The following is a 244,305-nucleotide window of genomic DNA, read 5'->3' on the forward strand; positions in this document are numbered from 1 at the left end:
CCGGTTCTAACTTGCTCGTTTTTGTTTCGAAGCAAACTTATCCACAAAAATCACGTGTCGCCCCGAATTTTCTCTTATTTCATCCTTTATCCACTAGATTACGAACACATCGTGATCTGAGTGTTCTTTAGCCGACTTCAAACATGCTCTGGGTGGGGTTACTTTAATAATCCTTGCCAATATATTAGAACCGAAGAATCCGAGGTCTTAAAGATTACTTTCCCTATTCCAATAGATATTCCAAAGGGTTCTATCATTAAACTACGTTATAAAGCGCTCGATGGGATGTAGCCACTGATCAGTTAATGATCAGCCTGGTCTGGTCAGGAAAAAACGTTCCTTTAACTAGCTATTTACAATCGAAAAGTGTGGGTGGAATTTGTTTTCAAGTAAGTAACAAAAATTGTAAAGAATTCAATTTCATCAAAGAACACGCGTCCGGATCGAATAGATTATATAGTCGACGGAATTGTTTGCAAAGAGCTTCAGAGGAATGAAGATACTTTTACACCACCAAACGATAAATAGGTACCAATTAAACCCACTCTGGAAGAGAAATTCTCTTATAGGGAACTGAATAACATAGATCACTTACATTCCTTCTGCATTTTACATCAGCATCGTAACCTACTGTTCTAACCTCAATAGGAACCTCGTAAAGCAATCTCGATAATTTTGTCCGAATCCTTACGCTAAAATGTGCGAATGCCTCAATTACTTAAACAATCAGTAGAGTTTTTCCGCATGAGAATTTGACATTCACATTACTTTAGGTCATAACTAACTGTTTGGATTTGATGTAACAATAGTTTCGTCTCTTTCCTATTATGAGTGAGAAGACTTTTAAATCAACAATAACTCATAGGAAAGATGTGACTCTTTTCAGATGATAAATTCAATTCAAACTCGTTCATTTAAAAAAATCGATCCATAATTTGAACTTCAATATTTTAACCAGTTTCCATTTTGCACTTTCAAATTCATGAGGATCAAATTATCATGCCATAGGTTGATAAAAAATAGGATCTTATTGTAAAAAAGTGTAAATATTAATAGGTCGGTCTGCTGCCAACCATCAGGAGATTTTTGCCCCAAGACCTGTTCAGCAGTCGTCAATTTTCACCGAGTTCTGTACGAATTTGGTGACAGATTAGGCTTTAAATATTTCTTTTAGAATATTTATAAAGAGTAAAAAACGTAGTTTGCGTTTTACGATAAGTAACATTGTCTTGCTAAGTTTGTAGACTAAGATACAACAAAAAATACCTTCGAGAGGGAATAAGTGCATTAAAGAAAGAAAAGTTAATGAAATTTTACCTTAAGAGTTACTACCTACCTCAATTTAAAATATTTCGGCCAAAGAGGAAAAATAATAACAATTATATGCTCATTTTTTCTTAGTGATTATCTATTAAGACAGATTACATCCGTTAAAAGTTACTGTTGCGGCATCTCCCGCAGTTTCTTTGGAATTTACATTTGTTGTCTCAATTTGAATGTTACATTTTATTTTTTGAGTTTTCGATTAGTAGTCAAAAGAATGATATCTAAATTATATAAATTCTGATTTAACTACATGTAACTTATTTTAAAAAAACAATTAATTGTTGATTCGCTTTGATTTAAATTAATTTTTTAATGTTTATTTTTTCAGGGCAGGTTATGACCTTCAAGATGAGTTAACCACAGAAGACTTAACAAAGTGACCTAGTAAATTTTCACCGGAAGCTAATATTTTCTTTATTATTTACTAAACATATTATTTTACTTCAATCCCGAACCACGCGAATGAAAAATAACCCTCGTGTTATGTGGGTTGCGACATGTTCAGGATATTCAACTTAAATTCTCTTTGCCCATTCCTTGATAGTCCCATAACAGAGAAATTTTGAACGGAATGGAACTAATGAGTTATCTACGGCTATAAAATATCAAAATTGAAGGGTCAATTCATTCTGAATAACCTTAGATAGCACTAAGTGAAACAAAGTGTCAAACAAGTTGCGGAAATAACTCGCATCTAGAAAATTAAATGCTATTTTATGTAAGTACTTACGTAAAAATGGCATCAACATAATTGTAGTCAAATGAATTTAATTGAAAGAATTCTCGAGGTTACATTCGTGGTGAGATTAATATTCTGCAGATTTTTTGTTTCCTAATGAAGAAAAGTTTTATCATCTAATGTAAAACACACTTAGTGTTGGAAAAAATTGTTTTTCAATATTCTCTCTACGTTTAAGGTGATACATTTTACTATTTTATTTCGAGCGCCGTAGGTTTTGTAAGTTGAAGTTGAAAGAAAAAAATGACCAACTATCAGCTTTCACTTCCGAAATTCACGCTACATGAACGTGCTCAATGTCAACCTGTCAGAGTATCTTCTTCCCAGCACTTTTCATCGGTCTCGTCAACTCACCCGTCACCACCGTTTATCCTTCGCCAACCCAGCTGCGCGTCCGCGATAATGGCTACCACCCTTTCGACTACTACTTCCTCCCTCGAAGACATATATTGGTTTCCTTTGGCTTCCTCTCGGCCTCACCCGTTCTTCATTTCCTTGCCCTAGCCCGTTGTGCCAATGCATTGTGAAAGATTTTTTGCGAAAAAAATGTAACACCGTATTTGCAATCGGGGGTACAGAGTTTACATAAACTAATCGATAACCATTCATCATTAACGATAATTCATTTTAGACCTGTCCTCGAGTAGAGTTATTTTAGAATTAGGCATAAAATATTTCAAATTATTTTATTTGATTTATGTTATCAGAAAAAGTACATCCGTAAATAATATAGCGAAAAGAGTGGGGAGAGAGTATTTACCAAGAAATCTAGAATTTTATAAAATGGCGAAAACTTAGCCATCAGTATTATACGCTTTTTAACCCATCAAAGAATAGGGAACCGCACATCTATCTTCAAGCTCAGTTAGGAGTTGAGAATCATGTATCCTTATCAATCAAAACCAACATTCAGATTTATTACTGTCAAGGTTATGCAGATGATCCGAAAAAACGTTTATTATCTCATACGATAATTGACGTGACGGTACTAATATTAAATGTGAGGGGTACCAATGCGGAATGCAATGAATATAAGGGACGAAATTTAAAATCTAATTTTAAACTTGAAAGGCGTTCAAGTGTTCGAAGAAGACTAATCCTATCCTTCATCCCCCTTAAATGTGGCGCGTTTAGTATAAGGGGTAAAGGAGACAGTGAGAAGAGGCCCACTCTAGCACGCAAGTGACCGAAATCGCGGTTTTATCCCTCAAAGTGTGGTGCTCTTTGTGTTTTCGTGGTCGGGTTTCCACCCTAACCGCGCGTCATCGAGGCTGTACTGAAGGCGGTGATGAGAGCCAGAAGAGGCAATAGGAACTCAAAGAAAAACGCTTAACCTCGTTTTCGACAGACTATCTACTCCCCCTTTGAAATGCTTCGTAAGCAACACGAAGGCGTGCAAGCGGAAGGAGTTTGAAATATGTCGTCAGCGCAAACAATTTCCGACAGGTTTAACGATGAGGTTTAACGATCGCTCAAAAATTCAATCTCCACGAAAGACCGATATCTACAAAAATAATTCTGACGAGTATTTCAGTAAAAAACCTACAAATTAGTAGAAAAATAAACACAAAAATACCATTCTCGGTTCGCGTTGAATGTCAAATTTCGTGCTTAAGTGGATTCATTATTTCACCTTAGCACGACTTTAAATTCAGTTTATATTCTCAGACTATTTTCATTACCATCCTGATCTATTTGCTCATACTTTATACGGTACTCTTTAAAAACTTACTGGTGCTCTTATTGAGTAACTTTCTTGAAATAAAATAACTAAAGTTGCTAATTATAAAAATGAATTTTGGTGATTTTTTCAAACCAAAGTAATTTGAGAGTAAAACAGTAAACATTTCCAAGCTCTCTAGGTTCTATCTCAAACAAATGGAGCCAATAAATGAATCCAAGAGTCCGTTTTTACACGTAATAACGCGTGATCAATGACGAATACCATCATCAGCTTTTCCTACTAGATACGTACTGCATCAATATGGTATCCGACTTTTCAATGGTATCGGGTTCAAACTTGCTAACATTAATTTGAAAGGAATAAGACAAACTTCCTCTCATTCCTTTCAAATGAAATGCGACGTTTAAGACATTTAATTAAACCAAGTACGGCTATGATTTCAAGACATTCACGTCGACTTCACGATGAAAATAGATATATTTACCAAAGGTACATCTCATATGCCTGCGATAGTGATGAGTCCCCATATTTTTCCTGCACATCCACGGAAAGAAAGTTTAAGATGAAAAACGATGCGGCTGACAACGCGACGAGTATTTAGCTTTTCAGTCTACGACCCTTATTGCTGCGACGGTTTCCAATAAAAAAAGCGTGCATCCATATGAAAATTTTATGCACGACTATAAAAAGCATGGCAAATCCATAAAATGTAAAATATGATCCGAATAAAGTCTGTAAAACCACATATTAATAATCGGACTCAGGGTAACTACACCACACCCCACCCTGACGACGACAGATTATAGGAAACGGAGTATTAACAATAGAAATGTTGCGTCCGACTTAATAACTTCACATACTTTTTCTTAGAAAAATTCTCGACTGTAACGATAACGATCCCTCTAGTGTATCACAACAGTTTCATATTTCCTTACATCTCGACCTGGTTTTCACCATTCTAATAATCCTATTTCTTTAATTTCGTCTTCTCTGATTTGACAAGAAGAAAAATATACTGAAAACTAATATAATCATTAATCGGGATTTACTGAATTAAGTCTATAACATAGGAACTGACCGAAAGGGTAGACAAATTTTCAAAGACCTCCTCTGCGCGCGTAAATCCGACTGCACAGTTAAAGGGAACATGATAATGAGGATGGCTAGTAATAGGCATGGGAAAAAGCCAGAATCTTCCATCCCAGTACACACTTTAAGAGCTTATTTTTTAATAGAAGAATGATATTAAGAGGTCATATGGCCTCTGGAATTTATAAAACAGGCAATGTGCTGATATTGAATTGGATTTTAGATGATAAAACGTAATCCAGCAAGTAAACGGAGAGCGATCAATTGCTGGTATAAGCATATGAGGATTAATACGAAAAATATAAACTAAAAATAAAAAATTAGAGAACGAAGGAATTAGATTCGCAAAAGTCAAAAGGCTAACTTAAGCGTTATATTATGGGTGAATTAAAGCGAGAGCATATGTTTCGCAGGTTTTTGCAAGTCAGCAAGAATACGGAAGTCCATTTAAGAAACAAGATGAACGCATTATTAAGATATACTATGGGCGTAAAGATTAATTGCTGAAAGATATGATATAAATTCACTATACCGAAAAGGGTACCTTTTTATCGTCAAATAAATTAGCGAAAATTGCAAACTTATTTCCTACATTTACCCTTAGAGGTGTTTGGCTACCTTCAGTGGCAAGTTTCGTAGGCAAAAACCAAAAACAATGTAATTGCGATAGCATTAGCCCCAGATTGAAAATTTGCCTTTTTTTGCTATACCTCAACTCGTCAATTAATTTACTACCTACGTAATTGCATAATGCTGTTTGTATTACCGCTTCACACCCACTTCTATTTTAATGTATATCAATGAAATTATAGTCAAAAAAACTCATTTGTCAAAAAAAGGGATACTAGTATTGTGGTTGTCTACAGAAATACAGTGATTCAAAAACGAACACTTCTATTACATATGATGGGAAATGAGTAACGCATTCATGGATTTCTTTAAATTTAAATGATAAATTTGCGAATGTAGCGAATAAAGAAACGGGAAAGATATGGAGTCCAACATATAAAAAAGCAATTTGACAGAAATAATTAAATAAACATTCAACAAATAAATTATTCATCAAATGGAATAATTAAAACGATTCTACATGAGCTGATAAAAATAAAGGCAAACCTAAAATTATAAAATACCGAAAAATATTTATGAGGTACTAAAGATTAAATAAACACTTATTTTTTGCTTCCCTCTAGCGCTTCTCACTCTAGCAAATGGAGATATGAAAAAGAAATTGAGTTAAATAAATAAACAAGCAATTTAACTTATTTATTTAACGACTTTTATTAAGGCGAGATTGACACTTAATAGTCCCTTCTTCCATCTAAACCCTATACGTACATATAGTCATGACAATTACAAAGACCCAAGTCCTAAGTGGAATAAAACCCATCTAGGCGGGCGGGAACCGAACCCGCGACCTCAGAGTTGGCAAGCGGGGTTTTACCACACCGCTACCGGGCCCGGCAGCAAGAATGAAATAAAAATTCAACAAATTAGTTATTCATCACATGAAAAAAATATAAAAAATTCTGCATGAACTGATAATTATTGAGGTTCTTTAAAATTAATAAATTATGAGCGAAATTCATCTCAACAATTAATTTGCGCCCGGCATAACCACGAAGTGTGACGTGGACGCTTTATCAAATAGCTCTCTATTATATGGCGCTTTTAAGTAAAACTCCAAGCTCCCTTAACTCCTGTCGCACCGAATAACACTTCACCATTTACGTATATAGGCGCAATATTCTTTACAACGTATTGCCGCACTACCTCCGATTGGGATTATATTTATGTTCACAGGCTACTAAAGGCAACTATCAAACATGTCGCAGTGAAATCTGCCGTCCATTTCCGTAGGATTTCCTAGATAAGATAAGGAATTTTTACTTTCTAGATGACAAAAAACTAGAATTCATAAATAAACAGGGTTTTTCTCAGCATCATAGTCGAGTTAGTTGGTTACGATTGTAATGATATGTTATTAGTTTTCAAAATGTCTGCACAATAATGGAAAAATCGTGGCCGCAGTAGAACAACAAATATTCGTTATCTATTAATTATGCGATCTTAGTAAATCCCAAGGCGTTATTTGGTGGATTCATTCAAGTTACTATGCTGTTGCGGATGTTTACTCAGTTTCTTGATATTTATCTAGGAGGTAATATATTTTGTAAGCGCGAAGATGAATTAAACAGTTCTAAAACCCAATCGAGATATTGTTTCTATCAAGCAAATCGTGCAATTAAAATAACCTCTCTTCATGAAAACACACACGCTAAATATCGTATCTCCAACTATTTGTTTCCCTAAATAGATGTCTCTTCGAGTACTCACCCCCGGAAATTGTGTTTCAAATCAAAAATTATACGCGGATGAATATCCAAATAATAGATAAATAGATTTCTTTTTGGGTATTCATCTACGTAAAATTTATTCAGTAAAAATATTTGTATGCGGATAAATAAATACCAAATAAGAAATCTATTAATCAAACTACGCCACGGAAACTCCTGAAAATTATTTGTTTTTATACTGCACTGTAGCTCCTCCTGAAGAGGCGCACAGCCTAAAACAGGGCTTCCTTGTTTGTTGTACACTGTTATTTATTGTTACCTGTTATCTGTTATATGATTGATTTATAAATGTTATGTACAACAACTTGGATAAATAAACAACTTTTGAACTTGAACCTCCTTCTAGTCCAAGTCTATATTTCTATGGATCTGCCTCTCTACGTATCACGTTCAAAATAAAGACAAGAGTCTGTTAGACTCCCGCTGAAATCCAGGTTAATGCCATAGATACAGCAATTAATATGGTCATATTATAATTGAATCCTTTTGGGCCCACCGGGTGATTGATTGCGAACGTAGATAATGGCAATTGCGTGCCTTAACGATGCAGATTGGATGGGATGAAATTGATATGAGTAGAGATCCGTTGTGGTGGATCGATTCGAATTGATTCAAGAATAGCTGATAATATTCGAGCTTCGAGAGAATAAAATCGGCGTCTCTAACGTAATGGACAATATATTGCCCAGTGTCAGTGCCGTTGCCAGGGATCCATTCCAAAAAAAAACTTATGTCTCTGCTGGTGAAAACAATTCAAATTTGCGTATACATAAAGCAATTCAAATATTAGTCTAACTTAATGCAGGAATGTTACTTTCGAAAACGTGTAAATTTCGTTTAAAAAACGCAGTTTGGTTTATTTAGTTCAGGATACCGTAATTTAAAAAATTCTAAATGGATGGTTTTCTCTTTCGTGCCTGAAAAAACTATTCATATCTTTTAAATGAAACTTAAAGCCATATTTATATTTCCGTTGAAACTTTTCCGGATAGAATAACTTTTTTGGACCTTGCCTACGTCGACATCATAGTGTGTGCACTGCGATATATGTCCCCCACAAGATTTCAGGTTGGCTAGAAAACAAAATTAAATATTCGTTTTGATATGCCTCATCATGGTGATACTCCAATGCTCTGCCAGAAAATCGAAAATGTTTTACCTTCAGCCATTTGATGATTAAACGTGGAATGGCCCGTGTTCAGATGGAAACATGGATGAGCTCGTCTGTTTTAGCCTTGTAAAAACTTCATACCAGTAAATCTTTTCCTTTCTTGCGCTGCTTGAAAAATTGATGGGGGTCATACGATACCCGAACCTAACTAGCTGGCGGAATGGGAGGGTAGTGTGCATGAAATACGCAACGCTCTTGTCCCACTCTGTGCATGTACACACACAAACTTTACCCGTGGTGGAAGTGTTATTATGCCCCACTAAATGAGACTAACTTGCATATATATATATATATATATATATATATATATATATATATATATATATCCAGAATTAATGAGTAACTCGCAATTAAAAAGTTGAAGGAGGTTGAATCATGATTTTATGAGTCAGTGTCCCCCCTTAGTTCATGTATAAGTCGCTGGTGATGTCAATCGATGTAACGCCCATTCATGTGTGTTTCGTAAACTGATAAATTTACACTTTATTTAAATATAAACTTTTTAAACACTTTGAGAGGTTCTTATAAAATTTTATACGTTGTCTAAAACGTGTTTTTGACTAGTTCTGAAGCGCAAAGTTTTGTAAATCTGCAATTTCCGTTGTTTTATTCCATAAATTGATTAATATTATTTTAAAAAAACTCAGGTACTATGTTAACACTGTTACAACTTGTGTATAACTTAGCACAGTACATGTATATCAGTTGTGTGTGAGAAGAGCATGAGTGTCAGCGTCATTAATGCATAAGTTTTCTGATGGCAGTCCTTTACACACCAGTTTAAGAGCGCGAATAAAGTCTTCGATTTCCTCTCTGTATTTCTGTGAAATCTGAAATGGAAAGACCATATGTTAATACTTTCATTTAATAGAGTACTCCAAGGTCTACAAATAAAGGCAATGTTATCCTGATGAAATATAGTTGACATCTCGATGCAACGTTCTTAAGTCTTTAGTCAGGATTTGCTCATACACTTTCCCCTGCAGTTATTCTGAAAATCCCTGCACCGTAGTCAGTTGAGTTGGGCATTAAGGCTAGAGAAATATATATGCTTATGAATGTACGTTCCAGCTACGTGCTCTTCATTCTGAAGGTGCTCCCTTAGAAGTGCCCCCAGCGACGGCACCCTCTCCTTAATTTCACAAAGCCTACCCGGCGAGGGGAACTCACTCTGAGAGTCGCTGGGCTCAGAGGCATGCGTGGAAGGCCACGTAAAAATGGTAGTGGGGGGAAGGAAAAGAAAGTTTCCATTAGTTCACTCTAGTTGAGAGATTCCTAAAAACTGGACGAATATGCTTGAGCGTTGATAGAAGCAAGAAAATGGACACAATTTATTTAAGTGGCCACCATTTCAGAATCATCTATTTCACTCTTCAATTCCTATTCCCTGGAGACATTTTTTTTCCTTCAAGGACATAAAATCGATAAACCCACTAAATTTTCAACGATCTGTACGAGCAAGGCATTTGACGATACGAGTCCCTTGACTGCTTTCACGTGACGGACAATCCACAGGCATGTTGAAAACTCATGCGGGTAGGATAGCCGGCGATTCCGCAAAGACCTTCCGTGAGATAGACCCCTTTACGGTGAGCAATTCTTGTGAAACCTTATCGAATGTCAGTGAAATCAGTGAACTAAAATAGAATATGCCTGGGGGATACTCATCATGCAAGCGCGCCTTAAGAGACCAAGTCCCCTCTTGTATTACAAACCGATTCTTGAACAGATTATCGCCTTCCGTCTCATTCATCCGTGAATGTGCCTCAAAGCCCAACGTTCAATCAGAAATGATTACCGCTCAAAATTAAAACTTAATGTTGCATTCATCAGTTTTGGAACCGTTTTCTCGTATTTTCGCCTACTCTAGAATTAAACCCTCATCAAGGAGATGTATAGGGGCTCTTATGATCTTTCACTCAAGTAATCAGTAGGTATAAAAAGCGCATTAGAAACAATGTGAGGACCGGAATATGCCACATGTTCTTCATTATAAATTAAGAAAATGGCTTGGAGGACGATTATTAAGAAATAGCGTGTGAGTGTTCTTTTTCTGTGTACTTTTATTGTTTGTTGCTGTCCAAGTTTTTTATTCCACCTTCCGTGTTACTTCAACGAAATCATCTATATATATATATATTACCCTGATGTGTGAATTATCACTCGCCGTATATATATATATATATATATATATATATATATATATATATATATATATATATATATACAGGAAGGATATATATATATATACTAGTATACACACATATATATATATACATATATATACATATATATATTATTGTCACAAAATTGTAATATTTTAGTAATGCATTCAAGATCGTGCTCGAAAACCCAGTCCCAAAATATTCCCTCAAAGAATTACATCTAAAAATGCAAGTCTCGTTAATGAGTGGAATGTTTGACAAGTCTCATTTTGCCTTATTTTTCGTAAGCTGCATTGTTTTCAAGCGTAACAATACCACTTATTTCCCATTTTTTGCTCCATAAGCTTCACCACAACTATTATAATGATTTGCCTTAAAAAGGAAGACGTTCAAAGCAGATCGATATCATATTTAGTCTAGATTTCCAGCTCATTTTATGGAAACATTTCGTCAAAAATATATATATTTCGATTCAAAAAAACACATACTGGAGTTGGGAAGAAATGAATTACTCAAAAGTGCACATCGGTGGTTATGTAATCAGAGGCTTAGAAGGCTTAGAGCATGTTTTTTCCTGTGGTTCCTCCAGGTCCAAAGAAGGTCACGATCACTATGTCACCGCTAAAATACTCAGTTATCATTAAATGGTCCCCAATTCATTTTAATCTGCCCACGGCGTGGAGTGGTTTGGGCGTGAAAACTTAGACCAGAAACCCTTTTCAACAGCGATGAAAGAACGAAACCAAATGTCGTTCCCAAGGCTTACCCTCGGAATGCTACCCGTTTGCGTTTGGAACCACCGCCTGGGATGCGGGAGCAATGGGGGAAAGCGTGAAACTTGCGACGTTTCATTCATTTCCGTAAGGGAAACCACCGCGATGAGGCGAACGCAGTCAGCCGGCCGTGGAAACCGAAATGTTGGCGGAAACAATGAAACAAACGTCATGAAAAAGCGCCGTCCCTGTTTTAAACACGCCTTGTATGCATTTACAAAAAAAAGAAAGACAAGGGCGGCGAAATTTTGATATTTTTTAGAGGGCAAACATTAGGAGGTAATGTGGACTAAAATATATTCCCTCCGCCTCGGAAGTATGAAAGGGACATTAAATTGTTATGCGCCACGGGCTGATGGCTGGCAGTGTTGACGCTACCGTGGCGGAAACTCGAAGAATACTCACGAAAAGCGGGGAACTCTTGGCGAATGCCTTCCTTTCCCTTTCCTTCACCCCGACACACGGAGGCGAAAAAAATACTCCTTTGAATTCGCCGTGACAAAGAAAGGAGGGTCGACGGCGTGAAGTGAAGCATCCGGCGAAGTTGGAGAAACCCTCTCCCCGGAGAAGAAAAATTCGAAATGACGAGTCACGAACACAGGTAAGAGTATTGGTGCCCGCCAAGGGGCATGACTCACATCCGGAAGCGGATTTGGCGGAGCAGACTTGTTGATCTCAGAACGGGTGAGAAGGGATAGAAAATAGTGAGAAATTGGACCCATCCAAATGACTTTTCATCCTTACCTTCAATTAAATAACGTTTGACGACTATTAATGCCATAGTCCCTCTAGTTGTGCCCATAATTCCCCTAGTTGTGCCCACAATTCCTCTAGTTGTGCCCACAATTCCTCTAGTTTTGCCCATAAATTCCTCTAGTTGTGCCCATAATTCCTCTATTTGTGCCCACAATTCCTCCAGTTGTGCCCATAAATTCCTCTAGTTGTGCCCATAATTCCTCTAGTTGTGCCCACAATGCCTCTATTTGTGCCCACAATTCCTCTAGTTGTGCCCATAATTCCTCTAGTTGTGCCCATAATTCCTCTAGTTGTGCCCATAATTCCTCTAGTTGTGCCCATAATTCCTCTAGTTGTGTCCATAATTCCTCTAGTTGTGCCTTTACACAAATTCCCTCACTGCGTTGGTATGTTATGTTATTTAATGAGCAAATGAAGTATCGGCAGCTGATTTCGACAGAATCAAAATGACCATCTATTGAAACTAACGGTTATTTTAAGTGTACGATTTCGAATTATTGTTTTTAAACAAAGTACTTCTTATCTGAAATTGGTTTCATTATTTTCCATTTTGATTAAGGACGTTGAATATAACTTAAAATTTTATTTCCGTTTTTATCATACTTGTATTCATTACATGTACGTCTGCATACTATTACAAAATAGACATATATTTTCATGTGATTGAGGAGTTCGAGTATTCACTTTACGTAATGGACAAATTGAACACGTCCCATGACAGGACGTCAGTATATTTGAATTTCATTCTCTTCCATTTTCATTAAAAACTCCTTGACTTTTTTTATGATAAGTAAATGAAAAGAGACGAAAATGAAATGCTACGTCATTTTTTTGTTTAGAGAAATTATTCTATATGTCTTCCCTTATTAATATCCCTGCCTACCCCGAAAAAAGAATGAAATTGTTAAAGTTCAAAGAGTCCACTAGAATTGCAAAAACACCCAAGACCATTTGCCCGATATCATTTGTAACAACTCCTGGAATTTGGCCACCTTGGCTTGACAAAGCTCCAGATTTAAGATAAAATACTAGTATGGTCTTTAAAATGATCTATAGAATATATGCCTCAAAATTGTCCCAATATAAGTGCTAGTTAATATTCTAGAATAGTAAAAGACATCCAGTAGACCTCAGGTTATGAATTAAACAAACAATAAGGCGTCAAGTGAGAAATGGAAGGTAAGAACTTTTTTGAGAATCAATGTTACAGTGGTCCTACTTAAGGAAGAAAGTAATTTTCGGCTTCGAAACTTTTTGAGGTTGTGAAAGGAATTTAAATACATGGACATTACTTTATACCTCTCCTGAATATTTGACAAGCCATACCCCTTATCCCAGCATTCCTTTCATACCCACCTCGATGCCCATTAGTTGAGAATTCATTCGAATGTAATTCGCGAAGAACGCGCCAAGTACATCCCCAAGTGTCCTAATTCCGTGCTTCATCTTAATTCCTAAAATATTCATAGCCGGTTTCTGCGCAAGGGGAAATTATCGTCCCCAGTTGGCTTAATCGAGATATTAAGGATTCTGAGGCGTTTTCAGCGGAATCTACTCCATATAGTAGAGGATGGACTCCCTTCCACAAGAAACGGGCAGGCACGTATGCATAAGGGAAACTTTTTTTCATGAGAGTCGACTTGCGTGGTGGCTGGCTAATTTACAGCAGACAACCCTTCCCCCTACTTGCAAAGCGCCCTCGGAAATATTCAGTGAAAAAGAAAAGACTGTAAAAAAGACACTTTATCGCCTCTAGGCAGAGCAAGGGAAAAGATGATCATTCAGTGAATGGGGCAACGGGTGATAGAAAAAAAACATTTTCAGTGGTTTGAAGCTCTTTAAGTAAAGCATAAGGATAAATGCATTAACTTATTAGTCATCCACATAATCGCACTTATTTCAAAACAAAAAATTATATGTTAGTAAAAAAAATCAAATTTAGATATTAAAAACTGGACAGCAAAACTCAGGAAAAGAAAATGTGATTAAAAGGCTACGATCGTATCGTAGGGCAGGATTTATGTTCATTAGGCACTAATGGACGTTTTGCTTGCTTTTAAAAGAGCTCACATTGGTGAATAAAAATGTTTTTACTGTCATTTTCAGTCATTTTTTCAGTGGTTTAAAAATTATACCACACTTATACTTTTTTCATGAACAGCTGAGAAATTCTACTATGTATAAAGTGTGTAATATCTATCCCAATTGCCTCTTCCGCCTTCATTTACCTTAGTGATTATTCTGTATTTAAATTATTTTATATTTTATTATTCTATATTATATTATTTTATATTATTATATAAATCTCGTTGCAATCAGGCAATTGTCCTGGCGGCAACGGTCAAATCTGGTCAACCTACCACTGACCTAACGAATTTATCGGTTATTTTTCTCTTACAATGCACATAATATCCCTGAATCAATATGGTTGTCTTCTAAGCAAATTCAAAACTTCTTTTTTCATTCTTGAAGAAATGAGGATGATGCTTATTAGAAAAGTACAATACCACAAAACTGGAGTAACAATGAAGCAAATGCCATAGTGTAAATGTGTTCCACTATGTTATCCATACATTTTTAAAATTAGGCGTTCAATTTAGGATTAATTAATCAATAGACTAAATCTTAACAAAAAGGCAAATACTCGTATTTCTGATAACACGGTGCAATTTTTCGTAGAAACTTGTTTAATAGACGAATGAATAATAATTGGAAACCTTCGTATTTTTCACTTAAAAGATTACTTTTTCGACAGACATTCCAGGGAAAAGGTCATTTTTCAAATTTACTTCCCGGGTATCCGTAGTAGGGTTACCCATGTCAGATAGGTCGAAGGGTATGAATCAGACGAAAGGTAGTCCACGTGTCGTCTGTTCCCCAGTGAGGCGTCTGCTAAATTCTCTGACCCGTGTGGGACAACCATTAAAATGATGTTGTCACGTTAAAAACACTATTGTGGAAGGCAACGAGAAACTATCTCAATTTTTGTTCCCAGTACGAAAACATAGGCTATGACAAAATAACACGGTATCACGGGAAATAAGAAAATATCGCTTCGTTGAAAAAAAGCATTTGTATTAAGAAGTGCAATGATAACACGCATGCTAATTGAAGATGTAAATAAGAGTTAACCAAGGACTGATATGGAATGCGGAGCTGAATGGATGCGAAACCTTGAGGCATCGTATATTGGTTTTTATGGGAGAGAATAATGGAAATTTTGAATTGTATAGAGATAAGGCAAGAGACGAATTTATGAAAATAATGGGAAAAGAGAGGAAGTTGTTCCATGAAAACAAAAGGATGTTAAAAATGGGCATGGAAAAGAAATTGAGAGTATTTGTGGGATGTAATGCGGCCGCGATAGAAGGGAGAGTGTTAGATTAGCTAAATCGAGGAAGGAAGCAAATGGGTTTGTAAGAACGCGTGAAAAGGAAGAAACATAATAGAAAGTCAACGCGAGAAGTAATACATTATGGCTTTTAAGTGACCGTCCAAAACTTACTTTTGATAGGTATATTACATATGATGACGATGAAGTGCTTTCATCAGAGAAGTGATAATTTGTCTTTTTTACAGTATAATTAAAGTATAAAGGTTAAAACTTGGTAGTTGTGATAAAAAAATTAATATTCTACGTTTATCTTCATACTTTGTAAGCAACAAAGTGGATGACCAAATGACATATGCGTGAGCAGTAATGGAAAATGAAGTAAAATGGGAAAATAATTTATAGATATGTTCATTTACATCTTACCCTACAACCCTCACTGAAGGCGTGTTGCGAGTGGGGGGGAGGGAAATGGAGGTAAGGTTAGCTGTGGATTAAGACGGAGGGACATTTTAATTGATTCTATGACGCACTGTTTGTTTGCAGATTCTCCTTTCCCCAATTTTTCAATGTGGTCGGATCGATAACTATAAGTTGAACTTCAAGGTTGAATTGATAGGAAATCAGGGATGAATCTGTCAAACCTAATTTTTTTGTATCTATCTAGCGTCAAATCTTGTATCCTCTCAAAATTTCCAGCCAAGCCTCCCTCAAATATTGCGATGAGACTCTTCACATCATCATGATTGCCAACGACATGGGTAGTCCATCTTACTTAAGGGAGGGTTTTTTTCAACTGAAATATATTTTTTAATATGCTTCGCATGGGCTTCCTTCTTCTTGTACACCCTACATCATTGTCTTCTCAGGTTCTTCATATTTTCTACCAGCCTTCATCTTGTCCAAAGGGTTTATTCTCCTCTTCCCTCTCCCCTGTTTGCCTAAAATTCTCCCTACCGGCCCTAGTGGTGGCGGGGTAATTCTTTCACCTGTCAATCGAAAGGCGCAGGTTCGAGTCCCGCCTGGATGGATTTTCCTCCACCTAGGGCATGGATATTTGTGATTGTCTTCATTGTAATATATAAGGATTTGGCGAAAGAAGAAACTATTAAGTCTAAATTTCGTCCCAATAAAGTCGTAAAAAAAATAAATTTTATCACACCCTTTGTTAATCCCATCCTCTCTCAGAATTTTCTCCAATCCTTTTTTCCATCATCTTCCAAATTCAATAAGCATTCATCCCTCTCCTTTTTCACCGCTAATAAAATTTGTTCGATAGAATTTATTGAGAACATCTTTAACGAATAGAAACTATAAGTTTTATTCTCAAGAATTTGAAATTTTTTTAGAGACTTAACTTTTACTTTTAGATTTTGAGAGACTTTGAGACTGCTATGCATGGTACATTTTCTCCTTGTCAAATCATTTTCGTCAATCGGAGCGTGACGCTCGGACGCTCACGGAAGCGTAATCACGGATCGCCAATGTTTTTCATTACGCCACTGAGATAGGGCATTAAGTGTTCCTCATTGCCATCCCATTTTAGGGTTTTCCATTCGCTTGTGATTATCTGGGGGATTTTGGTCGAGCTCGCCGCTTTGATGAGAATAACCAGAGCCCTGGGTCACTATTTAAGCTCGCGAAAAATGTCCTCAGAGCTCACGTGCCGGGAAATATGGCCAAAGGTTCATTACACACCTTTCGGTTTAGCTTCAAAATTTAAAAAACCGACAGATTACGCTCGTGTTCACGTGCAATGATCCTCATGAGTCTATATTGTACTTTAAATTATTGCGAGGAATATTTTAGAATATTAATCACCAGTAGAATGATATTAGTCTTTCAAATCATCCAATTTCATAAAAAATTCTTCAATTAGGTTTATTTTCATCTCAATACATTGAGCGCAATATTCAAACACACTACGAACAAATCTTTTGCACGTCTCAGCACACATTGCAAAGCCATTACCGAGTTAAAAAACAATCTATTATGTATAAGGAAATTATTTCTTTGAGATAATCGTTCCATATGTAATTAAAGTCATGTCATAACCCTTACAGGTACCACAGTATGACTGAAATGTAATGATTATCAATCAAAAATGACTAATTATGACTCCATTTAGCCATCATTTGCTTTTTAATGTTTTAAATTTTTAAATTTAAAATGTTTGCGTTAAGTATGATTAACATGCATGGAAAATCAAATTCATTCCATTGTTCAATTTTAAAGTATTATTGTCTTGATATTAAGATTTACAGGTACTAATTTGAGAGAGTCGATGATTGTGAATGCAGCCACCATGCATGTCTATTCCAAATGCTCCTGGAAACCATTTGCGCATATGAACAAATAAAAGTTGGTCAATTAGAAAGAAGGTTGAAACAGGTCGTTATTGATTGTTCTCCATGCTTCATTTTCTCTAATCCCTTTCCTTACCCTTTTGCTGCGTTCTCTTACGTAGTTTTTCCGTCCTTTTCACCAAATATGTACGAATACCACCCTATTTATGCCAGCTGTTCCTACCTATCAAGGTATAAATATGTACAATTATATATGACAAATGAATGCGAATAACAAATGCGCAACATCAGGAAATGGAAAGTGTAAAAAATAGAGGTCAGTGACATCAAAAAACTAAAAAGAAAAAATATTTCATGATTTCTGACCTTATCCATGGACATTTTTATACCTAGGAAGCCTGATTTGCAACAAAAGGTAAATGAAAATCGCGAAAAATTAATCGATAATATCAGTGATTTAGTGCCTAACAAAATATCATTTCCTAATTTCAAAAAATCTTATTTCTCACTTGCTTGCTTCAGTAAATTCTCTGTTTTAAGTCTGACAAGAACTTTCCCGTGATAGAATGTACAACATGCTGTGAAAATACCGAGTGTTAATAATGAATAGACTTGGTAATTAGACTTCTCATCTACAAAATGTCATGTTATTTTAATACAACTGCTGAAAGCAATTAATTAAATTGAATGGTCAAGGAGTGAAACGCTTTACTATTCTACGTAATATTGAATGCGTGATGTACATGTTGAAACCATTTAAATGAATGGAACTGTATAAAGTGTATCTAAAATATAATCTTCGAGAAAATAGTTAGAACATAAATCAATATTTCAAATTGATGCCCACTCCTTTTAAAAGAAAATGACAACTGCCTAAAGAGGTCGTTATTTTGAAGAACCAGATAGGGGTACAATTAAAAAACAAATCTTGTAATATAATTTTTAACCACCAATAGACTGCGTTATTAACAGGAGGGCAGAAATACGTGAAACACATCTTATTGTTAGCACTATAAATCATTGAGTCTATTTCACTCTTAAAGTCAGTCTTCATTTTTTATGGAAGATATTGGCACATAGCAACGGAACATGAAGAAGGTCAAATTTGCTGAAAGATTTCAACTCAACCCCAGCCCCACTAAACGAACCAGATCGATGATTTCATCACCGAATCAGACCATTCCATCTATGGAAAAGATTGTTTAAAAACTATTTCAAAAATGTCAATATTCTAACCCATCGAAGACTACATTTTTTTATCTCCACAAGCAAACTCATCACCATAGCAAATACATGGTTCACTCCAGCGGTAATGAAACGGACGCCATAATGAGGGTGTTGCAATCCGAGGCGAATAATCGGGTTAGCAAGAAGGTTGAGACTGCCTGTCGCACACGACCTTGATTCGTCCTTGTGGACCAACAGGGGTGAAAGAGGGGGAGGGGAGAGAGGCCGGTGTGGCTCCAATACAAAGCGGAGAGGCGAGGGCCGCGAGCCCTTCTCTTCTCGACGAGTGGCGGACGAGTAAGAGGGGTCGGAGAGAATGGCAAAAGACTTCAATCATGGAATTGAGGAATCCATCGCGCGCCGTCGTCGAAATGAGAAGGGAGAACGAGGGGAGGAGGAGGGGTCTGGGTGAGGACGGTAATGAGGACCGTCAACCCTCCTTCTTCCGGTACCGACCGCGGTTGATCTTATCCATTGATCAATAGCTGCCGAAGGCTGAGGCGAAGACTGAATTGCACCCGAACGGCCCCCATCACTGATAATTTTCTTCCGCGAGGAATGATACAGTGGGGGAAGGCGGAGAAGGCAATACGGATAGCGTCCAAAACGATGCCGACACCGTTAGGCCGCCATGAGGTGGCGTCCGTAATGGGAACGCGTCCCAACCCCCCGCATGAAAGTTTTCGCCCTCGGTGGAGACCGTCCGGTGGGATCCGCGCCCACGACCGAGTGTTTTGCGGGAGACTGGCGACGACATTTTAATTGAAAATTTTCACTGACGTCCCAGAAGTTACCCGTGATTCAACGGGCACGTTAATTGGCGGGTGCTTTATTTTTATTCGACTTTGCTACCGTGACAACCGCAATGGAACGGTACTTCCTCCGCTTTTTAACGCCATTCCATTTCTCCTTCCTCGTAAAAATATTCAACAAAGCTCTCGACTCATGATAAAAAGAAATTTCAATCCGCCGTAAAAATATATAAACATAAAATTGAGTTTTATTTATGATTTTTGAACAATTAATTTCCCTACACATTCGATCTTATAATTGCCTAGTTTCGTTACGCTACCCAAGAGAATTTCAAAACGCACGCATGTCTGGCAACATTCAAAATGTTGTGAATGATAACAGTTAATTTGCTTCGGGAAAATTATCGCTTTATAATAGGAATGATATTTCATTTAGACTTCAATGTTTCACTTCGAGAAGAAAATTCAAGGAACTTCGGGTATTGCCGCAACGGTTACTCACCGGAGTCGATCATCCGCCGAAACGATACCCTGGCAAATACCAGAACTTCAGCAGCGTGAAAAATCAATCGACTTGATCAGTATTCGAACCCGGATCACTCGATATACCGCCGAGTCCTTTAACCATTTAAGCTCTTAGATTTCTTGCAAAGTAATGCACTAGGTTGAATATCGACAGATCTTATTTCGAATCCCGGTCAAAGATAATGATTTTTACGCCTTGTAAATCTCTTGTTCTGAATGCACCGAGAAGCAAGAGGACATCAGAGGACCTGCGGGTTAAGGCCTGGCTTGTCGAGAGATGGGCGTGGGACGCGGTGTTCTGGACATCATCGACCAAAGGAGAGAGAGTTTACGTACGTGTGCACTAGTGATGTAAGTCCCTAAAGCCAAAATCTCAACGAGTTATCCGGAATGAGTTTCCAGACGAACAATTCCCCGAGGAAATTGTCATACACCGGAACGACGCACACCGAGCGATAAAAAAGGTGAGGACCCCCCCCCCCCCTTACTCCCTTCGTCGTGGGAAGGAACTAGATCCACGTTTCTACCTCACTCAGAGAAACTCGGTGGCCTAGTAGACTTGGACGGAAACAAATATGATGAGGGAGTCCTAAGAAGAAAGCCGAGAGAGGAGGGGGAGAAGTTAAGGAGGGTGGGAATCGAAGGTAGGAGAGGAGGAAGGAAGAGAGGCAGGAGGCCTTCCCTCTTAACCGAGAGCGAAGACGCCGAACCGTTCCGTCATGGAGGGGAGAGAAAAAAAAATCGATCGACTTCCGTTTGATTATCTCCAACGATTCTCCCTCACCCCACGGACAAGGAGGAGGAGACGGAAGAGAAAGAGAACTCCCACCTCGCCTCGCGTATCTTCGGAGGGAGAAAAAAATAGCAACGGCGTTAGGAGAGAAAAAAAGGAGTCTAAAACAAGAACGAGGAGACAAAGGGGGCGATAGGAAAAGATAGGGACGGGGGTTAGGAAGTGGGTAGATGGGTGGGGGAAGGAGGGGCCTGTTTCATCTCCCTCCACCGAGGGGGGAGGGAGACAGGGGAGTGGGTGAACTCGCACACACACACAACCCTCACGCGCGCGCGAGGAAGATTGGGATTTTGTATCAGAGGTCGATCGATGAAGAGGAGGCAGAAGAGGATGACGGACGGTGGTGCGGGCGCCTTCATTAGGCCTTCCTTCCCTCCTTCCGGCGACCAGATTGGAAGGATATTAAGCCACGTGCCTCCAATCGAGACACCGCAAAGCGGCGTATGCGGCCGAGGTTCACCCTTCCGCGTCTCCAGCTCCCGAGCAATGTCTTCCCGAAGGCAAATAATGACACTTGGCTGTTGTGAGTTCTCTGCTCCGCCGTAACACCGTGGGGCAAAAAGGAACTCAATCCTGGTAAGTAATTGAAGTAATACTTCCTGCATTTCCGCGAGGATACAAATTGACCCGACTGCAATTAGAACATTCCAGCGTCATTTTCGGGTCAACAAATGAAGTTTGAGTCACTGAAACGCTGCGGTCGACAGCAAAAATATTCTTAAACAACTTTGCCATGCAATGACTAAATTCACTGTACAGATTTTATGTTAAGGTTTACCTGAAATACCTTAAGGCCTCTATGAAATCCTTTATAACTTTTAATTGATTCCTTAATTAGATTTAGCTTCCATTCATTCGTTTAAAACTTCACCTCACAGGTATGTATAACATAATGTTTTGCCTGATGTAGCTGATCGCTATTGTAATCCTTTATAAAATGAATTATTTTATTAGGTAAACATGATTCCCATCATTTGACATTTATCCATCTAGCAATAGGTTTGTTTTCCACTTCCTTGAATACCTGCTTAATTTCGTTTCGCCCTCTTTCTCCAACGCTCAAGGAACTAACCCGTCTCACGAACCCCTAATGTGTATAAATGGGCGAATAGATTTTTTAAACCACCCAAAAGTAAGCTTTGCGAGAATTAATCAGTGGATATATGTCTTATTTCATATTAAGGATACATGTATTTATCTAAAATTAAAACGAAATAATCCTAAATTTTCAATAAAATTGCGTTTCTGAGTAAATAGAAGTGTGATCAATCTTCCTCTTTCTCATCACAATTTTTTCCCGTTTGACAAGGGGTCGCACTTTCCTAAAATGGTCACGGATCCTACAAACTTAGGAGAAATGGTTGACAATGATGATTTTAGAGAAATGTGCAGTCAATGTTATACCCGCAAGAAATGTATTATCCTCAAGCGAAAGGCAAACACGGCAAAAATTAAACTAAAGAGAGTATATAGGAAGTGGTTCTTTCGGGTTTTCTTCCGCGTGTATCCATTTTTCGGACGATATTTCGCCAACGTTCCAGTTGGCTTCCTCAGGTCCACTGAAGTGCCGATGCAGGTTTTGGTCCAATATATATACCCTCCGTTTGGCGCCTATTTTTAGGAGGTGTGCTCTGACTCGTAGATGGCCTTGAAAGACCTAGTGCCAATATCAAGGCGAGAGATGAGGAAAATAAGGATAAACTCCATAAAAATGCGCAATTTATCGGCCGCATGAATTCAAAAGGTCCTGTTTCCTTGCGTTGGTCGATTCCTATCATACTTTTTTTTACTTGAGCAAGGAGCCCTTTTAAAAATTGTACATGAGATCGCGGAATTCCAATATCATCACCATATTAAAATTGCCTCCCTGCCATATTTTCGCAAAACCCTGCGGTAACCGGGAAAAATTTATGTGGAGCTCCTTCGACTCCGCAGCGCCGAGACTCTAGAGAGTTCTTTTTTGCATAACGTTGACTCGTACCCCAGATCCTAGAAATCCTCAGGCAACCGAAATGAAGCGTGCAGGGTCTGCAGCAGAGGGCTCACTTGTCAGCAAACCCGGTGAACGGAAGTAATGAGCTTTCTACTCCATCTAAGTTTACTTACAACTACTGGCAAATCTACTGGCATGCTTCATTTCCTAAATTTACACCAGAATACGAAATACCGGAAGCAATGCAGCGTAGGAGTAGTTAGTTATACACACCATCTAAACTAACTCTTTACGTTGAAGTGGCTCATTTGCTTTACGCACCAAATCTTTAAATACGTTGTTTTCAGGATTTCTCGACGACAATTCACCTCCGCAGTAATAAATATGGCTAATAAAAACACTAAAAGGTACTATTTAGAATTCATATTGTGATGATACATCTATCGGAAAAGATTTTCTTTTATATTTTCTAGCTTAAGTTTCTTTTGAAAATATATTTCCAGGTAAAAAGAATCCTGAATATTTCTATGGAAACGTGTTTTCATACACACTGAACGACCTTCACCACTTTCTCTGAATCATCAACTATTTGAGTGCGAATGTTTCTTTGAAGAACTACCAACTTGAAAAAAATACTAGAAAGAATAGCAAGCATTGTTATTACCTTTTGTTTTTTTTATCTCCGGATATATTCAAATCTATTTCAATTCTCCGTTTCTTCACATCCGTTCCTTCCGCTCAATTTTACATTCCAATTATTACACAAATCACGGATCCGGGTCATGAGGAGTGGGGAGGGATTGTTGGGAGAGAGAAGAAAGTGGGTGGATTTTTGGGAAGGGAGTAGTAAGGGGACGTAAATAATTAAAGTATAGGCCCCCGGCGAAAGGAAATCCACGAGCCTAAAAAATGTCTCCCTCCAATTTTCCCTTCGCTCCCTATCTTCTCTTTCAACTTCGTCTCCCTTTCTCTCCAGTCTTCCTCTCTCTCTGTCTCCATCCGTCCTACGCTGAAAAATAAATATACAAATGCCCGCTTCGAGGGAAAACGGTGAAATTGGGTAGGGAGGGGAGTATTGAGAGGCGGTAAAGCGTAAAAACGTCCGCTCTCACTGCCTGGTCGCTCACGTATTCCAATCCTTCCATCCTCCCGCCCGCCCTAACTACCCCCCTCCCCCCACACCGTCCACTCCCCTACCCGTGTATCATAAAACTCCACCCCGTTTCGAACCCTCAATTCCCAGACAACAACTCGCCCCGCCGCGTTCGGCCCAACCGCCTCTTTGACGGAACGAAATAAAAGAAGTGGGTCCTACTCTTGTTTCCTTGTCGGCACTCGACTTTCGAGGTCATTCGCTCCCATTCAAATGGACGGATTGTTTTTTTTTTGAGGCGGAGGGAAACTGGAGAGGTGAAATAAAGGGCGGGAGAGAGCGAGAATACGGTGGGATTGGAGGGTGTGAGCCTATCGAGCTAGTTAATGGCGCCGAGGGTTCACAGGCCTGGACGTCCTATCGGAGTGGTGATTCACTGCTCACTGTGCGACCTTGTGTCGTCAATGCAGGCAAGCTATTTGCTCAATTCCCAGAGGAGAACTGTGGAATATCAAAGGTTCAACCCTTTTCTCACGAATAGTAACTCGTAAAATAGTCACACAGATCACAGCCGGTGCTAAAGCTGTATGACGGTTAAGACAGTACCATTTTATTCCTGCCTTAAAATGTTATTTCCTTCTTTTTCACTCCAAACCAGTTTTTCCTTCATGTTTCTACCAATTTTAATAAAATTAAATTCACCAAATACCGTGTATATATTTATGGAGTTTTTTAATTTAGTGTGCGCAATTGCAATCCATTTCATTGGTATCTCTCTGAATTTAAATATGTCATCATATTGGTTTCTAGCGTACAAGTATTATGAGGAAAAGGAATGTAGGCATGCAATAGTCATGTAAGAAAAACAAGTGGGGCATTTCTACTGAGTGCATTGGTAACATGAATAAATATTGAGAGAAGATTTTTTTATACAGCTTAACATTGCCTTTTTAGCAACTTGAGTTCCATGGAGGTATATTCCGAAACAGTTCAAATTGATAATAAAATTATTCTAGAAATAGGTAAAAACATTTTTGGTATTGCATTTACCTCGTATTGGTGAAATCACATAATTTAAGAGAATAATACCTTATCTGAACGTTCGAAGATATAAAAAGTTGTGATGCATGCATTACTGTGATTCCCGCAATCCATTTCTAAACCCATATTGGAGAAAACTGGTGAAACGCCTGAACTTTTATGTGGTTGTAAACAATAAATAAATAAGGTTGTACCTTCCCTGATTTTTCACAATGAAGACATTTCCTAGTAGTGTGATTATTTTAATTTTCACTAGTGCGAGAGTGTTTATTTCTCATCAACAGACGACGATGAATTACGGTGAAAAGACCTGGGGCACCAGCTTTGGGTCTTACACTAAAATCGTAACAAAATAAATATTGTTAGGATGCCGTTTTTCCAGTTGATTTACTCGTCACCTGAAAACTAAAATTCTTGAAAATATTTGTTGCTGAGGGCAAATGATCAATCAATATTTTTCTTCATCCACTTCCAAGAAAAAATGGGCTCCATTATTTCCATTTGGTTTGAATAGAGAAAGAAAATAATTCAGGAAATAGAGAAGAAACAGTTAGGGGGGCCGTTTTCCTTTGATAACGGAAATGGTTCCCTGAAGTAGTCTTTATTTTGTTAAGTTGTAGCAATGGAAGACATTTTTGAAAACTACGACAGCAAGATTGACCTTACCTTACCTAACCATCAAATTAATTAGCGGCAACACAGTTTTAAGCCTATCTTGAAATAAAAACCGCGGATGACACTTCGTTTGATCCTGTTGAAAATTGGATAAGTGAACCAGGTTTTCTATGCTAATGAATATGTCATTTGTTCCTTATGGAAAGATTGATTGAGTTCTAGGGCCCAGAGTATACCTAAATACGGAGAGGCTCTGAGAGGATGCAATAGTGAGTTAGTGAAATTTATTCCTTGAATCCCTTGCTGCGTGGATGAATTATTCATTAAATCCCAAAAACCACGCAAGAATTTAATCTCATCTTCATTTATAATATAAAATCGCTAAATAGTCTCAAAATTCCCATTAAACTGTGTGAGTTGGAGCTTCTTTAACATAGCCAATAACTGATAATTAAAATAAACCACGCGGTAATAATCGCTATAGTAAGTCTCCACATCTCGATGTATAGAAAGCAGAATTTTTTTTGAAAAATGATTAAAACGCTATTGTCCGTAACTTTTTTTCTCTATTCTCCAATGAAACCACAGGATTTGGTCAGTTATGGGAGTACGAGATGCCTTTATCCTCCCTTGCATGTAGGCAGCCTCCTCACATTTTCCCCACATCACCTGACTCTAGCCACGCCTCTGCTGTTTGCTTACCAGCAACCCATTTTAAAAGACGACCCCTCGGTCCCATAGATTTTATCAAAAGACTAAACTGGCCTCCCGTGTCAAAAGAGCTCGGCAGAATATCTGAATGGCTTCCCTACCAGCTTTATGTGGAGAGCATTCAGTGGGATATGCGCCTTCTCCAATGGTACCCTAAAACCTCGGGCGCCTTTGCTTACCCAACTGTCCTAAAAATGGAGTGAATGACCTCAATGCCCACTACGAAGCAGTGAGCATAAAGACTACCAATCTTCAAGATATTGGAATTAACTCTCAAAAAAAAAAGAAAACATTATACCCTAAAGGGCTTGTGAATTTTTTTTCGTGGCATTTGACCGTGGAGGGCATGAAATGCTTCATTACTGTATGAACATGATGATGGAGAGCCAGATGGAGAGAGAGAGAGAGAAAGGGGAAATGAGAGATAAGAGTCAGATAAAAACGGAACGCAATCCCTCGAGTACATGAAACGAGGGGGCTCTGCTGCATCCCTCCCACCCATTCACTATCTCTCTCTCTCTCGCTCCTTGCCGCTCTCGGCAGATGTAAGAGTCTTAGTTCCGTAGGGCGCTCGCACGCTAAACGGCTCACTCGCGGAGCTTGATTCAATTAGGACATATACCGGGAACTGGATGAGCGGATTAAAATGCATTAAAAGACCCCCGAGGGTGAGAAGGGAGTGTGGGAGAGATGGAGTGGGGAGAGGAAGGGTTCTCCCGTTTGACGAGCGCGCCGCCGCCGTCTAATTGAGACGCATACGCTCCTTCAGTTGACCCTTAGGGAGGGGGGGGGGCTGAAAAGGGGGACGGGGGGCACTTTAATACCCCCTCCTCAAACCCCCCGCGCCATCTCTCTCTCTCACCCACACACTCAATCCTCTCCTCTTTTCGGCCCTCCTCTGACCATCCACGTATCCCTCCCCCCGTCCCTGGACCCCCATTGACCCCGACCCCTCCCTCCCACCAATTCACGGCAAACGGGTGCGTAGGCGGGAATGTGAGAGAGGAGGGAGAGTAGGAAAGGGGGGGGAGGACTTGAGTATGGCTGGAGGGAAGGCCTGGGAAGTTTTTGAGATGTGGCGGCAGGAGGATGAGATGGAGGGTAGGACGACCAAGGAAGGTACGAAAACCCCGGGCGGTCGGATTTGCGAAAATTCGTTGCGAGATGGATTAGTGGGGGAACGAGGGGTCTCCTCTTCCCTCTCCCTTCCCCACGTCCTCGGCTGACTTGAGCGGGATTGAAAGCGCTTCATTTTCCCTTTCGCTCAGGCGAGCGCTTCGGCCGATAAAGGCGTGAACACTTCGGCGAAGCACTATTTTTAAACAGGAAAAGGCCAGAGAGAGTTAAAATTTCCCGAAAACAACGGGTAAACGAACTCTAGTTGGAGAAAGGGCAGTCGCTAAAAAGCACAACTCTGAACGTGTTCAATGCCCTGCAGGTACCAGTCCAATCCAAGTCTTGCACGTATTTATGAACTAATTTGTGCGGGATCTGGAGTAATTTGGGCGTTCATTAATTGCGATAACTGTAGTGATATCGCATCTGAAAGCCAATTTAGAGACAACTTCTTGCATAGCATTACAGCATGACACTACGTATCCTAATCCGCGACTTCCGCATTAGCTATCGGTATTATGCAATGAGCTCGCAGGATTAATTTTGAATTATATTTTTCATTAACAATATGGTCTTGACCCAAGAGAGCACATCACTCCTTGCAAGATCTAAGTAGGTTTATTATAAGGTTATTTTATCCCATTAAAAAGTTAAAACATTCCAAAGATTTTTAAAATTACACTTAAGAGGTAAATCAACATTCACAAAAAAACAATAATATAATTTCAAATAACAATATCAATAATTATGAGAAATATATTCACAATAGCATACTTCATTCATAATTAACGATAAACTACCGTGTTTTCACTTCAAACAGTCGTTTAGTGCGTAAAGAATTATTTTTACAGAATCTCTACCAATAATAGTGCACACTTAAGTTTCTCATGAATATGAAAGGCGAAGAAGAATCATTGTAGATTGACCCTAAGCACGAAAATCGTCAATTAAACTTGAAATTCATACACGTTAAGGCTACTTATTTTTCGTTGTAAAGAGATATTTTCTAAACCAGTTGGTGAGACGTGGACGGATACATCATTTAGCCAGCGAAATTGATTCATCATCCCGTTACGAAAGAGCGTGTTCGTTGATCAGGACAAAGCAAGCGAGGGTCCATCCCATCTGAATTCTTCATCCCATAATCCCCCCATTATTCACCCTAAGCTGTACCGGCACCTTCTGCCAGACTCTTGTTTGTTTCCGCCGCCGGTTTCCTCGGACTTCCGGAGGAAAACATATCAAGTGGAAGGCCGTCGCCGAGAGCGCGACTAAACAAACATGTCTCGTGGAGGTGACGGCGGGTGGACGGCAGAAGTTGCCGGTCGCCTCTTGTGGTTCGGGCTGGCGGACGACGGGGTTCTCGACACGCGGCATGCCCCGATGTGCGTCGTGATCACGCGACGTGCACTCGACGACGACGCAGGGGACACCAAAACACGTCGCACTCACCTCGTCAGGGCCGGCCGAGTCCTCGCCCTCCTCACCCTCCTGATCTTCCCCGCGAGGGCCCGCCATGGGGGTGGCCGCTGTCGGCAGGGGCGTGGCGCGGGCGTTAGAGGAAAGGTGTGTGTGAGTAAACTTAATTTCGCGGTTGGTACTTGGAAGACGTCCGCCGTCGGTGAAGGTTGGGAGGGCGGACCGCGGCGGGAGATAGAGAGGAGAGGTCCGGGGATGGTTTGCGGGCGCCCTCCGAGACGGACGCGCTCTTGGGGGATGCGGCCGACCGAACCCCGCGTCGTCGAACGGGGAGAGCGCGCTCCCTCTCTCACGACGGCGGACAGCCGGTGAGAGAAACGGAGTGGCCGAGGGAGAGTGGAAGCGGGAGTAGTTTATCGAGCGTCGGCGGAGGTCTGACTGACTCAACTGCCGCTAGGGGACGAGCGAGGGCGGCGAACGAGGGAGAGAGAGAGGCGCCTACCCTTTCACTCCTCCCTCCCTCTCTCGAGCAACCCCGCGGGGGACGGATGGGAGGGCGAGGGGGGGTTGGCTGCGGGGACACGCGCATGCGTGCCCCCGCAGCCAACCCCAAATCCTCTCGCGCCGAGGGTGTGCTGGAGACCCGCCCGAGGTGGGGTCGGTGGCGTGTGTGAGGGGATGGAAGCGGGTGGGACGTGCGGACGACGGGGAAGGGGTCAAAGGGGGGGAGGGGAAGGTATTTAAGGCGGGAGGGACGAAATCCTTTCCCTGGCGTTCGAAAAACGTTTTGATTATCGGGGAGGAGGGAAATAACTCCGCCCCGGTGGGAGAGTAAGGTTAGTTTTGGCGGTAAAAAGATCGCTTTTTGGTTCTTCCGGGACTCGAGCACGAAAAATGGCAAAACAGTGTATTCTAAAATGCAGAGTGCAATCGCAATCCGAAATTAATATGTTTCCTGTTTTACTTGAAGATTTATTCGCTATCGTGAGGAATAAATAATAAAAATTACTTTAATTCCACATTCAATATTTATTCCGCAAACGTGGATCTGTTGCAGTTATTTTTTGCCCACATGCCCCTCACGGTGGAAAAATAGTATTAGTTTTAGGTTAGGCAACCGACAGCTAAGTTCATTTAAGCTTTTAGGGATGGGTAGGGAAGGTTGAAGCGTGGAGAGAAACCCGGTGTCGTCATTAGCCTACTCTTAACGAAAGCATAATGTCCCATCCGACCAGGAAGGCGTGCTCACTCAACGGGATCTCCACAAAGAACCTCAAGTGGGGATCGGCATACCACTGAAAAATATTCTTCGCCTCCGTGGTTCAAACCCGGGCCCCCTGGGTCCAGCCATGCCAGTACGTTAGCAAATGCACCGTCCCGATTTTCTGCGAAGGAAAAATTCCACCATTCACTACTCACTCGGTAAATATGAAATCGAAGTTGCTAGCCTTCTATTCCTTACTCGGATTAAATCGGCCAAACTTGACGCTAACCTGACATGAAACGTAAACATTGATTTAAGTAGATTTTATTAATTAACCCTTCGGACAAATGGAAGGGTGGGTGTAAGGCGTATTGATAGTGTCCACTTCGCATTTGGTATAATGATATTTGCAGACTTTGAAAAGGAAAATAACAAGTTGCTGAAATGACTACCTATCGTAAATGACTTCAATTTGAAGATTAAGAGGAAAAAACGCAAAAACAATGGAGAAAATGTAAAAAATTATAATACAATTTCGGCAATATCATTTTAAATCAAAATGGAAATATTTACCGGAGCATCTTTAATTAGGAAAATAATATTAAGGCAGAGATAAAGAGAAGAATAGCCAAGTAAAGCAAGCATTCCAGAACAAATACCAGTTATTAATGAATAATCACATAAGCACCAAGGCCAGGAACGAGCGTTCACTGAACAGTTACTTGAAGTGCGTGAAAGTGCGGATAATATTCTTGATTCTTTGTTATAACTACGATTTAACTGGCAAAACTGACTAAATAAACGAAACAATTTGAAGTTAATGCGCATAATTTTATTTATTTCTCTGGGAAAATTAGATTTATCGATCGTATTTCTACAAATGCTATAAGTTCTTCAGAATACTCTCCCCCTGCATCAATACACTTGCGGAGACGTGTCTGCCACGCCTGGAAGGCACCCTGAAACTCCTCAACGGGAATGTCTCTCGGGAACGTTGTAACATGCTTTTGGATTCATGCATGACAACAAACCCTTAAACCACTCTTCTGGGCCCGCTACATTGATGAAATTTTTCTCCTGTGGTCTCACGGACGCGAAACTTTATCCTACTTCATTGCCTTTCATTTCCTCGAAATGTAAAACTTCGCGCACACAATTGGTGTTATCGTCGGTTGTGGCCGTTGTTGGGCATTCAGAACGGGGTTCGTCGGCGACCTCCTACCGTCCCTCCTTGAACTCCTTGTGCCGCCTCCCGGACTGTGGCCTTGAAATACAGTCGTCCTTGAAGGCCTCTAGAAGCATCTGGAATGTTTCGGATGCATTCTTTCCAAGCTGCACGCAAAACCTGATGGCGTATCGCTGTTCAAGTAAACGCTCCATCGCGCCGTGTTACAACGTCGAAAAACACTTCTCGCGCGGAGACACGTCTTTCAACTCAGACTGCTCGGAGCAAACTGGCGACTGGCTGCTATGGAAGAACAGACCCCAACCACATCTACCGACTGGTTTTACCGGGCTGCCATAGATATTTTCATCAAAATAAAATCACGCGCAATACTTTCATAATGGCCCATGTAAGTATTTTTACTGTTTCCGCTATCCCTTGATTCTTAATTCCCGCGGCCTCATTAGTAATGTTCACGATGACCATTCTTCATAGTTTTTATTGCATTCTTTTTAATGTTATCTGTGTTGGTGACAGGATACATATTTTTCGTAATTTTTTAAATTAAATTTTCTGCATTTTTGTCCCATTCATTCACCTTATGGTAATTTCTAAATGGAAAGAATTGTTTCACACAATCTTTATCTGACGGTCCCACGCAGGAATTGCTCCAAGCTTGAGAGTCGCAAGACGAATTCATGAGTGTTCTCCCCCACCGTCATACTTTGTCGGAATGTTTTCCTACATCACACAGATGAACTCATTATTTATTTCAGGAAATTTTTGTTTATATTTAACTGGGTATTTACGATTGGTAAAATTTTCCAACAATATGAAAGTCGATCGATGGCAGTCAGCCCTTTTGTTTGAAAAAAGGAGCCAACACACAGTTATTTTACAATAATCTTATATTCGGAAATAATCGCTCGGTAATGCCCAGAAACAGAATCAGTATCTACCTCTGAAAGGATGACCAGAATGGTAAGTTAGTGCAAAGAAATAAGAGCTTATTGTAACGCTAACCATACAAACGAATGAACACATTTTTTTAAATGTTGAAACCGACGATCTATTGAGCAATCTCGCAATATTAAGAAATTTTCCCCGATCATATTTCACCCATCAGTTTTGTCTAGTATATAATTGATAAAAGCAATGGATCGGAGCAGTAAATCCTGGAGGAAATTTTCTTGGCACTCCTTCATTTTTTTGGCACCTTCCTCTTGTTCTATGGAAACCTAAAGTAAATTTGAGGAAGCTAAGAACAATATTTTAATCCAAGGCTCTCGAAAGTGTCAATGAGAAAGGGACTCACTTTACTGCACATGAGAATGAATAGTGTTGGTGGAAATTTGGCAAATGATTGGCTTAACTAAGAATAACCCATATAATATACATTTTAAGAGGCAGAACCTCCTCCATCGTCGTTTCTCGCCCACCCATGCCCATTTTTCCAAGATCACGCACATTCAGTGTCTCATTCATTTCTTATTATCATCCTGGGACACCAATTCATGCAATCGTATAAAGCAGCTGACCACAGTATAAACCAACAGCAGTCGCAACGTTATTTTAAAATATTTTCATAATTATCTCACGCTCCTGACATATTGCACCCCCTGCTCCTTTTAATTCATTCTCAGCCATCTTCTGTGGCTTGTTTCCTCTAGATATCCTTCAATCACGGATTTCAGTAAAATATCATGCGTCGGAAAGTGTGCAATTAGTTTCATCATTATTCTTATAAGTTCTTTCCATAGACTTCAGTCCTCAACTAACTTTGTAGGCGCTCTTGTTACACAGAATATCCAATTATTTATTATTATTGTTCTTATTTGTCCGCGATTCTATTCATACCAATATCCAAATTTCAACTTTTTAGCCAGTATATATATATATATATATATATATATATATATATATATATATATATATATATATAAAACATGGACAGCAACAAACAACATAAGAACAATCACCCGTTATTTCTTAATAATTTCGACGGAATTATTAAGAAATAACGTGTGAGTGTTCTTTTTATGTGTTATATGTTTTTTATTCAACATATCCGTGTTACCTTGACGAAAAATTATATATATATATATATATATATATATATATATATATATATATATATATATATATATACTATATATACGTGGTCTGTGCAATAAATGAAGGTACTGGTGGAATATGGTGGACATGACGCGGGCTATAGCCCCGCCCGCTAAGGGTGCTAGTTGCCGGAGACCCAATTAGCCGTCTGTGCTTTGCGAATCGTCAAGCTGTGCGTATAGTGCCAGTTATGTTAGTTTCTGTTGTCCTTGTTTTTACTGTTTGTCGGAAATGGAAATTGACGAAATCATTAAGCAAGGAAGCATCACATCAGGCATAATTTCCAATGGTCTACGTACCAAAATCCCACTTTCAGGTTTACCTACCCAACTTCGTCCTTTCATGAATATACCAACATTCCAACTCTCATTTCACTACATACGAAATCAGTACTCTCATCTCATCGCCACATCTCCTACACAAAGTAGAAGAGACTCGTAAGGCAGAGACGTTGACAAGGGTATTAAGAAAAGACTCGTAAAAAATTTTATATGGAGCGTAGTTATGTGTGGCGCGGAAACGTGGTCACTAAAGTGGGAGAATAGAAGTATATTGGAGGATTTCGAAACGTGGGTGCGGAGAAGAATGGAGAATGTGAAATGGACCGAAAGGAAAAAAATGAAGTGTTTGGTAAGGTGGGCGAGGAGAGGGGTTTGTTGGTAGAAATCCTATGGATACAGGAAAAATGGAAGAAGGGCGTATTGATCGGCAGTGGGATGTTGAAGATTGTAATAGAGGCGAGAATGTTAGGAAAACGAGGAAAGAGCAGGAATGTAATAGGGATGTTGGATGAATAGGGATGAAGGGAGGCTGGAAGTACACAGAGATGAAGAGGGACTTTATGTAGAGTAGGTTGCTGGATTGTGTTTTGTTAGGAGTCACAAAATATTTATTTGGTAGTTGTGTTCATCCAAAACGTACTTTAATGGGTAGATTACTTAACAAATATTTATATATATACATATATAATATATATATATATATATATATATATATATATATATATGTATATGTATGTATGTGTGTGTATGTGTGTGTGTGTGTGTGTGTGTGTGTGTGTGTGTGTGTGTGTGTGCGCGCGCGCGCATGTGTGTGTAAATATATATATACTGGCACATCCGGGGTACTTCAGACGTACTTTTCCTTATCATCCGTCCGTATATTTAGTAACCGGTTTTTCTTTACCCTACACCATATATGTTTTTTAAATTGCCCAGTGCGTCTCTCTATGATTTTACTTGTGTGTTAGCGGAAATCAAGACATTTTCAGAAACATCGTGTCCCCCAAGCTAAAAATAATTACTGCCTAATACAAAGACACCTTTGATATTTTGGTCATCCGATTCTGAAATTACGCTGACCACAGTATTTATGCACAAATCAAAGGCACCTCTGAAAAATAATTTACGACGAAGTCACCTCTGTACGATATATTGTACGATAATATTATCATTAGAACTACTTAAAACATGCATAATGATACCCTGAATCGACGCCGTTTTTCTGTTTCGATACAACTCATAAATCACTGCATTGACCCCGGAAGCTCGTCTTAGTTTAGGAGGCACCGACACTTGGGAGTTCGGGCATGTTGGAGAGAGGACACCAAGCAATCGAAATAACTCGGTCATACTTTTCACCCCGGCCCGGAATAGGGCATGACACCGTAAACCCACACTGCCCGCGTAAAGTCCGGACACCTGTCAACCCTACTCAGGGGCGAGGAATGCCGCGCGGAACATGAATAAGAAACGAAGTCCCAAGGAGTGAGCCTTTCCTTCCCTCTCGATTAGTCATGACGCTCTGTCCTGTACCAAAATCCTCCGCTATCTCTGGGTCATAAATTACAACTCGTTTTGACGACCCGGGAAAATTTGCATGTAATCAAAACTCTTCTATTGAAAATGGCTGTCAAGTAAGGAACATATTTGTAATCATACGTCCTCTTTCCGAAGTCGGTTGAGTGGTAAGGGAAATATTTATCTATATTTCTTGCATAATTTCTTCAGAGATTACCTCCATCTTTTTGCGAATTTCTCATGCACGCCCCATGATTATGCTAGCGTTTTCTCTAGTTGATTCCATATCGTATTTGGAAAGTTTTCTGGCGAATACAATTTTTGACGATTATAATGTGCGTAAGATATTGATTTCACTGTAATTTTATTATTTGTCCTTTCTCCTTTCAAAATTCTTATTTGTTTGACTCAAATAGCGAATTTCATTACATAGAAAGTACACATTTTGGAGTCATTAAATTGTACATTACTGAGGATGGACTATTGGACGAATGAAAAAATGGGAGTTCATTTATGAATCTATAATTTTTTGTATTCTGATAACATTATATCTCTGTCTATTATTATATTCGATGAGATAAAAAGAGTCGTGAGTCAATTCCGTCGCATAATAAGATGTAAATAAGAATCTAGTTGTTTCAGTCATGGTAAGGCTGCAGGAAATGCAGCATGGCAAATAATCATCAGCGTTTTAATCCTAAAATAGAGCTATAACTGATACAAATTTTCCCTGCAAAGACAATACAATTTCAGTCAAAATTAAGAATCTTTTCAAGTCAACAAAGTTGTAGCGCTGACAGAATTTGTTAAATTGTACAAGAAAAAATTCACAACTGGTTTTATTTGAAATTTTTGAAGTGGCACTTACCTCAATAACCTTTTCAAGGAGTGTTTTTTATGTTGGATATTCAGTGTTGAATATGTTAGATTACTTGCTATTGTTTTTCTTAAAACGCATTTCCCATGCCTTATGGACTGATTAACGATACCAATCAAATGGAAAGACCGAATGGCTCTAAGAGTAATGCACAAAGAGTGAGGTTAAAAAGTAAGTCAATGAAAGACGCTGGTAAGAAAAACGGGGGAACTAATGTGACACATTCTGAGGAAACTTACTTAACTCTAAGCCTTAATGAACGATGGAAGGAAAGGAGTTCATATGAAGGCCTGCAATTGATTAAAAGAATAATCGAGGGCAAACGACAGAACAAAAAATTTTGAGGAAATGAAGAAGTTGGCAGGGTGTATCAAAGCGTGGAGAGTACATATATAGAAAACCAGTCCACTGATTGAAAGAGAGAAAAAAAATACGCCTGACATTCACAGCCCAACTTTTGACTCTTTCCTCATACGAAGAGTTGAAATAATTCCAGCATTTCCTTCGGTGAATATTTCTTCTTTCTTTCTCAACTTAATCTATAATGAGAAAAGAATGCATGCCCGTGCATAAGGAAGTAAACGTGAGTATGCAACCCTGCTGTGCACCTGTGAATGTGCAGGTGGCCTACATTTCACATCATATGCCATCAGAAAATAATCTAATGGCAATGGCCTGAGGCAGCCTGGCAGGTTCTTCCGTCCGGCAAGCAAAACACTGTGGGGAGAGACAAAAGGTGGAAAACATTTTAATCTCGCATTTTGAATCAAATAGACCAAGTACTGCACTGCCATAAAAAGTGAAGACAGGAAAATTAACTTAAATTAACAGCATTTTACTTTTGACATTGTCACAAACCCTAAAGATTTACTAGGTGAGGGATAATACGAGTACTTGTACCGCTGCACACACCGCTTCTGAGAGAATAGTGTGACTTAAATTATGTATTATTATGAATTATGTATTATAATTATTAGTCGATTATTATGTGTTCTGAGTTAACATATTAATCAAATTCTTTTCAATACATTATTAATGAAATCATGATTAATATTTTCATTTAGTTGGTGATTAAAAACACACAGGATGTTCGTTTACAGCACATTTTGGCTCCCCGAAGATAACAACACCGCAACATAACTCTTTTCCAGCCATCATGAAGAGCAAGCACCACAAAACGGTGTGGTTTTTCGAAGAACCCGAACTGGGGTGATCGTATGCGTTCTAATGAGTTCACTCTCATTCCTACAGAGAAAGATAAATTGTCAGGGACTTCAATAAGGTAGATTTAAGCGCTTGATAGCGGTAATATGCGTCAGTTATTCCCAGTTAGTAGTAAAACCAGCTTAAATCAGGCCAATTATTTGCAGCCAGCAGCGGATTTAAAGCCGGGTGGTACGAGTCTTCTCGGTGGGGGAACCTGGGTAGAGGCATCAAGAATTCCAACGATTTACAGCCACGTGCCTACCCTTCAAACCATCCCAAGATTTATAGCAAGGAGTAAAAGATACATAAAAAAATTTAAACATCGCATCTCAAAAGGGAACACTTAAGTTATAACATGTTAGATGCCATCTGCATAAAGAAAGGAATTCCTAAATTTACTGGTTCAAACCTCTACAATACGTGTTTAAATATAAATGTCTAAGCAGACTAAAAATAAATAATTTTACCTTAGATGTGAGCCTACATTCTCTAAATAGTCTCGATAAATATCAATCTAAAATAAATCTCCTATTCTCGAATAATAATCCAGGTTATGTAAAGCGTGGTGACAGACCAGATGTCGAAAATGTTACAAACGAATCGGAGTCCCGCACCCTGAATCTTCTGGCTGCTGCGAATGAAACTTTTCTTAATCGCTTACTTACTCCGCACAGGTCAAGTGGTCGAAGCGGAGTCTGATAAGAGCAGCGCAACGCCTAACAAAGATCTCTCCGCCAATGAAAAAGCTACACTTCTAACTTGTAACCTGGATAAATTGTTTTTTGAAATTTTTCCCATGAAGTCGCAGAAAGGAAGGCTGAAAAAGAGTTAACTTAGGGCACCGAGCCCAAATATTCCCAGTCAGATCTTGCCCTGCATTCACTGACTTTGCGCAAGCTACTGATTATGCATGCGAGGACAAATGCATTCGGATTCCATTTGTGAAACGGATGCTGCGATGGGGTACAAATTAGTTTATCATCAATAGTATTCAAATTGTAATTGTCATATTTATGTAAAAACAGAACAACGATTCGACTCCAACTCGAATTATAGAGAACACTTGCAAGAAATCGGCCGTAAAAACTAATCTCTATATCCTTCGAGAGCCCTTCGCAATAGTTTTGTGCTGAATTCTGGTGGACCGTAAAGACAACATGAAGGGTTATCGTTTCTCATAATATGAGAGATGTCTCCTCTCATAACCAACCTGAACACGTGCCTACTGCCGAAGTTTAAATGACTAACTCTGCCACCGTCCCCGTGCTATTGCGTTGGGAAGGCACTTCAGTGTAATTCAAAGTTTATTTTCCTCGAAGAAACATTAAGTCATTGGAAAACATTAAACTATACACTTGAAAGCCTCATTTCAAGTTAATTTCATTTTCGGGTCAGAGACTATATGTACATATGTTTAATTTTTACTTAAATCATAAATATTCTTTTCGAAAGGATCTTCATAGATCTTGAGTTTCTTCCGGTGAAATTAACATGCGTTCAACTTTTGTAGACCAACGGATTTGCGCGGTTATCATATTTGCATACAACATTGAAAACAATATTTTCGTTCGATTTACGACCCCTCAATTCAACGAACCTCCAGATTAGTCAAAGTTAAACCCTCCTGTTTTAAAGAACGTATTCACTCACATAGCACGTATTAAAAGGATTGGCTAAACTGATATTCGTGTTAAAATTTGCTCCCTCCATTTCATTTTGATGCCACCCTCCGTTAATTGGTCTCATTACCATTAGCTATTACAGCGGAAAAGTAACTTTAATTTGTCATAGGAAATTAAACGATCCATTTTGAGGCTCTATTGGGCGAATTTTGACCTTCTAGTTAGCCCAGCATCAAAAACCTCCTAAGCTCTTTTCTGATGCTCAACACTTCAACTCCCAAAAAGCTCTCCACATTCAAGTGAGATGCGATAAAACCTCGGAATGGGTTATGTAGCGAATTGCTTCAAGTAGCGTTCTACTGTATAATTTACGTACATGTACGTATTTTCTGTCGCAACTCGAGAGCTACAATTTTTCACAAAGTGGCATCTAGTGCGGCAACTTTAAAATATCCTAGATGCGGAATGTAAGCTAAATAATTTAATGAGAAAGCGACTTCAACTAATTTCCCGCTCGCGACTCACCTAACAGATTTCACTTGTACGAATCACTTGGCGAAAGAGTAAAATTACTCCACGACACAAGCTCTTCCATCAAGCCCTTGAATTAAAATCAATTTTTGTTAACCCCGTTTCCATGACTAATTCCATTGGAAGGTTTTTACATCCCTCTTGGAAACTTCCTGGGATTCCAATGCATAGATAACATCAAAGGTGAATGCATGCTTTTTGTAGTGTGAAGACAGCAGTCGGCTCTAATCCGCTTTCACTTTTCTCCCAGCCCTTTCTCACGCCTTTGAGTTAAGGCTGATCGCCAAGTAATTCTCGAGATCTCGATCCAATTAAGATAGCATTGAAGGCTTACGCTAAGTTTTTGTTCGTTTACGAACACAGTCTAGAGAGGGAAATACAGCAGTTGTCTCTCGAGAGGAAATTAGTCCGCTTTCGCATTCTCTTATGCTCTTAAAGGTAATAGTTGAGAGAGATTGACAATCTTCAATTTTAAGTTATAACGATTACTACAAAGATGGATATTGCATTAATTTTTTCACTCTCCATATTGCCATATATTTCAATTTTAATTGAATAAATTGCTGTTTTTGTATTTTACATGCATGAGCTGCATGTTACTCACGTAAATGGAAGTGTGATGTAGCAACGATAATCTTCGGCAAAAAAACCTCACCTCGTCTCAAATAACCCGGGGGTAATCAATACTCTCCACTGCAAAACACTTCACTGTCAGCCAATAATTAGAAGATTTTTTGGGGATAAAATGGTACTGGTGGCATCATAAGTAAGGTATCTGACGGCAGAGTCGTTTATCAAAAGAAACTATTAGATTTCAATCGATGACTTTGTAAATTATAAACCAAACCTATATTTAATGTGTTCATTCATTTACCAAGTAAGGAACAGAAAGGAAATATAAACAGGTCCTTTAAAAAGCTGTTTTCAGATCTTTGGCTAAGACGTCACAATGCAGGACCTTTTTCTTTAAATTTAGTAACTATTAAAAAATAATAGATTTATCTTTTGAGTATACTGCGCATTGCAACTATCCACGCTGGATTTTGTTTCTCAGAGCTTATCTGGAATGAAATTGCGTGCAATATTATATTTTGTGATTTCTAAGTCCATTTCATGTGATTTATAAAAAAGTCCTTGAATCCTTATCCTATTAAATAAATTGATCTGTAGAATTCGGAATAAACAGAAACATTTTAAATCATTAATAAAATATTGGCCTTAATTTTTCTTTCAGCTAATGCATGAAAGTTTTACAATTCTGAGAACTAAATATGTATAGCTAGAAAAAAGTATGTGACACCGCTTTTCAAAGCAGTGGTTTGATAATCATGTTATTTTTAATTCGCTGTTCAATTGAGTAGCTGCTACATATTTTAGACAATTAGTTGAAAAGTAGTCAAATTAAAAAGATAGAGAAAGTTTGAAAATTTTATGAGATTTCCTAACACTGATCACGGTTTCTCAAATTATGGGTTTTCTCCTTTGTTCACCAGATGATTTTCAGAACTGTTTCTTGAAACTTTTTAGGGTGTCTTATAAACATATAGGATAGGAAATTGAGACAAATTATGGAGCTGTTCTCTTGTTTCATTTTTTCCCCGACAGTACCCCCTGATTGAATATCTTATACCCACTAACAATCTGGACCGATAGGGTGGAGTCGATGTTACCGCCCTTCCTCATTAGAGACGTAGGCGACTCCGGAGATCAGCGTGATCCGACTTCTGGCGCACACCGTTCCCCCCAGGGACCCACTTCTCTGTCGGTCACAAAGTGGGGAAGGGTCGAAGGCCATTTTCCGGTTCTCAATCGGGAATTTTATGAGCGGTTGTGTGGCTTCTTCGAATGAGACCCAGAAAAAATGTAAACATTTCAGATTATATCCTTTGAGGATTCCGTGGGCAAAAATATTACCAACCGACGGCAGTAGCCATACGTTGACAGTACATTCAGTATAAAGTCTAAGACAATGTACAGTGTTGATACTATAATGCATTTTGCGGATTTGTAAAGTACGGACTGAGAATCATTACTTACAAAAACCAAGGTGACCTAATTTTTCCTCCGTGGGAGAATTCCTACGTCACGGGAACCTTAAAAACTAGGCTTTAAGGAGACCTCGCAAAGTAAAGCAAAATTCGGCCGAACAAAAGAAACCACGTAAAAAGATATAAAATACGGTAATAGAAGCATCAAGGACATATACACACACACGTACATTCTCTCTCCGAATCCCAATATTTCCACTGGCACAGTTATCTGGTTACTGGGACTTCGGATAAAGCACGCAGAGGGGGAAGAAAATATCAAAAGTGGATCAAATATCTCGTCCCTTATACCAAAAACCCCTTCCTCACCCTTCCACCTCTCGTCGTAACGAACTTGATACACCTTACAGGGTCTTGGCCGGGAATTTATTGCGGGAGGACTACAAAAGTATATTCTTCGATGAGGATAGAAAGGCGGGAGGAAAGGCCGAAAATCCTCTCATATCCGGTGACTTTCTCATCCCCCATAGGAATTCTCGCTGGATTAATGAATCCATTTGTCAGCATTCCAAACGCGACTCCCAAGCACTGGCCAATTTATTTCTCCTGCCTCTCGTTCCTCCCCTCGAAAGGAATCCATCGGTTGCCGATACTAGTTCTCTGAAGAACACTCGTTCCGCGCCCAATTATGAACCGCGCCCGCTCAATCACGTCTCGCATTCTCCCCTTCCGCATTACCCCCCACAATCCAACAGGAATCCTTTCACTTCGGCACTGAGTTTTTGGATGAGCGCTCTTTGCTCGTGGTATCTAAGAGCTCTGATAAGGTTACAGGTGAAGTGGCATGGGAGGGGAGGGGGGGTTTGACGAGTGCAGAGTTCATAGAAATGCAAGATTGCGGTGGTAATTAGCTGCCACAACCAAAATCCACGGCAAGATCCACTTCAACGGGTTAGCTTGATGGTTAAGGGAGGGGGTCACGTCCTGCTAACCCATATGGTGTGGCACCTTGTCGCGAGCTACAAGTCACCAAGTTAGTGTGTGCGTGACAGAGGTTGTTGAAACACCAGTCTCAAAGCTATGACTTAATTTTCAAACCGTAAAACTATTCGTTTACGGTCTCCTGAAAAAAATGTAAATACATCCCAGCACTCATCGCGTCTGTATTTCAGAGAGGGTGTGGTTAAGAATGTTTCACATTACATTTATAAATGATTTCAGACGAAATGTAAAGCGACGTTTACGAGGGTTAATTTTTTAAGTTAAATCCGTTTGGTCAATTAAAAAGATATATACTAGTTAAAAAATTTTTATTGCTGGTTTTAGTTTTCTGCACACTCGCTTCACTTTTCTGTATAATTCCCGTTCACTTCTAAGGACTTTCCGTAACGCTGCACCAGCTTCTTTAACACCTCAGTATACATGTAGACGTTCGACGCCTGGAAATGGAACCAATTGATAACGGTGGTTTTGAGTTTCCCTTCGTCTTTTAGCCATTGTCTACCAAGACACGGTTCCAAGTGCAGGAAAGGGTAATAGTCGCCAGGAGTAAGGTCAAGACCAGAGACATTCCAAAAATGCTCTACCATCCAACATTCTTTGCCCTTTGTGTTGATCATTAAGCATTTCTCGTTCCCACCCTGCACACAATTTTTGATATTCGAGCTTTTCCGTGACAGTGGTGTAAATACGAGGGTGGTCTGAAAAGTTTCCGAACTCCGAAAATTTCAGAAAAAATGTCTTGTATCCTTGTTAAGTTGGAGACATTTCAGACCACCCTCGTGCGAGTAGTAGTGCGTCCAACAAGAGGAAATTTATCAGCCAGAGCCTTAATTTTCAATCGTCGATGATAAGACTGCAGTTCTTGGTCAACGATATATATATATATGTCGATGATATAGAAACACTCACACGAGCAGTATAAATTTAGGACGGCACAATAGAACACAAATAAAATAGTAATACTTAAAGGACACTCACATTGTAGATTGTTTGAGCTTTCGGCCGTCTTCAAGTAAGACTCATTTGAAGAAGTCCTCTGAGAAGGCCGAAAGCTCAAACAATCTACAATGTGAGCGTCCTTTAAGCTGTTACTATTTTATTTGTGTTCTATTGTACCGTCCTAATATATATATATATATATATATATATATATATATATATATATATATATATATATATATATATATATATACACGAGGGTCATCCGGAAAGTAGTACCCGTTCGTGCCGCATGAAGTACTGACGACGCGAGTAGCCGCTGGACGAGGTCAGATAGCTTCAGTGGCTTGTCTGCCTTCTCTGAGCCAAGTTGCGTGACGCTAGCATTGCCTGTGTTGTTTCTGTGATTGTTTACAATGTTTAAAAAAATTGAGAACGCCGCCAGTTGTGAAGTGAGGGCAGTGATTAAATTCCTCAATGCAAGAAACGTTCGCCCATGTGATATTCATCGCCAATTAAAGGAGGTGTATGGAGACAATGTAATGGACGAGTCGTCTGTTCGGCGGTGGTGTCGCAACTTCAACATGGGGAGGGGGAACACACACGACGATGAGCGTTCGGAGAGACCGTCTGTCATTACAGACCAACTGGTGAGCTCAGTTGACGAATTCGTGAGGAACGATCGGCGCGTCACAATTGATGACATCTGTGAGCATTTTCCCAATGTTTCTCGAACAATTGTTCATGAAATTGTTAAACACCATCTGCATTATGCAAAAATTTGTGCAAGATGGGTCCCTCGCGTATCTCAATGAGCTGGCGGCGAAGGACTATGCAGCAGGAATACAGAAACTTGTCACACGTTATGACAAATGCCTTAATTTGCTTGGAGATTATGTTGAGAAGTAGTTTAAAGTATCCTCTTTCAAATAAAATTTTTTATGTTTGTTAATATTTACTTTTGTGTCTTTATTTCACGAACGGGTACTACTTTCCGGATGACCCTCGTATATATACACACATATATATTCCTTTACCTAAGCCCCATCCCAAAAATACATCACAAAAAAGCACACATTCCCCGCAGTTAATTGCCGCACTCTAACACCCTTGCTTCAAAAGGAACATAATTCCGGTGGAAGATAGATAGATAGGCTTACTAAAATTGACTCGTACTCGGACTTGTTGAACGACTTCTTCGGTCTGGATACTAGGCCGGCTACGACTTATGCCTCTTTATCACGCCCATTTGTGCGGCCATTTTTAAAGTCTTGACAGCATTGTCTAACCTCTCTTTCGCTCATTATTGGAGGTACATAAACTAGGCACAACTCTCGATGAATTTGGGTAGCTGATGATCCTTTTGTACACAAAAATCAAATAACAGTACATACTTTGAAAACTGGCGGGAGCAACGATGTACGCGGACATTGTTCTCTGCATTCACACACAAGCAAACGACTACTGAATCAAAACAATAACTTCAGTACCTTCATAAATATTCAATAGATAGCGCTGGATGCTTACTAAGTTGTCCTGCCCCGCCATTATTTAAAAATAAGAAAACGGCGCTTACTTTTCGAATATGCCTCACATCATTAAGAAATGAGTCCCAAATTTAGTATAGTTCCTGGGTGGAATAAACACTCGTTTGCTCAAGGAATTCTGAAGTACAATGCATTTCTATCAAATAACTTTTTTCTCCAACCTTTTCTCTCTTGTGATGGCTAATTGTGCGAGACAATAATCATCAAAATCCAGTACGGTGGAAATTTTTCATCAATTTATTAATGTGGCTTCTTGTTCTCACAAAATGTGAGACCTTAAAAATGTCCTCGTCAAAAATAACCTCAAGTTCCACAGACCAGTCAAAAAGCCTTGCGTTCTCTAATAGTTTATAGTAAAGACCCCATTCTGGTTTATAAAATCACCCTGTGAGATATATTTTGTTCTCAAAATGATTTTTCAGAAATCCTTAATATATGATTTTTAATACCTGCCGTGTTTTCCAAAAATCGTCCGAGTGAAACGAAATAACACTTATTTGCAGTACCCCTGCAAAAAGTAACAACGTTTCTAAGGGTGAAGCCGTATGCTCTTATTATATCCGCCAACTTTTGTGGGAGGTTCTTCCTAGTACTGGGCGCATTCCGAGTGGCATATCTCGATCACGTCTCTTATGTGATGTCATCTCTCCCATTTCGTTCAGTACCAAACATCGTGACTTCCCACATGTTCGCGGATGTCTAATGTCTTCGTAGCACATCGATAAGAACCTACATTCGATCTTTACTCTTTTAAGTGAGCATTTCCTTCAAAACGTAGACTAGTAAATAAAATCAATCCCCCTCAGCTCATTGAAAATTCTTCTCGATCGCTTGGGAAAACATTCACGGTCGTAAGTTATTCATGATTTCTCGTTAAGTCGTGAATGCCAGCAACCAATTCTGTTTTGCACTGCTTAGTGCACTTCTCATTTATTAAATAATATTCCCATTACTATAAAAATAACAACTTATCCTCTCGAGGTAGGTAATTTTCATTAGTCCATAGGCCTTTAATATAAAATCATAAACGATGCGCACAATTTCACCAATTGGAAATCTCGTACAAATCACACCTTGCACATCGTAAACCATGCACTTAGGCAATCCATAATGACATTTAACTGATTCTCCATAAAAGCAAAGGATCGGGATGGTGCGGTGGCTAACGTCCTGGCTTCTCTCCAATAGGGTCCGGATTCGAATCCCGGCAATGGCACATATTTTCCAGTGGTATCCCGATCCCTGCTTGAGGTTCTTTGTGGAGGGTACTTTGAGTGAGTACGTTCGTCGGATGGGACGTTAGCCTGCCGACCCCTTGGCGCCTTTCGTTAAGAGTAGACTATTGCCGTTTCTCTACACCCTTCATCCTTTACTGTCCATTCCTAATGGCGCAAACGACCTCAGCTGTCGGTCGCCTCCCCTAAATCTACTACTACTCCAGAAAAGCAAATGAAAACACCGCCAGAATGTCCCCAGTGTCCCCAGAGAAACCATCTGCCACCAGAATAACTTTATTTAGAAGTCTCAGAGAACTATAATAAGTTTCCAATATTTCCCGTTCAAAATTCGACTCAAAAGAAAAACACAGGGCAATATTAACTTTAATTTAACGGTAAAATGATTAACTTGGCAACTCTATTTCATTTATTTTACTTTCATTGTCGAATATATCGATAGGATGATCGGCGTCTGAGGTGAGGAATGCGATTTTCACACATTTAAGAGAATGTGTCCCGTTCCCTTATCACTGATGCCGGTTTACCCAGTAATTTCTGACACCGACAAACTCACACAACATAACTAAAGGGTTGACCAGGGACTTCGAGGACACGATTCAGATTTGAAATCGGTCAGAGATCAAGTAAAGACTGACTAGATTAGCATGTAGCCATTTTGACGGTATCAGCAGAATGATTCGCATTATTGATTCTCCGAATGAGAAGAGCAACCCATAGCGCGAACCTGTCGCAATTCGTGACTCAGAAAAGCCTCGAAGTCCAAGATCACAAATAAGAGCTGGTTAAAAGTTTTAATGGAATAATTTAGACCAGAATAGGCATATTACTACGGACGTTGGATAAAAAATTACAAATGAGGAAGAATGAATTATATATAAAAGCGTATTGATGACAAGGACTCATTAGTTCAATAGTTTCAGCCTCAACTTTGTGGAAGTTCATTTTAATAAATGAAAAAGAAACACTTTGTTTCAATCCACCACTTTATTACAGGTACGACTAGTTTCGACGCTACGGCGTCATCCTCAGGTACAAAGTTTAAAGTCACAATCATTGTATATATACCCTCTTCTGGAAAGGGTGGGGGAGTTGTGTGTCGCGTGATTATGGACGACGTGCGGTCATGGACGAAGCGTTGTAGGTATGGTGTGAACCTAGCCCTTGTGCGATGGTAAAGGTGCGGTTAGTAATCTTCAAGTGTCATTGTACATAAGAGTATTTTGTCTCATATCTGTTCGTCTTGTGTATGTACGAATGTGCGTATGTGCATTGTAAGAATGACCGTTGACCAGACTTAACCGTTGCCAACAGGACAATTGCCTAGTTGCGACGATATAAATTTTTTAACAAATCAAAAATTGCATTCTTAAATTAAAGTCTGAAATAATGAAGTCCCCAAAAAATATTTTTTTTATTTTATTTAAATAAAATAAATATTTTTTTCGGGACTGGGGATAGAAAGGAAGATGTGGTTGATCTTAAAATATACGCAAAGTAATAAATTACTCATTCGCAGGCCTGTACTTTTTCACTTTACTCATACTTTAGATTTTTACTTTTCCACTTAAAGTATAATGGAAAATTACAAAGAGAAGTCAATTATTTACCACCGATTTCTACAAATAAGAACCTGGCACCATAACTGAGGTTTAACCACGTGGGCACTCTACATAAATATAAGAATTTCATGGCTGCACCGAGAAGTATGCACACACGGTTAACATAGCTGCCGCTGGAGAGAAAAGCTTCCTCGATACTTTAAATTGCGTGGTTCGGTGCACAAAAATAGCGTGATCATCCATTTCCTCCTCTTGCGTGGTTTAATTCCCATCGAAAATCATCGACAATGGAGTAAGACACACTAAGATGATGTCATGGACGTGAAAAATGTATGGGTTCAACAGTTCAAAGAATGTTTCTGAAGAACGTCGCCTGAAAACGAACCCAAGAAGCCTTGGTCAAGAGCCATGAGTAATTATCCAGTGGGCAAAAGGGACTCCTCCAAAAGCGTCATGAAGTCATAGAGTTAACGATGTGCAAAATGACCATGTCGGCAGAAAGATTGTGTTCAGAAGTAAAAAAAGTTACCACTTTTCTGGTTCCATTTGTCTATAATTAAAAATTACATCTTAGAACTTAATCATACTTCGTATTAAACCCACCAGCAGTATCTCCACTTCAACAACTGCCACCATCTACACAATAAACCTCAAATTTTATTCTCGATCCGTGCCATTCAGAACGATCAATCACCACTCGATGTTCATCTTCTAAACCTCGAAGACTCCCTCCGGAAACGTGGCCTATTCACCCTTCCTTCCAACTGCTGAATCTTCATCTACATCTACTTAATACCCCGCAAGCCGCCGCAAGGGCGTGTGGCGGGGGGTATTAGGACACCACCCGTAATTTAGAAAAGAAAAAGAAAAAAAAACCGCATGCAATAACCACAAAATCATATATCCAAAAAAAAACATGGAATACATTCATGCATGAACACTTACACCCCACACACATGCAAACACTCCTTAACTACCAACTAACATACACATGAACCTGAAAGTATTCCTAACATCTCTACAGTGTTTAATTTTGCTCCAACTTGTAAATTCAACGTTTTCAATATTTCTAAAGTTACTTTGGTTTCTTACTATTATGATTTCTGATTGTTCGGGGAAAGAATGAGTATTTGTACCTATCTGTCCTGGAATCTATCTCCCTTATTTTATCTTTGTGGTCTGATCTACCTAAGTAGTGTGGGGCCATTATAATTCCTTCAGTGTCATAGTTAAACTCGTTTGTTCTGAACCTTTCTAGAAGTCTAAGCCTCGCTTGTTCTCTCCGCACCTCAAGTGGTTCCCAGCCTAATTCCCCTAAGAGACCTGTCACACTTGTGTTCTTATCATAACAATTTTTAACGAATCTAGCGGATTTTCTCTGGACTTTATCTAATTCCTTTGCCAAATTTTCTCCCACGGATCCCAAATACTTGCGGCATATTCCAAATGAGGTCTAACTAGAGCAAAATAACACCTGTAATGAAGCCAAGTTTCTTTAAAGCTGATCCGCATATTGTCCTGATATGTGCTCCCCATGAAAGGCGTGGTGTTAGAGCAACCCCCTAATATTTAACTTGATTTGCCGTAGTCAATACTGAACCCTCTATTTTGTAGTTTATATCCTGTTCCTCGCTTCCTTTATTCCAAAATTTCAAAACTGCGCATTCATCTATATTAAGTGTTAATCCCCATTTATTGCACCATTCCGAGATATTGTCTAAGTCTCTAGAGAGTAGCTCGCGATCTAGTTGGCTCCTTATTTCCCTGTATATCACCGTGTCGTCAGCAAATAACCTTAGATTGCTACTAACGTGTGTGCTTAAGTCATTTATGTATATTAAGAACAGAAGAGGCCCTATTACACTTCCCTGGGGGACGCCCGAAGTTACATCTCTCTCGGTTGAGCACAACCCATCTATGACTACTATTTGTTTGCGGTTTGACAAGAAGTCTCTAATCCAATTAATTATTTTCTCATTGATCCCATAGTATTTAAGTTTATGTAACAATTTATTGTGTGGGACTTTGTCGAAGGCTTTTTTGAAATCCAGGAATACTACATCGACTTGTGTGCTGTTTTCTCCCGATCTAAGTATATCGTGAATGAAGAGACCAAGTTGTGTTTCGCAAGATCTGCTTTTCCTAAATCCGTGCTGGTTGTGGATTAGTATTTTCCTACTATCAAGAAATCTCATAATGTTAGTGACAATAATGTGTTCCAATATTTTACAAGAGATCGATTCTCTTCCTCTTCTCTATTAATCCCAACCCCATCCCATATTGTCGTATCGTTGAGTCTTCGCACCACCCTCATGTTTGAAGTACATAAAAAACTCATTCGGAGACCCTTTCCATATCCTTGAAAAACCAGCCTCAATTCCTCCTCAAACCTTGTCCCACTAACTCCAGTGTCCCAACTAACTCCCAACTTTCTTTTGTCCTCCTATGAAATGACTATTGCGAATTAATGTTTCCGGGCATAATGAACACTGAATCCAAAAAAAATGTACCGGTGCACTTTAAAAGTTAACTCTTAAATAAATAATTAGAGATCATCGAATTAGATAAAACATTTTAGTCATAACTTTCTTGGAGGTCCATACTAAAAATACTTTGTACTTTTCCACAGATTTTTATTATAAGGTAAAACGAATTTCACCGACTTGCGGAATCATCAGATACTGATGTACCTTATAATGCCGCAAGCCGGTGAAACGCGTTGTACCTTATAATAAAAATCTGTGGAAAAGTACAAAGTCTTTTTAGTATAAATAATATATACTTCCACGAAGTGAAGCCTGAAACAGTAGAATATATTCTTGGAGGTCATTGATTTGCTGGTCAGCACACATTCGCACTCCTCAACGTGAGGGGAAACTATTGGTGATCAATCCTTAATCTGCATACCAGATGCCTTGGGCTTCGCTGCGTTGATTTAATGGCGAAGGTATTGTATTGACACCCTTTGCGGAGACATCAAGACCATCCGGCCTCTTTTCACCTGAAGCTGGCCTTCCGGTCTCTCGGCAGAAGCCCTCGGGTGGCAAAAGCAGTCTCATGAAAAAATGATGCAATCTTAAATTTGACTTTTAAAGAAATAATTCGAGACCATCGAATTTTGGGAGGAGTTGTTTACAGTGACCGAGGCGCCTTCCAAGTTATCGGTATAAATCATAATATACGTTTGTAAATTATATGATAACTAGAGAAAGAATAAGACAAGTAATTGTTCCTCCTCAATCAAGTAAATGGATTGAAATCTTTTCCAGGTGAAACATTCTGTAATTTGGGTGCGAAAAACATGTATCGCTTAAAAAAAACTATTTTTTCGATCTAATATATTTCCATAAAAATACCCACACACATATACTACCTTGATCAAAAATTTCCCGGAATTTATTCAGAAAATTAAAAATACAAGTTTATTCATCTAAATCTATATTGTCCCCTTCAAAGTAATCCCCATCGACTGCAACACACTTATGCCAGCGCTTGATCCAATCCTCGAAACATTTTTTATATTCGGTTTTCGGTATGTCCATCAGTGCTTCCTGCGATTTTTCCATTACTTCCTCTCGGCTGCTAAAACGCGTTCCCCGTAATGGTTTTTTAACTCGATTGAACAGAAAGAAGTCACAGGGAGCCAAATCAGGTGAATTCGGTGGCTGTTGGATGGTATTTGTTGCATTTTTCGTCAAAAAATTACGAATAATGATAGCACTGTGCGACGGTGCGTTATCATGGTGCAAAATCCACGAGTTTTCTGCCCACATTTCTGGTCTCTTTCGGCGAATTGCTTCACGCAAACGTCTCATAACGCCCAAATAATACTCTTTGTTTACTGTCTGGCCTTCTGGCAAAAATTCATGATGCACTACACCGTTGTAATGGTCTCTTTTTTGCATGAAATTGAGGTCTTTTGGAACCAACTTTGCTGCTACACGACGGAAACCCAAATCATTAACCACAATGTCTTGGGCGGATCCATAGGCAATGTTCAAGTCCTCCGCTATTTCTCTGATGGTTAATTTGCGGTTATTGACAACATTTCTTTTACTTTATCAATTTTTTCACCGACTTTCGATGTCGATGGTCTGCCACTGCGTTCATCATCTTCGATTGACTCACGACCACTTCTGAACCGCTCGTGCCACTGGTAAACGACCGTTTTTTTTAGAGAATCGTTGCCGAAACACTTTTCCAACATTTCCAACGTCCGTGCGCCACTAAATCCGTTTTTTACGCAAAATTTAATACAAGTTCGTTGCTGCAAATTTAAATCCATTTCCGCAATTGTAAAAAATCGCCAACACACACAGAGATAGATGTACTCTTGGCTACGTAACTTTTGCAAATGTCAAGTTATGACACTAAGATTTAAAGGGAATATCAACAACAGATGTACCAATTTAACAAAAAAAACAGAACTCAAATCGGAACGATGGGAGCGCCACACGGTGGTTATTCCGGGAAATTTTTGATCAAGGTAGTACATGCATATATTTTTACTTCCCGTGTGCAGTTATAATGAAAGTTTCTCAGAAAATAATGCGTTCTCCTCGAAAGAATACATGATTTTCTTCGAAACTTACATCCTAACCGCACACAGGGGAAGTAAAAACGTTTGAGTGGTCCCCGTGAGAATTTCGTAAATGCGACATCCTTTTCTCAAGGGAATGGGGATACAGGAACGAAAACACAAGGCCAGAGCAAGTATGAGAAAATAAAAGCGGAAAATGTGAAAAAATATGACCTTAGGTATTTGCTGTCCCCCATTCCTCGAGATAGAAAAAGAAAAAAAAGTCCCCCTCAGGTGCGTCGAGACAACAAAGGGCACGACGACACAGGCGTGCGTTAACGCCGGTGATGGGTCGAACTTTTTAAGTTCTTATCTGAGAAGCGATGAGCCCGTCGTCTTTTTTCTTGCGGTGAAGGTGATGAGGGAAGGTGGGCGAGGAACAAATATGGAAGGGCTGGAAATTAAGAAGGCGGAAGGGAGAGGGAGGGAGAAGGAGAATGGTGAGAGAAAGATATGAAATTGCCCTGGCCTCGAGTGGCTTGAAGGGAAAATATTAAAATTTTCAGATTTTCTCAGAAGAAAAATATCTTAAGTGTATTTAGAAAAGTTTACCTGACTTCCATTATGATTAAATGGGAAATCTTGCCTGTTAAGCATATCTTAGTGCAAATTTAAATTCGAAATGAATGGAACAAGAGAATTTTGAATAAATTTAATAGGGTTTACAGAAATACCAATAGACAAGTTTGTGTTTGTAAGTATATATTATTGATACACCTATCATATGTAAGCAGCTTATCGCCGCTCTTCATCGCTGTTTTTCTTCAAGTTATATATATATATATATATATATATATATATATATATACATGTCGCAGTAGTCCAGGGGGTAGAGCGTTGGACTACAGACCGAGGGGTCCCAGGTTCGAATCCCGGGAAAGTCTCTGGGCACCTGCAGCTACACCTAAGGTATGTGATTTTTCGGGTACCAGATCATCCTGGGAAACCATAACTGGCACATGGAAAGGAACTGGCCCCCTACCCTGATGTGTGAATATTCACACACCGTCGGGCTTAGTACTGGGTGAACTCTACCACTACTTACCAAACCGACCTTCGAGTTGATTACTGTGTTTATATATATATATATATATATATATATATATATATATATATATCGATTATACGGAAACACTCACACGAGCAGTATAATATTTGAACGGCACAATAGAACACAAATAAAATAGTAACATTTAAAATGACACTCACATGAAAAATTTTTAAACTTTCAGCGTTCTCCGAAGTAAGACTTACTTGAAGGAGGCCGAAAGCTTAAACAATTTACCATGTGAGTGTCCTTTTAACTGTTACTATTTAATTTGTGTTATATTGTGCCGTTCAAATATTATATGACATATATATATATATATATATATATATATATATATATATATATATATATATATATATATATATATACATATACATATACATATACATATATGTATGTGTATATATATGCATAATTATTATAAGGTAATCTATCGGTTACGGTAGGTTTTCGGATGGACACAACTACCAAATAAATATTTTGTGATTCCTAACAAAATATAAAATCCAGTATCCTACTCTACATCAGACCCCTCTTCATCTCTGAGTACTTTCTTCCTCCCTTCATCCCGCCCGACATCCCTATCCTGCTCCTTCCCTTTCCTCGTTTGCCTAACATTCTCCCCTCAATTACACTCTTCAACATCCCGCTGCCGGTCAATACCCCCTTCATCCACTTTTCCTGCCTCCATAGGATTTCTACCAACAAACCACTCTCTTCGCCCAACATACCAAGTACTTCTTCATTTGTTTTCCTTTCGGTCCATTTCATCCTTCATTCTTCTCCAAACCCAAATTTCAAAAGCGCATTTCTTCTCCTTCCGTCCCTACTACTTTGACCGTGTTGGTCCAAAACACTTCCGAGACACGTAAACTCTCTCGATTAGTGATCTCATTACTGCAATGGCATCACGCGTACCTCTCCCGTTCCTAAATCCAAACTGATCATCCCCTAAGTAATCATTTGCCCTACTCTCTATTCTTTTGTTGATGATTCTGAGAACAACTTTCTGCTGGGATGTCAAACTTATTGTCCCGTGGTCCTCACATGATGTAGCCTTTACCTTTTTCGGAATAGGAACTAACACTGATCTCAAAAGTCTTCCGGCCAGATTCCTTCCTCATAGGTACTACAAATCAGCCAATAAAAATTGAGTTACAGTCCGCATCCGCTCCCGGGAAGCTGTGCGAATTTATCACACCGTCTAAGCCTGTGCCTAACCAGAATATAATCTAACTGATACCTTTCTGAGTCACCTGGCACTTTTCATATATACCTGCGCCTTTTGAGGTGTCTAAACCAAGTGTTGGTGATGACTAACCCCAGTCTCCTGCAGAACTGAACTGCTCTCTCCCCGCGGTCATTCCTCGTGCCTAAACCGTAGTCCCCCACCTCATCACCATCTCTTCCTTCGCCTACCGTCGCATTTCATTCCCCCATCACCATCAAATGTTTCCCTGCAACAACACACGCGACTATGTCCTGATCGTATAACCTATAGAACTCTTCCTCCTTATCATTGCTTGGTGATTGGCATGTATACCTGAACAATGACCAAGTTTGTCGGTTCTGCTTTTATCTCTACTAGTAACATTCTATCCGTTGCCTGTTCTATGTTGACTACGCTTCTTCCTACCTCTTTATTTAATACTATGACAACCGCTCGTTGGCTCTCGTCCCCACCGCTGTATATTATTCTATAATTATCACTCCAGTAATCTCCGCTATCCTCCCATCTCACCTCGCATAGACTTAAAATATCTTTATTTCCCCTTTTCATCTCTCGCTTAATATTCTCTAATTTTCCTGTCCTCAACATTTCCCTAACATTCCACGTTCCTATTCTAACTACTTTGGTATTCTTCTCCTCCTGCTGGAAAACGAGAAAACGATGAAACTGGAAATAAATATCTATTGCCGGCGAAATAGAAACTAGCTAAAAGCTTGTGAATAGACGATAAAATAAGTAGGAATTCCTGAGTTAAGTAAATAAGGCATCCAGGATATTGGAATGCGCCAGCAGATCGATAGAGCACTTTAAGAGAAAAGCAGGAGAAGAATTAATTATACAGGTCACAAGGACAAAGATCTGCACCACAAGACAACCTCCGACGCAAGGAGGACATTTGGCATGCGAAAAATTTCATTAAAATTGGACTCGATGTTAACCATAAAACCATTAACCGGATTATTTTTAGACCATTTTCTCTTCTCGCCCTCCAAATCCGTGACAAATATTCAAGTAAAACAAGGATAACAATAGAAAAGGAGGCCAGAGATAAATGAGATTTTTTTAGCTTGGTGATGGGGGCTGAAGGAGTGTCAAGAAGAAATGAGAAGTGAGGAACTGCACACGAGACAAGAAAAGAAAATACCACGAGGAGCATTATGCGGGACAGCAGAACGAGACAGACGGGCTACATCAAAAGGCATAATGGATATGTTGGGAATGTAACACGAGGGAAAATGAAAGGGATTACCTCACGAGGCAGGGAAAGGAAAGACTTTGGCCGCATGAAGGAGTATTAGATAGACAAGAGTTAACAAGCAGTGAGAGAATTGCCCTGGTGAAGGGAATAATAGACGGTTGCAGTCAAATAATTCCGTTTGGAGCATAATGAATTATTATAAGTATTGTTTCTGCCGATCAGAAAATTGTCTTGGATGAACATACAAATAATATGGCAGTCTTCTAAACAATTCAGAATTCGCAAAGAAGGGCACAACAAAACACTTCAGGCGTAACGTTTCCTCAGCTCTATTTACTTTCCACATTTGCCGCATGAAAAACATATTGTTCCACTTCCTCTATGTCTTCGCTTCGCTACGATTCTAGTCATAGTAGTCTCTCTACAATCATTTTCAGCATGATATTACTTCTCAATATCTCTTCCATTCACTTTTCCAGCTTTTCCAAGAGAACTTGGATGGAAGGTATATTAAGGGTCGGAAGGGATAAAAGAATAAAACTTAATCCACAGCTCAAAATGGTAAGTAGGTAATTTTAACCTACAACAAAAACCTAAAACAAACCGTGGCTTGCTTAAGGGATTGTAGCAATATAATTCATACAGACAGTGAGGGTAAAGCTAACATACTAAATTCATTCTTCCAAAGCGTTTTCTCGAATGATGTTGCCACCGCATATCTCCAAGAAACAATACATACTCCACCCATGGAAAAAATAACAGTGGACCAACAAGGAATTCTAAAATTGCTTAACGAGATTAAACCCAACAAATCCCCGGGTCCCGAAAATATACCAGCTAGGGTGATAAAACATTTAGCTCCAAACATTGCCCCGTACCTTGAGTTTATATTTAAAAAATCCCTCACGAAGTGCAAAGTACCTAAGATTTGGAAAACCGCGCAAATAACGCCTATTTTTAAAGGTGGTGACAGGGAGGATCCCAGTAATTACAGACCTATATCTCTCACTTCTATCTGTTGCAAAATCTTAGAGCACATAATTGTCAGTTCAATAATGAGACACCTTGACAATATTAACTTTTTAAGTGACAATCAACACGGATTCAGGAAAACCCGCTCCTGCGAGACCCAATTAGGATTATTTACACATGATTTACTTTTATCGGGTGAGAGAGGTAGGCAAGTGGATGCCATCTTCTTAGATTTTCAAAAGGTATTTGATAAGGTCCCACATGGTAAACTCATTCATAAATTAAAGGTCGCGGGTATAAACAAGGGCGCCATAAGTTGGGTTAAAGATTTTCTTTCAGAGCGGGAACAGAGGGTAGTCCTTGATGGCGCTAGTTCCGGCAGCGTTCGAGTCACGCCGGGGGTACCTCAGGGAAGTGTGATCGGGCCGTTGCTTTTCTTGATTTTGTTAACGATTTGAACCGCGAAGTGAAAAGTAAAATTAGGATGTTCGCGGATGACACGGTGATCTATCGGGAGATATCTGGGGATGAGGATCGTTTTATTCTAGAGCAGGATTTAGATTGCATTACTAAATGGTGTTCTAACTGGGGATTGACTCTAAATTATAATAAATGTTCAGTGGTAAATTTCTTTAAAAGATCAACGGGATTTACTTACAAATTAGCTGGAGGTGACCTAGCAGTAGTTGATACGGTAAAATACCTAGGTGTCACATTCACAAAAGAATTAACTTGGGGGACTCACATACGTAAAGTCTGCGGTCAAGCATATAAAAAATTGGGATTCATTAGACGCATTGTCGGCAAAAGTGACTCGAAGGTCAAGGAACGTTGTTACCACGCTCTTGTAAGGCCTCATTTAGAATACACATGCAGCGTGTGGGATCCGAGTGAAAAAGGTCTCATTCGGGAAATTGAGAAGGTTCAACGCCGGGCAGCCCGTTTTGTAAAAAATTCCTACGATAAAACGCAAAGCGCCACCGAAATGCTCATGGATTTGGGGTGGGAATCATTAGAAGAGAGACGATTAAATACAAGACTGAAATTATTAAATAAATTTAGATCCGCATGTTTCAGCACCGAGGTCTCGCAAATTATTCGTACTCCTACATACATTGGTCGCTCGGATCAAGCATATAAAATTCGGGAAATAGATGCCAGAACTAGCCGACTCAAGGACTCCTTCCCACGGACAATACGGGATAGCGACTGCAGGGTTATAGATAGCAAAAATTCCACTTGCCACCCTCAGCGTCTAAAAAATAATTAGTTGTATTTAAATGCATACTCTTCCACTAACCTTATGTGTTTTGCTATAATAACCCATTCTTTCCGAATTACCTAATTAGTGCCCTGTTCATCTGTTTTTAAGTTTCCCTTTCAGTCCCTCGTCCCTCTCCGCGGGGGCAAATTCCTGCTACCTGCAACGTTGGGTCGCATTCCCTGCCTTTTACAGACTCTTTGGGGGTAGAGTGTTTCGTGGTGCATTTTCATGTGGTGTTTCAATTTCTTGCTTGTTGTGTCCTGGCTTCCGTGTTGTAGGATGGCTTTCGTGCTGCGTCATGGGGTGCAGTTTTTTAGTTGTTTTGCGGTATATGTGTTTGCATGAGTATTGGATGAAGGGAATTTTGCATGAGTGTGTGCGCTACTGTGGGTGTAATTTTCCGTGTTGTTTTTTTTGCATATGGTATTTTTCCTTTTTACGGTTGGTGACCTAACACCCCCCGCCACACGCCCTTGCGGCGGCTTGCGGGGTTTTATGTAGATGTAGATGTAACGGTTTTGAGATTAGTACCATGGGACTAAAGATGCCACATACACAAGGAAATAATATGCTATCACCCTGTGACGTGAAAAAACGTTGATGCAACTAAATTTTAGGGCGGAGAAACGTAAATTTATGTATTAATGTGTAAATTTAACTGTGAGAAAATACTACAGTCAGGAACTAATCAGCAAAGGATATTACGCCGCGATGATTGGTTTTGAGTTGCGAGGTAAATATGATATATGGCAATGCTCGAGTTCATTTCCCAGTCATTAAAAAGTAATATGCTCGTATTAACTTTTAAATTGATAATTATATCCTATGGATATGGACCCAGAAAGTAGTAAAGACAAAGAAATTAAATGGTAGAGGATGTAAATCTGATTTTGCAAACACATCTAAATAGTAGTAAACAGTTATTAGAAGGGGGTACCGCTGAGGTAATTTTCACCAGTATGAAGGAGTTTGGGAGAGAAATTTTTAACGGATTAAAGGAGGGATATGATGTAGACCTCGGATATAACACATTTTTATCCAAATGCAGATAGGGGTCACCCAGTTCAGCGCCCCATTCGACGGATTGGGTAATGCAGCTGAAATGCTCTCTACGCGATATCCATGTAAGCAACGGAAAATCACGGAATAATCCGTCTCTAGCGGGATCTGTACCCGAGTATTCCAAATCGGAAGCAGGTATATTAGCCGTTTGGCTTATCCGACCCCCCGAAAGTTGTAAGCAGAGAAATCGAATGAATAATAAAGAAGTAATTCTAAGATGGATCATAAATGAACTAACTGGCCATATCTCGAGTTATATACATTAAATTTAGCGATACACTTAATACCAAGGGTAGGCTACGAGGAAAGAGTTTTTTAAGAGATTTACTCGAAAAACTATGAAGAAATGAAGGAAACTGTGAGCAGAATGGAAATACCGGTGACTGATTACAAATGCTCACCTCAAGTTTGTTTTTCCATGGCGTTGATGAAGTTTTTCTTGAGCAAAATTCCGTTTTTACAAACGGAATTTTCCTCGAAAGCGGAATTCATTTAACACATACCATTCTGAATTATACGGATACTATTATCGTTCCAACTGTAAACCTTTCAACTGTGGCCTATTCCTTGAATTGAAAGACAGTGAAATGACCGAAGGGACTGTGCTGTAAAGTGATGAAAAGGAAAGTGACCCGATAGGCTGAGTCACTCCACTATGTAAATTACCAATCGAAGAAAGATAAAACATCCCAAACATAAACTATTTAGTCAGCGACAACGTAGAGTTTACTTGAGATCTGTGATCCGCGGTAAAAACACATGTCCCCCACTGTGCATAAGATAATCTATTACTCCGCTGTAATTTAAGATGCACCTCTTCCTATGCGAATGATTTCTCAGGAATCTAACTGTAAATACAAGAAGTACATAATGGTTTTCATCACTAGAAAAACTTCCAAAAGAGGCTGTATTGTAGACTTATTTCAAGTCTGCCTTGTATTTTCCATCCCTGTCATTACAACCTTACAAAATATGCCTAAGGACAATGATCACTACAAGTTCTCCACCTTCTTGAGGAGTCCAGCTTGTCATTATCTCTAATTGAAGAAAATGGCGTAGAAATCTACTTTCCAAGACGAATTAGAGCAAAAGTAATGCAACAGGTGTAATTCTTCAACTTTGATTATTTGCACGCTCTAAACGTCAAACAAGTAGGAATTTAAATTATAGTTTCTCTAGAAATCGTGTATTTTCTTCATTTTTTGCCAAATTTGAGAGGGACAAATTTAGATTTTGTTCGCTAGAACATAAATATACGGAATCAGGCGCAGGAACCGTCAAATGTGAACCCGCCGCGATTTAAAACCTCCAAGTATACTTACAATTATTGGCCCCATTCCGAGGGGGTATTGATTTTTTTTCCATCTCAACCGGTCTCCCAAACCCCTACGTTAAGGCCCCGCACATGAAAGAAAGCAACGATAATGGATGGAATAAACTTTAAACAACTTATAGGAAACTAACCTGAACTAAAATGGATGAATTGAGTGCGGAGAATCACGACAACTTATAAAATTTCGCAAAAATAAACGCCAAACCGATGAAATATTAACAGTCGAAGATATCGCGCGACACCAGTGGGCTAACTCCGACGAAAAGATGGACAGCATCTTTCGGTCGCCTGATTAGAAATATAAGACCGTGTAATCGCATATCTTCGATGCGTTACTTGGGAAAAAATGCGAATATCAAACACGCTGCGTTCGACGACTTTCCTCCGGGGAGCATACAGTTCTACTGGCAAGTAGTTCCTCGTAGCTGCGGGTCAAATGGAGTCAAGACGTCCTTTCACTAAACGTGCATTTGGCGTGAATTAGTAACTTTTTCTTACGATCATTAGCAAAAAGCGTTTTCCGCCCGTCATATGATGACGGGCGGAAAAGCGACAATTATTTCGCAATTAACTTTTATAACTTTACATAACATACCTAGTTTAATTATTCGCACCAATTTTTTACGCTATAACAACAACACGGGGGAGTTGAACAAACACCAGAACGCAACCCAACGTACAATATATCCCTTGTATATCGCCGAAAACCGATGACTATGGATATTGAATTATTACATAATGTTAACAATAATGTTAGGGGGTTGGATATATTGGCCTACCCAGAGTGTGGATAATGACTACAATGTATCTTTGACCCTGCCGTTTATACGCGGAATACAAAGGCTTCGGCTGAGCAAATTTGGGAATTGGAAACCCTTACAACGAAATATTCTTCCCAGCCCACAATGGCTCGCCTCCAGCCGTACACTCGACCTTCCTCTCTATTTCGCCCAAATAAAGACCACTATCTATCTATCTCTCCAAATTCCGTTCCAAAATCTCAACACCAGCTACATACTCCCCTATTCTCTTTTCCGTCTGACCCTCTCTCCGAGATAAGAGTGGATTTACTTCTTGATGTGAATTTCTTAGAGGATACAAGAGCTAGAGGATACAAAAACTACAACAAACACCAATTGAGTGTAAGTAGTTTGAAATTTCCTCGCGAGGCGTTAAGGAGGCCCACTTCGAGTTTGGGTCAGTTAAGAAAATGAAAAAATCATGTGCTCTGGAATAAGCAAATCAAAATTTCACTAACAGCAGCGGTTCCTGGGATGATCTCATCCATTCGCCGAAAAAATGGCCAAACTCCGTCCTTTCCACGACAAGACTTCTACATGCTGAACCTCGAAGTTCAAAACTCTGTCGCGAACTCGTGCTATTGCTCGGGCAATGAGTACTCACGAAAAAGTAAAGTTCGGTTCCCACATTTACAACTAGGATCATTTGCTAAGCAGTTCGCAAAGTTTTAACTCCCTTTAGCTTGCGTTCTTAATCCTATGCCACCCATGCATAATTCCCTATCTCAATTGGGCCTACTTTGCTTCCTCTCCAATCTCCGTGCCAGGGATTACCAACTTAGCGCTACAGTTTTGGATATCCCCATCAAACGGTGTGCACGAAGCACCACACTGACTATTGGTGATGACCGTGCCTTAAAAATTCAAAACAAATAATAAACATAGTAAAGAATATTTTTGTGCATCATTTAAATTTTTGTTTGCGTCAAATGTTTTGTTTTTTTTAATTCAAGTATTAAAAACCAAATTTTAGGGCACAACTTAGTTATAACTATTTACTTAAACTAAATAATGGACTTTTTCATTGAAAATAACGTAACAAATTCATTCGAAAATCAAATTAACAACAAAAAAAATTAATATTTTTTGAAAACTTAAATTTGAAGTTTTTCGTAAACGTTCTTTCTTTCTTTCTTGTGATGTGGCCATTACTCAGTCCTCTCAAGAGAATCTCAATCGAGTTTTACTTTCCATGGATATTATTCATTTTTATATTAACTCTATTTTAGGCAGTTTTGGTTATTACAGTGATATTTCAATAATAAATGACTTACAATGGCATTGAAAAGAAGCACCTTACGGTCTGATGAGTGTCACATTATAAACATTAATTTGGATTTTTTGCGAAAATAATTGAATGAAAATATGTTTATGTAGTAAACTGCGCTGGAGTTCAGAGATGATAAAAATAACATTTTTAATTCGTCCTAAAATGTACAAATTTAGGCTTAAAACAACAAAAATATGCTCAAATATGGGGATAATTTTGTCGTGACTCTCAGAAAAACAAAACAATTTTCAACTATCTCTTCTGTTTAATGAGTTAACATGAAATGAAACACACAAGCCTATCCATAGGGTTTTTCCGAACAAAATTCAGGAAATACACCAGTATTCTTCGGCTAGAAATATAACTCATCAAGCTCTTACATGCTAAATAACTTGTGATCACCTTTGACCACTTGAAAATATAGTTGGTTTAAATCGTACACTCCAAACAAGTGGAATTACACTCGGAATATGTGTTGGACGGAAAGACAAATGGTGAAGTTTTAACTATGGTGCGGGAAGAAAGAAAGTTGCGAGGTAAAATTCTAAGCGTAAGTGGGAGGAAAATAAAGTTAAATATCGAACAGGAAAAAATGAGGAATTTTAGGTAAGCAACCAAGACGAAGAAAGAGAAAAGACTTCTTATCGGCATGAAGGTTCGACGAACTGAAGATGGAAATAATGCAGAGCCAATAAAAGAAAGGCCACACGACAGAAAATACATAATACTTGTCAGGAACCGTCCAAAACCTACCTTACTTGGCAGATCACCTTTGAATCGAACTGAAACCTCTTCAAATATTATAATATCCTCTTTCCGAGATGTATTCTAAAATGAAAGAAATTACATTGGATTTCAAACACCAGCGATGACTATTACATTGCGAGTAAAACAGTAGGGATAGTAAAAACAGCATGAATAATACAAGTAGACACCTGAATCTCTGCTACTCCCAGTCTGACGGTAACCCATCAGTTACTAGGAGACCATTTCATAGGCACTTTTCTTCAGAGAGTAACAAGAAGGAAACTTTGTATTCTTCCGGCATTATCCCCATATCAAATTCCCCTCGCCTCCTCCAATTTGCCAACTTCACTTAAGAGAGATGCTAAAGGTTTCAAATTATGAGCACCTCTCATTAACCACTGACACCGGTCCTGACAAATTCCACACCACCCCAAACCCGCGGAAGTCGTTAACGGGGACGCCCGAGATTAGCTCCCTTCCATCAAAGCAGTTCGAGGAATACTTCATTCGCCGAGCGGTTACGGTTACCGACCACAAAATCTCCATTAATAATCTAGAACTTGTCAATTCACTTTCCAACCACCTGTTAGATCTCGAGGGAAAATGCTCCCTCGGGCCAAAAAATAAATCCCTCAGATGGATTTGGATAACCGCCCAATCCTTTCTCCACCTATGCGTGCCTATATTTCCAGTTCGCTGAGACTATTGAAAAGAAAAAAAAACGTTTTCCCACCATTCTTACCCTCGTCGATGCTCGATTTTTTTCTCAATCCAAATGTCGTTCGGGTAAAATATTTCGACGTAAATATTCGTTACTTCTCTGAAATTCTCTCGCAAACATTAGGCTGAAATTGCCGCCCCCAATAAGGGCACCATTTCCAGGTTCTGTACCCAGAATGTATTTTTTTTATTTGGCAATCGATTATTTAAGGTATTTTGTGGATGGATACAGACTGAACTTGGGATTATCAATTTAAGGATGGATAGGATAGCAAATGGTTACCTAGGGAATGAAAAGTTTGGGCTCCGGAAGGGGAGATATGCGATATAACATAACAGTATAACAGTAATGAGGTCAGTAATAGAGAGGAGCAGAGTAAAATCAGGTCGTGTTTGTTTATTTTGTATATTTCGAGAAGGCGTCCGACAGAGTAAATTGTGTAGAATTAATGAAGGTATTTGAGAAAACAGGTATAAATTTGATGAATACCTGTATATAACTTATTCACAGCCTAATCATGTCTAAGGTGCGTGTGACGCGTGGATATGGAATGGGCGGTGTTAGGAAGAAGGATAAGACAGGGGTGTCCATTAGCATTCATGCTTTTCCACTTATATGTTAAGGAAATAAGGGCAAAAGGGAGAAATGGAATCGGGAATTAAAGTCTGTGGGGAATTAATAAAATCAGTTAGGCTTGAGGAAGAACAAGCTTTCGTTAGTCAGTCAGCCATGGGGTTACAAGCTTTGCTGAGCGTGTTAGGAAATTAGTTTAATAGTTATGAATTGAGAATCAATTTTTAAAAAATAAAGGTTATGAAATGTTTGAGAAAGAACATGAAAAGGGGAGAGTACATTTCCTGGATATTTCCGCGGACAAACTCACTAATCCATACGATACGGTTTACTCGTGTGAATGGTTAAGGGAATTCGAATTATTAAGGGAGCCTTTCGGATTTCACTCATTAAATGTTGCCAGTATTGGTTTCACCTGGTCTCTCCTATGCCCAGCCAGAAGGAGCGTCAAGAGATAGATCGGTTTTTGAGAACCGACATTTCATGGGCGTCTTTCTTCAGAGAACAGTGACAAGGTAAACCTAGATTCCTACAGCCATTCATTAATTACTTAATTCACATTTACTGCATAAGAGTTATAAAAGCACTAATCCCCGCCCCACCCCATCCCAAACCAAAGCATAGCATACAAAACTAACAGTTGAACAACCGGGATTTACCCCGGCGGAAGGCGGACTTATCTTCCCCCTCCCCTCCCCCCCCCCCCACGGACAGACCCATCCTTGAGACCAGCCGTTTACCCAACGGCTTAGTCCCAACCCGACTCAGGAAGACACCGACCACCCACTAACTGCAACTGCGGCAGTGAATGGACTCTCGGCACCCTGATGATCCCCAACGAAAGAGACCGATCGGCCAACGGGCCCCACCCGACACCACAGGACACCGCCATCACTCCTTCCCCGCACACCGTGGGGAGACGGGACGATGGACGCCATAAGGAATGCAGATAAGAAGAAAAGACTATCTCATCGCAACCTATTACTAGTCTTCGTATGGTGAGGGTGAAAGAGGGAGAAAAAAACAACTTTGCACTCCCACACACTTTTAATACAACACGACCATGGTTTCGATGCTGCGCATCATCATCAGGTACAATACAACAAAATTTTTCAACTTATATAGCCAGGAGCCAGGAAGAGGAAGTTAGGGAGAGGGGTGGTACTGTAGCAATCATTGGTGGGTGAAGGGAAGGTGAGGGAGAACTATTGGATGCAGACGGTACAAAGGGGGGTGTTTGTTTGCAACTGTTGATCCTCATTAACGGAGGGTCGGTGATTAACTGCCTTGGTGGGGGAGGGGATGGTGTGGGAAGGTATTCAAGAATTTCAGGAGAGGGGAACGCGAGAGGTAAAGGATATCGTTGACCACCTCAAGATTACCGGACTGAAGGGATTCCCAAATTTCCAACTCCTGCAGAGCGTTCAGCCGGCGACCTTTCGTTTCTGTGTGTAAAATGTCTGCTGTGAAATTACTGGAATGATTGTAGTCTAAGAGGTGTTTAGTGAATCGTGATCTGTTGTCTTTCTTCCGGAAGCATGAACGGTGTTCCTTAATGCTAATATCGAAAGTCCTCCCAGTCTGTCCGATGTAGATGGCGTTGCAGTCTATACAATTGAGTTTATAAACTCCGCTTTGTTGCATAACGTCGATTTTGTCTTTAGTTGAACCTATTAAGTTTTTCAAAGTACGTGAATTGTAAAAAGCGGCTTTGATATTGTTTTTTAAGAGTATTTGTTGTGCTCTGAGTGAGACATGGCCAAGGAAAGGAATTCTTCGTCATTGGTGCTTGTCCGGTTTGGATGTGTGATATATGGAACGGGCGATGTGTGCTTGTTTTCTGCTGTAAATGTTGTCAATCAATGTTTCAGGGTAACCGTTGTTGACTGAAATCTGTTCTATAATGCGCAGTTCTCTGTGTTTGTTGTGAGTTGACATTGGGATATTGCATACTCTGTGTAACATGGAATGGAAGGCTGCATGTTTTTGTGAATGGTGATGCCTGGATGTGGAGTGGATAATTTGGTCGGAGTAGCATTTTTTCCGGTATATCAAGAGGTCGAATCTTTGGTTAACTATTTCCAACGTCAAATCAAGGAAATTTAGGGTACCGTCTGCTTCCAGCTCTCTCGTGAACTGTATGGATGAATCAAAAGCATTTAACAGGGTTAAAAAATTGTCTAATTGCCTAGGGGATCCCGTCCAGACACAAAAGATGTCGTCCACATAACGGAACCAGGAAAACACATTTTTTTGGAGGGGATGGTTTAAGGCAAAGAAATTCCTTTCCCAATTGTCCATATAAAGGTCCGCCAGGATAGGAGAGAGAGGAGAGCCCATGGCCAAGCCTTCCATTTGCTTATAATGTTCCCCGTTGAACAAAAAACTACTCTGATTTACGCACAGGGTTAACAATTCGCACAATTCACTGGTTACTGGATGTTGTGCTTTGACTTTAACGAGGGCTATCTCGGCAAGTTCATCGGTTTTCATTCTGGGGATGCTAGTGTACATATTGGAGACGTCGAAGGACACCATAATACACTTCGACGGTAAAACCATATTCGACAACCTACTCGCGAGCTCGTATGAGTTCTTAATCCCGTATTTTGGGGAAAAAAGAGTAAGTTGCCTGAGTAGGCTGTTTAACTTGTGGGCAAGAAGGTGGGCTGGCGCGGAGACACTGGACACCACAGGTCCGACCTGTGGACAAACTGACATAAAATGGGATTTGTTGGAAGAGAATTGGGGAAATGTGAATAAAAGCTTATTTATCAATGTTATCTTTCGATAGTAACCTCATTTAGAATATGCTGCCAATATAAAATATTGCGTCCAACGTAGAGGAGCAAGATTTGTAAAACGTTGTTATAACAAACTGAACGCATGTCAAAATTATTAGTGGATCTGGATTGGGAATCACGCACGGAACGCAAGTTACAATACAGATTAAATATCTTGCATAAATTGGGAGATGTCTCCTTACCGATGATTTTAAAGATGTATTATTAGCCCCTCCGTCATTCGAGATCATGTTAATATAATTAGGGAAATTAAGTGTAGGACAGGTACATTTAATATGTCATTTTATCCACGAAAGGATCAAAATAACGTCCTACCGCGCTAGGAGAGGAAGGTGTTTTGGGTCAAGGGTAGTCTGGCGTGTAATCACCTCCTGCCACACACCCTAGTGATGGATTACAGGGTACCATATATGTTCGCATGTATGAAAGTATCAATATACGATACTACGCGTGTTCATTGAGGTCATTAAGCGCGTACCCGCACCCCCAACACGAGGTATGTGGAGACCATCCTCTGGGAATTGGAGGTTACAAAGTGCATGAAGTGAAAGAAGTAGCTTAAATAAAAATAGCGCGCACCGGTGAAAAAATAATCAATCAAGCCCAACCTCTCCTTTCTCCTCAAAATGAGTCAAAATATGATATCATCGACTGGTACACTTTTCGTAGCGACATGTCGCTCGTTCCGAGCTATTGATTTGTGACATTCGTTTGCAATGATAACAATCTTGAATCCCTGTTTCCAAGCACTAACCTCCAAAACACGAAGACTGTAGTTTTTCCAGAAGAAAAATCCATTGTTTTCTCCTCCATTACACGATGCAGGGAAGTCGCAAGACTTAGTACGTAGCCCCATAAATTTTTAACTTACCGCCATTCGTACAACACCGCCATTGCCCCGAACTCGCTCTTCTAGCTGTTAATGCCATCTAGAGCCTGAACGCTTAACTATTTGTCCATTGCAAGAATCTCATTTGAATAGATTTAGCGCCTTGGTTTTTGTTAACGAAAACGATCAAATTCACGTCTGTACTAGTTTTAATCAGCAATTAGGGAATATAAAATAAACTTGGCAAAACATAAATGAACCTTTTTTCTATATAATAGTCGAAATATAGAAGAATTCAGCAGTTAATTATTCTTTCATGGCCGAATTCAGTCTCAAATACTTTAGGGTACTATCACGAAGTAAAGTGTGGAGTCACTCCGTCAGGCTGGGTTCACCGATGCCACACTTCGTAATTCCGCCTGCTGCAGACAAACATGTGTACGAGAACTTTTACAGACATAGGTATACGCATAATTAGTATTTGTTAAGTAAAAATGAACACGACACTTTGTAACAAATTAAAATCGTAAAATTGTTGATCAATGGACGAGGTGGAGAAGAGTTAAATGTGTTGACTTCTTATGCGAGAAAATATCGACTAACATTCATTTTAAACGAAATAACCGAGTAACGTGAAGTGAACTATGATCCTGCAACATCAATTGTCATTTATATGGTTCATAATATGAATTTTACAAAAACGAATTTCTCTGGAGAAAATAGGTCTGTTATTGAAGCTTCTCTGCTTACAGGGTTCACTGAGTTCCGTGAGTAAATGAAGAAAACAAAGCAAAGATGAAACATAAAGATTATTACACACGTTTTGTCTTTATGATTCCTGTATCCATCCATCACAAAACTTCGTGTCAATATGAGAGAACTACGGGAAAAATAACGTCAATTTTTCTTCAAGGAAAGCATATATCACGGATTTTATCTTAGTTCAGGTACAGGCAGGATTTTGAACACATCTTTTGATAGATATTAAATATAGTAAACAGGAGAGTCTAATGATTAAAGGACAAATGGACTCCCAAGGCAAAGGCTCTACTTAGCTGCCGGAAAACGTAATCATATATATTTATATATTTTATCTATATATATGTATGTTTGTGTGTGTTACCCTTGTTATAGTTGTTCATTTCACCAAACGTTTTAATTCCCTTCGATATTAATCAAATGGCAAAAATGAGAATTTTGATGAAATTTAGCTTCAAATGTGGATCACTTGTAAATAAGGTATTTTTTCACCCAAGGATCTGTGGAACCCTAAAAATTTCAGTCAGTCCACTACTTCAGCTTTGGCTTGAAATAGGTATCCTATTCATATCATCATCGTTTATCACAGTGAGTAGGTTCTAATATCATAATTAGAATGTTTGGCATTCGTAGTGCACAAATACTAAACATTATAATGAATGTTCATAAAATCAAATTCTGTTGACATCAATCATCAGCAATGACTTCATTCGTAGTCCATACTTTACACAATATAATTCTATTATAAGGTTATCTAGTTTAACTGGTAAATTAAGCCACAATTTTAGCATCATCAAACATTTACACGGTTTTCATTATAATAATCACAAGATATTGTTTCTAAATCAGCATATTCAGCTTGCCAATCCTAGAATGCATACTCTTCAAAACTCTATAGCCTCAGAGTGAGTTGGTAGTGCAATAAAATATGGAGTGCATTAGGGGAATATAAAACATTATTGAAATGCCACCCGGCTATAATTGGATAGTAATTTGGATAAATTAAAGGCTATTAAAGAAAAACGATTTAAGATTCAGTTAGTGCCAAAACACATACTTAATGGAATTTATACACTGCATTCTGAAGGTCTGCATTAAAATGTCATGTGGAGAATGATTCTGTCCCAGCCTCATCCATAAAAACCAGTCATAGACCTAAAGGTAAGTTTGATTGACTAGGGTAAAGCTAATCTATTGCCAAGCCCAATAATGTGAAATTCACCCATCAGGGAAGGAGGGATAGTCCTTTCCACAAGTCATTTTCAGTTTTGCCAAGGACTTGGAACCCAAAATAATCTCACCACTTGGAAGAAGCGGAGTAAGCTCCAAGGTATCACCCAGAATTCAATCTGGACTATCTTGTGGACCCACCACCTCCATCAACTAGCATAGAATTTGGTAGCCAACAACAAAAACTGAATTTCAAAAATGACCTCTTGAGTTGGGGTCAGAACTTGGCCTGTTGGAGGTCTTTACAAAATATTTTAAGGCTGCAATATTATTTAGTGGAATCAGATTTAACATTTTCTCTCTTTCAACCCTATCCACATAACATTTGCACTAACCTATTCAAAAGATACTAACACCCATATTTTAGAAGTGGCATGATAGCCTAGTTGAAGGAATACTCCATCTTAATACTGACCATCTTCATGCCTATGACATAACGTTGAACTTTCATGACTTCACCCAAGCTCTCTCATTATTCAATCACGGAGGACAAATATGGCACAACGTAAAGAACTGACTGCCTAATGCTCAATGCGTAGTTTGAAATACCTTATTAATGCTAAATATGGGTTGACCTCTACCCTCACCTTCTATAACCAACCCTCAATTGGTTACAGTGGTTGTAATATTGCATCATCCCAAACTTGAATAGTTTTTTTAAATTTGCATAAGATGCTCTGGTTCGAGAATCTGGTGAATGTTTTCACTGAGTAAGGTATGTCTTTAAAATGTTACATTCAACATGCAGCTATGAGTCCTCAACAACTCCTAACTCTGAAGCTAATGGGTCCAAGCCCTACCTGGGAACGCGTGTTGTAAAAACTTGGGTTATCTCCAAGTAAATTGATTGAAAAAAAGAGATTGAAAATAGATTATATTTTCATTGACAATATTCTTTCGGTGACATAATTGACTAGTTTGTAGAAGTTGAAAATCATGCACTACATTACAATGAGAACAATGATATGGTAGAACACATTTCTTTTCCTCTCCTGCAAAACAGCATCTGTCACTACAATAAACAAAACCTTCTTCGATTCCACATACTTCCTTCCTTCCTTCATTCCGTCCAATATGCATATCCTATTTCCAAACAAAGAGGTGGTATTTAAATTATGTTCGTATGCAGTGTTGCAAATTGTCCACTCCTTGCATTAAATACTTATTTCATCTCACCCCATTCATCAGTCCCTATAATTCAGCAATTGCCGAACTTAAATTAGATTTCACTATTCAATTGTTCCCGGCTCAACTTGGTGGAAATTCATGTTAATTAAATGAAGAATACAATGTATCTTTCCACTGTCCTTTATTCACGTACAACTAGTTTCAACATTCAAGCGTACCTGATGATGACGCTTGAGCGTTGAAACTAGTTGTACATGAATAAAGGACAGTGGAAAGATACATTGTATTCTTCATTTAATTAGATTTCACTATTTTAAATGCTCTCAAATATAAAAAGATTCAGGAAATCATAATTATAAACTTCAACAAGATACACAGGAGCCAGCATACACCCTGAGGATCTAATTACTTGAATATGGCAGAACTATTTTGGCATTTAAATACTTCATCAATTCCCACCAATGATTCCTAGAGATAAAGCATGAATTCTCTAGCAGTTAAAAACATTTAGGAAAGCTCATTCCCCACTAAGTCATTAGTTAGTTCTACACCTTATATTATACAAGTAAATGAAAAGTTAAGTCTTATACTGAATGTGAATACTTTACAGATTGGACCACCTAAGGGTTATTCAATAAAGACAAGGAAGGATTCCCACTCAAGGTATCTTACACAACTTGAAAAACCAAGGCCTCACCAAGCTAAATTAAAATAAAACTTTTCCTTTTAATTCCCAGATTCACCATTTTTTTAACTTGAATAATTTTCTGTGAAAGTTATGAATGAAGAAGAATTATTCTTTGTAGTGTGAGAGAAAAATACACATTAAAAACAAACACTACCTTTTCTTAAACAGCCAAGGTTAAACTGGTTCTAAAGATGCAATGTTCATTGACACTAAAACAATCATTGACCGATATTAATAAAAAATTCTAGCTTTTCACATTTTGCTTTCAATGAAGACAATTTACATGCTCTAGGCCCATATGGTTCAATATTAAAGCCATTATGATATAGTGTTTAAGGCCAGATGCACAAACACTACAATTGTTCATGATTCTACAAGCATAGGAAGGTTGCTGCGAAGGAAATATTGGATTTCAAACTTGAAACTAAATCTAAGTATATATCATCACTACCACAGAAAAAATACACCTGTCTTCTCATCATGGTGATAAAATGGTAACAACAACAGCGGTAAAATGGTAGCAATAACTGTAAAAAATTGATAACCAAAGAGACAAAATGGGAAAGGTTTTGATAGAAAAATAGGCATACACAAATTTCATAATAGGATGTACATCGATTATCGGAAAATTCATATTAATTTTAAATTATTATAATTTATTTTTACAGAATAAAATTTATAAAAATCAATTAAACATACATATTATAGGAACATTAGCTTGAGAAACCAAATAAACCCACCTAACTGCAACAACTCTGTACAGAGGGATCTAGACCAGATCTCTTGGTTATAAATATTCTAGTGTATTCTTCTGCTGAGGTTGGATGGATTCCTACAGTATCTTGCAGTTGTTCCATAGTGATACCCACCCTGTGAAAGATACATACCAAATGAAATCCAAAAATCATCAGCTTAATACTGGCATTCTTAAGCACTTCACACAACAGCAGACCACCCAAGTTTTAATCAAGTGAGACTGAATTTATTCTGGAGTCACCCATAATTTTTCTTTTATTGAAGAAAGTTTAGCTTTCACAAATGGAAATTCTAGCCTAGGTCGAGCTGATATCAGCCAATTATTAATCTAAAATAATCATAAAATGCTACCTGACTCGGTTGTTCTTTTGTTATTGTTACAGCAATAGTTACTCCCATATTACTGAAATGGAAACTTTTTATTGTAAACTTCAGTTCAGGGGAATTATTCACATTTCCCAAATTGCAAGAGTTTTGAAAAATTTCTTTTTTGGAAAGAGATATCCAAACTATATGCAGAGATATGAATTCCAGGGCAACAAAACATTTCAAATGTCATTTCACTTTCAACTAAGAAGTGAGGTCATGTACCCAAGAGTGAAAAATACTTCAAATCAATAGCTCTAGTGCAATTTAAAATATTTACTAAAATTTAACTTTTAAAAGACTAGTATTTTCACTATTTTACCACTCTAAATTTCTAAATACGAATCAAAAGGAAGGAAAATTTCAATTTTTCACAAGTCCAGGAAAGGAAAAAAAATATTGTTGGGCTCTTCATGATTTTAACATAAAACTACACCTTAGATTTGTAAGGCACACAAAACATTTCCTTCTCAATACTGCTACTTGAAGTAGTCTTGATATAGCAAATCTCTTGGAAATGGATATATGTGTACTATCTGAGCGCAAATGAAGGTTCCAATATCATCAAGTCAATCTTGACTTGTATAAAAAGATATTTTCACGGAGTGATCAAACCCACAACTATAAAATATTGGCAACAGTTTTCATCTTCTTTTAAAAATTCAAATCTATAGTCCAATTAAAATTTTATTATTATTGTTATGTATTTTCTAAGCTTAAATCTTTTGATAACCTAAAGGGCCCATTAAGCCTTGAGAATATAACGAGTATTCAATATCCTTACCCTTTACATTAAGTGCAATTTTCATAATACACAAACCATAATTTCATATTATGGTTTCTAAACGTTGAAATGTTACAGATCTCAGGGAATAAAACATAAATAAAATTTGCAGAGAAAATTTGAGAAAATCTCTCGGAAACAATACTCTTCTGAAGTGATTATAGAAATGAATTTTCCGGGAATTATCATTCTCAGAGAAAGTGTACAGCTAGCTGATTTGAAGCAAAAAAACATTAAATGGAAACTTTTTAAGGTAGGCCAATTTTTTTGCAGGCAGGACATCTTTGGCCGACTATAGACATTCTGAAACAATTCTGCTAATGCCATAAATAATTAAATTTACATGCAAACTTAAATTATTACAAACTTAAAATCGCCATTAAAATCCATGCCTGTGATTTTACATCATCCCAGTGCTCTCTTATTTTATGAAACCATTAAGGTATACCTAAATTGCTTTTTGAGGTATTATGGCATTTTGAAATTCCAATACTCCTAAAAATATCATCAGAATTTTTTAAAAAGCAGAATACCGAGTAGAGTAGAACATTGATGGGGAAGTTTTTCAAACTGAGAAATATAAAGTAAATGCTCAGAAGTTTCCCCACGTATAAAAATCAGAAATCCTCAATTTCCTTAAATGTAAAGCCTAGTAGGAAATCACTTCCATACTCACTTCATAGCAGCAGCAAATCCCTGTATGACTTCTCCAGCCTGAGGTCCAATGAAATGCATTCCAACTATTGTGTGAGGTTCCTTAAGTAAGCACACAACTTTAATGTAGCATGCAGAAGCATCCTTCTGCGGAATTGCAAATTCAGTTGGCTTATAAAATGCATGATACACCTATGAAAAAAAGAATGATAGCAATAATGAAAGTGCATTGCCATAGAAACATTAATTCACTAGCAACATCAGTAACATTTCAAACTTAACTCAGATAACAAATTGTTCAGCATTTATCAAGATGAAGTACAGGAAGACCTTATCTTTCCATGCCAACCCTTACAACTTCTTCCCTTTTTCATGATGCATGATTTGCAACTAGATTTTCTTTTTGTGAGTGCACATTACACTCTTTCATAATTTATATGTGATCATAGCCTATTTTAATTTGTCTTGTGACTTTGAAGAGTAAATCTATCATTTTTTGGGTTGATAACAAAGATTAAAATTTTTGTTTAATGTGAGAATACTAGGGTGGTCGCATAAGTACCCAGCCTGACCTAGAGATGGCGGTAGTTATTTGAAATACATCACTGTATTAGAAAGTATGCAATCTATACAACATATGTTTCAAGTTTGAAGATGACATGCTGTTTAGCATTTGTTTGGCAGCCATCAATGGTGAAAAATTTCAGTGAATTTGTGAAAATAGAGAAAATTGCTCATTTTTATGTGAAATAGTACTTTTATTTGAAAGGCCTCAGCCAAAACAATAAAAAAGCTGAACTGGATTCTACTCGGGGTGAATCTACTCCTCTGTTTAGAACAGTAAAACATTGACACCCGAGACTAAAAACAATCAAAACAATGGATTATTCAAATGGGAGAACCAGCTCCAAAGAAGCTGAAGACCATTTCATCTGCAGGCAAGGTCATGGCGTAGGTTTTTTGGGATATGCATGGGATAATTTTCATTGGCTATCTTGAAAAGGAAAAACTATCAATGGCGAGGATTATGTGAACTTATTGCAACGTTAGGAGAGAAGAAATCAAGCAAAAGTGGCTGCACTTGGCAAAGAAGAAAGTGTTGTTTCTTCAAGACAATGCACCAGCTCACAAATCCATTATTGCAATGGGCAAAATTCATGAATTTAAGTTTGAATTGCAACCTCATGCACCTTTTTTGCCAGATTTAGCCCCCTCAGATTATTTTCTGTTTGCAAACTTGAAAAAATGGCTTGGTGGTCAAAGATTTTCCAACCGTGAAGAAGTGATGTCTGCAGTTAATGGCTATTTTGAGGAGCAAGATAGTTATTATAAAAAGGGTATCGAACTTATTGAACATCGCTGGGAAAAGTGTATAGAGAAGAAAAGAGATAGTTGAAAAATAAATAAATTTTTTCCAAAAGTTTCGTGTTATCTTTGTTAGGTCAGGTACTTCTGGTACCACCCCCATACATGCCATAAGGTCTACCTACTTATGTATTCACCTTCCTTATGTCCATCATCAACATCTTTAGCATTATCATTAAAAGTGTATTTATGAGTTTAACAAAATTGATGCAACATAATTTTCTTTCTGTAATATCTTATTTTACTATTTACCTCCTAAAAACTGCGTGTTTTATGAGTCATCAAATAAGGTGCATATCAATAGAACACTCAATTCCAGAGAGAATTCATTAAATACAAAAAGTACCTCAATGTTATCTGGAAACTGCTTATTAGCCAACTCCTCACTTAAACCAACACAGCCATATTCCATAGGTGTAAATACTGTTGTAGCTACATTTACGTAGTCCATTCTTTTTGATGAGCCTGTAAATAGCCTTCTGGCCAATAACTTTCCAGCCTGAATGGCCACAGGAGTTAGTTCTGGCTGCCCCTATAATAAAGACAGAATTAAAATGTATCCTACATCACAAGTAACAACAAGTTGGTGACAACTCACAGGCTGACACACCATAAAGAAAATGTCTCCAGACAATGTGTCCCTTTAACTGTAATCTCAACTTGAATGGAGATAGCTTTTTAAAATTATTGTGATAATTGAAAACAATGAAAAAGCATGATCAAATTATACAAATGTCAAAATAATTTAGTTTTACATACAGGTCTTCCCCAGCCCATGAGTCAGTCATACCAAAATTTGGTGGAATCAAATTTGAATCTTGCACAATGAGAAAAATTACATCAAATAAAAACCTCTTGAATGATTACTGTGGCAGTGAATTCCAATTAGAACAATATGATATAAGACTTCATTGTAAACCCATACTTAATGATAGCACAACTGCCTCAACTATCCATAAACCACTGTTTAACAACTTTCTTTCAGATGATGACTGTCAACATTTCAGACAGATGTATCAGTTAGTTTCATTTTGATACTATCTGTAAGTTGGTAAGTTTGTTTGTTTACGATCAGAGAAAAGAGTGATATCAGTCGTTCATTCAATTCCTCTATTAGATGGGAAAACGTGATGAAATCAAAGAAACTGCATGCCGCTTATAACAACCACACACCTTCGATAACTACAATCAGATATTGGCTTAATGAATTCAAGCTCAGCCGATCATCCATTTTTAAGATACATATAGGCATTTGATTTTGACCATAATATTTCGCCAAATTAACATACCATTTTTAAAAGTTAATTAAGGTAGTCAATTCCTTGAAATAACTTCACATTAAGTTTTTCAGACATTAATTATCCCAAAAATGAAAGCAAGAAGGGCATGTAAATTTGACAATTCCATGCTTCCACAAACGCTTGAAAGAGAGAATGAGTTTATACTTAATCATCCATGAAATTTTATTTTTTTGGCAATAGGTGAGCTATTTTAACAAAGATTAATGTCACACATACCTCTAATACATCCCCAACAGCATATATGTTTTCAACATTGGTTTTCTCGTCACTAACTTTAATTTTTCCGGTTGTTGGATTGTACTCAACCCCTGCTTTTTCAAGTTGAAGTTTCTCGGTTGCTGGTTTGCGCCCCATTGCAAATAACACAGTTTTATAAACAGCCTTAGAACCATCCTTTCCCTTGCTGTTTGTAGATTTGAAGGCCACCTGATTTCCAGAGAAGATAGCTTTTCAATCCTTTGCAAGTTAAGTGATCTTCAAAATAAACCAAACAAAATTTAAAAGTGACCTTCCCTTCAACAGAAAAGTCAAAATTCAGAAAGTTGATCATGTAATATTATTATTAGCAGTAGCCTAATGGATTAGGATATGTTTCCAATGGTGATATTTTATGTGAATTTCAAACTTCCCAAAGAAATTGAAAATTTGGCTGCATTATTTTAAAGCCTTGTTTCTCACATTTTAGGTGATTTTAACCCCACTTAATTAGCAAATCAAGCTTGATTAAATAACAATTAACATGAAGAGAGAATTTGATGACAGGTTTTGCTTACTTCAAAGAATGAAACATATGTACACCTTAAAATGTTAGCAAAAAGTACACAAGTTCACCAAAATAAATAAGACTTTCACATGGTGTTTACATCATATGGTAAAAAAAAGCCAGTTATGAGTTTTGTTGCAACTTTAATCAAAGACACTAAACTCCCTAAAATTAAAAAGGGCAAAAAATTATTGACTGTTTTGATGATAAAAAATAATTAAAAGGTTTCAGGAGAGTTATTCAATTAATACTGGTGGTGACATCAACATCGTACGTTTCCCCAATGGCACCAGACATTGCCAGTTTAAAACCAAAGGTTTTATTAATTTCCCACTTCAACTGTCAATACTGGACAATGATGGCAGTATAATACAAATTTGTTATAAAATTTACTACATTATTGCCAAAAGCCATCAATATCAAAACTTATTACAGGCAACTTAGTGTAAATCCTCTGTAACAATGAAAAGGTTATTTTATTTGGCTAAGTGCTCCCTATCACATCAAAGCTCCCAGGATACTGTAAAACACTGAGACAGTTTGAACAATGAAACTGTAAAGAGCACCAGCATTTCATAAGTCTTATACAGCATCTCTCATTAATCAGCAGTAATGGAAGGACAATATATAAAACTCTCTTGCATAACAATTTTTCATCTACACATTCCAGATACTTGAAAAAGGATACATTTTTAAAAAGTTTAACTACTGACCCAATAGAGCATTCTAATTTTACCCCTTCCGTGAGAATCCACTATGGTGATTAAGTGCTCAATTCATTCATGGAACAAGGAGAAGGGAGGGGATGGAATGAGCAGGAGACAATGAAAAGGAGGAGGAGGAGGAGAGAGGAAGTGAAAGATGGGTGAACAGAGTACAACTGTGAACATTAGATGACAAATCTCTCGGTGATGGGGGTTTCAAATGACTACACCTTTAAATACCAAAAGCAAGTTATATGAGAGATGTCAATAAAAGGTGATCATTCAGTTTTATTCACACTATTTGTGGTGCAAAATTTTATTTTTACACCATAATTTTAGCTTAATGTGTAGTACACTTATTAAGCTAACACATGGCTATGGTATAAGTTTCATTGCCTTGGCTTGGGTGTCGTGCAACTGTGTTCAGTTCAATCTTGAGTTTGCATGGATGACAATGATGCATGAAAAATATGCTGTGATGAAAATTTTCTTTCACTTGAGCAAAATTTTAGTTGAAGGACTATGTAATACCATGGGAGGATAATGGAGAGTCTGTTATTTCCAATAGTAAATCTAGAAGAAGATTTGAAATGCTTAAAGAGGGGAGAGAATTCAATTTCAAAGAAGGGTTGACCTGGAGCTCCAGTCACTACTCTTACAATAGTAAACAGTAATACTACAGTGGCTACTGTGAGAGAGAAAATGGATGACTATCAGAAATATTGAAGGGCAACATGTTAGCAAGATAAAAAATTGCACATGAGACATGCCTGCATGCAGTCGGTTCCTTGACGACTCATATATGAACAGCAGTTCATTTGCATGCAGGTTTGTGGGCAGTTCAAGTTGCAAAAAGATAAGTTTCCTCTGAAGATTATCACAGCATATTAAACTTGGCTATATGATTTTGATCCTGAGAGTAAACAGTATTTCTACCTAGAAATCTCCACCATTACCAACACCAAAGAAAGCCACCATGAAATCCAAGGCTGGAGTTGAGAGGTTATGAGCATATAACTGTTTGATATTCAAGAATGTCATGTCAGTATGTACCAGCAGAACCAACTATTAATGGAGCATACTGCAGGGATGTAATGAAAAGTCTCCAAGGTCAGATCAATCCCAAAAGGCCACATTTCAAAGAAGCAGACTGTATGCTGCACCATGATAACACAAATTCCAAATGTTATTTCTGAATATCTTGCAAAATGTGATGGGTATCACTCATCCTTCCTACTGACCAAACATATCCCATATAACTTTTCCTGTTCCCCAATGTGAGTACACCTTCATGGAAAGTATCTTTTACCATCAAAAGCAGTGATGAAGGCTGCTCTGTTGATTTTGATAACCTATACACTTTCACCATGCCTTCAAACACTGAGTCAAAGGTGGGCCACATGTATCCAATAGGGACTATTTTCAGGAAGAAGTATTGTTATTTAGAGAATGAGTAAAGATACGTATGCTGTTGAAAAACGTATGATTACTTCGTTGAACAGCACTAGTACACTGCCCAACTAAATTGACTGCAACTGCTAACTGAACATGTTTCAACTTGCAATGGCAGTGGCTGACACAATATTGGAGTCAAATAAATGAAATTGTTCCTGCATATTATTTCCACATCAAGCTAATAATAAAACATCCAATTAAATACTTCACAGTAAATTATGCAAATCAAATTTTAATGCTCACTCATTGAAGTTGCATAGAAGTAACATATTGTTCATGAAGAAATAATACAGCTTTTAGGAGAAATGACACCATTCTCCACTGAAACTTTTGCAGACTAACGCAATGATACTGTGATAATTGTGGTTTTTTACATACCTCCAACTTTCCTTTTCCAATTCTCTGCACATTGGTGGGGATGCATTCATGAATAAATCGGACTCCTCTCTTCTCCATATCCTCCCTAACTAATGAAGCCATTTGTTGATCAAATCCTCGTAAAGCTACAGAGCGTAACATCACAGTGACATCAAAGCCCAAACCATTTAAAAACCCTGCACACTCTAACCCCACATCTACACATACGTCAAGGAAAAGAAGAACACATAATAAGAACACTAACGATCACCCTTGACTTATAAAAATAATTAAAAGAAACAAAGAATCAACTTACTTTTCTGTCTTATAATTTATAGTATAGAATATGTATAATAATAATATACTTTATTCATCTTATAATCATATTCACATATGGTAGATGTCGTCATTTAGGAACATACAGTTGTTCCTGGATAATATAGTATATAGCACAATATACAATCACATAAAATACTTATTTGAAAATATTTGAATACATACACTTAGTATTCTACTCACGCTAGACCTTATAATTTTAGGCTAGCAAAGTCGAGCTCATAATACTCCTCTATTGAGTATAAAGGATTGGAGGTAAGCCAATCACGCAGCACCCTGCGGAACACTACATTGCGGGCTGACTTTACAGATTTTGGTAGCATATTAAACAATTTGATAGGTAGACCTTCAACTTTGTAAGTCCTATCTAGCCTACAGTATGGAAAATCCATATTAGACTTTGCTCTGGTGTTATGGCTGTGAACGTCAGCCCTAGTGGAGTACATACTCGTATTTTCTTTTACATGAACTAATGAATAGAATATATATAAATTGTAGATAGTCATAATTTTTAAATTTAAAAAGAGAGGTCTACAGTGTTCAAGTGGACATGAATTAGATAAGGTACGGACTGCCTTTTTCTGCATCACAAAGATTAGCTTAATATCAGATGCATGCCCCCAAAGTCTAAGGCCATAAGTAATATTTGAGTGAAAGAATGCATAGTAGGCATTAATTAAGTAGTCCTTACTAACATATAATTTCAATTTCCTGAGCAGAAATAAGGCTCGGGCAAGTTTCTTCCTAATGTATAGAATATGAGTACTCCATGTTAACTTGGAGTCTATATAAAATCCCAGCAGTTTCACAGGGATAGTGTCTGGTGTAGCACATTTTAGAGTACATATAAGATGCTGAGTTTTATTGGGATTCATATGGAGATTGTTGGCAGCAAACCAGTCCACTGCCTTTTTAAGTATAGTAGGAACTCTATTCATCGCATCAGAATGATGGGGGGAACTATGTAGGAAAGTAGTATCATCCGCATAGAGGACACAGTCAGTAATCATATTGGGGCACAAGTCATTAATCATGACCAGAAATAAAAGAGGTCCAAGCACAGAGCCCTGAGGCACACCATATTTAATATTTAATGGTTTTGACTGTTTACCATTTACATAAACTGACTGCTTACGATCAGATAAGTAGGAAGAAATAAATTTTAGTTCAGTATCCTTAAAACCATAATATTTCAACTTATTTATGAGAATTGTGTGATTAACACAGTCAAAAGCCGAAGAGAGATCACATAATGAGAGAGCCAAACATTGATTACCTTCAAAAGCCTTAATGATTTGCTTTATAACATATTCAACAGCTTGGGTTGTACATTTGTTGGGTCTGAAACCAAACTGAGTCGGTGTAAATAGGTTTAAAGATTCAAAATAGTCCAGGATTTGGGTAAATACAACTGATTCAATGATTTTTGCAAGTGGAGAAATAATTGTAATAGGACGATAATTGTTTGGAGAACTGAAATCACCACGTTTGTGAATAGGAATGACCTTGGAAAACTTCAACTGATCAGGAAAATAACCAGACTGGAGACAAGAGTTAATGACAATAGCAAGAGGGTATGCTAACCAGTCAATTACAGATTTGATTGAATTATTTGAAAGCCCAAACATATCTTTACAATTAGAATTCTTGAACTTTTTCACTACTTTAATTATGTCTATCTGAGAAACTTCTTTCCATCTAAATATAGAATTGGTGGTGGGAGTATTGCATAATAGGTTATTAGCAGTGTCAGCTGAGGTTTGATTAATATTATTTATATCAGCTATAATATTGTCAACCGAACTAATAAAGTAGTTATTAAAAGATTCAGAGTCTATTGAAACATCATCAGAGTTTTTACTGAATCCTGTTTCTTTTTTAATGATAGTCCAGGCTGCTCTGCATTTGTTGGATATAAAACAACAGCCACTTGAATTCGCCATCATCCATAATTAAGTAAAAATATTACATGGAAGTCATCAAACTTCTCAGCAAAGTGATTGATTTTGCCAGGTATGATTTAAAATAAGATATATAAAACATTAACTTTCAAGGGAAAATAAGGAGACAAGCATGAGACTGTTTTGATATCAAACCAAGAGTAAGAATTTGCATTTGTTTAAGCAATGACCAGCTCAGCTACATTTTAAGGAAATAAACCCACAAAAAACAAAATTGTTATGATGGTCGGTGGACCATGCACAATCCATACTTCAGCTCGCCAGTTTAGTCTGGTAGATGGAAAAGTAGATGGGAAAAACTGAGACTCAAGCAGTGATTAAATACTTCGCAAAAAAAGGTAAGAAAGCAAAGGAAATGCATGCCAACTTTCAGAACAGACTGCTCCTTCATATTCAACTGTTGCTTAGTGGAAAAACAAGTTTCAGTTTGGTTGGGACAGATTAGATGATGACCCGTGTAATGGTCAGCCAAAAAGTGCCACTACCCCAGAAATCATAACATAAGTGCATAAAATGGTCATGGAGGATCACTGAATGTATGAGGACAGGGTACCATCAAATATGGTACCCTGTCCCCAATCTGGAAGCAGAAACCTCAAGCCCAGGGTTCAGCAATCCACTTATGAGCACTGTAAAAAAATCAGCAAAAACTTGTATGAAAAGCGACCCTATTTACATTCTTGACTTGCATGAATGAGAATATCTACAGGATACCTGTATAATACTAGAGTATGCATAAGGGAACAACCCGAAGTGTCAACAGGCAAACGTGAAGTCTCAAAACAGAAAAAGGATACAGCCTCCACCAACCACCAGAGTTTTCTCAGGTGGATACTTCAGACTAAAAATATCATCACTTGTGATTCCATATTCCATTGCACCTGGGATCTGTGGATAATTTGGCCTTCCCCCCACAGCAATAAGGACTTTCTCTGCTGTTATAGTCTTTTCTTTCCCATCTCTTGACATACAGCCTATTACATGAGGATCCTTGAAGTAGCCACGTGCATTCAGGTAAGTAATCTTCCTGTCCAAAAGGAAGTGAGAATTAAATTGAAGGAATACTTAAATGGTAGGAGCTTCATTTAGCAACAACCACAGATTATCTACACTCATGCCTAATGTGTATAAATTTAATGAAAATTAAAGTATTTTTAGAGCAATAAATCATGCAACATGTGTTTTCTTTATTAAATCAAGAAAACGTGATGAATTAAAAATCAAAATTGTACCCCTGAAAGAGACCACTGTATATTAATATGTTCACAGAACTAGAAAATTTAGAAATTTCAGCAACACGTTAATGAACTATGAGACTACCATCTTTTTTAGTATAACTGGAACTTTGATATGAATAATAGAAAATTTTTGAGGAAATAAAATCAACTATGTGCTATCAGTTATCGAGCTATCCAAATTTGTCAGTAAAATAGAATTTCTGCCATACTGTTATCCTGGAAAAAGGGAATTTTTTAGCAATTCTTCCACTAGATACAAAAACTTCAATTAAAGTTGATAGAACATTATGAAAGAAAAATAATACAAGAGGATACACATTTTTAAACTTGATTACGTTATGACTGAGTAAGTAATACAGTTAACATCACATTCTGTGACATAAGCTTCTACTTACAATCTATTCATAATTTAAATCATACTTGATTTTTTAATTATCTTAGGATACTGAAAAAAATTACTCAAAATCTTAGTGCACAAGGGCCATTCATCTTTCTAGCTCCTCAAAATATTTAAATCTTATGAAAATTAAAATTTTTCGTCGAATTAGCAGTAATTAGTGGAAAGACTCAGAACTTAAAGACTTTAGCAAGTCTTATAAAAAGGTAAGTCTAAAATAGGGAAACAACCAACAATTTTATTAACACATAACTTGTATCTACTTTGTGCAAGTGAAAACACTCCTACAGAATAGCATTTCTCATTAAAATTTCGAATCAAGTGGAATGCTTACACGGCACAGTGAACAATGTTCACATAAATGCATACAAATACATACAAAGAAATATAATGGGTTGTAACTACCTCTTGAATTAAATGAGACTTATCTCACCAACAGATAGCATGCTTGCATAAGAGATAACAATGACACGAGCTGATCCATGACTTGTGTATTTCATTGTTTCTGATTTACATCCCCTTTCCATTTTATAGTGGATAAATAGATTTCATATGGATTCTATTTTTCTTAAAACATATGCAACCAATTGCCACAGTTGAGAAATAATTAGAAATTTGCATCATAATAACCCCAAATGATGCTAAGTGGTAAACAAGTCATGACTATTTGATGGATAATTGCCTGATTTGGCTTCCTTTTGTTTTTATTTGTCAGTCAATTTAAGTCAGATGTTGTTATTGAGTAATATAAATTCCAAGAAAATACAGGAGATGCTGTGACAGTAACTTTTAACTGAGTCATCCGCTAAATGTGCATAACAATACAACAATGTCAAGGATGCCTCGGTAGTTTAACTAGCTAATGCACTCAGCCAGACATTGAAGGATCTAAGTTCATATCCCGATCAAGGCAAATGATTTTTACACTTTGAAATTGTTGCATTGTATTGTATTATACATGTATGTATTCAACTTAAAGAATCATCATTGCCTTGATAGATCCTAACCCTGCCACAATTCTCATTGCCCTGTCACTCCTGGCTTCATCCCTCATGGAGATCTAAAGGTATGATGTAGATATTTACTCAATAGTTTCAGCCCCAACTTTGTGGAAGTTCATTTTAATAAATGAAAAAGAAACACTTTGTTCCAATCCACCACTTTATTACAGGTACGACTAGTTTCGACGCTACGGCATCATACCTGTAATAAAGTGGTGGATTGGAACAAAGTGTTTCTTTTTCATTTATTAGATATTTACTTGTTCATAGCGACCTAGTCAGTTTCCTGAGGACAAAACATAGTTTCAATGCCATAGAATGAATTAGTAGTAAGTAGCACACACACAGATACAGAATGGGTGGTGCATCTTCTGGGAAATCATCCGTCCCTTTGAGTACATTTCTGTTTTCCCATCCAGCACAGAGAGCATTCAATCCACGATATACTCACTTCTCCCTCAACTGCACTCTGGTCACCCAATTAACTGACTTCACATGGTCTTGAACAGCTTCCCTGAGACTTGACCAGTCACATCTTACTTTTTCAGGTACTTGCCAGCCATATGATCTTGCTTCCTAAATCAAAAAAAAATTTTAATAATTTTTTTATTTTCAAATCAAAATAGTATTACATGCTCACCAATGTATTCTTTAAGCTGAAGTAACACCTGATTGGAATACTCAACACCCATGAGTGGCACTAAACATTTTATAGAAGCTTTTCACTTTTCCATCATCACAGTCATTAATAGCAATATAATGTGCTTATCAACATTGCAATGATGCTCCATATTATAAGTTCATTGATTAAAATATACTTCAGAATTAAAATTATATTAGGTTTGTGGACAACATCCAACAGTTGGCAGTGATGAAAATCACCCTGAAATAACTATGAACTGGCATCTATAGAGAAGCCGACATAGAATAAAACTAGTGGCTGATCCATAGATTCAGAGCGTTTGCGGTACAGCAAGGTTGCGGTACAGCAACAGCACTGGTATGGTTGATGCACTACTTCAATAAATATGAACTGATTACTATCAATTTTCATTCATTCACTGTTAAATTTGTTCACTTTAACTTTCATCTTCTCAATGAAGAAACTAAGTAAACTATTTCCAGGAAAACAGAAAAATTGAACTCTTACAAGGTTTTCTATGACTGAATTATCAGTGTATCTGGATTCACCCAACACTCATCTCTCTCGTTTGCCTAATTTCAGTAATCATGTATGTTATGCAAGAGTCCCTAATTGTATGTAGATAACTAAATAAAACGATCGTGATTCAGGGACATATGGCCTTAAATCTATTTTTCAAATAGAATATGTGAAAGACAGAATAAAGGAACTCACATACCAGAATTTCACTTGGCAACCCACAACATCATCACATGAAAAGATTTCGTTCGATCACATGGTGAATTTTTTAAATAAAGGCGATTATCATTACATTTGACAATACAATAGGAATGGCATCGAAACAAATATGAGAAATGTATATTCTTTACGTGTACAACTGGCATCATGTAATTACAAAGGCTGATTATTATAATTGGAATTTAGATACCATCTCCGCAGCACGAAAACACGGATATTTCACACAAGTTTGAAAAAGCTAGCTAAAGTGAAAACCAAAAAGATTGAATAGACGCGCATTCCAAGACATGGATGTCTTCATAGAAAATATGCATCAGGCAGCCACACTAAAATTCTTGGATGGTAACCTCAAAATAGCCTTAATACCTTAAATAGGGTCGCACATAAATAAAGAGCTCTACCAAACTCACTTTTACTGCTTCTCCTAGAAGTGAAGCTTGGTGCATCAACTTCTTGGGTATGCATCCCACATTCACACACGTTCCGCCGATACCCCAAACTGTTCCTATGGGCGTCGGAGAGACAAAATCCAAAACAGCAACTTTCGCTCCAAGTTGTGCAGATTCCTTCGCGCAGGCCAATCCACCAGACCCTCCACCAATAACCACCAGATCATATTCATACTGGCTGATTCCTGTCGAAGTAATAATATCCATAAAATTACTTCGGTTGACGACTTCCAGAAGCGCTATAATCATGCACCATTGACTGGGACAAGTTTTTGATCGAACAGAATTAAATTTTATGCATCGAATACTGTACCGCAATCTACCGTAAATCACACACAGTTGTTACAATGCAAAAAGAATGGACTTTCGCTAATAATTAAGGCTAATTGCATCATACACGGGTCAGCAACAGCACTCGGCTTATCTAACATGAACATCGCTAATGTTAACCAATGTTGCGTGTTAAAAAATGAAAGGTTTTGTCTGCAGTATCGTAGGTTTAATCACCTAATCCAGAATGCTTCGCACACACGAGATTCCAAGAAAGTCCAACTCTTGACAGTGATGAAGTCAAAATTTTGGGAAATAAACATACTGCACTTGCCCGAGTGCTAGATCTAATCACATTCATTCTTGACTGCAACTGACGATTAAACTACGTACCATATGGTACTACGTGCTTAAATAGGAAAGCAGTTTGGTAAAAGTGTTGTGTAATGGAGAAAGCTAATGCTCTATCTTTGATGTTTCATTTAAAAATGATGTCCCATTTTCTTTGCATTTCTGACAAAGAATTTGCAAAGCAAAATTCTCCTCATTCCAGCTGATCCCTTCAGCGCATGAATAATATAAAGCGATCCAGTCAAACGTTTTTCTTTTGCAATTCCGTACGGAACAGCAGCTCCTCTTCTGGTGAAACATATAAGCTTCAAGGTTCATCTAAGTCCAAAACATTCAAAACTTCAAAGTATGAAGTCGATCCTCGTAACCGGTTGCAACCGAGGAATTGGACTTGAATTTATTAGGCAATTAATCGCATTAAATAAGCCTCCTCAGCATGTGCTGGCCACTGTTCGTCAGCCCGAAAAAGCCAAGGTTTTTGCATCACACAGCTTACCTGAATCCATTTTCACTGCTTCCCGCAAGTCGTTCAATTGATACTGGCCTATAATATGCAAACAATGTACCTTTGTTTCCTCAGGATCTTCAGGAACTGGCTCGTAGTAACAAAAGTATTCGTATCCTAAAAATTGGTAAGTGAACTTATTTGAGTTCCTTGACGCCTTCATGAATAGATGTTTGTACCGTCTAAAATACGATTCCAGACTTGAAAGACCTGGAGAGCTACAAAGGATTTTCGAAGGAAGTAGAGGGTATTGTCGGAGAAGATGGCCTTAATGTTTTAGTGAATAATGCTGGGATATCGTCCAAATTTTCTAGGTTACAATATGTAAAGGCAGAACAACTTGAAGAGCATTTCCTGGTGAACACAATTGCACCTGCTATGTTGACAAAGGTCAGTGAAATTGGATACTTAATGCTAAACTGGTGAAACATAGGATGGCATTGTATGAAATTTTGCAGGCCCTGTTACCATTGATTAAGGCGGCTGCTACACGTAGCACCTCAACCCCTGGAGCATCTAAAGGAGTAGTTGTCAATATGAGTTCTATTTTGGGGTCTATCTCATCCAATACAACTGGAGGACTTTATCCATATCGAGCAAGCAAGGTAAACATTGCTTTTTGTTATTTTCATTGAATCATGCTTGAATATCTGTGATATTAAATGTTATTTCAATATTCTCTTTAAGTCTGCGCTGAATGCCTTTACTCGCTCACTTAGCTTGGAAGTGAAAGACGACGGAATCATCGCTCTCTCTCTGCATCCGGGATGGGTAAAAACAGACATGGGTGGTCCCAAGGCACCTCTTAGTGCTGAGGAAAGTGTTTCAAAAATACTGACAACTTTGGCTTCACTTGAAGAAAAGCACAATGGTCAATTTATTCAGTATGATGGGCAAGAGATACCTTGGTGACAAACTTCTAGACTGTTGATTAAGAAATTGGATTGTATATAATGACAAAAATACAAGTTTATGAATTTCGTTAGGCTAAGCTGTAAGGATATTGTTTACATCTTCCATACCAACTTTGATATTTACATGAGCAACAAGCATTTGTTTTACTGCACAAGATTGCTGATTGAAAGAAGTTTGGGGATGAGACATAGATTAATAAACTGTCATATTCCATTCTGTGGCATATATATATATGTATATATATATATATATATATATATATATATATATATATATATATATATATATATATATATATACCAAATAGCAAAGTTTTCATGGTGCTGTTCAGTAGAATGTTTGTGTTATTACTTCTTGGCATTGTCTTCATTTTCCAGGTGATTTCTATTTAATGGGAAATGGCTACTATGCATTCTCAATACACGGCCTGGGTGTTTTAATTTCTTCAACACTGGCTTCACTACAATGTACTAAATTGACTCTTCTTCCTGGTAAAATGTCTCCCAAATACAAAAAGGCCCAGTGGCCTGCACAACAAAAGGTTTTGTTTCAAATTAGATTGCAACGCTTCCCCTAGTTGGGCATTATGCACAGGAGTCATGCTTCACAAATGATATTTCTCTAAAACCTCAAATTCTTAATATAGGCTTGTGAATGATTCATGGCTCATAATGGTTTATATTCCCGTGTAACTATGCCTGTTGTATTTATTTTAGCCATGTTCTCTCCACCTTGTGCCTAGCATTTCGTTTATTACTTTAAGATTTATAATGTATATTTGAAATTGTGTTTCACGCTTCATCTCTTTCTTAACTCATCAGCCTCTAAAAATGAGTTGAAAGGGAGCATTTATTGCTTACAAATTTTTATTAATGATGACTGGTGTTGATGTCAAGGTATCATCTTCAGGTAAATACTTGTATAATGGTGATTCAGAAACCTGTCTTATTAATAATTTAAAAAATTTATTTTTTTTTAATGAAATCGGGATTTGAATTGTTGAGATGTTCCATATTATAGAAAAAAACACAAGATATTTTTCCACATTTTCTTTTCAGTACCAAACAGTTTTGACTGTTAATTGTAATAAAGGTGTTCAAATATTCAGATTAGGAATGACATACTTCTGAAATAAAGGGGAGAAGGTCATTCCTATTCCCTTACTTTCCTTCTCCTCTCCTACCAAGAGGTGATGCATGCATATATGAAAGCCTACGAATATTTTTGTATATATGTGACGACGGGCAATGGCTAAAACCTATTGGTGCTTTGATAAATTGTTTTATTGGTTTAAAAATGTGTACAATAGTGAATTGTTTTCTTTTGATTCATTGTGAATAAATTATTTTTACGTGAAATCAGAAATATTATTTCTTCATTAGGGCTTTCCATGTGGTGGTTTGAATCCTTCCATTGCATTTCTCACTCTGGGGAACTAACTATCACTGCAATGAGCCTTTTTAATTCTTCCCCACCTGGTCTTGATGAGATATCTTGCATAGGAATATATCCAATTAAGTTTCCTTATCCTCAATAAGCTTCTCCCAGCACCCTCTATTATAAATACTTCTCTTGTATTATTCTGGTCATCCATTTTATTTTCATCATGCATCAATTGCCTTTGACTTTTTTTTCTATGCTGCTATTCTTATTTATCACATCTGCAGAAAAATAGATAGTATAAATAAGTTTTAATGAATTACTTCCTTATGTCCATGTTAGTACAGTTTGCCATCAGTTTTTCCTTCGGAAAGGAAGCCTTGTTCATCATTCCCATTCTGCTTACTATATTACTTCTGCTAGTGGTCTTGCGTCCCAAATAATTGCTCCAGCGTATTTCTCCCCAAGACATTTATTTTGCATGACTATATTCAGTACTGAAGTATATATGTAGTAAACTCCTTACATACATGTAATAATAAATGCCAAAGCCACAAGATCAGCATGGTAAATATCACCTGGTGCTTAGAATAATGACAAAATATGCATGTAGTTACATGGTATCTAATTCTACCATTTCTGGATAAGAGTTTTCCATGGAAATATATACGTCAACTAATATTTTTCCCTGAAAAAAATTTTTGCTGCTGTCAGTTTCGCTTTGCAGGGCTTTCGTGAAATGTTAACCATGGAAGCCTTGCCTCTCCCTCTGCCGGGCATGACACACCACCAATTGGGCTGAGTTCCACAGTTGCCAGGATTCATTTTCTCTATTCCGTTGATCATATAAAACTTGGGAATAATAATCAAGGTGGTTTCCCATTGCCTTCTTCAATTGTGTTTTTATCGTGACACCATCACTCAATGACTGCCCCACTAGTGTCAGATGCCTTAGCAGCCGTCTCACTGAGAAATAGATGGTGACCTTACCTGGAGGAATTAACATTGCTCCCAAAAGCAAAGCTCTACGGGTCATCAGAACCCACAATCCTTTTTACCACGTCAAGGCTGTAGTCAATGGGAGGGCTTGGCATAAATATAGGAAAATTGATTATAAATTTATCTAATAAACTACAGCAAAATGATAGACTTTCAGAGTATTTCTCATAACACAAGGTATGAAGCACTTTGATGTAAGATATCATGCACCAAGTTTCACTCACCAGAAGTCAGATAATTTTGCATTAAGTCATTGCTGTGTGTATATCTGCATATGCCAGAAAGTTGTTCCTAATACCCTAAGGGTAAACTTTGTTTTCTGGTGTCGCAAGGCCAGTTAATTGTCACTAATATTTTGTTTCATCATCTACGGACATATGTTTTGTCTTTCTCTTTGTAAAAAGGATTATTACTGTCAATAATAACAAATAGATAAGCTGAAAATTCAAATTTCAGAGTTTTCTTCAAGATGTAGGGTATCTACATCAGAGAGATTCAGAGTCCCATTGTGATACACTTAAAACAATTCCAAGGGCTATTCGATAGGACCAAACAATGAAACCAGTACTGACAGATGATGTAGCTTCAAGAAAAATATGGATAATGAATAAAATAATCAAATTGAACCGGTTACATTCAAACATAAAAAAATTGGATAGTGGGTCGCGGTAATCCAGGGGGTAGTGTTGGACTACTGACCGGAGGGTCCTGGGTTCGATTCCCGGGCAAGTCTCCGAGCACCTTCAGGTTAATTACAGTGTTAAAGGTTTTTTTACATTCAAATAGGCTCGTTGGAGGCCATCAAAAGAGAAACATGCTCAATCAATAAAACTGCCCTCAAAAAGTGTACATAGAGAATTCCTCCTCTTACCTTGATAGTTACCTGCCTTATCACAGGCAGGTAATATCGAGATTACAATAGGTATGTATACATTTTGAAAGTGGCCAATATGAAATATCTTTTGTCTATCTTTTGCCTGTATTTCTCTAAGATGCAATGAAGGTAGTAACTTTGTAATTCAAAACACACTTTACTTGGAACACAACCTAGGTTTCGACGTTGGGAGAACATAGTTACTGCCTTCATTTCAATTTGTTTTGCAAATTCTAAAAAGTTATGCCCAAGACAAAATTCTAAGCTATAAGTCTGGAATTCACAGATATGGAGTCTACTATTGATATTAAATGGCACCGCAACTTTTACTTTGCCCACATTGCTTATGAAAATTTTAAAGTTATTGATTACAGTTGACTGTTTACAGGATACTTGTACTGAGGAACATGATACAACAACCCTGTGAAATAGCAAAACCACAGACTAGTTGTATAAATCATAGAAGACATTTTCAGAAGTTCATCAATTAATCGTGGGTCCCTGAAAGCTAATACTCTGTTTTGAACTTTGAAACCACTACTACTGTACACAAACACCTCTTACTTGCAGTTATTAAAAATTTTTATTGAAAAATTAAAACGAATACAAGATTTCATTCTTGCTTTCAATATTTGACTTTATTCCTTTATCTCCAAATTCTAAGCAATAAATGTACAAAATACTGTTGAGATATTTTCTTAAGCTCAACCATTACCCTTAATGAATGACACCAGTTTTCTAATCACTACACAATCCACAAAAACAAGTAGCAAATGTAGGTAACTTATGCAATATTGGGCTTGTATGTGCAGTATGCCATACAGGATTGGCATGGAAACTGTGGCTAATAGGTTACCACATACAAGTACATAGTTTTCCCCAGCCTCAACCTTTTCAAAGTGCCCATGTGAGATTTTGACGCTGTTCAAGCAATATAATACCTGTACACACAAGTAGATAAGGAGACACACACACAAATGTAAGCACCCGTACGAGTTTTCTCTTTTTTGCTTTGTTTTCCTTTCCCATCACCTCACTTTTACATTAACCTATAAAATATGGTAACTGTACTCGTACACCCATGTGTAATCAAATACCCTAACAAGTGAGTTTGGCATTATATGGGAATTCAAGGGTTGTGTTTGTCTATGTTACATTTTGCCCATTAATACGCTGCACTTGCTTCATGTTTAGAATTAGATCACTTCAATGCATGTTGCTACGGGCCTTGGAGGTAGCACAATTAGCAATACATTCCATTAAGACAGAAGTTGGTTTAGCTAATATGGTGACATCACTTGGTAGTATATTGTTCACCATGAAGGGTGACCACTCAATTCATGGATTCCCATTCACAGCATCTTTCTAACAAATAAGTTGCCCCTTATCCCCATTTGTTTCCTGAATGCATGGAATCCAATTAGGTGTTTTATTATGGATAATATCCCATTGCTTCATGTTTCACAGGTACAACTTAAGTCAGTTGGACCACAGCTTCAGTTTTTGCCTGGGTCTGTATATATAATGTCCTCTGTTCAACACAAACTGACCTCACAACTTAATGAAAATAATTCTCAAAATAAATTTTCATTCAATAGAATATTCCCAACATTTTTTTAATTAGGACCGGTTTGTCAATTAGTTGACTAATTGAATAATGCAAGACTTAGGGGCCACCCTGCAATAATAATAAAGGGAGCATCTTGAAATACTGTGTTGGTGGCACAATGAGGCATTCCTGAATTACAGCAATACTAGATAAGTCTTCAGAGGTGGTTGCTTCATTCACATTGTCAATATTTAAATGAATAGCACACAGATTCCCTTCAAATGATTTCTCTTTGGGGTAGGTAGTTCAAAAAAAAGCCTGAATTTACATTACGATGAAAGAGATATTTTCTAAAATTAATATTATATTCATTGCTTTGTTTGTGGTTATCAACAACACACTGATATCACTGCTCACATTTACCACCAGCATCAAACCCATTCTATTTCTTTAAGACCATCTTTAATGCATAATCACAAAACATTTGCCAGTAGTGCTGCTGCACATGAATGTGGTTAATAGGATAAATAAAATGCAGCTTTTAAAATTTTAGGATTCTATAGGTCACATTTTTTGGCACTTCTTCGGGGAGGAGCATATCTTTCCTTGGGATGTGTCCAGCCCATCAACTTTTGTTTTCCCACCTCTAATCCTAAGTGTAAAAGTAGGAAAAACTAAGAGCTAGGGTCATGTGAGCACTTAACATATTACAGAGGGGTAGAGTTTAACATAGCATGTAGGAAATTTGATGGCCACATAAATGTAATTCATTGGTTAGACCATTCCATGAAGATGCCATACGCTAGAGTCACGTTCTCGAGAACCCCAAAATTTTCCCAGTTTCACTTCAATGTACCCTTTTGATATGTTAAAAAGATTATTTTATGTACATGGATATAAAAAGCAAAGAATTTATTTTAAATCTCTTGTAGACCACGCATTCTACACACCACTATACAATTTACATCAAATATTAACTCAAAGATATTATCATCATTAAAAATTACAATAGTAAGAAAGGAATTTATAGACATATAAAATCCTTTCATTACAGAGATAAATTTTGTTTTAAAGTGAAAAACTATATTTCCACAATCATATAATTGTCAAATTTTTTTAAAATATTTAATTATGGTTTTTCTTTCAAATCAGTCCACAAACTGGGGAATTATGATCAAGTTCTCAATCCAACAAGCTATATTTCATTTTCAACTGTATTATTTATTGAACATCGAGTAACTCACCAAAGTGAACATTTCTTAAAATAAATACTACACAGTTAACCTTTACACATCTCACAAGTTGAAATTAATTTGTATCATAATTTCTTTGATGGTTGAAGGATTTACCCACCATTTATCAATTTAAAATCTTATACTGATTGTAATTCAATCACTTAATAGATCTCTGACAACACATTAAACACAAATGCTCAAAGGCTGAGCTAGTTATATGCAGAATTCAACTTCTGCATCACTTAAAAGATCAAGAACCACTTATAAAGTAGCACTCAGTCACAATGTGACTTAAATATTTCCCCCTGAGGGTTGTGCTTCAATTTTATTTACATTGATATCAAACAAAAGTGTGACATCAGTTTTCAGTCATTTGTTTTGAGACGTTTGGCAGCTGGCTCACTTCCTTGGGAATTAGAATCTTCAGAGAAGGCAAGCTGAGCTGAGAAATCAGTAGGTCCTTGAGAATCACTGACCATGGAGAAGCCTGGAAAAATTATGCAGTAATTCCAAAATTAATTAGGTACAACCCTGGTTACCTATCCTGAAAAATCCTTTAAGTCCAGTGAATTAATCTAAAAAGCTCATTATCAATTTAATACATATATGCAATAAAAGACCACTTTCGATTTACATCAAAATACATGTGCTTGAGGTAACAAATACTACACCATTAATATGATTTTCCAGGAAATATGTTATGTAAAAATACCCGTCCTAAATCAGTGTAATGCATTAATTTAAATGAAGATAACTAATTATTGTTATATTCCACATTAATATGCTATAAGTACTAACACACAACCCATTCACCACCAATACAAGTTTTTTTTGCCAACACAGTAAACCCTAATGCTAACTAATTGACAATATTGCAAAAAAATTGACAGAGACCAATATAAAAATTAACCCTCAAAACACTGAAAATTAATTGCTCATATTTTATTTTAACAGAGAGCAACACTTTTAGAAAAAGTATGAAAGACAATTGTAATAAATAAGAAATAATTAAAAACAACTGATTACACAGGATGTTCTTGAGTTTAATGGAACTCAATGAAGAGGGTGTAGAATTTGTTAAAAGAATTGCAAAATATTCTGCACACTGAAATAAAATTACAGCCGCCAGTTCAATCATGATGACTAAGAAATAAATTTGACCAGGTGGGCATTAAAGGTCTGCTCAGATCCCAAGAAAAACTTAAAATACATAACATTTTATGGATTTTGAAAATAAATAATACTCCAGGTTTCATGTCTATTAGTTAACAACTTAAGACTGAATTTATTATATAATGCCAGTTCCTGTCCCTGTACCATGTGTGGTTTCCTGGGAGAACTGGAGAATGTTATATAAGTCAGTGGTGAAGTCAAAAAATGTTACATTTGTGGATAATTAAGCTTAAGTTTAGCTTTACGTTAGTCATTCACCAAGGAGTTGAAATACAGTCACAGCAGAACAAATTATAAAATATGTGGTGGACATGAGATGAGAATCAATACATATAATACAAAGATTTTGCAGAGGTAGATGCAGAGCATTTAGTTTGGCAATGGAATGCAGAAGAATGTGATAGAGTCGAGGACATAAGGTAAGTGAGGTAGGGGGAGGAAAAGGAAGGTCATATTGGATGGAATTAAGGGAGCTAAAATGCATGTGGAATTGAAGAAGTGTATTGTGGTGTGGGATGTCAAGCACTGTATTGTTAGGTGAGGCTAAGAAATGTAGGAGTGTAGTCTGTGTCCATCCAAAACCTACCTTTAACAATACACTACCTAACACACATAATCGTACAAAACTTGCACAAATTGTATCATGAAACCATTGCTGAAATTACCATCCCACAGGGCACATATCTTTCTTGGCATCTTGACATACATGCTCTTGTACGTTTTTGTTTAGCCCCCACCCTTTGGCCTACTTGGCAGTTGAGACCTTATGAGGAATTACCACCTTCCACAACTTTAAGGAATTGGTGACATGGGAAGGAATAATAAGAACTGCGAAAAAGTCAGTATATATTACCACGATTCAACTTTATTTTACCTTTTTACATTCTTCCTACAAAATATTTATTTCCATTCCTCCATTATCTTCCATCTCCTCTACTTATTCACCTCTCTAACCTCTCTCATACCACCACGAAGTATGATTCAAATATGTCAACTCAGCAGAGGTGCAGTGTTCTTCAAGCCATGCGTAATCTTGCTGCTCTTTATTTCCATGTTCTTATTAGGTTAAATACCAGTTAAGGCAGTTTTTGGATGGTCACAACTACCAATTAAATATTTTGTTTCTACTAACAAAACCCAACCAAGTATTCTGCTCTATAACAGTCCCCTCTTCATCTCTGTATACTTCCTTCCACCCTTCATCCCATCCAACATCCCTATTCTATCCCTGCCCTTTCCTCACTTGCCTAATATTCCTCCTCCTCTCTTTTATAGTCTTCTATATTCCACTACCAATCAATATGCCCTACATCCATTTTTCCTATCCCCTCAAGATTTCTCCCAACAATCCTCTTCCCCCACTATACCAAGCACTTCCTCCATTGTTTTCCTTTCAGTCCAAATTCTCCATCCTTCCCCACATCCACATTTCAAATGCCTCTAATATATGCTTATCATCCTGCTTCAATTACCATGTTTCTGCACAATACATGACTTTGCTTCAAATCAAAGTTTTGACAAGCCTTTTCTTAACATCCCCACTCAATATACCTGTCACCAATTCATTTCCTCCACATATATTCCTGCCTTACTCCTCTCCCTAACACTACCCATCTGGACTCTCAGTCAAAAACTCACACCTGAGCAGTCTGAGACATGTACAGGTAGGGGATTAGTCTCATCCCTCCAATCTATTCCCATTTTCTGCAATATATTTACTAATTTTTCGAATTGAATCAATCAAATGCCTTTTTAAAATTACTAAATGGGCAAATACATTCTGAAATTGTTCGATGTTCCTCTAAAACCCAATTACTGCAATGGCATCACACATGCCTCTCCCCTTCCTAAACGCAAACTAATAATTTCCTAAGTAATCATTTGCCCTTTTCTTCATGCTTTTGTTGACGTTACCGAGCCCTCTTCCTCCCACATATTCCTAAACCTTTTAGTAGTTCCGCAGGAATGCTGTCTACCACCACAACCTTATATGATTTCATTTCTCTTCATCCCCTTTCTATCTCGATGTCAAATATGCCGGGACCATGGTTATCTTCCTCTACGTCATGTTCTCTTTCTATGTCTAACCTTGTGGGCCTAAGTTCTTGACCATATGTACAGTTCTTCTATATATTCCTTCCATCTCTCTTTGATCTTTTCTGGGTCAACTACGAGGGTCATCTGGAAAGTAGTACCCGTTCGTGCCGCATGAAGTGCTGACGACACGAGTAGCCGCTGGACGAGGTCAGATAGCTTCAGTGGCTTGTCTGCCTTCTCTGAGCCAAGTTGCGTGACGCTAGCATTGCCTGTGTTGTTTCTGTGATTGTTTACAATGTTTAAAAAAATTGAGAACGCCGCCAGTTGTGAAGTGAGGGCAGTGATTAAATTCCTCAATGCAAGAAACGTTCGCCCATGTGATATTCATCGCCAATTAAAGGAGGTGTATGGAGACAATGTAATGGACGAGTCGTCTGTTCGGCGGTGGTGTCGCAACTTCAACATGGGGAGGGGGAACACACACGACGATGAGCGTTCGGGGAGACCGTCTGTCATTACAGACCAACTGGTGAGCTCAGTTGACGAATTCGTGAGGAACGATCGGCGCGTCACAATTGATGACATCTGTGAGCATTTTCCCAATGTTTCTCGAACAATTGTTCATGAAATTGTTAAACACCATCTGCATTATGCAAAAATTTGTGCAAGATGGGTCCCTCGCGTATCTCAATGAGCTGGCGGCGAAGGACTATGCAGCAGGAATACAGAAACTTGTCACACGTTATGACAAATGCCTTAATTTGCTTGGAGATTATGTTGAGAAGTAGTTTAAAGTATCCTCTTTCAAATAAAATTTTTTATGTTTGTTAATATTTACTTTTGTCTTTTTATTTCCCGAACGGGTACTACTTTCCGGATGACCCTCGTATTATCTTACCCGACTTATCTCTTTCTGTTAACACAGATCTTCCCTTCTTACTTCCCTATAGTGATTTAACCAGGGTTGTATAGCACACAAATTTCACCCTTTCTCAGCAAAATTTCCACACCTCACACTGCATCTTCCACCAAGCTTCTTTTGCTTTATTTGTTGCCTGTATCAATTTATTATTTAACTCTTTGTACTTCCTTTTGCCTAACTCTGTGTTTACATTCTTCCATTTTCTTCTCTCAACTATCTTCCTACTAATTGCATCCATAGTTTCATTGTCTTTTTCTCATTAATGATTCCTATTAGTTCTTTTACTCCTTTCAATATCCCTTTCTTGATAGATTCCCAATGTTCTTCTATAGTACTTAGCTCTTTACCGTCATACATGATTTTCTATACAGCCTGCTGATAATCCTTCCTTGTCAATCCATTTCATGCTTCTACATTCCATTTCCGAACCGACCACCCATGCTTACCTTTTTAAATGGACACTACACTTCTACATGATCAATACTAAAATGCGATCATCGTTGGCACCCGATTCTAGGAAACTGTGCAAATTGGTCACGTTGTTCCTAAATCTGGGCCTAACCATAATATAATCTAACTGATACCTTTCTGAGTCACCCAGCATTTTCCATGTATACCTCCACCTTTTGTGGTATCTAAACCTACTGCTGGTGATGACTAACCCCTGTCTCCTGCAGAATTCAATTGCTTTCTTCCAGCGGCCATTCTTCATACCCAAACCTTAGTCCCCCACCTCATCATCATCTCTCCTTCGCCTATCATCACATTCCAATTTGCCATCCTTATCAAATGTTTCCCTGCAGAAACACATGCAATTATGTCCTCTAACTGATTGTATACACTATTAATTACTTCCTCCTCATCATTGCTTGGTGATTGGCATGAACATCTGAACAATGATCAAGTATGCTGGTATCCTTTCATCTCACCTAGCATAGACCAAAAATATCTATATTTCCTCTATCCATCTCTCTTGCTTTTTTTTCCTATTCTCAACACTGTCCTAACATGTTATTAACGAGACGCCATCATTCAATGGCTGCCCCACTGAGGTCAGATGCCTTTGCAGCCACCTCACTGAAGAACAGAGGCTGCGTGGACTACCTTTCACCTGGCTCCTAACCTAGCCAATATATCTGGCATGTGTGACCCAACCAGGAGCTACTATCATCGCCCCTGCTAGCTTTAGAGGTAATAGGGACGTTCAAGCCACCACCTCAAGGTTATAGTCCATGGGAGGAGATTTCCGTGTTTAACCAAACAATTATTTAAATGATCTCCTCCATCTCCCGACATTTTTATACATATCACAGGGCTATGCGTGAACCAGGTTTGAATTTTTAACCATCTCCTCCAGCATAACTCTTTAATTTTTTTTTAATCATGGCCATTCCTTATATTACATCACCCCAACTTCCTTTTTATCCTTAAACTTAAAACTCACCTCCTTCCCCAATTAATCTCATTACCCACTGTTAATATTCCATTTCTCAAGAACACAGTTATTTTGTAAGGCATATCATAAACATTATATACTCCTTTGATGCAACTACCCGCCAGAAGCTACATTATTTGGATGTGTTGTCCTTCTTAATTCTCTCTCATTGAACACAGTTATTTCGTAAGGCATATCATAAACACTATATACTCCTTTGATGCAACTACCCGCCAGAAGCTAAATTATTTGGATGTATTGTCTTTCTTAATTCTCTCTCATTATTTTCCCTCTAAGTTTGAAACCCCCCTCCCTAATTTTCTAATAGGTTGCCTTAGAAGGATTTAATTCTCTGGTGCACCTTGTCTCTTAAAACAGATGGGGACCAGGTACCTGGATCACATAAACTTCAGGTGAAAATGGGTTACAATGAGTTATACTAAGTTAGCCTGCTACCTTCGACGCTAATTTACACCTAAATGCACGTGAAATATGACATTAAATGAAATAATCGATACACAGCCAGCCTAATTAGACCGGGCATGAACGCTCAAAAATAATTTCGATGTATCGCCATGTATCCCGATATTTCCCTGATTCCTGAAGAAGCGAAGATTCATTGAGAAAATAGAGTATTGTACTTACAGGTGTTGGAATCTTCCGCTAGTCCAAAATTCGAATTTGAAGAATCCATTGTAGACTTCCTCGCAGGCGTGTTTTCCTTATTCGAAACATCTTTCCCCTTCTTCTTTTGCTCACTACTCGACACAGGGACCCATTTGTATATTTTCATGGTAGTTTCTCCGATGGTCACCCATTTTTTCTCCCTAAAATGAGTGCCAATTATCAGTTCCACTCAAAGAAATTACTCAAGTGTGGTTCGGACTAGATTGAATCGAACTGTATTTGACACGTATTTTTTTCAAACTTTGACAATAACCAAGATAAAAGAAATGACGTAGAGTGAAAATCATATATAAACATAAATCATTATGTTAGACTCGGGCTAAAAACCACATCCCTCCAACCTTTGCTTAACTGTTACAGAAAGGTTACAAAAGAGGGAAGAGGAGTCAAACTACATCAAAAACAGTATATATTCCACATAATTATACTGCAACTGAAAGTATTCGAAATCCGGAGCCCATATGGGCCATGACACCTAGGGCTAATAATGGCTACGATGAAGCTGAATCTTACCAGTGTCTCACTTTGTCAACCACCTGCATTACACGTTTAATGTCATCTTTGGCTCTACTCCTCGTTTCAGCACGAACTGATCTAGACATCATATCACTTAATTATAGGCACCACAGCTTCGAAAGCTGTGGTGCTCGATTCACGTATACAAAATGCCAAAACAACTATTGACGAAAGCGATGAATGGCGATGAAAGCATCCAGTTACTCTTTTCCTGTAGGTGGCGTGCTCTTACGATCTTTCTGTTAATCATGAACTCTAAGCGAAAAATTTGACTTGGGGCAGCTTGAGTGCGCTTATTAAAATAAAATTTGTTCGTACTGAAGAGATACATATGCATCAGATTGTGTAAAATATGTTAAGCTTTCTTTAAGGCTTTAACAGTGATTCACGTAGATGCTAAAAGTTTGTTGACAACATTTTTACTAAGCATTAATCATGACAGCGCATATGTTGTGTTCTAATTTCATCAAACTTTTTACGCTGAATATCCATAGATCCATTTCTGTCTAGCCTCTGTGTTGAGTTTATTTATTATAAGTTATCAAATATTATATTTCTTAATGCGTATTCATTAAAATAGGTGCACCAGTGTATTTAAATATAAACAATTCAATCGACTCAAACTGTTTATCTAACTTTGTAGTTTATCTTTCATACTTATCTACCTAAGTATAATATGCATTGTTGGCGGTACCTGAATAAATATGGTCACACTTAATGCGTTTTTTGTTTGAACCATTCACAATGAAAGTTAATGTAAGCAGCGTACCATAACAGGAATTGAACAAATTCGCTATCGATGATCTTCGCGTTAAAAGATTATTTTTTTAAGTAAACTATCCCTTTGTTTTAGATAGTTCATTAGTTTACCTTGAGCTTCAAATGCATCCATAGGTAAAGATAATTAAATATAATTTAAATAATGTGTAAGTCATTGCAGTGTGTGAAACTTGGATGAATTCGAAAATGTTGCATTTATTCCAATTTAACTACAACAAACTAAGGTTTTCGGCAACAAAAATATGTTCTTCGTTAACATGTTTAAAACGAAGTTATCATTTTCACACAAATTGAAAATAGATGAATATCAAAAACTTACAATATCTTTGCTTGTAACCAATACGCATGTGGTAGAAAACATTCTCCCGTAAATAACTCTGTATGCGGTGTATACCAAGGGAGAACAATGACCAGCGAGACTATAACAAAGACTGATTCTTCTGCTGAAGACTCCAGTGAAGAAATGTCATCTCTTATTGAAAATAATGTGACTTCTGCTTTGCCATTGGTAGGACTAATTATTTTCAGCTTAACACCTTCCAAGTCCTTAGACTTGTGAAACTTATGCTTTCTCATCATTACTACAGAGTGTGAACCGTGCGATTGGACGAAGTAATGAAACTCGAATAGTTAATCTCACAACAAACTTCAGGAAAGCAATTGCATATTCCTGCTCTCATTTAGTCGTAATCCTTTACTATGAAACTCAAGAGCATAAATTTTTGTATGGCCACGTAAGGATTGAAAATTACTTGTTGAGTTTGGTCTTTAGTTAATGTAGGATATAATTCTTTCTAAGAATTGTCAATCTTTCAGAAAAATTTGATTACTTCCTTATCATCAGATGGAAATGAAGACTTTTTAGTATCATCCGATACTGGTTGTGATAACTCAATAATTGTATGGAAAACAGAAAATTTGTAAGGGAGTAGATTCCTTCGTTTTCATTATAGATAACTATTGAATAATGTTTCGATAATCAGCTGTGTTTTTCAGATGCCCAGTTCACACAATTCAACCATCATCATGGACGTACTTAACAAAAATAAGCCCAAATGGAGAATATATTATTTCACTCTCAACTAGAGACAATTACACAGTTTGTTCTCTCTGGATTTTATCCAACGAAGGAAAAGATCCTGATGGCAAGTTAAAAAGAGCAATATGTATATTCTTCTTTAATACCCACTTACCCTTTACCACTAAAGGTGTCAATCTATAAATTTTATGTCACCACGCTCAATGTTCACTGGCTTAGTAGTTCCAATTTTTTATATTAATTCAAAAATGTTGGGCACTCCTGTGAATATATTTGGATCTTCCTATGACTAAAAATAGGTAACAACGTAAGCATTTTATGTTTAAGAAATCCAAGCTACCATTGCTAACCGTATTTCCTATGACAAAACTCAGAAATAAAAGAACTGTATTTGAGCAAATAATGCTTATTAGGGCTATTTCCCTTTTTTCCGGAATGAAAAATACAAAGTAATACATTGGTACTATACACATATGATATATCAGTATAAATTAGCTGTGGCTCATATCCCGTGTATATGGTATATATGTATTTATAACACGCATTCATGCAAAAGGACACATATAAATGATTGCCAGGTGTCAAATTAAATTTAAATGTTAACATGCTAACATTTTGTTCCCTTACAGTTTCAAACACCCTCTAATCCTCATATATTCTTACATATTGATATCTGAGTTCTTTTAAAGCTATAGATATATGAAGAGTGTGCAAATCTGTTCCTCTTTTTAATTCCTCCCAAAGCAATGAATCTTGTTTCTAAAAGGTTTTTCAAAACTGGCTTATTTATTTTCATATACCATACTTTTGATTTGATGGCAAATTGCTGAACAAGATTGTAGTAGATTATGACTAACCCCAAAAACTTTCATTCTTGAAGTTAAACACTCCGATTATTCCCATATTTTGAATAGATGATTTCCTAAGCTGGCACAGTATTTGTAAATATTCATTATCCTTCTCCTGCCAGCTTTCTTTAGGGTTTTCATTTCATGATATTTCATTACCAGAAAGCCAAACTTAGTCTGACGATGATAAGGTGTCATTTTTTGCTGATTATATACCAAAAGAATAGAGCATAGACTGAAGACTCCTCTGGAATGTCGGCGATGAAGAAGATATCTCAATTTTTCTTCCTTCTTGGTCCATCTGGAATAATGACATTTTCACAGTCATTCCAGCTTACTCCTTTAGGTCCAAAGTAGTTTCACTAATTGATTCATCTTCAAATGGGGCTTTTCTTCTACCCTGTTATTGTCTTTTGTATCTTGTATCTGTTTTATGTATACATATATATAGGGGGGTCACAGTAGTCCAGGGGTAGAGTGTTGGACTACTGACTGGAGGGCCCAGGTTTGATTCTCGGGCAAGTCTCTTAGGGCACCTGCCTCTTCATTTCTGAGTACTTTCTTCCTCCCTTCATCCCGTCCAACATCCCTATCCTGTTCCTTCCCTTTCCTCTTTTGCCCAACATTCTACCTTCTACAACATCCCCATTCCTACCCTTGTCTCGTTTACTTAACATTCTCTCTTCTATTACAGTCTTCAACATCCCACTGCCGATCGATACGACCTTCATCCACTTTTCCTGCCTCCATAGGATTTCTCCCAACAAACCCCTCTCTTTGCCCACCATACCAAATACTTCCTCATTTGTTTTCTTCTTGGTCCATTTCACCTTCTCCAATCTTCTCCACACCCACATTTCAAAAGCCTCCAATCTACCCCTATCCTCCTGCATCAGTGGCCATTTTTCTGCCCCGTTTATAACTACTCTCCATATCAAAGTTTTAATGAGTCCTTTCTTAATATCCTTACTCAACATTCCTGTCATCAACTCCATTCTCCTTGTGAAAGCCTCTTTGCCTAGTGCAATTCTTCTCCTTACGTCCTAACTACTTTGACCGTGTTGGTCCAAAACACTACCAAGATACGTTAACTGTTCTACCTGCTCTAGTTTTTGCCCTCCTATTTTAATGTTAAGCTTGGCCTTTTTCTTTCTAGAAAATCGCATAACCTTTGTTTTATTAATATTGATTCTCATCCCATACCTGTCGCACTGAATTTCCAATTCACTCAGCAATGCTTGCAGCCCCTTGGCTGACTGACAAACTAAAGCTTGGTCATCAGCGAACCTAACTGATTTTACGAATTCCCCGCCCACTTTCATTCCTACCTCGAGTTCTTCCCATGCCTCTTTAATCATTTCCTCTGCATACAGGTTGAACAGCAACGGTGATAATGGGCAACCCTGCCTTACACCTCTTCCTAACACTGCCCATCCTGACTCCCCGTTTCCCACCCACACCTGAGCAGTCTGAGACATGTACAGGTTGCGGATTAGCCTCCTTTCCCTCAAATCTATTCCTATTTTCTGCAATATACTCATTAGTTTTCCCCAATTTACTCTATCAAACACTTTTTCAAAATCTGCGAAACAAGCAAATAGGTCCTGGTTGTGTTCTATATTCCTCTCGATTAATAATCTCATTACTGCAATGGCATCACGCGTACCTCTCCCCTCCCTAAACCCAAACTGATCATCCCCTAAGTAATCATTTGCCCTACTCTCTATCCTTTTATTTATGATCCTGATAACAACTTTAGCTGCTTGGGATATCAAACTTATTGTCCTGTATTCCTCACATGATATTGCCTTTACCTTTTTCAGAATAGGAACTAAAACTGATCTCACAAAGTTCAGAATCAAGACCCTGCAAGTTTAAACACAGGCCACATACAACAAAATACATGTGGAAGAACAAAGTATTTTCCTTTCCGATATGAATCGCTTCCAGAAAGTGAAAATTCAGACCATTCTCATTAGTGAACGACATTGAGACCCAGATGTTGACAGACCATTCAAAGCCATATATATGCCATTCCTAGAGTTTTTAATTCTATAGGGTTGTCAGATGGCGGAATGGATGCTAGTACGCAAACATTGTAGCTCTGGTTGAAGGGCATATTATGATGGGAGGCATGTTTAGGTATGGGGAGACCCGCAGATGGGGAGGAGGGATTGCATAAGGCACGATGATTGTTTATCCTGAGGTTCAGGGGTGTGGTATAGGCTAGATTTTACTTCATCCCATTTCTTCTTGGAATGGCAGATCTTTCTTGTTGCTTGCTGAGCAACATGTTCCTTAATCACACATTGCCATAGTCCTAATAGTGGGGGCTCTGATGAGTCCACTTTCCTTCCCTTGTGAGCTCTGTTTCAGCATCCGTCTTATATTTATAAATTCTGTTTGGTTGACAACTCTTTTTGGATACTCATCTGGACCCCTCTAGGAAAATGAAGTGCAGCTCAAATTGTCTGGTCCTCTAATCCTTTGTTCAGGTTCTTGGCACTGTTGCTAATCATACCCCAAAAGGGGGCACATATATAAGGACAGGTCTTATGATTGCTGTGTGTATCCTGATTGCATATAGTTACACATTGAGTTCATTCCCCCATTATTATTCCAATAGGACCTGAGTGTTGCTTCTTATTCTATCAACCAAGTTCCTTCTCTGGGATCATTTTGAGCATTCCAAATCCCCTCCATTCGAGTGGTGATCATCCTGTAGATCTCTTTATATGACTTTAGACAGATCTCATGGTGTTATCAGTTGAGTTTTGGCAGCCTTAAATGTATGTGCTCCATCTCACATTAGTTGATTATTATATCACAAACCCATAGATGATCTAAAAGCTAAATGATAGAGATTTTGAATTGGAGATTCAGTTCAATTCAGAGCATCTTGATTAGTCCCATAGACCACAGACAAAGATATAGGGCAAGTCAAATAACTCATAATAAATCTTCAGTGACAAAAATAAAATAAAAGGCTTTAGACTTTAAAATGCCCGATCCCTTGGCAAGTCATTCTGAAGCCTGGGATATCCAGCACATTGTAAAGATTTTGACAACTGAGCCTAATGTCAGCGATCTTTATTAAATGAAATCCTAAAATCTGGGACAATCAACCACCAGGTATGCATCAATTATTAATGTAATTCTGCTACATTATATTTATAACTCACTGATTAACCTCTCCTTATAACAGGAACTTACCTGTTTGATGTGAGCCTCAGCACAGTAAATAATGTAGTTTTCAATGTGAATAATGCAAAGAACTTTATGCTGACCACTAGAAGAACAGTGCTGTTTTTTAAATGGGTAAGATTAATATTTGTGAGTGAAAGTACTTGGGATATGATAATTTCAAATACCATATATGATTAATAAGTAGTATTCATGTATGTACTATTAGGTAGTATTATGAATAGTGTAACAATTCATTCAGAGTATATCTTCAAGTTATGTTTTTGCCATGGAGTATAGGACTTAAAAAAATATGGACAAAGCCACTTTTATTTTTTGTAAAACACTTAACATAAAAAATTAGACTATTCACTTTTTTCTGATAACATATCTGCACCTCATTTGCATCAATATTAGCATGATTCTTTGTCTCCTATATTTATTGAAAATTGAATATTTGTTTATATATTTGCAAATAAAAAAGAGTACATTGTAATTTTTCTTAAATATTGAGGAATTATGAATGAAAGAAAATATGGTAATGTCTTGAGTATTTACGATTGCCTAGGTAGTTAATATTAACGAACATATGCTTTAGGGATTCTGTTGTTTTTAGGAGGAAAGAAATGTGACAAAGTTAGGGTTAGTCTAGTGTCCTTCACTCCTCAACCTTTTCCTTCCCTCCCCTGATCCAGCCTTTCTCCCACTTTTACCTCTCCCCCATTGTCCTTTGGTTTGCTCTCTCCCTCCCTCTTTCACAGTATTTGTACACATATGTGTGATCCAAAATTTCCAATTTACCTGAAGATGTTATGCTGTAACGAAACCTTAGTCATAATAAAAATACTCTATGTTGTAAAGCAAAGTGGCCTCTTTCATCATGAAGGATCTCCACCTTGTTACGCCTAAAACTGTGTTATTTATTAAACCCTTTAGTTTTTGGCTTGAGTAACTCAAAAATGCTTGTACATATTAGAAAGCTAGTAAGCACTACTTTAATGTGTTATCTATGCTTCTTATGGGAAACAGAGAAATTTCAAATTTTTGAAAGTTTTAATCTTTTTCCATTACTCTAAACAGAACTATGGTTCTTCAAATCCTGTTGATCCAGAAGTGAGCATTCCACCTCCACTTCCTGGAAGATATTGTGGTCATCTGAGTGAATCATTATACTTGAAAGGATATTCACAGAGCATAACAGCTACTACTGATGGTGAGCTTGGCTAAGTTGGAAACTGTAAAATGTGTTCTTGTTCTATAATAGCAATAATGATTGATTTCCATAGGTTATATTTTAGTCTGGAATGATAACACTACTGCATCATGGATTGGAGATCACTCAACATCAACCTGTAAAAAAATATTAGAGAAATGGCTCCTCTTACAGAAAGATGGAATAACCTGTTTAAATCAACTGGATAAGTGAGTAGCATTTTTGTGAGTTTCTTTTATCTCACTAATGAACTTAAATATCATATGGTATTACATCATCATACCTTCAGGTTATCAGATCCATGATTGGTTTGCAGCATTCATCTAAGCTATCCTTCGTTTTGCAAATCTTTATTTCTTAATTTTTCCTTGTGCTGACGACTTCCATTGCTTATACCTCTATAACTCATCCATGGGCTTCATTTGTGGTTCTCCGTATTCATTATGTTCTTCGGTAAAGTGCCATGTCTTGGGTCTTAAAAAACTTGTTTTCTTGTTCTTTGTTAGTGCCTTACATAGACTTCTCTTTCCACGACTCAGTTGATCACCCTCTTTGTTAATATGTATTCACCATTCTCCTGCAGTATCGCATTTCCATCACCTTTCCTCTTCTTTTCCGTGCAACAGCTATTGTCATATTTCATGTTTCAAAAAAGTAAAATAGTAAATAATAAAATCCAAAAGTGCCAATTTAAATGGAAACATAAATGACTAATGGAAGAACCAAAACTATTGGTTTATCCAAAATCTCAAATATAATGGACAAATAACCACTCCCATAATCACTATTATCTCAATTGTCATTCGAGAAGAAAGAGTTGTAAGGTGGTAGGATATTACATTTTTTTTGGCAAAGGAGGATTATTGCAGGATAGATGCAGAGTAAGGGTAAAATTTTCATAGATCTGAACAAGGGTTTGATGTATTCTATAATTGAAACTCCAGAAATAGCTTTCATAGCTGGTTTATGCAGAGAGAAAGCTTTCTTATATTGGGAACAGCAGCCCCAGATGTTAATGCCATATGTGAGAAAGGGATCAATGTTAGAAAAGTACAAAGACAAGGCATTCCAATGACATCGCAGAGGAGAGTCTTCTTATCATGAAAATACCAATTGTCACTTTATTAACATTACAGTATATATGTCTACTGAGGTCTGTTATAAATTAAATAATAACTTCTTTTGAAGATCAGGAGAGTGTTTATTGTACATGATGCAATGCTTATCAATAACATTTCACTTTATATCTAATGTAATATTATTTTTTTTATATGATGATATTTTGACAGGTTAAATTCTCAAAATGAACTGATAAAGTCTTATTTTTCAAATAGAAAGCAATTAGTTGTGTTTTGTGGTGCAGAATCAAAAACTTGTGATGTGCCAAACAGTGTTCCGGAATGTTCAGTCTTTGGGCCATTTCTTCTTATGGCCAGTGATCTGCCATGTAACATTCCCACTAAAAAAATCTTGTTTGATAATGAGACTCCTTTAATTCATAGGTGTAATGATACAAACTAGACTAAGTATTAATCCAACATTATTTTTGATCCATCCGACGAACAGTTCTCTACCAATTATTATCTTTTCTCAAACAAGGACAAAACCCAAAATACGTGGTCTCTCCAGAAAGTATCTAGCCATACAATATTTTGAGAAAAATAGCCTACTTAGAACAATGAGGCCATAGTCCCCTTCAAATTACTCCCCTTTTGACCTCAGACACTTATCCCAGCATCTCTTCCACTTTTCAAAACAATTGGCAAAGTCCTTCTTCAGAATGGTCATCAGCTGCTTCATAACATTTTCCTTTATCTCATCAACCAACTGTTGGGAACTCTGGGTTTTTGTTTCAGGGTCATAGCCTTAGACTCAGGACTCATCTCCAATTATGACCTTTTTTAGAAATCCTGGGTCATTATTTTCAGCTGGGAGCAAGTCCCCTGCCACTGCAGCACAAAATTCTTGAAATTGCTGAGATAAAAGAGAATGTGACATGGTAGCTAATTACTATTCCAAAAAAGGACTTAACAGATTGTTTTCAAAAGTGGAGGAGACACTGGGTTAAGTTTGTGAGATCCCAAGGGTAGTACTTCAATGGGGACAAAGACCTCATTATTCTAGGTAGGCTATTTTTCTTAAAATATTGAATGGCTAGATACTTTCTGGACAGACCTCATATATTTATAAATTAATCTAAAAAATATGCATACCCATCCTCTTTTCGGATTTAAATATTTTTGATGATGATATCTACTATGGTAAATAAAACAGTTTCTGGCGTCACTTGATGGAAAATCTTCATATTGAAATTGAAATTAAACCACTTGGCTTTTCCACGTAGAAAAATTTTTTATTTACTACCTAGGTTTTGTTATTGTATAACATGATCAGGTAAAAATACAGGTCAAACAAAGTATATATATCTCAGGATGAAGGGGAGGGAGGAAAGTAAGGATTGGTTGAGGTAGGAAGAGGGGGTGGAGGAGAAGGATTGGTAATATTCATAGTAGGCTGGAGGAGGGATTAATAAAATGTTGAAAAATTTTTGCTTGGCATTGGGTTAGTTGGCTGAAGAGTGGGGGAATGGGTAATGTGATCAGGCAGAACGGCACTGGGTAATTAGTCAGGTGATTAAGTAGCAGGCTGGGAGGGGTTACTACATTGTTGAAAAGATTTGCTTGGTGTCAGTTTAGTTGGCAGATGGGTGAGGAAAATACACTAATGGGGAATGTGAAGGGTAACGAAAATTGTTGATCAAAACATCTTCTCCGTAATCCATGTGCTGATGGATTTCTTATTGCTCCAGCGCATCAAGGCGGTGGCCTTTCTTCTCAATGTGCAGGATTTTGGGTATGAAATTGCTGCTGTGGCCACAATCTTTCAGATGTTTGGCAAAGAGTGATGCGAGATGTTTTTTCTAAAGTATGCTTGGTACTCCTTTACTCTCATCTCAAATCTCCTTCCCATCTGGCCTATGTATATCCGGTTGCAGTCTTTGGAGAGGAGTTTGTACACCCCACTTGTAGGGTCTTGTGTAGGGGTTTAACTTGGTCCTTCGTGAGACAACAGATTGCTTAATTTTGTTTTATTGTAGAAGGCCGGTCTCATAATTTATTTTGGGAGGATTCTTTGCACTTTTAATGAAAAAAGGCCAAAAAAAAGGAATCTCCACCACTGTAGCTGGTTTTCTGTAGATACGAGAGAACTCTCCAAGGCTAACTTGGCTAAACAAGATAGTTTCTTGTTGTAAAGTTTATCAATCAAAACTTCTCATATACATTGTTCACTGCAATCTGTTTTATGATGCTGAGTTCTTTAAGTGTTCTCTTTAGACATGGGGATAGAACATGCTCCGTGTAACATGGCATGGTAGGCTGATAATTTTTTAGAGAAGTAGTGCCTCAAATTATCATGAATGACTTGGTCTGTATAACACTGTTTCCTGAAAATGGAAAAATCAAACCTATTGTTTTTACTTGTAATAATTAAGTCTGGAAAGTTAAGGGATCCATCTGCTTCTAATTCCTTGGTAAATTTTTGATGTTTATCTCTGGAATTGAGGAAATTCATAAAATCGTCTCACTGTCTGTCAGAACCCGAACAGATGTAGAAAACATCATCTACATATCTATACCAGCAAATGATATTTTTTATGAGGGGATTCTCTGAGGTTAACATTATTTGCTCAAAATTGTCCGGGGAAATGTCTGCTAGTAGCAGGGAAAGTAGAGAGCCTATAGCCAACCCTTCTTGTTGTTGGTATATTTTGCTGTTAAACACAAAAATGTTTTGTTGGAACCGTTGTTAAAGCAAGGGTTCCAACCAAGGGTTCCAACCAAGGGTTGCGGTGGTTTAATTTCAATATATATTATGGTATTAACCATACAATGATAAATAAAGAATATAATTATGAGTATATTAAATCTTAATTGCGTCATCAGGTTTGTGGTTACTGGAGATTCTTCAGGCACAATTCGATTTTATGATCACATGTTACGCCTCATTCATTGGATACAGTATCCTGGGATGCCTAAAAATCTGAAGCAGATTGAATTTCACCTTCAGCTAATACCTCAAAACCAGATGGAAAAGAATAAAGCAAGTTTAAATGGTAATTAATGAATTTTCACTCTGAAAGAATAATGACCGATTTGGGTTTGTAGCATACAAAGCAGTCGCTATCCGCTATACTAATTACTGTGTTTACTTATATATAAACTGAACCTCTTTTAAACTGGATAAATAAACACTTGTTTTTGTACATTATAAAATGATAAGTTAAAAATAAGTTCTTTGCTAGTAAGTTCTGTTGCCATTTTCATACCATTCTGATGATGACTCTTTTGGTCATTTCTTATTTATGTCTTGTATGGAGGTATGGACCAACAGTAACTAACAGATGCAAATCTAAATAGCTGAATGTAGTTAAAAGAGATGTATCAAGGCAATGATATGGTGGGATACTTACATCCATGTTTAGCAATCAGTCCTTCCTTATGCATCCAAAATTTGAAATTAAATTTAACAAAATCTCTTCCACATCAATGTGTCATCCTTAGAATATATTGTTGAGAAACAGTTCAGTTTACTAGGATATTGCTCTTAAATGATTACTTCAAAAAATTCTTTTAATAATGCCATAAAATTATTAGTAGGGTAAATTAATTCCTCTCCAAATACCTACTATCATAGAAAGAAGACGGCAAACAACAGAGTTCGGGGAAACTGGAGATAAATATAGAAGAGTTCCTGTTCATTCATGGGCAAACTTTTATATTTCATTCAATGCAGAAAGTCATGAAATGATAGACTTTCTCCAGCTCAAAGATTTTATTGTGGGTAAGTGAGGCTTATTGTTACTGCAAGTAGTGCATGAAAAATCTGTGTATAACTGAGATTAAACCTGAGTGAAATACATTTTATCTTTGGGAGGATATGCTTAGCATAATGCTCACACTGAAGAATTATTGTCCCCACTCTCTCTGTCATTTCTAGAGAACATCATATTTAGGAATTTTTCTTTTGCTTGCATTGTCTTCCCGAAAACTCAATCTAATTTGATGATATCCTCCTCTCATTGATTGAGCCTTTTCCCTCATGCCTGCATAGTGCCCTAAATAGCATGCATAAACTATGTATGCAAGCTACATAGGGCATAAATGTGTTACATTCATATAAGACACAAGAAAGAACTTTTTATTTTACCCATTTTTTTATCACAAGCAGATATTGATAGTTGATGTCCCAAGTGTCACAAATTGGCCTGTATCAAAATTTATCTATTACTCTAAGCAAATGTGAATAAGGGAACATTTGGAGAAATGAGAAAGTATAGAGTAAAATGATATTCAACCTGGTGACGGCACATTTGCTATGTCACCAAAATCTTTCCGATTCACCTGTATCTTTGTTTTTACATTAAACAACTAATCTGGCCCCCATAGAACTGCTCTCCAAACCGAGAGATTGGAAATCATTTTGGCATTGGTCTGAATAAAGTCCCTCTCAAGATATAGCTTTTTACCCAGGGGCTATGTTTAGGTTGGGGCAAATAAAATGATGTTATGCAACCCATAGAATAAATGAACCTGTTAACAGAATTCTAGTACCATACCCTATTGAAAATATATTGCGACAACTAAGAGCCAATCATTAAACCAATGAATGTATAAAAATGTTTTTTTAAGAGGTGGATATTCCAAAAAATTGCAGCAGTTTTAAGAAAAAATTTAATTTAATAGAATCTCATTCTCTCACATTTCCCCATGAACTACGTCAAGATAAAAGAGTTTTTGCTTTAACAAAGCATGTATAGTAGTCCATTATATATTAGATTTCATTAAATATTTATTAAAGATCAATTTTGTCATGGTATTATGCTCATACCGCATTATATAAGATAGCAATTCATAGCATTTTTCTAAGTTGAAGATTTATGAGTGGCATGCAAATCTCCTAATGAAGTTACTATTTTGGCATGAAAGTTAAATTACCAGTTTGCATCACATTAATTATATATTAGTACTGGCAGTATACTAATGGAAGGGATGTAAAAGATGAAGGGAGGTAAGAGCTATGGAAGATGTACAAATTGTACGTGAAAGTAGGGTCTGATATGAGTTAGTTATTGATATTATGGAAAGAAATTTGGGAGGTGTTGATAGAATGAAAAACTAGAGATGAAAAGATTAGGCCTTGTGCATTGGGATGAAAATTTCATCTGGACGGTTTCTGCTTCCAAAATTGCCTCACCTTAAGCCATTTTATTCTGCATAAAATGACATCCTTCACGCACTGACTAGGCTCACACCCCCTAGGTCTCCCACAAAGTTGGTAAGTCTGGTAAAGTCAGTATATCTTGGGAATACATGTGGGTTTGCACTCAGGTTGGGGTTACAACTGACCCCCTTTGCCTATGTCACTGCTCCTGCCCCATTTATTGAAGACAATACATCACTCAGTATTTATGGCTTTAATTCTTTTATAATCAAATGAAAATCAGAATCTGAAAAACCAATTCACTAATGGAGTGAATCCTACTTTTGAAGTCAATTTCACCCTTTCTATACATGTCATTCACTTACTAAAATCACGATTTCACAGCAGTATGTAAGCAAGATTCCAAAATATCATGGGAATTTCGGGGTCAATGAGCATTTAATCAAGATATTCTACCTATTTTAAAGGGAGGTTTTGGGCAGTCCCTAATAACTATTTATTTCTAAATATCATGAGAACTTCTTATTCCTTGCTTCATAATTTCTGACTACCTTCATGCTGTCCAAAAAGTCCACTCTCTTCCTTCCTCTACCCAGCTTTCTCAATATTCTCTCTCCTATCATGACCTTCAATATACCACTACCTTTCAAATACATGAACTGCTCCAACTGTTTTCATTTATTCCCTCCTACTTACATGTTTAACTCAGTTTTCTTCCTTTGCAACAATCTCATTATTTGGTTTTTTTTTGGTTAACCCTCATCCCATTGCATTGTAATCCTCACATTACTCTTTTAAAGCACTCAGTGGTAGCTGCAATCCCTTGGCTGTCTGATTCTATTTCTTGATTATCTGCAAACCTAAATGACTTCATCATCTTGCTGCTCACTTTTTACCAGCTCCAGCCCTTCCTATTCTGCTGTTAAACTTTTCTCAGCATATTCAAGGTATGCCTGGAAGGTACCAAGGGCAACATACACAACAATTTATTTAAATAATTTAAAATGTTTATTTCAAGAGTTTCAACGGTACAAATAGAGTTGGCTGAGTATAGTTGGAGAAAAATCAGGGAACAGTGTCAGCTAATGTTTTTAATTCCCAGCGTTTATATATTTTTAGAATATGAAAGTGTAAGCAATTTTTTGAAGTAATTGGATTAATTTTTTTTTGATTCTTTTTAACTGAAACAGTAACAGATGCCATAATTTTTTTTAAAATCTCCAGTCCATATTAAATCCTCTCCAATTCAAATAACAGTTTTATATGTCAACAAATAGGAGACATTCTTTGGGAGGAAGTCTAAATTACAATACCCTGGTCCTTTATGATTATTCACAATGTCAATTTTCGGTGCAATTTTATTCTTGTCCTTCATATTTATTGAAATCTTGACTTTTTACTGCTGCATTAAAAAAAGAATATCTCATTTCATTTGTGAAAAGTTCTCTTACAGTTGATGGCCATGGGTGTGTATACCTCATTGACTGCAAGAGAAATAGACCATACATCCTTCTTGAATCTCAGTGTGACATAATTACTTCACTTGATGTTCACCCTGAAAGGTAATCATTTGTCTAATCAAAAGAAGTAGGAAACATAATTCTCATGATTTCACATGATTATAGATTGTTAATTAAGTATACCTCAGCTCAACTAAATCACATATCTGCCCCAATAAGGCATGATGTACCCATCTACTTGTATTTTTCTTGGATTGCATTGATCGTGTTGTCATTAATGATGTTGCTAATAGAAGAAGACATATTGACTTCTACCATGATATACTCTAAGAATAAGTTACAAAGTTATGAAATAAGTGGTCTCATAAAAGACTAATTAGTTTATCATTTCCTCCATTTCCAAATCACTGTCAATTCCTTTAACTGCCATTGCCAAGAAATGTTGGAAGTATCCAATTAGTCAAATTATATCAAGCTAGTTCTAATGTGAAAAATTTTAATTCATTTCATTGAACTATAATACTTTTCCACATTAGTGACATGATTTCATTAGGAAATGAGAAAGGGCAGCTCAGCATGGTAAATTACAGTAACTGTCAATTCACATACATAAAATCGGTATCTGATTTTGTGAAAACTGAGCAAAGAGTCATCACCTGCATCAAATACACAAGTATAGGTAAGTGTTATGGGCTTTCAAGAAGCATTAATGGTGCCTCATTCAACCCACCATGAAATCAATACATCTATGTATTTTACTTTTATTGAATTGTATTCAGTTCATTGTTAAAGATGATAAAATATATAATTTTCACAGGAAATCACCTAGCTGTCGGCATGAAATCTGGAGAGCTTTTTTTTGTCGACTCCTGTCTCTATTTGCCTAAACAAGAGAAACCTTTCAACTTCTCTTCAACTTCAATAACCAATATATGCTTTTCTCCAGATGATTCATTCATGGCTCATATTGTGAGTGAAAATTTTGTAATTTTTGTTCGAGTTTTAGGACATTATTTCATTCATTCCATGACAATGTAAATACACAGCATGAAATCCATTAGATAAAAATTTTTATACAAATCAAGGCAAATTTTTATGGTTTGATGACTATCTCTTTGAAAATTTTTATTTTTATTGCCATAAAAAGAAGTAGCATACGATAAGAGGTAGCATAACTAATACTGATAATCATTTTTGTTTTTCTAAGCATGTCTCCAATAATGAACATTATTTTATGAATACTTTATTATTTAAGATTTCATCCATATATTTCGCTGCTGACGCAATATTTTCCTTGGCATTCCTGTTAGCTTTTTCAGATTAACAGTAATTCATTCTATCATTTCAGCTTATATGGGGCCAGCTACAGCATGAAGTTATGGGTCATTTTGTATTATGACCTCCAATTACTGACCATTATTGATATTTTCATTTTGATGACTAGAGACATATTTCCAATTGTTTGACAATGTGTACTCATCTTCCCTGTTGAAATTACTGTTTTTTTACTGACATATAAGTGCTTGGCATTAAATAGGGCTTGGGTGTATGTCATTGTCAAATTGTTATATCAATGTTCAAAGTGCATGTAAAGGTCAAAGTGCTGTTTTTGGATTAATGTAAAATAAATAAATTGTAATCATGGACATGACAAATATGCAGAACCAACACAATGATATCATGTGGAGAATAAATATCCATGAATGCCATTGTTTTGGATAACTTCTTACTCTCATGACCCAGGTAACTGAGAACGCATTGCATAGGAGAGAATTACATGGTATTTCATAGCCAAATGTTACAGATACAACGAAAATTATTTCCAAACAGAAGAAAATGGTCACAGTTGATAACTTAAACTTCTCCCATTAAATTCATTACTCAAGAATGAAATCACCTAAAAATATTAAAACTTTGGATGAGCATATACTCTTAAACTGCAATAATTCTGATGGTGAAATTTTTCAGCTACTTAAGCTGACCTAAATTAAATCTGTTTCAAGTTGGCCCAAGCAACTGAAAAGATATTTTGAATTTAAAGAGCATACATTCACCAATCCACTTGTCTTTTTCATGTATTTCAGCATAAATGAGATGAAGAAGCTTATGATGGTAACCCATACTATTTTTTTTTAAATAGATCACAAATCAAGGCAAATTTTAAATAATTGATAAAGTGAAATTGCTCACAACGATAAAATGTTAAAAAACTGATAATTTATTTATTTCTATAAAAACCTCAGTAATCACAATTTCTGTCAAATATCCATTTGGATTACATCAGTGCATTATCTTCCTTTAAAAAAGTTAATAATTAACAGATAAAAATAAAACATTTAGAGGCACTGTCCATCCATATCTTGCACCTTTAATTATTTACACGCACCATTAACCATGCTTACCATTTAGGATGAAGTGAATACTGTTACACTGTACGGCTCCACAATGGATACCACCTCTGAGAATGCAGAACTAAAGTGGATTTTCTGTGGCCGTGTCTGCCCTCATTATGGGACAATAAACTGCTTAACATTTGATCCAAACCCTGAGGAAAGAAATAGGCTCCTGTCAGTTGGGAATGATTACTGTTTGGTAGAATATTCATTAGAGTTAAGGTAAGTGTTCAGAAATGGTGTTATGGAGTTAATAAAATACTTTTTCTGTTGGTTTTATATCAAGCATTGTTTTCTTTTCATCTTGGCTACTACACCTTTTTTTATACTGAGTGGCACAGGCAGGTGGATACCTAATACATTCAAATCATGTGGTAAATTTATTTAACTAGGGTTCAATTTTAGGCCAGCTATTAAATAAAATAAGCTTTAATAGTTAAGTAGGATGAAATTAAATTCAGCCAGGTGAATTTTAAAAAAAATTGGTGAAATCCATTTGTTATTCACCACATAATATAAATAGGCACACCTAGATCCAAAAGAGAACAAGGTTCTCTACAGCTTATTGAATACGATATTGTGTGAAAAGGGTTGTGAAAACTTTATTAAATCCAGTGATGAGTGGTAACAATTTTGAAATGCACAATTTATCTGAAAGTATTATATATTAGAAGTCATAGAGTCGCTACCATGATACAAATGTGTCTCAAATAGAAAAAAGGAAGGTCTTGGACTACTCACAAGAGATCGCATTGAACAGAGTGCATATCCTCTGCACATAAACTGGACAGTTAATTCTTTTGGCAAGAGGTGCTTAGTCATAACAAACTCAGAGGTATGAAAATGAGATAGCTGCCATTTCTTAATTAATTCAATATGAAATTAATTTCTTGATATTTTACATCAATTAAACTTTACTTTTCAGTTCAAATTTAAGCTATACACTCTGGAAACCAAAGAGTATTGTCGAATGTTTAGGGGTATTGCCTATGACAGCCCCATATCATTCTATCATGTAAGTACCCATGTAGGTCTTTGGTCATATGGTTGAGCAGTATAAAGAGCTTTACTGATTAAAAATAACGAAAGATTGGTCATCCTTAATACAGCTCTAGAGCATGTGAATGTGGGAATACTAGGGTCAAATAAATTGCATTATGCATTATTAATATCACGTGAAATAATAAATATACAGTTCAATTTTTCACTTCATAAAAGGAATTGGATTGTTCAAAGTTTCACATAAAATCATCCTCTTCAGCATATCCTATTTACTTTCTCACATCAGAAATTCTTATTAATGATTTCATAGCCACTGCAGCAACCAAGCGGAGAAGAAGTAATGTTCTTTGCAACAGCCACTCTGATTGGATTGCAGAAGATTCCCTTAGATGGGAACCCTTACAAAGCTATCGGGGTCATGGCTCACCCTGTAAAATTGGCTGCAGTTGTTGTTTCTAATGATCAAAAAACAGTATTTTCCCTGGGAAAAAATGAAACTTGTGTGATAAAATGGCTCACAAATATAAGGTAGGTATTCATTAACTCATTTCAATAATCTAATAAGGTGCTGTAACTCAGAGTGAAGCTCATTTTTTTATTACTTTCAGTTAAATTTTGGAGTAAAAATGTTTAATTTAGCTTCGATGGCAACTGTTAGCACCTTAGGTAAAAACATTGTAATAATTTGTACTCATCCATACCATCAGGATGGCATCAGAGGAGTACAATAATGTCATTAATTACGTAATAGGATGAGCATGTGAGCAAATGGCTAGAGTACATTTAAATTACAAGAGTCCCAATGTCTCGCTCAAAATATTTATTAATAGAATACAAAGGATTAGTGCCCAGCCTATTCTCACTTGCATCTTTAAATATGAAGTTTGTTACTTAGCATTCACTGCTTAGGGGATTATTGTTAGACTGATAGTAGGTCTTACAACCTTTTTCTGCAGTGTGAGTAATCAGACAGCTTCAAGAGCATAACCCTTAATTCTATTATCTGAAGTTAGAATGCTTTGAAGAAATGCTAAGGAGGCTACTCTCATGTAATCATCACTCACACTTGTTATAAGTTTCCTAAAGTGCATGAAAAATTCTTCCAGGAAAGTTTTATGCTAACATGGAATACATGCGAATACTATGTTAATTTCCCATTAACATTAAAATCTAATAGATGTACAAGGCTATTATTGTCATCAACGTGTTTAATAGGATATGGAAATACAACAGTAGCTCTATTATTAAGTATTGCTATTTCAAGTTCAAAAGTATAATTGCATTACATTAAATCAGGTTGAAAAGCAATGAATTATAGTTAATTATTGATGCATAAATTTTTGGAAGATATTTTCAAAGTTACTTTTTGGCGATTATTTTCTAGCTTATAGTAGGAAATAAAAGTTTTAATACAATTAATAGAAAAGGCTATTTACTTAATTTAATACTTATCTGCTCCAAGTATCATTAACTATAAAAATTCACCATAAAACATTTATGGGCATGTGAAATGGAGATTTCATGAAGGAGAATTGAATTCCAGTACACTTAATGGGGTTTCTAGTTCTTCATCAGCTAAGCCCAATCCCTAGTCAGAAGACTACCTATGGTATAGATGATATAATGTTAAGCATCCTCAATCATCTACTCCAGCAAAGGGCCTTCTTATGGTTGAATAACGATGACTTTGTAAACCTCATAGCAAGATGGAATGAATATTTATCAATAAAGTTGCCATGCTACTTAATTAATGGCAAATGCAGAAACTTCATACAAGTATTTAGTCTTTACTGATGAATTTAAATATTCTGTACCATTGTAATTGTTTTCAATTCTGAAAAATAAGTAAAACATATGCAACCATTTCAAATTAATTTTTTTTTGTTTCTTACATTCATCTTTTGGCATTGTCATTGGTAAAAGCGCACTGGAGACACTCTATAATGAAGGTGGATATGACTTGGACCCTTACTACTGTATGTTGGAAGGAGGGAGGAATGGTTGGCTCTTCCAGGAAGCTGTACAATATTTTTACCTGGCTCAATTACTCCACGAAGGCCAACTCTGTAGGAATGAACGTGTCATCACAGGTGTTATCAAAATATGTGAACTTCCTCACCTCATGCGAAGCCTAGGATATTTTGCAACAAATCATGAGGTCTGTCATCTTCCTTCTTTCATCAATTTAGCTAAAATATCCAAGGCCAATAATGACAGGGTGACCAGTAATCAAGATGCTTCTTGATTTTAGGTTTGCCAGGGAAAAATATTTTCATAGCATAGAACAGCATCCCTTCACTACTGTTATATTTGCAAATGTAATCCAGATCAAAAGCTACAATTTATAAAATATCTTGCATTATGTAATGTTGTTTTTCTGAATACAAATATTCAAGCTTCTTCAGGCATATGTTGAGGGTCTCAACCTGGTATCACTACTGCTCCTTATTTTCACTCATAATGTACTTTAAAAATGTAAATTTTTATTTTTTTGCAAAAGGCGTACAAATTCACTAGATTAGTTATAATCATAGTGACAGAGAATTCCTTCAGTCAATTGTTGACGACTTGTGCACATATTTATTTTCAAATGGCCTCCTTGTAACCATTAAGAATTATGCCTCTATTGCCTAATTCTAATTTTAGCAAGTTGCCTTTTGCTGCAACAAGCACAATTGACAGTGAAGTAGTGCCAATGACAAAAACTGCCCAAACTTTAGGTTCTGTTCACTGGTGGGGACTCATTTGGATTTTCCTTCAGTTATTTGCTCCCCTATCTAAAACACTCGTATATTGAAACCTATTTAGTCAGCAAAGCTTTGTGAAAATTTCAGCTCATAAATTAAATACCATTCCATGAAAATAGTTGTTTCAATACCCTTAATTTTTTGGGCATAACATCATTAGAACTACATTGTGATTATAATGAATTATTGTCCCCAAACAATTTTTTAAAATTACAGTATGTTTAAAATTCACTAAGCACATTTGATTTCTAACTTTCTCCATGACAAACAATTTATTATTTGTTAATCATTGCAAGAATAATTACTGATTCTACCTACCTTGGAATAGGTTAAAGAAATGTTATTGTTTGCAATATATCTAAGATAAAGCTGATGATTGCCAGCATCATCGCCTGAATTCTATACTTTTTTGACAAATACTTTATTTTCAAGAATTGTAGGCTTTTAAGTAAGGAATATATTAATTATTAATTTATCAATTAAAATTATACCATATTTTTTTCTAAATTGGATGTTTAACTACACATGCTGATTAGAAAAAATAAATTAGCCATTCTAATCTACAGTATTTTACTTATTACGTAGGTAATTAGTTTTAATCAAAAATTTTAATCTCAAGATATTCTTAAATATTTTTCCTTGGACAGTGTTGAATTTCTGAGAGATTTCAGGTTTTCCATATTCAAGTCCTGTAAATATAATCAAATTAGTGTTCATACTGATTACAGAAAAAACTGAAATGGTACATAAGAAATTCCAATCAATTCCAAAATCTGACACTATACCTATTCTTTGTGCAAATTTAGATCCAGTTAATGTTGGACGAAGTATTTCATGAAGTTTCTGTCTCATCAAAACGGGAAATGGATGAAATTGGATTTGAAGAGTTTATCCACTTATTTGTAAATCATAGACCAGCAAAGAGAATAACCTCTGAGGATTTTGCAACTCATTTTAGAGTTCTGAGTGAAAGAAAAAGCTCTATTCATAAAGAAAAACTGCTTTATGCACTCACGCATAATGGTGAGTAATCAATTAATTTGCTCAATTATAACTGCATTTACTGTATGATGTTAATGGAGGAGATAAGTGAGTAAATGTAATATTTGCCAATCAAAATCTTCATCGACCTGCACTACCTTATCATTGCCCAGAAATATTAAGAGCCATATCAATGTGCACATGCAGTATTATGGACATGCTACAAATAGGGGTTTAATTCAGTCTGGGTAACTTAAAACATTTCTTTCAAAATTTGCATAGGTCATATGCCAAGGAGCTACAGACTAGTAGTGATTAGTGGTCCTTATTGCAACATCAATATCCTTCTTTTTCATTCTCAGGAAATGTAATCACAACACCACATTAGTGCTTCTTTTAGTGTATATTAAAAATACAAAACAATTCAAAGGAAAGGCAAGGAGAGAGAAAAAAGGGAGATGAAATGCTATTTTGATGACAATGCCATCTTTCTATCTTTTGACTTAGCTGGAGGTTCTTTTAACTCAATATTTGCTTAGAAAGATGATTCTTCGGTAAGCATAACACACTACTATGAAACTACTCTTGCTGGTGATGGGGGGAAAATAAAGGTAACTGTAAACCTTCAACCATTAAAATTCTTTTAAGATTCAAGCTTCATTTTGGCTGAAGCTGCACTCAGAAACCTACATGCACACTTCAATCTCCTGCAATAATTAGTGGGATACATACTCGAAGATGTATACTATGAATTATTGCAGGAGATGGAAGTGAGCAGGTAATTTATGGGGTACACACTGGAAGACCCTCCCATGGACAATAAGCTTGATGTGGTGGAAGGGCTTGCGGTGATGGTGATGAGGTGGGGGACTACGGTTTAGGTACAAGGAATGACAGCAGGGAGAAAGCAATTGGGTTCTGTAGAAGACAGGGGTTAGTCATCACCAACACTTGGTTTAGACACCACACAAGGTGCAGGTATACATGGAAGACGCCAGGTGACTCAGAAAGGTATCAGTTAGATTATATTCTGGTTGGACACAAGTTTAGGAACAGTGTGATCAATGCACACAGCTTTCCGGGAATAGATGCAGACTCTAATCACAATTTAGTTCTTATGAACGGTAGTGTCCGTTTCAAAAAGATAAGGCAATGGCAGTGGGTTAGGAAATGGAATGTAGAAGCATTAAATGGATTCACAAGAAAGGAGTATCAGCAGGCTGTAGAGAAAATCATGGATGATGGTAAAGAGCAGAGTACTATCATTACATGAGGAACACAATGTATTTTTCCACTGTTCTTTATTTTCAAACTACCAGCTTCAATGCTAAGGCGTCATCATCAGGTACCTGATGATGACATCTAAGCATTGAAACTAGTAGTATGAAAATAAAGAATAATGGAAAAATACATTGTGTTCTTCATTTAATCAACATGAACTTTCACAAAGTTGAGCTTGAAACAATTGAAAGCTGAGTACCATCAAAGAAAAATAGGAATGTATCCAGAAAGGGTTATCGAAAGCCGCAAAAGAAACTATAGGAACTGTTGATAGGAAAAGGGCAAGGAAACCATGGATCATGGATGAGATTATTACAAAGATGGATGAGAGACGAAAATGGAAGAATGTAAACACAGAGTTAGGCAAAATAAAGTACAAAGAGTTAAATAATAAATTGAGAAGGGCAACAAATAAAGCAAAAGAAGCATTGTGGAAAATGCAGTGCGAGGATATGGAAAGTTTCAAGAGGAAGGGTGTAATTGGTGAGCAATGCAAGAAGGTTAAGACATTATCAGGAAGTAAAAAGGGTGGATCTGTGTTAACAGTAGGAGATAAGTCGGGTAAGATAATAGCTGACACAGAAAAGATCCAAGAGAGATGGAAGGAATATATAGTAGAACTGTATGGTAAAGAACTTTGGCGAACAAGGTTAGTCATAGAAAGAGAACATGACGCATAGGAAGATAGTTTAGGTCCAGGTATACTCAATGATGAGGTAGAGAGGGCATTAAGGGAGATGAAATCACATAATACCCTTGGGGTAGACAACATTCCTGAGAAACTACCAAAAGGTTGCGGAAAATGTGGGAATAAGAGTCTAAATGGACTGATTTGTAGTATCTATGAGGGCAAAATCTGGCCGGAAGACTTTGTGAGATCAGTGTTAATTCCTATTCCGAAAAAGGTAAATGCTACATCATGTGAGGACTACAGAACAATAAGTATGATTTCCCATGTAGCTGAAGTTCTCAGAATAATCAACAAAAGGATAGAGCAGGGCAAATGACTACTTAGGTGATGATCAGTTTGGGTTTAGGAAGGGGAGAGGCACGTGTAATGCCATTGCAGTAATGACATAACTAATCGAGAGGAATATAGGATACAATCAGGATGTATTTTCCTGTTTCCTATATTTTGAAAAGGCATTTGATAGAATGTATTGGGAGAAACAAATGAGTATATTGCCGAAAATAGGAATAGATTGGAGGGAAAGGAGGCCAATCCGCAACCTTTACATGTCTCAGACTGCTCAGGTGCGAGTAGGGAACAGAGTCCTGATTAGCAGTGTTCAGAAGAGGTGTAAGGCAGGGTTGTCCATTAACACCGGTGTTATTCAATGTATATGTGGAGGAAATGATCAAAGAGGCATGGGAAGAACTGGAGGTAGGAATGAAAGTGGGCGGGAATTCATAAAATCAGTTAGGTTTGCTGATGACCAAACATTAGTTTGTCAGTCAGCCAAGGCCTTGCAAGCATTGCTGAGTGAATGGAAATTCAATGCGATAGATATGGGATGAGAATCAATATTAATAAAATAAAGGTCATGCGCTTTTCCAGAAAGAAAACGGCTAAGCAAAGCATTAAAATAGGAGGGCAAAAACCAGAGCAGGTAGAACAGTTTACGTATCTCAGAAGTGTTTTGGACCAGCACGGTCAAAGTAGTAGGGGCATAAGGAGAAGAATTGCACTAGGCAAAGAGGCTTTTACAAGGAGAATGGAGTTGATGACAGGGACATTTAATTAAGGATGTTAAGAAAAGACTCATTAAAGCTTTGATATGGAGCGTAGTTATGTACGATGCTGGCCACTGGAGCAGGATGATAGAAGTAGATTGGAGGCTTTTGAAATGCGGGTGTGGACTAGAATGGAGAAGGTGAAATGGACCAAAAGGGACACAAATGAGGAAGTACTAGGTAGGTGGGCAAGGAGAGGTGTTTGTTGGGAGAAATCCTAAGGAGGCAGGAAAAATGGATGAAGGTCGTATTGATCGGCAGTGGGATGTTGAAGACTGTAATAGAAGAGAGAATGTTAAGTAAATGAGGCAAGGGTAGGAATGGGATAGGGATGTTGGACCAGATGAAGGAAGTATGCAGAGATGAAGAGGGACTTGATGTAGGGTAGGTTGCTGATTTGTTTTGTTAGGAGTTACCAAATATTTATTTGGTAGTTGTGTCCATCCAAAACCTACCTTAACCGGTAGATTACTTAACAATAATGATAAATAATACAGGCAGAATGATGCACTTGTGACGGCTACGTGAAATTCAGTTGGATGGGTAGCCAACATTTCCCCTCACTTTAATGCATAGTGACCTTCTCAACTTCTGTGCTGACAATGCAGTACTACGAGGGTCATCCGGAAAGTAGTACCCGTTCGTGAAATAAAGACACAAAAGTAAATATTAACAAACATAAAAAATTTTATTTGAAAGAGGATACTTTAAACTACTTCTCAACATAATCTCCAAGCAAATTAAGGCATTTGTCATAACGTGTGACAAGTTTCTGTATTCCTGCTGCATAGTCCTTCGCCGCCAGCTCATTGAGATACGCGAGGGACCCATCTTGCACACATTTTTGCATAATGCAGATGGTGTTTAACAATTTCATGAACAATTGTTCGAGAAACATTGGGAAAATGCTCACAGATGTCATCAATTGTGACGCGCCGATCGTTCCTCACGAATTCGTCAACTGAGCTCACCAGTTGGTCTGTAATGACAGACGGTCTCTCCGAACGCTCATTGTCGTGTGTGTTCCCCCTCCCCATGTTGAAGTTGCGACACCACCGCCGAACAGACGACTCGTCCATTACATTGTCTCCATACACCTCCTTTAATTGGCGATGAATATCACATGGGCGAACGTTTCTTGCATTGAGGAATTTAATCACTGCCCTCACTTCACAACTGGCGGCGTTCTCAATTTTTTTAAACATTGTAAACAATCACAGAAACAACACAGGCAATGCTAGCGTCACGCAACTTGGCTCAGAGAAGGCAGACAAGCCACTGAAGCTATCTGACCTCGTCCAGCGGCTACTCGCGTCGTCAGCACTTCATGCGGCACGAACGGGTACTACTTTCCGGATGACCCTCGTATATTTTTCCAATGCTACCAAACTATTACCTCGGCCATTATTATATTCTGTCAAAATTCAAGAATAGATTTCAAACATTTATGTATGCCAAATGACATAGGCTAGGATAGACATTTTGGATGGAATGAAGGGAGTAAGGAAGCAGGCAGAATTGAAGAGGGGCTTATTGCAGTTTTGGATGTTGGTTGTTTTGCTAGGAGGCAAGGAAATCATTGCTATACGATTTAGTAGGTTATGTCCATCCAAAACCTAATTTAACTGGTACATTACCATTAATAATAATTTGGAAAAAATATCAAGGCTCATGAAAATTTTAAGGCAATATATCAAAAGTCAAGATGCAGGATTGTCAGAATTGTGAGTTTTCCAGGTTTAATTGAAGAGCTGACTTCGTTTCTTCAAGGTCAGCAAAGCAACACACTTTTACAATATGGTGCCTGCTGTGTGATTCCCACTCAAAAGTGAAATAGAAAGGAAAATTGTCAAATGAAAAAATGACATATAGGATGGGAAATGTAGAAAACAAAATATAATTATGGATTCTCTATCTTCTCGATAAAAGCATTCGACTGAAATTATAATATCATGGTTCAGGTTTAATATCTGAGAGATGTGACACAATTGATTCTCCCTTCACTTACACGAAAATAAAAATTCAGTCTTTGATGAAAAGTATGCCAACTCCAAAGACCAGAGCAAATATTTCATAGTAAATGTAAACAATTGTTAGGGCTATACTAAATATTTCCCTTGAGACAGAATGTCACAGTTGCAAAGATTATCATCAAAGAAACAACTATAATAATACAGCTGGTACTTTTCAGATATGTTCATTAACCACCTGCTGAGCAGTTAACATTAAGGCTTGACCAAGGTTTACAAGAAGCTTCCACCTTCATTTCCCATATCCCAGAGCAAAAACTGGTTCACTCTAAGTAAATACACATGTCTGCATTAAAAATATTTTTCCCTGAGGTATCCTCTGTACCTGTACATGAAAGAAGAGCTCATGTGATTAAGGCAACATGATGTTTCAAACAATATATCATTGGGAACCTGCAATGCTTAAAGAAGATAACATTACTAACAAGGATGTAGAGCATGAAAATATTCTGTTCAACTAGGCAGTCAAACAGTAGGACACAAGATAAGTAAACAACACCTTTGAAGAATTTTTCTGGAGGCTTACGAAAAAAATTGACAGATAGTGCAAACTATAGAGCATACAAAAGAATAAAATATGGAAGACATTATGCAGAAACAAACAAATTGGATTAGGCAATCCCATATTTAAGTATACTGGATAAGTGAGGAACATAATAAAAAGAAAAGCAGAGTGAATGTTTCAATGAGCAAAAATATGTAGTCCATGGGAAAAGGAATGTGGAAAATAAATGTTATTAGCCCTTTTAAGTAAATGGCGTTGCCTGTGAATATGACCACAGGTGTACTGCCAAAGGTAATAAGATTAACAGCATGCCAGCAATGGTGAAACAGGGATAAGAGGAATGATACGAGGAAAAAAGTTGAGTTTCAAAAGGAATGGTAACTCATTGGGCATATCTGCTCATCTAGGAATCCATTGGGAATTAAAGAACTTCATTACTTAAAAAACATAACCTTTTCCCTAGATTACATGGATTCATTGAGTGGTAAACATTTAACTAATTGATTCCATTACCACCTGAGCGTGTCTAATACTTGTCAAAAAATTCCCTTAAATTTCCAGTATTTTCAGTTTTCCTAGACACTCTATATGCCAAACTAGAGTAATTTGTGAAAAATATTGGCCAATTGGTGGTGATAATTGACTGGAGATGTCAGTAATGACTGGGAGCTGTGGTTTCACCGTGATAAAGGGTATGTAACGCAACATCTTTCTGTGCATAGGAATTACGAGGGTCATCCGGAAAGTAGTACCCGTTCGTGCCGCATGAAGTGCTGACGACGCGAGTAGCCGCTGGACGAGGTCAGATAGCTTCAGTGGCTTGTCTGCCTTCTCTGAGCCAAGTTGCGTGACGCTAGCATTGCCTGTGTTGTTTCTGTGATTGTTTACAATGTTTAAAAAAATTGAGAACGCCGCCAGTTGTGAAGTGAGGGCAGTGATTAAATTCCTCAATGCAAGAAACGTTCGCCCATGTGATATTCATCGCCAATTAAAGGAGGTGTATGGAGACAATGTAATGGACGAGTCGTCTGTTCGGCGGTGGTGTCGCAACTTCAACATGGGGAGGGGGAACACACACGACGATGAGCGTTCGGGGAGACCGTCTGTCATTACAGACCAACTGGTGAGCTCAGTTGACGAATTCGTGAGGAACGATCGGCGCGTCACAATTGATGACATCTGTGAGCATTTTCCCAATGTTTCTCGAACAATTGTTCATGAAATTGTTAAACACCATCTGCATTATGCAAAAATGTGTGCAAGATGGGTCCCTCGCGTATCTCAATGAGCTGGCGGCGAAGGACTATGCAGCAGGAATACAGAAACTTGTCACACGTTATGACAAATGCCTTAATTTGCTTGGAGATTATGTTGAGAAGTAGTTTAAAGTATCCTCTTTCAAATAAAATTTTTTATGTTTGTTAATATTTACTTTTGTGTCTTTATTTCACGAACGGGTACTACTTTCCGGATGACCCTCGTACATACGCGTAAATCAATGAAACATATTGAGTAGGTATTGGCGTAGTTTGGAAAATCTGTGCTAAGTCATAGTGCTTGTACTAGTGGTGCCTATCAAAGCCATCTTCAACTAGTAGCATATCCTACAGGTACACCCAAGTTTTAGCCAGATTGGCTACTCTGTGCATTCATTTGATGATAGTGGAGTGATAACAAAAAAATGAATAAAAGAGACTTTTGTGTTCAAACATAATTTTATGAAAGGTGAATTGCCGCACGAGAAACTTGATAAAAATCATGGTGAAACTGCACCTTTCATCAGAATGGCTTATAAGTGATATAAAAATGTTGTGTGGCCACATGTACAAAAGTGACATTGCACATTCTGGATGTCATCTTGGGGTCACTACTTCAGAAATCACTGAAAAAAGTCTATGATAAAGTGATGGATGATAGAAGAGTGAATGTTCATGAGATTCCTGATGCTTTAGTCTCAAGTGAGTAGGTACATAATATTTGGCATCAACATTCGGACATGAGAAAGCTATCCACAAACTGAATCCATGATCGCTCACAGTTGACCAAAATCAAAATCATGTGGCATGATTCAAAGCCAGTTTGTAGCTGTTTCAGCAAAACTGCAAAACTTGCGCTATTTTTTCACTGTAGCTGAAACACAATTTCAGGACTAACTCCTGAAAAGTAGGAGCAGTCCAAGAAATAGGTTGCTGATGGGAACCCATTGCTTCTGCACCAAAGAAGACCTTAGACCTGAAGACTCCAGCTGAAATGATGGCAAAACTGCTGTCTTTCAAGCAATGAACATAGTGGAAACCCAAGAAAATGCAGAACTTATTAATATACACTTTCTAATCAAACATAGGTTCAGTAAAATATATAACTTGAAACTTCACAAATTAATAAGTTTTTAGATACAGAGCTACATTTACAAGAAAATACAATATACAAATAAAAAGGTTGCATTAAACAAAATCACGTCCATTTTTTACAGCAATGTTTTAAGGAATATTAAGGAAAATGTAGTGACAAACTCAAGGTGCACAACGATGACAGAGAATTGAAATTAAATCTTGATATACTCAGCTGTCCAAAAATTGCACCTCTCAAGTTTTTGCAGTTTGACATGGATATATCTTAGCAATTAACCCATCAAACCTTTCCTTCACCAAAGACCAGGGAAAAAATAGTGGGCACATCTTTCTGTTCCCTTTCTGCATTGTTCCATCTTCCCTTTAATTCCTGAAAACTACATCAGCACAATAAGCATGATTGTATTCATCTTTGCTCTGGAATAACTTACACAACTCTTTCACCACTGATAAATACTATATCACAGAGAAACTGGTTGATTGGATCATATAGTAGCCCTGAGCAGATGGATACATCCCTGGTAACTAGCCACCCTTAAGATTGAATTACTTAACTTCTGAGAAATCATTTCTATATTTGCAAAATCCCATAAGAGTTCGTTCATGGAGGGAGAAAAATGATAATTGATTATCCCACAGTATATTTTTTCCCTACCAAATAATCACCCAGCTCATAGTCTGAGCTTTTGAAATTTTGCATCATTTATGCAAATAATTTGTTTATTGGTCAATGAAATTCCACATCACAATTTGAAACCTTACATATACTATAGAGGGAGAGCTATTTCCCTCCTTTTTATCACATTTATTTTAATTTATCGGAGTTTTAACCATAGCAATGAAGGAAACGAGAGATGATTGGAAAAGACATGCACTCCAGTTCAACTTGAGGATTTTAGGTAAATGCTGGCTATTAAACTGAAGAAAATTACTTCATAAAAGTACTACAGCCCAATCCTGCAAACACAATTGTTCTAAGATCCCTCTCGGAATAAAATTGCTAATGTTTATGGTTTCCAAACCTATACATCCACCACCTAAGCCTATTTGTGAAGTCATATCAGGGATTCAAGAGGGGTTATGAGAATAATCTGACATAGTTAAGAATGCAGTGCCCTATGCTTCATTGGCTGGTTGATCAACCAACCTTACAACTTTTCAACATTCTGCTGCAGCTCAAGACTTACCATTCCAACTTAAACCGCCAAACTTTGCGTTTGGAAAACCTAACCCCATATGATAAACACTGCCACAAAGCAACTTAATTGTTTCATCTCATAATTTCATTTCTTACTATCATTTAAAGTAGGGAGTCTACCCTAACCATATTTTAACCTTGAGTTTCCACCCGAACACCATCAGTTAACACAACCAAGAGGGATTGAATAACAATGAGTGCCACAAAATCATGTCTCCAAAAACTTAAAACGTTCTTAAATATGGATGAAATACATTAAATACTACCTGTAGTTATAGATAAATTTTTCGGCTAAACAAAAAAAAACTTTAATGCTTACTACTAGGAAAAAAAGAAAACCACAAAAAAGAGACAATACTAACTTATAGAAAAAAGAAACTAAAAGTGAATGTGATTCGCTGATATGCTGACAAATTTTTGACTATTAATTTTGATTTAACACACTCATTTATAAACAAAATCACTGAAAAAGTATAAAAAGAAAGCTATTGACAGGATCTATTACATTTTTTAGCAATATGAATTAAGATAAAAACCTGCAACTTGCATTATTCTTATGATCTATGTGTTATTTACACCACTACTGCTAAGGAAAAGCTACTGTAAATATCATACATTTTTGATCTTTGAATTTTTAAGTTGCAATGACTTAAATGTTTGTCTTCTGCTCTTAACAAATGGTTGATGAAATAACACTACTGAAAAACAATGAGTAAACAAAATGCAGAGAGAAAGCTGATGATTTCAAATGACCTCAGTTTAAGGGCACATACACTAATATAAGACAATTATGAAAATTAGGGCAAAAGTCTTAAGAGGGAAGCCTAGAAGAAGAGATTGAATTAGAATACATTTTCTTCACTCTACATCTTACATCGGCAGTTCTATAAGTACAGAGATAAAAAATATTTTTACTCTTTAGCGCTCCACTTTGTATTTAAGTAAGAATTTTGAAATTAACTCACTTTAAAAAAGCCAATGCCCAAAAAAATTATGTAAGAACTATTGAGGCATTCCATGTCACTTCCTTGAACGATCGAGGGTGACCATGACCATATTCACTCTGATTGCCGACTTTCATGAACTACGTACTGAGACTCTATCACGGAAATTACCTAGTGACATACCTGTAGTTACCAGTCTCACTTGGCTGCCTGCTCGAAACCTTGCATGAGTCACCAAAACTGAGTCATTTAATTGGTAAAATACAGGATTTGCAGCTCATACAAAGGTCAACTTTTTCTTAAAATCAGGCACTTTTCATAAACTGAAAAGTCATACCAGAATACAGCTCATTTACCCACAGTACACCACGGAGAATTATATGACTTGAAAGCTCATGGAATCCTGGCATCACAAAAGCATTGGTGGAAAATCAGTGATACAGGAGGAAATTGGCATTCCCAGGATCTTCTCATGCTCCAGAAAGAGCAAAGCCATAAAAAATATTACATGAATTCAATAGTCCATGTTAGAAGAGGAGTTGGTCAATAAATACTTTAAAAAATTACAAACATATGTTGCAGCATTTCTAAAAAGGTATTTTCTATAGTATCTAAAGTGAAAGACGGTTGAACGGATACAGAACCCAAAAAGACTATCAACTGAGCTACAAATTCCACTGGTCAAAAATGGAAATATTTTACTCATAGCATGAGCAATGGAAACTAGAGCTATGGCAAGAGTGAAACATGAGGGCATAGGCCAAATAGGGCAAGGAGTAAATATGAAAACCTGTCACATCTGTCATAAGTTCCCTGTTTGCATTAGTAGTTAAAGCCAATCACTAAAGTAAATATGGTCAAACTCACCAAAGGTTATCAAAAATAGTTGCCTTTGTGTAATGGAACAGATATATATTTACATTCATAAATCCAAATTAGAAGTTTTACTGATCTTATCCAAATAAGCACTTGGTTCAGTCAAAAAAACCTTAATTAACAACATTATTTCTTCAATTTCAAATTATTCTATTCTAACAGGTGAAAAGATGTCAAATGATGACTTAACAATCTGTATCAACATCTTGCTTCAAGATATGGTATTGGATGAAAATAATTTACCAGAAGAGGGAAGTTTACAACTCCCGGAGGTTTGAACCTAGATCAAATGGCCTGACAAACCCAATAAACTCAGTTCAGCAATGGTCTTATAAGTGTTTTTATTTTACAGGAACTTACTCAAAATATTATTGAAGATGCTCTCTTAGGAATAAAGAACATTGAAAAGGAAGTTGAAAAATAACAATGCTGAAATGTATATTTACTGGCTGTACAGCTTTAAAATATGGTACATAAAACTTAAAATTACTTATATTCACCAGTAAGTCCTGAAGAGCCAACAATAACATTTATTCATTCTATAATGCTTCTCAGGTTTTATGGTCTCAAGGAGAAATAAAAAAATATTTAAGAATACAACTACTTTTAGTATCACATTATTTTTATATAAATCATTTCAGATCCTAATAACCAAATAATTACATTGTGTAAACCATTTGTGTTGGCCTGCCTTGACTATGCCAATTCGAAAACAAATCCAAAGAACAACACATCATTTACGAGAAATATCTGTCTACGAACGGCAAAATTTACAAAGACTCGGTGCACACTTGGCAAACATACTCAAAAATGAAGATGATGCTCATTCACACATTTTAAAACATTCATGCATCCAGTTCTAATCATCTGCCAACATTCATTTGCTCAATAGGGCTATTCTTAAATGATCATTAATTCTGTCATAGACAAGTTCATTGTATCTATACAGTATTTACATCACAGCATTCATTATAGCAAGAGGTATAAGGCTTCAGCAGGCTCAAAACAGTAAGGAGTCCTATAGATCTGTATGTATGAAAACGGACCCTGTCCACATGGTTCATTTCACCTCATGTCCCTGACAAATGATCAGTTGTTCTCCCAGAGCTACCACAACGTTTTCTGCAATCAGGGCAGTACCACTTCCCTTTGGGAGGCACCATAATTCCAACACACTCAAAGTGAAACCACTCTATGGCACATTTCTTGCCGTCACAGGCAATCATCTCGGACACCTCATCGTAGGGACACTGACAGTAGCAATACAGGCTGCCTGTATTTGCCCCGACACTCTCTCCTGGTATTTGTCCTGTAGTACGAAGGGAAGCTGCTGGCAATGGGCATGACGGTCCTTCACTCTGCTCCTCATCACCACTCCAGTCTTCTGAATCACCCTCACTCCTGCCATTCTGACTTTCATTTTCTTCTCGCTCACTGGATGTGTCTGCAATAATTACACATAAATTAGCACATGCATTTAGCTCATTTAAGCAGTAAAATATCACTACAGCCCTGTCAGTTTAACAATGCCTCAACCTGTAAAACACTTAGACAAACCTGGGTGTGTCTGAGGAAAAATAAATTGCATTTATATTAACTATAAATGAAAATTATATATATGAAGAAAAGCACTTGTTCAAATGTGTAAATAAGTACTCTTGATTTCACAGAGCAAGTAGCCCAATTGGTCAAGTTTGGTAATATACAAAATTGGTTTCACTTAAGCAAAGTATTTCTATTGGCATTATAACACTTCTTAGGTGATAATAGTTATAGCCCAATACTGTTAGATACAACTTGTATTTAATTTTAAATACTTGATAATTAACTAAAATGTACAAAACAATAGTAAAAAGATATACATGTCAGTGGTACTCGAAACTTATCGTAAGAGTGAATATGATATTTGAAATTTGTTGTCTCCGGTGTAACTTTATGGAATTTGCATTACATATTGAAATTAAATTAAATAATTAACTTGGCAATTCCACATGCTTATTTAAAAACACGACCCAGGTTTTGACTTTGAACCTGAATGATGTTCAAGTCCAAACCTGGGTCGTGTTTTTAAATAAAGTGTGTGGAATTACAAAGTCATTGATTTCATCTCATTTCAACTAATTTTTGAAGGTTGGGATGCATTGGTTAGATGGGGGATGGAGTAGAGACAGTCATAGATTTTGTAGAGGGTTCCAGAGGATGGGAGATGGTTGAGGACAGTGGGAAACATTCAATTAGGCAGTACATATTCAGATTTAGATGACATATTTATAAATACTAGAGGAGTTCCACCCTTGCCTATCAATTCAACCTTAGGGTTGTGGATAATTGGTTCATGTTATACATGTAAATGTTGACAATGGAACATTTCAACACACAAGATGCAAATCAGAGGCAGGAACTTCTTATTGCAATTTCATTTGTAAGAAAAGTAACTGTGCATTACCTTGTATCAAGCAAGCAAATAATGTATCTCAAGCTACCATAAATTAAGCATTTTAGGTAGTTCACTCGGCAGAACTCAGTAAAACCAACTCTATCAGATGCAGTATACTTTGTCGGTCTCTACCTGCCTATATTAATATTTAAATTCAGCTGTTAGAGACTTCATTTGGGATTCATACAAATATCATAATGCAAGCTTAATATGAATGGACCTACGGCCGTGAAGCAATGGAAAACGAAAAATCTGAGTCGGTTAAATTGATTGGCACCAGGTTTGTTTATTTCAACAAATCCAGTGCCAATCAAGTTCACGGTCTTGGCTTTTTCGTTTTCCAAATATCCTAATAGTGCTGGAACATATTTATTATGTCACTGTTAACTCTAAGCATTGTAAGTGGGGGGTTGAAAATGAAAATAAAAATTTAAGTGCAGAAATTTCATAGAGTAAAATCCATTCCCCTCTATTTCTAACTGAATGCATTAAACAAGCCAGCTACTGAAGGCATCCTCTTACAAATTGTATTTCTAGGGATTTTAACCAGCAACTAGGCAAATGATTTTTACACAGTGAAATTTCAGCATTTTAATGCTCATCTCCATTAAAGTAACTGTCATGGCATCTGCTGTATGCCTTTGAATATGCAAAATAAAATTTGTATGAGGGCATTAAAAACTCACCCTTTCCATTATGAGGGGTTTAATAAAGAAAAATATGCCAGTAGCAAAAACAATGCGTCCAAATTATCCCACACAAAAAGCCAATAAAAGAATAAAAGATATGCCTTTTGAAGATGCTCCTTTGTTTTTTTCTAAGTGGTATATGATAAACATGAACAATATATTTAATTTCTAAGTTTATTTGAGTTTAAATTACAAGATTGCAGCTCAATTATTTTATTATTTTGAAAAATGAAAGATATTATTTTCCAGTGAAAATTCTCCAACAATTTTTTGAGAAACTGAAACATGGTACAAGAAAATAAACATTTCCCTGACAGTGTGAATACATGCTTCTTAAGTGGTGTGTTAGCAGTTAGAAATTACTACTAATTCATGGCAAAAGTATACTGAAATGACCGTTATGAAAGAAAAATACCCACTAATCTTCCTTCATTCGATATGAATTTACACATCATCAAGCCTGATACCATTCAATGTACCTTTGCACAGTATGATCAGCCTTTGAGTTATTATGGTGATACCTTTTTCTTAAAATAATAGTAAAAATTTATGACTGTACATAAAGTAAACTTAGAATAATATAAATGTACAGCTCAAGTTTCCAGAATAATCAGCATTCATCATTCCAGCCCATACTTATTATAAAATGATCAAAATAACAAAATCATTGGTTCTAATTGAAATAATGTACCCAATTTCTCTTTCTTCTCGGTTATTACGCAGCAAAACGTTTCAATGACCTTATTTCACCAATACTTGGCTTGAAATGAGCTTTATCAGCTTGCCTTACTTCCTCTTTGCTTTCCATCCCACAGAACTCCCTCAAGCATATCACACAAGATAATTTACCAACTAAACTGCTAATTATGTCCCTCCAATGTTAGCCAATGCACCACACCACTAAACGTCTGCATCAACAATCACTGCGCTTCAGGCAAACCTTCTTTCATGTTAGCCTATCCACCAGTGCCTAAACATGCCTCCTTTCACAATGTTTCATCCAACAACTGTTTTTTAGTCAATTATTGCCTCCCTTCCACCTCCAGACAGACTGCTAAAACTCAAAACCCTCATGTTTGCCCAGACAGTGCCCACTAGGGATTAGACCCTTCTTCCCGATGACCCACTGAAACCTCTCTCTCCCCTTTATATATTTACACAATCTCTCATCCCAACACCACTCATTGATCAAGACTCCCTTCCTCACATTTAACCACTCCCGTGATTTCTTATTGCCTACAATCGCCCACACCTCCCTCAGAATTACTAAAATTTTACTTCCTATTGGTCACTGGTTCCCACGAAATAGCCAATTCCAATAGAGCTCCAATTTACTCTCAATAATCACATAAACTATACATACACCACATGTATCTCATTACAAATTTGTACCTGATGATGCAGTATCATGGTGAAATGAATTGTACCAAACCAAATAAATTCGGTGGTAAAGTACGTTCTCTCTTCATTTGATAGATATACACAACTTCGACTAAGTGAAGCCTGACCCAGCAAGGTATAAGCTTAACTAGCATTATGCTGCGAAGATTACTGATGATTATTCAGCAAAATTAATTCACAAATGTTATTTTTCCTCTATGTTTGACAAAGGCTTACAATGGCTTAAACAATTTGAGTCAATATTAAGGTGATAGGTTTGCAGGGCCTGGCATTAATCAGGACACTGATGTAAAAGGAAAAAGCATACAGAAGGGAGAAAAATTGAGGAAAGACAGAGTAAAAAGGAAAGAGGAAGCCTAACATATCATCTTGGTAATTGGAAAGTATTGAAGCCCAGGTGATTTATTCTCTAAACCATGATCTTCATAAAATCCAGCATGAGAATTAAAACTTGGTCATTGTTATGTGATACAATACTTTTATTTGCAAGGCCTCGGCCCAACCAATATAAAAGCTTAACTGGATTTTACTCTGGGTGAGTCTGCTCCTTTGTTTACAACAGCAAAATATTGGGTAGCAGAGTTTAAACAAGGCCATACGAGCTGTCAAGACCAGCATCGCATTGGTCGACCAAATCATATGACGACTCCAGGAAAGGTGAAGAAAATCCACCAAGTGATGCTGGATGATAGTCGACTGAAAGTGCATGAGCTAGCACACATAATAGACATTTCAAAAAGTGCGGTACATCGCATATTAACTGAAAATTTGGGCATGAGAAAGCTGTGTGCAAGATAGGTGCTGTGTTTGCTCATACACGAGCAAATCCAGTATTGTGAAGATGTTTCAATTAAGTGTTTGGCAAAGTTTCACAGCAACAAAGCAGAATTTTTGTGCTGTTTCATAACCATGGATGAAACATGGGTCCATTACCTCACACCAGGGGCAAAAGAATAATCAAAACCATGGATTCAAAAGGGAGAACCGGCTCCAAAAGACAGCGGAGACCATTTCATCTGCAGGCATGGTCATGGCATCGGTTCTTTGGGATGCGCTTGGGATAATTTTCATTGACTATCTTGAAAAAGAAAAAACTATCAACGGCGAGGATTATGCAAACTTATTGCAACGTTTGAGCGAAGAAATAAAGCAAAAGCGGCCACATTTGACTAAGAAGAAAGTGTTGCTTCATCAAGACAATGCACCAGCTCAAAAATCCACTATTGCAATGGCCAAAATTCATGAATATAAGTTTGAATTGCTACCTCATGCACTCTATTCCCCAGACTTAGCCACCTTGGATTATTTTCTGTTCACAAACTTGTAAAAATTGGCTCGGTGGTAAAAGATTTTCCAACCATAAAGAAGTGATGTCAGCAGTTAATGGCTATTTTGAGGAGCAAGTTCTTATTATAAACTTATTGAACATTTCTGGAAAGAGTGTACAGAGCTGGAAGGAGACGTTAAAAAGATTGAAGGAGATGTTAAAAAAATTTTTTTCCCAAAATATTTGTTTTTTCTTTGTTGGGTTGGGTACATCTGGGACCACCCTCGTACATTATACCATTATGAATTGTTTTGACTATTCATGAACAATTGCCACCCAGAACATTCAATCTGATCAGTGCACACAATTTCAAAGCATAGGAGCTACTAATAATAATTACCTAAATTATAGTAATTGTAGCATACCTCACTCAGTGGGGTCACTCATTTTCCAGATTACTTCAGGAGGGTTCCCTATTTGGGTTTCAGATTTTCACAATAAGCATGATATCAATTTTCCTGATTTTTTCTCAATTATTCGGAAATAGGGTCAGGTATTTTATGTGGATCATCACCGATCCCATTCCTGTGCCAATGAAGTTACGGATGTCAGTCAATCCATAGTTTCAGGTTATAACAGTTTCAGAATATACAATGACCCAAAGCTAAGATAAACTGATTTTGAAAATGTTAGGAACATCTTTCTCATTTGGAATTCTTGATTCACAACTTAAATTCCTGATTCTACAAATAATGATTCTTTGCCACCTTTTCACCTGAATTTAAGATATTAATTAATAATCGAGACTTCCAAACAGAGTGGCCAATTTTTCACTATAATGAGAGGTCTGATGCATTTTTCAAAAAACATTTTGGCTCCACCCAACAACCTATTACTGGCCCCATGCAGCAGAATTAAAAAATTCAAGGCTTCATGCATAAAACAAGATATTTCCCATTACCATCACTTGAAATTTAAATATTTTAAGAAGCAGATCAGTGGAAGGCTCTATGGCATTTCTCCCTAGTATTTTCCAGGCAATGTTATTTAGTTACCATTTGATTTCTTCAACACAGGGGACATAAGATCATGTTTTCTTTACGCAGTGTTGAGTTTGTGGTTTAGAGCCACCAGTATGTGAAATTTCTAATTTTCTGGGTCTTCTGCAAAGAGGCTAAACAGTTTTGTACACGCATGCGAACTATCACTTTTATTATTCTTACCGGTAATTTACTGTTTGACATTGGTTTAGGATGGACAAAAGCTACCAAGCTATCAAACAGGAAGAAATAGGTTGCGGAGTTTATCGGTGGCCATGAAAACCTCCAAGATATGTGCGAAGGACATCCTAAAAGGGCAACCACACCAGAAATCATCAAAACAGTGCACAATATGATTTTGGAAAATCAGCATATGAGGGTGCATGAAATTAGTAGTACTGTAGGGATATATAAAGAATGCATTAATTACATACTCCCTGCGGAACAAAAATGTATCCAGAACACAACTTGGTTCCTTTTAGTGAGTGATCTCCTACATTCACCTGTGATAACAGGTGAAACATGGATTCACCAATATACACCGGAATTGAAACAACAATACAGGCAGTGGATAGAGGCTGGTTTTTCAGCTCCAAAAAAGGTGAAAATGGTGCTATCAGCGGGAAAGCTCATGGCATCAATTTTTTTGGAATGCAAAAGGAAATCTGATGACCTACTATCATGAAAAAGGTAAAACAATAACTGGGATAGATAACTTTAACCTTCTAACAAAACTGGATGGAAAAATTTATGAAAGCAGACTCAGCTAGCAGAGGAAAAATGGTTTTCCATCACGAACAATTCACCTTCCCATAAAAGTGTCTTGGCAATGGGAAAATTGAGTGAATTGCACTGGAACAACCACCCAATTCTCTAATTCTATCGATTTGGTTCCCTCATACTTCTATCTCTTATGTTTCCTTACTGGTCACATCTTTCATCCAATCAAGAAGTGATTGTGGCTCAAGGTAAGTATTTTGCAGCACTTCTGACAGAACACTACAAAGACAGGATAACGAGATTGGAGCACCACTGGATGGTTTGAAATAATATTAAAGGCAAGTAGAAAAATACTGCGTTCTTTAAAAACAAAATGGTAATTTTCATCATCAGGCCGAGAACTTTTCAGATTACCCTTGTAATTGTGTAAATAAGCACTAGTACCACTCCTTCAAAATCACTTGAATATGGCCTTCCTCTATGTTGATCCTCACCCCCGATACATTTGGTGGAATTGTACCCTTTTTGTTTTTTTACTACTTTATCCCTGAGCTTGGGCAGGGGGTTCTGCATTGACAAAGTTACTAAGTTGGTAAACTTGTTACTAAGCGATGGATGCATTCCAGTTGTGCAGCGCAGCCCAGTGCACATTGTGATACTTCCACTTTTCATCAGTGGAAGTTAGAGTGCACAAAACACGAGTCAGGCATGTTTCATGTGAGCTTTATCATTGTTCGTACCATATGTGATCACTTCTGTGTTACATTAACACACCAACACAAGGTTGATAACATTCAGTTTCCTTAGTACTCTAGAAGTGGTTTGTTTGAAGTAAAGTAATGGGTCAAGAGATGATTGAATATCATTTAATAAATAAGATAAAGAGATTTCATTCTAGCAAAGGAATACATGTATAATTTGACAAAATAAGAATTTGTATAATTTAATCTTAATTATTGCATCAAGATGAAAACTCCTAAAGCACTCATTCATTACTAATATTTCAAACTCCTATAAAGCCCAAAATGAGAAGTTTATGACTTGTAAAACTATAATTATTAAAGATATACTGCATTTCAGAAGAATAGATTCATTAAGTTAATGATGAAAAGTTTAATAGGATGTAGGAAAAAGGAAAAGGTTTAGAGAGAATAAGTAGACAACGGCCAGATACTATAAACAATTAATTTACCATGTGAGAACAATGAATACAAGCTCTAAAATAGCTATGGCCTGGAAGAATCCCCATTTCAACTGGTCAGTTGTGTGTTGGACCGCAAGTTTCTAATGAATGTGCCAAACCAATAGATTTTTTTGTTTTTTTTTTACTGACACATAACAAACAACTAGTGAGACTAATGATTATACCAGGCATAAAATTACCCAGAAAGAACTATCCCAGGGATCCACTTGGGAATAATCAGAAAGAGGTGACAGGAGGGGAAAGGCTTTTCTGGGTGTAATGTTAAATATGGGTGCATTGAATCAATCAAACCAATGGATTTTCAGTCCCATGCACCAACTTTTTAAGCTGTGTTCAAAAGGTAGAGGTTCTTGCAACTATTTTGGATGTTGCACTTGAAACACGATCAAAAATCGAGTAAATATTATAGAACAAGAATCACGAAGGTTAAGTCCTTCTTGTCACATAGGGAAATGGAATTTAGAGGGATATTCTGTCCTTGAAGGGAAATATGTTGTTGGTTTCAGAGGAAAGATAGAATCCATTGCATATAATTCTATAGAGTCAACAAAATGGGGTATTCTTTTATATGCCCTCTCAAATTCCAATTGTGGTTATGTGTATATATTTGACACCATGGTGAGACCTTATCTCCCTTTCACTAGCAGAATAGTTTCAGAAGTTCAAGAGAAATCAAAGAACACAGGGCCTGATGCTCAAGACTATCATTTCATCAATGAAAAATGCTACACTAACATAACCCTTGCACAGAAATTGCTCCAGCAAAAAACAGACCTGACAGGAACAACAATGCCCAGTAGAAAAGACAATCCCACTATAATCAAACATCCCAATCTAAATAAAGGAAAGGTAGTTGCTTACAGGAATCCAAACGTAATTCCTCTTGCATAGACGGACAAGATGGTAGCCACATTGCTCAGTAGATGGGACGATTTACAGACATAGTCAGTGGAAAAGGGAGTGAATGGTGGTAGGAAAGAAATGATTTTCAAATCCAAGGTCGTGACTCACTACATAGAATTAATGGGGGGAGTTAATTAGGCAGACTACTCAGACACATACTGTTTTATGAGAAAGACTCTAAACAAGATGGCATAATTTGTTTTTCTGGGGACTTAGGTCAGTATTGTGAATTATTGCATGCTGCACAAACACACAAAAAAAGAAAGCCAATGCCACACATAAAATTAATTTGGAAACTTGTGCGTGATCGCATGGGGGAATTCAGAGGTAGAGCACAGACTCCTTAGGACAGATTATCATCCAAAAAGCCAGATCAGCGCTTAGATGGAAATTTCCATGTAATCATACTTCAGCCAAACAAAAACCATGAAGATTGTGTGGTTCGCTCAAATAGAAAAGTCTAAGGTGGAAGCAGATTGACAATTTATACATGTGAATGTAATCCAGGTCACCTGGATGAATGTTTCAGAAAATATCATACTATGAAAATTAATAAAAATTATAATTTGTAAGAATACAATAAACAATTTTCACTGTAAATCTCCAAATACCCAATTTTATGTGAAGAGGAATAAGGGTTTTCATTCTGGTGCCACTGTTAATGGAAATGGTGTATTTGAAAATTGAATGCTGAATGGACTACGAGAATTAACAGAATTACACCTGGGTGCAAATGGTTAACATCAAAAGCCTTAGTTTAGTTATTAGCTCAGTATTTACCCTATTGAAAAGGGGACTTCCAATTGAATGTGGAGTTGAGTAAGCATAAAAAACATAGTTGACCAAAATATAATAGCATAGTTTTCAAGTTTATTTAACTATTCAAATATACTATATAGTAAGACACATTGGGGGGTCACCTGTAGAGGGAATATTGAAAAATATACCACAGAATACAAAGCCACATATACGAGGTCTGTACAATAAATATGCGAACTGGTGCAATCTGACATCCATGACGCGGACTAGAGTCCCGCCCACTAGCAGCACTAGTTGCCTGAGACCCTTGAGCCATCTGTGCTTGGCTGATCGCTGAGTTGTGCGAATGGTGCCAGTTATATTAGTTTCTGTTGTGATTGCTTTTACTCTTGGTCAAAAAAATAAATTGACAAAATCACGGAGCAACAAATCAAAATCAAGTTTTGTGAAGAACTGCAGTAAAAGTAATCAAGAAATTACTGAAATGTTGACAGCTGTTTACAGTGATAATTTTCGGAAGAAAACATCCATTTTCAAGTCGATTAAATCAAACCAAAAAAAATCAAGAAAAAGTCAATAGAAACTCTGAGTAATGCTCCTGGTTTTCTTAGATTTCGAAGGTGTTGTTCATCATGAATTTCTTCCTGAAGGGCAAACAGTAAATGCTGAGTTCTACCTTACAGTTTTCAAGCATTTGAGAGATCGCGTGCGTCATGTGCGACCAAATTTGACTCAAGGCGCGATGGATGGATCCTTCACCATGGCAATGCACTGGCACTCATTCTCACTGGCTCACTCACCGGCATTCAGCATTGATTGCTCATCAGTTTCTGACCAAAAATTCAATCACCATCCTTGAGCATCCTCCTTATTTGCCAGATCTCACCCCCGTGACTTTTTCCTATTCCCAAAATGCAAAAATGTGATGACGGGACATCACTGGGAAGATGTGGACACGATAAAGCCAGAAACCACAAGAAAACTAAAAATCCTAACTGCGAAGGACTTTCGGGTGTTTTAAACAGTGGAAAAGAAGATGGAATAACTGCATAGCAACGAATAGAGAGTACTTTGAAGGGGACAAAATCTATGTAGACAAAAGTTTGCAAAATAAAGTTTTTATGGCCTCAATTCCTGTGCTCATTTTTGTTCATTGTTCAGGGATACATACATCTAGAAAACCAAGTTCAAATAGTAATCAACGCTTTATCCACTGAGAAATTTCTTACATTTGCAGGCACATCAGAAAAGGACTATGTTTAGGTAGTAGTCTCACATTTTCAGAAGCTTCTTAGAAAATAAGTTCATATGGTTAAAAATTATATCTTCTTTTCTGCTTTTTTCCTTAGGTTTGTAGAAAACTGCTGCCATTTTGTTCTTATATTCTAACATTTTGTTCTTAAATTCTAACAGACTGTTTCAAATTTCTTGTTCATAGACAGTAGGATTGAATGCATTAATCCCTTTTGATCCTCTATAGAGTGCCAAAGGTAATTTGTTTCTGTTACTCATTCGCATGAGGATCAACTATTGTGTGGATACATTTTAATTTTACTTACAGCGGAACAGAAAATTTAAAATTCCTTCTACAGAATGATATTTGTTTAGGTGAAAATGGCAGCATTCATAAGTAATTTAATACAGCACATGAAATTTTATAATTCCTACAGGGAAACTGTTAAGAATAGAATGTCATGAGAACCTCTGGTGTTATTAATCCAATGCAGAGCATTGCGCTCTCCACTTATTTTCTTTTCTTAGTATACAACTAAGGCAAGTCACAGTTTAAAGGTTGTCTATCTTTAACTGAAGCACCATATAACAGAAGACTGACAAATGATTCATTTTAATACAAGGGTCTATTTTTGGTAACTTTCCAATACACATTCTAAACCTTTGTCCAGGATCATTGACCTCTTTTGGATGCAATTTTAAAAATCAAAAACTTTCAACTAATCAAACCAATCAAACTACAGACATTAGATCTCAGATATTCTGCTACAAGAAGACATATGTAAATGTGCAAAAAAGGGTCACATGGTTTTCCATTACTTTTCATCCTCAGTATTGCTTTGTTTGCTTGATTATGATGATTATATTGGGCAATTGATTCATTGATCATATTATTAATTTTGTGATGCAATATACTGACAAATTAAAATGGAACCATGTTATTTTCACCGGACAGACTGTTAAAATTTACTCCTATCCCAGATTCCCTGTTAAATGCATCCTTATCAGCACCCAAAAATGAAATAAATAAACGAGTTTTAATAGATTGATCCTAATAAATATGAATTTTTAGTAAAACATTAACTTTCGATAACTAAGACAGCATATTTTTCTTCATTTTTAACAGAAAATCTACCACATGCTCTGTTAGTCCCTATTAATACTTATCAGCTAGAAACTCGTTAGCAAGAGTAACAAAATTTATTTAAACAGTACACAACCATGGCCTGATATTATTTTGAAATAGTTTCAAGCCTTAAACATATACTATGTAGAAACATGATATTACTCCTTAATTCTTTCTAATCTTTTTTCATGAATTATGAACTCTCAGTTTAGGGAAAGGTTATAAAACCTCTATAACACACAGAGGGATTAGAATTTTTTGCTTTATCCTATGAATACTTAGGAAAGTAATAAGCAAAATAAAACTCGAGAATCTTATAAATACACAATAATATTGTTGTTAAACTATTTTGGGAATGCAATACCTACCAAATAGAAACAACATAGTAAAAACAACAATAAAAGGTAACAAAAAAGTTACAAAATGACAGTTTTCATGTGTAAAGTAAGCCATTTCCTATGAATTATGAATGCCTTAATCCTTTGTGATGCATGGAACTTAGGCTTACCCATTCTGCTCGGTAGATTTGTTTACAAGCAAACACACACATGAAACACTTCTCTATAAAGCATGGCCTGTAATTAACTAAAATATTGGTCTGTAGATAAATTCAACTATTTAATAAAGTAAGGGAAACTGAAAAAAGGAGACAATAAAAGGCTAGTTAATAAAGAAGCATGATTACTTGATGAGAAGGCTTGTCAATACTAAATAATATGATATTATTCAACTTTGAGTAGTTCCTAGGTGTTAAGCAAGGATTTTTTTTTTAACCTAAGATATAAAGTTCACACTTGGCTAGACACTTTCAATTACATGGGAAGCAGCTGCTCTACATATCTTTAAAAAAAAAATAGCAGGTAAAAGTCATCTTACTTGAGTAAATAAATTAATGTAATTTTTTCAGCATTTGCCTACATACTGGTATAATGCAAAGAATATTTTAAATTTTTTAAATTGTGCTCATAAAAACATGTTTCATCCACTCTGGTGTACATTCATCAATTCCAATTCATATAATGAAAGACATTGAGAGCCTAAAAATAATATTTTACCAAGTAGTCATTCTTCTTGTTACATCTTGACCCATAAATACTTTGCCAAAAGGCTCCCAAACCATAGCTGGCTGGAAAATGTAATCATTCGCACACCCAATTATTAAAGAACCAAGAATCAACTTTCCTTGCTTAAATATAATTTCTTTACTTGAACACGATGTTCCCAACCTTTTCTCATTCATACCCAACATAAATATTCCAAAGATTTCCATGCTCCTGCAAGCATATTAGCAACAAAGTTCTGACAAAATTTGATTGAATTGGGAGCCTCCAACGAAAAAGAAACAAAAAAAATTGTTTTAAATTCAACTTTATGGAATGATTATAACTTTCATCATTGAAGATTATTTGTATGGTATATTGGTGATTAAGCGATGAAGGCAACAGCATTTTCCTGTTTCCTCACCATTGAGTAAGTGACAAATGTGGCAAAATAATGTGCGAAGCAAACCCTTATTAAAATGATTTGAAAGTTGCAATAAGTATGATAAATTTACTAATTGACAATGATGGCGATTTTATTTATTTCTTGAATAACGACCTAGCTTAAAATAATAGCACATTGAAAATTCTTCAATATTTACATTATGCTTCATTTACAGTAGAGCAAGAACAGTATAAGCAAGATTATATAAAGTTAAGGGCTATAATTTTATGTATGGTATGAATCCTATACTGGGCATCATGAAGATATAATCATAGACTAAAATCATTGCATCATATTGTTGTGAAATGGTGATTAGGGTTTAACAAGCATTTTCTAAATGTTGTTGAGTCATGAGGTTTTATAATTCCCACTCAAGTTTGAAAAAAAAGTGGAACAAGAACACAGAGTAGGGTAGACTAGCATTTTCTAATTATAAAAAACTAAAATTTTCAACTGTCAATGTAACGCATGCAAAATATTTGAAGGTGCCTTCATGTGCACCCTTCAGCAAATATTAGCATTTGGACAGAGGAGCTTATATTTAGAAATATCAAATACCCTATACTTTCTGTTCCCTTCTATTCTTAAAATGTCAGGCTTGCTTAACAAAAACATTTACTTAATTTTGCACAAAGAAGGGTCAAAGGATGGGGATTAGACTGAAAAAAATATTCAATGCAACCAATCTTTCATCCAAAATTCACTTTTGGCCAATCTAGACAATTTCGCTGTGGAATCCAATGAATCTTCAATTTTATCAATTAAAATTATTTCTTTCTAACCACTTTTGAAGAAAATTGGCCAAACTCTGAAAAGTGCACTAGATATGATTACTTGAAGCTCCCACATTTTGAAATTATCAAACACCCAAACTTATTGTGATGGTTGGTGAACTTCTATATATTTTTCTGTATGATTTTTCCTGTATATGAAGAACTATGTCCACAGTGAAAATGAAAAGAATTGATCAAACAAGCTGAAGCCAATGGAACAAAAGTTAATTGATACAATAACTTTATAGGACCAACTTAACTAAGGAAAATAACCAAAGATTACATACCAGCATCTTGATCTTCTACTTCAGCACGAGCCTGGTAAACGGGATGATGTAGGGATGACATGCCATCAATGCTGGCCCGACTAGCTGGCTCTGATGCATATGAAACTAAAATACCTTGGCCAATGCTGGACTTCTTTCTTTTGGGAAATTTTCCACTCTGGTTTAGCACAATAGTTAGTTTCCCACCGCCACTGCTAGCAGGGATGGATCCAGAAGCAGCAGGTCCACTACCATTTTCATTTTCTTCATCACTGGAATCACCATAAAACCTTTTTGGCACTCTCTTGCGCTTTGATAGTCTTAAACCATCATCACCTTCCATGACTGAGGTTGGGGTGGTGGGATCACTGGCGATATGGATTACAGATGAATTGAGCAATGCACCAGCAGAATTATGAATCGTATGAACTTGTACAGGTGGCGTTAGTTTGTAAGGCTGGTGGACTGATTCTACCCTTGGCCTCCTAACAGCTTTGCCCATCTTAGGAGTGGGAGTACGAACTTGATCAGACAAACACTTGTCATTATCAGTCTGCTTTCTGGTTAATTTTGATATTATGTGGGGCCGTTTTCTTTTGCGGCCTCTCTTTTTTGGTTGAATTAATGGCGTACATCCCTCTGAAATATTGTCTAATGGGTTCCTGACTTCAGGCTCTGGTGTGGGCATTGGCGGGGCAGGTGGTGGCACCACCACAGGAGGAGGGGGAGGAACTGGAGGTGGTAAAGGAGTAGAGGTGTGCTGCCATTGGCGGGATGTGGTCGGTGATGCAGGGTGGGAAGCTGGAGATTGTACTGACATAGCAGGGGAAGGTAATGAAACATCTTCAATGGTTGCGGTGGATGGGGAGTTGCCTGCTACTACCCTTGAGAAAGCCAAGGAAGCAACTGTATTATTGTGAAATTTGCGGGGCTGCTCATCATAAAAGTCTTCGTCTGTTTCAGATTCATCGGTCTCCAAATCTGACTCCCGAATCATTACTTCACGAAGGGGGGGAGTTTCTTCTTTAGCAATAATGGTGTCAACCCGAGTACCTCCATCCTGATTACTACCCGGTGAATGGATCCCACCATCACCTCCACTTGCAGGTTTGTCCTCCTGTCGGTTGTTATTCCCCATGTGTCGCCTCCGCTTTCCTTCTTTCCGCCTGTCCCTCCTAGATGCCTTGTTGGCTCCCCTCCCAGAAGTGACAGAGCTGTCAGAATCACTTCCACTGGAGGAGGAACCAGAGCTACTACTCGAACTGGAGCAGCTGCAATTGGTGCCACAGCTACAACTACTGCTGTCACTATCGCTCGAGTCACTTGCCTCAGAAGAAGAGCTGCCACTACCTGCCTTCTTCCTCTTCTTAGGACTCTTTGGCTGTTTCTTTGGAGATGCCTCTCGCATCTCTGTAGGATTCACATCAACCTCATCAGATTTCCGGCCCTCAGATGTGTTAGAGCAGTAATTGTGATCAAAGCCATCATCCTGCTCCTCGTTGTTCACCTCGTCAACACTATCTGTCACCTTCACCTCTTCCTGCTCCTCCACCTGCTCCTTTACCTCTTCGGCACTATCACGAGAGAAACAGTAATCATGCTCAGCTTTTATAATGCGAGCCATCAAACCTAAATCCTCTGATTTACAAGAGGCATTTGCTAAATTTGAAGATGTTTCCCCAAAATTAGTTTTAGGTTCCTCCAAAGTAGCTGTATAAGTTTTAAAATTATCCCATATGCCATCAACAAATTCAACTGGTTTGGCCTCTTCCTCAGGTACCGGGCTGTTATTGCCAGGATCCTGCTTATCACTATCATCACACATTTCACTAGCTGGTTCATTACTATTATCAGCATTCCGTGCTGTAGAGGAAACTTCATCATCTGAGTCATCACTTTCAGATGATAAATTCAGGGGAGGTAAATCCATTACATCCACCAACTTTTTAATGGTTTTTTGGTCTTTTTCCACATCAGCACAGTTAATTTTATTACAGTCATCAGACATGCTTTTTTCTTTACCCCCACACACAACATCTGAAATTTGATTGTAACGGGAAGATTTGTATTTTAATTTAAAGCCATCTCTGTTGTCCTCATCAACAGAAACATCTTCATCTACCTTATTTTCATTCAAATGTGGAGTAATTGATGTGTCTCTATTACTTTGATCGCTGCTATCATTGTGGCCACTTTGATACTCTTCTTTAGGTGATGCTTTTAAGTCAATGGCAACATTTTCAGTATCACTAAGATTATCTTCTGCAGCTTTGGAATTGGGATCTCCGTGCTTGAACTCCTGATGCCTTACCACAAGCCTTTTGGAAATGAAATGCTGGCCACACTCAGGGCAAGCATGAGGTGCTTCCCCAAGGTGAAGTCTACGATGCACCCTTAGAGCAACTGCACGACTGAATGTGGAACTACATTCTTCACAAGTGAAAATAGCAGGAGGAACACAAAAATGATACACATGCGGCCATTTCTTCTGCAAACATCTCTTGCAAAGAACACTCTCAGTGCCATGTTTCCAAAACAAATGTTTTGTGATATCTGGTTTGTTGCGATATGCTATGTCACACCTGTAACACAAGTGATTCAATTTGTGTTTCCAAACATGTCCAGATAGTCGCTGCTGATCTCCAGTAACCTCTAGACATACATCACAAGCATGATGTCTTTTCCGCAAATGAACCATGAAGCGAAATGCGGATGGTAAATTGTCTGCTGAGCAGAAACAGCACCTGAAATTTGGTCTTTCATTTGGAACATAAACCCCAGGGCAGAGATGGCATAAAAGCTCACTGTAGCTGTAAAAATTGCATTTGCACATAATGCAAAGTAAATTTGTCTTTTGATGCATTTTCCTATTGTGAACGTATAATTCTTTATGAAGTCCTGTGGCAAAGCGGCACTGAAAGCACTCATAAGTCTTTGAAAATACTTTCGAAGCTGAGGTATCTGTATTATCATATGAGTCGCAGTTAAAACAAGATTTTTCCAGAAGAGCCAATGAATTTTTAAGAATTTCCACAAACTTACTGACTGCTAGCCTATCAACTGGAGATTCTGAAACTACATCATTCTTTGTCAAGTTATTACCATCCGATATCTCCTGACTACTTGATAATCTGGCATCATTGCTGTGATCCACTGGGGATACACACAGTCTCTCATTTTCATATCCTTCCTTCTTTGTAATCACATCAGGTTGAAACCTATGTTCAGCTAGTAAGTGAAAAGCTAATTGCTTTCCATTAACAGCAATTTTTTTGGCATGAGTGCAGTAGACACATGAAAAACATGCAACTTTGACTGCTTCTTTAAGTAAATCCTGTATCCTATAACACTCAAAATTCTTTTCCAGAGGCAGTAGGGTAACTGAAACCTCTTCACCAGCTAACTGGATTCCTCCACCATCATCAGATGTATCATTTAACATTGCTGGTTCTTGGGCTACTTCTGGGCTCATTTCAATTCCATTTTGTTGAGTCACTTCAGGTTCATTTTCTTTCTCATCCACTTCTATAGGCCTATCAGTCTCTAAATCTTTGTCCTCGTCATCATCATCAGCCTGTGAATTTGTACCCTCACTCTTTTCCTCCTTTGTAACAGAACCTTCTTCATTGGACTCATTTGTCAAGGACTTCGGTGACTCAGAAGAGTAATCATTTCCATTAACATTACTATTGTCTAAAACAAACTGAAAATCATCAGTCAGCTTTTCCTCATCATCAGTTAACATAGCCTTCAAAGATTCTTTGAATGAATGTTGACTAACTTCCTGTTTTTCTTCACATTCTGCTGACAGTGGAGACCTTTCCTTCATTCCAATCTGGGAGTCCTCTGTTGCATCTGAAATTGAGTGATCCATGTTAATATCTCTCTCTTCCTCGTCACTTGGCATCGAAACATCCTCCACATGATCTGAAACATTTGAAGTTTCTTTGTCTACAATTTCTGAAGATATTATCTTATCTTCTAACTCAGTCTTATCTAATTCCCCGGCACTACTCATAGCCGACTCACTTTTTGGTTTGCTTTCATTACCAGGAGCCTGTATATTACTTTCCACAGTAGAGTCATCTAATTCATTCCTCTCCAAAACTGAAGGATTTTCAGTTAACTGTTCACCCCCATCCTTATCAACACAATCTAGCTCATCCAAATGGTTGTCCGAATTTAACTCTTGTGATACCAATTCCTCAGATGAATTATTTATTACAGGGGGTATCGCTTCATCCATATCCACTCCACTATCCTCGGGGGTAGTTTCCCATGAGTCTTTACTTTCGACTCGCATCGTTATCTGATCACTATTTGGATCACCTTTTTCAAAAATCACAACCAGCACATTGTCTTTTCGCTTGAGTGCTTTCTTTTCAGCTACTCGGATATGCAACTGGCACAGATTTGCTGCATTGTTGATAGTACAGTCGCCATCAACATCTGTTGCTCCCTGATTGGAACTTGAATTTCTTGAGCAGTCTAATGTTGATGTCCCTGATGAGCATTCATTGCTTTGAATTGAGTTATCACTACACTTCCCCCCTCCTGGGAAATCACTTTGTCCTTCACCGTTCCCTCCACCAGACATACTCCCATTACTCTCCCCTGTGGCTGCCGCAAAACCACCACTTCGACAGCTATGATCAAAGAACTCATCACCATCTGAGAATATTCGCTCGCAAGTACAGCATACAAGAAGACAGGGACTTTGCCGGGAGGAACGAAAAGCATCAGCAGATGGATGGGAAGCTTCGATAGCTCCATGAGATGATCCAAGGTGAAGAGCCAACCTTTCAGCACGAGAAAACATTGCTAAGCAAGAGAGACATATATGTCTACGATGAACAGACTGCATGTGCAAGAATAAATCCCAGCTTTCATAATATCTGTCACAGGCTGAGCATAAAATCAGCTTTTGAGTAATACGAAGGTTGGAACCAGATGCTGCCAATGTTGCACAGGCAGCTGCCTCTTCTGAAGTAACCCCACCAACCACACCAGGGCATGCCACCTGATGCTCCCTCAACATTCCAACTGACGCAAAATTTGTTTCACCACACTTATGACATTTAAACTTTACTGCGGGTTGAAGGCCTAAGCACTGTGCATATTCAGTGCAAGTAAGAGGAGCTGCAACGGCTAATGGTCGGGGCGCTGTCTCTCCACGGCTGCTCCCAACCATTCGTAGAGGGCAACCAGGCTTCCTATCCCTTTTCCTTTGTGCTTTTTTTCTAGGCTTCACTCCCGCAAAACCTGCCACTTTCGAACCTTCTACCTGGGCAGTCACTTTTTTACTAGGTTCATTGTTTGCATCAACAATAGGATGGGGCTTCTTTGCCTTTTTTGGAGCACTTTCCTTTAATTGTTTTGGTTGTTTAACAACAGCACTTATTTTATTATCTGTAGATCTGCGATTTCGAATACTTCTTCGGACAATATCACAGCCACTGTATTCCCCATCGTTGGTTCGAAGGGCGGACTGCAACTCACCTTCATTTTGCAATTCATCGCTTGTGGTATTCTCGGGCACTTCTAATTCACAGTTGAACTCTGATGGTTTCACAGACAAAGACCCACTATCTTCATTTCCCCCCCTTGTTTCATGACCTTCGGGCTTTTCGGAACAGATTTCATCTTTCACTGATACCTTTAATTGTTCCACGGATTCACTGCCCATCACATTCTCTGACCCGTCAGATTTCAGAACTTCGTCCTCATTATTGGAATTTGAATTCTGATCGCATGTGGGGCTATTAACGCTAGTATTTGACAACTCGGCAGATTCTCCTGGATCTCCATTGTTAGTGGCTATGGTCGAGCCAGCGGCATTACCATATTCCATTGCCAATATTTTACTGCCAAGTTAACACAAGGTTCACCTGCAACATGAAAAAATGCATTAACTTCACTCATTCTCCACATTTCTTAGTCAGACATAGCCACTTTTCGGGTAAAATTTGCTTCAATGGATTAATATACCAGCGCAACTGAAATCTTAGCACTACCCATTTGGTTGTCGTTGAACGGAAAATAAATAATTAAAATGTAAAGTGAAATTCATAACCTGTTTCTGAATGCCAGCATTTATAGGGGGAATTCGGCTTTTAAAGACTTAATAATGATGACAATACAATTATGAACCCAACAGCAGTTAATCAACATGGGACAACGATTAACAATTGACTTTCAGTTAAAACGTATAACAAAACAATTTAAATTATCTGAAGGTAAGCATTTTTTTATCTAGTAACAGATTGCATATGACAGCGGTGATGCAGGGAAAAATTGGATATCTTACAATGAATTAACGCTATTAAGAATTAATACAAACGATTCAGTGGTTACCGCAAACTCATTGGAATCTAACGAATGAGTAGTCATGCAATGGGGTTAATGCGTTTGTTAAGCATGAACACAGGCTTATTTGGCTGGGAAAGGTGAACAATAAAGAGTTTATACGCCTGTTGCGATGATTAAGGTTGATAAACATCTTCGTTGTCCCTTCACAATACACATTACACCATATCACTATTATATACTTCAAATATCGATACTACACTCCAAAACATGGATGTATCATGGCCGTATTGTTAAGGGTTTCATTAAAATTACTGAAATGAATGTTACATTTTCAATCAGACAGTGAAAAACCCTAATTAAAATCTACAATTATTTGCTTCCTCTGTGGCCAAAATGGTTTCTCAGAGAAAAGATGGAGGATGATATAAGAATAATAAACAGCTACTTACTTGAGAGTATAAAACACCAATACTGATTCGAACATTAGCGAATCACTCCAGAAATTAGACCCATTGATTGTTGACGAGCGTGAAAAACATTAATCGCTGACTTCCCCGCCTTTATATTTTGGAAAATGGCGTCACCGCTTCTGCAGCACTTCGTTGCAAATGTCTTACGATTGGTTGGAAGCCATTTTCGACTGTAGTGACACCTTGTTCATCGAAGAGGCAATTCCATCTTGAATTTTAAACATTAGAAAAGACATTTAGTTTTGTTTGTACTTTGTCTTTCGCCTGTGTACTATAGTGCATTTGATTCATAAGCTACGCTTATTTCTTAAATGGCCGATATATGTAAATTAACACAATTTATAATAAACGACTGTTCGGCAGTAGACATTGCGGCCCCATCATGCCCTTGGGCAGGAAAACAATTGCGATGTGACTGCCGCTTCACCGTTGCCATCTGAGAATATTTAATAAGGGCTAATAATGGCCGAGGAATGCAATGTGTAAACGTAGACGATTAGTTCCTTGACATTAGTATGTTCGTGTCGTACTCGTGTTGCAAGTTATTCCATTTGACATTTTACATTGCTGGGTAATGATGAGACTGCTAATGAAAATTAGTACATTTTGGGGTGAATGCTGCCTTAAATAGTCTTGATCAACATTTAACTTCTTTTTCTAAATAGTTTATAGGTATTGTTTCTGGAATGGCTGGAAGGAACAACTCGAATAGAAAACCCGGCAACAGCAGCGTCGAGGTAAATGATTGTTGGGATAAGTGGCAACTCGTAGGCATAATATTAAATAGTTTTGTATTCAGTTAAAGTCAGATGCATTGGTTTGTAATGATCATTTTTATGAGGGCGAATATACTCGTCTTGTATTTAACCTAAAATTAAGTAACTTCAGCATGGGTTAATTATGTAACGTATTTTGACGTTGATCCTCGATTCTACGAATCACTATTATACAGTTATTTCCTCCGCAAAATTAGTGACACTAGTGTTAAAAGTCATTACGTCTATTAAATTGGGTTTTATCGAACGAAAATTGTTTCTTTGTCAGAATATCCACAATATACACTTTGGCGGTGTTTCGACAGTCTTATTATTTAAGGTGTTGGATTGTTAGCGACATGTTTCACGCATGAATATTTTATCGAAATCCCTCAGCATATGTAGTGATGGCGATATATTTAATTTTATGCTGTATATAGCATACCTTAGTAATGGGAAAGATTTCATTTTCACGGAATCATTTTTTAATTATTTATTTTTCTGAAGTACGAATGCTGTCCACTTTCCTGCCTCTATTAATTCATTTCTTTCAGCTATAGTTTATCGACGTGTTCATAAAACCACTTGAATGTATTGTCAGTTACCGTTATAGTCATAATGATCGATTTTTTCGTAAATTATTGCATTATAATTTTGTCGTGAAGTATATTTACTTCCAAATATTATCAGTCATCTTCGACAGAACATAAAAGAATTTTTATTTTTTAGAATGAGTTATTTCATAATATACCCATGGTGGAAGTACGCCCAATTCATTCAAATTTTGCTTGTATTAGTGTATGATTTCATAGACACCCATTAATTTTGTCATTTTTAAATTTGGAATGTTCAATAGCATATTCATAAACTCACCTTGATGCATCTTATAGCTGTGAAATATTCCATAAATATCGTGGACTTGTCAGTTGTAATTGACATTTCATTGCATGAAATGCATAATATTATTCATAACATTTAGTAAAGTTGCTCTATAATTGCTCTCCCTTTAATTTTTCTATGAATTAAAAGCAACGTAGTGGAAACATTTTCATTTATTGATAAGAGATGGAAAATTACTATATGCCCTTGACTCCTTTCCCATTAGAATCGTCATCATAGGAAATGTGCCAATTATGTCTAGATTTTGGAGAGCCTCATCCATTTTGCTTTATCTTATTGCAATTTTGAGTGTTTTCTACCAGCCTCAACTATTCATTGTCTAATGTTATTTGACAATGTTATTTTTTCTGCTCCTTTCTAATATCCTACATTCCTCTCTTCATTTGACTGCAAATGATCCAATACACTTTACCTTCCCATTTACTGCCTTCTTAATGTTTTTCATTCTATATGTATGTAGATCTGTAATGCCTTTTTATTTTGTTAATGACACTTTGTTTACCTACCACCTCACCCTTGCCCGCCACTCCTCAGCCTAACTTTTCACTGATCCTTCAACAGTCACACCACCCAAACTGGGCAATGGATAAAGAGAGAGACTAGGTTCATGAGTTGTTCACTAAAATTATTCTCTTTTATGCAAGGCTACTCAATGTAGATCAACTTTATCACTCTCAGATAGGAGATCATACATATTCCTCAGACTACACAAGTTGTTATAAATCTTTTCCACATTTAAATATAGTTAAAGTTTTTTACATACTATATTTAGGTCTTTCCATCCATTTGGCTTTCTCAAAAAAAGAACACTCTTATTCTAATGACTTTTCTGCATCATACCATTTATCCAAATATAATGAACACGAGTTGAGAAAGTGGTCATCTGTACCCTTGATTGTGATCATGTTGCTTTTTTCAAACAGTTTCCTCCCCTTAAAAATTCTTTAGTGCTGTTCTGCATTTTGTTTCTCTAAGTTAGTCGCCATTTAATGAATCTCAATGATCAAAGATACTTGTTCCTTGTTCCATAAGTTCCTTGAAACTTTGGGACAAATCTCAAGATATGTCCCAAAGTTTCAGGGAACGGCAAAAATATTCATAACATTTTGCTAAAATAAACTTACGTAAAGGCAATGAATTACAATGTGCATGCTTAAAGGCTTCCCAAATAAATTTGTAACATTACATTCCTCCTTGTGAGAGAATATAAGATTTCAGGCCAGGCCATTGTATAGGTGTGTGCCAGGTGAAAACAGAACCCACTGTGTAGGCATGTGACTTAAAATTCCTTAATACTCCAGTTTGAGAAAATCTTAAAATGATTTGAACTCTGGTTTTTTAGTTTGACAAGAATTCAGAGGAAACTTCATATGATGCTAAATGATTAGGCTGCAAACTTAATCCAGTTGCGTAAATTTAACATTTGCTATTTGATTTCATGGAACCTGGTGCTAATTATTTTATGTTGTGGAAGATGTAAGTATCCTTTCTACAATTAACTGATACCCTGCCCAAAAGATATGCATATCTTGCAGACAATGCAATTATTTTGCAGATATATATCTCAACTAAAGTCCATTGCTGTTAATAATCAATTAATTTAATCGACATTGAATTACTTCAGCAGCTTTCAAATCTTCATGAATATCTGAGACCTTTTCATAGACCACTCTTTTTAGAAAAATATTGGCTTGTCACTGAAAACATTTTTCGAGTTGTTTATTGGGAGCATTAAATGCTATGATAAAATATTTAGCAATTGTTAAGATGGAAATAACAATATCATGGCCTACTAAGCTAATACATTTTCAACAACACAGCCTGATTTTGTTTTCAACAGGATTTTTTTGTGGTAAAGGAATCAGGGTAAATAATTTGTTACAATTTATATCCATAGTCCCTCCCTGTGGTCTATAACCTTGATTATGACGAGGGGCTTGTCCATTCTGATTACCCATAAACCTTTGCTAGCAGGATCAATGGACCTGTTCCTGGTAGGGTCATCCGTGTTATATAAATCTAAGGGTAGGTGCCAGATAAAACGTAATCTTTGGTTCATCTGTTCCTCAGGGAGAGCTGCATAGGCATCTGACCCCAGTAGGGTAGCCATTTCAGTGATGTAGTCAAGTTAAAAACACTATTGAGGAAGTTTAGGTAAAACCACTTCAATTATTGATCTCAAGAAAATTTTATGGACACAATTATTAGAATGAATCCTGGCAACTATGAGACTCGACCTACTGGACCATCTGTCATACACTGGCAAAGGGAGAGAGAGAACTTCAGTCTTCATCAGATGAAATACCTGCTAAGCATACTTGAAATCAATGGCACCAGACACAAAGAAGAAATAACATTTGGAATAGCAACTTGAAATGTTAGGTTGACATTGAGAAAAGGGAAAGTAGAAGATTTAAAGCGGTAGATGGAGAAAGGAAATCCAAATCTTTTAGTTCTGTGCAAGGTGTGATGGAAGGAAGGGAAGATGGCCAGTAAAGAATGGCAATTATATTGAAACAAAGGTAGGAAGAAGCATTGTAAACATAGCAGGAAAATGATTGAATATTCTTATTAGAAGTAAACAGTTTACCAACAAATGTGGTAATCATTCAGGTCTACATCTACAAGTAATCATTGGAAGAATAAATTAGGGTGTGCAGTAAATTACAGGCATTGATTGCTGGTGTGCCTTGAAAGAAAGAGATGTAAATGGGGTATTGGAATGTGAAGGAAGAGATGAAATTGAGGTAGAGAGACTGGGTTTGGGAACAAGGAATGTCTGGAGGGAGAAAGCAGTTGAGTTTAGCAGGAAATATGGTTTAACCATGACAAATACTTCATTTAAACTCCACAATAGGCATAGGTATCAAGGAAAATTTCTGGGTATCATGGAGATATCTGTAATGGTATGGCCTAGATTTGAGAACTGTGAATGATTTGCAATTTTCCGGGAATAGATCTAGGTTCAGATCATATTTTTATGAAATTTAGCATCTGATTCTAAAGGATACAAGTAAATCATGGAAGGATGATGAGGAAATAGAATTTATAAGCGTTAACCTACGTGAAAGGAAGAGTACTTGAAAGAAAGGGAAAGCAGGGAAATAGGTGCAGTCAAAGAAAGAATGAAACATGTCAAAGCAGGGATATTTAAAGCTACAATTGACGTTAGAGGAAGAGTGAATAGGAAAAAGATGAAGAAACCTTTTCTAATAGATGAGATGATTAGTAAAATAGACAAGAGTAAGAAATGTATAGAAGCATAATTAGAGGAGATAAAAATAATAAACTGAGGAAGGAAACTAACTCAATGAAATAAGAGTGGTGGGAGATACAGTGTGAGGAAGTGAAAAGTTTACAAAGGGAAGGGGAAATTGGTGTACTATGAAGGAAAGTGAAAGCACTTGCAGCCAGTATGAGGTGATACCAAAATTTCCAAAAAGTTTCTTGTAAAAAGCAGAACATTTACATACCTAAGTAGTAGTCACCTCCATTGCATGTGCAGTAATCCCAGTGATTTTTCCCAATTTTGAAAACACTTCTAGAATAATGTAGGGTGTTCCATAACAGTTGTAATTCCACCTTTGAATTAGTTCAAAGCATCAACCTTTCAAATAAATTTTCATTTTTGGAAAGTCTTTGTAGTGTTTGAAACTCCATTAATCTTTTTGACAAACAAAAACCCTATCAGTGTGTGTCTCACATAATGCATGACTCTGAATCGCAACACATTTCACATGACAGTTACAGAGAAGCGTTGAAAACAGTGATACCGGCACATTCTCCTCTTATTATTGATGGATGCTGATTAAATCACAATGCCCTATGCCATGAAGATTGTAGCTCTTCCCACTTCATCTCCCACTCCTATTTTTTTGTCTGTCCGATATTACTGTTGTACACCAATCCCCTGACAAATAAAATTATTATTTTTATCTCATGTCACTTAACAACTGAGGTTGGCCATTGAAGACTAGGTGGGTATTATTTCTAACTTAGTAATATTAAAAGGGTAAAGGTTTATGTAATAATTCTTCTTCTCTTTATGTTTTCTTCTTTTTTGGTGACATGTCTAAGTTATATGCATTAAATTTTGAGGGATAACTGCTTAAATTCATTGAAAACCTACTATTGACAAAGAGAAACATTCCATATTTGTTATCATGTACAGTGTATACTCTTAACTTAAAAATTTTCATCGAAAAAATATATAAATATGAAATGTAAAAGAGCGGGAACTAGAAGACCCAACTTCCCCTAGTAATAACTTCCTAATCTGTCTTAGACTGGTTTTCAGCATTTTTTTAAGATTAATTTATATTTTAGAGGGATTTTGAATTTTCATATAGTATCTCTCCTTGAGATTTTGTCAAAGTATATTTATCATTTGTATCACCTGTCATCAATTGGTGCTCCACAAGAAAATGTTTTTGGTCTTCAAAGGAGTTACAAACAAGCAGTAACAAATGTTGAACTAATAATATTTTCACATTCAAATAATCTTTATAAATTGCTGTAATGAAGCAAGTGCAATTATCATATAATTAAATGAAGCCCTTATAGCAATTATTTTAAGGTCTCTTTTTTTAATTAATTAATGTTAGTGGTATGCAGGATTCGAGTTGTAAGTGTATTGGTCTGAATTGTTGCTGAACATTGATCAATATCCTTACTAATTACTTTGTATTTGTAAGGTTCAAAAGTACTTCTGATCATATATCTAATAATTCTGGAGCAAACCTTTTAGCCTGCTTGTTGCTTTTTAATTGAGAAACCATTTTCTTAGGAAAGCAGTTTGAAAGAATATAGCATCAAATCAAGAAGAAATTACTGTTGTAATCCAAAAAAGTAAGCAAAGAATGCCATGAAACATTGGTATGGAGAAATTTTCTACTCCTTGAAGAGTAATTGGTTAGCTTAATGTGGAGATAGTTCTATAATTGAGTTTTCTTTTAGAGCTTGTAAATGTTAAAAGGAATTCTAGGAGAGCATCATCAGAAAAGCTAAAGGTGGTGACTTTTATTGCAGAAGATTTGGTAGCCAAGCTTTTAATGATATTAATGTAGATTAGAATTAATCAATGGGGCACTCAATTTGTACATGACAGCAGTAAGAGAATTGGTTTCCTTGATAGAGGAACATTGAAATTTAGGTTACCACAAATAGCCTAAATCAAGGAAATAATTTCTGGTCCAGTTGGTCTAAAAATACTTTCCATTTGAAGATCATTACTGACAGGCAATAGTGCTTTCTTTCATTGTCATAGCACTAATCACTATGAAACTTTTCACAAGCCTGCTAAGATAATTTTTAAACCAAATTATTGTAAGCATGCCATTCTATGTTTTTTGCCATTTTCATTGATAATGGATTTTAATTGATCATGGCGGTGAAGTATCATGGTCCATATCGCTGTAATAAAATTTGACAGCTCTAATTTTATTTCATAATTACTGAATGGTTAAGTACAGAATGAAAAAGCAAGGATGTAAAGCACGTTGAAACTACCTTGTTCATGAAATTATTGTAGTTCAATGTTGAACTATTGATTTGAAATTTTTAGAGGTATACAGGGTGCGTACAATAAGTATCATGACCGGTTCACTATAGCCTCAACGGAGCGGTGGATGGGGGTACAACCGTTCGGCTCGGTAGAGGGGTCCCTCACCACTCAGGTGCACTTAAGCTCGGTTGCCTCCAGGCATGTGTTAAGACTGGAGGTGAATTTTTGTGATGTGTGATTGTTTGTGGTGTCGTGCCAGCATGGAGCACACTGTCAAGCTATGCTATGCTGTGATGTTTTTCGTTAAACTCAGGAAATCCACGTCAGAGACCCTTGAACTCATTAAACAGGCTTATGGGGATGATGCCTTATGCCACACAAGAGTTTTTGAGCAGCACAAAATGTTTAAGGATGGATGGGATCTTGTCTAAGAGGAGCACAGCGTCGGATGCCCAATGACCCCTCAAACCGGTACTTAAGTGGCCAAAGTGAAAAAAGTTTTGGAGTCTGACAGGCGTTTAACCATCGCCGTTTTCAGTGAGGAAACCGGTCTTTCAGTCAGAACCGTCCACACAATTGTAACAGAGGATCTTGTGATGAGGAAAGTGTGCGCGAAGCTGGTGCCATAAGTCTTGAGCGAGGAACAGAAACTGTGGCGGGTGGAAATTTCACAAGAAATTTTGGACTGTGTTCAGGAAGATGAAGATTTTCTCGACAGCGTCATTACCTCAAATGATAGCTGAAAAAGAGATCAAAGGATATTGGTTCGACTCCATTGAGGCAGTTCAAGCGGCGACGACGAATGCTCTCAACAGTATTCGGGGCACCGACTTCCAGCGGGCTTTTGATGAGTAGCAGATGGGCCACACTAAGTTTATTGATGCAGGAAGAATGTATTTTGAAGATTATTAAGTAATTGTAATGATAACTAAAAAAAATTTGATTTTTGGAACTAGTCCCGATACTTATTATACGGAGCCTGTATACCTTCAGTTTACATATACCTATTTGAATCATGAGGGCTCTTTCTATAGAAGGCGGCTTCAGAATTTCCAGGGGTGCAAGCTGTTATTACAAAGATGCCTGGGCCTTTAGGTTATCCTTTGTGAAAACAACAGCATAAGCTATGAGAAATGGGAAAAGAAAGTGGTTTATCATTGATAAGGTAGCAAGCAATATATGTCCTGATGACAACTGCTTAGACTCCTAGTTAGGAGAATGCCCATCTGAGTTCCTATCTGTCAAATGAGATGCTAAACAGTGTAATGTACCTTTAAAGAATTTTTCACATTTTCATAAATTTAATTGTTCATAATGAAGAGGCAAGGGAGACATAGTAAATCAAGTTGGAAGTTTAATAGGAATTCAAAGCGTTTATCAGTACTAAAAGGACTTTGCACTTTTCCACAGATTTTTATTATAAGGTACAACACATTTCACAAATTTACTTAACTAACAGGGGGGAGAATATGTATGGTCAAGACAGAGTGGGGGGGGAGGAGAAGGAGGGCATGAGAAGGGTGGGGGCAATTGGGTGCATTGAACCCATGCACGTTTAATGCTCCCGATCGTCCCCACCCCTCTCAGGCCCTCCATCCCCTCCCCGCCCCGACTCTGTCCTGAGCATACATATTCTACCCCCTGTTAGTTAAGTAAATTTGTACGAGGGTCATCCGGAAAGTAGTACCCGTTCGTGAAATAAAGACACAAAAGTAAATATTAACAAACATAAAAAATTTTATTTGAAAGAGGATACTTTAAACTACTTCTCAACATAATCTCCAAGCAAATTAAGGCATTTGTCATAACGTGTGACAAGTTTCTGTATTCCTGCTGCATAGTCCTTCGCCGCCAGCTCATTGAGATACGCGAGGGACCCATCTTGCACAAATTTTTGCATAATGCAGATGGTGTTTAACAATTTCATGAACAATTGTTCGAGAAACATTGGGAAAATGCTCACAGATGTCATCAATTGTGACGCGCCGATCGTTCCTCACGAATTCGTCAACTGAGCTCACCAGTTGGTCTGTAATGACAGACGGTCTCCCCGAACGCTCATCGTCGTGTGTGTTCCCCCTCCCCATGTTGAAGTTGCGACACCACCGCCGAACAGACGACTCGTCCATTACATTGTCTCCATACACCTCCTTTAATTGGCGATGAATATCACATGGGCGAACGTTTCTTGCATTGAGGAATTTAATCACTGCCCTCACTTCACAACTGGCGGCGTTCTCAATTTTTTTAAACATTGTAAACAATCACAGAAACAACACAGGCAATGCTAGCGTCACGCAACTTGGCTCAGAGAAGGCAGACAAGCCACTTAAGCTATCTGACCTCGTCCAGCGGCTACTCGCGTCGTCAGCACTTCATGCGGCACGAACGGGTACTACTTTCCGGATGACCCTCGTACCTGATGATGCCACAAGTCAGTGGAACACATTGTACCTTATAATAAAAATCTTCGGGGATCGAGATGGTGCGGGGGCTAACGTACTGGCTTCCCACCCTGAGGGCGAGGGTTCAAATCCCAGCGGTGTTGAATATTTTTCAGAGGTATCTTGATCCCTACTTGAGGTGCTTTGTGGAGGGCACTTTGAGTGAGTACGCCGTCCGTCGGATGGGACGTTAAGCTGCGGACCCCTTGGCACCTTTCGTAAAGAGCAGGCTAATGCCGACGCCGGGTTTCTCTCCACCCTTCACCCTTTCCTGTCCATCCCCTATGGCGCAAATGACCTTAGCTGTCGGTCGCCTCCCCTAAAAACTACTACTACTATAAAAATCTTTGGAAAAGTGCAGTCTTTTTAGTATGGATATTAAATACTTCCACTAAGTGAAGCCTGGAACAGTAGAATATATTAAAAATGTTTACTTTATTTACCATTTTGTTTTTCAAATCATTTTTTTGAGCCTCTGCTGGGCTAAGCAGAGGACCAAAATGGTAATTTGACCATTACCTCATGGATTGTGATTATTTACTCGTTTGAAATTAAACACTTTTTTAATCCCATATTTGGTGGGTTAACCACCTATCTCTTTCATCTACACATTTTAGTATGATTTTATCAAACATGTGACACTTTTTGTTGAATTTTTGAACAAAATGTTGTCAAATTGATACAAGAAATGTGTAAAACCTTATATAAAGCACCTTATGTTTTTTAAATGGGCCTGGATTTATTTTTTGCTGCTTTTTAAGTTATCCCGCATTGCTTTTAGAGTTTATAAATGGGGTAATGTTACTCCACTGATGATCCAAATTCAAAAATCTCTTGAGCCGGTTAATCAAATCAAGAATATAAAAGGCTCTTTGCCCAATGCCTTGTGTAGGTTACTTTTCTCATAAAAATTCCCTATGGAAAAAATACCCCTTAAGACATTTTTAACCATAGTGAGTTAGTCTTTGAGCACAGGTTGGATTCCATTCTTGTAACGGTCCTGAAAGTTAGTCAACCCATATCCAATAACCAGCCTATTCGTACTTGTACATTTGGCCTCGGAAGTAGCTCGCCTCCCATAGCATCTCATTTAATTTCAATACGTAGTATCTCAATGCAAAGATATGTTGCTGCAGATCTCCTTTCTTCCCTATCTAATGCTTAGGCCATTATTATGCATTCATCTTTATTTTTACCTTCAATTGTCGATGATCTTCCCTTATTGGGTTTTTAACAAAACTTTTGTCTCAAGTTGTGTACATGTAGGTATTTCACCTTCTGAAATCCTACCTATCTGATGTGATGAAAATGGAAGGTATATGTCTCTGTAACCCATATTGCTCCCAAAATAATAAAATAACCTAAACAATAAAAAACATGGAAAAAATTAAAAGAATCTAGATGCAGTTAATTTAATGAAAATTTTTATTGATTTATTTGACAAACATAATTTTTATAAAATTTCAATATGTTCATTTTATTTATTTATTTATCGACTTAATTGGACGAGGTTGTGACTAATAGTCCCTTCTTCCACCTAACCCTACATTACATTGAAGACAATTACATACAACTAAGCCCTAGATGGAGGGAAATCCACCTAGGCAGGAATCAAATCCGCGATCTCTGGGTTGGTAGGTGAGGAAGTTACCCCACCGCGACTGGCAATATATGATAGCGCACCACAGAGAGGGTGAAAAGTATGTTCACAGCAGCTAAAGGGTTAAATTCCAATCATATCTGATTTGAATGGTTTCTTCAGTGTGCAGTTGGAGCATGCATACATTTATTTGCAAAAAAACATTTCTTAATATCTCAGAGGTTTTCATCATAAATACCATCTCCCAGAAAATTGTGGAAAAACTTTTTGTGTGTTACTTTGTTTCATTGATTTCTTTTCATTTATTTAGACATTAACCGAGGTCTTCCGATGCTTCATATGTATGGAAAAACTGCAAGATGCTCATCTGTGCCCCCATTGCTCCAAACTTTGCTGCTATGCATGCATTCGCCGTTGGTTGACTGAGCAAAGATCTCAGTGTCCCCATTGCCGGGCCACTCTACTTCTTTTCGAATTAGTCAATTGTCGGTGGGTAGAGGAAGTGACACAAAACTTGGAAAGTCTGAGAGCAGCTGGATCAGAGGGTAGTAGCACAGGTGCAGCTGACAATGATGCAGAGTCCACATCTGAGAGGTAATAGGCCTATTAATTACCAAGGTTTATCTCATGTTGTATCCTCTGTAAGAATGCTATTTTTAATTTAATCCAAAACTTTAATTGACTAATAATAAATTTTAAATGACTTGATGTACTCCATAACATTTTTGAACCATGAACAAATGCAAACTTCATTCCTACCTTCTGAATCAACCCTGTGGTGGACCAGTTTCTAATGTCACCAAGTTTCCTTGAATATAAAAAATTTAAGAGTCCACAGCCTGTCACATAATTGCCTTTTGGGTTAGAATAATTTAAAAAGCCCAATTTCAGATAATTTCACGAAATCTATTTTCACTACCAATATCTTCTCTGCTGCCCTAACATCATAATTGTCACATAGATAAATTGCTTCAGGCATACTCTGCCTCTAAGGCACTGTCTCTTAGCATGTCCAAACCTGTGTATCAACCTTTTTTGCTTCTCAAATGCCCCAGTAGCATCATTCTATTCCTTATCACAAAAAAACTGAAAATAACAGTCATCAACCGCAAGGTTGGTTAGATAGATGAGAGTAGAGCTCACCTAGTAGTAAGCCAAATGGCATGTGAAATTCACACTGGGTAATGGAGCCAGTTTCCTTTTTTTCAAAAGCAAAGTGCTTTCAAAAAAGAAGTTTTGTTGCCACACCTTGTATAAGACGAACAATATTTCATGATGAATGTTGAATATTTGTATGATAGATTAACATGTTCAATTTGTGTGGTAAATAGATAACTGAATGATAATGCTCTCCTTGCAAAAAATCACCTTTGTTTTAAATAGCTTATTTGAGTTTAGCGCTTAAATTTTGAGGAAGTTTTTTATATATTGAGTCTTCATGTCAAATGTAAGATTATCACCATATGTAATATTGGGAGGAGTTAGTTTATGGCTTACATCATCTGTTCCGTTGGTACTTGAATGAGGACCAGGCATCCTCTGAAGGATGAAGGGTCGTGTCAAATTTTTTTTGAATTGACAGTGTTAACTCTAGGCAAAGTTAGTGGTATTTAATTACTGAGAATAAATTATTCCAATAGGTAATAAATAATGAGATTGTTTTTTTTTCTATTTTAGAGTTTCATCATCATAATTTGTACTTGTTTAGGTTTTCATGTGCCAACCATTGGTTGGTATCAGCTGTGTAGTTAAATAGATAAAATGGTACAATGTGTCATTTATTTTCAGAAATTTATTCTAATGGTGTGTAGCAATGGTGCATATTTAATCATTTTATATCACATCTGTATATAATATGGAAGATCTGCCTATCCACTGAAAATATGCTTCTTCTTGATGATAAAATTGAATTTTTAAATAGTATTTTCATCTAATCAAGTGTTATTACTATTATTACTTTTTATTCTCCCAGAGATCACAATACAAAAATACCAAGTGAGTGGTGTATGTACATGATATAAGGTACGTCAAAAAGGAGCAAATTCACAGGCTCAATTAAGATACATAAAAGAAATGATGCTCTCAGTGACATAATGTTTGGCACAAACCCATGAACATTGGCTGTAACATGCACATGAAATATCAAATTCAGAAAAATCATTGATCACCAGCATGAATCCGACCATGACCATTGCTAGAAACTAAAATTATGATCTTACTGGTCGGTAATATAGTTGAGATATTCATCAACCGAGTAGAGCATATTGCGCTGTAGATATATTTTTAATTTATGCCTGAATGCAGCAGTTCCCTTTGTATCATTGATACTTTTGAGTTGTTTGTTATATAACCTGATGCCCATTTCATTGGGTCCTAATTTCAATGCATTAGTTCTTTTATTCCCATAATGGATTTCATTCCTTCCTATGGTGTAATTATGATGATAGTGAGTTAAGAGAATAGTTGCCAATGTTATTTTTTATATATAGAATTAAAAACATAATGTAGATACACGGGAGTGGTAGCAAATTTAATTCATGGAAAGTAGTCCTTGATGGAGCATTGTGAGGTTTCCTGGAGATGATTCTAATAGCTTTCTTTTGCGTTTTAAAGATGGTTTGGGAAATAGCAGCTGATCCCCATAATATTATACTGTAGGTTATATTTGAATAAATATCCCCATAGTTATACTATTGAGTGGTACAGTTTTACTTGTAGTTTCATACAGGTGTCTTAATAAGTAGCGAGTTGAACTGAGCTTGTGTTGAAGGGCTTTTACATGCGTATCCCAAGAAATATTTGCATATAGAGAAATATCTAGAAATTTGCATTCTGTCATATGCGCAAATGATTGGTCATTGATTTTGACCAGCAGATCATCTGACACATTCTAATTGTGCGTAAAATATACTATTTTACTTTTATTTACATTTAAGTCTAGAAGGTTGTCTGTTCCCCACTTGTTTATTACAAGTGTGACAGACTTAGATTTTTCCATAAGGCTGGGATATTTTTGTGTTAATATTATTTCATTAGTGTCGTCATCATACAACACTGGTATTACTCCATCATTATTCTGTAAGCAGTTAGGTAGGTCATTGATGTATATCAGAAAGAGGAGTGGCCCAAGGGTTGAGCCTTGTGGAACACCTTTGTTAACTTGGTATGCTTCAGATGAATATTTCGACCCTTCAACTGATGACACTACTTTCTGAGTGCAATTATGAGTATAGGACTTCATCCAGTTTTGAGGAATTCCTTTAATTCCTATTCTATTGAGTTTAATTAGTAGTCTATTGTGGTTTACATTATCAAAATCCTTTGACCAGTCAAAAAACATTCCAAGAGTTTTGCGTTTAGCATTTAATGAGTTAAGTATCCTGTCGATTGCCTGACATATGGCAGTTGTGGTTGACCTTTCAGATCTAAATCCATGCTGAAAATTTGAAAGGAGGAAGTTTTTTTCGATCGATTGTTAGTTGAGTGAGTGAAATTTTACAATTTATTGCATCCATAACTGTAAACCTGTTACATAGTAAAAATAAATTGTCTTGATATTGCCTATAATTGCAACCTTTAATGTATTTATTCTCTGGCTATCCTTTGTGAAGGTGTCCTGAACATCCTGGTGAGCATCTGACTGTGTTTTGTGAGTCATGCTGCAAATGTATTTGCCACCGCTGTGCCTTGTGGGGAGGCACTGCCCATGCTGGCCACTCATTCAAGCCAATTGCAGAGGTTTATGAGCAACATGCGCAGAAAATCAAATCTGAGATATCAGAACTGCAGCAGCGGCAGTTGAAATTGGCAAACGTTATGTTGAAAGTTGTACGTAAATACATCCACTTCTAAATGAAATTTTTTAGGGGCTCATGATAAAAGAGCATGTCTTGGAAACAGTATTACAGAAATGCCATGTGAAACTTTCTATTTGCCTATCTTGCCTAAATAAATGTGCTTTTAAATAAAATTATCAGAGCTGTTTAACCACTAAATTTAATAGTGGTTTTTGGGTTTTCAGCTGTGATATAGTTAAACTATGGTTCAACTGAATTGAACCAAATTATTATCTTGCCAAATAGGCCCTTTTTGAAGGAATACTTCAATACATATGTTGTAAATGATATTAATGCATGCAAAAATGTTTTTTCATTTTTAGTGCTACTTAAATTTTATAATTAAGCCACAATATGCAATTTGAATTAAGGTTGTATCATTCGATAATTTCATTTGGAGTTGAAATTGAAAATAAACAACTTGGCTTTACCACAAAGAAAATATTTTATTTATGATCTAGGTTTCGTCATGATATAACATCGTCAGATGTTACCTGATGGTGTTATACCATAACGAAACTTAGGTCGTAAGTAAAAAATTTTCCATGTGGAAAAGCAAAGTTTTTTATTTTCAATTTCAATATGAAGATTTTCTACCAAGTCATGCCAGTAACTGTTTTAGCCATTATGAATGCTATGGCTGGTTGTGATTTAGTTAAGAATATTTCATTTTTGTTAAGTGCTTCATTTGCCTTTTTCCAGGAGCATAGCGTGGAAGTCGTGCGGCAAGCCAGGGATGAGAAAGCAAATGAACTATACCTTGCAGTTGAGTCAATGATTTCACATCTGGATGCTCAATTGCGAGCGAATATACTGACTCTGACAAGCAGGAAGGGATTGTTGGGGCAAGAGTCAGAGAAACTTGAAGCAGTCATCAATGATGTGGAACATAAAATGTCTACATTCCCTCATGCTGAGCTCATTTGTCAGTCAAAAGAAATTTTGGATTCCATCAAATCTATTCAGCAAAGACCTTTATCACATTTACTAGCTGCCCCAGTCCTTGGAGATTTTAAAAGGTATTTTAACATTTATCCTCCTCTGAAAATTCTTTTTATTTATTGTAACTAATTAGGCTACTAAGCCATCCACTAACTTTTTGAGGGCTTCAAAGGAACAAGATGTATTTGTATGTACGAGAGAGTTCCTCCTAACATTCTTAGTCTCTACTGTAATGGTGGCAGTCCACTTCAGCATCTTCTTTTCAGCTGCCCTCCACTTGTGTGTACAAGAATTTTGTGTGATAATGTTCGCAGGGGCCTTGCCTCCCTCGCTACTGGGCACAGCACTAAGTCATGTAGTTCCCAGGACTCATTATTCTCATGTTTGTCCCCTTTTTTATGGTATAAATGAGATGGTTTCCCATTTCCTTCCTCAGTAGTGGTTTTAAGGTGACCCTATCACTTGAATTATCACCCCTCAAGGGTTATTTGCCTTTGCTTGATAACTTGATGAAGAATAGACATTGCTTGGACTACTTTTCATCTGTCTCCTATGCTTTTACCTATCTAGCATGGGTGATGGAACAGAACAATTAGAGTATAAAATTAAAAAAATATATAAACTGGGATTCAAATTTCAATTTTTCAAAAATATTACTTATACAGGGTTCGTCCGGAAAATAAGTGTATTGAGCTCAGGGAAAAAAATTTATTGCACTTTTACATATCTTAAGCTAATATTCCTCAAAATAGGACCCTTGTGAGTCGATACACTTGTTCCAGCGGCGTTCCCATTCCTGGAACGCTCCCGCAAAGGCATCATCGGGAACCTCTCGAAGACACGTCGTCACGGCCTCTTTGACGGCGTCCAAAGTCCCGTATCGCGTTCCTTTCAAACTCCTCTTTATCTTTGGGAACAGAAAGAAGTCCGGTGGTGCCAAGTCCGGGTTGTAGGGCGGGTGCAGCAGCGTTGCCACGCCGTGCTTGGCCAAGAAGTCCGACACGACAAGCGCGGTGTGAGACGGCGCAATGTCGTGATGCAGCCGCCAGATGTTTTTAATCTCGTGCACTATTGTTTTTGGCACATTACACTGCTCTGCTATCATCCGAACACTAAGACGATGATCTGAGTTCAGTACATCGCGAACTTTTCGCACATTTTCGTCGGTGAGTGTCGTTGATGGGCGTCCAGGCCGTGGTTCGTCGTCGACCTCTTCTCTGCCCTCCACGAACATCTTGTGCCACTGAAAGATCATGTTTCTGGACATGGCTGACTCCCCGTAAGCCTGGTTAATCATACCGACAGTTTCGGTAGACGATTTCCCAAGCTTTACCGCAAATTTGATGGAATAACGCTGCTCCAAAAACTTTGGCATCGCGTTCCGTGACGTGGGTCAAGCGTGGAGGTTCGCGTTAACAGAGCTCCTCACTACACCACAGCTCAGAGCCGACTGCCTTTTTCAGCGTCGCTTGCCAACATACCCCCCTCCAATCGCAGCCCGTCAGAGCAGTGCTGGGCGTGCCTGGAGCGGCGGGAAAAAATCAGTACACTTATTTTCCGGACGAACCCTGTAGATTTCAAGTAATGGAAGTTCATCTTAATATTAAAAGGGTGATGAGCTTAAAAGCGTTTAATTAGTAATTTAAGTGCATAAGTTAAATTTCAACTTCGTAAGGGTGCCATATTCCTAGTTATTGCTTCTTAAGTTTTTGATGCTTTGGATCTGCGTTGCAGTTTTTATCAGTCAGCTGATTGTCTTGTTGTTTTCTAGTGAAATGGTTCCTCCATTTGACTCTGGGACATTTGTGATGCAAAATTTTCGAAGGCTCCAAGCGAAAGGGGATGCCGTGTATTCACCTCCTCTGCATGTCCATGGTCTCTGCTGGAGGCTAAAAGTTTATCCAAATGGGAATGGTGTAGTTCGTGGTCTGTACTTGTCTGTGTTTTTGGAGCTAACTGCTGGACTGCCAGAAACTTCCAAGTAAGTACTGTATCTTTTTTGAATTTTGCTAGAGCAATTCAGTTTACCTGCAGTGGATTGTTCAAAATGTGACATGGGGGATGATTTTAAGCCATGGTGATGTAAGACTCTATATGAAATTTGAGAGTAACTCAAAAAGATCTTGAAATAAAGTATTAAATTTTTCCTGCTCTGGCATACGTGGCCCTTTATGAAAGTAATGCATATGATCCTATTGTGATGCGACTATCCATGGCAGTATGGTAAAACCAGTTGGGAAATTTGGTGAAGGGTCTGCCCTTCCAATGCAGCTAGTCACTGCTTTGTTCCAAACAGTCTGAGTGGAAAAGGGTGCCTCCGCATGAAGTGTGTTTTTCGGTGCTTCAAGAGGCCTTCCAGGACAACTGCATTTCAAGGTAAAGTCCAAGAGGTGGCACAAGGCATTCAAGGAGGGCTGGGTGGAGGTTGCCAATGAATTCCATTTTAAATGCCCAACAATGGCCAGAACTGGCAAAAACGTGAATCGTGTGCACAAAGTTCTGCATACCAGCCGTCAATTGAGCATCCAGCAAATTGCTGATACCCTACACCATCATCCAAAAGTATGTTACAATATTCCTGAGAGACATTCCCGTCGAGGAGTTTCAGGGTGCCTTTCAGGTATGGTAGACATGTCTCCGCAAGTGTAGTGATGTAGGGAGAAATAATTTTGAAGAATTTTAAGCATTTGTTCAAGTAAGATCAATAAATCTATTTTTCCCAGAGAAATAAATAAAATTATGCGTATAACTTTCATAATGGACCATGTACATCAGTTTTAGTCTTTCCACTTGTAATTCATTACAAGCCCACTTTTTCTTCAGTTCTATATGCCTGTTTGCTCTACCTGGCAAAATAAAGCACATAGTTATTCCTCCTCTAAAATTTTCTGAAGACCATGTAGTGGGTAGTACCGTATTTTCCCATTGATAACGCGCACATTATCTATGCGAAAATGTTCAGATGATCAAAAAAATGACGATGTGCATTATGTAATGAAAATTGAAAAACTCCAAACATTTGCAGACCTATGGACACAATAATTTATTGAAGAATTTTGCAAAAATAAATTAGTCTGGAAGCATGCCATTCTAATTGCATTCTACTTTGTACAGATCTGCTACTGTTGCAGTTATTTCATCTCATAAATCCATGAGGAAAAGAAGAAGCATATAGTTTATATACTTCTTTTATTCTAATACGTAGTACTTCTTTATTCTAATACATAGTACTTCACGTATACGTAGAGTACATCGTATTATATACATGGACGTATAAATATATGTTAGGATTGGTAGATCACTTGAATCCAAGAAATTCATCACCTGAATCACAATTAAATGAAGTAAGTACATTTATTATCTCTTCCGGCATATTACCAAGTTCACTCTCCATTGTTAACTCTTACTCATCTTCTAGTACTGGCATTGAAATATTGCCTGAAGCTTTTAATAATCCATTTTTTACACACGTCACTCTGACACCCCGCCAACTTTCCAGGATCCACCGGCTTATTTTTTCATAAGACTCTTTTAATCCTTTCTGATTCTGTGTAGTCTTTCATACCGAATATCATCCACTTTTCCCAACGAGGACGTAACTTTGATTTGAAAGGTTTCTTTAAACGCGATTTCACGAAATTGATGTTTTCTAGCTTAAACATTGCTGTGTACAATTTTCTTCTCTGAGGGTAATTTTCTTGAGAAAATTCTGAATTACAAAAGCTTAACCAAATTCAGGTTTGAAACCATCACCATGTAGGGGGCACTTTCATAGAACTTGGAGGGTGTCTAGAACCCCCATAGAATGCCAATACTAAATACGCAAGTGAAGCAAACAAAACAAGATAATTCTATTTTATTCATTCTCTTATTTTTTTTATTTTTGATTTGCTGAAAGTTTATTTATATAGCAAATCAAAGGGCACACAAAGCTAGAATAGCTCTCATTACAAATTATGAATCATAGCAAAAAAGCAATAAACAGCATATTTTGTTGGCTTTTAAATATTGTTTGTTTTTTGATCCTTTTGTTGCTTGGAATTAATTTCAATCAACTGGCTCTCATCTTCTGTATACTAACGGTAGATATAGCCAAAGTCAATTATGATTCCATGTATTCATTGATTGTTACCATCTATTAGTATATAGATATGGACGTATTTTTACACACACAAGATATATATACACACACACACACAGATGCACAGCATCTATACAATTTCAAGATAACTACTAAGTTCTGGTTACACGTTATACATAAGTTGCGCATTATCGATCAGGAAATGTGGTATATTTAAAAATGCGGAATTTTGCCGCCCAAAGTTAATGAAAATGGCAAGCAAATCAGTATTCAGAAAATGGGAAAGATTCTTATCAGTCTGGGAAAATGGGATTATATATTGAACTTATTTTCTATGTTAAATGATTTTTATTTTCTGCCTTTTTTAAACTCCCTTTGGTGGCTTATTTCAACTAGTTTCTTTTTTTGATGTACACTACTGGTTCAAGCCTGTATCTACTGGTTTATGTTATGTTGTTGGAGTTGTTGTTTTAATCATTAAATCCTTAATTTTTGAGTCCTTAAATATTTCGTAGTCCCCTAAAACAACTACAATCTTAATGAACTTAAGTTTCATTCATTAAATGGCTTTGTTACAGGTATAAATATCGCATTGAAATGATTCACCAGGCAACACAAGATCATCAAAGAAGTATTGTGAGAGAATTTGCTTCAGATTTTGAAGTTGGAGAGTGTTGGGGTTACAACCGATTCTTCCGTTTGGATGTATTAACTAGAGAGGGCTATATGGACAATGCAAATGGCACACTCGAGTTAAGGTAAGCAGTGTGTGATTTTTATGAAAATAACAGAAAATGCATGGGTGAACATTCAGGTGTGAGAGGTGATGATGCCATGGGTCTGGATATTTTTTAGTTTTTCTTTTGTTTTAAATCAAAAAGATTTGATGGGGCATGTGAATTGCATGATTGAATTGGGTATCTCTCTTGGATCTTACCACAAATATTTTTCTTTTGGAAAGATCCCAAAATTAAATTGATATATTATGTCATGAAAGATTTTCTGATCTTTGATAACTTGGAGGTATTTTAACATTTTTCGTTTAATATTAGTGTTGCAATAAAACTGAAATTCAACCCAGGCCTTATTTGTGCAAATGTATTTTGAGCAATGTATAGGCTGAGGATAAGTCTTCTATCCCTCAAATATACTCCTATTTTCTGTAATATATTCATAGACACTATCCAGTTCACTCTATGGTCATTACATCCTGATTGTATTCAATGTTCCTCATTATTGTACCTCATGGCTGCTATGTCTTTTATGCAACACATGTGCTTCTCCCCCTTCTGAAACAAAATTGATCATCCCCTGAGGAATCATTTTCCCTGCTCTCAATCCTTTTGTTGATGATCCTGAGAATCACTTTAGCTGTGTTCAAATTCAGACTTATTGTTCTGGTTATCATATATGGCCCCTTTCCCTTTTTTTGGGATTGGAATTAAGATTAAGCATGAAATCCTTCTGTCAAATTCATCCCTCATAAATTCTATGAATAAGTTCATAAAAACTCTTCTTTTGGGTTGGAAAAGAAAATTATTGGTTCTTCCACGTACATTTTATTATGCGCGACCTAGGTTTCTATTTACAGAGTCATCGTCAGGTGAAGTACAGAGGATGCACAACTTTATGTATTAGACGGAGAAGAGGAGTGGGGAGGTGATGGTAAAGTGGGAGGAGGGGAAAGAGAAGGGAAGACAAGTTGTTCTGTTCTCCTCATCTAACAACTTGGTGAAAAACATAAGTCTGTTGGCACCATTACGTAGACAATATATTTTGTTTATGGGCAGGTTCACAAAGAGAACTCAATAGCTTCATGTTCCTAAATTCCTTTGACAAGAACATTGGGTTCTCAATGGAGAAAGAATTTACAAGTCCATTAATTTTTTAGACATTACAATTAAAAAAATAATGGACAACTGGACTTCTCTATTTTTAGGAAATATACTGGCATTTATCACATCATTTATTTCACATCAAGACAACATTTCCCCCAAAAATCAGTGGGGTTCGACTCAATGGTCCACCGTTTGACTAGTTGCCCATTGTCCCCACAAAATACACATAAAGAACTCCAAATAATAAATATGATAGCTGCAAATAACATTTTCTGCTCCCAATGAGTTGAAAAATTGTATCAGAAAAAATTAGAAAAAATAGCAGTCTCATCCATTGTCAAACCCATCCCCAAGAAAGACACATTGAAATGGAAAAGAATTCTCTTTCTGGGGAATTTATCTCGTAAAGTGACCAGAACCTTTCCAGAGAACAGAATAAAACCAGCCTTTTATAATAAAGGCAACTTAGGAAACCTTTATCAAACAGTAAGGACGAAATTCCCATCATGGAAAAGAGTGGAGTGTATAAATTGCATTGTGAGTGCTCTGCTATTTACGTTGGACAAACCGGGAGGAGATTCCATAAACCTGTGAAAGAACATTACACCTATTTGAAGAACAGAAATACTTCTTCCCATTTTGCCAAGCAACTACTGGACAATAACCACACAAGTTACTTTGTTGTTAAGATTTGACATTTGAAGAAGAAAGGTTTAAGATTAGATGCCTTGGAACGTTTGGAAATTTAAGAACAGTCATTATGAGGGTATATTGGTGAATGACCTGATGTCTTCCTCTCGCTCCCCCTCCTGGCCCTCCCTCTGTTCCGCAGCCCCTCTTCCCCCCTGATGCCATACCCAAAGGCCCTCTCCCCCTTCCCCCCCATACACACACACCTGTTTCCCTTCTCTTTCCCCTCCTCCCACTTTACCAGCACCTCCCCCCTCCTCTTCTCTGTCAAGAATATAAAGTTGTCTCTCCTCCTTACTTCACCTGATGATGACTTAGTTAGTCAAAACCTAGGTCAGGCATAGTAAAATGTATGTGGAGGAACAAAGTATTTTCTTTCCTGATATGAATTGCTTCCACAAAGTGATACCTATTCTATTCTTGTTTTGGGTTTTCTTTGGCCTTTAAGTAGGTTCCATGGGAATGTTACATACCCCCACTGCCTCACTTGATTTAAATTCCTTAATGCTTTGAATATCCATGGTTTAATTAGTAATTCTCATGACCTTTGATTTTTTTGCACAGATTTTCTCTTCTTACTTCCTGACAGTACTTTCACCTTTTGTAGTGCACAGATTGTTCTTATTTTACAAGTGGTTCAAATCATGATGAATTCGCTTAACAATTATATGCATCATGTTTGCTCGTGACCTAGAAGACACAACTTTATATGGTTTGAGTGCTCCCATTGCAGATTTTCCTGAATTGTGTAGGTATTCGCAAGGCATCGCAAGGGTTTCTCATATATATTACAAGATATTGGCTTCCTCAACCAAGGACTACTGTTGCAAGAATTACTGTATTTTCTTACTTTTCAGTGGAGCAGAATTTTGGAAGCCCTTCTGAAAATAGCATGGCAAATGTGTGATATAAAATTCAGTTTGCTTAGGTATAATGTATAATATTATCAAGATCAATGTATCCTAAAAATATATGCTTCGTTTCGTGATATTTTCACAATCTGATTGATACTTTAAGTTGGATTAATATTTTAATAGCCACTGTGCCAGTAAAATTTCATTCTAAAATTAAATTAAAGTGATGGAAAAACATTAGTGGATATTTTAAAACCTGGAATGGGCATGTCTTATATTTTCTTTATACAGAAAGTGTTTTGCTTACTGTGTGCTGATGGTATATCATTTTAACCTTTGTGCAAGATTTGTGCCATTGTTAGTAAGAAAATGGGTCCTTCTTTCATTCATTTTTCCTCTTAGATTCCATGTTCGACCTCCAACCTATTTTCAAAAGTGTCGAGACCAGGAATGGTATATTAGCCAGCTTCAAGCTGTAGAAGCCCAGTACTCAGCCCAAATTAATGAGCTAAAAGAGGTATGTTGTGTATGTTACCTCTTAACTTTTGCAGTAGGTATTTACAGGTCTGATATACGAAGTCAGTAGAGCAAAGGAAAATCAGAGGTTTACAAATGGTTACAGAACAATTAGGGAATATAAAATTCCAAATTCTGTGGCAACTCTGATTAGGCTTTGAAGAAATACAATGACATTTTGAAATTTAAATCTGTTCAATTTTCTTATTAAAATAATTAAAAAATAATAATTCTACTATTCTACTATTTCCTATAATTCTACTTTGTTAAAATAGCTGAAGATGGCAAAAAATGTACTGTAGAATTATAGAATTACAAGAACACTGAGAAATATCCTTAAGTGAATAGCAGAACGTATTATCCTCAGAAAGCTAAATCAATCTATTAGGCAGGAAGAAGCAAATGACTGGCGAAGAACAAATTTTGAAAAGGATAGCTAATGCGGTATCATATTTGTCATTTGATAATGAATAAAGTATTGCATTGTAGATAGTTGATAACTTTTTTCTTGCATAGTAAAAATATGTATTTGCTCGCCTTGAAGGAGAATATGGAATTCTCAGGGCTGATGAATGTGAGGGAAACAATAGCAGGAAAGTATGAATAGTTCAAAAATGTTTAAATTGAAACATAAAATACAATGGACAGCTTTTATGTGAAATAAAAAGGTTTTAAGAAAGCCAAGGCTTCATAAATCTATATTTCATAAAGTGTATAAAAGTTTCAAAGTATTTCATTATCTTTATGATTTTAAGGAAGATTATAGGGTGGATAATCCAAAAAATGCATAATTGAGAGTTTACTGTATGTAATATTTTTCCTGCGTAAATTCCTCTCGGGTCCTCCACTGGGTGGGTTATTTCGTCCATATTGGCCCAGGCCAATATGGATGATATAACGCAGTGGAGGACCCAAGAGGAATTTACGCAGCTGATACACCGGGAAAACACCAAATCTTTTATCAATATTTTTCCTCACATTGTGTCATTGAGGAAGAACTCAAACCCATCCCCATGCTTGTAGTACTTAATTATTTTGTAAATATATTCATGTGTGCCATTATAACTACTTAGTGGATTTTTTAGGCACACTTTTATTCTTACAGAAGAGAGGAAAAGAGGATACCATCAATAGCAACACCAATGAAATTGCTGATTCAGCCAGTGACCGATCCGGCCATATTGTGCGCAGGCAGTTAAGGTTTAATTTACAATCCAGAAGAGGAAGTCAGATTTGTAGTGAGGAACCAATAAGGGAATCCAATGTAAATTCTGATGCAGAAACTGGACACTTGTCAGTCAAGTCTAACTCTGACTCGTTTAAGTCGGGAACTTCTCAGGTTCCTGAAATATTTGACTCTCTGGATGATGACAGTGATGTAAGTAACTTGTAATTATTCTTTTTGTTTCTGTGGCTGATAAATTTACCTACACAAGCGTATTTGTCTATTTGGATTAAAATATCCTATGAATAAACAGAAAGCGGCAATAAATGATTAGATATTTTAAACTGGGATCTGCTTCAAATATACTGTACTTTACTAAGTTACAATAGGTTATGTTTAAATAAACGTTAAATGTTTTCGTGTGAGCCCTAAGGAAATTTTTAATTCTTTTGTTAAAGGTTTTCTCACTAATTAATATGTTACATATTTTGGGATTTTCTGCTCTGTATTTTTAAGAATTATTTTATTCTTCGTACTGAGAACATCATTCACAGTTGAGTGAAGAGTTCATTTAACTTGTCTCTCATGTGTGCTTTTGTAAGATAACCATTTATCATCATTGACCATGTTTGAATCTTTAAAATATCATGCAGTCTAATTTCTCATTGGTGGTTAGCTGTCTATTACACACACAGCTTACACATTAACCGTCTTCCTTTTTAAATTAGATGGTTGATCAGTGACAGCATATTTGGTGTAAAAATGTTAAGTTATAGACAGCTTATTGTATTACCCATTAGGATATTAATTTAATCTCATGGCATTCTAATGTCCATCAACACGTTAAGTGCAGAAGACACATGTATGCATCATAGATGCATGTTTATCAGGGGCAAATGGTACACATCTTTGCAATTATGTATTCCTTTCAGGCTGACTGGCAATCCTGAAACATCATTACTCTCCTCAACTTCATCACCACCATCAGATGAGCCCTTACACTTTGTCATTTTTCCCTTAAAGATTGTCAATTGATAAGCTAATCAATTACAATAAACTAACTCGTTCAATAAAAGCATGAATTTGCAATCTGGAATAGTTTTCTAAAAATACATCCACAGTGAAATTGTCTTCTCATTACTTCAAGATTCCATCCATTTTTACTTCATTCAGTATGACTGCTATTAATGGACTCATCGTGGAGAAAAATTGTTTGTGCTGGATAGTATAATTAGTTTAAATAGCTATCTGCAGTGTAATTATGTATGAAACAACCAATAGGGGCATGGAACTATATAGCCATTTCCTAGTTTCCATTATGATAGGCTAATACTGATAGCAGGTTTTTCTCTACCCTCTTATCTTGATCCTTAGAACCTACCTAGGCCTACCCATCAAAGCTCTTCATATGACCAACTATAAACACTGCCCATATACGACATTAGTCATAATGGCTGAATAGCATCTGTTTTTATTATATTGTTCTAATTTTGCCTTGACATAAAATCAGTTCTATATTTAACTGCAAAAAAATTCTGATGGTGGTCCGTTGTAACCCTTTCCCACTGAGTTCATATATAATGGTAGAGTTACCTATTTCATTTTATGCAAGCATTTAACTAATTAAACAGTTGATAAGTATGTTTATGACTTAACCCCTATAACTGGAACAAATTTGAATCACCTGCATCCAAATTGAGCATAATAAATTGAAGAGAAATTATGTATTGTAATAAAAAATAAAATTACTGGAGCAGTAAATAAGCAGCATTCCTCAACAACAGCCAAGGTATTAACTTTTACACAATGGTGATAAGGCAAAGGAAACCAGATTTCAAGATTTTTTATGTCACTGTGTATTCCGAATATTTTCAAAGAAAAAAATACTCATTATTGTGTAAGAAATCCAAAGAAATTATGTACCAAAAGCACTAAGCTCTCATTGTCAACATTAGTAATAGTCCTAGTATAACCTGCTATGGAATGTAATTGTAAATGGTGACCTGATATAATTGCTTTCCCTATTTACTTACCCTTGTACTCTGATCTCTTTACCCTTAACTCAGTTTGTGTGTGGGCGACAGCTTCTCAGTATGTCTCCTTTAAACTTGAAATTAGTTTCCCCTGAAAAAATTTATTATAGCATTGATCGTGAATATATTTTTTAGAATGCATTAATTACAAAATATTTAAATACAAGTTGAAAAGGTTAAATTATTTTCAGGTTGTCTCTCATGATCCAAGTGAGGAAGGCAGCAGTGATGAGGTGTTGTTTCTTACCTCATCTCCCATTCGTTTAAGACTAAGCCAGGAGTCTGCAGCCTCTCCTCAAAACACAAGTAAGGTTTTCAAGTGCATGTGGCAAAATAGCTTTTAAATAAGTATTATCATTAGGTACAAGTATAGTCAAGAAACATTGTTCCCTGACTTGAACTTCCACATAGTTGAGCCAGAAACCCCTTAATTAATAGTTTTTACAACAGTTTTTAATTAGTGTGGCTACTCACTGTCAGTTGACAACATTGGGAAAAGGTAATTTTTAAATGTACTTCACCATTAAGTTTATTTTTTTTAATGAACTAATCCATATTTACACATATCTCATAAAATTAAATGTAATGGTACTTTCCTAAATCAAGATTATTATTTTCTCTAGGGAAATTCCAGATTTTCAAAAGACACTTCAACTTATCACAGTTGTACTGTATTGTATACTTAGCTGTCTTTGATTAGTCTAGGGGGGTCTGTTCATAGGTAGAGATCATCATAGTTGTCTATGAATTGGAGACCACTTGCACTTTGTTCAATATTTTAGTTTTCCTTTGAATATAGTCCTCTAGAGCCCTTTAAATAGAGTTGTCTACCACTATGGTCCTAAATGTTAGCAAAAACTCAAGTAATTGTGTGCATGAAGTGAGAAACATAATCTTTCCAAAATAAACCATTTCTCAAGTGTTTTGACATGAAAAAACCATCTGTGAATCAATGTCAATATTTGTTTTATGCCTCCTTCCGCATTTCAGTGAATAGTGAGCTAAGGGAAACCCTCGTAAAGCCTTCATTTTGGCCCAAATATGTGCACGTCGGAAATTATTCTTTTTGGAAGACACGCCCGACAACATCGACAGGGTAGCGAAGTACCTCAAGGTCCTGCACATTAACATTCAATGTCTTAGTAACAAGTTGCTGGATCTTGAGGTCCTGATGAGTGAATATAAACCTCATGTCCTTTGTATTAATGAACACTGGTTGAAATTAAGTGATTTGAAATTTTTAAATCTACCTGGATATTCCATCGCCGATGTATTTTGCCGTTCAAAGCATAGAAATGGAGGTGTATTGGTTCTAGTTTCACAGTGTGTGCGCCTTTTCCCGACCTGTTTCTCACAGGATTTTCTCAATGAAGAGTTGTCCTTCGAGTCCTGTGTCATGGGTCTCAGTGTAAATAATGTCGCATATCATTTATTATCTATCTATCGTTCTCCCTCGAGTGATTTTAGTGTTTTTCTTAACAAACTTGCCAAACTATTAGAGCTAATTCATGATGCTATACCAAAACCTAATTTAATTATAACTGGGGACTTTAATTGTGATTTCGCAAGTAATTCCAAAGCCAAACAGGAATTCTTAGATATCCTCACCTCTTTCAACATTTGTGTTACTAATACCGAACCCACTAGGGTAAACGGCCTTTCCTCTACTATTATAGACAATATCTTAACAAACATTGATTTGGGAAAAGTAAATACTGAAGTAATCAAATCCCACATATCAGATCACTATCCTCTTCTATGCAAGATTTTAATTTCTTCTCCTAGTCACTGCAAAAAAATTTATAAAAGGCAGTTTACAGAGCAAAACTTTATTATCTTCAATTATATGTTGAAGTCCCATGATTGGTCTGATTTATACCAACTCAGATCCTACAATGACTCATTTGAGTATTTTTATTCTTCATATCAATATTACTTTGACATTTGTTTTCCATTGGTCTCCCACAAAACTAGAAACTTGTCCTTAAATACTAGAAACCATTGGGTCACCGATGAAATACGATGCCTCTCGAAAAAAATGAAGGAGTTAGCTATCTCTTATAAAAATAAATGTAACTCGATAGACTGCTTGGAGTATAGAACACTGAAAAAAACGTACCGTCAAAAGTTACAACTGGCTAAAAAAACATTTAACAACTGTAGAATCCTCAATGCCGATAACAAATCTAAAGAAATTTGGAAGATTATAAAGGAAGCTAAGTGTTCTATCAATAATCATCATGATTTCAAATTACAGGACTCCACCGGTAATGTTATTTCTGATTACTCTCAAATGGCATCCAACTTAAATGACTTCTACTTGTCCCACCAGACTACTACAAATACTCCAATTCCTGTTAATTATCCTCTAATCCCAAGCCTGTCTAATTCATTGTACCTGCTTCCTTGTACTGAACTGGAACTGATGAACATCATTAAAAAATTCCCTAACAAAAGTAGTCCTGGTACAGATGGTATCCCAGGGATTGTGATAAAAAAATCAATTAATTCTATCAAGGAACAGATACTCTTCCTAATTAATAAATCCCTACAACTTGGTGTTTTTCCTGATGCCATTAAAATTGCCAAAGTTGTACCACTTTATAAAGGGAAAGGTAGTGAGCAGGATATGAATTCTTACCGTCCAATATCTTTATTAAACCAGATAGGGAAACTATTTGAAAAGGTCTTCCATAATCGACTTACATCATTTCTTGAATCTTTTAATCTCTTGTCTGGCTCACAGAATGGTTTTAGGAAATGCAGATCTACATCTACAGCCACCTATCACCTCGTAAACCTAATACTTTCAAATCTTGATAATAGAATTGAAACCTTGGGACTATTCTTCGATTTTTCCAAGGCTTTTGACCTAGTTAATCATCAGTTACTCTTGTCCAAATTAGGACACTATGGCATCAGAGGTATCCCTTATAACTGGATCAAATCTTACCTCAGCGCAAGGCACCAACAGGTTATTTTGTCAAAGAACGGTACTAATTTTACTTCTCCTAGTAAAGAAGTTACATTAGGTGTACCCCAAGGCTCAGTCTTGGGCCCTATCCTATTTTTACTTTACATTAATGACTTACCAAAAGTTCTGCAGTCAGTTCCAGGAGCCGAGCCAATTTTATATGCTGATGACACTAACGTAATTGTATCAGCACCATCGTTAAACAACTTGACCTTGACAGCAGCTAGAGTTTCCGAACTTCTTTGTGAATGGTGTTCACAAAATTCTCTGAAACTCAACCCTGACAAGTCTGGACTCATATACTTCTCTAATAAAAATAAAGCCCCTGCTTCATTGGCCATTGACCTTGGGGGAACGTGTGTACCCCAAATTTCTAGATCCAAGTTTTTGGGAGTTGTTATAAATAAAAATGTATCATGGGATGAACACATATGCAATCTTCGTAGCAGGTTAAATTCCATTTGCTTTCTTATTAGAAGTATTAGGAAATCTGTAAGCCTTGATATCTTACTTTCAATTTATTACGGAGAATTTTATTCTTTAATCATCTACAGTATTCTGTTCTGGGGTTCTTCCCCTCATTCTGATTCAATTTTTAAAGCTCAAAAATGTTTAATACGATTAATATGCAATGCTCCCTACAATGCACCTTGTCTTTCCTTCTTCAAAAGGTTAAATATTCTGACTGTTCCATGTATTTACATTTATGTCGTATGCATTTTCGCTAAAAGTAATATATCCAATTATATGACAAATGACAACGTTCATTGTCACCAAACCAGAGCCTGCAGAGACCTGCATCAAACTTATTGCAGGACTTTAAATACATCCCTGGGGCCTAAATCAATGGGCCTCCTTGCACTGAACAGGCTCCCTTACGATTTTAAGTACGTAAAGGATCCAGTCCTGTTCAAAAAGAAATTAATATCATTTTTAAGGAAAGAACAGTTTTATTCTGTAATGGAATTCATGGAGAAAAAATAACCATGCTGAATATGGAATATATTTTATGCAAAAAATTATTGTTGTGTCATGCTTTTCTGAAATTCATCATTGTTTAACATCTATATGTACATATGACGTGTCCTATACACTTATCTGATGTATCTATTACACTGTGTCAGTGTCTTCTGGGCAAATAAAGATTATTATTATTATTACATTTTGTTCATTTTTAGTCAACTGTTTGGGAAATGTAGTAGTTGCCTCTCTTGGTTGTATTTGTTGAATCCAATTTCTCTTTTTTTTTAGAGTTCCCTTTTATTTAGAGCAGCTACATTTAAACCAGGTATAAATGCTTTCCAATCAATATTATAGCTGATGTGTCTGTTGTTTACTTAAAGTTGTACTTGAAATTCGTCAGTAAAAATATTCAATGTTAATTCTATTTCAGATAACAGTTTAAATTGGTCAAGGTTCTCATCTCGGGTCTGCTCCACACCCAGGAGTACATCCCTTCAAAGGTTTGCAATGATAATTTACCCTGTTTTTTATTCATCCCATTATTACTTGGCTTATAATTGTGGAATGCTGAAATTAATTCTTTTGAGTTCTTAGTCATTGTAGCACACCTACTAATATTTCGAAAAAGTCACAAAGCAAAGAGCTCATATTATCCTTGAACTCAGTGCAATAAAATGCCTTTTATGTGGGAAAATATAAAAAATAGTGCTAATAATTTCACTGATGCCATATAAATACCATCAGTGGTATTGCAATGAAACCACATTTAAAATTTTCTTGTAACATCAAATAAGTTTCCATTGCACAATCAATCCATTTTCGATGAGTTAACTAAGGCAAAACTTTTTATATGTTATCCCTGTACTTTCTGCTAATATCTAATTTCTTTATAGTAAATTCCACTTAACCATGGAATATAAATCTTCCAAGCAAAAGTGGAAAAGGCCCAATGCTTTCTCTGAATAATTTTATTTTGTACAAGCTGTATTTTAAACCTGATTAGTTTTACTTGTGGGAGGGATTTTTAATTGTATTGTCTCCAAAAATATAGCTAAGGAAGAGATTTTAACAGAATTTCTACCACAAGCACTGTTTAATCTCATTTTTTCTAATGGCAGTTGTGGATGAGATAATTATGGAATATTTGAGTAGTAGTAGTATTTAGGGGAGGCGACCAACAGCTGAGGTCATTTTTGCCATAGGGAATGGACAGGAAAGGATGAAGGGTGGCGAGAAAGCTGGCATCAGCATTAGCCTACTCTTTATGAAAGGCGCCAAGGGGTCTGCAGCTTAACGTCCCATCTGACGGACGGCATACTCACTCAAAGTGCCCTCTACAAAGCACCTCAAGTAGGGATCGAGGTACCTCTGAAAAATATTCAACACCACTGGGATTTGAACCCGGCCTCTTTGGGTGGGAAGCCAGTACTTAGCCCCCGCACCATCTCGATCCCCCTGGAATATTTGACTTTTATAAGTGAAAGCAAAAATAGTATGTGGTGTATTCTGTGGTTATTATTATAAGATACTTTCTAACCCATTGGACTTCAAAAGTTTCTGCTAATTGCCATTATCTTGTAATTTTACAAAATAATATGGGCAGTGAGTGCTTATAAGTAAGGAATTTTAATTTGGATGTCATTAAAATTTCACACTATTCATCATTCATCATGAATGAATTTTAGCCATTATTAAAACCCTCCCTTCCAGGGGACTACAACTTTGCCTTCTTGTTAGTGTGAGGGCTTGCATGCTCCAATAACGCCTGGAGCTGTAAGTACATGCGCTGGGATGGGACAATGATTATTCCTTTTGATAGGTTTACCCACATCAGATGTACTGAAGTGTAGGAGCTAGATAAACTGTAGTTCATATTATGGTTTTTCCTCCGTGAGGATTTGCAAAGACATCTGATCTCAGCGGGGTGGCAATTTAAATGATGGTGCTTTGTTAAAGAACTATTCAGGTAGAGAATTAGTAAATGAATAATGAATCCTGGCGACTACTGGCATCGGCCTACTAGGCCAAATAGCTTATTACTGAATAGGAGACTGGGGAAAAATTTAAAGAATATAGAGAATGTGAGTGATAGAATTTTATTGGTAAAAATAAAGCATATCTATCCAATCTAAGAGTAGATACTAGGGTGAAGTAGACCATGTGTGTGATCAGTGAGAAGAAATAATTGGACAAGCTATGTAACACCTAATGGTCAGGGGAGAAAAGAATGCAATGGCTAGACAAGGGAGTAATGGGAGACATTGTCCACATATCTGAACCAAGAAAATACATTATTAATTAGAGGGTGAGCCAAGGAGAGCAAAACTTTTTTAAAATGGTCCTTATAAATATCGACCAGGAGTGGGGAAAAGGATGAGCCCATGGCTAAACCATTGGGTTCTTGGAAATATGTGATCTGATGATGACATGAAATATCAAAACGTGGGTTGTGTTTTTAAATAAAGTACGGGTAATTACAAAGTCAATATTTTATTTCAATATGTTTTGTCAATTACATAAAGTTACGCCGGAGACAATAAATTTGAAATAATTAGTTCATTATTTGCTTTAAGTTTATAGGTAATCTGCTGGTTAAGGTAGGTTTTGGATGGACACAAGCTGTATTTATTATACATTCCTAATTCTTTTCTACTAGAAAGCCGTCTAGAGACATTTTTTTTGGTGATGCTTCAAAATTTTGTGAAAATGTGATTCAGCGTTATCATTGAATATATTTTTTAGCATGCTTAACCACTGACTTATTAGGGTGATGCTTCACGCACATAGTATGATGAATCAATTTCCCATGCTTTTTCATGACCCCCATATCAGCCTGCTCTTCTGGACTTAACACTCTTTGAAGGCTCATGGAGCTAACAAATGGTAAACAAGCAGGGGTGTATCTTTCAAATTGCTGCTTGCATTGTCACAATTTAACTTCATGAGATGGCCTGTCTGGCTTGTGGTTCGGCTATGCATTCTCCTCTGCTCTTGCGTGTACATGTTTAGGTTTGTTTCAGCATCCCCTACCAGAAGAGACCTATCTCGTCACATTTTAAAAACTTGTTGCCACAAGTAACTCTTGGAATTAAAAGCCTCTTGAAGTCACTGTTGAAGTTCTCTGCTGCCTTTGTCCCAGAGCTTGTCGCTTCACTGTGCCTCTCAAAACTGTGGATGTTGGTTCCTCTCTTAAACTTTAAGAACCACGTATGGCCTCCCGTAAATACTTCTTTGACCTTTAATGATCCTGGCATCTTCTTAAAGAGGTCGGTGCAATTCACTTTATTCTTTTCACAAATGATCCTCTCATTAATATTGTCACATTGTAAATGCTTTTTGTTTATCCATATGTGAATCAACCCTTCAGGATCATTGAGAATACATAACCACTGTGTAGATATTCTTATCACTCCCTTTGAAGCCTATATTTCCTTCATTTTGTCTTTTTTTTTTAGGATAGTGCAAATTGCTGATGTAGACCAATTGTATGTGCATGCTAGATCAGACACGCTCACTTGTTCTAACTTGTCAATGGAAGTACTTCACATTTCTACTGTTTTGTTTATTCTCTTATTGCTGTCATCATGCAGCTTTTTTTGGGAATATATTTAAAACTCTCCATAAATATTTTTAAACTTAGCCACAAAAATTAACCAGTGATATGTATAAACACATGTTTGGAAAACCTTGTGATCAGTAGTGGCCCAAAGATGCTAGCAGAACGTATGCTAAACACGAACTGAAGTAGCAGGCATACGATTTCTCGGTTTCCCTGTGGGGGTACACAACATTCCACGCAATGCATGGAAAATGTGTGGGGTAGGAATTTTTAGGTGAGCATTTAAAAATATTTTTCAATTGGTATTTTATATTTTATAATTGGAAGGTGTCAGCATAAATGTTACGTACTAATACTGCTGATGGATTTGTGAAAGGCAGGGCATAAAGGGGTAGCTTCATTATTGCTTTGTCATGTTTAAGTTGGTAGGATTTACCGGAGTAAGACAAATGGAGGATCAATGTCCTCTTGAGATAGTAATGATCTCTCTGGATGCATTTATTTTTGTTCTGCGAATGGCATTTGAATAACAAAGAAAACAAAATTTATTTATTGAAGAAGCCAAGAAATTGCGGTTGCCTATTCCTGATTGTTGTGAAGTGGTTTCATATTTAGTACGCAACCATTCTATGAGGGGGTACCCAAAAATAACTGGAATTATTTTTTTTAAATCTATGTATTTAATTTTTTTACAAAACAACCTCATCGCCCTCAAAGTACTCACCGTTACACTTAATACATTGGTCCAATCTGCAATACCATTCCTGGAAACATTTTGAAAACTTTTCTATTGTAATGTCTGACAGCTCCTGCCTTGTTTTTTTCTTAACCGCTTCCATTTGATCAAAAAGTTGTACTTATATGTCCCTCTTCATTTGTGGAAACAAGAAGAAATGGCATGAAGCAAGAAAAAATCTTAGAAAAAAATCTGGGTCGGTTTGGAGATGGTCTTTCAATGCACAGCAAGTTTCAATTCAATTCTCTTTTTCCTGTTCAGTCAGTACCCGAGGTACAAATTTTGCAGTGACCCTTCTCATCTTCAAATCTTTGGATGAAATCCATTGAACTGAGTTCCATGTTATTCCAGATAACTTACCAATCTCTTCAATAGTCCATTTTTGGTATTTAAGTACATTTACATGAACTTTTTCAGCATTTTTGTGAATTCTAGAAGTTGACGAGCATCCTGACTGAGCTTTGTCAACAAGTGATATTTCACCTTCTTTGATATCAGAAAACCATTGGTACACTTGAGTTTCTCCAAAAGCACAATCCTTGTTAGCTGTTTTTAACATCTCAACAGTTTCTGCTGCGTTTTTCCCAAGCAAAAAATCTCAGTGGTGTGCTGTTCACTTAAATCTGCCATGACGAAAAACCAGGAGCAAGGGAAACTGCTTTTGAATAACTAAATTGTTGTGTCTGAACATAACCTTCCCAGATGACAACAATGCCTGCAAATAGCTCGGAACGAGGTGTGCTATGCTCACCTAGCAGAAGAAATGCATACTACATAAGCTCTGCCAACCGCAGCACTATTTAATTTCTTTTTGGGTACCCCCTCGTATATGCATAGTACACGCTATACATTATACTAATGTATAATTAAGATATAATTGTGTGGAGTTAACTTACTCTTAAAGCAAAATGCTTGACATGCTTGCCCTGATGTTGTATGCAGTCCCCACTAATAGCAGTTTGTCGTAATGTGTTAAGTTAGAACTTGTTTCTATGTTATATTATGATAATCTTTAATACACTGACAGATCACTCAAAATTCAGTATTTTTTTATATTAACATACATTAAGGGCCATTCAATTAATGATTGTCTGTGGCCACTAGCTATTTGTTTTCACGTCTTACCTTTACAGTAATTTCTAGTGTGCATGAAGAGTGTTTTTCTATTTCAGATATACCTTTGCCTGTAATCGTTCTCATCCCAGTCATTTCCATAGCTTGTCTAATGTTCATGTTGAAGCTGGTGATCCATCTCCTCTGCCAACATCTGATTATGGATATGACTTAAGTGATATCCTGGATTCCTCATCTAATATTGCTGATGAAGGTTGTTTACACTAATGCAAGCATTAATGCTTTTCAAACTTCTCATTCACAATAATTTTATCCAATCCTTTTTTAAGTGTATTCATCATTGAAAAATAGCTTTTTATGTTCCAAACATATTTGTGTGTTGTATGACACTGTTTGCTACAGGGTACAGCATATCTATGCGCAATATAGTATACCATTTAAATGGCCCTTGGGTGTGATAGGGGGAAAAAGAGAAACAAGGGTAAGAATGAAAGGTGGGGAAGATGTTAGAGGGTGAGGCAGAGATGAGTTGGGTTCACTTTATAACGAATTGGCTAAAAATGGCAGGTATTGGTAGAGCTGGGGGGTGGACATTAGGAGTGTTCTGAGCAGTGGTCTAACAAGGAGCTGAAGTGCAAGTTGGGGCAGGGGAGTTAACGAATTCAGGTGTGGAGGATACTTGGGGACAATGATGAATGTATTATAGTGTAATGAAACTGATAATGTGGCATAAAAATGAAAGTATGGAAAATATGATGATATTTTTCAATGATGGATAGCTATAATTTCCACAAAGATATGCCTGATAATATAAAGTTAACTTAGTATGTGTACACCAGTTAGTACAAAATTGATTTAAAGAAGTGTATAAAATGCAAAAATTCATTGTAAAGCAATAAAAATATCAAATACATTTGGGATTGAAAAGAAATTTAAAGTCATTACATTATAACTATTGCTTAATGCACTATAGTATAACCAGGTAACATTTTAAAGGCAATTTATTTTTTTATTTGATGGTGTAATTTTTGAAAAAGACTAAAAGTTTAAAGTGAAACTGATTGTAGAACTTGTGTGAAATCTTTTAGTTATTTTATATATCAGGAAATTGTCCTCTATAATACAAAATATATGATATTTCACATGCGAGTGATAGCTAATCTAATTTTTATAAAGAAATTCTTCAGTAAGAAAACAACTTTTTTAACTCTTCTCACAACATCCCTCTTTGTTTGCCTTTTTGTATCAAAGGTTTTAATACTACGCTAGAATTATCAATTATGTAACATATGGCATGTTATAATTTATTGATCCAACAATGGATGGAAGAAGTTAAGACCCCATTGCAATAACACCTGTTATAGTAGTTCTTTATTGACATATGTAGAAGTCTTCTTTGCTGTAAATGTTTTGCTCTTATATGATTCTAATAGGTATTAGTCAAAATAGTCAAATTGCTGTTCCTTATCCTTTTAAAAAGGTAATTGAAGGCCAACAAATTTGGTATAGATGTGATTTATTGTATAAAAATGAAAAATGGATCTAATACTTTCATGCACATACTTTTTTCACAATCGCAGTATGCAGTTGAATTATTAAATTTTAGAAACTGATGAAAATTCATTTTCCAATTTAACCTGAAATATTTATTTTTCGAATGAAGTTCCTGTCTCTCTTCTTGGTAATCTTCATAAAGAGAAAGCTTGTAACCGTGGCCCTTATTAATTGAGCATTTTCTTCACTAGATCTGCATATGTAATTTGTGAATTTGACTGCCAAGGTGTTCTTAATTCAATGTAAAATTATAATATTGAAATATTTTTCCTCTTTATCTAGCCAATTTGCCCACATTGTGCAATTCAGAAGATTCCAGAATTCCTTCAGAGCAAGATGAAGCAGTTTTAGATGAAACTCTAATGATAGGAAGAAGAAGACTTCCTGGTGCACATAGTCACGAGGTGTGTTTAATTTATTCTCATTTTTATATGGAATAAGAAGCGTCTTTCACAGTGTCATTCAATACATAAATGAAACCTGACCCTTTTTATTTGCATCCTGTACATCTCCATTTACTATTCTTTTGTAATTACTGTTTCCTCAGAATTACTGTGGCTATGATAAAGGAGGGAAAAGAGAAAAAGAAAAAAGATACTGAAAAATGACTATGATTTCGGTTTGGGAACTTTTATGATGATGATTAAGATTAAATCTCGTGGAACATTTTAATCTAAGCAATAATGTCAGTAATGGAAGAATGAACTAAAGGTCCATGAGCATAAGTTTTCTGTGCTCTGCAAAGATTTTATCAAACACATTTTTTTAGTTTGAAAGTAAACAAGCATGGAAGGTTGATGGGATTGATGTTTAAAAGTTCATCTTAGGCCAACTTTTGGCTCTATTAAGTCCTTGTCAGAAACCCTTGGGTGTGTGTTGTTTATGATATGGTGTTTTAATTTTGTGGAGAAAACGTTTTGCCAACTATGTGGGTGTCCTCAGGAATCGAACCTGTGCTCTCAAGTCAGTGATCCAGAACTCTACCCGCTGGATTGCCACATCTATAACAATTTAGATGTCATCAAATAATTTCAATGCTACGCGATTATTTGTCATGTGCAAAATTCTGCCATTAACAAATCTTCATTTGACTCTTGCCTTATTTATTTTCTTTTTCTGACCCTTGTAATATTCAACATTTCTATCCAAACAAAATCTTGATACTTCACTCGGGTGATATTTGTGGAGCATTTGCAATCTCTCAAAATGCCTACTTCCAAAAGTTGCAGATTACAACTCCATACATGAAAATCAACTGGTGATGTTTATTTATATAATTTATTATCAAATAGTTAATTAAACATTAGCAGTGTGATCTAGTGAGATGCTCTTCTATACTTGGGGACAAATTCAGTGAAAATGGAAAATAATAAGATTAGGTTGAAGATTTTGGTGTCAATAGATGTGAAAAAAATTATTATAAAATCTAATTTCAGCATATTTTTGGACATTGTTTTTAGCAATGCTTATTGTGTTAGCATTGGCTGATTGTTACGACCACATGAAGATATTCTGTTCTAGTGTGGTAACATCCAATATCAGTGTCAATTGATGCCTAATAAGTTTACCGTCATTGATGGCTACAATTACTTAGTTAGCCTTAAAATGATTTCTATTTTTTTTACAGACTACTGGGATACATTTCAAAATTCTTGGCCTCCCTGAGGAATTGATACTGTCAAGTTTTTCAACTCCACAGGCAGGATCTGGTGGTCTTGAAGGATTAGGGTGAGTGGCCTAATTAGGTGATCAGTTCACTCTATGGTCCATCCTCAAAGCTACAGGTCTCATTAAAATTCATTTTATATTCCACATTCAGTATTTATTGGCCATAAATCTGTTAGTAAAAATTCTAAAAGTTTTTCAAGATTTTATTTAAGTTTGATATGATTTTTGAGGGTATTTAAATTAACTTCAGAATTAATGAATGTGTAAAAGCTTGTTAGTTCTCTATTATTCAACATTGTTTTATTAATGTGCATGCAGAGACAGCTTTTAGTAAATTTTTCATGTTTGACATTTTAAAATGACTAATTTTATACTCGGTAACTTAATTTGTTAGCTGGCTGTTATTAAGTGAATTTTTAATTACAGTGGAACTCCACTTATCAAGTGCCTTGCAATGCTTGTATTTCACATAAAGATAAAAAATATTGTTCCTAAAAATGTCTCGCTTAATGAGCGACTTTATGAATTTTCAACAAATGAGTAGGAGAGGGGTATTCCCAGATTCATTGCACGTCTGCTATTGAAATTTGTCTCTAACACTTGTTATGCTTGCATCCTAGGGTCGCTAGTAATCACACATTTTTCCAAACTTTTCTTCAAGCGTATTCTTTTGTGCCAAGTTAAATAATATTTTGTGCATAGTTTTAAGATTGAGCCCAAAGAAAAATCTTTAAGAAAACTATAAGAGAAAAATAAAAAATAACAGTATCAATGAAAAATGAAACCATATAAAATTGGGAAAAAGGTGTGAGCGTGGCTGATCTAGGATGCACACCAACAATTGGTTGATATCAGATATTGCTGTTTTCTTCAAGAACGTGGACAAGACTAGAGATTGATGCTTCACATGGAGTGACAAGAGCATTGACGCAATGGTTTCATATTCTCAATGATGTTGAAAGGTTACTTCAAATTGCATAAATGAAAGCAATTTCAATGTGACACCATTAACAGGAATATTATTAGTGAAAAGGGAAAAGTAATTTTCGCCAACGTTGTTAATAAGATGTAGGGATGATCAACAGCTGAACAAGTATTTTAGGTGAGCTGTGTGTAGTTCGAAAAGTTAACAAGAAGAACCATCACCCACGGCATTGTGAGGCTTGGTGAAGCAGCAAGCTCTGAGTCAAAGGCAGCAGAGAACTTCATCGGTGACTTCAAAAGGCTCTTATATTCTGAGGGTTACTTGCAACAATATGTTTTAATTGTGGTGAGACAGTTCTCATCATGAAAAGATACCGAAGTGAAGCTATATTTGTGCAAATAACAGTAGATGAGAAAGCATCGCCTGACCACAAGGCCTTCTCACAAAGTTAGTTTGTCCAAATGTTAGCAGCAATATGAAAATCAAATCTCTCTTTGTTTACCGTTGAGAAACCCCACAAGCCTTCAAGAAGTGTTAAGACCAAAATAGCAGGCTAAATGTGATGTGGACATCATGGGAAACTTTTTTTTTTTAATTTTCATTGAATAAACTTTTAACATAATTTATTTTTTTCAACATGGCATGCATTATCATATTTTAAATTAATTTATGTGCAAAAAGCTGCTTCAGTAAACGAGTGTTTCACTTAACCAGAAATATTGCAGAATGGATTATGATCATATTGTGAGGTTCCACTGTATATAAGAGCTCTGTAAATATATTGGTTGCTATTGCTTTGGCAATGTAGCTTGGAGAAATATATGTATATTTAAGTTGCTATGAAGTCACTTGGCCCCAGTAGAGCAGTCATTTAGGTGGTGGTGTCATGTCATTAACACTTGAGGCATCCAAAAGGAAATCATCTCCGACTTGATGCCAGTGGGCACTCTGAAACAGTAATCTGGCTATTGTTTGTTTTATTTTATAATTTATTTCCAATTAAATCAAGATGGATAGAAACATTAAACTAATGCAGCCTAACAAATGTGAGTAGCTACTCTTGGGGGCTATTAAGAACCACACACCTCCAGTGGAGTACTTCTGTCAGCCGTATGATACCATTCAAGAAGAGTCTAACCACCCAGAACGATTACGAAAGGCACTGACAGGCGTTCGTACCCCACCGTGAGTTTCTCTGTCCCAAGCAATAACGAACAAGTTTTGGACAGATTGATACTGTGCTAATGGTAAGGAGTGACACCCCAGCCAAGTACCCTGCCTTTGTCACTCTGCCGGAGTATATTTTTAATATGGCAGCAGTTTGTTTACATTGGTCAACTTCAACTGGCGTATAAAAATCATTGAATTTTGGCTTAGGAGTGCATTATACACTATTATTTTGCATGAGAAATAACCAGGGTGGTTGAGTAAAAATGGGTGAAGTGAAATTATCAATATTGGTTCTTCAAAAAAGTATCTCTTGAGAACAATGCTGAACTTATCTATTTTATCAGTGCAATTTAATTATTGATTTTGTTTGGTGATACCTGTGTTGTATGTGGTATATATTTAGTTTATTTCAACATTGAGCTCTAACTTTTTTTTGTTTATACTTGGCTTTCATTCGCATTCGTCATTTGAGATAAATCGGAAGTAATGCATAAAAAAAAATGTTCGTGTTTAGAATAAATCCACAGAAGGGCATATTTATGATTTTGGGATGTAAGTAATCACTTTGAAATGAGTAATGATGAATTTGTGGAACATAGTGTTCCTGTGTATGATTTTTTTTGTAATTATTTATGTGTACACTATCATTAGTTGCCAAATCGCTTCATCTAATATTTTGACATTCTTTGTTGATTATCCTGAGCTACTCTAATTATTACCCTTTCAGATTTATTCTATTGTAAATATATATAATCCCTTTTTTCATATTAAATGAGGCAGTGAAGAATTTGCGAACTACTTGAGTGTTCCGTTCCAGGGATTTCTTTGGTAATTATTCTTTCATTCACCATTGTGTAGTGCAAAATCTATTGCTTTAACTTATTTGTATTCATCAAATATCTTAATTCATTAGCAAAGACATTCAAGAAAATATTAAAATAGTATCTTGTTGAAAATGAAAAAGAGATTTTGATATCATGGGGCAATTACTGTAGGTACCTATTGAAGCCTATGTGATTACTGATGTATTAATATTAATTTACTTAGGTAACTACCTTATGTAGAGAAGTTGCTGTCTATCATTTTTTATGGTAATTGAACAGCTAATCACCATATGTACACGATAATTTTCATGCATACCAAGCTTCCAGTTACAAATAAAACTCGGACCCCTGAAGTAAACACAGTGATGATAGTGAGACTACAGCCCGCTCACTTGTAATAACATCTGGCGGAGTTACAAAGTGTGTCATCAGTATACTCTGCCTGACAGAGTGACTCCTCTCTAGTTGGTCATAGTACCCTTGGTATGGGTTTTGTGCTCAGTGGTAAGGTAGACATTGCATCTGCCATAATCCTCAAAAAATTCTTTCATGGCTACGTCATCAGCAGTGTAAGTAAATTTCCAGAGGACCAAATTGTTAGAATAAGGACTGAGATGATGTTGAGGACAAGGTTAGAGAAACATGAAATGATTAACCCTCTTAGTGCGGTGGGGATTCCAGGGGTACTAGTGAGAAGTGCGAAGGGTAATATAAGAATATGTATCACCTTAGGAAAAAAAACATTATGAAGTTATTTGTTTAGGTATCCATATGCAGTGTTTTTATTTTAAAATAAAATATTGTAGTTAATAATGATGTTATACATTTACATCATCTGAAAAATAAATGTAATTATTACAGTATTATAAATTTGAAGAATATTTTTTTAGCAATAATATTTCGATTTTTAGACACAATACTAATATTTTTTAAAACATTTTTCAATAATACTACCATATTTATATATAAGAAAGAATCAAAAAGACATGTAGAAAAAATTATAAATAAATAAAGAAAAACCAGTGAATTCCAAATTTTTTTGTCAGCCTCTGCATATTTCGATTTTGTTGAAAAGGCTGATCTCACTGAGTCAAATTGGGACTTTTCTCCTTTCCTTGAGACTGCAGCAATTTGCTTACAATCTAAAGGCAGAAAAAAATGAAGTTCTAACTCACAGAGAACTGCTGACAAGGTAATCCAATACACAGGGCGCAAATGATTAGATAGGATGGGCAAGAGAAACCGAAATGATTACTAAGCAGTGCTCTCATTTCCATTGTGTCAACAAAGTTCGAATAAGCAGTTATATATCAACACCACCACTCCATAACACATTCAAGAGATTACAGATAAAAACAGAAGTAGCCTTTCAGTGGCTTTTCATAGTGGAAAGAACATTCAGAAAAAAAAAAATGAGCTGACAATTAGGCTGAGCTTCCCGACATGTACAAAACTGAACGTAAAATTATACTTTTTGAAAAGCATTTAAAATTGCTAATAAAAAATTAAAAAAATGTGTTGTATAATTGTATGGAATTCACCCTATCAATAGCACAAAAACCATAAATTATTAAAGAAAAAACCATAAGTTACAGCGATTTAAACAATAGCCTACGCAAGAGCCAATATATCGGCCCACCGCACTAAGAGGGTTAATATACATGGGCTGTTAAGTAAATCCGTAGGAAAAAGTAGAGAAACATTATTTTAGGCAGATATTTTTTATTTCCAACATTTTAGCTCAATAGACTTTTCCCAGCATTTCTCTTTTATGAATAACTGATTGAAACACTTTTCCACTTGATAAAATTTTTTATTTTACGACCGGGTTTCGATGTATTACATCATCATCAGGTAACCAACTGAAGTTGTTCACAACTTATGTTGAACTTATGTACAATTTATTTGCTGAACACAACTTCAGTTGGTTACCTGATGATGATGATGTGATACATCGAAACCCGGTCGTAAAATAAAAAATTTTATCAAGTGGTAAAGTGCTTCAATCAGTTATTCATTATGTTCGACTTCCACCACATCACGCCTGAAGCTACTCAATTTATTTCTCTTTTACTTTGAAGAAGAGCCTCAAAATAGGCATCTATGTTGGCGAACTCTTCGTTCGACATGACTTGTTTTTCACTGAGCTACTGAACGCAACTCCTTTTTTCCACTTTTCAAAGGGAGCAACAGTTTGTTGCTTCAAACAGCAATGAAGATGAAGTGATGGATAGAACTGAAATATTAACAGCAGTCTAGTGAGAGATAAGGCTTACTATTAGCAAACCTTTTCTGATGCTACAAGTGCCAACTCTTGGATTTTTTAAGGAGTTATTGAATGATCCACATATTTCATGTAAGTTACTTAAGAATAAATGAGTGAATATGTAGGGCATTCTGCAATGTACTTTATTCTGAGAGGAATTAATCATATTAGCATAAGGCGTTTTTACCCTTCATGCTTCCTGTTCACTATTAGGTCATTTTAAGGCATCTGTGATTAATGGAGCTCAAGATTAGTCATGAAAAATAGTCTATGGGAGTTAAATGCCTGGTGGTATCAAATGCCTGGTGAATCCACCCTTGTTTAATTTGGATGACCTCTGTCCCCATGTAGTCCAGATTAACAAAGGTTTTTATTGATTATTTGGTGTGTTATATACTAAAAGGAATATTTTTAATTTTTTCCTAGGACAATCCCATACCAAAACATGGTATTAATTCAAACCCATGATTTTTGAGTTCAGAATGCATCCGTAATATTTAATTATCTGACAATATATACTTTTTTTGCCATTTTCTCTAGATCTACAGTTGATGTTATGTTGGAAGAATCATCTCCCCGAGCCCCCCCAGTTCCTCATCAGCCAAGTCATGATTTGAGGCACCTTCCAATCAGGAATTCATGCCAAAGTTGTGCCACCAATCAACAGTCAGCATTCCGGACATCTGTGAATGAGGGTGAGTCTACGTTTGATTTTGGTTTCCACAAAGGGAATGGTCATGAATTTCATTACCAATTCAGAGTGAGTGTTCTAGATCATGATGATGCTTGGCATGAGTAAGGATGTGACAATGTTTTGTCCATCCACTTGTAGACCAAGGTGCTTTTTGGCCACTGATAGCATTTGCCTATTTGTATTTTCCAAAGATCCATTTGGTGCTTTGGTTGGCTCCAACCAAACAAATATTCAAGAAAAGAAGCAGTGTTGTTTAACAAGCAGCTTTGATGAAGGTGATTTAATATTCTTTAATTTTTGTTGCTCTTTAAAGTGACTTGGTATACAGCCAAGAAATTTCCTTTGCTGAAGTAATGCTACTGAGTGGCAGGAGATGTTGCAGAAGATATGATCAGTGGAATGAGAACTAAGAGGGCAAAAATTCAAAACATTGCTTGTTGATGCTCCAAAAGTATAAGACTGAGAGGGGGGTATTTACAAAAAAACTGTATAACCTCCTAAACTTGGCGACATCAAGACTGCTCTAAGCTGGATTTTTGTAAATTCTAATTTTAAGGCTTATAACATTACCATAAGGTTTACAGCATTGTTTATGAAAATTTGTTAAAACTTATTATGTTCACTTGTTTATAATGTTTTTAAAATTATAAATTGTATCTTGTCCTTTGGCTAGCCTTGGTAAAGCAACTAAAAACATCATTTTACTGTGTTAGCATTTGAAACCTCTATGAAATGGGTTTAATACATATACTTAGCTAACACAGTAGAATCAAATTAAGGTACATTGACAACCAAGGTCTTTCCTCACATTAGTATTATTGGTATTCTACCATATCAGGGTATGTTTTGATTGGACTCCTGAACAGTACAATGATAATTCTCTTGCCTCTTGTAATAAAACACAACCTCAAATCCAACACTAGAATAAACTCCCTTTTCAATTCTGCTTTCTTTCTCCATTCTGTCACAACCTTCAACATTCCATTTCCAATCAAAACACTCTGCATCCATCTTTCATGTCTCCTTTGGATTTCTCCCAACAATTCTCTCTACTCCTCTACCTTACTGAGCATTTTCTCATTTGGATTCCTTTTTATACATTCCGCATTTTCCATCCTCCTCATTTCATTAGCCTCCAATCCAACTTATCATCTAGCTTCGAAGACTGTAATCCATGTTGTCCCAAACCTTACTCCTTATCAAAGTTTTGAAGAACCTTTTTTTAGCATCCTTACTCAATATCCCTTTCATCAATTATCTCCTCCTTGTGAAAGCGTTGTTGCCTAATGCAATTTTTCCATTATGTCCCTGCTACTTGGACCATTCTGGTCAAAAACACTTCAGAGAGTTAAAATGTTGCACTTGCTCTAGTGTATGAACTCTTATTTTGATTTTTAACTTCTCTTCTCTCATGGCCTTTTTCTTCTATTTAAAAATCTTTTGGCTATGGCTTGAGCCACCCTAGAATATAATGCCATATGATAATCGAAATTGAAAATTTTAATGATGAATACATTTTAGAATATTTAAGCTAGCACTAAAAACAAATGTGAAATTTTTTTGTCCCACACAATGATGCAAATAGCTGGAAAACTTAGTAAGAAATCATGCAAATACTAATTTCACTGATACTGGTTTCACAAACGTTGGAAAAATAGGAACATGTATGGGACATGATAAAAATGTTTATGGGAAAACTAGTCTAACTTACACACATTTTACAGTCTTCTCTTTGATGGATATTGCTCTGAAGTCATCCACCAATAGTATGTGAATGGTGACAGCCGACCAAAAGCATTCCTAATGAAAATTCTTATTAATCTAAATAAATCAAAATATTCCTGTCTCTTCTAGAAAAAGCTGCATACACAAAGTTACTCACAAGTTATTTGTATATATGCTCGTTACATATATATACCTTTCACAGGTACAAAAATAGTTATTTTTTCAATCAATAATTAATTTGCTCAAGTAGTCTTTACTCGAACCAGTTTAATAGATATCCAGAAATTATCACTTCTTTGGGTCACAGGAACCTCACCATTTTTTCATATCAACATGCCATTGTTAGCAGTGTTTTAATTATTTTCGGATTTCTTTTCAGCTGGAGCTCAAGTTGAAAATGAAACTAGTGAGAATGGAAATGCAGCTGACGAAGTATCTAATTGAGATCTGGTGAATGTTTTGGTGTCATTTGCTTTTCCTCTGTCATTATTTCCCGTACACCTCTAAGTTAGGTAGGCACTCATTACCTGAGGAGCAATGTGTATTACTCAGCTTTTTACTCTCTAAATTGTGACTTGGAGACATTTTTAATGTAAATTTATTTTGGGTGTACTCATGTTGCATAATTGCAAAAATATATGGCTGTGTTCATAAATACTTTTAACTTTTAAAATCTTTTGAATGTCATTCAGTGTGAAATGCTAATCACTAATTAAGATACATGTGAGTGATCTCTCTAGGTGTTGCAGGTATTAGCAATCTCTGGAATTTTTACTATTTTTTATTATTTATGTCAATGTTGCTCATGGATATTTCTTAAATAACTTTATGTAAATTAACAAATTGAAGATTAAATAAAATTTATGTGGACTCAAACTTCTCTTCCCTGTTCATTGCTTTGTTTCCTGGGATGTAGGTTTCTTACATAAATACTAGCTTATTCCAACCCATCAAACATCACAAAATCCATTAGCATACATGTAGAGACATAATGGATACATTTGAAGAACATTGTTTTGTCCGAGCTGTGGATTAAAGTAAGGGCCCTCCTTGATACTTGCTTGCAAAATGAATAGGTTAACAGAGAACTGAGGTATTTCAAATGGAGTATGTATTTCCATATGACCAAATGAGAAAAAAGGTCCTAGTAATAGTCTTCAGTTAGAATGCTAAAAATATTTTTTGCTGGAGTAGCATGAGATGGGAATAATTGCAGGTTGACTACCTTTTGACATGATATCGGCCCCCTGCCCCAAGACTTTGAAGCCAAGTATTATATTTCAGAGTTGGTTCAGAATTCTTTGATAAAAAATAGGCATGCTAAGTGTATTCAAATGTGATTTTAATCATGCTTTCAATTGTGGGAGTATGGGAACTGCATTGATGTTGCTACCCTGACTTCATTCTAATAGGAACAAGGTTGAGAATTACACTTATTTAACAAAGCAGCCAAAAGTTGTGCAAAGGCTTTTACATTGGGCAACGTAATACATAAGCACAGAAATTAAGTCCTTCACAAAATAAGCCCAAGCAGAAAAATAAATACAAAGCTCTCTAGATGAAGGTACAACCTGGACTGGTTACTTACCCACCCTTAACCTTGATTCTCACAAAAGATCCGTCTCCACAAAACATTCTATTACCTCAACTGATAATGATCTAACTACTTTCAAGGGCCCTTTTAAATAGGAATTCTTTCATATCTGAAGAGGAATTTCCTTTTTAATTGCCATGTATAAATTCCATTGCAGATCTCCTCTTTGCTTCCCTCAATCAGATTTACACCATTCTTGATACCATGTCAGGTGTCCTACCAACCCATTTCCATCAGCTGGTCCTGTTCCACTGCACTTCATTAGCGAAAATCATTGGTTATTTTTATTTGCCCAGGGAATTTTTAACACTATCAACAAACTCCCAAATCTCATGGTCCAGCTTTCGACCAGTAAGATAACACACTCCATTTTTAGGTTTTAATTAAGAATGACATCGCATATCCATTTGCATGTTAATATCCTGCAAGTCCCATAAAATATTTCCTTGGATTAAGCTATCCTGCCAACACGCACAATTGGATGTAACCATGTTTCCAAGATTAAAGAATAACAATCTGAGTCAACTTATCTCCTAGCTTGCAGTCTGTCTACAGTGCATTTCAACTCCTTTATTTTGTAAGACTCAACCTGTTGCATCCTTAAAATCATGCAAAGAATGAGATAAGACTGTTAGCCATTTCATTATCCCACCCAAGAAAACCACACGCACTTTATTGCTACCTAGTGCATGGAAATAATTTATATACATAAAAATGAATTTGGATCACTTTTTAGACAGCTGTAACTTGATTATTAATATCTTAACATTACCAAGAATGAGGAGATAAGATTTTGTATGGCAGGTTTGTTACCAAGATTTTCTCCAATTTTTGGTTTCGGGTACTACTTCCTGTCTATATGCTCTGGCAAATTGCACCTTCTCTAACTTGCTTTGTTAAAGAAGTGTTCCCACCCATTCAATTTCCTCTAAAAACCCTTCACAGGATGCAGTACTATTTATATGATTGAATTTAATGGGTTTTGCGTCCCTTTTGCCATGTTGCCTGACCAATAGACCTCCCCTAAAAGGCTAACGACTGATAACAAACCTGCTGCAGGCAGAAACAAAACCATTTGTACTAGTTGCTACTATTATTAACTAGATCAAAATATGGAGAGCATGGACATTTTTCAGCAAAAATCTATTTTTTGCTTGCAATGGAAAATTTTTAAATGCATTAGAAAAATTCGAGATAGGTTAATAGTATAAGTTGGGACTTTTTTACTGAACTTTTCCTTACAAGTGACCACTATGCCAAATTCATGAATTAGCACCAAGGGTCTTTCACAAAGTCTGAGGAACAGTAGCTCCTCAAGTAATGACTTCAAGAATATCTGATCAAATTTGATTTGTCAATTCATTTCATAGTTGGAATTCCACGCATGATAATGAGAAACATGTCCACCTTGAAATCACAAGATTCAATCAAATTAAAAAGATAGGCTGATATTTCTCCAAATTTTTATTGTAATTGCAGCATACAAAGTCAACTTTTATATAATACCAATCTTGTTGGCCACATCCAATGCATCATAGTCCCTGGCTAACCTAACGTATGCCTTCTTCTTTCCATCAGGCCTGTAAAGAAATTAAGAATAAAATTATTTGCTGAACTTATCACAATATAAAGTTATACATATATGAATTAATGGTATGGCACTCAAAATATCTATGTTCAAATAGGGTTTGTGCTAAATCCAGCAGCCAATTATGATTGAAGAAAATACCAAGTGGGGACAGCCAGTTCACATAGAAAGTAGTAGCTTACAGCTCTTACTACAACAAAGGAAGATTTCATTTTTAACAAAATTCCTTTGCTGGGAGACATTAGTAAGGCATTTCAAGAAATTATGCATATGCGCATTACTTCAACAGAAACCAATTGAGAAAGTGAATTTCAAATCAATAAGCTCCCTCACAGACACAGGAAAAGATTATTATTATTATTATTATTATTACCTTTTATTTGCCCAGAGATCACAATACAAAAATACCAGGTGGGTGAAGTATGTACATGATATAAGGCACGTCAATGAGGAGCAAAGACACAGGCTCAGTTAAGATACATAAAAGAATAGATGCTCATAGTTACATAAGTGTTTGGTACAAACCCATGAACATCGGCTGTAACATGCACATACAATATCAAATTCAGAAAAATCATTGATCACAAACATGAATCAGACCATTACCATTGCTAGAAACTAAAAGTATGAACTTACTGGTCGGGAATATTGTTGAGATATTCATCAACCGAGTAAAACATATTGCGTTGTAGATATCTTTTTAGTTTATGCCTGAATACGGCAGTTCCCTGTGTATCCTTGATACTTTTGGGTAGTTTGTTAAATAATCTGATGCCCATTTCATTGGGTCCTAATTTCAATGCTTTAGTTCTTATATTCCCATAATGGAAGTCATTCCTGCCTCTGGTGTAATGATGATGATAGGCAGAGTTAAGAGAATAGTTGCCGATGTTATTTTTTATATATAGAATTAAAAACATAATGTAGATGCATGGGAGTGGTAGCAAATTTAATTCATGGAAAATAGGCCTTGATGGAGCATTGTAAGGTTTCCTGGCGATGATTCTAATAGCTTTCTTTTGCATTTTAAAGATGGTTTGAGAAATAGCAGCTGATCCCCATAATATTATACTGTAGGTTATATTTGAGTAAATTTCCCCATAGTACAAATTGAGTAGTACAGTTTTACTTGTAGTTTCATACAGGTGTCTTAATAAGTAGCAAGTTGAACTGAGCTTGTGTTGGAGGGCTTTTACATGAGTATCCCAAGAAATATTTGCACATAGAGAAATACCTAGAAATTTGCATTCTGTCACACGCTCAATTGATAGGTCATTGATTTTTACCAGCAGATCATCTGATATGTTCTTATTGTGTGTAAAGTTTACTATTTTACTTTTATTTACATTTAAGTCTAGAAGGTTGTCTGTACACCACAGATTACAGATTAAGCATTGCTCCAGTTAGGTCCATTGTTACGTAGAAATTATGGGTAAGTTTTTGTAAAACTCACTAAGAGAAGTGGGAGAATAATCTGCAGAAAGCATTTGACTGCACATGGGAGTACACTTGGTGAATTAATGGGACTTAAGGGAGATTATGCCCTTCTCACTTGTGATACCAACTAGGGCAGGAAGAAGGTTATAAGCATAATGATATTTTTTAGTAACACGTTTTTTTGTCAATCTTCCTACTTAATTGGCTAATTTCATTTTTTCACAAAAAACATTTTCTACCGACAAGTTTGCAATGTGCAGTCGACTGACATGAAAGATACATCTTAAGTTGGATAAAGACTAAGTGTGGAACTACATGGAACTCCATGTAACGAGTAAAATTGTGAAACAACTTCAACTTTAAAACAAGTAGTGGAGATTTTCACAATTTCCTGATAAAATACTGTGGACATGCTTAATGCAAAAGCAAGTCGCGACAAAAGCAGCAAAGATGACGATGAACGAGCATTTAAGTGATGGTTGCATATTAGTTCATTCCAGAACGCAGCAGTTTTATTTTATATTTTTCATTCAAACTAACTTTTCATTGACTGGATAGATATTTTATTATTCATTAACCAATTGATAACCTCTCAATTGTATATTATTCCAAACAATGTCTGAAATTAGGGGAGAATTGGGGCCAATTTCAGGTAACAAAAAATAACCTTTGATATTAACCTTGGAATGGAAAATGGGGTAAAAACCACCCCAGATCGGTTGCAAATATCGCTACGTAACATAAATTTTCTCTCATCCGATTAACTTAGGGGAAAAATGTATCACGTGATTCTTCATTAAATATGGACAAAATGAGCCCCCATAGGACTCGGAAATAATGGGTGAGAGATACACATGTTGGGTGATAAAATAGCGTTACCGTTATAGGGTTAATTAAATCGGTTCTAGACGAGATGTGTGACATTGGATGGGATTATCGAATTTTATTACGTGTTATCAAGTCATAAATCCTTGGTTCTAATGGAGCCCCTCTATTTAAGTTCGAGAGATATAAGACTATTACGTGGGAAATTATAATATTTCAAAATAGAACCATCTCTCACAATCATTTGGACGGCAATGGTTGGCAAGTCAATTTTTCAGATAATTTGCAATTATATCAATAACCAGACAAGACGGAAAAGTCATCATTAATATTGCCAAATGTCACTATCAATCTACTAGGTGAAGATGCCACAGCTGGTCACAGTATGCCTCTAACTTCACCGGATCATTTATTACCTCGTATGAAGCATACAACTAAGGAAATTGTAAAACTAGATCTATCATATTCATTGTTTAGGTAAATTGACCATACCCTCAAGTCATCCAATGTTCATATGAACCTATTAATATGATAACACCTTAGTGTTTTAAACTTCTATATGTTCCATAACATTAGAATGAAAACAATGTCGTTGGACATTTAAGTACACTCAAAAGATCCGAAGACAAATCTTTTTCTGGCTAGGACAACAATTTTAAAATTACATCAAAATAGTAGTATCAAAATTCAAGTTAAGAACAGCTAAAATAACTGTCCACATACCTAATTAGAGTGTTTACTTTCGCAACATCAATGTCGTATAACTTCTTCACCGCAGCTTTAATGTGGTGCTTATTGGCTTTAGTGTGCACAATGAACACCAAGGTATTGTTGTCCTCAATTTTCTTCATGGCTGCTTCAGTTGTCAACGGAAATTTAATGATGTTGAAAGCATCCATACTGAAAATGATAATTTCTAAGTTAGACACAAGAAATCACCAATACCTTTCTGCATATGTACATCACATTATCAGTTATAAATGCTTTTCACAGTAGAATCAAAGAGATTCCCATAGTATCATCATGAAATACTTTAACACTGAACAGCAGCGGTATAAAATGTAACTCGGTAAGTTACACAACCGCATAGCAGAAGCATAATACCATACGTACCGATTTCTCCTGGGAACTGACTTCCTGGGGTACTTCGGTTCTCTGCGTGGCCTAAAAGTTTTGGGCCGCCTAAACTGAACCGAGGTCCTAATTTTTCTCACACGGGTGCCATGAGTTCCCTTAATAACCTACACAGAAGGATACTTAGGTAAGGTAACGCATCTACAGCACAGTTAATAGCTATGGGAAGGAAATAGTTTCAAAAACTGACTAAACAATATTGGAAAATGAACATAACACTGAATTTCAGGTTCACTAACCTTCTTTTGAATTTTTTTTGCGCGCTGAACGGCAACTTTGGGCGCCTTAGAAGTTTTAGCGTTCTTCGGAACATCCTTCTTCGGTTTGGTTGCGTCCGGCTTTTTGGTTTGTGCCGGCTTTGCCGCAGGCTTAGTTCCTTTGGGTGCAGATTTCGCTGCAACTTTAGCCACTGATTTGGCGACTGGTTTTGCTGCGGCAGTTTTCTTTTTCTGCACGCCTGCAGCTGGTGCTTTCGCCGGAGTTTTCGATGAACCAGTAGCCGGCTTTTTCTTTTCCTCCTTTGCAGCTAATCGAAATAAAAATCAGTAATTAGTTATCAACTCGTAGACCGCCGGAATAATTAATAAATACTGACATTATAGTGACCACGTTTTCATGGACCTCGTGCTACCCGGGTGGACCATAATAAACTACGAGTATGAACATATATTACTAGAAAAATTAATTCAATATTACGAAAGCAATTAGCTTTTGGCAATGTATTAGAAGTTTTCAACACAACGAAATGTAAATTACTGCTAACCTGGCTTCGCAGTAGGTTTCGCCTTGGGAGCCATTTTGATGAGGCCCGAAATCCTTACTCCAACACGTTGCTAGCTTTTATTCACTTGTTTTCATAGGGATTACAGAGGATTATAGATGGCTCCAAAGTAACCAATATATCCAAAGTTAAAAATTTATAATTGTGCATTTATATACCTCGTTATTTCACATTGAGGATATTTTACCTCCCAATTGATGAGTTTTTATATTAATGATGTATTTAATTATTAAATTGAAATAGCTATTTATGACCTCTTTCCATATAATTCTTCGTCGGCTTTGTAGCACTCTTATTAAGCAATGCTAAAAAATTATAATGTTGGCAATTGTGAAAGGAAAGTTGTTTGACCATACGAATCGCCCGAAAAATTCTGTGATATCGGAGTAATTTAATATTCCGGTTTTTCTTGAGTGCTCCATGCGGAAATGATATATTTTAATGAAATTTATAGTATTCTACCTTGCTAGATTGCATTTATTTTTTATGTCAACTCCAGAGAAGTGGACCTGATCATTTGTTTATATCGGTAAGAGCTTATGTAATCACAATAATGTCCTTTAAATGCCAATTACCCGTATGTTTTGTGAGTCTATCCGGGGTTTTTAATTTGAATTCCCATTGATTATTCATTGGGTGTTAGAAGGCAAAAAGTTATTCGAAAATGTAATTTTGAAGGACGCCCCTAGTTATTTCAGTTTCCTAAGTCTCAGCTGTGTAACAGAATTTCATTTATAATCATGTTACTGTTGAACATTACTGTCACTTTTTATTGCCCTTGGGCGTTTTTGAAACCCCCGATGAGCGTTGTTTTCAATTGTTTGGATCGGTCGTTAGAATTCTTTTCATTTCGATTTGTTGACCTTTTCAATAATTTGATACACCGAGAAAATTATGGAATAGATTTTCAAATGTATGCTTTATTCATCAACATTTTTCAAACATTATCTTTTTTCTCAAAGATGTATTGGAATGAACGAATAATTACATTTCGGTTAACTTTGCCTACAACCTATCCACTTTCAAGTTACATAGATTTTATTTGTCTGACAATTGAAGTGACACCAGTGCTTGAATACAATTTTCATGTTAATCTCTTAAATAGTGTGATGCCTGAAAATTGCTTAAAGTTAGATGTTTATGTTCTGCGAATGAAATTTTTATATGACAACATTTGGTGAATTGATTTATATATCTATTGAATAAACCAGGCTATCCTTACATTGTAAGACTTCATTTCAATGTAAGTTAAATAACGTAGCATTTTTCTTTAATTTAAGTAAAACTGTGCAATATATGCCATTGATGATATTGTGATCAGTAGGTTACCAATTAGAATAAGTTATATTTGACTCATTATGAAGTTAATGCCCAATAATGTGGCACTCTGAGGTACTGGGCCATTTAAGTACTATTTAGCATAAGAAATCACTTACTTTTAACGAAATTGTCGAATCTCATACTCTCTACTAGCCCAGTAGATAATATTGAGAGATTATTTTCATCAAAAATGCATATAATATTAATATTTTTTAAATTAAATTTTCATCTTATCCTTTGTATTAGATAACATAAATGATTAATTTTACCATTCAACCAAGTAAACCACTTAAAATAGCATAGAATAAATAAATTGTTACATTAACTGGGGAATTCCTCAAAAATCAAAGTGCATGTTCTTGACTAATACAGCTGTTGTATGTTGTAGACCCTTGGCTTGTGTAAAATCGATTGAAACTACTTGTTATAAACTATAGATGACTGGTAAAACTAACTAAGAACATTCACTTTATTGCTGTGTATACATTGACATCTTTTTATTGATGGTATATGCACTTCCCAGGTTTTCATTTCATGATGAATAATTTTATCAAATTGTGATTCCTGACATCATTTTGAAGGTGGCAACACAGTGAAATACCAAAAAAACTGTCTACATCACAGAATGCCATTAAAACCTTTTTCCGAAAATCTTAATTACATCTTTCTACAGGGATGATGCCTGACTGTCCTTGAGTGTGACCTTTCATCGAATGAAAATGCTGAAAGATAAAGCTGAAAAAGAAAGGCAAATAAATTCATTCCCTCCTCCATATCGATTGGATGCTACTCCTTACCTAAATACAGACTTTGATTCCAATGTTAAAGATGCCTGCACTGCTGCTAATAAATCTCCAAGCGCCGGTGTGAAGATATCAAAAGCAATATTTTTAGGGGATGTTGCTGTTGGGAAGACATGCTTAGTAAATAGGTAAGTCCTTATTTTCGTACGATGGAAATGTCTACCATCTTGTGTGCTTAAGCTTAATAATCTAACTGTAAGAGGTGGGAATGGATTTTGGAATTGTCCAAATTATTTTCTACAAGGTTAAAATATTCATCCTTGCCAAATAAGCACCCTGTACGCTATGATATTGATGACTTTTGAGCCTACAATATTATGATAAAAATTTTTGCTGAAAAAGCCATGAACACAGTAATCAACCTGAAGGTCGGTAGGTGATGGTAGAGTTCACCCAGTATTTAGCCAGACACCGAGTGAAATTCACACATCAGGGTAGGGGGCCAGTTCCTTTCCCTGTTTTGGTTTCCCAGGAAGATCTGGTACCTGAAAAATCACATAGCTTGGATGGAGCTGGAGGTGCCCATAGACTTGCCCTGAAATCGAACCAGGGCCCCTCCAGCCAGTAGTCCAACACTGTACCCCCTAGACCGTGGTTCACAATTATATATATTTATTAATTGTCAATTATAGATATATTAATCGACATAGAAAAGTTTTTATTGTTTCCCAGTATATAATAATATAAATACTCATAAAATATATTATAGGAAAATATTATAGAACATAAAATTATAAAAAATATTAAAGAAAACCATTTACTTCGTTACGTTTAACCCTCAGGAAAAATTAGGAGTCTTTGAAAAACCAGTAGTCCAAAGCAAAAAGTTGGAATACTTATTTACGGTAATTCACGTACGTTTAATTTAAATTAACTTTATAATTTATGTTAATTATTTTTAAATAAAAGTCAGCACAACTACTTAATGTCTTAAGCTTTGCAATGTTGTCTCAGATGTGATGAAGAAACTCCTTCACTCTTTCCCTTTGTCTTGGAGAATTATAATTTTTATGGTTCCAAACTTTTGGTTTACATGTTTCAAACCGAGAATTGGGACTCCATTAGTTTCCCACTGCTATAGCTGAGGACCCAAGTTTATGTGGTTCATGATGTAAATGAATTTATAAAAAGGTGATATATTTTGCATGTATGTATCTGTATTATATTGGCATGCCCTGCATTATGTAAATTGATCGCTGAATGTAATATTACTATCATGATAGATGTATTTTTGAAGAAAATACCAGGGATTGATTAATCCTCTCCTTGTGAGATTTATCTGCCATGCATGTTTTTCTAAAAGTTGGAATTAAAAATATGAAACATAGCATTGTAAAAAAATTCTAATTAGTGCCTTGGATACATATATTTAACTTCGGTTGGTTCAATTTATTTTTTTCTCAAGTTTGATGTTATGTAGTGAATAAACGAGAGATTCCTGATGAAAGAGACCCACAGAGCCTTAGGAATTGCAAGCTGATTTATGTATCATTTCCACAATTTTTTCTTAGTTAGGAGGCTTCTAATATATTAGCTGATGCTAAGACATCAGAGATGTACTTTTATAAAGTAACTGTATTTTCCATGGAATAAATTTTACATCGTAAACAGTGTTTTCATTGTTCCCTCTCCGAGACCCTAGTATTGATGGCATAATGACTTTGATCTCCCTTTGGCCTACCTAATTCAATCACTGGCTAAGTGATAATATTAGAATTCAATGCTTGCTCCCAGGTGTTATGTGCATTAAATTGAATGACCAATTTGTAATAATTTTGACAGCTGAAGATTTAAATTCTTTGTTAATGCTATCTGATATTATTTCAAGTTGACCCATTGGTTATAAAAAATAATTTATGATTTCATGAACTTTCAGTTTAATGATTTTTTGTGGAAAATGGAGAATACAGGTATATACACCCATACTACATATGTTTATTTGGTTAAATTCTTTTTATTATGATGTATCAATGTAAATTTGGGTTACATAAATTTTAATGATGATCTTTATGGCTGACAGAATTCAAAATAAATATTTTTTTAGTCACAGGACCCAGGCCATGGCTTTAATTTCATTGTGTTTTAATGTTGATATGTTTATACATAGTTGACTAGAAAGCATACAAATTCCTATTATTATAACCAGGGAATATTATTCCTAGCTTCAAATTAGATAGCATTGTGAATTGAGTTGGGTAAAATATTGAGGTTTTACTGTATTAGTTAGGATGAGTCCATCATTTTTGAAAGACATTAATGTTTTCCTAAGCCTCAAATCGGTGTACTTGGTATCATTTCAGGTTTTGTCACCATGTTTTTGATAGCAACTATAAGGCAACAATTGGTGTGGACTTTGAGGTGGAATGTTTTGATATATTAGATGTTCCTTTTAATCTGCAGATGTAAGTATTTGTATTAAAAAAGCTAATACTTGTACTTTTTCTGGTAATAGTGTCTTTATGTAAAATGTGAGTGTGTGTGTGTATATATATAACCATAAACACAGTAATCAAACCGAAGGTCGGTTTAGTAGGTGATGGTAGAGTTCACCCAGTACTAAGCCATATATGGCGTGTGAAATTCACATATCAGGGTAGGGGGGCCAGTTCCTTTACTGTGCTGGTTATGGTTTCCCAGGAAGACCTGGTACCCACAAATTCACTTTAGTTTGGGTGGAGCTGCAGGTGCCCAGAGTGCCTTGCCCGGGAATCGAACCCGGGACCCTCCGGTCAGCAGTCCAACGCTCTACCCACTGGACTACCGCGACCCACATATATATTTATATACACAAATATATATATACACACATATATATATACACACATATATATATACACACATATATGTATATATATATATATATATATATATATATATATATATATATATATATATATAGCAGGTAGAACAGTTTATGTATCATTATAATTATATATATAGATATATAATAATAATTATATATATATATAATTATTATTAGGTAGATACATAAACTGTTCTACCTTCTCTAGTTTTTGCCCTCCTATTTTAATGTTTAGCTTAGCCTTTTTCTTTCTAGAAAATCGCATAACCTTTGTTTTATTAATATTAATTTTCATCCCATACCTGTCGCACTGAATTTCCAACTCACTCAGCAATGCTTGCAACCCCTTGGCTGACTGACAAACTAAAGCTTGGTCATCAGCAAACCTAACTGATTTTACGAATTCCCCGCCCACTTTCATTCCTACCTCCAGTTCTTCCCATGCCTCTTTAATCATTTCCTCTGCATACAGGTTGAACAGCAACGGTGATAATGGGCAACCCTGCCTTACACCTCTTCCTAACACTGCCCAACCGGATTCCCCGTTCCCCACTTGCACCTGAGCAGTCTGAGACATGTACAGGTTGCGGATTAGCCTCTTATCCCTCCAATCTATTCCTATTTTTCGGAATATACTGATTAAATTTCCCCAATTCACTGTAGCAAACGCTTTTTTTGAAATCTACGAAACAGGCAAATACCTCCTGGTTGTGTTCTATATTCCTCTCAATTAATAATCTCATTACTGCAAGGGCATCACGCGTACCTCTCCCCTTCCTAAACCCAAACTGGTCATAATCTAAGTAATCATTTGCCCTACTCTTTATCCTTTTGTTTATGATGCTTAGAACAACCTTGTAATTTTTTCGTGCCTGTTTTTGTGTTCCCTGTGGCTCCCAACCCAGGATTTCCAACAACAAAGAGTCAATTTCTATTTATCAATAAATATTTTTCAAGGAGGGGACGTCTTTCTTTAACTTATTTTTTTCAATTCCAAAATCACATGATTCTGTGGAGGGTCCCAAATTTTCGACGAACTTTTAAGGTGAGATATTGATAGAAATGAGCTCTTACGGCTAATAATATTTAATGAATGTGAAACTCCAATAGCCGTAAACAGTTAAGGTGAGGTATAATCAGCATTGAATTAATGACTCTACATAGCTTTTTCATGCGAATATATCATCGCTTTTTATTTGATGGCCCTAGTTTTCTTCTTCATGCAGCTTCACAGACGATGATGTGCTTTTTCCATGTTATCTCCGATTTTAGCGTGACTCCCATGCTGGTACTTCACCCGCTGCTTTTCTCTCTTCTCTTCGAATCTTACATGTGAAAGGGTGTCACTTCCCTGGTTCTTGTACAATCATTGCTTTTGTTTTCTGGCATGTGTTTCGCCCACCTTCTATGCGATGTGTGTACAATGAATTCTATTATCTTGGTTGACTTATCTCAGTAGATGCGGTCTGGAAACCACGCACTTGAAGAGCCATCTCTTAGGCTTCTTGTTGGAAGTTGTTATGTCCTTCTTCCCCAATCCCTCCATTGTGATATTGAAAATCATTTGTGAAAGTAGAAAACCCATGCAGTCTTCTTATAGAACTTGCCATTCTATCAGAAATAGGATTGTCTCAAGGAAACTTCCACTTTTTTATTGAAAACCTGGCAAGAAGTTGATTAGTAGTTAAGGTTCTTATTTGCAAACTTAAAATTCTGATATAAATTCATCACAAATATGATTTTAATATTTGTGTTTACATCTTTTCAGATGGGATACTGCTGGTCAAGAGAGGTTTAAATGCATCGCATCGTCTTATTACCGAGGAGCTCATGGTAATTATGTAATTTTAACATGATTGAAATCTTAAATGAGGTCATTTTCTATGTATATCATTGCATGAAAAGTTATGTATGAAACTACTAAATTTATATTCCAAGCATTCATCTATTGATAATGATTTATATAAAAACACAGTAATCAACCTGAAGGTTATTTTGATAGGTTAAAGTAAAGCTCATCTACTGCTAAGCCAAATGGCAGGTGAAAGTCACAAATAAGGGTAGGGGGTCAGTTTCTTTCTGTATACCACCTGTAGGTTCTCAGAATGATTTTGTTCCCAAAAAATCATGCAGTTCTGGGTTCCCAGAGGCATCATCAATAGTCGAACTTAGGCCATCAATTCAATAGCTTAGCTCTCTACCTACTAGACTACCACATCCCTCATAATCCCTCGAACATAATGGATTGTAAAATGCCCATTATATCTCCTTTGCTATTATTTTCTTCTTTAGAAAATAAAATGTAGTTCTTGAAAAATTTGTCAAAAGATTTTCTTTGGTATTTGGCTTTGAAATAATTAGATGTCATAACGGTTATCAAGAAAGATCTCTGTCCCAGCTAATGAATTGAAGAGGCTTACATTTTATTGCTTGTACAAATTTAAACTCAGTTAAATGAACTCAATTATTTTCACCTAAATTATCTGATAATATTTTATTCAGTACTATGATAAAAACAAAATTTGCAGTTTTCTATAGATTGAATTGTAACATACTATGCATTTCAGTTCATGGAACCATCTTCAGGTTCCATGAACTGAAATATGTTGTACGTTACAAATAAATCTGTGGAAAAGTGCAAATTTTGTTTTTCTCATAATGATTAACTTCCACCACTTCCCGCTTGAATCTGTCGAATATATTCTGTGTGTTCAAAAAAATTTTATAAGTGAGAAAATTATTGAACTTATGGATTACAAATAATTGTGATAAGCATAACATTGTGGAATTTCCAATAGTTCTAATCATTTAAGATGATGCAATTTAAATATATTGTAATTATTTGAAAAAACCAAGTTTTTCCTTACCTTACTGCTGGTTTAGGGGTGAATTTTTTTAACACATCCCAGACACATTTAAATGTTTAAATGTAATTTTAATGACTTATGGAAAAATATAGTTTGGGCAGAGAAATCCCATCAACTATGGAAAGCATTTTTTCATGGTTAAAAGGTGTGCCACCATACAGGCAGATAAGTAGAAATGATAATTGTCTGCTTCCAAACATTTTAATGATAACAATGATGATAATAATATTTTACTGATCCAAGGACTAGGTACATCAGGTATAGGATGCATCATAAGATTTTATCTTTTTCACAAGTGACATGAAATCAAGCCTCAATCAAGAATTGTTTAGTGAAATAAAAGCTTACACTGATATAAAAATTCCTTCTGGTCTCATTCGAAGTTTTAGTGAAGAGTTTTTTATAATCAGAATAACAAACTTAAGCTGGAGCAGAGTTTTCCATTTTCATTTCTTAGTGGAGTTGTTTAAGGCAAGATATCATGATCACTTAATTATTAATCTCATTGTATATATATTAATTGATGTGATTAAAAGATAGCCTAGTAAACATTTTTTAACTTTAAATTCAATCCATTTTATGATTATTCAATATGCAATTGACTTGCAATGTTTATTAATGCGATTGCTCAGGAAAAAATTTCACCTTTGGTTGATAGTTATTAAGTCAAAGATATTCAAGTTGGATATAGGCAAAATATTTAATTTGTGTAAATATTCCAAAAAATTAATTTGGAGTTATAAACTATTCTTTGTTTTCAGTTGTGGTTGTCGTCTTTGACTTGACATCATTGATGACTTTAATGCATTGCCATAAATGGCTGGAGGAGGCACTCTGCGCTAATTCTGGTACCCCTAAAATGTTTCTAGTGGGTACAAAGAAAGACTTGTTGGTAAGTTTATATTATTGATAAAATTAGGTGCATGCCTTTTTTAATTGTGCGAAATACTTCTCATTATTTATTTATGTATTTTATTCTCCTGTATTCAGAAAAATATTTTTGAAATTTCAATACATGTATGATACTATACAATAAATAATGCTACAATTCAATAAAGAACAAGGATCCATGTATGGCAGGTTGATAAGTACTACAAAAAATGACATGGAAATGTGATTTACTGAATGCATTACAAAGATTGGTAATACCAGAAACAATAATGCTTGCTAAATACATATACAGGGTGTAGTAATGTAACTTCCTTTTTTCAAACGCAAAACTCTTTCAAAGAAGGAAGTTATGTTGCTGCACCCTATACGAGTGGGGACCCAAAAATAACAGGAATATTGTTATAGATTCTTTAGTTCTCCATATATTTACTTTAAATTTTGTTCACCTTCAAAGTATTCCCCATTGACCACAATGCATTTCTCCAAACGATGCTTCCATTGTTCGAAACATTTCTGAAATTCATTTATCAGGATGTCCTTTAGGCCTTCTAGTGATTTTTGTTTTACCTCCTCCACAGAGTCAAAACGTGGAGGAGGTAAATGTCCCTTTCTTGTCCCTTTTGAGTCTGGGGTACAAAAAGAAGTTAAAGGGAGCTAAAGCCGGTGAGTAGAGGGGGTGGACAATTGATTTCATGCCATTTTTGTCAAAAACTGCACGGAGAGGACGGTATGAGCCTGCCTGCTGTCATGATGCAAGAACCAGTTGCCCGTGTGCCAAAGATCTGCTATTTTCTTCCGGATACTCTCCCTCAATCTCTTCAAAACCTCCAGGTAAAACTTCTGAGTGACAGTTTGACCCGGGGGAACGAACTCTGAGTGCACAATACCTCTGTAATTGAAGAAACAAATGAGCATTGTCTTGATTTTTGATTTCACTTTGCGTGCTTTTTTTGAACGAGGAGAGCCAGCTGTCTTCCATTGGCTTGATTGCTGCTTCGTTTCAGGATTGCATCCATAACACCACAATTCATCACCAGTTATCACCTTGGAAAAAAAATCAGGGTCCTCTTCAAGCTGATTTTGAAGCTCAAAACATGCCTGAACTTAATGTTCCCTTTGCTCGTTAGTGAGATGACGAGGGCCAAATTTGGCTGCAACTCTTTTCATTTTCAACTCTTCAGATAGAATCCTCTGAATTGAACTCCCATGACACTCCAGAGATCTCACAGAGTTGATCAATGGTTCTGCGACGGTCTTCACGAATGAGGGCATTGATTTTGTCAACGTTTTCGTCAGTTCTTGATGTTGAAGGGCGGCCTGAATGGGATTGGTCTTCAATTGACATTTTATCATTTTTAAAATGTGTAAACCACTCGTAGACTCTGGTTTAGCTAAGGGTAGCTTTCCCATAAACAGTCTTGAGCAGTACAATAGTTTCTGTCGCCAATTTCCACAACAGGAAACACAGTTTCACTGCAGCGCGTTGCTCTTGATAATCCGCCATCACGTTTTTTGCTGGAATGAAAAAAGTTGTTTCACTGAAGCAGCTCTCATTGACGGACCAGTCACAGTGACGGTGCTGCGCATACTGACGGAGGAGGCATGAGCCTGACGTACGACCGGCCAAGCAAAGGCTTCCCCCGATCTCGCCCCCCACCGCAGCCCAATTCCCGTTACTTTGGGGTCCCCTTCGTATTTATATGATCCCTTAAAATGTGGAATTGGTTTTTAATATTCAGTGGAATACAAAAATACGGAATGAATATGAAATAGTGCTAGCCACAACTGAGGTGAAGATAACTTTGGACGTAGAAAGGAGAGAAATTACATGATGCCATTGAAGTAAAAAGAGCATTAGAATCATATAATTTAATGAAGAATGTTTTCTGGATTTTGAGAAGGCATTTGATGGATGATGGATGGACAAATTTGGTGGAAATATTGCAAAATATATGAGGATACTAGAGGGATAGGTGTTTTATTTGAATCATGTGTATGAACCAGATGGCACCAGTAGGGATGGCAGGGGAAGAATTGGGAGGGGGATTGATAGAAAGGGTTGCCAGTTATCATGAATTTTTAGGAAACCTACCTTGTAATCAGTAGAATACCATGAAAAATGAAATACTACAAGAGGGCTACAAAATCACAAGCTCTTATATTTCTCAATGGCAAAGTAAGGTACAAATGATGGAATAGGCTTAAAGTTGTGCTACAATTAAATACATAATGAAATTCATGCTAACCTTCACTAAATATGTTATTTACTTGATGAACATGCACTTTTTAAGTTGTTTATGAACTTTATTTCACACCTCAATACCATTGCAATAATCAACCTAAACGTTGGTTTTGATTTGCATGGGGAGAGCTCACATTAATGCCATTGTATGTGAAATTAACATATTCAGGTAATGGATGGGAGCAGTTTCTTTGTCCAAATGTATCTCTTAGGATTTGAGCCTGTGACCTCAGTACTATAGCCAAATGTTCTATCTATAAGCTAATTACACCCTCCATGTACTGAAATGGTATATATTTCTCCCCATAAAATATGTATCCCTCTTTCATTTTACTTCATGGTAAAAGGGTGTGCCATATATATCATATACCATACCTCTGGTATTGGCTCAATGAAACCCAAGTTCTGTTTGCCCTTCTCTTTGTATGTGTTCATCCTCAATCAGTCTGAGGCAGCGTACGCGGAGGTTGAATCTCAGGCTGTAAGAGTGGCCCGTACCCTTGGCGTGGAGTACTGGGCTGTTTCTTCTCGCACAGGGGATGGAGTAGGCCCTTTCTTCCTTCGCTTGGCTGCCCTTGCATTTGGCACATCAGTTGATGTTGAAGCAAATAACAGTACTGCAAGTGAAACTGAAAAAATTGGGTCATCTGAACTAGTCTGTGAGTAAAGTGCTTCATTTTCATTAACTTTACAGGGCACTGAGAAGGAGTGAATTTTGTTGAATATTATTTTTCTCCATCAAAGTAGTGATTAATTTGCTGTAAAAATGTATTGCCATGATGAATAGAGTTAGTAACCTAACTACTGGATAGTATTTTTGTTAGTGTATATTTCTGTATTGGCTATTTCTAATTATACATATGGTAAGGTAGTTTTAAGTTGATAAGTATATTATGTAATGATGAAATCTGATGTTGTTGTGCATTATCATTATTTCAAAATACAAAGAAATTGGCTTTAAATGTGTCCATGTCCAACAGAAACAAACTTTAAAATTTTTATATTTCCATGATTAGAAGGAAAAATTAATGCCATTTTATCTTTTCATGATAATGCTGTGCATATGGCCATACGAACCAACTAGTTCAATTTTTCATGTTACGATTCAAAGGAAGTACTTATCAAATAAATTAATGTAAAGATTGAACTTTTTCACCTAATATACTCCTATTAAATCTACCTGATTCACTACTCTATTGCAATATATATAACAAGCACATATATCCTACTTTTATTACTACTGTGTATGCTCCTCTCTATTAGTGATCTAATTACTGAAATGGCATCATGTGTGCCTCTCCCCTTCCTGAACAAAAACTGATCATCCCCTAAGTAATCATTTGCCCTGCTCTCCATCTAGTTGATCCTGAGAACCACTTAAGCTGCGTACGCAATCAAACTTATTGGTTCTCACCTATGGCTGCCTTTCTCTTTTTGGGATGGGAACTAGCTGTGATGTGATGAAATCATCCAGCCAAATTCCTTCCTCATATTGTTTCAAATTAGTCCATAAAAAATCTTCTGTCCAAATTTTCATTAGCACTAAAGTAGTTTCGCGGGAATGTTCTCTACCCCTATGGCCTTATCTGATTGCAATTCCTCTAGGATCCTTTCTAATTTTCTGTCAAGTGAGCCTGGACTTAAGCTATCCTTATCTACGTCATAATCACTTTTTATGTTTAAGCTTGCAGACCTAATGTCTTTACTGTATAGTTCCTCTATACAGTATACTATATGTATATTCCTTCCATCTCTCTTGGATCTTCCCTGGTTTCATTATAATTTCCCAGACTTATATTTTTTTGTTTGCATGGATTTTCTCTACTTTCTTTGTGACAGTGCTTTTACCTTCCTTCACAGTACCCCAATGTCTCCCTTCCTTTGTAAACTTTCCATATGCTCACCCTGCATCGCCACCGTACTTCTTTCGCACTAGTTTAGTTTTCCTCACCTCATCTCAGTTTATTATTCAACTCGTTATACTTCCAAAGAAACTGCGGGAGATACCTTTCAATATCCCTTTATTGAAATGTTCCCATTTTTTTCTCATCACACATGATTTTGTCTACAGCCTGCTGATACTCTTTATTTATCATTCCGTTTAATACTTGTAAATTCCATTTCCTTATCCATCTTCCTTTCTTATCTTGTTGAATTTTACACCAAACTTCACAGTGCTAAATAATAATCTGCATCTGCTTCTGGGAAAGGGTGTAAATTAGTCATTTGGCTATTCACATGTCAGTTATTAATTTAAGTTCAAGTTCATTCAATAAAAAAAAATTAGTTTGATTTAGTAATTGCTATAATTTTTTAATCACTTCACAGCATTCAAAAATCTATGAATGATGAATCCAAATTGCTTGTTTCATTGTGCCATGCGACCCCTTGCCTTATAAAACAGAATGCCCATCTCAGTGGTGTTACTCCATGTATAAATTAAGAAATTTATCATTTTAATAGTTCATGAAAAATAGGTAATTATTGTTGTGCTAAGAAAATCATTTTCATCAAAAATGTAGTGTAGATGTAGTGCTTCAAAAATCAGCTCATGTTTCCAATTCACATTAAAAGCATATAAGTATAAACTGCTGTTAAATATTTATTGAGTCCTGCTAAGTAATTTTTCTTCTGTATTAATTTGATTAAGCTTTAGTGAGATATATTTTTGTTACACTGTTTTTCATGAAGTAATGTCCCCTTCTGGTATATTTTTACTTTTATTTTTTAGGTTTATCCAACAAACAGTCAGCTGTGGTATCCAGAAGAAAATGTAGTGGCTGTGAAGGATAAGTCCATTATGTTAGAGAATAAGATTAAAAATTTGTTTCCAACATTTTGTGCCTTTCGCAAAATATCTATTATCTCTAAATTCAGTGCCTAACAAATGTAGATAGTATTGCAGTTTTATAAAAAATTTGTAACCTGTCAATTGTGCACAACATTAGCCATTACATATGGTCAACATGCAAGTGGTGTTTGATAAAAAGCATTTATATCTGTTCACGATGGGTGGCAGTGGTTTCAAGTACACCCAATACTTGTAACAAGTATTAATGTGGAAATCCGTAATTAGTATGGATATCAATCTACTCATTATTGCTCCATCACATTCCATCTATATTGATTTACTCATAGAGCTGCTCTAGGTGAGTGTTTGAATGAAGCAATTTTGTGATGGCAATTATGCATTATAGAACTATTTGTAGAGTTGTCATCAATTAGTATCTGCAACCCTCTGTGCTTTTTTCAAAGCATTTCTCATTCCATGCTTCTGTGCTTCAAAGGAGTTCAGTAGCTCTAAAATTCATGACATTGTAAATCTGCTTTATGAAACTCTTCATTATTAAAAATTAAATAGCAAAATTATGTGTCACTATCCAGCATATGTCAATTATTATTGCAATGTTATGCTGTTTTGCTAGGCATATAATTTCAATGTTTTTAAGAAATGATAAGCTAATGTGATGTTTTATAAAAGGTTAAGCTTTTATTTTAAAATATGCCGTTTAAAATAGAATTTTTTAATATATGATATATTTTTAAAAAAATTTTTACTGTATCAGGCTTCTGCTCCTTTTCCATGCGCATGATATACACATATGTTATTACATTTTTATGATGGAATGGTCTCTACACTTGATGTCATGAATTCTTTAGTAGTTAAAATTTTTTTTCCATTTATCTCACCCAAGGAACAAATAATTAGGTTGATCTGCAGTTGTAGGAATAAGAACATATTTTTAGCATATATTTGTCATCATTTTAAATGATGTGGCTATTTTTATAACAACTGTTTTGATAACATTATGCATATTTTATCGCTAATTATGCCATAATAATTATTCGTGGCAAGAAATAATACTGCATATTTTATATCTTATATTTAATAATTATTTATGCTACTAAAAAGCATTTTTATCTAAAAATTGGGCACTTAGGTATTGTTTCTAACATTCATTAATGTTGTAAACTCTTATGAATTTATGAATGAGGGGACAGTCCCCTCATTTGAAACCTCCCACCAGTGTTAATACTTTACCACTGAATAGTTACATTTTTAAAATCCTCAAATTGATTTCTTTTATATGGGAAAACTTGGTGGGTGAAACTTCAGTGTAATTAATGGAAGCTGTACTTTCCAAGATAAGTTATTGGAAGTAATTGATTTGTGTTTCTCAAAACGTTCTTCACTTTTCATTGTACTGAAAATTTTAATGATTGTCTGTGGGTTTACCAACGTAGATTAAATATTTTTTAACTATTTTTTCTTGGGATAAAATGTCTGTAATTGAAATTGTATTGGAGGATTTGAAAAATCAACTGTACATAGTATATAATCAATCCAAAGACAGTTTTTATTGATGAGGGTAGATATTGACGTGTAATATGGGAGTGATTTGGGATAGGATGGCATCAAAGCATTTCAGGATTATCTAATTATTGAAGTGTACAAATAGCCGAAAGTCGGTAATAAATTATTACATTTTGTCTTTTATGAAGTAAATCACTATTTCATTGACTTGAAAGGATATTTTTTGGAATCACATTTTGAAACTTCATTTCATGCATGTTGATTTCGTGCATTTAAGGCTAATATGTATATTGAATTGAAAACACATTTTCATTAGGATTCTAACTAGTTTAGTTAGTTATTACACTTTTTATTAGTGTAATTATTATTAGAATATTTTTCTCTAGACTGCAATTATGATGCCCTCTTTTAGTTGCCTCTACTTCTATTTGTTTCTATGTGTTGAACTCTGTATGCAATAATTTACAGCTTGATTGAAACGTTTGACCTAATTTACAAACAAAGTTTAGAAGGAATAATGAAATACTTCAAATATTCAACTGAGAAAGCAAGTCTCTAGGAAATCCTGTAAAGCTTGGTACATGCTAGCTCAGAATCTGGTTTGACTCTTCAGATTGAATCTCAAGCAAGTGGAAATAAATTTTATCTGCCCTACAAATTGCAACTGTACAGATAGAATCAGAATCTGTCACACAGACATAGTCTGGACTGGATTAATGGTAGAATAATACCATAAGGAGTCTTTTATTTAGCTCTAATAGGACTAATAATAGCTGCTTATATTTTGCAAATATTTTGTGCCAAATAACTGCCATAATTACATCAAAATATTCAATATATGCAATCATGATTCAGATACTTTGTAAATTTTTTAGTAAATACTTGAATGTATTAAACTTGATAGAGCATAAATTAATTCATGTACCATTCAACTTGTAAAAGAAAATTTCAACTATATTAACTTTCTTGAATCACAAATTTCGTGAGTGTCCAAAACCCAAAATGTTTGGGTTACATTAGTATGTAACAAACATTTATTTGATAAAAAAATAATTTTTGTTCCATTATATTTCTTAAAGCATCAATGGCTCAATTAATACTTACTATGCATAGAGATTAAAATTCACTGAGATAAGTAAGATAAGCTCGGCATGACAATTTACTTTTCTTGCCGTGAAAATGATAAGAAACTTCCGAAAATATTAGAATTTTTTTTTTTGCATTTCAACCATTTTGAAATACCTCACTAGTGCTATTATTAGGAAAAAATGAAAATTTGGGTTTTTTTTTTGAGTATCAAAGCCTGATTTAAAAATTATTAGTGAAGTGATATTTTATTGCTGTAGATTCTGATTGTATAAATGTGATTTTTGTTATGTAGAGAAAATGCTTCATCTAGTTTTCAAGGAGTAATTTTCTTGTGCTTTGTGTCATGTTCAGACTTCCTGTTGCTCAATGAGAGTGATAAATTTTAAATTCAATTGAAATGATACAACCCTCACTAGTGTTTGCATTCTTGTTTGGATGAACACATTGCTGTTTTGTCAGAATTCCAGTTTAATTTTCCAGTAAATCTATGTTCCTTTGAGGCAGGGTTCACTGTCTCTAACCCATAATCTAGGGAGAATTACTGATCAGAATGTTGTATTTATATCTGGTATCCTTCATATATAATTTTTGTGCACAGTAAAATAATATGTTACATGCCTGATATCCAAATGAGACTGCCAAGCCTCCCTTGTCTTTCTGACACCTGCAGTCAGCATTGCTTAAAACTTGACCAATTAGTTCCAAAAAATGTGTATATTTGTGTAGGATGGAGGCATGATCTGTAAAACTGTAAATATTCTGTGAAAACCATAGGGAATCTTGTGGAGACATCTTGCACATAATAACAGTTAATTTTTCCTGAAGAATACGGACTTTTTTGAATAATTATCGCAGTCCCAGCATCAGTTGTATCTTTGATAGTAAACAAAAAATACATAATCTGTAGCTCTTGATAATATTAAAAAGCCGTATCCTTTAAACCTATGTACAAAATCATTTAAATTTGCATCAGAAATAATCTAAAAATTAAAATAAGGGCACTAAACACGTGGTAAATGTTATATTGATAGTATGAAATCTCTTTAAATTCAGTTTTCAAACCTCCATAGTCCCTTTTAAATAATGCAATGTAAGGATATTTTAGTATGTAGTTTTCCATTTAAAAATTTTATATGCATTATGTCATGAAGACAAAATTTTGAGCCATAGAATTTTGTTCCAAATTAATCTCTTCAAATTTTAAAATCCAATTTTTATCACTGATATCACAGATTATATGACAATGGTAGGTAATATACGTATGTCATTTTTACAGATACTACTCTCAAGTATCCTTTAGGATTGAATTTATTTTTTAAAATTGAAAGCTAAATGAAAAATTTTTCAGATTAATATTTTTTCAAATGCTCATTACCATCTCTGGTGCACCACAGTAATGATTTATAATGTGTACCATAAACAAAGTAATGAACCCGAATGTAAATTTGATAGGTGAGGGTACAACCCCCCATAGTACTGAGCCCAATAGTTTGTGAAATTCACACATCGAGGTAGGGAGGCTAGATCCTTTCCCTGTGCTGCCTATGGTTTCCCTGGAAGTCCTGGCTCCCAAAAATCACACAGCTCAGGTGTAGCTGAGGGTAACCTAAGAGTTGTGCATGGGAATCGATCCTGGGACCTTCAGTCAGTAGTTCAGTGTTCTACAACTGGACTACCATACCCCCATATAATACAAAAAATACTTTTTAAACAATTATTGACTAGACTTTAATGTGAATTTAGATTTTTCAAGGGCACGTATTTAATGTCAGTGGAAATATTTATATAAATCACAGGGTTAAAATCTGATTCCTATAAATGACAGTGATAAAATATTGTCGCCCTGTGTTTAATATAGTAAGCAGAAGTAACTAAATCATTTCTAATGAAATCATCTTAGAAAACCCCTTCACTATGAGGAATGAATTTGTAAGTGTAATTTGTCTCTTTAGGCATAGTTTGTAATGAATGATTGTGAAAAAGTTCAGATTACGGTTGAAAATTAATCACTTTTTAATATCTTATGATTTCATTTAACTACCTTGACCAGTTTCCCCTTACAAATATTTTCAAGAAGTTTTTACTCTTCTCAATGGAATATGTCTAATGTGCATGCCTACTTGATAGATAATATGAATTTTACAGGTGCAAGACAAAGGAGCTCATCTGAAATTTTTTAGATAATGTTGTAATTTCAGCATATTCAAAATTATTGGGTTCCAATTTAACGACTGTTTCTTTGATTCCTTAACTCCTTATAACTGTTTAGCCTCCCTCTGACTCTCCTTCCACGGAGATAACCTGACCTTACTCCTATCCACTGTATTTTTTGCTTTTGAATCCTGCTGCCACTCATAAAAGGATCTCCAACTTCTCCCCTTCCTCCCATTATGTATCAAGTATGCATTTGTGTGAGATATAAGCGAATGAGGGAAGTGTAAAAACCTATTGAAAATGATGTCTGTGCATTGAAACTAAAAGTGATTTATTTTTAACATTGCAATTCCGAAAGTAACTTTGACAACAATCACCTTAAGTCAAAATAATGGTTAGGGCCTGATGCCAGCTGCCCGAGATGCCAAAAAAGTGTTGTTTGTTCAAACATCACTCTAATCAATCAGACACAAGTTACCAGTTAACCAAAGTTTTCACCCAAGATTCCTCACATCAATAAGATTGTATAAATTAAATTATGTATCATTTTTTGCATCTTATTTATCAATTTTTACATGTATTGCCCCTATTTTTTAACATTTCATTTGGAATCACAATTATGTAATTAAAACGGACCAGTAATGTTAATTAGATATCAAGTAGTTTTAAATTGCAGCATCTGGTCCGTTTTCAAGATTAACTATAAAAATGACAAGAAATGTATGTTACATAAGGCTGTAAACAAGGGGTAATAGTAGGGGCATATAATTGTTTTTTGAGCCTACTCACTGAAAAATTGGACCATGACTTATAAATTAACGTAAAATGCATTATGCAAGGTTAGAATTGAACAAAGGTTATTATAATGGAATCACTCAAAAGTTTACAAACTTTGTCAGTACCTACAGTTTTCTAGTATTTTGTAATTGAATATATGCTTGCATCATTTAAATTCTTTTTATTATTTTTAGGTGCCCTCCAGGTTCATTTCTTGAGGCTCCTCGCTTCCAATAGCTTTCTTAGTTCTGTTGAGAATCGGGTGATCAAATGCATCTAGGATTATGCAATAAAAATGAAATTCAGAATATTGTACCATCACCTTTGAACTCAAATATAATAATTTACGTAACCAGTTTACCCAAACGCAAGCTACATTTAAATCAATGATAGTTCCCCTACCATTAGAATATGTATTTGCCTCATATTGTGGGTAATCGTCTGTGGGAAATCTCAAAGAGAGATCATTTTCGTATGTGAATAACAATTATTTTTTCAACTTTTACCTACAAATAAATTTGAAAAAAATCACTATAATTTAGAGATCACAACATAGCCTGCCGTGATTATTCCAATTAGTAATTAAATCAAAATTAATGTGAGGTATATATGTACATAATATTCATTTTGAATGTCATTAAAGCCAAAAATATTCCCTCCAAGGGAGGATCATATCCTCCTTCCTTGGATCTATCCCTCTACTCCAGTTTAGTGGGGTACAGTTGCTTAAGTAGACAATATTGCCAGGACTGAAGAGTGTACCATGTTGAAATTATTCATTCTGTACAGAAAAATCAGTATGGGTTCATTCATTTATCGTGATCACCAGTTATCAATCCAAGGATTGGTTTTTAGTGTCTGCTTTTTACCTGCAAATATGTTAGATTCTTCAATGCTAATTCCATTTGTTAGACTGTAAAAAATGAATGGAAAAGACAATTATTTTGGTATTATATATTAGGAATGAAATATTTATTTTACATACCTTGCTAGTCCTGAAATATATTGGTAAAACTTAGGTAGTTCACACAATTTATTTCCCAGTCTGGAATAATGAACCTTTCTTTAAGTAAGGATTATTGGGAAATGAAGGATTTAAATTAGGAAGAGAGAGATAATAGAGACAAGGCAAAATATAAACAAGGTAGGTTAGGGCATTGTTGAAAGTGAATGTCATGTCAGAGAGTATCTGATACTCTTCAGACAAATGAAAAAATTAAACAGGGAGTGGTACAGGAAAAGCATTAAGGGTCAGAAGAGGCTCCAGAGTTACATATCTGGTCAGTCCAGGTTGAATTAGCTAGTCATTGTGCACTATAACAAGATCTTTTAAAATGAAACCTGATCCATAGCAGTTTGAACGCATTGAAGCTAAGTTTTCAAATTAGCCTTAAAAATAAATTGTAATTAATCATATCTCTAACTAGTTTCCAAAGAGAATCGTAAGAGCTTTTTTGTGCTTGAACCCAAAGTTATTCCATTTCCTTTCATGTGGTGGTTCCGAAATTCCAATCTTCCATGTGTATCAACTAACAGTAAATAATCGTCTTCGTCTTTGAAGTTACTCTTCATTTCTCCATTAAAGATTCTTTAGTTAAGTTAAACCACTAGCAGAGGAAAATTTGTGATGCATAACCTTCAATCACAAAACTTATTTTTTTAAATTATTGTGTATTTATATTAATTTCAATATTTTTACTGTTATTTTGTAATTTTCTTTAAATTTTCCCATTTCATCTATAACTCTTGTCATTTGTATCTGTTAACTTGTGAATAATTGGTGATGTATGGGGAAATGAAAAAAATATCCCTTGTAAGCAAAATGGCTTAGCAAATAAAGTGTTATTGTAATTCTCAGCACATGTTGTGAGTAGTTATCCTTTGAGCATTATTCTATTTTCAATCTTGTTTTGCAATCATGAACCGAGGATTCTGATTTATCCTGGCAACTTTGTTGTGCAATTATAAAATATTTATTTTACCTTGCATTGCATGCATTAAATTATACTAAGTCTTGGTGATCTAATTGTTTTTTTGTCCTGCTTATGCCATTTTAAAAATATTTCTGACAGCAAATATATTCAAAGGCAAAGAAGTGACAGCAAAGATACAATGTTTTGAGCATTTTAACAAATTCTGTTATCTTTGATTTTTAAATTTTGTAGAATAATAATGGTTTACGTAAATTAGTCCTGCTAGTCAATCTTTACTGCCTGTATGCCTGTAGCAAGCAGCCTGTATGACGGGAGAAATGGAACTATTTTCAATTATCAAGGTAAATAATATTTAGAAGATGACTTAAGTATTTGGCTAACTATTTAAAGAAAAAGTGGTCATGCCGTATTATTTGACATCGCAGAAAAAGTGCACCTTGGCATATTCTCAGCAGATTTTTACTAAGATGCAAGTGAAAATAAAGGAAAAAGTGAACAAATCTTACATGTATTTCCAAATTAAATTGTAAAAAATGGTAAATTATTATATTTAATTAGGCTGTACTACCATTTATTTTCCTTCTTAATTTGTGCTGTGAAGATGTTGATTCAGAGTAATGAAACTAGTCAAATTTTGTCAACCTATCGTGAGGAATGGTTTGCTTTTTTCTTATCGTATGTCAATTATTCTCTGTATATTTTCTCTGAACAAGTTGTTTGCATTGTGAAAGCCTGGAAAAATAATATAATTTTGAAAACCATGCAATAAGAGCCTTTTTTAATTTAGATAAAAGAGGCAATTTAAAATTTCACAAAATATAAAACACAAAATCTGAGAATGTCTTTCATTGTAATTTACTTTGTAGCTCACATTGTTATTCCTTGGCATATGCTTATTTACTATATACAGATGAAAACACGACATCATCTTCTTTCTAGAAAATTTTGCCTTGATAGTTACCTATTTTTGCATCGGTCTCAATTATATCAATATTACAAGTTTTGATGGTCAAATGCATTTTATTTTTAAACAGGCACATGCCATAGGAATTTGATTGTTTTCATTAATTTTTTTACTTATTACAAATCTTCAAAGTGAAAGCTATCCTTAGAGATTTATAAAAATTATACTTAAGATGACACATACATTTTTTCTTTTAGTGATTTGATGTGTTATAACTTTCCATTGATTCTTTTATCTTCACTCTTACTTATAACTTTCCAGCAAGATTTTGTTGACTGATTTCTGGAAGAACTGCCATTTGTGTGCATTTCCTACATTTTCTTGTTTATTCCATTTACATAAGAAAGAAATTTTTTCTGACATGTTTTGGTAAGCTGTTGCAAGGAATCCTTGTTATAATTGTATCATTTTTGTACTTGCAAATTGTATTGTACTTATTGTAACCATAATTATAGTGCCTTATTTAAACTGCATTAGCTTTAAGAAGAATTTTGTCCACATCAATTAAATATCTAACATCATTTATTCAAGATTTCATAAAAAGTGTATATGTAGCAGGGTTGTCTGGCAAAAATGTTATGGATCACTTTTCTATTAATTCAATGATTATAACAAAAGAATTCCCTTGGCCTCGTTTCATAATAATTATTTTGTACCTATTAAAAATATATTCCCATGTACACATCTGATATTTGTTTATTGCAAAAAAATTTGAACAAAATGAAAATTTCAATGAGGATTGCTATTTAAATACTTTCATTGTGGCATTTTTTGTTGAAGAAAAGTGGAAATAATCCTAGAAATTTTATTCTTTATCGTTGTCATCAAAAATGTTAATCAGCCTTGTTTTATGATGTGATATTAAATATTTGTTTTGGGACCAGTCAACTTCCCCAAACAGGAAATAATGTGTGTAAAAACTTGAGGTATCATCATCTGGCAACTTAAACGTTGGTTCATTAAGTATCATTCTTTACCTACATGAAAAAGCAATGTAACTCACTAGACAGTTGTTTTTTTATGTCAATAGGTACTCAAGAGGCGTTGGTATCAGTAATATTTCAAACCAAATAGTGTTTGTTACCATGGTTTTTTTCTGGTCATGACTAATAGGAAAAGTTTGGAAAACAATGAAAAATATTAATGAAACTCCATATTTATGTGGTCAGAGTTAACGGATGTGATTTGTAGATTAGTCCCAATTGCAAGATGATGGCCCCCCACTCCACTAGAGGGATATTTTACATTTGGGTATAACATCCATGAATATTTATGTATGAAAAAATGCACTTTTTCGCATCCATAATATAAATGTATTTTGTGGAATAATAAAGTTTGAAGAGTATGTATTTCTCAGTTTAAATATACTTATCCATTAATTCACAAGAATCAAAAGAACTGCAAGATTTGGAGAAGTTCAATCTCGCTCAATTTGGTATTTTTTACAATGCTGAAAAACATCAGCCAATATGTAATAATTTTTTTACTTTTAATTCACTAGGAATATCAAATTACTGAAATAATATCCTTTGTGGGTACAGAGGGTACATACCAGTGGGACAATTTTCAAAGTTATTAACTAAAGAACTGATTATTGGCCAAGTTATTTATCTTCTAGATAACAGAATTCAAAGGCATTTAAACTAATCAGGTACATGAAATCCTATAATGCCTTGTGTAAAAATCCTTTCATTCTTAATATTACAATGGATTTAGGAGGGATACAGTTACGTCAGCATTTATTAAAAATTTGTTTATTCAGTCTGTTTCAGAATTTAAAAAACATTAAAAATAATAACAAATTTATAAATTTAAATGATTTTAAACTACCAAAGAGGACATGATTCTAACTGTCCAAAAAGAACAACCAACATTTTTGGATGGAATTACAGGTTTAAGACACTTAGTATCAATAGAGGGCTACGATGAGTAAAAAAAATCCTGTGGAGGTGATGGAATGTAAATATCAGATTAACATGACTAATGACAGGCATTGATTTTACAAAATTATCAGTTGATAGAGAGATTTGTGTAATATAATACATCTAATATGAATGAATATCAAACATATTCAAAAAGGGATGTCTGCCAAGCCCATTCTTACTGGGAGTTATGAGATTAACACATGACACCCAAGAATTTCATTAAAAAAATACTTTGATGTTCAAGCCTTGGATTTGAAACACCTTTCTCCCTCATCAGTTTCATTGTCTCTTAGTTCCATACCTAATAAACATTATGCATACCCTTAAAAAAAAATACTAGGAAAGTTTGTATGGGATATGCCTTGTACACTCATCAGTTAACAGGATCGAGTATCTCTACTCAAAATTAATGACATTTTATGACAAATATGGACATAAACGATTACCTGCAGATGTGTACACACAGAAATTGATGTACAATTGCAGATTTAATTAGCACCTTCAATGTCTTTTCTTTTTAATTGACACCGGTAAGGTTACAAACATGCTTGCTTTTCCAGAATTCTTCAGTTGGGGGAAGGCACACTGAGTGTGCAAAAATATTTATTTCTTATCAGAGCACAACTGAGGTGGACTGGTGATCTCTTTTCCCACCTTCAAAAAAGTCATTAGGTTACTCATTGCAATGAACGAACCCTGATTATTATATTGGTGATCCAATCAAAGAAAAGAGATCATTTTCCTCAGAATCTGGTAAGCACCAGAATGTAAACTTTCATAAGAGGGGGGAAACCCATTATTTACAGATTTAATGATTTCAAATAAATACTCCCAATTTCCATTGTTTTAGTAAAGCTGAGCATAGGTAGAGTGCCATCTCCTATTGTACAGGACAATATTAACAAGTCTAACAATAACTGGGTCAACACAGTAAGTATACTGCTTTTCTGCATCAGCTGTATCCATTCCCCAACTCATTTAAAAAACACATCACTAATTTCTTCAAGCTGATAATAATATCCACAATGCATATACCATCCAATTAGTGCAGAGCATATCTTAATAATAAGATTCACTTTCTTAGTACATTGATAACTTTGCTTTAAATTACTACTTAACATACCAAAATAACAAAATTGTTTAACATACATATATGATAATAAACTGAAGAGATAAAAATTTAACAATTCTAACATCCAATTTCAATCCAACAGTCAATTGTTACAAATTTTAATATATTTTGATATAATAACGAAAATAATTTTCCAGGCAACTTTCATTGGATGCACACAACCTTGAAGAAAAATATTTTCATATTATCACCTATTACTTTCACTTGAAGAAAAGCTTTCAAACAAAATTTCAAAAGTTCGTAAAAACATAAATAAACTAACTAATTGCATAAAACTTTTCATTGAAAACAAACACATTTACCAGTCACATGTGACTACTGAGCACCAGGCAGAATTTCAAAGAAGCACCCATTCATTCACAAAATTAGAATGAATTTCCAAGTATAACATTGCTTTCTTTAAAATGAGATTCTTCAATTATATATAATTTCTTTAACTTTCATCACCATGCACTTAATTGTATTTGAGCTTCAGGTACCAAGTGAGTAGTGTTGTGCATTCTAAAGGTAATAATATCTTCCAACAATTTCTTCAAAGATAGTTTCAAGCCATAGTGTCCAGCTCTATGTCATTATCTTTATAGAGTTTGTAAACAGCTTGTGTATTGCACTTGAGGTCAACAACAAATGAAGACATATGACGAATCACAGTACTTTCTATGTCATCCTGGCCAAGAGCTAGACCTAACATCAAATCCTTGCGACATGGGAGCATCTGACACACCAACTAATGAAGAAACAGATTCACAGAAAGAAATTAAATTTCTATAGGCCTGATTGTTTAAGGTACTGTTGACCTGTTTGAAAAGCACCAATACCTGTAACTTTATATCAATTGAATATATGGCAGGAGTAAATGAGAAAACTCAATACCAATGTATCTAGATCTGTAATGACAAATTTACTCATAATTTTAATAACAAAACTTATTTAATCATTATATACCAGTTGGAACATCTTCAACAGTTTATGACATAATTAACTCATAGAAAGAGGAACACGCATATGCTGTGCACTTTGTATTATTTCATTGTATTATGCTTTCAGTTACATCATGAGTCTGCTTGAAACATATTCGGCGTATATTTATTTACAATTAGGTCAAAGTAGTATGGACAAGGAAAAAAAGAGCAGAACACAGTACAGCATGGAAGAATTCACATAATTCCAGTTCAATTTGATTGTATACTTCCATGACATTTGATTTATTTCTGCCATGGAAAATTTGCACAAAAGATACTCAAATGTGGCCATACGTGCATTACTTATACATTTCACTAAATCATAACTTTGTATCATATAGTCTACTGGAGTTTTGCAAAAGTTATGCAATTATTTTGACACAAAAACATGATATCCTGACAATATAATGAAACAAGGGCTACACTTTTCAGAAAAAAAGTGCAATTGAGGAGACTACTATTAACCAACAAATGTCTTCCTAACGGCGATGAAAAAATGGTGCTCAATTTTGCGATTGGTTCACATACCAATGTTTAGAGAGGAAGCTATTACCCATCAAATGCTAATTGATGCACTCTACTGATTGCAGACAATGTTATGACATTTATTGCACATATGTAGGAAAACTAGATGAAATTACATGCGTGAAAACTGAAAAATTATAATAATCACAGTGGCCCTAGGTAAGTTGCCAAAATATTACGGTAAAAAAGTCATGTCCAGAACTGATGTGGACATTTCTCCAGCCATTAAGCTGCTAAGTCTCACATAAGCTCGCATACCTAACATCCTTGGGCCAAAAACGTAAATGTTCTACTTGATAAAACAATGTGTGTGCTATGCATGCTTGGAGAGCTGGCTGCAGAAAATTAATTAACTGTAAAAATAAAGAAAAATGCTGGGGAAAATGCTACTTTCTATAAAAATGGCTGCTCCTAAAGTACAGTAAATAATGGTCCAGTGTGACTTTTCCGCCTCTATCTTGCTACAGATGATTGTACATTGATGATTGCAATTAGAGAATAAGCAATGAAGACTTTTGTCTTATTCGACCCAAAAGATGAAATATTTCAATGTGATCGGATCATACAAAATTTCCTCGGGCCTGCTAAACACAATTGTTGAATAACACATGAAACTGTTGCATACATAAGCAATTGCTCCAAAGATGGAAAGCGGCAAGATTAATTTAGAAATATTTTTTAACTGTGTAAATTTTATAAAAGATTGCACGTGGTTCCTCTAATACAAAAAGTATTGGATAGTATCTCAGAAGTCTTGCCATTATTTATGAAACGTTCATAGTACCAAAACTCATGAGTTGCATGGAAACCAAATCGTGACAGGTTAACAACAAAATAATCTAGCCTAAACGTCTATTGCGAAGAGCGGAGATTAGCACTAAAACATTTTGACTATCCGAGCTCCGTGAATACTACTTGTATTGCCAACCATTTGTTTAGACAGCCCATTTCATAACACAATCAAAAATATAGCAATTTAATACCCCCAGAAGTTAGACGTTGGTATTAACGATTAGAAGTCACTGATACACGCAGCTTTTTCTGGGACCACAGAAAAGCTGGGGGGAGAAGGTACATAAGTTTATTTTTTTAACGTATCTATTTTCCACTACATAACAGAAATAAAAAGACGTTGACTACCACCTCTAGTAATATTTACGTTTTTATCACTAAATAAACATCATCAATTTCCATGTCAACCGCAATGACCAACCTTGAAGAGCTGCTTTGTCACCCAACCATGGTATGCTGCCAAAGTCTCCTGATAGGCTTTACGTAAGAGTGGCCTCACATCGTCTGTCACTGTCCCAGCTCTAGTTTCCTCAATCAAATATGTATAGAACACACGAAAAAGTTCCAACCCCCTAAAAAAAATGATGCGTTAGCTTCCTACAAAAATTTCCAATAATAATTACACTACCGCGCAGCTATTACCTTCGCAGCCATAGCAGGGAATCCGATGCAATTCTTCCTCCTTGAGCCTTTTCTGATAAGATCATATCGTCCAAATAAAAGTATTTGCTTGGGTCTTCATCATATACCTTCTTCAACTTCTGAAATAAAAAACTGTTTTGTGTGCCTACGATCTTCCTGTAATGTGACAACACCAAAAAGAAAGGTCTTCATTGTTACCTGAATATTTCCCATCATGTCATCCCTTACACAAAAGAAAACTGGTCCATAAAACTCTGAAAATATTCACAATATATATCAGAGAGTTATCAACATGGTCATAACAGGCAAAATCAATTTGTCCATAAATTTCATACCCACAAGAGCAACTACACCCTCGGCCGCTTCTAAAAATGGTTTTGTTTCTATTTTTCCATCGGCGGTTAGTTTCGGGAATGGTTTCTGTGTAGTTGTGAAAAAGGTATCACATTCCACCACACTTACATCCCCGCTTAACTCCGACATTGCCAACCTCACAGGAATGCTTCCAGCATGGTTCAGCCACTACCGTGATAAGAATATGAACTCTTAATTTTTGGGAAACCCGCAGGAAGAGGGGGTTGTTTTACAATGAAACTACAAAATAGTTAGCATCTTGGTCGATAGATGGTACTAGCGTCATTTATACGCGCCAGAGTCAGTTATCAACGTTGTACGGTCAATGCCAATTGGTCAACTTAAATCCTCCATCCTACCCTATCTGACGCTAATTGGTTTACTTTCCGGTATCATTTGCTAAGTACGTTCTTTGACCCTTGGCCTTCCTCTTAGGGCTTTTCCCTCTATTACATTATTCACGAATCCATTACCCCAGGGTGTCGCCAAGCCATCTGGTTCTTCTCTTGCCCATGGTGTTCCCTGAGGTCCATTCTTCGTCTATTCTTCTGTATACTTCTCCATTTCTTATTTTATCCCTCCTTTTTATGTAACGAATCCTCCTGCAGCACCAGGTTTCGAAGGCGTCTAGTCTTTTCACACTTAGCCTATTACATGAGATGTACGTATGCTGGCGAATAGAGGGAGTACAGTACTACTCAGTGAACCGAATCAATTTTAAGGAGAATAATGTTTTGACCGCAGATATAACTTTTGTGGTTCCCACAAAGGGAAATCACACCGCATTCTGCCAAAAAAGGCTCTCTGCAGCTGGGGCTATGAGCGCCCAGGGCGAAGCAGGCGGTACGCCAGGACCTGGTGCTGATGGGTCGATCTGGCTCCCTGTCAATTAAGTGGAATGGAATTGCCACATAATGAAACAGTGGTTGACAAAGGAATGGTTGCTGCTTAGGGAGATGGTCGTGTTCTTAGTGTTGTATGTGTGTGTGTTGGTATTAATGGCACTCTCGTATGGCACAGACAGATATGGGTCATATTATTCTTCATAATTTCTATACCATCTTCCATATATTATTGATTTTTTCAATTATTAAATATATTACCTAAACAACGACCTCCGACATTCAGAAATGACTTGGGTTATGCTTGCAGGAAAGAAAAATATTGCATTGGCCTTAAATTATTTATTGAACAGAGAAACACATAAAGTTCAATTCAAAACCCATAAATTATTGAATAAAAAATGGACCTAACAATTAAAATTCATGTTTTTACAATAATTCTTCACAAAGGGAATATCAATTTTTGGTAGGTTCCACTAAAATCTTCAAAAGATATTTCCTTATTTTCTAGAAACTAGCTCAGCAACACAAAAATAATTATATTAAATCACATTATTGTGGTATTCTGAAAGGCATTTTACACTTACAAGAAATGTATTAAATTTCTGTTTGATTAACAGTTGAAGGATAAGCTTTATTTTTGCTAATTTACAGAACTAATGACTATGACTGCTGAAAACACCACAAAAGTAATTAAATAAATGATAATTTCCACAAAATAAAATTTATTATTATGACTGGTTTCAATGTAACTACATCATCGTCAGGTCAAACTCCTCACGATGATGTGGTTACATTGACACCAGTAATATTAATACATTTTATTTTGTAGAAAATTGCCAATTTTTAATTAATTATTACATCACGCCTAAAACATCTCTTTTTAATCACAAAATTTATTTTAGATGATGGCATCAATTTAAAGATGTAAAAAGCAATTATTATGGCTGAATATTCCACTACCACCCAAGAGGTTATCAGCTTGGTGGCATTTCTCTTTATTAATAGCAAAAAACCCACGCAGAAAAGATTCCCAGGAGGGATATGAAAAAACCAAGCAGCACATGCAAAAATTGTGCACCATCCGAAAAAGCGAAACTCTTTTAAGTCTTACAAGTTTAAAAATATATCAACTGCTAAATATACTGCAAAAAATATAGGCCAATAATTTTCATGTCGTCTTTGGAATACGTGAAAGTAAATAACCGAAGGCTATCTAAAGAATCAGAAACAAATAGTGAATTTATTTCCAGGGTTATTGAAGGTTGGCAATGTAAAAATAATTAGTTCATTTTATTCATATCTATTCAAAATTACTTCATGGATACTTCAGTGATAATTGAAAGGAAAAGATCTCAAAATCAAGTCTAGGAGCGGTAAATAAAAATGTGAAAATCAACTGCCTCAGACAGTATAAGGATTATTAAATTGGACAAATTTTTCCTGAGACTTATTTGTGTTCATTCACGCCTAGCGGTAGCAATACCTTGGTCAATAGTAGAATGAAGTTCTCGAAAGGGACACATGTTTTCTTGGTCATTGTCTAGGAGATAATATAAAAAGGTATTCTGTAATAAATTAGGCACCGTTACAAATTCCCCTCTGACTTCCATTCCTACCTCGAGTTCTCCCCATGCCTTTTTAAACATTTCCTCCACATATACGTACGTAGAATAGCACCAGTGATATGGAGCCACCCTGCCTTACTCCTCTTCCTAAAACTGCCCATCTGGACTCTCCGTACCCACTCGCACCTAAGCAGTCTGAGACATGTACAGATGACGGATTAGCCTCCTGTCCATCCAATCTATTCCTATTTTCTGCTTCCTCATAGATACTACGAATCAGTCCATATAAACTCTTCCTCCCACATTTCCCTAAACATTTTAGTAGTTCTGCAGGAATGTTGTCTACACCCCCATGGCCTGATTTCATTTTATCTCCCCGAATGTCCTTTCTATCTCATTGTTGAGTATGCCGGGACCTAAGCCATCTTCCTCTGCATCATGTTCCTTTTCTAGGTCTAACCTTGTTGGCCTAAGCTCTTAACCATACAATTCTTCTATATATACCTTACATCTCTCTTGGATCTTTTCTTTGTCCACTATTATCTTATCTGACTTTTCTCTAACTGTTAGCACAGATCTTCCCTTCTTACTTTCTGATAGTGATTTAACCTTACTGTAGAGCGCTCCAATTTCACCCTTCCTCTACCAACTTTCAATATCCTCCCACTAGATCTTTTGCTTTATTTGTTCCCCAACTCAATTTATTATTCAACACTTTGTACTTCCTTTTGCCTAACTCTGTGTTTACATTCTTCCATTTTCTTCTCTCATCTTTCTAATCATCTCATCCATGGTTTCCTAGTCCTTTTCCCATTAATGGTTCCTATAGTTTCTTTTGCTCCTTTCAATATCCCTTTTCTTGATACATTCCCATTTTTCTTCAATAGTACTCCGCTCTTTACCATCATACATGATTTTCTCTACAGCCAGCCAATAATCCTTCCTTGTCAATCCATTTAATGCTTCTACATTCAATTTCCTATCCTGCCGCCCAAGCCTTGTCTTTTTAAACGGACACTACACTTCATCACAACTAAATTGCTGTCCAGGTCAACATCCGCTCCCAGGAAGCCAAGCAATTTGATCACACTTCCTGAATCGGTGCCTAACCATAATATAATCTAATTTATTGGCCTTAGGATCTTCTTCCTTGAGATTATTTCTTTAACCACCAATAGCTCCACATCCTCCATAATATAATCTAACTGATACCTTTCCGAGTCACCAGGCATTTTCCATGTATGCCTATGCCTTTTGTGGTGTCTAAACCTGGTGTTGGTGATGACTAACCCGTCGTCCCCCTCCTCATCACCATCTCTACCTTCGCCTCTTGTCGCATTCCAATCCCCCATCACTACCAAATGTTTCCCTGCAGGAACACACTTGATTATATCCTCTAACTGATATTATATCCTATTGACATCTTCCTCCTTCTTCCAACTAGAATAAGGTAAACATTTTTTTGAAAACTTTAGATAAGTAACTTGGCATCGTGGTGGTTACCTGATTTGAGAAGGAAAGTCTGAGGAGTTTGAACCTTATAGGGTCCAGCTTCACTAAGTATAAATTTTGTATATCCATCAAATGAAACAAGAGAACGTATTTTCCCACAGAATTCTGGAAAACTAAATTCTGTGAAATCTACATTCCTTCTTTTATTTGATGGATCTGTGGAGTTTGTTTTACATGTGCAGATGAATTGTTAAGATCACTCTTTGTAGATCAATAAATCATACTGTATATCATGATAACAGAACATAGTGATACCTACACGATAATGAAATGTACCCAAACCCCCAGCCAGTCTTTAAGGGTATT

At 36.4% G+C, this 244,305-nt stretch overlaps 12 protein-coding genes across 15 annotated transcripts in view; 6 read left to right on the top strand and 6 right to left on the bottom strand.

Annotated features, from left to right (window-relative positions):
• Positions 1-29,342, bottom strand: part of LOC139692386 (uncharacterized) — a 251,312-nt gene extending 221,970 nt beyond the window's left edge. The window contains exon 1 of the mRNA XM_071590550.1: positions 28,956-29,342. Within this exon, the coding sequence (XP_071446651.1) occupies positions 28,956-29,021 (66 nt within the window). The 5' untranslated portion in view covers positions 29,022-29,342. The remainder of the gene's footprint in view (positions 1-28,955) is intronic.
• Positions 29,343-70,998: 41,656 nt separating this feature from the next.
• Positions 70,999-87,978, bottom strand: Trxr1 (Thioredoxin reductase 1). The gene is made up of 9 exons (XM_071590869.1): positions 87,729-87,978; positions 87,183-87,406; positions 85,843-85,967; positions 83,553-83,782; positions 80,480-80,676; positions 77,396-77,605; positions 76,225-76,410; positions 74,536-74,705; positions 70,999-72,823 (listed from the first exon to the last, which is right to left on the bottom strand). The coding sequence occupies exons 1-9, from the start codon at positions 87,850-87,852 to the stop codon at positions 72,694-72,696; spliced, it is 1,596 nt and encodes a 531-aa protein (XP_071446970.1). The 5' UTR covers positions 87,853-87,978; the 3' UTR covers positions 70,999-72,693.
• A 103-nt stretch (positions 87,979-88,081) lies between these two features.
• On the top strand, positions 88,082-90,567 carry sni (SDR family oxidoreductase sniffer). Its single transcript, XM_071590870.1, has 5 exons — positions 88,082-88,316; positions 88,423-88,474; positions 88,547-88,737; positions 88,806-88,952; positions 89,035-90,567. Exons 1-5 carry the CDS (start codon positions 88,191-88,193, stop codon positions 89,257-89,259), a joined length of 741 nt encoding a protein of 246 aa, XP_071446971.1. The 5' UTR covers positions 88,082-88,190; the 3' UTR covers positions 89,260-90,567.
• A 4,394-nt stretch (positions 90,568-94,961) lies between these two features.
• Positions 94,962-102,260, bottom strand: BCL7-like (chromatin remodeling complex subunit BCL7B-like protein). The gene is made up of 3 exons (XM_071590406.1): positions 102,067-102,260; positions 101,512-101,693; positions 94,962-95,786 (listed from the first exon to the last, which is right to left on the bottom strand). Exons 1-3 carry the CDS (start codon positions 102,156-102,158, stop codon positions 95,665-95,667), a joined length of 396 nt encoding a protein of 131 aa, XP_071446507.1. The 5' UTR covers positions 102,159-102,260; the 3' UTR covers positions 94,962-95,664.
• Positions 102,261-103,255: 995 nt separating this feature from the next.
• LOC139692199 (cilia- and flagella-associated protein 251-like) lies at positions 103,256-113,254 on the top strand. Its single transcript, XM_071590261.1, has 7 exons — positions 103,256-103,357; positions 103,437-103,583; positions 103,666-103,729; positions 107,942-108,054; positions 109,000-109,132; positions 109,206-109,341; positions 113,077-113,254. The coding sequence occupies exons 1-7, from the start codon at positions 103,256-103,258 to the stop codon at positions 113,252-113,254; spliced, it is 873 nt and encodes a 290-aa protein (XP_071446362.1).
• Positions 113,255-113,861: 607 nt separating this feature from the next.
• Positions 113,862-118,403, top strand: LOC139692573 (cilia- and flagella-associated protein 251-like). Its single transcript, XM_071590819.1, has 5 exons — positions 113,862-113,974; positions 116,808-116,916; positions 117,351-117,493; positions 117,632-117,783; positions 118,163-118,403. The coding sequence occupies exons 1-5, from the start codon at positions 113,938-113,940 to the stop codon at positions 118,211-118,213; spliced, it is 492 nt and encodes a 163-aa protein (XP_071446920.1). The 5' UTR covers positions 113,862-113,937; the 3' UTR covers positions 118,214-118,403.
• Positions 118,404-119,259: 856 nt separating this feature from the next.
• Positions 119,260-135,280, top strand: LOC139692200 (cilia- and flagella-associated protein 251-like). The gene is made up of 9 exons (XM_071590262.1): positions 119,260-119,429; positions 119,922-120,042; positions 120,133-120,222; positions 120,520-120,737; positions 122,856-122,997; positions 123,763-123,979; positions 131,320-131,445; positions 135,019-135,128; positions 135,209-135,280. The coding sequence occupies exons 1-9, from the start codon at positions 119,260-119,262 to the stop codon at positions 135,278-135,280; spliced, it is 1,266 nt and encodes a 421-aa protein (XP_071446363.1).
• On the bottom strand, positions 135,166-157,308 carry MESR4 (misexpression suppressor of ras 4). The gene is made up of 3 exons (XM_071589671.1): positions 156,918-157,308; positions 150,181-156,047; positions 135,166-136,300 (listed from the first exon to the last, which is right to left on the bottom strand). Exons 2-3 carry the CDS (start codon positions 156,008-156,010, stop codon positions 135,927-135,929), a joined length of 6,204 nt encoding a protein of 2,067 aa, XP_071445772.1. The 5' UTR covers positions 156,011-156,047; positions 156,918-157,308; the 3' UTR covers positions 135,166-135,926.
• A 63-nt stretch (positions 157,309-157,371) lies between these two features.
• Positions 157,372-205,097, top strand: LOC139691994 (E3 ubiquitin-protein ligase TRIM37-like). Of its 3 annotated transcripts, none has more exons than XM_071589993.1 (16): positions 157,372-157,509; positions 157,604-157,675; positions 168,451-168,734; positions 171,752-171,968; positions 172,679-172,995; positions 174,690-174,899; positions 177,578-177,757; positions 180,784-180,898; positions 182,003-182,275; positions 184,287-184,401; positions 188,463-188,532; positions 193,500-193,654; positions 195,238-195,359; positions 196,583-196,683; positions 202,349-202,503; positions 204,607-205,097. In XM_071589993.1, exons 2-16 carry the CDS (start codon positions 157,625-157,627, stop codon positions 204,669-204,671), a joined length of 2,430 nt encoding a protein of 809 aa, XP_071446094.1. In that variant the 5' UTR covers positions 157,372-157,509; positions 157,604-157,624; the 3' UTR covers positions 204,672-205,097. The 3 variants fall into 3 exon arrangements, with proteins under 3 accessions (XP_071446094.1, XP_071446095.1, XP_071446096.1); XM_071589994.1 differs by having other exon boundaries at positions 182,006-182,275; XM_071589995.1 differs by lacking the exons at positions 188,463-188,532; positions 193,500-193,654.
• Positions 205,098-207,267: 2,170 nt separating this feature from the next.
• On the bottom strand, positions 207,268-211,653 carry RpL23A (ribosomal protein L23A). Its single transcript, XM_071589803.1, has 5 exons — positions 211,569-211,653; positions 211,045-211,331; positions 210,785-210,912; positions 210,395-210,571; positions 207,268-207,401 (listed from the first exon to the last, which is right to left on the bottom strand). Exons 1-5 carry the CDS (start codon positions 211,600-211,602, stop codon positions 207,317-207,319), a joined length of 711 nt encoding a protein of 236 aa, XP_071445904.1. The 5' UTR covers positions 211,603-211,653; the 3' UTR covers positions 207,268-207,316.
• A 328-nt stretch (positions 211,654-211,981) lies between these two features.
• Positions 211,982-235,084, top strand: RabX5 (RAS oncogene family member RabX5). Its single transcript, XM_071589718.1, has 7 exons — positions 211,982-212,115; positions 213,580-213,837; positions 216,010-216,111; positions 218,281-218,345; positions 220,141-220,271; positions 222,958-223,171; positions 225,244-235,084. Exons 2-7 carry the CDS (start codon positions 213,620-213,622, stop codon positions 225,303-225,305), a joined length of 792 nt encoding a protein of 263 aa, XP_071445819.1. The 5' UTR covers positions 211,982-212,115; positions 213,580-213,619; the 3' UTR covers positions 225,306-235,084.
• A 100-nt stretch (positions 235,085-235,184) lies between these two features.
• Positions 235,185-240,241, bottom strand: LOC139692041 (glycolipid transfer protein). 2 transcript variants are annotated; one of them, XM_071590056.1, is made up of 5 exons: positions 240,059-240,241; positions 239,922-239,977; positions 239,724-239,839; positions 239,503-239,653; positions 235,185-237,529 (listed from the first exon to the last, which is right to left on the bottom strand). In XM_071590056.1, the coding sequence occupies exons 1-5, from the start codon at positions 240,204-240,206 to the stop codon at positions 237,347-237,349; spliced, it is 654 nt and encodes a 217-aa protein (XP_071446157.1). In that variant the 5' UTR covers positions 240,207-240,241; the 3' UTR covers positions 235,185-237,346. The 2 variants fall into 2 exon arrangements, with proteins under 2 accessions (XP_071446157.1, XP_071446156.1); XM_071590055.1 differs by having other exon boundaries at positions 235,186-237,529; positions 239,724-239,842.
• Positions 240,242-244,305: the final 4,064 nt, after the last annotated feature.

This window comes from Hetaerina americana, unplaced genomic scaffold, assembly GCF_022747635.1.
Source record: "Hetaerina americana unplaced genomic scaffold, ioHetAmer1.1.p SCAF_4, whole genome shotgun sequence".
Lineage (NCBI taxonomy): Eukaryota > Metazoa > Arthropoda > Insecta > Odonata > Calopterygidae > Hetaerina > Hetaerina americana.

Bases quoted from the DNA above. Each gene is read 5' to 3' on its own strand.
- LOC139692573 (XM_071590819.1), top strand. From the start codon at position 113,938: ATGATAGACTTTCTCCAGCTCAAAGATTTTATTGTGG. The intron at 116,917-117,350 runs GTAATCATTTGT...TTTCCACATTAG, and splicing joins CTTGATGTTCACCCTGAAAG to TGACATGATTTCATTAGGAA. The intron at 117,784-118,162 runs GTGAGTGAAAAT...CTATCATTTCAG, and splicing joins ATTCATTCATGGCTCATATT to CTTATATGGGGCCAGCTACA.
- LOC139692200 (XM_071590262.1), top strand. From the start codon at position 119,260: ATGGATACCACCTCTGAGAATGCAGAACTAAAGTGGATTTTCTGTGGC. The intron at 131,446-135,018 runs GTGAGTAGGTAC...CTATTCTAACAG, and splicing joins TCCTGATGCTTTAGTCTCAA to GTGAAAAGATGTCAAATGAT. The intron at 135,129-135,208 runs GTTTGAACCTAG...TTTATTTTACAG, and splicing joins GAAGTTTACAACTCCCGGAG to GAACTTACTCAAAATATTAT.
- RpL23A (XM_071589803.1), bottom strand. From the start codon at position 211,602: ATGGCTCCCAAGGCGAAACCTACTGCGAAGCCAG. The intron at 211,332-211,568 runs GTTAGCAGTAAT...TATTTCGATTAG, and splicing joins GAAACCTACTGCGAAGCCAG to CTGCAAAGGAGGAAAAGAAA. The intron at 210,913-211,044 runs GTTAGTGAACCT...CCTTCTGTGTAG, and splicing joins CAAAAAAAATTCAAAAGAAG to GTTATTAAGGGAACTCATGG.
- MESR4 (XM_071589671.1), bottom strand. From the start codon at position 156,010: ATGGAATATGGTAATGCCGCTGGCTCGACCATAGCCACTAACAATGGA. The intron at 136,301-150,180 runs GTATGTAATCTT...TAATTATTGCAG, and splicing joins AGTAGAAGATCAAGATGCTG to ACACATCCAGTGAGCGAGAA.
- RabX5 (XM_071589718.1), top strand. From the start codon at position 213,620: ATGAAAATGCTGAAAGATAAAGCTGAAAAAGAAAGGCAAATAAATTCA. The intron at 213,838-216,009 runs GTAAGTCCTTAT...GTATCATTTCAG, and splicing joins AAGACATGCTTAGTAAATAG to GTTTTGTCACCATGTTTTTG. The intron at 218,346-220,140 runs GTAATTATGTAA...CTTTGTTTTCAG, and splicing joins TTATTACCGAGGAGCTCATG to TTGTGGTTGTCGTCTTTGAC.
- BCL7-like (XM_071590406.1), bottom strand. From the start codon at position 102,158: ATGATGTCTAGATCAGTTCGTGCTGAAACGAGGAGTAGAGCCAAAGAT. The intron at 101,694-102,066 runs GTAAGATTCAGC...CACTCATTTTAG, and splicing joins GTTGACAAAGTGAGACACTG to GGAGAAAAAATGGGTGACCA. The intron at 95,787-101,511 runs GTAAGTACAATA...TAATTTTTCCAG, and splicing joins AGCGGAAGATTCCAACACCT to GCTTCTCCATGGTCAGTGAT.
- sni (XM_071590870.1), top strand. From the start codon at position 88,191: ATGAAGTCGATCCTCGTAACCGGTTGCAACCGAGGAATTGGACTTGAA. The intron at 88,738-88,805 runs GTCAGTGAAATT...GAAATTTTGCAG, and splicing joins CACCTGCTATGTTGACAAAG to GCCCTGTTACCATTGATTAA. The intron at 88,953-89,034 runs GTAAACATTGCT...ATTCTCTTTAAG, and splicing joins ATCCATATCGAGCAAGCAAG to TCTGCGCTGAATGCCTTTAC.
- LOC139692199 (XM_071590261.1), top strand. From the start codon at position 103,256: ATGACCAGCGAGACTATAACAAAGACTGATTCTTCTGCTGAAGACTCC. The intron at 103,584-103,665 runs GTAAGGATTGAA...TCAATCTTTCAG, and splicing joins ATAAATTTTTGTATGGCCAC to AAAAATTTGATTACTTCCTT. The intron at 109,342-113,076 runs GTGAGTAGCATT...TTGCGTCATCAG, and splicing joins TGTTTAAATCAACTGGATAA to GTTTGTGGTTACTGGAGATT.
- LOC139691994 (XM_071589993.1), top strand. From the start codon at position 157,625: ATGGCTGGAAGGAACAACTCGAATAGAAAACCCGGCAACAGCAGCGTC. The intron at 184,402-188,462 runs GTAAGGTTTTCA...ATTCTATTTCAG, and splicing joins AGCCTCTCCTCAAAACACAA to ATAACAGTTTAAATTGGTCA. The intron at 195,360-196,582 runs GTGTGTTTAATT...TTTTTTTTACAG, and splicing joins CTGGTGCACATAGTCACGAG to ACTACTGGGATACATTTCAA.
- LOC139692041 (XM_071590055.1), bottom strand. From the start codon at position 240,206: ATGTCGGAGTTAAGCGGGGATGTAAGTGTGGTGGAATGTGATACCTTT. The intron at 239,978-240,058 runs GTATGAAATTTA...GAATATTTTCAG, and splicing joins GGGTGTAGTTGCTCTTGTGG to AGTTTTATGGACCAGTTTTC. The intron at 239,654-239,723 runs GTAATAGCTGCG...CATTTTTTTTAG, and splicing joins TCCCTGCTATGGCTGCGAAG to GGGGTTGGAACTTTTTCGTG.
- Trxr1 (XM_071590869.1), bottom strand. From the start codon at position 87,852: ATGAATGTGATTAGATCTAGCACTCGGGCAAGTGCAGTATGTTTATTT. The intron at 83,783-85,842 runs GTGAGTATATCG...CCTTTTGGACAG, and splicing joins AGAGTGCAGTTGAGGGAGAA to GAAGATTACTTACCTGAATG. The intron at 77,606-80,479 runs GTATGTAAAAAA...TCTGGAAATCAG, and splicing joins TTGGAAAAGGAAAGTTGGAG to GTGGCCTTCAAATCTACAAA.